The sequence below is a fragment of the Cygnus olor genome, assembly GCF_009769625.2.
Source record: "Cygnus olor isolate bCygOlo1 chromosome W unlocalized genomic scaffold, bCygOlo1.pri.v2 SUPER_W5, whole genome shotgun sequence".
NCBI classification, from domain to species: Eukaryota; Metazoa; Chordata; class Aves; order Anseriformes; family Anatidae; genus Cygnus; species Cygnus olor.
Window position 1 is genome coordinate 1061031 of NW_024429076.1, and position 254408 is coordinate 1315438.

Below are 254408 nucleotides of genomic sequence, written 5' to 3' on the forward strand. Positions count from 1 at the left end.
GTGTTATAAAGCTGGATGAATCAACCTCAGATTTCCATTACATCAAAATACACTTGTTACAGTATAAGAAAAACCTGAAATTGATAATGCATTTAAAGGGTACAGTATAATGACCAAGGAGTAGAGATTTTAAATGTTTAATGCTTGCACACTCAAGTTAATTTTTCTGTCATCTTTTTGAATGAGGCTCTTGAAAGACCAGATTGAGAAGATCTCTGTTTTGGACCAAAAGGATTAATAACATTATTTAACAGACTGTCTATATATATCTTTCTAGCCTACAGCTGTTTACTTTTATTTTTTAAATAAAGAAGCATGGTAATAATTAGTGGGGATAATAGAGGAGAGGGAGAAACCCCATTATTATGGCCCCATCAGGACCTTGTCATGATGGCAAGGTCAGCTGACTACATAGAGGACAGAGTCAGACTATAAGTGTCAGGGAGATCCTCACATTGAGTCATGAGGTTCAGCATGAAGTCCCTTTTTTCCATCCAGTATCCAGGGAGTCTAGATATGACCAGATCCTATCCCAATCCCATACTTAACGATTTATGCCTAAAGGATTATAAGCAAAATCAATCTTTATATAATTTAGCTAGGACTACAAAGTTTCAGCATGTTTAGCAAAATACTTTGAAAGTTTCAACAAGCTAGCTATTAGTCACTTACCAAGTAACTGTCACAGGTAAGGAATCTCTCTCTCAACCTCTAGAGCTAGGGGGAAGGGCAAGATCCTGACATGCAGCCTACTGCAGTATGGGAGAGCTAAACCGTCTCTAGGCTATCCCCTATTTCTGGGGTAAGATGATTGAATACTAGTCATATTTGCATAGCAGCCATATTTGGTTGGTGCATGTTCCATTAGCCCTTGGATCTCTCTCCTCCAAGTCCACCTTGAGTCCGGTTTGGCTATCGCAACCAGATGCATCCATCATGGTTTCCACTGATGGTTATCAGCCAAGCAGGATTAGAGGTGAAGGGTTAGGTTAGGGGGGGCCAGGGGAAGTACACCACCACATAGAGACATCATTTAACTCTGCTGCCCTTTCTTCAAAACAACTGAAGGGCTAGTAATTAATTTAAAATATATATATACATAGTTTTTTGTTACTGGATAAGTGACTTCACAGAAATGAATTCTGTGATCACAACAGTCTGGCGTGCATTAAAAGGAGCGTGGCCAGCAGGTCAAGGGAGGTGATCCTCCCCCTCTACTCTGCCCTGGGCAGGCCTCACCTGGAGTACTGTGTCCAGTTCTGGGCTCCCCGGTACAAAAAAAAACCACAGGGCTCTCCTGGAAGGAGTCCAGCGGAGGGCCACAAAGATGATGTGGGGCCTGGAGCATCTTCCCTATGAGGAAAGGCTGAGAGACCTGGGTCTGTTCAGCCTGGAGAAAAGAAGACTGAGAGGGGATCTTATTAATGCTTACAAATACCTTAAGTGTGGGAGTCAGTGGGATTTGGCCAACCTCTTTTCAGTGGTTTGTGGGGATAGGACAAGGGGTAATGGCCACAAGATGGAGCACAGGAAGTTCCTCACCAACATGTGAAAGAACTTCTTCACGGTGAGGGTGACGGAGCACTGGAACAGGCTGCCCAGGGAGGTTGTGGAGTCTCCTTCTCTGGAAATATTCAAGACCCATCTGGATGCCTACCTGGGCAACCTGCTCTAGGGAACCTGCTTTGGCAAGGGGGTTGGACTGATGATTTCTGGAGGTCCCTTCCAACCCCTAGAATTCTGTGATTCTGTAACAGTAGGCTTCTGACCAGTAAATAAAGTACCAAATAACATAATCAGAATAATTACTAAAAATAGGTACTTTTTTGCCTATAATGTCTCTGAATCTATGAATGTATTTCACAGATGAAGACATTTTTTTTTTAAGATAGCAGTTAAATCACAAAAACATGACAAAATCCTATGTCATTATGTTTTGAAATGATAATAATAGAAAGGTTGTTGGTTTTGTTTTGAAATAAAATTAAAATGATGTCTGATAATGGTACTAAAATTGGAAAAATGAAATATACATTCACTGAGATCGCAGGGCATGAAGTCTTTTTGAAGTAAGGTCTTATTTTTGCAATTCTAATGGATCATAAACACTTTTTACTCTTCTTGCTACCTAAGCAGGAGTGTGTCAGTATATGGAAATAAATATACTGATATCCAAGTTTTGGTAAATAAAAGTTAAATAGTATTTTATCCTGTTAGGGACGTGGTATTTTTTACATAGTAGCTTTTATCAAGAAAATATTATACACTTTAAATGTTTGTTTCTGTAGCAGAATATATTTGAAAAGAATCCAGACATCACAATCAGTTCTTAAGTCATCTTTGCACAAAATTTGACAGGTCAAAGCAGAAAATACAACACATTTTGAAAATGACCATTTAAAAACATTTATCTGCACAAAATACAGGGTATATTCTTTTGCATTGTCTTCTAGCAATAGTTTGCCTTCATGAAGCATGCATCTAAGGTTTTAACATTGCAATGTTGTTAGGGATCTTTCATATACAGATTTTACACATACTTTGCAGCTTGATGAACAGATCAGTCTGTTAATGTTCTCTTGTTTTCTTTAGAGTATTAACATTTAAAATATACTCTACCAGCATCCTATAGTTGGCAGATTGCTAAAAGTAGCATAAAAGAAGACAACCTTCACATTAGGTCTACATACAACTTACCTTTGTACAGATGAATGATTACTTACAGCAATGAAAATAATTGTAGCATTATGACCGTCAAACTTCCTGGTAAATATGTACATGTGTCTGTGCAAGAAAGACCTGAGAATTGTTTCTAATGTTTCACCTCTTTTCAAGTATACCTAGCTGTGAAAACAAATAATACACTGACATTTAAAGGCCATCTTACTTTAAATCCACAAGGGCAAAATAGAATTAGAGGACCAACTTTTGAGCTCCATGCTCGCACTGCATTTTACCCCACAAGTAGCACTGCTGAAATCAATGGAACTACTCATGAAGGAAAACATTATTACAGAATCACAAAATCACAGAATGGCCGAGGTTGGAAGGGACCTCTGAAGATCATCTAGTCCAACCCCCCTGCCGAGCAGGATCACGTAGAGCATGTTGTGCAGGATGGCATCCAGGCAGGTTTTGAATATCTCCAGAGAAGGAGACTCCACAGCCTCTCTGGGCAACCTGTTCCAGTGCTCTGTCACCCTCACAGTAAAGAAGTGCCCTCTCATATTCATCCGGAACCTCCTGTGCTTCAGTTTGTGCCCATTGCCTCTCGTCCTCTCACTGGGCACAACTGAAAAGAGACTGGCTCCATCCTCTCGACACTCTCCCCTCAGATATTTATATACATTAATGAGGTCTCCCCTCAGTCTTCTCTTTTCTAGGCTAAACAGGCCCAGCTCTCTCAGCCTGTCCTCGTACAACAGGTGTTCCAGTCCTCTAATCATCTTAGTAGCCCTCCTCTGGACTCATTCCAGTAGTTCTATGTCCCTCTTGTACTGGGAAGCCCAGAACTGGACACAATACTCCAGGTGAGGCCTCACCAGGGCTGACTAGAGGGGGAGGCTCACCTCCCTTGACCTGCTGGCAACACTCTTCTGAATGCACCCCAGGATACTGTTGGCCTTCTTGGCCACAAGGGCACATTGCTGACTCATGGTCAGCCTGCTGTCCACCAGGACTCCCAGGTCCCTCTCTGCAGACCTGCTCTCCAGCAGGTCAGCCCCCAGCCTGTACTGGTGCTTGGAGTTAGTCCTCCCTAGGTGCAGGACCCTGCACTTGACCTTGCTGAACTTCATGAAGTTCCTCTCAGACCAACCCTCCAGGCTCTCGAGGTCCCTCTGAATGGCAGCACAGCCCTCTGGGGTATCAGCCGCTCCTCTGAGCTTCATGTCGTTTGCAAACTTGCTGAGGGTGCACTCCATTCCATTGTCCAGATCACTGATGAATAAGTTGAACAAGACTAGACCCAGTACTGACCCCTGGGGGACACTGCTAGCTACCAGCCTTCAACGAGAATCCATGCCAGTAATCACAATCCTCTGAGCTCTGCCATGCAGCCAATTATCAATCCACCTCACCGTCCACTCACCTAGGCTGTACTTCCTGAGCTTGTCTATGAGGATGTTATGGGAGACAGTGTCAAAAGCCTTGCTGAAGTCAAGATAGACCACATCCACCTCTCTCCCATCATCTAGCTAGTCATGTCATCTTAGAAGGTTATCAGATTGGTTAAACATGATTTCCCCTTGGTGAATCCTTGCTGAGTATTCCTGATCACCTTCTTATCCTCCACATGCTTGGAGGTGACCTCCAGGATGAGCTGTTCCATCACCTTTCCAGGGATGGAGGTGAGGCTGACTGGCCTGTAATTTCCTGGGTCCTCCTTCTTACCCTTTTTGAAGACTGGCGTGACACTGGCTTTCTTCCAGTCCTCAAGCACCTCTCCTGTTCTCCACGACCTTTCAAAGGTGACAGAGAGCGGTCTAGCAATCAGCCGATTCCCTCAGCACCCATGGGTGCATTCCATCGGGCCCATGGATTTGTGGATGTCACGTTTGCTTATCTGATCTCTGACCCCATTCTCTTTGACCAAGGGAAAGTCCTCCTTTCTCCAGACTTCCTGTCTTGTCTCCAGGGTCTGAGATTCCTGAAGGCTGATCTTAGCAGTGAAGATTGAAGCAAAAAAGGCATTCAGCAAATCTGCATTCTCCATATCCTTTGTCACCAGGGCACCTGCCCCATTCAGCATTGTTTATTATTTACGTTGTTGATTATTCAGAAGCATTCTTCTGCATTGTTGTCCTCTAACAATAGGTTACCTTTGTCAAGCATACATCTATATGCATTTATTTTTGTTTTTAAAATAAAGAAGCATGGCAATAATTAGTGAAGAACATAGAGGAGAGGAAGAAACCCCATTACCTGTATTTCTAATTAGGATTTTTTTTTCCTGCTGCACTGTGTGGATGCCAGCTCTCCATATCTCAGCCATGATGTCAGCTTAGAGTAAAATAGAAGCAGAGCAACAATATGAATTACAAATACTACATGCACATTTTAATTCCCTTCCTTCCCCCCTTAAATGAATGCCGTCTAAAAATATCCTCCACTCTGAATTGCTTTATTACTGAGGCAGTGAAAACACTGTGCTGATTTACAGAAAAAAATCCAAATCCCAGACAAAATAATCTTGAAGTGATTTTTTTTTGCTTCTATCTGCAAATTAACTCTCTTTTGAAAGGTATTGTTCTCTTTTAATAATATAGAGTGCATGTTGATGTTAAGTACAATAGCATTTTACTTATAGTGAATTTATGAGGAATATCTTGCGACTTCAAAATAAAAAAGGAAAACAAGTAGATAGTATACACTATATATAGTGTATTTTTTATTGTTGTAGCCTGGTGCAACTAAGTAATATCAACTCTTGGAAAAGAATTAATTGTGAAATATTTGTTCACAAGTGAACCTCAAAAAAAAAAAAAGAAAAATACAGTGAAATAGTAAATGGAATGCATATTAAATTTATTTTTTAGTTTTGGAGCCAGATTAAGTAAATTCACTTATAAGAAACTACTCATATGAATAACCCATTGATATTAAGAGGTTTACTCAGGTAAAGATAGTTATTTGTGTGCCAGAACTTGCAGAATCAAGCCCTTGTCTGTAAATATTTAGAAAACAAATCATGGATGAAATATTCTATATCCTTCTGTTTACAAGACAGAAATGTCCATTTGGCAATTGTCAAATGTGCTATTGAAATGCTTTCTTAAAATCTGAAAATTATCTAAGAATGAATTACTTCCTTTGAACTAGTTAAATCCATTCTTTAGTTGCTACCAAAAGAAAAACTAAAATGAATAACTTTAGCATTTTAACACTTTTCTGCAATATCTTGATACTGCCAATGTCAGATTATGGGTGTTAATTAACACAACTGAGAAGGATTTATGAACTTTGTCATTCCAATGTGTACGGAATGTTGTATTCCTATGTGTATGTACATTTATTTTATTACAGCCATTTTACATAAACAGACCCAAGTAGTTGAAGTACTAAGAAAACAAAAGTCAAAATCCTCTTCATATATCCATAATTCCATAAACCCTTTAAATTGTCTCTTTAAAAAAAAATAGCTAAATTATGGAAATTCAGACTGTTTTATTTGGATATTTGCCAGTTATATCTTGATTCTTATTTGCCCACAACAATACAGGCATATCAGCAATATGGAAACAGGAAAAAAGCAGAACTCAGGGATTTGTAAATAAATCCACAGATATCAAGAAACAGAAATGCTAAAATTATTCATTTTACCAGTACACTTCTATTCTTCTAAACCATAATGTCAGATATTGGTGAGATGCAATACTGTCAGCTCTGCATAGAAAGGGGAGAGAGTGAGCGCGTGTGTGTGTATCCGTGTATGTGTGAAAGAGAGAGGAGGAAGGGAGAGGTGAGGAGGGATAGAAAGGGAGGTGGGGACAGGCAGACACAATAAAGCATAACAACATTTCTGCATGTCTAATAGCTTAAATATGCTATGTCTCTGTATCCTATTTCTGTCTATATTGAAAGTAGAGTCAAAGAATCAGTTAAAATTTCATCAGTAGTTCATGTTTGATTCAAGTACTTTTTATGAAAAAAGAGGAAAAAAAAAGATTTGTAGCTTCAAGTAAAGGGAAAAATGAAATGTTTACTTTAACAATGTTTTCAAGATACAACAGTGCTTAAGTCTCTCACACTGAACATGGTACATGCCAATCAAAAATGCTAACATTACATTATTTATATTTTAGTTATGTAACATATTATCAATGGTAAATTAACATTAATAGGTCCAAATTATCTTTTAATAATAGTATATTTAAAAAATATTGCAATTTCAAAGATGCAAAATAAAGCCAAGCCCAAACTACGTCCTTTTTTGGTATTATTTGTCTTTATGGTTGTTATTTTGTTGAAATACATTTTTAGTTTTTGACAAGTACTGTGGCTTTAACAAAGAATGACTGAATAATCTTAACAAAGAAGATGAAGGCTGTGTATTGCTTAGAATAGAATAATCACCTTCCAGATCTCTTAAATTCACAATAGATGTAGTGCAGGTCCTGAGTGGCTCTTGTTTTCAATGTGTTTTGTAAGCTTTTAGGTTTTTTTTTCTGCATCAAATACATCAACTTAATTTACAGGGCACTATTACTGATATGTTTCCTTAGTTTGTGGTTTTCTGTGAAAGGCAGCAGAGACCAAGTCTTTGAATATAGGGGGAAGGGCAGGAGGAGAACTCATAAAACATATAATGTGCCAGTGTCTGTAAATTGTCTGCTTATATGACAGCAGACCAGGGAAACCACCAGTATTCATTTGCATGCTGAAGAATATCCAGGATTAAACTGAAATGATTTTCATACAGGATTTAGACCTGACATTTATTATTCAGTTCACAGACTTCTTGAAGGAAAGTTTGTTTTCCATTAATAGATGAAAAATAAATAAAGTATGGTTTAGCATTAACAGTAAACAAATCTTTCTTGTATTTCTTATAAATTTAACTTATATGATTACTAGACAGATGTTTGAAACCAAATTATTATTTTGCTCTTTAACAATTCAGAAGAAAAATATATATAACACTTACTATGTGGCATTTGTAAAATGTCTCTTTAATTCCAGAAGTTTATTTCCATAAATAAAATTATTGATTTTTAAAATTATAGTAATAAAAATCTTTTGAAAAAAAAGATAAATACACAAGAAAGATTTCATACCTTTCTATTTTTATATAGATATGTATTTTTCTACCTACTGTATGTATCAATTAGTATTTTTCAAGCAGTATGAAAAATATGAGTAATGATTGTATGATTTTGCATGTATTGAATTTATAGCACTAGTTAATTTTCATCATCTAATAAGTTCATAAAATATTTTAGTGATGATTAACCTTACAGTCTTAATAACTGGTACTGATAAAAACTCATAACCCAATATTATAATAAAATTTTAAATAAACCAAACCTTCTCTAATGAGAGCTAGTACAATGCTCTGACTTGTCACTAATTTAAAGGGACATGTTACAATTTTTCAAGGGGCTCCTCTCCAGATAGCTCTTCCAGTAATTTTGACAGGATGTTGGTACCTTCTGTGAGCTGCTTAGTGTCTTGCAGCATCAGGGCCTTAGTAGGCATATCCACTTAAACATTATTTCCAAACCTCTAGTCTTTGCTGAACAGCTTTTAAAACTTATCTTAGTCTGAAAACTGAAAACAGAGAACAGATGAAGGCTCAGTTTAATGGCAGATTCTTCAAGAATCAGGGTACACTATCATTAAAAATGTACTGAAAATATATAGGGACAGATTCCTAGCTGATGCAAATTTTCCTAGTATATTTCATTCAGATAGGTTGTGACAATTTACATGTGCCAAACAACTGTGTCCTACTGTTTATTTTGGTTCCATGTCTGTAAGTCACTGAGCAGCTTCAAGGGGGCAGCTATCAGTTCACTAGTGCAAAAACACAATGAGAGTTTACATTTGGTAGTGTTCAGGTTTGGACCCTTTATGAACATAGAGCAGAACAGGATAAATGTTAGTCCCTTCTTCTATGACTGCTGAATACAAAATACATATTGAATGTAAACAGAAAAATCCTACATTTATGTACTTGGATATCCATGTTTTTTGAAAAAAAAAAAAAGCACAACCAAACATGTAAAGACATTCATTTGATCTTCATGGATGTTCTGATAGATTATAAATTTTATCATTTAAAATATAATACTTGGGAGCCATATTGTTTTGTTCAGATGTGATGCACATGCATCTACACACACATTCACATTCATGAACACTCATGCATTTGGGTATCTATAATATTTTTTACTCCTTCATATGCAGAAGCACAGCTATAAGTTCTTTTGTAGTGCAGCCAAGTCTATACCATATGTGTATACAGTCACTTGAAACAAATAAATGTTAAATGCTAAATTTAACACTCATATGAAGTGAGGATTTCCTACTTATTCCACTGTTTCTTGAAACAAATAAATGTTAAATGCTAAATTTAACACTCATATGAAGCGAGGATTTCCTACTTACTCCACTGTTTCACTTCCACTGTTGGGAAAATTAACCAGAATTTTCCCAATTAAATTTGAGATCTCATATAATAATGAAAGATTGGACTTTCAGTGAGCTTCTCTTCCACTACATTGTTATGCATGAAGGAAAAGATTGTGTTTATGTCGATTAAAAATATTCTATAGAATATATCTGTAATATATTGATGTAACCAAAACCATGGCTTGTTTCATAAGTGTAAATGCAGTGATGTATTTATGTATTTATGACACAATGAAGTGTTCTCTTAAATTTTATGAACAGCCAATAAGTTTTAACAAGAACATATACAATTTAAATTGTGTTTTCTCTTTAAATTGGCCTGCAATCTTTTTTAAGTTTAGGTATATAACCATAGAATAATTTCTGTTAAGACTGAAGGATTCATATAGATTCATATAGTACTGATATTGTATGCTTTGTTTTGTGAATATTTTGAGGCATGTGGCAGCCTAAATAACATGTATGTTTTTGCAAATTACTTAACTATAACAATATCCAATAATTCTGGCCGAATATGAGAGGGCATTTGTTTACTCTGAGGGTGAAAGAGCACTGGAACAGGTTGCCCAGAGAGGTTGTGGAGTCTCCTCCTCTGGAGATATTCAAAACCTGCCTGGATGCCGTCCTGTACAACGTGCTCTACGTGATCCTGCTCGGCAGGTGGGTTGGACTCAATGATTGTGGTGGTTTTACCGCGCTAGGCAGCTGAACACCACAACCGCTCTCTCACTCCCCCTCCTTAGATGAGGAGGGGAAGAAGTAAAGGAAAGAACAACTCACGGGTTGAGATAAGGATGATTTAATTAAAGGAAAAAAAAAGAATTATTAAGGAAAGATTATTATTAATTAAACAATTTAACTAAACAATTTAACTAAACAATTAACAATTTAACTAAAGGGGAAAAAAAAGGAAAGGGGAAAAGGGAGGGGGAAAGGGAAAACTAAACAAAACAAGTAAAGGCTATGTGGAAGTGCAGAGGAAAGAAATTACTCTCTACTTCCCACAAATGAGCGATGCTTGACCACGTCCTTGAAGCAGGGCCTCAATGCACGTAACCGGCGTTCGGGAGGAGGACAGACGTTTTCACCACGAGAGCCCCCCCCTCCCCTCTTCTTCCTTTTTCCACCTTTTATTGCTGAGTGTGACATCATATGGTATGGAATATCCCTTTGGTTGGTTTAGGTCAGCTGCCCTGGTGATGTTTCTTTTCTCACATCTTTGCCCACCCCTAGGGGGGTTAGAGAGAGAGTCCTGATGCTGTGCCAGCACTGCTCAGCAGCAGACACAACACTGGTGTGATACCACTGCTGTTTTAGCTACGAGTGCAGAGCACAGCACTGTATGGGCTGCTGCAGGGAAAGTTAACATCCCAGCCCGACCCAGTACAATGATCTTCAGAGGTCCCTTCCAACCTCGGCCATTCTGTGATTCTGTAATACTGTATTTTCAGTATAGCAGGCAATTTTATTAATTTCTTGTAAAATCTAGACTTCTCAATGTTACTGTTGCATACTAATATATGGAGAATATCTACTGATATTTTGAACTCTTACAATGCATTATACCTTCATCTGCAAGTAACTTTACTGATTTCAAACAAAATCATGTCATGCATTTGAAGGTCTAGCTGATGTGCTAGCCACTTAAAATATACAGAATAAAAACAATCATAGCAATCATTATTAGTAATAATTCCAAATAGGAAATTCTTAGGCTAGATCCCAATTAATTTCTTTACTAAAAATAATATCCAAGCCTCTAGGATGTGCAACAGATCTAGAACATAATCCCAGAATGTCACAGTTACCAATGGACAATTTAATATAATTGTTTCAGAAGTCTGCACTTAAAGTAAAAATGAGAAGAAAAGTTTGCTAAATGATCCTATCAGATGAGTGATCAGATTACTGAAGCAATTAGACAGACCAAACTCATTTTCAGAAACCAGTCCAATATAAGAGACGTTTTACCCTCCATTGTTATCTGTAGGTAACATAATAAGACTTTTATTAATTTCATGTAAATAATTCATCTTAAGGTAAGACAGACTATCTTAAATGCATGCACACATACCAGATGTGTACAAAAAAATGAAGCTTTAAAAAGTAGCATGCTAGTAAAGTAATTGATTTAAAAAATATTTTATTCACATTTCTACCAGTTTACACTGCTCCCAGGAGACACCAAGGAAATATTAAAAATTCAATAGAAATAAAAAAGATAAGAAATTTGCAACTCCCGTTTAAGTTGATGCATGCTGCTGTGCTACAAATGTCACATCAGAAAACCTGAAAAATTACCACGAATCTCCATAATTATGTATATTCGTTATGTTATTTTGCATAACACTAGCAGCAGAATGCATGTGGGGATATGAAGAAAGGAGGGTGAGGAAAGACCAAATGATTTGACAGACTAAAATTGTTACCAGCATCCTAGATATAGAATCAGCAACAATTTCATTTTGCCTGGTATACAAAAACAAAGCAAAGTATCTAGCACAATTCTTATGATGCTTATAAATCATTAATATTTTTTCTGCTATATATTTATTTACAAAAAATTAATAAGGATAAATCATTGAGAAATGCCAGTGCTAATTAGAAGGTTCTTTTTATTACCAAAGGTTGTAAAGAAAACCATGAATGAGAAATCAGAGGAGTACTTTTCAAAACTGCTGTTTTGGTTGCATTTCCAGCATCAGACCAAAGCACAAATTTCTCATTTGTTCACATGATATAAATAGTCTGAGTGTGAATTAAGGTGCAATGATGTTTCTCTGCGCCAAATACGATGCTTAAGAAATACGCAGTAAACTCCTAAAAGACTATGAAAGAGAAAGGTTTTCCTCTGTCTAGGTCAATAGCTTTTTGTGCTGAAGCAGAGAACAGAGTTTATCGAAGGCTCTAGAAGTAATTATTGACAGAATTTGGGTAGTACAAATGCTTGGGTAAATAGCAATTGTTCTTTCCATCAGATCACAAATAGAAACAGCAATACTGCTATTGTCTTCCACGTCTCATTAAGGAAATTCAGGGATGGAGCTGAGCACTCTGAGGCAGATGGAAAATTTACTGGCAAACCGTGCTCTGAACAAGTGTCTCATGATCCTACAACAACAAACTTGAGCTTTGAATTTCATCACCAGAAACACTGACACAAAGGAAAATATTTGATACTCTGTGTGGGCTGGGTCGGTGCGTGCCCAGGGCCCTGCTTGGTGCCACAGGGCTGGGGTGGGTGGTGGCTTACGTGCCCATGCGAGGGAGTGACAGGGGAAAAGATGAGGAGATTGAGTAAGCCTTTGTTAGTAACTATAGGAAATAAGAGCATTTGGGGAAGATTTGTTGTGGCAGAAGAATCTCCAGCTTGCCTTTTGGGGTGAGATGTGTTGCAGTCACTAGATGTAGAATTAAGATTATCACCAGAAGGAATGGACCTGATGATTATGGGGGTAAGTGTGATTACTAAGACCCCAAAAGGTGAGTTAAAAACCCCAGAAGACTTGAGCACAGTACCGACGAATCTGTGGAGTAGGACCAGTACAGATGTAGGGCTGCTGATCTCAGCCCAGTCAGTACTGATAAAAACAAAGGGAGGACCCTCACTGGCTTTGAAACAGTATCCAATTCCTAAGGAAGCTGAAAGGAGTGTTCAAAAGCAGATTGATTGGTATATGTCACAAGGGGTCCTCAAAGAATGCAATTCTCCATATACGCCTATACGTCCCATAAAAAAACAACAACAACAAAACAGAACAAAACCAGTTTGGATGAAGATGGAGATCCAGAATATAGATTTATACAATACTTATGAGTAATTAATCAACATGTTATTTATTTTATATATTTTATTTATGTTATATATACCAATTTTTTTAGAGTAACTGATTTGACTGCAGCTTTCTTTAGTATACTAGTGGACAAGAATTTATTGGCATCTATATCGTACCAACCAAGACACCCTGATTCCCATACATAAGCTGATTTGTCGACTGGAGTGCCAAGGAGTGATCAGCAAGACTCACCCTTTAGCAGCCCCATGTGGCCAGTGTGAGCATCTAATGGAGAGCAGACAATCATGGCTTGAATGAAGTCACACCACCGCTGAGTGCTGCCATACTGGACATGCTAGGCCATGCTGTACGTGTAGTGCAGTACAACACAGACCTGCACCTACTCAGGTTAACTGTTCCATGGATCACTAACTCCTCCATTTACAATGGTGTTCCAGTCAGGATCAGTACATTCCACCACTTGATCCACATACAGTTTACCTTTCTCAAAGATATTTTCAGTTACATATTGTATTAATAACATATGGACTTCTTAAGACCTAAGTACAAGGCCCAATAGAGCAGACACAGCCTGCTCAATATCTGTCTAAATCATCGTATACAATTTATTCCACAAGAATCACAGAATCACAGAATGGTTGAGGTTGGAAGGGACCTCCAGAGATCATCTAGTCCAACCCCCCTGCTCAAACAGGGTCACCTAGAGCATGTTACACAGAATGGCATCCAGATGGGTTTTGAATATCTCCAAAAAAGGAGACTCTACAGCCTCTCCGGGCAGCCTGTTCCAGTGCTCTGTCACCCGAACGGTAAAGTTCTTCCTCATATGGTGATGAAACCTCCTGTGGTTCAATTTATACCCATTGCCCCTTGTCCTATCACTGGCCACCACTGAGAAGAGTTTTGCCCCATCCACTTTACATTGTCCCCTCAGGTATTTATAGAGGTTGATAAGATCCCCTCTCAATCTCCTCTTCTCTAGGCTAAACAGGCTCAGCTTGCTTAGTCTTTCCTCATAGGACAGATGCTCCAATCCCTTAACCATCTTCGTGGCTCTACGCTGGACCCTCTCTAGAAGTTCTACATCCCTCTTATAATGGGGAGCCCAGAACTGCACACAACTGTGCTGGGTCTGGCTGTGATGGAGTTAACTTTCCCTGCAGCAGCCCATATAGTACTGTGCTCTGCACTTGTAGCTAGAACAGCACTGGTATCACACCAGTGTTTTCTCTATTGCTGCAGAATACTGCCACTGCATCAGGACTCCCTCCAACCCCCCCCCCCAAGAGCCAGCAGGCTGGGGGTGGGCAAGAGATAGAGAGGGGACATCACCAGGGCAGCTGACCTAAACCGACCAAAGGGATGTTCCATGCCATATGATGTCACACTCAGCAATAAAAGGTGGGAAAGGGGAAGGAGGGGGGGGATCTCATTGTGGAAGCGTCTGTCTTCCCGAACAGCCACTACATATATTGAGGCCCTGCTTCCCAGGATGTGGCCGAACATCACTCATTAATGGGAAAATGGGAACTAGAGAGTAACTGCTTTTCTCTGCTTTTCTCTGTCTGTGCTTCTGTGCGGCCTTTGCTTTTTCTTGCTTTTTATTTTTTTTTTATTTTTTTCCCTCTTCCTTCTCCTTTTAATTAAAGCATTCTTATCTCAAACCTTGAGCCCTTTGTGTTGCATTTTCTCCCCATTCCCCTTTGAGGAGGGGGAGTGAGAGAGTGGCCGTGGCGGAACTCAGTTGCCCACCTGAGTAAAACCAGAACAACAGTATTCCAGGTGTGGCCTCACCCGTGCTGAGTAGAGGGGGAGGATCACCTCTCTCAACCCGCTGTCCACACTCCTCATGATGCAGGTTAGGATCCCATTGGCCTTCTTGGCCACAAGGGCACACTGCTGGCTCATGGTTAACTTGTTGTCCACCACGACCCCCAGGTCCCTCTCCGCAGAGCTGCTTTCCAGCAGGTCAGCACCCAACCTGTACTGATGCCTGGGGTTGTTCCTCCCCAAGTGCATGAACCTCTTGAGGTTCCTCTCCGACCAAATCTCTAGCCTGTCCAGGTTCCTCTGAATGGTTGCACAGGCCTCTGGTGTGTCAGACACTCCGCCAAGCTTTGTATCATCTGCAAACTTGCTGAGGGTGCACTCTGTTCCTACATCTACGTCACTGATGAATAAGTTGAACAAGACTGGACCCAGTACTGACCCCTGGGGGACACCACTAGCCACAGGCCTCCAACTAGACATCACCATTGAGCACAGTCCTCTGAGCTCTGCCATCCAGCCAGTTCTCGATCCACCCCACAGTCCACTCATGGATCCCACACTTCCAGAGCTTGCCCAGGAGAATACTATGGGAGACAGTGTCAAAAGCCTTGCTGAAGTCAAGGTAGACAACATCCACTGCTCTCCCCTCATCCATCCAGCCAGTCATCTCATCGTAGAAGGCTATCAGGTTGGTTAAACACAACTTCTCTTTGATGAATCTGTGTTTACTGCTTCTGATCACTTTCTTTTCCCCCACGTGCTTAGAGATGGCCTCAAGGATGAGCTGCTTCATCACCTTTCCAGGGATGGAGGTGAGGCTGACTGGCCTGTAGCTTCCTGGGTCTGCCTTCTTGAAGACTGGATTAATGTTGGCTTTCTTCCAGTCCTCAGGCACCTCTCCTGTTCTCCAAGGCCTTTCGAAGATGATAGAGAGAAACTTAGCGATAACGCTCACCAGTTCCCTCAGCATCCTCATGTGCATCCCATCAGGGCCCATAGATTTGTGGGTGTCTGGCTTGCCTAAATAACCTCTAACCCAATCTTCTTCAGCCATGGAGAAGTCTCCCTCTATCCAGGTTTTCTCTCTTCTTTCCAGGCTTGGTAGTGTGTGGGGGCTAGCCTTAGCAGTGAAGACTGAAGCAAAGAAGGCATTCAGTAACTCTGCCTTCTCCGTATCCGTCACCAAGGCTCATTTAGCAGCGCACCCCCATTTTCCTTAGTCTTTCTTTTGATCCTGTTGTATTTGAAGAAGCCCTTCTTGTTATCCTTAATGTCTCTTCCAAAATTTAATTCTAACTGGGCCTTGGCCTTCCTCATTGCATCCATGCATTCTCTGACAATCTTCCCATAGTCCACCCAAGTGGTCTGTCCCTTCTTCCACATCATGTTGTGGTGGTTTTACTCGGGTGGGCAGATGAGTTCCACCATGGCCGCTCTCTCACTCCCCCTCCTCAAAAGGGAAGGGGGAGAAAATACGATGAAAACGGCTCAAGGGTTGAGACAAGGACAGGGAGATTGCTCAACAATTATTGTGATGGGCAAAACAGACTCAGAGTAGGGAGATAGTAAGATTTATTGCCTATTACTAACAAGCTAGAAAAGTGGGAAACAAAGGAAAAAAAACTATCCACCCCTATCCACCCTCTTCCACCTCCTCCCCCCCCCCCCCAAGTGGTGCAGGGGAACAGGGGAATGGGGGTTGTGGTCAGTCTATAGCACTTCGTCTCCACTGCTCCTTCTCGGTCACTCTCTTCCCCTGATCTAACATGGGGTCCCTCCCATGGGATGCAGTCCTTCCCAAATTGATCCTGCGCAGGCTTCCCACAGGCAGCAGCTCTTCAAGAACTGCTCCAAATATGGGTCCGTACCACGGGGTCCATCCATCAGGAGTACACTGCTCCAACCTGGGTCCCCCACGGGCAGCATCTCCTTCCAGGTCACCTGCTCCTGTGTAGGCTCCTCTCCATGGGCTACAGGTCCAGCCCAGAATCTGCTCCGGCAGGGGTCCTCCACAGGCCTGTGGTGTAATTGCCTAAAGTAACTAGGAAAAGAAAACTAACATTCACATTTTAAAGAAAATGTACAGCATTGAAGAGGCTTTCAGGGTAGGGCGTAGCTACATTACCAGAGCATTCCCTAGGCTTCCAACCTTAGATGCTATCGCACTGGGGGAACCTGGTGTGCTGACTCTTAAGGAACAGTACAGAGTGTAGAGTGGAGTGGAGACACCATGGCTAGGCTCTGTGACCAGGTGGGGACTTGACTGTTCTTGTGCACACCGAAACCGATAAGCTGCACTTTTGCTACCCTGAGCCAAAGACCTGCCATGTTTTTGACAAATGCTGTACTCTAGTGTACTTTTGCTCATTATCATATCATTATAATACCAAAACACACCTCCATCCTGAAAGCTACCCACCTCCAAGGTGCGACCACCCCTCACTGAGCATGCGCTCTGAATTTCTCGGAGCCTATTCCTTTAAACAGAGACGGGAAAACTTTTCACCAATCATAACTAAGATATGCTTACCTAGAGTCACTCAAGCTCCACCTAAAAGATAGAAAATAATATAAATTGGCCTAAGAGAGAGGGGATGTTAGGGAAGATACCACCGTCAGGGGAGATACCATCCCGAGGGAATACACCATCCCGAGGACCTCCTGACTCCTGGGATCAGTCCACGGGCTGAGCCTCTCTTCCCCCCCCTCTGGGACGCCTTTGAGTGAGATTTGAACACTTGGTTATACTGTGTATCTCCGAGGAAACTTAGAAATCTCTATAGAGTCTTTGTGCCTTTTAACACGTTAATTTCCAGGCTGCGCACCTGTGTATTTCATGCATGCTAGCTTGCTTTTGCAGACAGTAACTATTGCCAGCAATCCAAACAACCTGTGTACCTGTTGCTGTGATAAATTGCACTTAACTGCATTGTTCCTAGCCGTGATAGTTCTCATTGAACGCGACTAGAGTAAGGGCAGTTATACGTTATTGGTGAATCCGTGACCGTGGTAGTTCAGTGCTCTGAATCAAACCAGACCCATATTGGTTAACGCGTTATTGGTGAATCTGTGATTGTGATAGTTCAGTACCCTGAATCCGACAGGACCCGTAACGGTTAATCGGCTACACCCCTTAACGCGACAAGGCTGCAGCCTCCTTCAGTGCAGATCCACCTGCTCCACCGTGGTCTTCTCCACGGGCTACAGCGTGGAACCCTGCTTCACCGTGGTACTCCATGGGCTGCAGGGGGACAACCTGCGTCACCATTGTCCTCAGCACAGGCCGCAGGGGACTTCTGCTCCAGCGCCTGGAGCACCTCTCCCCCTCCTTCTTCACTGACCTTGGTGTCTGCAAGGCTGTTTCTCACTCCTCTCACTCTCCCAGCTGCTGTGTGGTGCAGCGTGTTTTTTTTTCCCTGTCTTAAATATGCTCTCACAGAGGCACAAACATCGCTTATTGGCTCGGCTCTGTCCAGCAGTGGGGCCCTTATCTAACATGGGGCAGCTTCTAGATTCTTCCCACAGAAGCCACCCCTATGGCCCCCTGCTACCAAAACCTTGCCATGGAAACCTACTACACACGTACGCTTTCTTCTTCTGTTTAAGTTTTCCCAAAAGCTCCTTGCCCATCCATACAGGTCCCCTGCCCCCCTTGCTCAACTTCTTTCTCGTAGGGATGCACTGATCCTGAGCTTGGAGGAAGTGGTGCTTGAGATCTTGAGGGCCATGGGGCCCGAGTGAAACTTTTTGCTTCATTATGTGTAAAATTAATATTCAAGTTCACACTCCTGAATATGATATTAAGCTTAAAGAAGGAAATGCTAAAAATATATGACTATAATACTCAACTCTTCACCCAAATCATGCTAAATATCACCCCAGGGATGGAACAGATAAGGTGAGGATATTAAAAAGTTAATCATAGAATCATAGAACATCCAAGTTGGAAGGAACCCACAAGGATCATCAAGTCCAACTCCTGGGTCCCCAGAGGCCTCCCCCCCAAAAAGAAATCATATAACGTGTCTGAGAGCATTGTCCAAACGCTTCTCGAACTCCGGCAGGCTCAGTGCCATGACCACTTCCCTGGGGAGCCTGTTCCAGTGCCCAACCACCCTCTCGGTGAAGAACCTCTTCCTGATATCCAGCCTGAACCTCCCCTGTCTCAGCTTCAAGACATTCCCTCGGATCCTATCACTGGTCACCAGAGAGAAAAGATCAGTGCCTGCCCCTCCACTCCCCCTCGTGAGGAAGCTGTAGAGAGCAATGAGGTCCTCTCCCTCAGTCTCCTCTTCTCCAGGCTGAAACAACCAAGTGACCTCAGTCCCTCCTTATACGTCTTCCCCTCTAGACCCTTCACCGTCTTTGGTGCCCTCCTTTGGACAGTCTCTAACAGATTTATATTTCTTATACTGTGGTGCCTGAAACTGCACACAGAACTCAAGGTGAGGCTGCACCAGCGCAGAGTAGAGGCAGAGTAGAGCAGGACAATCACTTCACTTGACCAGCTGGAAATGTCATGCTTGATGCATCCCAGGATACAGTTGGCCCTCCTGGCTGCCAAAGCACACTGCCAGCTCATGTTCAGCTTGCTATCAACCAAAACCCCCAGATCCCTTTTTGCAGGGCTGATCTCCAGCATCTCATCCCCCAGTCTGTACATATAACCAGGGTTGCCCCTTCCCAGGTGCAGAATCCGACACTTGCTCTTGTTAAACTTGCCAAGCACTCTAATTTGTCCATATCTCTCTGCAAGGCCTCACCACCCTCTATGGAGTCAAGTGCTCCACCCAATTTGGTATGATCCATGAACTTGCTCAAAAAACCTTCAAGTTCTTCATCCAAATCATTTATGAAACATTGAAGAGGACTGGTACTAAAATGGAGTGTAAATAGAGAAGATAAAAGAAAATAAAAATAAGAAGGAAGAAAAAATTAGAAGAAGATGAAGTTAGAGTGAGGAAAAAAGAAGAGCTGGGGTGAGGCGGGGGGGAGGGGGAAAAGAAATTTGAAACCTAGAAGAGGCTGTGCCCTTTCTCCTCCACCAAGACAATGACTCCTTGGTAATCTCTGCGCCTTCACCCTTTCTTGAGTAATATGCGGGATAGCATTTTGCTAGCACTATTATCATATATTAGCGCTATTGTAGTAAGTGTATTTATCAACGGCAATTACGAATCTGTTATATCTGTAACCTCATTAAATATGTTCAGCTTTGTGAAACTGCCTCAGTGAAAGTCCTTGGCAGGGCTCTGAAACAGGCAAATGCTGGACTCCTTTAATTTAACACATCCTTATACATGTTTATTTCTAGAAACACGGGAGGGATGTGACAGTTTGCACTACCTAAGGCCACTTTGCAAAAGCAAATATTATTTGCATCAGACTTTCAGCACCATGTCAGCAGTGCTGGGGTTGCAGCTTTGCCCCACCTATGAAGTTTTATGCTATCCTACTGCAAAGGCTAATATTTCCCTTATGTTACCCTGTTTTGTAGTTATATATGTTGATTTTTTTGAGCAGCACAGCTTTTAGGTTTTTACAACATGCCCTTAATCACTTTTAGGCAACATGTTCATGTTTGGGGTCTTTCTGGAAAGGCAGTTAGGGCAATACTCAAAATTTGGGGGCAGCTGGAGGAAAGATTTCCTAAGAGCATCATTTTGGGGTTTTCCTGAGATCTGGGAGGAAGAGATGATTGAGTGGGTGAAGGACACTATAAATCTGTCTCTTTTTTCAGATAGGTGTTATAAGGTAAATTAGAAACTTCTTCCAAGGCACAACCAGTGTGGGCATGCACAAACATGAGACAGGTGCACTGAAAGCCACAATGCTGGTGTGTATTAAACCTGTGCAGTTCCCCCAGGTAGGGCTTGCACACACACACCTGCCTGCACACACCTGCATGCACAGGTGCACATGCACAATGGTGTGGGGGAATAAGTGCCTGGGGCAGGGGGCAGAAGGGCATCCAACTTCAGAGCCAAACCAGCTACTTGAGTAAGAGAAGAGAGAACAATTGGCCTGAAGAGATAATAATCGGTTTGTCTCTTTTGCAGCCAAGCAGCCTCTCCCATGGGGGAAGATGATGAGATAGGGTGTGGGGTGCAGAGTCAAGCCCGGGTGACTGTCGAGCAGAGCCTGGGGGCTGGGGCAGTCCAAGGAGAGCAAGGTGTTTATCCCACATTTTCCTGATGTGGATATGCCCATGGAAAAGGATGGACACTTTGAAAGACTTTGAAAGACCTTGATAGGACAAGGGGCAATGGTTTTAAACTGAAAAAGGGGAGATTTATATTAGATATAAGGAGGAAATTCTTTACTATGAGGGTGTGTCCTGGTTTCAGCTAGGATAGAGTTAATTTTCCTCCTAGCAGCTGGTAGGGTGCTATGTTTTGGATTAGGATGAGAAGAGCGCTGATAACATGCTGATGTTTTAATTGTTGCAGAGCAGTGCTTACACCAAGCCAAGGACTTTTCAGCTTCTCGCTCTGTCCTGCTAGCGGGCAGGCTGGGGGGGGGGGCAGCAGGAGCTGGGAGGGGACAGACCCAGGACAGCTGACCCAAACTGGCCAAAGGGGTATTCCATACCATCTGACGTCATGCTAAACAATATATAGGGGTGGCTAGCCGGGGTGGGGGGGGGGCCGGCTGCTCGGGGATAGGCTGGGCATCGGTCAACGGGTGGTGAGCAATTGCATTGTGCATCACTTGTTTCGTACACATTATTAGTAGTAATACTATTATCATTATTATTATTATCATTATTGTTATTATTATTTTCGTGTCTTAATAAACTGTCTTTATCTCAACTCACAGGCTTCACTTTCCCGTTTCTCTCCCCCATCCCGGAGAGGGAGGGGGGAGGGTGAGCGAACGTCTGTGTGGTGCTTAGCTGCTGGCTGGGTTAAACCACAGCAGGGTGGTGAAGCACTGGAACAGGTCGCCCAGAGAACTTGTGGATGCCCCATCCCTGGAAGTGTTCAAGGCCAGGTTGGATGGGGCTTTGAGCAACTTGATCTAGTGGAAGGTATCCCTGCCCATGGCAGAGGGGGTTGGAACTAAATGATCTTTAAGGTCCCTTCCAACCCAAACTGTTCTATGATTCTATAATTTTAAATACTCCTTAGGAAATGTCCTTGAGAAAGGAAGCAGCCCATGCTTTACGTATAATCATTGGCTGCCTGTCTTCTTCATAAGTATTCAAATATTACCTTAATTATTGCTACTGTGCACTTATTCATGTTCAAGAGATTTCTTTTTTATTTTACCACTGACCACAAAGACCTAGCTACAATTTGTACACCCCCAGACTGATGGATCTCCCTGGTTTTTTTTTTTTGTTTGTTTGTTTTATTTGGCAAAAGACTAATTTTGAACCGGGGGACATTACAGCTGACTTAAAAGTTAGTGTAATTTTAAAGTAAGACCATGCAGAGCTTTAACCTGCCCTCAGCAATCAGGCTTTAGACTGAAAAAGCTTTGATTGTGGGAGTTGCCTTATTTGCACTGATGGGGATGAACCAGCTGCTGAAGTATACAGAACTGTGCCTGACACAATCACTGAGTTCAGGATTATCACAGGGAATCAAGGATATGCTGTGCTATATGGCAATTTCAGCTCTACATTAGAGTCACTCATGCAAAATGACCCAAATTTGCAATGAATGCAATTAGGAATCCAAAGATGCATGTTAATTTAGGGTCTGACATTTTCTTGTGTTTTAATTATTAAATATAACACTTATGTGCAGCTTAGTATGCGGGGTTGAGAAAAATATCTGAGGTTTTACCTCCTCCATGAGTACCCCCCCAACATCCTAACTGTAGTCCCTTATATTTAGGACAGGCAATAAGTTTTGTATTCTGTAATCCCCAAGGTTTGTTTATTTATTTATTCATGCATTGTTTACAATAATAAAATCTAAGGGGCTTATTTTCCATTTTTTTTCCTGATAAGTGATCACTTCCAATTTATAGAACAAAATACTGCTCTCTTATCCCTTCACCTTCAAAACAGATGCACACCTAAATCACTCACCATTCATCTCCATGGTAGGGGGATGTTTCAGCAAAGTTAAAGTGCTTAGATTAGAATCTGGCAAAGTAGTTTCCTTCTGCACCCTACAAGGGAATTTATAATAGAAATCATAACTGGAGATCTATTTTCCTATGCCTTTTGTGCATATAGGTACTGAAATTCTCATACATGCTTTGAAAAATGTTTTGCAAAAATGTAATAAATGATAATTTGGTGCAAAAGCATGCAGTTCAAAAACTAAAACTCCCATGGGAGAGCAGAAAATATAATGAGAAAATTTTAACAAAAGTGCTCAGAATAGTAAATTCTGTGTTAGCTGATGATGCGATCAGCATACCGATTAAGGCTGCCTTTCTTTTTTCTTTTTTTTTTTTAACTAAACATTAAATTAATGAAAAAGGGTAGTCATTCTGCTTGTGGGATTTTCATGAAGCGAATGGACATTCAGAACACAGATTGTCAATAAGGTGAGTGCACTTCAGGTGTCATTTGAACATGGCAATAAAACACTTCTGATAAATATTTAAAAGTATTTTAAATCTACAGTGTTTACCTAGTGTATAATTAACTATATTTAAAGAAACACTAGGCCTAGAAAGGCCTTCCATTAATCCCTGTTTCTCTCTAGGAAGATAGATATATTCTATTTGGCAATTTTTAAATATTGCCTTCAGAATGAATGTTTGGATGTACATGTAAGCAAATTACAGAATTAGGAAAGTAAATCTACAAGAGGAAATAAAAAGTATTTAAAGGAGAAATGACTATTCCCTGACTAGATTAGAATTATAATTTAAGATCTTCTAATTCTACTGGAAATATTTATACAATAAAAATAGGATTTTTTAATGCTAAAAACCGTATTTTTGTGAAGGGAAATCCTTCAGAAAATGGGGCATCAGCCACCTCTCTAGGAAACCTGTTCCAGTGTTTAACCACCCTCACAGTAAAGAAATTTTTCCTAATATCCAGTCTGAACCTCACCTGGCACAACTTTGTGCCATTCCCATGCATCTTACCATTGGTTACGAGGGAGAAGAGACTGGCACCTCCCCCTACATATCGCCTCCTCAGGAAGTTGTAGAGAGCAATGAACACAACTATCACTGTGTTTTAACTATACTTGTTTGTTCTGTTTTAACTCGGCTGGCAGCTAAGCACCACACAGCCGTTTGTTCTCCCCCCCCAGCCACCAAGTGGGATAGGGGAGACAATCAGAAAAAAAAGGAAAGCCACCAAGCACACCCAGGTCCCTGAAAAAAAGGAATCCCATGGATGGGTTTTCCTGAGGCAGGAATAGCCCAGACTATCTTCCCCAGCACGTTTTTTACATGCACTACAGGGTCTTTGTCCCCTTCTACAGTGCGTAACAGGTTTGATTGGGCAGGTCCAGCTCGGTTGGCAGATCCCCTTGTATTGACTAACCAGGTGGCCTTTGCCAAATGTGTATCCCAATTTTTGAATGTCCCAGCACCCATTGCTTTCAGTGTAGTCTTTAACAGTCCATTGTATCGTTCAACTTTCCCGGAGGCTGGTGCATGATAAGGGATGTGATACACCCACTCAATACCATGTTCTTTGGCCCAAGTGTCTATAAGGTTGTTTCGGAAATGAGTCCCATTGTCTGACTCAATTCTTTCTGGGGTGCCATGTCGCCATAGGACTTGCTTTTCAAGGCCCAGGATAGTGTTCCGGGCGGTGGCATGGGGCACAGGATATGTTTCCAGCCATCCGGTGGTTGCTTCCACCATTGTAAGTACGTGGCGCTTGCCGTTGCGGGTTTGGGGGAGTGTGATGTAATCAATCTGCCAGGCCTCTCCATATTTGTATTTCAGCCATCGTCCTCCATACCAGAGAGGCTTTGACCGTTTGGCTTGTTTAATTGCAGCACATGTTTCACAATCATGAATAACCTGTGCTATAGTGTCCATGGTCAGGTCCACCCCTCGGTCACGAGCTCATCTGTATGTTGCATCCCTGCCTTGATGGCCCGAGGCGTCATGGGCCCATCAGCCTATAAATAATTCACCTTTATGTTGCCAGTCCAGGTCCATCTGAGCCACTTCAATCTTAGCAGCCTGATCCACCTGCTGGTTGTTTTGATGTTCTTCAGTAGCCCGATTCTTGGGCACATGAGCATCTACATGGCATACCTTTACAACCAGGTTCTCTACCCGGGCAGCAATATCTTGCCACAATGCAGCAGCCCAGATGGGTTTGCCCCTGCGCTCCCAGTTGTTCTGCTTCCATTGCTGTAACCACCCCCACAGGGCATTTGCTACCATCCATGAATCGGTATAGAGAGAACTGGCCACTTTTCTCGTTCAGCAATATCTAAAGCCAGCTGAATGGCTTTCACTTCTGCAAACTGACTCGATTCACCTTCTCCCTCAGCAGCTTCTGCAACTCGTCGTGTAGGATTCCATACAGCTGCTTTCCACCTCCGCTGCTTTCCCACAATACGACAGGACCCATCAGTGAACAGGGCATATTTCTTCTCATTTTCTGGTAGCTTGTTGTACAGTGGGGCTTCTTCAGCACGTGCTACCTCCTCCTCTGGTGATATCCAAAAATCTTTGCCTTCTGGCCAGTTGTCCTGGTTTCAGTTAGGACAGAGTTAATTTTCCTCCTAGCAGCTGGTAGGGTGCTATGTTTTGGATTAGGATGAGAAGAGCGCTGATAACATGCTGATGTTTTAATTGTTGCAGAGCAGTGCTTACACCAAGCCAAGGACTTTTCAGCTTCTCACTCTGTCCTGCCAGTGGGCAGGCTGGGGGGGTGCAGCAGGAGCTGGGAGGGGACAGACCCAGGACAGCTGACCCAAACTGGCCAAAGGGGTATTCCATACCATCTGACGTCATGCTAAACAATATATAGGGGTGGCTAGCCGGGGTGGAGGGGGGGCCGGCTGCTCGGGGATAGGCTGGGCATCGGTCAACGGGTGGTGAGCAATTGCATTGTGCATCACTTGTTTCGTACACATTATTAGTAGTAATACTATTATCATTATTATTATTATCATTATTGTTATTATTATTTTCCTGTCTTAATAAACTGTCTTTATCTCAACTCACAGGCTTCACTTTCCCGTTTCTCTCCCCCATCCCAGAGAGGGAGGGGGGAGGGTGAGCGAACGGCTGTGTGGTGTTTAGCTGCCGGCCGGGTTAAACCACAACACCAGTCCACAATCACTTCAAGGATTCCTGGGCGACTGGGGTTTCCTATTCGAGCCCGCTGAGTAATCAGTGCAACCCACTTGGCCCATGTAGCATCAGTTGCATGATGTGTAAAGGGGACCCTTCCTTTGAACATCTAGCCCAGTACCACTATTCGGGGTGCCAGCAGGAGCTGTGCTTCAGTACCGACCACTTCCAAAGCAGATCGGAAGCAGCTCCTTCATATGCTGCCAATATCTCCTTTTCGGTAGGAGTGTAGCGAGCCTTGGATCCTCTGTATCCCCGACTCCAAAACCCCAGGGGTCGACCTCAGGTTTCCCCAGGCTCTTTCTGCCAGAGGCTCCAGGTGGGACCATTCTCCCCGGCTGCGGTGTAGAGTACATTCTTTACATCTGGTCCTGCTTGGACTGGCCCAAGGGCTACTGCATGAACTATTTCCTGTTTAATTTGTTCAAAGGCTTGTCGTTGCTCAGGGCCCCATTCAAAAGCATTCTTCTTACGAGTTACTTGGTAGAGCGGGTTTACAATCAGACTGTAGTTTAGAATGTGCATTCTCCAAAAAAACGTGACTCCAAGGAAAGTTTGTTTTTCTTTTTTGCTGTTTGTTGGAGACATAGGACACAGGCCGCAGGGGTCTTCTGCTCCGATGCCTGGAGCACCTCTCCCCCTCCTTCTTCACTGACCTTGGGGCCTGCAAGGCTGTTTCTCACTTTTCCCTCTCTCCCAGCTGCTGTGTGGCAGCAGTTTTTTTTTTTTTTTTCTCTTTCATAAGTATGCTCTCACAGAGGCAAAAACATCACTTACTGGCTCAGCTCTGTCCAGCAGCGGGGCCCTTACCAAACATGGGGCACTTTCTAGATTCTTCTCACAGAAGACACCCCTATGGCCCCCTGCTACCAAAACCTTGCCAGGTAAACCCACTACATTCCACCCCTCGCCTCTGTGAAAAGCATATTTAAGAGTAATCACAATATACTCTTACTTTACAATCATCACAGTCTTCACAAACTTCACTTACATCAAAAAGAAAACGAATTCCCCACACCAAAATAAGCATTACATCATCACAACACTGACGGAGTGGACAATTTACACACACACCACCCCTCGCCCCTTCACCACATTAATATGAGACATATTCCTCACAATTACAACTTTCTTGAAATCTTCACAACTATTACATTCATAAAAACATCCAGTCTATGTTTTGCCTGTTACTTCTCTCAACTATCATCCTTATCTCAAATTCCTTGAGCCCCACATTGGGCGCCAAAAAGAAGTGTGGTGGTTTTACTCGGGTGGGTGGCTGAGTTCCACCACAACCGCTCTCTCACTCCCCCTCCTCAAAGGGAAATGGGGAGAAAATATGATGCAAAGAGCTCAAGGGTTGAGATAAGGACAGGGAGATTGCTCAACAATTATTGTGACGGGCAAAACAGACTCAGAGTAGGGAGACAGTAAGATTTATTGCCTATTACTAACAAGCTAGAGAAGTGAGAAACAAAGGAAAGAAACCAAAAACGCCTTCCCCCCCATCCGCCCTCTTCCACCTCTTTCCCCCAAGTGGTGCAGGGGAACAGGGGAATGGGGGTTGTGGTCAGTCTATAGCACTTCGTCTCCGCCACTCCTTCTGGGTCAGTCTCTTCACCTGCTCCAACATCGGGTCCCTCCCACGGGATGCAGTCCGGGATGAGAGAGAGAATTGGAAAAAAAAAAAAAAAAGAAAGCTTGTGGGTTGAGATAAAGACAGTTTATTAGGACAGAAAATATAATAATAATAATAATAGTACTACTAATAATAATGTGTATGAAACAAGTGATGCACAATGCAATTGCTCACCACCCGTTGACCGATGCCCAGCCTATCCCCGAGCAGCCAGTCCCCCCACCCCAGCCAGCCACCCCTATATATTGTTTAGCATGACATCAGATGGTATGGAATACCCCTTTGGCCAGTTTGGGTCAGCGGTCCTGGGTCTGTCCCCTCCCAGCTCTTGCTGCACCCCCAGCCTGCTCGCTGGCAGGACAGAGCGAGAGGCTGAAAAGTCCTTGGCTTGGTGTAAGCACTGCTCTGCAACAATTAAAACATCAGTGTGTTATCAACATTATTCTCATCCTAAATCCCAAACACAGCACCATATTAGCTACTAGGAGGAAAATTAACTCTATCCTATCCGAAACCAGGACACTGTTTATGGCCCAAGAGGTTAAAAGCCTTTGACTCGCATTTGACTTCTGACCTCACGTAAATGTTATCTTATCAGTTTCTGCTTATTAACTTGTGTGCTTGTCCCTGATGGCTTTTAGATAAAGGTTTTTTATCATATTTCCTATTGAAACTTAACCATTTGCTTTGTTCTTCATCTGTAGTCTCAGTCCACATAGTAAACTTGTAACCTAACAATTTTGCTGAATTGATTGAAATCCTTACTATTTACGGTTTATATGAAACCTTATTTTTGTCTAAACTTGCTGGATCGAATCTAATGTTTTGGATTTCAGTTTGTTTTTATTTAAAGATGTTCTTCCATAATTTATTGCTTTTCTCATGCACCTGAACTTGTAGATATTAGCATGATGATTAACATACAGTAGTTATTGCTTCATTTATATGTATATATAAATGTGTGTGTTTGTGTATATATATAATGTTCTCTTGTATTTATATAACCTTAAATGTTCTTAATACATTTTATTAATTTGCAGATGTGTTAGGAGAAAGCAACTGTAGTTCTTCTGATTTGCTAAAAAAAATTTTACATTAGTTTTCTTATAGAAATTTGACTAATCCTATAGAAAGAATGAAAAGGCAACCATCTTATAGGTGTAATCTTTTTCTCCTTGTTTTTTTCTACAGTCTTTTTTTTTTCTTTGATATTGCCTTTTACCTTAATTAGTCTCAAAGGTAGTACTCGATATGTAAAAATATATTCTCATCATTCCATATACTAGAGAAAAGTTTAATTCCCCTTTAGCACTTGAGGCAGTCACTGTATACTGGTTACAAGCAAGCCATGTCTGCCTTCATATTTACTCAAATATATGAATGAAACTTTTTGTGTGTGTGTGTTGTATGGCAATTTGTTGATATGTATTTACAAAAACCAAATATGTAAGCAAAACATTGTTCTTGTGAATGAGATTAATTTGTCTGCAAACTAACATGCAGGTGTACCATTCACGAATGAAAAAGTAGGAAAACTGCTGGATGCTCCCTTTTCCAAATTACCAACATTGTTGGGGTGTAACCCGGTAGGCAGCTAGGCACCGCACAGCCCTTCACTCACTCACAGTGGGATGGGAGAGAGAATCACTTAAAAACAAAACAAAACAAAAACTCATGGGTTGAGATAAAGACAGTTTAATAGGACAGAAAATGAAGGGATAATACTACTACTAATAATAATGATAAAAGAATTTACAAAACTAGTGATGCACAATGCAGTTGCTCACCACCTGCTAAACAATGCCCAGCCCCACACCAAGCAGTGCCCCCCCGCCTCCAGTTTTATTGTTCAGCATGGTGTCATACGGTATAAAATATCCTTTTGGCCAGTTTGGGTCAGCTGTCTTGGTTCTGTCCCCTCCCAGCTTCTTGCGCACCCCAAAACTCCTTGCTGGCAGGGCAGTATGAGAAGCTGAAAAGTCATCGACTCTTTGTAAGCACTGCTCAGCAACAACTAAAATATAATTTTGTTATTGGCATTATTCTCATCCTAAATCCACAGCACCATACCAGCTACTAGGAAGAAAATGAATTCTATCCCAGCCAAAACCAGCACAATCATGCTGTCTAATATTGCTCATATGTACTGAAATATTTATTTACTGTTTTAATTGTTCATATTATCTCTGTAGAAAGCTTAAGAGCATTAGTTCCTGTTAGTGTTGATTCTATTTCAATGTTGACCATACTTCAAGAAAAGGAGTATTTCATGCCATTTCTAACTTAAACTTGTACTTAAACTATTGTATAGTTTAAAGATCATCTCAAAAAAAAAATCCCCACAAATTCTTTTTACTATATAACTTAATAATTGCACAACCTGCTATTATAAAATTTCTGCCGTGTTATAGATTTTTTTAAAGTAAAACGCAATTCTACAACTTAAATTCTAGCACAAAAACATGAGAATTATGGAATGAAGTTATTTATCAATGAAATAAATGCCATCAGCAACATTGTCATTATGAGAAACAATCTGCAGCCAATAACACAGGCTCAGGTGAGGATCTCAGTGAAGTAGCATTTTTATTCGAGGTTGCAATGGTGGGAGTCCTGCAAGCAGGAGCACACAGCAGAAGTGTATCGTAACCTTATATCCCCTGTTACCTGACGCTTAATTCCTCTCCTGTTTCCTCATTGGCTGAGTACTACAGCTTCACAACCTACTCAAGGTTTGTTACTATACCATATATGTACAATTTTATTTGACCAAACTTTAATTTCGCCTTTTCCCCCCTTTTTTTTTCCTTCTTCTCTTGTGATTAAAGGGCCTATGATTTTTTGTTTCTTACTGATTCTGCACTGCTTGTCTTGTTTTTCTTAGCCATCCTCCTTATTTTGGGACAGTGGGACCTTCCACTGTCCCCTTATCTGCTCCACATACCCCCCACTGTTATGCCGCTATTTTGCCTGAATAAATACTTTTGAATAAGCAAGGTTAGTGGAATTTTCCACTGAAAAAACACAGCTTTAATTCTCACAGTTCCCCCCTCTTCTTCTCATATTCTTATTGTTGTTTTTGTACCTCTTCACATCCCCCACTCTTGAGTTTTACCCACCTCAGGGCACAATATTTTTCTTTGGATATCATGGGGGATGACAGATACACAATGCCATTATTACTAGAATACTAAGAAATAGTTGCTTGAGCCAATCCCATCCAGGCAACCACGAGGTCAATTTTTCCCAAATGTCTCTAAATCCACAGAAAGTGTCATCTTGGGCCACCTCATGTAAGATCTTGGTTTTCTCCCAAATATTTTTGTTCAACATCTTCATTGACAACCTTGATGAGGGAATAGTGTCTGCCCTCAGCAAGTACGCCGATGACACAAAGCTGGGAGGAGTGGCTGACACGCCAGAAGGCTGTGCTGCCATTCAGCGAGACCTGGGCGGGCTGGAGAGCTGGGCAGGAAGAAACCAGATGAGGTTTAACAAGAGCAAGTGTAGAGTCCTGCACCTGGGAAAGAACAACTGGACATATCAGTACAGGCTGGGAGATGAGCTGCTGGAGAGGAGCTCTGCAGAGAAGGACCTGGGGGTCCTGGTAGACGACAGGTTGACCATGAGCCAGCAGTGTGCCCTCGTGGCCAAGAAGACCAATGGGATCCTGGAGTGCATTAAAAGGAGCGTGGCCAGCAGGTCAAGGGAGGTGATCCTTCCCCTCTACTCTGCCCTGGTCAGGCCTCACCTGGAGTACTGTGTCCAGTTCTGGGCTCCCCGGTACAAAAAAAAACCACAGGGCTCTCCTGGAAGGAGTCCAGCGGAGGGCCACAAAGATGATGTGGGGCCTGGAGCATCTTCCCTATGAGGAAAGGCTGAGAGACCTGGGTCTGTTCAACCTGGAGAAAAGAAGACTGAGAGGGGATCTCATCAATGTGTATAAATACCAGAGGTGTGGGAGACAGAGGGATTTGGCCAACCTGTTTTCAGTGGTTTGTGGGGATAGGACAAGGGTGTCCTGGTTTCAGTTAGGACAGAGTTAATTTTCCTCCTAGTAGCTGGCAGGGTGCTATGTTTTGGATTAGAATGAGAAGAGCGCTGATAACATGCTGATGTTTTAATTGTTGTAGAGCAGTGCACCAAGCCAAGGACTTTTCAGCTTCTCGCTCTGTCCTGCTAGCGAGCAGGCTAGGGATGCAGCAGGAGCTGGGAGGGGACAGACCCAGGACAGCTGACCCAAACTGGCCAAAGGAGTATTCCATACCATCTGACGTCATGCTGAACAATATATAGGGGTGGCTAGCCGGGGTGGGGGGGCCAGCTGCTCGGGGATAGGCTGGGCCATCGGTCAACGGGTGGTGAGCAATTGCATTGTGCATCACTTATTTCGTACACATTATTACTATTAATACTATTATAATAATAATTATTATTATTGTTATTATTTTTCCTGTCTTAATAAACTGTCTTTATCTCAACTCACAGACTTCACTTTCCCGTTTCTCTCCCCCATCCCGGAGAGGGAGGGGGGAGGGTGAGCGAACGGCTGTGTGGTGTTTGGCTGCCAGCCGGGCTAAACCACATCAAAGGGGTAATGGCCACAAGATGTAGCACAGGAAGTTCCGCACCAACATGCGAAAGAACTTCTTCACGGTGAGAGTGACGGAGCACTGGAAAGGCTGCCCAGGGAGGTTGTGGAGTCTCCTTCTCTGGAGATATTCAAGGCCCGTCTGGACACCTACCTGGGCAGCCTGCTCTAAGGAACCTGCTTTGGCAGGGGGGTTGGACCCGATGATCTTTCGAGGTCCCTTCCAACCCCTACAATTCTGTGATTCTGTGATTCTGTGATTGGGCCACCTCATGTAAGATCTTGGTTTTCTCCCAAATATTTTTGACATCAGTCTCAATTTGTCCTGTTTTGTCTATATATACATACAGAAACCGACATTAATTATAGTGCAAACCCCTCACTGGAAGCCCAGTAATAAATCCAGTAGCATTAGATTCTGGAACACCATCTTTGACAGATTAAATTGCTTCTTTACTGTCTGGTTAATCCACTCCACCCTTCCAGAAGAGGAAGGATGCCAAGCAGTATGAAATTCCCATTTAATTCCTAGAGTCTGCATTAGCCCTTGCAATATTTGTGACGTAAAGTGACTTCCTTGATCAGAGACAATATTTTCAATGATTCCATTCCTGGGAATTCTAGAGTTCTAGAATTACCTAAGCTACTGTGTTCGCAGTAGCAGATATTGAAGGGAAAGCTCCCCCCCACCCTGACAAGTGATCGACCAAGACTAATAAGTATTTAAATCTACCTACTAGTGATAGTGATAGGACTATAGGGAATGGCCTCAAGTTGCGCCACAGGAGGTTTAAGTTGGAAATTAGGAGTCATTTTTTCTCAGAAAGAGTAGTCAGGCATTGGAACGGGTTGCCCAGGGAAGTGGTGACCAGGGAGTCACAATCCCTGGTGTGTTTAAGGTGAGTTTAAACATGGTGCTTAAGGACACAGAATCATAGAATGGCTTGGGTTGGAAGGGACCTTAAAGATCATCTAGTTCCAACCCCCCTGCCATAGGCAGGGGTACCACCCACTAGATCAGGTTTGCCAGGGCCCCATCCAGCCTGGTCTTGAACACCTCCAGGGATGGGGCATCCACAACTTCTCTGGGCAACCTGTTCCAGCGCCTCACCACTCTCTGAGTAAAAAATTTCTTCCTAACATCCAAACTAAATCTCCCCTCTTTCAGTTTAAAACCATTCCCCCTTGTCCTATCATTATCTACACGAGTAGAGTCCCTTTCCATCTTTTTTATGAGAAGCCTTTAGGTACTGAAAGGCCGCAATGAGGTCTCCCTGGAGCCTTCTCTTCTCTAGGCTGAACATCCCCAGATCTTTCAGCCTTTCTTCATAGGAGAGGTGCTCCAGCCCTCTGATCATCTTTGTGGCCCTCCTCTGTAGTAGGGTGATGGTTGGACCAGATGATCTTGGAGGTCTTTTCCAACCTTAATGATTCTATGATTCTAAAGCAAGTCCTAGATAATTTATTATTACCTAGTGGAATTACAATAGTGTATGTAAAAGGGCACCAGAAAGGGAATTCGGTCACTGCCCAAGGGAATGATGTGGCAGATAAAAAAGCCCAGAAGGCGGCCTTGCAATCAGAAATCACTATAGATTATCTTATACCTGAAGTACCCTCCCCACCAGAATAACAGATATTTAGTGAAAAAGAGAAAGAGGTTTTTAAGGAATTAGGAGCCACAGAGTCCGAAGGAAAATGGATACTCCATGATGGGAGAGAAATGCTGAATAAAGCACTAAAGAGGCAAATATTAACTATTTTACATCAAGGGAGTCATTGGAGAGTTCAAGCAATGTGTGACATTCTGCTACAGAAATATGTATGTGTGGGAATATATAGTCTGGCTAAACAAGTATGCAGGAGTTGTGTACTATGTCAAAAGGTAAATAGGAGAATCACCCACAGTCAGCCCCAAGGGGGGTGAGAACCAGGAATTCGACCCTTCCAGTGTGTGCAGGTGGATTTTACAGAACTCTCTAGAGTAGAATCATAGAATCATAAAGGATGGAAAAGACTTCCAAGGTCATCTGGTGCAACCATCACCCTACTACCAGTGTAACCATGTCCCTAAGCACCACGTCTAACCTCACTTTAAACACCCCCAGGGATGGAGACTCCACCACATCCCTGGGCAACCCTTTCAATGCCTAACTACTCCTTCTGAGAAGAAATGTTTCCTAATTTCCAACATGAACCTTCCCTGGCGCAACTTGAGGCCATTCCCTCTAGTGCTATCACTAGCTATCTGTGAGAAGAGGCTAACGGTCAGCTCCCAACAACTTCCTTTCAGGTAGTTGTAGAGAGCAATAAGGTCTCCCCTGAGTCTCCTCCAGACGAAACAAATCCAGTTCCTTCAGTAGCTCCTCATAACACTTGTGTTCCAGACCCTACATCAGCTTCGTAGCCTTTCTCTGGACATGCTCCAGGGCCTCGATGTCCTTCTTGTACTGAGGGGCCCAAAAGTGAACACAGTCCTCAACATGCGGCCTCACCAGAGCAGAATACAGGGGGACGATGACCTCCCTGATCCTACTGGCTACACTATTCCTGATATGAGCCATGATGCTGTGGGCCATCTTGACCACCTGGGCACACTGCCGGCTCATGTTCAGGCGAGCATCAACCAACACCCCCAGGTCCTTTTTCCTCTGCACAGCTTTCCAGCCACTCTCCCCCAAGCCTGTAGCGTTGCATGGGGTTGTTGTTGCCAAAGTGCAGGAGGCAGCACTTAGCCATGTTGAACCTCAACCCACTGGCCTCTGCCCATAGATCCAACCTGTCCAGGTCTCTCTGCAGGGCCTTCCTACCCTCCCGCAGACTGACACTTCCCCCCAACTTGGTGTTATCTGCAAACTTACTGAGGGTGTACTCAATTCCCTCATCCAAATCATCAATAAAGATATTAAAGAGGATGGGCCCCAACACCAACCCCTGGGGAACACCACTCATGACTGGTCGCCAGCTGATTTTAACTCCATTCACCACTAATCTGTGGGCCCGGCCGTCCAGCCAGTTTTTAACCCAGCAGAGTGTACCTGTCCAAGCTATGGGCTGCCAGCTTCTCCAGGAGAATACTGTGGGAGACCGTGTCAAAGCCCTTGCTGAAGTCTAGATAGACCACATCAACAGCCTTTCCCTCATCCACCAGGCGGGTCACCCAGTCATAGAAGGAGATGAGGTTGGTGAGGCAGGACTTGCCTTTCATGAACCCATGCTGATTGGGCCTGATCCCCAGGTTGTCTTGCACATGCTGTGTGATCGCATTCAAGATGACCTGTTCCATCACCTTTCCGGGCACCGAGGTCATGATGACAGGCCTGTAGTTCCCCGGGTTCTCCTTACAACCCTTCTTATAGATGGGCTTAACATTAACAAGCCTCCAGTCATCCAGGACCTCTCCAGATGACCATGACTGCTGATAGATGATGGAAAGTAGCTTGGCAGTCACATCCACCAGCTCCCTCAGCACCCTCGGGTGGATCCCCTCTGGCCCCATGGACTTGAGACAGTCCAGGTGTTGCAGCAGGTCTCTAACTGTTTCCACCTGAACTGCGGGGGGTTTCTTCTGCTCCCCATCCATGACTTCCAGCTCAGGAGGCTGAGTACCCCAAGGATAAGTGGTCTGACTAGTAAAGACACATGTAAAGAAGGCATTCAGAACCTCAGCCTTTTCCTTATCCTCAGTAGTCATGTTCCCCCTGCGTCCAGTAAAGAATGGAGATTGTCCTTGGCCCTTCTCTTGTTGTTAATACATTTATAAAAACATTTTTTATTATCCTTTACCATAGTGGCCAGGTTGAGCTCGTGCTACGCTTTAGCCTTCCTGATTTTTTCTCTGCATATGCTGGCAACTTCCTTGTACTCTCCCCAAGTTGCCTGTCCCTTCTTCCTTTGGACATAAGCTCTCTTTTTCTCCTGGACACTCAGTAAAAGTTCCCTGTTCAGCCAGGCCGGTCTTCTTCCCTGCCAACTCATCTTACGGCACACGGGGACAGCCTGCTCCTGTGCCTTTAAGACTTCCTTCTTGAGGATCATCCAGCCTTCCTGGACCCCTCTGCCCTTCAAGACTGACTCCCAAGGATAGCTAAGTAAAACAGGATGAGCAGTGCGAAATCAGTAAAAATCACTGGCCCTCTAGTCACAAGAGAAGAAGGAAAAAAAAAAAAGGAGAAATGAATGGTTGGTCAAATAAAATTGTACATATATGGTATAGAAAGGCATCGAGGAGCTTGTGAACCTGTAGTACTCAGCCAAGAGGAAATGGGAGGAATCAAGCATCGGGTAATAGTGAATATAAGGTTATGATATACTTTTACTCTGCAATCCTGCTTGCAGGACACCCATTATTGCAATCGCGAATAAAATAACTTCACAGAAGATTCTGTCTAAGAAAATTATTGAGATTTTTCTCACACAACCCACGCTCCTCCCAGATTTTACTGAACGTATGAACCACCCCATATGCATATCTCGAATTGGTATGGATGGTTCCCTCTTTTCCTTCAAGAAGTTTGAGTGTCTGATTCAAGGCATATAATTCACATGTTTGGGCTGACCAGTTATTGAGGAATTGGCACCTCTCTTTTACTTCTTCACTAAATCCATCAACTATAGCATATGCATTACACCTCTTTCCCTGTACTACCCTTGAGGATCCACTGATAAACAGAATAGCTCCTTCCTCAAGTGGAACATCTTGTAAGTCAGGTCTCACTTCAGTCTGATATTTGATCCAGGCAGTTATGTTCTATATCCTCTCCAACCCTTTCTCCTCTCCATAGGAAGGCAGCTGGATTCAAGCATGATTTTGTAAATCATCCTTTTCAATCAGTATTGCCTCATATTTCAAAATCCTAGAATCAGTCAACCAGCGCCCAGCTCTCTGAGTCAAGATTGTCTTAACCTGGTGTGGAGTAGTAACTACCAGACGACCCCCAAAGGTTAATTTTCTGCTTTCTTCCACCAGATTAGCAGTTGCTGCTCTAGCTTGAACACATTCAGGTCATCCTCTGGAAACTGGGTCCAGCAGTTTAGACAAATAAGCCACTGGTTGCCGCTTATCCCCCTCACTCCTGGGTCAGTACTCCCAATGCTGCTCCCCGATCCGGAGCAGCAAAGAGATAAAATGGCTTATTTAATGCAGGAAGAGCTAAGACTGGTGCTGTGATTAAGCTCTGCTTCAATTTTTCTATTATCTCCTTTTCCTCTTCTGTCCATTCAAGTATATTAGGCTACTCCTCTAATAATTCAAGATACAACCCTTTTGTCTTCTCAGCATATGCTTATATCCATAATCAACAATATCCCATTAACCCCCAAAACTTTCTCAGTTCTTTCTTAGTTTTGGGTAGGGGTAGCTCACCAATTCCCTCAATCCTCTCTGGATTTATTCTTCACTTTCCCTCAGACACTAGATGCCCTAAATACTTGACTTATCTTTCCACATATTGTAATTTATTTTTCAATACTCTCAAGCCCTGATATCCCAGAAAGTTGAATAGCTTGCTAGTGGCTTCCTTCGCAATTGTTTTCTCCTGTCCTGACAATAAAAGATCATCTACATATTGTAACAGTAACACCCTCTCTGAAGGTTGGAATTGCTCCAAAATCTGCTCTAGAACTTGCCCAAATAAATTTGGTGGCCCTGTAAACCCCTGAGGTAATACTGTCCATCTGTATTGTTGCTTTCATCCCATTTCAGAGTCTTTCCACTCGAAAGCAAGCATATCTTTGCTCCCAGGGTCTGAGAGCTCCCCGTTAATAACACCATTATTCCAGTCTAACAACTTACTATTTGAATGCCCAATTTGATTATTAAATCCTTTCCCAACAAGTTAGTCCCTGCCTCGGGTACATACAATAATTGCCCAGTGATCATTCTATCCCTAGTCTCAGCTTGGTGTCCCCCCAGAGTGGCACTGTTATCCCAGACCCTTCTACCCCCATCACCTTTAGGGTTTCATTAGTTAATTTAAGCCCTGATACTTTATGGGCCAGCAATGACTTAGCTGACCCAGTGTATTGGGTTTTGTTGTGGTTTAACCCAGTCGGCGGCTAAGCATCACACAGCCGTTCACTCACCCTCCCCCCTCCCTCTCTGGGATAGGGGAAAGAATCAGGAGAATGAAGCCTGTGGGTTGAGATAGAGACAGTTTATTAGAACAGGAAATAAAAGAAAATAATAATAATAATGATAATAGTACTATTAATAATAATGTGTACGAAACAAGTGATGCACAATGCAATTGCTCACCACCCGCTGACCGATGCCCAGCCTATCCCCGAGCAGCCGGTCCCCCCACCCCGGCCAGCCACCCCTATATATTGTTTAGCATGACATCAGATGGTATGGAATACCCCTTTGGCCAGTTTGGGTCAGCTGTCCTGGGTCTGTCCCCTCCCAGCTCCTGCTGCACCCCCAGCCTGCCCGCTGGCAGGACAGAACGAGAAGCTGAAAAGTCCTTGGCTTAGTGTAAGCACTACTCTGCAACAATTAAAACATCAGTGTGTTATCAACATTATTCTCATCCTAAATCCCAAACACAGCACCATATTAGCTACTAGGAGGAAAATTAACTCTATCCCAGCTGAAACCAGGACAGGTTTACACGGTAAAGTTCTGGTAGCAGGGGGCTGCAGTGGTGGCCTCTGTGAGAAGAATACAGCAGCTGCCCCATGTTAGATAAGGGCCAGTTTCAGTCGGCTCCAAAGGGACCCACCGCTGGCCAGAGCCGAGCCATGACTGATGCTGTTTGTGCCTCTGTGAGAGCACACCCAAGAAAAGAAAAAAAAAAAAAAAAAAGCTGCACAGCAGCAGCTGGGCAAGTGAGAAAGTGAGAACCGGCCCTGCAGACACCAAGGTCAGTGAAGAAGCAGGGGAAGGAGGTGCTCCAGGTGTCGGAGCTGAAATTCCCCTGCAGCCTGTGGAGAGGCCCAAGGTGGAGCAGGCTGTTCCCCTGCAGTGCATGGGTCCCATGGTGGAGCAGATATCCACACTGCAGCCCATGGAGAGGAGCCCACGGAGAAGCAGGTGATCTAGGGGGAACTGCCACCCATGGGGGTCCCAAGCCAGAGCAGCCTGCTCCCAATGGATGGACCCCATGGCACAGACCCACACCTGGAACAGCTCCTGAAAAGCCGCTGCCTATGGAGAAGCCCGCACAGGACCAGCCGAGGAAGGTCGGCACCCCGCTGAAGGGACCTCATGCTGGAGCAGGGAAGAGAGCAACCGTGAAGGAGTGGCAGAAACGAAGCACCACAGATTGACCTCAGTCCCCACTCCCCATCTCTCACGCCACTCGGGGCAGGGAGGAGGTGGAAGAGAGTAGATGGGGGAAGATGCCCCCAGGTTGTTTCTTTGTTTTTCACTGTTCCAGCATGTCAGCAATAGGCAATAAATTTTATTAATCTCCCTATGCTAAATCTGTTTTGCCCGTGACGATAACTGTAGAGTGATCTCCCTGTACTTATCTCAACCCTTGAGCCCTTTTCATTTATCAAGGGCTCTCAGTTGGACTAGCTTTCTGAGAAGCCCTGATTCCCCTATTCTGAATTTATAACAGCAAACAATCTCTCCTCCTTCTTCCACTCTGGACACTCCTATTTGAAGTGGCTGGCCCGGCCATGCTTAAAACATCTTTTCAAAGCCTTTCCCTGCTAGGATTTAGGCAGTTTTCCCCACCTGTCATTCCTTCGTCTCTCTTCCTCTCCCTTCCATCCTGGGACCGACTTCCCCTGAAATTTGTCTTCCTCTGTCTCCAGCCCTCTGCCTCACTACCTGATTCACTGTGAAGACCATTAGTTTCGCTCTCTGCTTTTCCTATTTGTCTTCCCTCCTGACATACGCCTTCTGGGCCTCCCGCAGGAGGGTCTCCAGTGACTGTTCACTCCATCCTCCCACCTTCTGGAGCTTTTTCTGTATATCTGGCCAGGCTTTACTCAGAAAATGAACATTCAAGAGCCCTTGGGCTACTGGGTCCTCAGGATTCATCCCTGAGTATTTGCTCATTCTGACCCCAAGTCTCTCATATGATTTCTGTGTTGTGGGTTGTTATTATCCCAGTTGAGGTCAGCAAACGGATATTTCTGCTCTATCGGAATTCCTCACGGTCCTGGAGGGATTGGTTCTTTCCCATTCTTGTATAGCTGCCCACCTACTCATTCCCCCCTCTTCTCCAGTGAATAACATACTCAAGATTGCCATCATTCCCCCCCCCCCGAATACAAATTAGGCCCTAGAAACTGATCTAACTGTTCTTCTAGTCCTATAGGGTCCTCAATTAAAGACTTAATTTCCTTTTTAAAACTCCTAACCTCTCTGCTGGTAAAGGGGGGGAGTTCATATAACCTGTTTCTCCTTGTCCCACTGGGATCTCCCTAAGAGGATATACAGTTAGTGTTAGTTAGTCCTGTTAGTATCAGGGAAGGGGGAATTCTCAATATCTTTTCTACATTGTTCTAATTCTTGCCAGAGCCTACAGTGCATTCCTTCTCTAGGGAGAGAGTTAATTGCAGTCCCTGGCTCCCTTCCTGGAGCGGCTGCTGCTGCCACTGGTACAATATTAGGATTATAGGGAGGGGGTAAATTATCCAAGGGTTCCCAATGACCTGTCCTTCCCTCTGACTCCTCTTTCTCCTGGTCCTGACCCCTTTTCAATAAAAACTGACTTACCCCCTGCACCCAGCAAGCAGCATAAGTTGACTCCTCCTCTGAAAAAGGAGTCTTTTAGCGTGTACATATAAATTTAAAGCCTGAATTTTCATCAGACTAGTATTTTGGCCAAAATACTGCTGTTCCCTCAATTGGTTCCTTTGTCCAGATTAATACACAGTAATTAATCATTTTCTTTTTATCATTTCCTCTAATTTAGGGATTATTTTTCCAGCTTCTTATCATTCTTCCGGAAGGACTGTCAGTAGGCACTGCCCCAGAGATATCTCCCTGTCCCCTGGAACCTTTATTTCCCATTTTTCCAAGACCTTGTCAGTGTGCTGCTACAGAAACTTTTCCTCCTGCTAGGTAACACACACTAACGTTCCAGTTCTAGAAAATGGGGTGTACTGCCATGCACTTTACTGTGCACAGGATACTGCACACTTATGGGTTTACCTGATTCCCTGGCATACTGCCAAGCACTTTACCATGCAAGGGGGTACCATACACCAGATTTCCCCAAGACTCTTCCTTTCTCCCTTCTACCTCTCACTTTGTCCATCTCTGGCTGCGCCCCTCACAGAGTTACGGAACTGCGGATCGGGACTCCACACTTGCTTCATACAAAAGTACGTCTCAATCACACTTCACAAAAGAGTCTTACCCGACCCCCAAGGCAATATTTAATATTTCTTACCTTGGTCTGTGCACAGAGTTACCGGGTCAATTCTCAAAACCAGAGTGCCTGCCTTCCTTTCTTCCCTAATTCTTCACCGATCCTGCCTTCTTAACCAGTCTCGGTTCCTTTGTCAGCTCCCTGCAGAACCACCGTCACCAGTGCACAGAACCGCTGAAATCAGCGTGGCATGCCTTCCTTCTGTGGTGGTAACGGGGCTCCCAAAAGGTGACTGGATCCTAGACGAACCCCCAAGTTGTGAGAAACCATCTGCAACCAGTAACACAGGCTCAGGTGAGGATCTCAGTGAAGTAGTATTTTTATGTGTGATTGCAATGGCAGGCATCCTGCAAGCAGGAGCACTCAGCAGAAGTGTGTCATAATCTTACATCCCCTATTACTCGACGCTTAATTCCTCCCCTGTTTCCTCATTGGCTGAGTACTACAGCTTCATAACCTACTCAAGGTTTGTTACTATACCATATATGTACAATTTGATTTGACCAAACTTTAATATCTCATTTCCCCCCCCCCTTTTTTTCCTTCTTCTCTTGTGACTAGAGGGCCTATGTTTTTTTTTTTTTTTTTTTTTTTTTTACTAATTCTGCACTGTTTGCCTTGTGTTTCTTAGCTATCCTCCTTATTGTGGGACAGTGGGACCTTCCACTGTCCCCTTATCTGCTTCACATACCCCCCACTGTTATGCTGCTGTTTTGCCTGCACAGTCACTTTTGAATATGCAAGGTTAGTGGAATTTTCCACTGCAAAAATACAACTTTAATTCTCACATCATTAGTATACAGACTGGTTCAAGATTAGCAGTTTCAGCAGTTATTGATTATGCCACTGTTGACAATTAACCAACAAGCTTTCAGTTATAGGTTGAATGTAGTGGATATTTATATTTGTTTGAGGACTTGCAGGAAAACTGAAAACATTTTCCCTTTAAAATAGAAGTTTCAAAATGTAAAACAAAGTATCAACCCTAATTAGTGTGTACTCAGCTCTTTGTAAATGCAAAGCACATTGGAAGTATTAAGTGTTATTAATAACTCTGAGGACATGGATAATTTGACTGGTGTTTCAGAATAGTAACCCCCCTCACATGTACTGGCTCACATAGGAAGGAAGAAAGGCAAAGAAAGGAAGGAAGGAAGGAAGGAAGGAAGGAAGGAAGGAAGGAAGGAAGGAAGGAAAGGAAGGAAAGGAAGAAAAGGAAGAAGCCCCCCTCCTTTCTTCGCTTGCAAGGATCAGGAGGAAAACAGTTATCACCTGTCCCCCCCCCCAACTCTGCCAACTGACTGTAGTGGGTTTATGTGGCAAGGTTTGGGTAGCGGGGGGGCCATAGGGGTGGATTTTACAAGAAGAATCCAGAAGCTGCCCCATGTTAGATAAGGGCCCCACTGCTGGACAAAGCCGGGACAATAAGCGATGTTGTTTGCACCTCTGTGAGAGCATATTTAAGACAGGGAAAAAAAATGCTGGGGAACAGCAGCTGGGGGAGAGAGAGGAGAGAGAAACAGCCTTGCAGACACCAAGGTCAGTGAAGAAGGAGGGGGAGAGGTGATCCAGGCGCCAGAGCAGAAGTCCCCTGAGGCCTGTGGTGAGGACCCAGGTTGTGGGGGACCCAGGTTGGAGCAGTGTGCTCCTGATGGATGGACCCCATGGTACAGACCCATATCTGGATCAGTTCTTGAAGAGCTGCTGCCTGTTGGAAGCCCATGCAGGATCAGTTCAGGAAGGACTGCATCCCGTGGGAGGGACCCCATGTTGGAGCAGGTGAAGAGACTGACCCAGAAGGAGTGGCGGAGACGAAGTGCTGCAGATTGACCACAACCCCCATTCCCCCGTTCTCAGGCACCGCTCGGGGGGAGGAGGTGGAAGAGGGTGGATGGGGGGGAAAGCGTTTTTGGTTTCTTTCCTTTGTTTCTCACTTCTCTAGCTTGTTAGTAATAGGCAATAAATCTTACTATCTCCCTACTCTGAGTCTGTTTTGCCTGTCACGATAATTGTTGAGTGATCTCCCCGTCCTTATCTCAACCCTTGGGCTCTTTGCATATTTTCTCCCCCTTCCCCTTTGAGGAGGGGGAGTGAGAGAGCAGCCGTGGTAGAGTTTGGCTGCCCACCCAAGTAAAACCACCACACTGACCCCGAAATAAATCACTTTCCAGTGTGTATCAATACAAGAATTGACAAAAGTATTTTCTATGCTGTATTTATCAGATAATCCTGAACCTATGGCACACACAAATCTTTTAATACAACTTAAACCTTAAAAAAAAAAAGTATGTGCACGTGTACCTTTCATTTGTTGTTGGTGGGGGGAGTATATTTATTTCCAGTGTAAGCAAATTAATTACGTCTCACATCTTTTTTTTTTTTTTTTTTTTTCCTCGCGCTTTAATGCAATGAGAAAAAGTTACTTTATCCTAGGGATGCCCTGGCAGTAGTGGAGCTCTGCGGAGTTGGAAGCCGCCCCTCCCTGCTAGCACAGACAGGCAACACCGTGGCGGGGGCTGCAGCACTGAGCTCCTCCATCCTACAGTGTCTCCGCTGCTCCTTGCATGTCTGCCCTTTCTTTATCAGCTATTGTATGGATTCATAAGGGACAGTTTCTTCTCTTTCCCTAATAAAAGCAGATCGCATCCTCTGATAGATTGATTTCCTTGTGTAAAAATATAATTAACTCATTCTTCCCCTCTTAATGGTATTATCATTGATATTCTGCAGAATTATATGAATATATCTCTGTGTGCAGACTTCAAATCTGAGACCTTGTGAACGATTTAAGTTCGGCTCCCTCATCTCCTTGCCATCATTTATAGGAGGCAAAGATGGATTCCTCTCAGGTAAGTCACCCTCCTGCCCAAGAGATACATGTGGCTTCTGCATGAAGCTCACCAAAACCAGTGGGGATGTGGGACTGTAGTTTCACAGGTGGGGAGCTATGGCATACCTCGAAGTGTGCTAAATCAGACCTAAATGGGTTTTCCGGTGAAAATGGAGGCATGTAGTTTTAGAGTCTGCTGAGGGACTGAAACTCTAGCTCTCTAACTCCCAGACTATATCTTATATTAATGCCCTGGGCTCCCTGGGTGCTAACATGCTCCCACCCTTCCCAAACACCTCCAGCACAGGAAAAATCAAGTTTAGAGAACGCCTGATTTTCATTTCATAGTTAATAAATAAATAAATAAATAAACACACACATTTGGACTATTATGGTAGGATAGTTTCCTTAAAAAGATTATTTGAAGTATTCATTTAGGGCTTGTGATTGCATTCGTTTAAGGCTTGTGATGTTGCAGAAAGGGCCTGCTAGAAATTAGCAGTTTGACCTGGTGTTTGGAGAACAAGAGTGACAACTTCTTGGAAGTTCTCAAGAAATCATTTATATTTCACACTCGAGCAGGCAGCAGATTTGAAATTGTCTGTTAGCATAACAAAGACTCTGAGCCTGTGAACTTCAGAAACCTTTCGACCTCTTAGCTGCTGGCATGAATACCCCCCAGCCCTGACTATAGAGATCTTCCAAAGCTTCCCTGTTCGTGGCTTAATTGTTAATCAGGGTAATTTAATACGGTTTTCAATATGCCTCATCTTTTATTGAGCAAGGTATTCTAAGATTTCGCTCCCTCCCAAAAGAAAAGTTCTCCTTTATTCAAGTGCAATTGGAACGGCTGCAGAGCCCCTCTTCCCCTCCCTACCCCCCCTCCCCCAGCCCGGAGGGCGCTGCTCTGAGCTGCGCCGCGCCGCGCCGAGCGGGAGCGACGTTGCGCGGAGCGGGGCGGGAAATGACCCGTGCCCAGCACCCACCCTCCTGGCCCAGCCTCCAAGCTGCCACGACGCAGCACCCCCAACCCCGATCCTCCCGACACTCCTTTTAACCCTCTGACCCGACTCTTTAGGAGACATTATAGCGTAGGAGACGGAGCCTGCCCCTGCGCGCAGGGTGAAGCGGTGCATCCGCCACGCCCCGGCACCCCCCGACAACCCTGGAGTAGCTCAGGGAGAGATACCAACTGGGACAGTGATCCCAATATTAAACCTTCACTTGATTTTTGTCCATATTTATATGCCTTCATTTAGTCCTCGTGGTTCTCTGTAGGCAACATCTAAATTTTAATATTGTAGCGTGTGAGCTGTGTCTTAACCTGTTCCTTCTGACGCATTTCTGTACAGAGCTGGGAGGATGTCTTTCTACACCTCACCACTATCCTCCTGTTACTTGAGGTTTCCTCTCATGTCCTTTCCATCGCTCAAACTGCACAAGTTGCCAGAACCAAAGTTCCTGCAGTGAAAACTTAAGGAATGAGAAGCACTAGTGTGTCAGGGAGGATTTGGTTTTTGTTTTTAATATATGCCTCGTATTTGGGTTACTGACATACTTTAGACTTCTGGTTGCTATTTGTGAGAACTGCTAAACTTTGGGGAAGAATTCTACCTTATTTGCTTACAACATCAGTAAAATGGTCATACAAAGATACGCTGTGGATACTGCGACTGTGGCTTTTTCCATTGACTTGAATTGCAGTATATGTGGACTCTCAATATGTAATATAAATAGCTATCATTCTGCTTTGACAGTCACACTCTTTAGTTAGTCAGGATAATTTTTATTTAAAATGTCTAAAATCGTCTCACTCCTATTTATATTTAAAGGTCTTGCAATAAATTGATCTTGAAATTAAAAGACAAAAGAACAAAAAAGATAAAGCATAACTGTAAATATGGTCAAATTACAAACATAGTTTTGTATTTTGCTTTCCTAAAATACAGATTTTACAGTTAATTTGCACATTTTGACTTCTATGTTTGTTTCTGTGGACATCAGTGAAACAAACAATACTCTTAATTCATTTTCTCTTCTTCAAAGCTCCAAATTTGTGGTTGATTTCCTTGATAAAGTGTTCATAGAATATTACAGATTTTCCACAGATTTTTAGATTTTTTATAAGTTTTATTCGATATAGGTTTAGGCTTCTAGTAGTTATCAAATATATTTAGAACTATCAAAAAAAATCAAATAAATAAAATAGCCTTTTGACAGAAATTCAAGAAGTAGCCTCTGGTTCCTTTTAATTCTGAGAAGGTAAAATGGCAGCATTTTTCCCTTGTTTTTTTGCACATTATTACTTTTTTTTTTCCCTTTTTTCCATTAGATTTTTTTCCTTCACCAGAATTCATGATTCATAGTTATCATTACACTTCCACATCTTTGAGTTTATGTTAAATTTTTTAAGTGGTTAAAAAACATACAGGAAAAGATGCCTTTGCTCTGTGCCCATGCAGAAGCATATTTTCAGGATTTTTTTTTCCCAAATTAATTTTAGTTTCTTAATTAAAATACTTATATTTTGTTTGAAAATCAAATTAATTCCAGTTTGTTTGAAGAAAAATGTTTTTTTTTCCTCTTCCATCAATTGAAGAACAGGGTTTATGTGCAATAGGAGATATTAGATTTCTTTTTCAAAGATGCTTCCATCTAATGATACAATTTGGAGCTATTGAAGTGAAAAAAGGATCTATATTTGGGATGTTTTTTGACGGGGGAATGAATGTAGACACCAAAAAAATTATATTACAGTCCCATTGGGAACGTCAGCACCAAATTTATGATGGGTCACTTTTCAGATGGGGCACTCTCTAGACAAGTCCCTTTTGTCTTTTTTCCCTGGTTTATTGTCCAGCTTGAATATATGACTGAAACCTGCGTATGGAGCCTAAACATAACCATTCCTGCAGCCAGACTTTGCTGTAAAAAACAAACACCTCACAAACTAAATACATCCCATAAAAATCTTAGTATCAGAATAGTTCTAAAACATAAAAGTAAACAAACTATGCTTTTGCACAAAATATGTATGTGTGTGCATATGTATACAAACATGTTTACAGAAAACTGTAGTGGGATTAGGTGGCAAGGTTTTGGTAGCAGAGGGCTGCAGGGGTGGCTTCTGTAAGAAGAATACAGAAGCTGCCCCATGTTAGATAAGGGTAAGTTTCAGCCAGCTCCAAAAGGAACCCACTGCTGGCCAGAGCCAAGCCATGAGCGACACAGTTTGTGCCTCTGTGAGAGCATATTTAAGAAAGGGGGAAAAAAAAAAAAAAAATACATGCTGCACCACAGCAGCTAGGAGAGTGATGAGTGAGATACAGCCTTGAAAACACCAAGGTCAGTGAAGAAGGAAGGGGAGGAGGTGTTCCAGGCGCTGGAGCAGAAGTTCCCCTGCAGCCTGTGGAGAGGACCATGGTGGAGCAGGTTATCCCCCTGCAGCCCATGGGGTACCACGGCAGAACCGATTTCCACACTGTAGCCCATGGAGGAGCCCACAGTGGAGCAGGTGGATCTGACCTGAAGTAGGCTGCGGCCTGCGGAGAACCCCTGCTGGAGCAGACTCCCGGCAGAACCTGTATAGCTGGTGGAGAGGAGCACATGCAGGAGCAGGTGACCTGGCAGGAGCTGCTGCCCCTAGGGGACCCATTGACTCACGGAATAACTCTGCAATTCAAAAGCAAATGAGTTATAAAGTAGGTATGTGGTTTATTTCAGCGCCAGGCACATGCAGGATAGCTCCCAAAGGCATAGGCAACAATTTGCTCATTCACGTTCTCTTTTATCCCCTAAAATATTACATATGCATTGTTTCCTACATTTATGGCTGAAGAAATTTATACTATTACACAGTATAAACTATATAATTTATATAATATAAAATAAAAAAAAGAAAGAATGAGGTAAGAATTATTTTTCAGTCATAACTTTGAATGACCAAGTCCTGGTGTTTTATGCCAAATCTAATTTCACCTGAAGACATTTTTAATGAACTGTCCATTTTTTAATTGGCCAAGTGACTGATACACCTGGAATCGACTGTCCCATGGGTGGAAGCACAGCCCTACCATTTGCCACGGACTGTGTGGCCTTTGGGCCAGTCCAGACAGCATCAGATGTGAGAAATGTGCTTTACAACAGAGCCAGGGAGCATGGCCCCACCTGGAGCCTCTTGCAGAAAACACCTAGATAGACTCAAGGTTGACCGCTATGGTTTTGGAGCTGGGGATATAGACAACCTGATGCCAGCACTCTCTCTATATATACTGATTCATTGATGGTGGCAAATGCCCTGTGGGGGTGGCTTCAGCAGTGGAAACAGAGCAACTGGCAGTGCAGAGGTAAACACATGGCAACATGGCACACCAGAAAGAATTGAGTCTGACAATGGGACTCATTTCTATAAGAATGTCATAGACACCTGGGCCAAAGAGCATGGCATTGAATGGTTATATCACATCCCCTATCATGCACCAGCCTCTGGGAAAATTGAACAATACAATGGACAGTTAAAAACTACACTGAGAGCAATTGGTGCTGGGACATTCAAGCACTGCAATGCAAATTTAGCAGAAGCCACTGTCCTGGTTTCAGTTAGGACAGAGTTAATTTTCCTCCTAGTAGCTGGTAGGGGGCTATGTTTTGGATTAGGATGAGAAGAGCGCTGATAACATGCTGATGTTTTAATTGTTGTAGAGCAGTGCTTACACCAAGCCAAGGACTTTTCAGCTTCTCGCTCTGTCCTGCTAGCGAGCAGGCTAGGGATGCAGCAGGAGCTGGGAGGGGACAGACCCAGGACAGCTGACCCAAACTGGCCAAAGGGGTATTCCATACCATCTGACGTCATGCTGAACAATATATAGGGGTGGCTAGCCGGGGTGGGGGGGGGGTCGGCTGCTCGGGGATAGGCTGGGCATCGGTCAACGGGTGGTGAGCAATTGCATTGTGCATCACTTGTTTCGTACACATTAGTAGTACTATTATCATTATTATTATTATTTTCCTGTCTTAATAAACTGTCTTTATCTCAACTCACAGGCTTCACTTTCCCGTTTCTTTCCCCCATCCCGGAGAGGGAGGGGGGAGGGTGAGCGAACGGCTGTGTGGTGTTTGACTGCCAGCCGGGCTAAACCACAACAGTTCTTTTGGCGCCCAATGTGGGGCCCGAAGGGTTGAGATATCGACAGATTTGACCAGAGTGTGTTAAACTAAAATTGGTATAAGTATTCGACCTGCTTAATAGTTGCTAGTTACAATGTTAATTGCCTTAATCTCAAGTCTGCTGTGCCTGTTTCCCAAATTGAGTTTTATAGCACGTTACTTTCTGTATGTGCTCCCTGTCGTGCTGTTTATCCTTTCCGGGCCCTGGTTTAAGATTGTTATGGTACTGTGTGGTGTAACAATGGCTTATGAAATGATGAGATATCTGGTCATGACTCTAACCTGGTATTTGTACTCAGCACTGTCGTCGACTCTATACTTCGGAAACCATATCTCAGAAACTATTAGCAATTACACCTATTGCCTTTTTACATCAGGGAGTCAATCTGTGGAGGGGACAGGGGAAGATATTTTTTCCTACCTGTTCACTCTCCCTTCCTCCTTCACCACCCTCTTATCCCCCGAGCTAGTTACGGTAGCTCTCCAAGATGTTGAATATCCTTGGGATATTCAGACCAGCATGTTCCTGTTGTTATGTCTCCTGATTGCGCTTCAGGTTTTGTTTAAGGTTAAACAACTACTTAGGAATCTCATCTGGAGATCTGTCTTGAGGCGGGATATTTGCGAGTGGCAGGGAGTGTGGGAGGATATGGGCAGGTTTCTAGAGCAGTGGGCACCTCCAGTGTTTTGGACATTCACCCCTGAACAACTGCAAAATCCTAAAAAACTGGTAGAATGCTTGAAAAAAAGGTGTCATGACTCTGGCAGTTCCAAAGAGACACAAATCACTGTAGCGTGCTGGGGTCTGGCTTGTGCCTATCGAGCTGCAATTGATGCTACTATCAACCTAGTGACAGACCCTGCAGCCGTTCCAGTCCCGGCTCCCGCAGCCGTTCCAGTTCCGGCTCCCGCAGCCGTTCCAGTTCCAGCTCCCGCAGCCGTTCCAGTTCCAGCTCCCGCAGCTGTTCCAGGTCCAGCTCCTGCAGCCACTCCAGCCCCTGCAGCTGCTCCAGCTCCCGCAGCCGCTCCCACTCCTGTGGTTGGGTCAGAGAAACGAATTGTAGCAGTGCAAGTTGCCCCTGCAGAGGGTATTCCAACCCCTGTGGCAGATCCTGTGGCTGGGTCAGAGAAACGAGCCGTAGCAATGCAAGTTGCCCCTGCAGAGGGTATTCCAACCCCTGTGGCAGATCCTGTAGCTGGGTCAGAGAAGCGAGCTGTAGCAGTGCAAGTTGCCCCTGTAGAAAAGGTGAAAAAATGGTATAGAGACTCAGGTCGTTTAGAATGCAGAAAGTCTTCTGCTAAGTCTGGGTGTGGAGAAGACGAGGCTGGGCCATCAAATGTGCAGGAGGATGAAGATGAGGATGAGGATGTCAGAAAATCAACAGTAACTACCTGAACCCTATACCAGCATGAGCTACGAGATGTGCGAAAAGATTTTGGTCGCTGTATAGGTGAGCAGCTTGTCACCTGGCTGCTCCGGTGCTGGGACACCGGAGCCAATTGTGTGGAATTAGAGGGCAGGGAAGCCAGGCGGCTGGGATCCCTTGCTAGAGACGCAGGCGTTGACAAAGCAATTGGAGATGGAGCACGATCTCACAGCCTCTGGAGGCGTCTCCTGTCAGCTGTGAAGGAAAGGTATCCCTTCAAGGAAGAACTTGTATGTCTACCAGGCAAGTGGACCACCATGGAGAAGGGAATTCAGTACCTGAGGGAATTAGCCGTACGGGAAGTAATTTATAAGGACCTAGACGACGCACAAACATCCACAGATCCAGATGAAGTCCAGTGTACTCGACCCATGTGGCGGAAGTTTGTACGGAGTGCACCATCATCATGGGCCAACTCATTGGCAATAATGGCCTGGAAAGAGGGTGACGAACCCACAGTGGATGAAGCGGCTAAACAACTCCGGCAGTACGAAGAAAGTCTCTCCTCTTCCCTACAGGCCTGCGTCTCGGCTGTGGAGAAACTCTCTGAAGAGGTCCACCAACTTAAAGAGAATTTATCTTCCCCCCCACCTGAATGAACCGGTGGCCACCAACTAAAAGAGAATACTTTGGAGAAACTTTCTGAAGAGGTCCACCAACTTAAAGAGAGTTTATTTTCTTCCCCACCTGTACAAACCAGCATCTCGGCTATTAGGGGTAAAGGTGCATCCGTGCAAAGAAGACAATATGGTGGGTACACACCCCGCACCACCCTGTGGTTTTACCTACGTGACCATGGAGAGGACATGAGAAAATGGGATGGAAAATCTACTGAGACCCTAGAGGCACGGGTACGTGAGTTGCAAAAGAAAACAATTGGGAGAAAGGGGTTCTCTGAAAAGTTTGCTGCTCCAACTTCTAGCAGGCAGTCTTTTAAACACAGAAACGAAGATTCTGACCAGGACTAGAGGGGCCCTGCCTCCAGCCAGGGGGAGGAAAGGGACAACCGAGTTTATTGGACTGTGTGGATTCGATGGCCTGGCACGTCTGACACACAGAAGTATAAGGCTCTAGTAGACACCGGTGCACAATGTACTCTAATGCCATCAAGCTGTAAAGGGCCAGAGCCCATCTGTATTTATGGCGTGACAGGGGGATCCCAGCAGTTAACTGTATTGGAAGCTGAAGTGAGTCTAACCGGAAATGAGTGGCAAAAGCACCGTATTGTGACTGGCCCGGATGCTCCGTGCATCCTTGGCATAGACTACCTCAGGAGAGGATATTTCAAGGACCCAAAAGGGTTCCGGTGGGCTTTTGGCATAGCTTCCTTAGAGACAGAGGACATTAAACAGTTGTCTACTTTGCCCGGTCTCTCGGAGGACCCTTCTGTTGTGGGGTTGCTGAGGGTTGAAGAACAGCAAGTGCCAATCGCTACCACAACTGTGCACCAGCGGCAATATCGCACCAACCGAGACTCCCTGATTCCCATCCACGAGCTAATTCGTCAACTGGAGAGCCAAGGAGTGATCAGCAAGACCCATTCACCTTTTAATAGTCCCATATGGCCAGTGCGAAAGTCTAATGGTGAGTGGAGACTAACAGTGGACTATCGTGGCCTGAACGAAGTCACGCCACCACTGAGTGCTGCAGTGCCGGACATGCTAGAACTCCAGTACGAACTGGAATCAAAGGCAGCCAAGTGGTATGCCACAATTGATATTGTTAATGCATTTTTCTCCATCCCTCTAGCAGCAGAGTGCAGGCCACAGTTTGCTTTCACTTGGAGGGGAGTCCAATATACTTGGAATCGGCTGCCCCAGGGGTGGAAACATAGCCCTACCATTTGCCATGGACTGATTCAGTCTGCGCTGGAGCAGGGGGAGGCTCCTGAACACCTGCAGTACATCGATGACATCATTGTGTGGGGTGACACTGCAGAGGAAGTTTTCGAGAAAGGGAAGAAAATAGTCCAAATCCTTCTGAAGGCCGGTTTTGCCATAAAACAAAATAAAGTCAAAGGACCTGCACGAGAGATCCAGTTTTTAGGAATAAAATGGCAAGATGGACGTCGTCAAATCCCAATGGATGTGATCAACAAAATAACAGCTATGTCTCCACCAACTAGCAAGAAGGAAACACAAACTTTCCTAGGTGTCGTGGGGTTTTGGAGAATGCATATTCCAAATTACAGTCTGATTGTAAACCCGCTCTACCAAGTAACTCGTAAGAAGAATGCTTTTGAATGGGGCCCTGAGCAACGACAAGCCTTTGAACAAATTAAACAGGAAATAGTTCATGCAGTAGCCCTTGGGCCAGTCCGAACAGGACCAGATGTAAAGAATGTGCTCTACACCGCAGCCGGGGAGAATGGTCCCACCTGGAGCCTCTGGCAGAAAGAACCTGGGGAAACTCGAGGTCGACCCCTGGGGTTTTGGAGTCGGGGATACAGAGGATCTGAGGCCCGCTATACTCCAACCGAAAAGGAGATATTGGCAGCATATGAGGGAGTTCGATCTGCTTCGGAAGTGGTCGGTACTGAAGCGCAGCTCCTCCTGGCACCCCGACTGCCGGTACTGGGTTGGATGTTCAAAGGAAGGGTCCCCTCTACACATCATGCAACTGATGCTACATGGAGCAAGTGGGTTGCACTGATTACTCAGCGGGCTCGAATAGGAAACCCCAGTCGCCCAGGAATCCTGGAAGTGATTATGGACTGGCCAGAAGGCAAGTACTTTGGGATATCATCAGAGGAGGAGGTGGTCCGTGCTGAAGAAGCCCCACTGTACAACAAGCTACCAGAAAATGAGAAGAAATATGCCCTGTTCACTGATGGGTCCTGTCGTATTGTGGGAAAGCATCGGAGATGGAAAGCTGCTGTATGGAGTCCTACACGACGAGTTGCAGAAGCTGCTGAGGGAGAAGGTGAATCGAGTCAGTTTGCAGAAGTGAAAGCCGTTCAGCTGGCCTTAGATATTGCTGAACGAGAAAAGTGGCCAGTTCTCTATCTCTATACTGATTCATGGATGGTAGCAAATGCCCTGTGGGGGTGGCTACAGCAATGGAAGCAGAACAACTGGGAACGCCGGGGCAAACCCATCTGGGCTGCTGCATTGTGGCAAGATATTGCTGCCCGGGTAGAGAACCTGGTTGTAAAGGTACGCCATGTAGATGCTCATGTGCCCAAGAATCGGGCTACTGAAGAACATCAAAACAACCAGCAGGTGGATCAGGCTGCTAAGATTGAAGTGGCTCAGGTGGACCTGGACTGGCAACATAAAGGTGAATTATTTATAGCCCGATGGGCCCATGACACCTCAGGCCATCAAGGTAGAGATGCAACATACAGATGGGCTCGTGACCGAGGGGTGGACCTGACCATGGACACTATAGCACAGGTTATTCATGATTGTGAAACATGTGCTGCAATTAAACAAGCCAAACGGTCAAAGCCTCTCTGGTATGGAGGACGATGGCTGAAATACAAATATGGAGAGGCCTGGCAGATTGATTACATCACACTCCCCCAAACCCGCAACGGCAAGCGCCACGTACTTACAATGGTGGAAGCAACCACCGGATGGCTGGAAACATATCCTGTGCCCCATGCCACCGCCCGGAACACTATCCTGGGCCTTGAAAAGCAAGTCCTATGGCGACATGGCACCCCAGAAAGAATTGAGTCAGACAATGGGACTCATTTCCGAAACAACCTTATAGACACTTGGGCCAAAGAACATGGTATTGAGTGGGTGTATCACATCCCTTATCATGCACCAGCCTCCGGGAAAGTTGAGCGATACAATGGACTGTTAAAGACTACACTGAAAGCAATGGGTGCTGGGACATTCAAAAATTGGGAAACACATTTGGCAAAGGCCACCTGGTTAGTCAATACTAGAGGATCTGCCAACCGAGCTGGACCTGCCCAATCAAACCTGTTACGCACTGTAGAAGGGGATAAAGTTCCTGTAGTGCACGTAAGAAACATGCTGGGTAAGACAGTCTGGGCTACTCCTGCCTCAGGAAAAGGCAAGCCCATTCGTGGGATTGCTTTTGCTCAGGGACCTGGATGCACTTGGTGGGTAATGCAAGAGAATGGGGAGGTCCGGTGTGTACCTCAAGGGGACCTAATACAGGGTGAGAATAGCCCATGAGTTGAATTATAGTATGTTAATTATCATATAACACTGTATGTCATTGCTACCATGGTTGCTATATATCATAGATGAAAATGGTGATTAATTAGAAGGTATTGGAAAGAGTGTAACCTGAGCATGACATAAATGGTATGGAATAAGGGGTGGATATCTGTCCTGGTTTCAGGTAGGACAGAGTTAATTTTCCTCCTAGTAGCTGGCAGGGTGCTATGTTTTGGATTAGAATGAGAAGAGCGCTGATAACATGCTGATGTTTTAATTGTTGTAGAGCAGTGCTTACACCAAGCCAAGGACTTTTCAGCCTCTCTCTGTCCTGCTAGCGAGCAGGCTAGGGATGCAGCAGGAGCTGGGAGGGGACAGACCCAGGACAGCTGACCCAAACTGGCCAAAGGGGTATTCCATACCATCTGACGTCATGCTGAACAATATATAGGGGTGGCTAGCCGGGGTGGAGGGGGGGGCCGGCTGCTCGGGGATAGGCTGGGCATCGGTCAACGGGTGGTGAGCAATTGCATTGTGCATCACTTATTTCGTACACATTATTACTATTAATACTATTATTATTATTATTATTGTTGTTATTCTTTTCCCTGTCTTAATAAACTGTCTTTATCTCAACTCACAGACTTCACTTTCCCATTTCTCTCCCCCATCCCGGAGAGGGAGGGGGGAGGGTGAGCGAACGGCTGTGTGGTGTTTGGCTGCCAGCCGGGCTAAACCACAACAACATGTTAAAAAGAAAAAAAGAATATCACACCACCACCACACCAGCACTGAAGTACTTTTAAAAACAAAAAACCATGAGCAGTGAAGTAGACTTAAAAAAAATAAATAAATAAACACATTTTAAAAACACCTACACACAGTAGGGATACATTTTTGGTACTTTTTAAACAGGAGGGGAAAAACAACGCAACACTGCATCAGTTTTCACAAAATCCGCTGAAACTCGCTATATTGATCAAAAAAAGAAAAGGTATTGCCAGATCACAAGGTTAGCAACATATGTACTATCTGACAGCTCATAAATACAAGAGTTTCTCTGTTTAACATGTGTTAAAGCCACATGTTGGTGTGACATTTAACAAGACATTATACCTAAAATTTCATCACTGATTACAATTTTGCTTTTGTTGATGTCTTCAATTCTGACATGACAATTTCTAGTAGGTTTGTGTGGTATCAGTTGTTAACCATAAATTATAACATTTGTGACTTGAAATTTCAAGTTTCTGCTTTGTGGTGGTTTTACCCTGCTACGCAGCTGAACTCCACAACCGCTCTCTCACTCCCCCTCCTCAAAGGAAAATGGGGAGAAAATATGATGGAAAGGGCTCAAGGGGCTGAGGGGAGATCACTCAACAATTATTGTCACAGGCAAAACATATTAATCTCCCTATGCACAGTCTAATTTATTGCCTGTTACTACAGTGAGAAACTAAAACTAAAACCACTTTCCCCCTCATCCACCCTCTTCTACCTGTTCCCCCCGAATGGTGCAAGGGAATGGGAGTTGCAGTCAGTCTATAGCATTTTGTCTCTGTTGCTCCTTCACAGTCACTTTCCTCTCCTGCTCCAATGTGGGGTCCCTCCCACGGGATACAGTCCTTCCCAAACAGAGCCTACATGGGCTTCCCACAGACAGCAGCTCTTCAAGAACTGCTCCAACGTGAGTCCCCCAAGGACAGCAGCTCCCACCAGATCACCTGCTCCTGCATGGGCTCCTCTCCACAGGCTACAGGTCCAGACAGGAGTCTGCTCTGGCAGGGGCCCTCCATAGGCCACAGCCTCCTTCAGGTCAGATCCACCTGCTCCACCGTGGGCTCCAGTGTGGAAATCTGCTCCACCATGGTACATGATGGGCTGCAGGGGGACAACCTACTCCACCATGGTCCTTTCCACAGGCCGCAGGGGAACTTCTACTCAGACACCTGGAGCACCTCCTCTCCCTCCTTCTTCACTGACCTTGGTGTCTGTAAGGCTGTTTCTCACTCCTCACTCTCCCAGCTGCTGTTGCACAGCATTTTTTTCCCTTTCTTAAATATGGTCTCACAGAGGCCTAAACAACATCACTTATTGGTTTGGTTCTGACCGGTGGTCGGTCCCTTTGGAGCTCGCTGAAGCTTACCCTTATCTAACATGGGGCAGCTTCTGGACTCTTCTCACAGAGGCCACCCCTGCAGCCCCCCACTACCAAAACCCTGCCACACAAACTGAACACAGTTCCTCAATAACATAAAGGCCTCCTTCTGGCCTGTTCAGTTGTTTTCAAGGACTTTTGTCCACATCAGTGTGCATCCTTTGATTACCAACCCAGTCCAACACATTTTCCACAGCATATGCTCTGAAAATGAACTAGTAGTAATGCAAGTGTGTTTTTTTTTATTTTTTAAATGTTGAAGGTAACAGCTAATTCAAATCCTTAAATGTTCTGTTATTTCTTGGCTATAGATATACATATACACAGATATGCATGTTTCTATTTAGAAAAGCAAAAATCACCACTGTGACATAAAAACTATATCACTATAAAGTTGCTGTGAGATTAAAAGCCACACAATATTTCCCCAACAAATACTAATAAGAAAGACCAGCTGTAACACTTGGGTTGTTTGCTGTTGTTGTTTGCGGGTTTTTTTCCTCTTTTTTGCTTCCCCTCTGCTCCAGCCATCTCCAAAAGAAAGGCTTGTTACTACAACAAAGGCGTGTGTGTGTGTGCAGGACCTCAGCCCTAAATCACAAGAAAGCAGAGGAACGAAGAGGACCCCTGCCCCCGGTGCAGTATGGACAATCATTAACAGTACAACTTCAACAGTACAACAGTACTAATAGTACTAACAGCACTAACAGTACGACTCCACCCACCCGCCCCCCGCTTCATGCCTCATAAGCGCCTCTCATTCATTCACCTCCCAGTGGTGAAAGATCATATTCCCAGAGACTCTGTCCCACAAACCTCCTCCCAGCCTCTGCATGGCCTCACCGCGCCAACCACCCTCAAGCGAGGGCTGAGTCCCCAAACCAGTCCACACACAAGGCCTACCCACCCCCCCCCCACCCCCACCCCCGCATACCATGGTGTTTCAACTGCCTGGCCTTACTCCCCTCCAAGCACATAAATCCACTGCTCTGCACCACCTCCACAGTAGCAACCAAGCATCGACCAAGTGCACACCAACTCTCATCTAGCATACACTTCACCTCACCGAGGTCACACCAGGACCCCTGCCAGCCAGAGACTCAACTAAGCTGCCTTCCCAATTGCCTGGGCAGACAGGGCCGTAGAGCACCAAGGCTGCTCAATATTAGCCAACTCCGCCCCTTCCATATTGTCCCCACATGCGGAGGGAAAGCAGGCAAGAAAAAGTATCCATCGGGGAACAAGGTGAGTCGGTTTCCAATACTCTCTCTGTCAGGCGCATACGAGCAACTGGCCCCACGCCGGGCAATGGCATGACATGGAAGATCACCAGAGTGTCGACCTCGCAGGGGAGAGTGGAGTGCTTCTTAGCCCCGATAAAAAAGAGCTCTGAAGGCTGGCTCGGTTCAGTTACATGTCCGACTGTAATGGCAGCTTGAAAGGAATGGGCAACTGCCTGTGTAGAAAACAGGCAGCAAGAGGGTTCTTGGGATGAAAAGAGCAACAGAATCAACTCTGAGGAAGGAGGTGTCTGCCGAGAGATAAACGTTAGCCTGGCAGGGATTTAATTGAAACCTCAGATCAGCAACTCGCGCAGAAAAGTGATAAAGAGGAGGCTGCTATTGGCAGTGATTTCAGCTGTAGAGCACAATGGCACCTCCACGCATGCACCCTGGCGATTCCTCCGTGCAGCCCGGGTGGGATGGTAGAGCGGTATAGTTGAAGTGTTTGTGTAGAGATGCTGGGACTCCATTTTGCATCTCAGGTGCTAGTGCCGTGGGGTAGGGGTGGGATGTTTTGAGCACTTGTTTGTGCTGCTGAGGGTGGTGATAGTTTCTTCCTGGGGGGACAGTTGGCGGCAGTTGCGCATTCCTATCACAGGGACTCTTTCAGGAGATCCGCAGCGGTATGTGGATGGGCAGCAGGGCAGATGCGTCTGGCGTCACTGTTCCCTCACTGTAGTGGCTTTATGTGGCAAGGTTTTGGTAGCAGGGGGCCATAGGGGTGGCTTCTGTGAGAAGGATCTAGAAGCTGCCCCATGTTTGGTAAGGGCCCCACTGCTGACCAGAGCTGAGCCAATAAGTGATGTTGTTTTGCACCTCTGTGAGAGCATATTTAAGATGGGAAAACAAAAACAAAAACAAAAACAAAAACAAAAACACTGCGCCACACAGCAGCTGGGAGAGTGAGAGGAGTGAGGAACAGCCTTGCAGGCGCCAAGGTCAGTGAAGAAGGAGGGGGAGGAGGTGCTCCAGGCGCCGGAGCAGAAGTCCCCTGCGGCCTGTGGAAAGGACCATGGTGAAGCAGGTTGTCCCCCTGCAGCCCATGGAGTACCACGGTGGAGCAGGGTTCCATGCTGCAGCCAGTGAAGGAGACCATGGTGGAGCAGGTGGACCTGCACCGACGGAGGCTGTGGCCTGTGGAAGACCCCTGCTGGAGCAGATTCCGGGCCAAACCTGTAGCCCGTGGAGAGGAGACCACGTAGGAGCAGGTGACCTGGCAGGAGCTGCTGCCTGTGGGGGATCCAGGTTGGAGCAGTTTGCTCCTGATGGATGGACCCCGTGGTATGGACCCATATCTGGAGCAGTTCTTGAAGAGCTGCTGCCTGTGGGAAGCCCACGCCGGATCAGTTCAGCAAGGACTGCATCCCGTGGGAGGGACCTCATGGCACAGGGGACGAGAGTGACTGAGAAGGAGCGGCGGAGACGAAGTGCTACAGATTGACCACAACCCCCATTCCCCCGTTCTCAGGCACCGCTCGGGGGGAGGAGGTGGAAGAGGGTGGATGGGGGGAAAGGTGCTTTTGGTTTCTTTCCTTTGTTTCTCACTTCTCTAGCTTGTTAGTAATAGGCAATAAATCTTACTGTCTTCCTATGCTGAGTCTGTTTTGCCCGTCACGATAATTACTGTGCGACCTCCTCATCCTTATCTCAACCCTTGAGCCCTTTTCATCATATTTTCTCCCCCTTCCTCTTTGAGGAGGGGGAGTGAGAGAGCGGTTGTGGTGGAGCTCGGCCGCCCACCTGAGTAAAGCCACCACAATAGTAAATCCTGCTTGCAAAGTCCCAAAGCAGAAGTGAAAATTTACTGTATCAGCTGTACGTCCTGCCAACACATCAATGCCCAAATCATATACTTTCATTGGGGCAATTAACACTATTATGGTAAACGTGGTGATATTTCCTATCCTTTGAAGCAATCTTACCTCGGTGGGTGGGTGGGTGGGATTTCTCCCCAAACCACAGATCTGTCATGTGGCCTTTTTATCACTAATATCACTATGTAATACAGTAACTTGTGCACTTGCAGCCCAGAAAGACAACCATATCAACTCCTGCTTAGCAACTGGGGCACAAGTGTATTGGGGAGCAAGCTCTCTGGACTTTTTACCAGGGCTTTAAACTAGGTTTGACGGGGGAAGGGGGGGGAGTTAGAAGTGACAGAGAAGGGCTGGGGGATCTTGTCACTGCTGACACTGATGAAGATAGTAGGGAAAAACCTCCGAGTTGTTCCATAGGATTGTCCGAGGGCTCCCCAGAGAAAGTAATATTCCTGATATCCTGTCCGGAATCTTCTTCTTGCATCCCTCTAGGGGTAACTGAGCCTGCTGCTTCCCTAAAATGCCTGTATACCAATGCGCGAAGCATGGGAAATAAACAGGATGAGCTTGAGATCTGTGTACGGTCACGGGGCCACGATCTCATTGCAGTCACGGAAACATGGTAGGACAGCTCGCATGACTGGAACGCTGTCATGGAGGGCTATGTCCTTTTTAGGAAATACAGGCTGGGGAAGCGAGGGGGAGGAGTTGCCCTTTATGTGAGGGCTACCCTGGATTTTCGGAGAGTCAACTTCAGCCTCTTACGGGATCCTACTTGGGGGTATCTCATGGGCTAGATTGCTAGAAGGCAAGGGTGCTTGTGAGAGCTGGGCAACATTTAAACAGCACTTCTTCCAAGCTCAGGATCGGTGCATGCCGAAGAGTAGGAAATCGGGGAAGGAGGGCAGGAGACCTGTGTGGATGAGCAAGGAGCTCATCCACAAGATCAAAAGGAAGAGGAAGGCCTATGAAATGTGAAAAAAAGGCCTGTCCCCTTGGGAGGAGTATAGAAGTGTTGTCAGGGCCTGCAGGGAAGCGATGAGGAAGGCTAAAGCCCACCTGGAGGTGAAGCTTGCAAAAGAGATAAAGGATAATAAGCAAGTTTTTTTTTTTTTTTTTAAGTATATAAACAGTAAAAGAAAGACTAGAGATAATGTGGGTCCCCTGCTGAACGAGGAGGGTGTCCTGGTAACGGGGGATGCTGAGAAGGCGGAGATACTCAGTGCCTTCTTTGCTTCGGTCTTTGCTTCAAAGACTCCCCCCCCCAGGACTCCTGGACCCTGGAGGGAGGAAAAAGAGTCTGGGAAGTGGAGATCTCCCCCCTGGTTGATAAGGGAGTGGTTCGAGAGCGTCTCAGTGGTATCAACGCACACAGATCCATGGGTCCTGATGGGATGCATCCACGCGTGCTGAGGGAGTTAGCAGAGGTGATCGCCGAACCACTCTCTATCATCTTTGAAAGGTCCTGGAGAACAAGAGAGGTGCCTGAAGACTGGAGGATAGCCAATGTCACTCTGGTCTTCAAGAAGGGCAAGAAGGAAGATACGGGAAACTACAGGCCAGTCAGTCTCACCTCTGTCCCTGGAAAGGTGTTGGAACAGCTTGTTCTGGATGCCATCTCCAAGCCATTGGAAGAGAAGAAGGTTATGAGGAGTAGTCAGCATGGATTCACCAAGGGGAAGTCGTGCTCGACCAACCTCCTTGCCTTCTATGATGGCATCACCAGCTGGGTAGATGGGGGGAGAGCAGTGGATGTCATCTACCTTGACTTTAGCAAGGCTTTTGATACTGTCTCCCATGACATCCTGATAGCAAAGCTGAGAAAGTGTGGGATAGACGAGTGGAGAGTAAGGTGGGTTGAGAACTGGCTGACTGGCTGAGCTCAGAGGGTGGTGATCGGCGGTGCAGAGTCCGGATGGAGACCTGTGACTAGAGGTGTTCCCCGGGGGTCGGTGCTGGGTCCGGTCTTGTTCAACATCTTCCCTTGATGAGGGAATAGTGTCCACCCTCAGCAAGTACGCTGATGATACAAAGCTGGGAGGAGTGGCTGACATGCCAGAAGACTGTGCTGCCATTCAGCGAGACCTGGAGAAGTCTGAGAGGGGATCTTATCAATGTATATAAATAACTTAAGGGAGAGTGTCAAGACAGTGGGGCCAGGCTCTTTTGGTGGTGCCCAGTGATAGCACGAGAAGCAACAGGCACAAACTGAAACACAGGAAGTTCCTTCTGAATATGGGGAAAAACTTTTTTACTGTGAGGATGACAGAGCACTGGAACTGGTTGCCCAGAGAGGCTGAGGAGTCTCCTTCTTCCTTTGAATATCTCCTTCTTTGGAGATATTCAAAACCTGCCTGAACACGATCCTATGCGACATGCTCTAAGTGACCCTGCTTCAGCAGGGGGTTGGACTAGATGATCTCCAGAGGTTCCTTCCAACCTCAACCATTCTGTGATTCTGTGAAGAGAGAAGAGTAGAAGAATGACATTTATAGTCTGAAGTGCAAAGTCATGTGCTTAGCTATTAGTTAGAATTTTTGCTGGGAATTTTGAGCTCATGCTGAAAAAGACAAGAGTGAAAAACAAAATCCAAAAACTACACTTGAGGCCATTGTTGACCATAGGATGAATGTGATATAATGAAGGCATGACAAAAAAATATTAAAATTTAAATATGTATCAGAAACAGGAAAACCCCTTGTATGCCTCGATCCTCTGCAGAATGCACCCACCCGGAGCTGACCGCCTCTGCGAGTGACTGCTAATGGAGCTTAGACCGCATTTAAATCTGATGCTGTTACTGCTGGCCCTGCCCACACTACATCAGCTGCTCTCTCACAAGCTGCTGGCCCCTGGTGTTCCTCTGAGAGTGCTCCCTTGGGGCTTTCCCAGCTCAGGAAATCCCCCTGTATGCAGGGATCCACCACTCTGCTATGGAATGTGCCCGCCCAGAGCTGATCATCTCAGCAACTGACTGACTTCTACGACTGTGTCACCCCACATGATGATGTCATGAATATACTGCAGGTGTTCAGGAGCTTCCCCCTGTTCCAGTGCAGTCTGGATCAGTCCATGGCAAATGGTAGGGCTGTGTTTCCACCCCTGGGGCAGTCGATTCCAGGTGTACTGGACACCCGTCCAAGTAAAAAGACATATAGTGGTTGGAGTCTGCTACAGGCCACCTGATCAGGGGGAGTCTGTTGACGAGGCCTTTTTGCTTCAGCTGCAAGAACTGTCGTGCTCACAAGCTCTTGTCCTGATGGGGGATTTCAACCACACAGATATCTGCTGGGATAGCAGCATGGCAGGTTCCAGACAATCCAGGAGATTCCTGGAGTCTGTTGAGGATAACTTCCTGGTCCAGGTAATAGACGGACCGACCTGAGGTGAAGCCTTACTAGACCTGGTGCTCCCCAATGCGGAAGAGAGCATTAGAGAGGTTAAGACTGGAGGCTGCCTGGGCTGTAGCGACCATGCCCTGGTGGAGTTTGTGATCTTGAGGAATATGGGTCTGGCAAAAAGCAGAGTCAGGACCCTGAACTTCAGGAGAGCAAACTTCCGGCTGCTCAAGGAATTAGTGGCTAGGATCCTCTGAGAAACTGTCCTTGAGGGCATAGGAATGGAACAGAGCTGGCAGCTCTTTAAGGACACCCTTCTGAGAGTGCTCTCCATCCCCCAGCAGAAGAAATCAAGTAGAGGAGGCAGGCGACCGGCATGGCTGAGCAAGGACCTGCAGCTTAAACTGAGAGGAAAGAGAGAAATGTACAGGAAGTGGAAGCAGGGTTGTGTAGCCTGGGAGGAATACAGGGGTGTCGCCTGGATGTGTAGAGACGGGATCAGGAAAGCCAAGGCACAGATGGAGCTGAACTTGGCAAGGGATGTGAAAAATAACAAGAAGGGGTTCTACAGATACATAGGCAGGAGGAAACATGCCAAGGAAAGTTCCCCCTCTGATAAATGAGAAGGGAGAACTGGCTTCCTCACACATGGAAAAAGCTGAGGTACTCAATAAGTGCTTTGCCTCAGTCTACACTGGTGGTCGAGTTTCCTGTGTCTGTCAGGACCCTGAACCTCGAGGAGAGGGTGAGAGGAGCAGATTCCGTCCCACTGTGACAGTGGAACAAGTCCGGGACCGCCTAATGAAATTGGATGTGTACAAGTCCATGGGGCCAGATGGTATACAGGGTGCTGAGAGAGATGGCTGATGTGGTTGCCAAGCCGCTCCCCATCATATTTGAAAAATCATGGCTGTTGGGTGAAGTCCCTGGTGACTGGAAAAAGGGAAACATTGCTCCCATTTTTAAGAAAGGGAGAAAGGAAGACCCAGGGAACTACAGGCTGGTGAGCCTCACCTCTGTGCCTGGGAAGATCATGGAGCAGATCCTCCTGGAAGACATGTTAAGGCACGTATGAGATAAAGAGGTGATCCGAGACAGCCATCACAGCTTCACCAAAGGCAGATCTTGCCTAACCAATCTGGTGGCCTTCTATGATGGAGTGACGGCATCGGTGGACAAAGGAAGGGCGATGGATATCATCTACCTGGACTTGAGCAAAGCCTTTGATATGGTCCCTCACCACATTCTTCTCTCTAAATTGGAGAGGTATGGATTTGAAGGATGGACTGTTAGGTGGATAAGGAATTGGTTGGCTGGTCACAATGGTTCTATGTCTGGGTGGAGGCCAGTCACAAGTGGTGTCCCTCAGGGGTCGGTCTTGGGTCCGGTGCTCTTCAACATCTTTATCAATGACATACATGACGGAATTGAGTGCACCCTCAGCAAGTTTGCAGTTGACACCAAGCTGAGCGGTGCAGTCGATACAGTAGAGGGAAGGGATGACATGCATGGATGACATGCACGCAAGGGATGACCTGATGACATGCATCCCAGGGTCCTGAGGGAATTGGCTGATTTAGCTGAAAAGCCTCTCCATCATATCTGAAAAGTCCTGGCAGTCAGGCAAAGTCCCTCGTGACTGGAAAAAGGGAAACATCACTCCCATTTTGAAAAAGGGTAGAAAGGAGGACCCATGAAACAACAGACCAGTGAGCCTCACCTCCATGCCTGGGAGGATCATGGAACAGATCCTCCTGGAAGCAATGTCAAGGCACATGCAAGACCAAGAGGTGATCTGAGACAGCCAGCATGGCTTCACCAAGGGCAGATCATGCCTGACCAACCTGGTGGCCTTCTATGATGGAGCGACTGCATCAGTTGACAATGAAAGACCGATCGATATCGCTTACCTGGAATTCTGCAAGGCCTTTGACATGGTCCCACATGACATCCTGGTCGCCAAATTGGAAAGATATAGATTTGATGGGTGGACCGTTCAATGGATAAGGAGTTGGCTTGAAGACTGCACCCAGAGAGTAATGGTCAATGGCTCTATGTCCAGGTGGAGGCCGCTGACGAGTGGTGTACCTCAGGGGTCTCTCCTAGGACTGGTACTATTTAATATCTTTACCAGTGACATAGACAGTGGGATCGAGTGCATCCTCAGCAAGTTTGTAGATGACACCAAGCTGAGTGGTACAACTGATACAACAGAAGGAAGGGATGCCATCGAAAGGGACCTGGACAAGCTTGAGAAGTGGGCCCACGTGAACCTAATGAGGTTCAACAAGGCCAAGTGCAAGGTGCTGCACCTGGGCCGGGGCAATCCCGGATAGGATTACGGATTGGGAGAAGAACACATTGAGAGCAGCCCTGCAGAGAAGGACTTGGGGGTTGTGGTGGACAAAAAGCTTGACATGAGCCAGCAGTGCACGCTTTCAGCCCAGAAGGCCAACTACATCCTGGGCTGCATCAAAAGAGCAGTGGCCAGCAAGTCAAGGGAGGTAATTGTCCCCCTCTACTCTGCCCTTGTGAGGCTCCACTTGGATTACTGTGTCTAGGTCTATTGCCCCCAGCACAAGAAAGATGTGGACCTGTTACAGAGAGTCTAGAGGAGGGCCACAAAGATGATCAGAGGGCTGGAACACCTCTCCTATGAAGAAAGGCTGACAAAGCTGGGGATGTTCAGCCTACAGAAGAGAAGGCTCTGGGGTGACATCATTGCAAGATTTCAATACTTAAAGGGTTCTTATAAAAAAGATGGGGAGCAACTCTTTGCTCAGTCAGATAATGACAGGATGAGGGGGAATGTTTTTAAACTAAAAGAGAGGAGATTTAGACTAGATGTTAGGAGGAAATTCTTCACTCAGAGGGTGGTGAGGCACTAGAACTGGTTGCCCAGAGAGACTGTGGATTCCCCATCCCTGGAGGTGTTCAAGACCAGGTTAGATGAGGCCCTGGGCAACCTGATCTAGTTCTATTTCCTCACATCCTGTCGCTTGTCACCTGAGAAAAGAGACCGACACAATCCTCATGGCATCTTCCTTTCAGGTAGTTGTGGAGAGTGATGAGGTCCCCCCCTCAGCCTCCAGACTCAACAACCCCAGTTCCTTCAGCCACTCCTCATAACATTTGTTTTCTAGTCCCTTCGTCAGCTTTGTTGCTCTTCTCTGCTCAAGCTCCATAGAATCATAGAATCATAGAATCATAGAATCATAAAATCATAGAATGGCTTGAGTTGGAAGGGACCTCAAAGATCATCTAGTTCCACTCCCCTGCCATAGGTAGGGATGCTACCCACTAGATCAGGTTGCTCAGGGCCTCATCTAACCAGTGTGTTTATCACCGGCAATACAAAAGAACTTGTACTCCTGCTGTTTCAATAAGCTACACCAGTCAATTACTAGACTGAAAGTGTATTGCGCTATTTGTGAATCCATGATCATGATTAATGCAGCCGGACTTATAGTGCCAATTGCGCTATTTGTGCATCTGTGGTCGTGATAATTTAATATAATTTAATATACTTGTGAGAAAAATCTCAATAATTTTCTTCACACAGGATCTTCTGTGAAGCTATTTTATTCGCGATTGCAATGGCATGCGTCCTGCCAATTAGGAGTGCATTTTAGTAAGCATATCATAACCTTTTATTCCCTATTACCCGACACCTGATCACCTCCCCTGTTTCCTCATTGGCTGAGTACTACTGGTTCACAACCTACTCGACGTTCCTCTATACCATATATGTACAATTTTTTTTCTTCAACCCTTTAATTTCTCCTTTTTCCTTTTTTTTTTCTCCTTTCTTATGTTTTAAGAACTTGTGATCTTTGTTTTACTGTTCTCACACTGCTCATCCTGTTTTTCTCAAGCTTCTACCTTATTTTGGAACAGTGAGGCCTTCTACTGTCCACTTATCTACTTAGCATTTCTCCTTGTTATGACTACACAACTACCTTGGAATACAGAAAATTAGTTCTCTACTGCAAAAACACAACTTAGTTTCTCACAATTCCCCTCTCTTCTTTTCTTACTCCTATTGTTGTTTTTGCACCTCTTCACATACCCCACTCTTGAGTTTTTCCAACATTAAGGCCCAATATTCTTCTTCGGATGTCACAGGGGATGATAGATATACAATGTCATTATTATTACAATACCAACAAATAGTTGTTTGAGCCAATTCTATTCAGGTAACCATGAAGTTAGTTTCTCCCAAATGTTTCTAAATCCCCAGGAAGTGTCATCTCGAGCCACTCTATGTAGGATCTTGTTTGGTGTTTTTTTGTCCCCAAATATTTTTGAGATCAGTCAAATTCGTCCCATTTGATCTACATATATACAGCAACTAGTATTAATTACAGTGCACACTCCTCCTTATGAGGTTATTAATAAATCTAATACCATACGATTCTAGAGTACTATTTTTGCAAACTTATCCCCTTTTTCTTGCATCTAGACTGTTATTCTCTAGTTCTTCAATTATAACTGAGATATTTACAATAGCTTTTTCTAATTCACTCACCCCTAACCAAGGTAAAAAACACCTTGCAAAAAAAAATGCTAGAGAATTTTACTAGAGGATTATCTGGAGTCGTGCTTAATTCTGCATGTGGTCTCAAGGGGGCTTTGGCTTTGTGGGTCTTCAATAACAGTTACATTTGGAATTATTGCCCTCAGGGTGCAAGCTCCCTTCCATCCTAGGGGCAACACCTTCCTGGCTTTATGGCCACATAACCAGTACCACCCCTTGCCGTTGGGGACAGGCCATCCGGTTACAGGATTCTCATGTTGTATCTGGTGTGCATTATGTATATTAGCATTCCCGTGCCTACCATATTCGGTACACTATGGATTATTCCCTGTATGGATATTTCCACACCCAGGGTCAGTACTATTGCCCCCTGAGTTTCTATCATTATTGTTTAAAAGGCACCTTTGATAACACAGTATATTGTAGCCAGGATTATGTATAGGGAGCTCAACTTCAAAATCTATTCCTTCCCGGGACTGAGTATGATCCGTCATTTTGAGAAATCTAGAGAAACCAGACACAGTTGCTGCTGGAAATAGCAATCAGGGACAAGGCCTTTTCAGTCATTCTAGGCACCTGGGTGCAAATCCAACAATTATTTCGAGATAGAACTCGAGAGATGTTCTGGATTAATTGGTGCCCTGGTTTCAGTTAGGACAGAGTTAATTTTCCTCCTAGTAGCTGGTAGGGTGCTATGTTTTGGATTAAGATGAGAAGAGTATTGATAACATTCTGATGTTTTAATTGTTGCAGAGCAGTGCTTACACTAAGCCAAGGACTTTTCAGCTTCTCTCTCTGTCCTGCTAGCGAGCAGGCTAGGGGTGCAGCAGGAGCTGGGAGGGGACAGACCCAGGACAGCTGACCCAAACTGGCCAAAGGGGTATTCCATACCATCTGACGTCATGCTGAACAATATATAGGGGTGGCTAGCCGGGGTGGGGGGGCCGGCTGCTCAGGGATAGGCTGGGCATCGGTCAACGGGTGGTGAGCAATTGCATTGTGCATCACTTGTTTTGTCCACATTATTAGTAGTAGTACTATTATCATTATTATTATTATTTTCCTGTCTTAATAAACTGTCTTTATCTCAACTCACAGGCTTCACTTTCCCGTTTCTCTCCCCCATCCCGGAGAGGGAGGGGGGAGGGTGAGCAAATGGCTGTGTGGTGTTTAGCTGCCGGCCGGTTAGCTGCCGCCCAACGTGGAGCTCGAAGGATTGAGAAAAGGACAGATCTGACCAGATTGTGTTAAACTAAAATTGGTGTAAGTATTCGACCTGCTTAATAGTTTCTAGTCACAATGTTGATTGCCTTAATCTCAAGTCTGCTGTGCCTGTTTCCCAAATTGAGTTTTATAGCACGTTACTTTCTGTATGTGCTCCCTGTCGTGCTGTTTATCCTTTCCGGGCCCTGGTTTAAGATTGTTATGGTACTGTGTGGTGTAACGATGGCTTATGAAATGATGAGATTTCTGGTCATGACTCTAACCTGGTATTTGTACTCAGCACTGTCGTCGACTCTATACTTCGGAAACCATATCTCAGAAACTATTAGCAATTACACCTATTGCCTTTTTTCGTCAGGGAGCCAATCTGTGGAGGGGACAGGGGAAGATATTTTTTCCTACTTGTTCACTCTCCCTTTCTCCTTCACCACCCTCTTATCCTCCGAGCTAGCTACAATAGTTCTTCAAGATTTTGGATATCCTGGGGATACTCAGACCAGAATGTTCTTATTGTTATGTCTCCTGAAAGGTTAAACAGCTACTTATGAATGTCATACAGAGATCTGTCCTGAGGCGGGATAGTTGTGAGTGGCAGGGAGTGTGGGAGGATATGGGCAGGCTTCTAGAGCCATGGACACCTCCAGTGTTTTGGAAATTCACCCCTGAACAACTGCAAAATCCTAAAAAACTGGTAGAATGCTTGAAAAAAAGGTGTCATGACTCTGGCAGTTCCAAAGAGACACAAATCACTGTAGCGTGCTGGGGTCTGGCCTATGCCTATTGAGCTGCAATCGATGCTACTATAAACCTAGTGACAGACCCTGCATCCACTTCAATCCCTGTAGCCACTCCAACCCCTACGATGGCCCCTGCGGCCTCTCCAGCCCCTGCGGCCACTCTAGCTCCCACGGCCTCTCCAGCTCCCGCGGCCTCTCCAGCTCCCGCGGACTCTCCAGTTCCTGCAGTCTCTCCAGCTCCTGCGGCCATTCCAGCTCCAGCGGCCATTCCAGCTCCCTTGGCCATTCCAGCTCCCGTGGCCTCTCCAGCTCCCATGGCCACTCCAGCTCCCGCGGCCATTCCAGCTCCCGCAGCTGTTCCAGCTCCCACAGCTGTTCCAGCTCACGCGGCTGTTCCAGCTCCTGTGACAGGCCCTGCAGTCATCCCAGCTCCTGTAACGGGCCCAGCGGCTGTTTCAAACCCTGTGGCTGGCCCAGCGTGTATTCCAACCCCTGTGGCAGATCCTGTGGCTGGGTCAGAGAAACGAGCCGTAGCAATGCAAGTTGCCCCTGCAGAGGGTATTCCAACCCCTGTGGCAGACCCTGTGGCTGGGTCGGAGAGGCGAGCTGTAGCAGTGCAAGTTGCCCCTGTAGAAAAGGTGAAAAAATGGTATAGAGACTCAGGTCGTTTAGAACGCAGAAAGTCTTCTGCTAAGTCTGGGTGTGGAGAAGACGAGGCTGGGCCATCAAGTGTGCAGGAGGATGAAGATGAGGATGAGGATGTCAGTAAGTCAACAGTAACTACCTGAACCCTATACCAGCGTGAGCTACGAGATGTGCGAAAAGATTTTGGTCGCTGTATAGGTGAACAGCTTGTCACCTGGCTGCTCCGGTGCTGGGACACTGGAGCCAATGGTGTGGAATTAGAGGGCAGGGAAGCCAGGCGGTTGGGATCCCTTGCTAGAGATGCAAGCATTGACAAAGCAATTGGAGATGGAGCACGATCTCACAGCCTCTGGAGGCGTCTCCTGTCAGCTGTGAAGGGAAGGTATCCCTTCAAGGAAGAACTTGTATGTCTACCAGGCAAGTGGACCACCATGGAGAAGGGAATTCAGTACCTGAGGGAATTAGCCGTACGGGAAGTAATTTATAAGGACCTAGACGACGCACAAATATCCACAGATCCAGATGAAGTCCAGTGTACTCGACCCATGTGGCGGAAGTTTATACGGACTGCACCATCATCATGGGCCAGCTCATTGGCAACAATGGCCTGGAAAGAGGGTGACGAACCCACAGTGGATGAATTGGATAAACAACTCCGGCAGTACGAAGAAAGTCTCTCCTCTTCCCTACAGGCCTGCGTCTCGGCTGTGGAGAAGCTTTCTGAAGAGGTCCACCAACTTGAAGAGAATTTATCTTCCTACCCACCTGAACGAACCAGTGGCCACCAACTAAAAGAGAATACTTTGGAGAAACTTCCTGAGAAGTTCCACCAACCTGAAGAGAGATGATTTTCCTACACACCTGTACAAACCAGTGTCTCAGCTATCAGGGGTACGTGTTCAGCCGTGCAAGGAAGATGATAAAATGGGTACACACCCCGTGCCACCCTGTGGTTTTACCTACGTGACCATGGAGAGGACATGAGAAAATGGGATGGAAAATCTACCTCGACCTTAGAGGCATGGGTACGTGAGTTGCAAAAGAAAACAATTGGGAAAAAGGAGTTCTCTGAGAAGCTTGCTGCCCCAACTTCCAGCAGGCAGTCCTTCAGGCACAGAAACGAAGATTCTGACCAGGACTAGAGGGGCCCTGCCTCCAGCCAGGGGGAGGAAAGGGACAATCGAGTTTATTGGACTGTGTGGTTTCGATGGCCTGGCACGTCAGATGCACAGAAGTATAAGGCTTTAGTAGACACCGGTGCACAGTGTACCATCAAGCTGTAAAGGGCCAGAGCCCATCTGTATTTATGGGGTGACAGGGGGATCCCAGCAGTTAACTGTATTGGAGGCTGAAGTGAGTCTAACCGGGAATGAGTGGCAAAAGCACCCCATTGTGACTGGCCCGGATGCTCCGTGCATCGTTGGAATAGACTATTTTAGAAGGGTATATTTCAAGCATCCAAAAAGGTACTGGTGGGCTTTTGGCATAGCTGCCTTAGAGACAGAGGATTTGAAACAGTTGTCTACCTTGCCCGGTCTCTCAGAGGACCCTTCTGTTGTGGGGTTGCTGTGGGTTGAAGAACAGCATGTGTGAATTGCTACCACAACTGTGCAGCGGCAGCAATATCGCACCAACCGAGACTCCCTGATTCCCATCCATAAGCTAATTCTTCAGCTGGAGAGCCAAGGAGTGATCAGCAAGACTCATTCACCTTTTAATAGTCCCATATGGCCAGTGCGAAAGTCTAATGGTGAGTGGAGACTAACAGTGGACTATCGTGGCCTGAACGAAGTCACGCCACCACTGAGTGCTGCAGTGCCGGACATGCTAGAACTCCAGTACGAACTGGAATCAAAGGAAGCCAAGTGGTATGCCACAATTGATATTGCTAATGCATTTTTCTCCATCCCTCTAGCAGCAGAGTGCAGGCCACAGTTTGCTTTCACTTGGAGGGGAGTCCAATATACTTGGAATCGGCTGCCCCAGGGGTGGAAACATAGCCCTACCATTTGCCATGGACTGATCCAGTCTGCGCTGGAGCAGGGGGAGGCTCCTGACCATCTGCAGTACATCGATGACATCATTGTGTGGGGTGACACTGCAGAGGAAGTTTTCGAGAAAGGGAAGAAAATAGTCCAAATCCTTCTGAAGGCCGGTTTTGCCATAAAACAAAATAAAGTCAAAGGACCTTCACAAGAGATCCAGTTTTTAGGAATAAAATGGCAAGATGGACGTCGTCAAATCCCAATGGATGTGATCAACAAAATAACAGCTATGTCTCCACCAACTAGCAAAAAAGAAACACAAGCTTTCCTAGGCATCAAGGGTTTTTGGAGAATGCACATTCCAAATTACAGTCTGATTTTAAGCCCACTCCATCAAGTAACTCGTAAGAAGAATGCTTTTGAATGGGGCCCTGAGCAACGACAAGCCTTTGAACAAATTAAGCAGGAAACAGTTCATGCAGTAGCCCTTGGGCCAGTCCGAACAGGACCAGATGTAAAGAATGTGCTCTACACCGCAGCCGGGGAGAATGGTCCCACCTGGAGCCTCTGGCAGAAAGAACCTGGGGAAACTCGAGGTCGACTCCTGGGGTTTTGGAGTCGGGGATACAGAGGATCTGAGGCCTGCTATACTCCAACTGAAAAGGAGATATTGGCAGCATATGAAGGAGTTCGATCTGCTTCGGAAGTGGTCGGTACTGAAGCGCAGCTCCTCCTGGCACCCCGACTGCCGGTACTAGGTTGGATGTTCAAAGGAAAGACCCCCTTTACACATCATGCATGATGGGCTTCGGGACCCAGGGTGCCCTGAGCTGGAGGACCGTGACGGTGGGGATGACAAACTCCCAACCGACCCTGAACGTGTGCGGGATTTGCTGCTCCACCTGGATCCATACAAGTCCATGGGTCCGGATGGGATTCATCCCAGGATGCTTAAAGAGCTGGCAGACGTCATTGCGGGACCTCTCTCAATTATTTTTCAACGATCTTGGGAATCTGGAGAGGTCCCATTGGACTGGAAGCTAGCAAATGTTGTGCCAATTTTCAAGAAGGGCAAGAAAGAAGACCCTAGCAATTACAGGCCTGTCAGTCTCACGTCAGTGCCTGGTAAAATTATGGAGAGGATGATCCTTGAATTTATTGAAGCGCACCTGGGGGACAATGCAGTCATTGGTCCCAGCCAACATGGGTTCACGAGGGGTAGGTCCTGCCTAACAAATTTGATTTCCTTTTATGATAAGGTCACCCATCTAGTCGATCAAGGGAAACCAGCTGATGTGATCTTTTTGGACTTCAGCAAAGCTTTTGACACGGTTTCCCAGAGGATCCTACTGGACAAAATGTCCAGCATACAGCTAAACAAAAACATCATGCGATGGGTGAGCAATTGGCTGACGGGCAGGGCTCAAAGGGTTGTGGTAAATGGGGCCACATCTGGCTGGCGGATGGTCACTAGTGGGGTCCCTCAAGGCTCCATTTTAGGGCCAGTCCTCTTCAATGTTTTTATAAATGATTTGGATGTAGGACTAGAAGGTGTTTTGAGCAAATTTGCTGACGACACTAAACTTGGAGGAGTTGTAGACTCGGCTGAGGGTGGAAAGGCCTTGCAGAGAGATCTGGACAGATTGGAGAGCTGGGCGAACACGAACTACATGAAGTTTAACAAAAGCAAGTGCTGGGTCCTGCACCTGGGACAGGGCAACCCTGGCTATACGTACAGACTGGGCGACGAGATGCTGGAGAGCAGCCCCGCAGAGAGGGATCTGGGGGTTGTGGTTGACAGCAAGTTGAATATGAGCCAGCAGTGTGCCCTGGCATCCAGGAGGGTCAACCACATCCTGGGATGCATCAAGCACGGCATCGCTAGTCGGTCGAGGGAAGTGATTGTCCCGCTCTACTCTGCACTGGTGCGGCCTCACCTCGAGTACTGTGTGCAGTTCTGGGCACCAGAGTACAAGAAGGACATTAAACTGTTGGAGAGTGTCCAGAGGAGGGCAACGAAGATGGTGAAGGGCCTAGAGGGGAAGACATATGAGGAGCGGCTGAGGTCACTGGGCCTGTTCAGCTTGGAGAAGAGGAGGCTGAGGGGGGACCTCATCGCAGTCTACAACTTCCTCGCAAGGGGGAGTGGAGAGACAGCTGAGCTATTCTCTGTTATCACCAGAGATAGGACCCGCGGGAATGGTGTTAAGCTGAGGCAGGGGAGGTTCAGGCTGGATATCAGGAAGAGGTTCTTCACCGAGAGGGTGGTTGCACACTGGAACAGGCTCCCCAGGGAAGTAGTCACTGCACCAAGCCTGTCTGAATTTAAGAAGAGATTGGACTGTGTACTTAGTCACATGGTCTAAACTTTTGGGCAGACCTGTGCGGTGCCAGGAGTTGGACTTGATGATCCTTATGGGTCCCTTCCAACTTGGGATATTCTATGATTCTATGATTCTATGATTCTCTGATCAAAACATAATCTCCTGCTCGGAATGGATGGATCAGGACTTCCAAGGGTGGGATTTGAGCTAACAGTCCACGGGTCCTGAGAGATGACAAAGAGGACGACAGCCTGAGTATATAGTTCTTAAGAAAAGCATCTTTTGTCTCAATTTGAGGTAATTCATTCCCTTTGTCCATGTACAGCAATCCAAATAATATTTCATATGGTGAAACTCCCACATCTTTTCTTGGTGCAGTTTGAATTCGGAGAAGTGCCAAAGGTAAGCACTTTGTTTGGGGAAGCCAAGTTTCCAGAACTTAGTCAATTGCTTCTTTGCTGTCTGATCCGCTCCACCCTTCCAGAAGAAGAAGGATGCCAAGGAGTGTGAAATTTCCACTTAATTCCTAGAGTTCACATAAGCCCTTGCAATATTTCTCACATAAAGTGACTTCCTTGATCAGAGTCAATATTTTCAACAATTCCATACCTGGGAGTTATTTGTTCTAGAATTACTTTAGTTACTATGTTCGCAGTAGCAGATACTGAAGGGAAAGCTTCCACCCACCCTGACAAGTGATCGACCAAGACTAATAAGTATTTAAATCTACCTACTCTAAGGAGTTCTGTAAAATCTACCTGTACATTTTGGAAGCATTGAATTCCTGGTTCTCGCCCTCCTTTAGGCTGGATGTAGATAGTTTTCCTATTTACCTTTTGACATACTACACAACTCCTGCATGCTTGTTGAGCCAGAGAATATATATTCCTACACATACATATTTCCAGAGCACAGCGTCACACATTGCTTGAATTCCCCAATGACTCTCCTGACGCAAAAACAGTTAATATTTGTCTCATTAGCACTTGATTCAGCATTTCTCTCCCCTCAGGGAGTATCTGTTTTCCTTTGGACTTCGTGACTCCTAATTCCTTAAAAACCTCTTTCTCTTAAAACTTTTTACTTCTTTTTAGTTTTGGGTAGGGGCAGCTCAACAATTCCCTGAATCCTCTCTGGATTTTTTCTTTGTTCTTCCTCAGAAACTAGATGCCCTAAATACTTGACTTCTCTTTCTACGTATTGTAATTTTGTTTCCATTACTTTCAAGCCCTGTTTTCCCAGAAAGTTTAATAGCTTGTTAGTGGCTTCCTTCACAACTGTTTTTTCCTGTCCTGAGAATAAAAGATCATCCACATATTTGTAACAGTAACACCTCGGGAGGTTGGAATTGCTCCAAAATCTGCTCTAGAACTTGCCCAAATAAATCGGTGGCCCTGTAAACCCCTGAGGTAAAATCGTCCATCCGTATTGCTGCTTCTGCCCCATTTCAGGGTCTTTCCACTCAAAGGCAAATATATCTTTGCTCTCAGGGTCTGAGAGCACCCCATTAATAACACCGTTATTCCAGCCTAACAATTTACTATTTGAATGCCCAATTTCTTTATCAAAACCTTTCCCAGCAAGTTAGTCCCTTGCCTTGGGTACATACAATAATTGCCCAGTGATCATTCTATCCCTAGTCTCAGCTTGGTGTCCCTAAAAAGTAGCACTGTTATCCCAGTCCCTTCTACCCCCATCACATTTAGGGTTTCATTAGTTAATTTAAGCCTTGATACTTTACAGGCCAGTAATGACCTAGCTGCCTTAGAGTATTGGGTTCACATGGCAAGGTTCTGGTAGTGGAGGGGGCTGCAGTGGTAGCCACCCCTGTGAGAAGAATCCAGCAGCTGCCCCATGTTAGATAAGGGCCAGTTTCAGCCGGCTCCAAAGGGGCCCACTGCTGCCCAGAGTCAAGCCATGAGCAATGCAGTTTAAATCTCTATGAGAGCACATCCAAGAAAAGGAAAACTGCTGCACAACAGCAGCTGGGAGAGTGAGGAGTGAGAAACCTCCATGCAGACACCAAGTTCAGTGCAGAGTAGGGGGAGAGGGTGCTCCAGGTGCTGGAGCCGAAGCCCCCCCCCCCGCGGCCCACAGAGAGGCCCCGGTGGTGAAGTCAGACCCCCCCGTGTACCACAGCAGATCACATCTCCACGCTGCAGCCCGTGGAGAGGAGCCCATGCAGAAGCAGGTGATCGGGGGGGGGGGCGTTGGGGGGGGGTGGAGTGGCCCCCTGCTTCTTTCTCTGCTTCTCATCGCTGCAGCCTGTCAGCAATAGGTAACAGATTTTATTAATCTTCCTATGCTAAGTCTGTTTTGCCCGTGACGATAATTGTAGAGTGATCCCCATCGAGGTACACTTGAGGAGCCCTTGAGGTACACTTTTTCATTTATCAGGGAACTAGCTTTCTGAGAAGCCCCTACTCCCCTGTTCTGAATTTATAACAGCAATCTCTCCTCCTTCTTCCACTCCGGACACTCCTATTTGAGGTGGCCGGCCTGGCCACACTTAAAACATCTTCTCAAAGCCTGTCCCTGCTAGGATTTAGGCTGCAACACAGGTAGCTTTCGTTGTCTGCCATTCCTTAGTCTCTCTTCCTCTCCTTTCCATCCTGGGCCCGACTCCTCACGAAAGTCCCTCTGTCTCCAACCTCACTACCCAGTACACTGTGAATACCATTTGTTTCGCTCTCTGCTTTTCCTTCTCATCTCCCCTCCTGGCATACACCTTCATACTACCTACACTGTTCACACTTTCTGGAGCTTTTTCTGTGTATCTGGCCAGGCTTTAATCACAAAATGAACTTTCAAGAGCCCTTGGGCTACCAGGTCCTCAGGATTCATCCCTGAGTACTTTCTATTCTGGCCCTGAGTCTCTCATATGATTTCTGTGTTGTGGGCTGTTATTATCCCAGTTGGATAAGAGGATATTTCTGCTCTATCGGAATTACTCTCGGTCCGGGTGTGTGTGTGTGTGTGTGTTAGTTCTTTCCCATTCTTGCATAGCTGCCTGCCGAATCATTCCCCCCCTAAACATTCTTCTCCAGTGAATAACATACTCAAGACAAATAAGGCCTTAGAAATGGATTTGACTGTTCTGCTAGGCCCTCAATTAAAGACTTCATTTCCTTCTTAAAACTCCTAACCTCTCTGCTGGTAAGGGAGGAGTGGCACCGGCCCCGCGTCGGCCCTTCATGGCCCCGAGGCCCCACTGGGACCCCCCCCCGCCTCCACTCCTGCTGTTCCGTGCTCCCCGGCGTGACTTCTCCAGGGACAGCGTCAACTGCAGTCCCTGTCTCCCCTCCTGGAGCAGCTGCCGCTGCCTCTGGTGCAATATTAGGATTTTAGGGAGCATAACTTGATTCCTCCTCCGAAAACAGAACCTTACTGTTTACATATAAATTCAAAGCCTGAATTTTCATCAGACCCGTATTTTGGCCAAAATACTGAAGTTCCTTTTATTAGCTTTTTAGGCCAGACAACTACACAATATCTAACCATTTCATTTTCATTTTTTATTTTTTTTCATCTTTTTCCCTAGTTTTTGGGTTGTTTTTCCAAATCCTCTTCCTTCTCTCGAAAGGACTATCTTTAGGCACAATCCCGGGGTCTCCACCCCCACCCTGCTGACTCTTGGAACCCTTCGTCCCCATCTCTTCCTGACGTGCTGCTGTGGACTTTACCACCCACAGGGTACCACACGCCTTCACCTAGGATTAGGACAGAGGTGGGGTGTACTGCCGAGCACCTCACCTCACCGTGCTCGGGGTACCGTACACCTAAGGGCCCAAACCCCCAAGACTCTGTTTCGCCCATCTGCCCTTCGCTTCGTCCGTCTCCGGCCGAGGGGACTTCGTTCGTACCCTCGCGGTACTACAGAACTTCTCGGATTGGGACTCCACACTCGCTTCGCACTAAAAGTGCATCTCATTCACACTCCACACAAGTCTCCCCGAACCCAACCCGAGGCAAGATACGGTAAAGTTTCCCTTACCTCCGTCCGTGCACGGCTTCCCGGTCTGGGTTATCAGCAGTAATCCCTGTGCCTGTACCCGATCTGGGCTGGACTATGTCTGGGCTGTGTCTGTGTATGTCAGTGCTGGCCTCCCTTCTCCCCAGGGCTTCGCAGAGCCTGTCTTCAGATTAACAGTCTCGGTCCTTTGCCGGCCATACCGAGACGGCCCACCACCCCCGACGGGACTGCTGAAATCAGCGGGGTGCACCTTCCTGTCTGTGGTGGCAAGAACTCTTTGGTAGGCGACAAGATTCTGGATGAGCCCCCAAACTGTGGGAAAAAAAATAAAAAAAAAAATCTCAGTAATTTTCTTCACACAGGGTCTTCTGTGAAGCTATTTTATTCGCGACTGCAATGGCGGGCGTCCTGCCAATTAGGAGCGCATTTTAGTAAGCATATCATAACCTTTTATTCCCTATTACCCGACACCTGATCACCTCCCCTGTTTCCTCATTGGCTGAGTACTACAGGTTCACAAGCTACTCGACGCTCCTCTATACCATATATGTACAATTTTTCTTTTTTTCAATATATCTTTTTTTCAACATATCTTTGCTCTCAGGGTCTGAGAGCACCCCATTAATAATATCGTTATTCCAGCCTAACAATGTACTATTTGAATGCCCAATTTCATTACCAATTTCTTTCTCAAATCCTTTCCCAACAAGTTAGTCCCTGCCTTGGGTGCATACAATAATTGCCCAGTGATCATTCTATCTCTAGTCTCAGCTTGGTGTCCCCAAAAAGTAGCACTGTTATCCCAGTCCCTTCTACCCCCATCACATTTAGGGTTTCATTAGTTAATTTAAGCCTTGATACTTTACAGGCCAGTAATGACCTAGCTGCCTTAGAGTATTGGGTTCACATGGCAAGGTTCTGGTAGTGGAGGGGGCTGCAGTGGTCTTTAGGGGTCTTTGAGACCACCCTTCCGGTGGTCATTTTCTTGGTATCCTCTAGTTGAACTCTACCTTAATGCATGCGCAGTGTGGGTCATCCCAGATGGTTCGACTCTTTTTCCCAATTATCTGATCCTAAACTGGTCCTAGCGGGTTTTAATCACAATGCTCTGCAAGGCCTAAGGCTTCTTAGCTGTATGTGCGTACTATTAACAAAGCTCAAGGATTTCTTATCATAGAATGGCTTGGGTTGGAAGGGACCTTATAGATTATCTAGTTACAAACCCCTGGCCATGGGCAGGGATGCCACCCACTAGATCAGGTTGCTCAGGGCCTCATCTAACCTGGTCTTAAATACCTACAGGGATGGGGCATCCACTACTTCTCTGGGCAACCTGTTCCAGTGCCTCACTACCCTCCGAGTGAAAAACTTTGTTCTAACCTCTAATCTAAATCTCCCCTCTTTTAGTTTAAAGCCATTCCCCCTTCTCCTGGCATTGTCTGCCTGAGCAAAAAGTTGCTCTCCATCTGTTTTATGAGCCCCCTTTAAGTACTGAAAAGCTACAATAAGGTCACCCCGGAGCCTCCTCTTCTTCAGGATGAAGATCCCCAGTTCTCTCAGCTTTTCTTCATAGGACAGGTGCTCCAGCCCTCTGATCATCTTTGTGGCCCTCCCCTGGACCTGTTCTAACAGATCCACATCCTTCTTGTGCTGGGGGCCCTAGACCTGGACACAGTACTCCAAGTTGGGCCTCACAAGGGTGGAGTAGAGGGGGGCAATCACCTCCCTCGACCTGCTGGTCACTCCTCTTTTGATGCAGCCCAGGATGTAGTTGGTCTTCTGGGCTGCACATGCACACTGCTGGCTCCTGTCCAGCTTTTCATCCACCACAACCCTCAAGTCCTTCTCTGCAGGACTGCTCTCAGTGAGTTAGAATCATAGAAACACAAGGTTGGAAAGGACCTACAAGATCATCTAGTCCAACTGTCCTCCTATCACCAATACTACTCACTAAGCTACTAAATCATATCTCGTAGCACTTGTCCAGGCACTTCTTGAACACAGCGAGGGCTGGTGACCAACACCTCCCTGGGCAGTCCTTTCCAGCGCCTGAGAGGCTCTCTTTGAGAGAAAAAGTTTTTCCTGATATCTAATCTAAATCTCCCCAGGCACAACTTGTGGCCATTTCCTCGAGTCCTATCATGAGTTATCTGAGAGAAGAGGTCGACCCCCTCCTCATCACAACCTCCCTTCAGGAAGTTGTAGAGTGCAATGAGGTCTTCCCTGAGCCTCCTCTTCTCCAGACTAAACAATCCCAGCTCCCTCAGCCACTCCTCATAAGCCTTGTGTTCCAGACCCCTCACCAGTTTTGTTGCTCTTCTCTGGACATGCTCCAGGGCCTCGATGTCCCTCTTGTACTGAGGGGCCCAAAACTGGACACAGTACTCAAGGTGCAGCCTCACCAAAGCTGAGTACAGGGGTATGATCACCTCCCTGCTCCTGCTGGCTACACTATTTCTAATAAAGGCCAGGATGCCATTGGCCTTCTTGATCACCTGGGCACACTGCTGGCTCACGTTCAGCCAAGCATCGATCACCACTCCCAGGTCCCTTTCCTCTTCACAGTGTTCTAGCCACTCTGCTCCAAGCCTATAGCATTGCATGGGGTTATTGTGGCCAAAGTGCAGGACTCAGCACTTGGCCTTATTAAACCTCATCCCATTCACCTCAGCCCAGCAGTACAGCCTATCCAGATCCCTCTGAAGGGCCACCCTACCCTCAGGCAGATCAACACTACCTCCCAACTTAGTGTTGTCTGCAAACGTACTGAGGGTACACTCAATCCCCTCATCCAGGTCATCAATAAAGATATTAAACAAGATAGGCCCCAGTACCGACCCCTGGGGGACACCACTTGTAATGGGACACCAGCTGGACTTAACTCCATTAACCACAACCCTCTGGGCACAGCCCTCCAGCCAGTTCTTTACCCAGAGAAGAGTATACCTGTCCAGGCCACGGGCAGCCAGTTTCCCTAGGAGAATACTGTGGGAGACCATGCCAAAGGCTTTGCTGAAGTCTAAGTAGACTACATCAACAGCCTTTCCCTCATCTACCAATATGGTCACACAATCATTGAAGGAGATGAGGTTGGACAAGCACTACCTGCCTTTCATGAACCTGTGCTGGCTGGGCCTGATGCCCTGGATGCCACCCAAGTGCCATGTGATTTCACCCAAGATGATTTGCTCCATAACTTTCCCTGGAACCGAGGTCAGGCTGACAGGCCTGTAGTTCCCCGGGTCCTCCTTAAGACCTTTCTTGTAGATGGGAGTCACATCGGCAAGTCTCCAATCCTCTGGGACCTCTCCAGATAACCAGGAACACTGATAGATGGTGGAAAGTGGCTTGGCAATTACTTCCACCAGCTCCCTGAGCATCCTAGGGTGGAGCTCGTCTGGTCCCATGGACTTGTGACATTCCAGATGGAGAAGCAGGTCTCTAACTGTCTCTTCCTGGATCACAGAGGGGGATTCTCTACCTGAATCATAGAGGATGTCCAGGTCAGGGAGTAAAGTACCCTGAGGATAACTGATCCGACTACTAAAGATGCATGTAAAGCAGGCATTGAGAACCTCAGCCTTATTCTTATCCTCAGTGATCACATTTCCTGATGCATCAAGTAAAGGATGGAAATTTTCCTTGATTCTTCTATTGCTGTTAATATGTTTGTAAAAGGTTTTCTTGTTCTCTTTTACTGCAGTGGCCAATCTGAGTTCAAGATGGGCTTTTGCCTTTCTAACTTCCTCTCCACATATCTTGGCAACTTCTTTGTAGTCGCCCCAAGTAGCCTGTCCTTTCTTCCAGTGGACGTAGGCTCTTTTTCTTCTGGGGTCTCAATAAAAGTTCCCGGTTCATTCATGTCACTCTTCTTCCCCTCCGGCTCACCTTACAGGACACAGAAACAGCCTGATCCTGTTCCTTTAAAATTTCCTTCTTGAGGAGCGTCCAGGCTTCCTGGACCCCTTTGCCCTTCAGGAGTGACTCCCAAGGGACCCCTGCAACAAGTGACCTGAATAGGTCACAGTCCGCCCTCCGGAAGTTCAAGGCAGCAGTTTTGCTAGTTACCCTTCTGACATCACCAAGGATACAAAACTCTACAATTTCATGGTCACTCTGCCCAAGACAGTCCCCAACTTTCACATCTCCCACTAGTCCTTCTCTGTTAGTGAAGAGCAGGTCTAGCGGGGCACCTCCCCTGATAGGCTCTTGAACCAGCTGTGTCAGGAAGTAATGAAGAATCTTCCACACACTCTAAAAACCTCCTGGACTGCTTCCTCTGCATAGTATTATACTTCCAGCATATATGAGGGAAATTGAAGTCCCCCATGAGAATGAGTGCTGGTGATCGAGTAACTTTTGCAAGCTGCTCATAGAATGCCTCATCCGTCTCTTCATCCTGATTAGGCAGTCTATAACAGACCCCCACCAAGATGTCACCCCTACAGGCCTTCCCCCTCATCCTTACCATAGACACTCAACTTTATCATTCCCAACCGCAAGCTCTTCAACATCAAAACACTCTTTAATATAAAGAGCCACACCACCACCCTTCTGAAGACCTTGTAGCGGTCCATCACAGTACTCCAGTCACAGGAGTGATCCCACAATGTTTCACTTATTGCAACTAGGTCATAGTTAGCCTGTCTCACAATCGCTTCACAATCGCCTGTTGCCCATGCTGTGGGCACTGGTGTAGATGCACTTCAGATGAGACATCTGCCTCACCCCCAGCTTCAGCATTGTTCCCCTAGGCACTTCTCTGGTGAACCAAGTTTTAACCCCCTCCCCTCATCATAGCTAGTTTAAAACTCTCTCCACAAGTCCTGCTAGCTCATTGTGGTTTAACCCGGTTGGCAGCTAAACACCACACAGCCGTTCGCTCACCCTCCCCCCTCCCTCTCTGGGATGGGGGAGAGAAACGGGAAAGTGAAGCCTGTGAGTTGAGATAAAGACTGTTTATTAAGATAGGAAAATAATAATAATAATAATAATAGTTCTACTAATAATAATGTGTACGAAATAAGTGATGCACAATGCAATGGCTCACCACCCGCTGACCGATGCCCAGCCTATCCCCGAGCAGCCGGCCCCCCCACCCCGGCTAGCCACTCCTATATATTGTTCAGCATGACGTCAGATGGTATGGAATACTCCTTTGGCCAGTTTGGGTCAGCTGTCCTGGGTCTGTCCCCTCCCAGCTCCTGCTGCACCCCTAGCCTGCTTGCTGGCAGGACAGTGCAAGAAGCTGAAAAGTCCTTGGCTTAGTGTAAGCACTGCTCTGCAACAATTAAAACATCAGCATGTTATCAGCGCTCTTCTCATCCTAATCCAAAACATAGCCCCCTGCCAGCTACTAGGAGGAAAATTAACTCTGTCCTAGCTGAAACCAGGACATATCTCTACCCCTTATTCCATACCATTTATGTCATGGCAGGTTACACTCTTTCCAATACATTCTAATTAATCACCATTTTCATCTATGGTATATAGCAACCATGGTAGTGATGACATACAGTATTGTATAATAATTAACATACTACAATTCAACTCATGGGCTATTCTCACCCAGTATTAAATCCCCTTGAGTTACACACCGGACCTCCCCATTCTCTTGCATTGCCCACCAAGTGCATCCAGGTCCCTGAGCAAAAGCAATCCCACGAATGGGCTTGCCTTTTCCTGAGGCAGGAGTAGCCCAGACTGTCTTACCCAGCATGTTTCTTACGTGCACTACAGGAACTTTATCCCCTTCTACAGTGCGTAACAGGTTTGATTGGGCAGGTCCAGCTCGGTTGGCAGATCCCCTAAAATTGACTAACCAGGTGGCCTTTGCCAAATGTGTATCCCAATTTTTGAATGTCCCAGCACCCATTGCTTTCAGTGTAGTCTTTAACAGTCCATTGCATCGCTCAACTTTCCCGGAGGCTGGTGCATGATAGGGGATGTGATACACCCACTCAATACCATGTTCTTTGGCCCAAGTGTCTATAAGGTTGTTTCGGAAATGAGTCCCATTGTCTGACTCAATTCTTTCTGGGGTGCCATGTCGCCATAGGACTTGCTTTTCAAGGCCCAGGATAGTGTTCCGGGCGGTGGCATGGGGCACAGGATATGTTTCCAGCCATCCGGTGGTTGCTTCCACCATTGTAAGTACGTGGCGCTTGCCGTTGCGGGTTTGGGGGAGTGTGATGTAATCAATCTGCCAGGCCTCTCCATATTTGTATTTCAGCCATCGTCCTCCATACCAGAGAGGCTTTGACCGTTTGGCTTGTTTAATTGCAGCACATGTTTCACAATCATGAATAACCTGTGCTATAGTGTCCATGGTCAGGTCCACCCCTCGGTCACGAGCCCATCTGTATGTTGCATCTCTACCTTGATGGCCTGAGGTGTCATGGGCCCATCGGGCTATAAATAATTCACCTTTATGTTGCCAGTCCAGGTCCACCTGAGCCACTTCAATCTTAGCAGCCTGATCCACCTGCTGGTTGTTTTGATGTTCTTCAGTAGCCCGATTCTTGGGCACATGAGCATCTACATGGCGTACCTTTACAACCAGGTTCTCTACCTGGGCAGCAATATCTTGCCACAATGCAGCAGCCCAGATGGGTTTGCCCCTGCGCTCCCAGTTGTTCTGCTTCCATTGCTGTAACCACCCCCACAGGGCATTTGCTACCATCCATGAATCAGTATAGAGATAGAGAACTGGCCACTTTTCTCGTTCAGCAATATCTAAGGCCAGCTGAATGGCTTTCACTTCTGCAAACTGACTCGATTCACCTTCTCCCTCAGCAGCTTCTGCAACTCGTCGTGTAGGACTCCATATAGCAGCTTTCCATCTCCGATGCTTTCCCACAATACGACAGGACCCATCAGTGAACAGGGCATATTTCTTCTCATTTTCTGGTAGCTTGCTGTACAGTGGGGCTTCTTCAGCACGGGCCACCTCCTCCTCCGGTGATATCCCAAAGTATTTGCCTTCTGGCCAGTCCATAATCACTTCCAAGATTCCTGGGCGACTGGGGTTTCCTATTCGAGCCCGCTGAGTAATCAGTGCAACCCACTTACTCCATGTAGCATCAGTTGCATGATGTGTAGAGGGGACCCTTCCTTTGAACATCCAACCCAGTACCGGCAGTCGGGGTGCCAGGAGGAGCTGCGCTTCAGTACCGACCACTTCCGAAGCAGATCGAACTCCTTCGTATGCTGCCAATATCTCCTTTTCGGTTGGAGTATAGCGGGCCTCAGATCCTCTGTATCCCTGACTCCAAAGCCCCAGGGGTCGACCCCGAGTTTCCCCAGGTTCTTTCTGCCAGAGGCTCCAGGTGGGGCCATTCTCCCCTGCTGCAGTGTAGAGCACATTCTTTACATCTGGTCCTGTTCGGACTGGCCCAAGGGCTACTGCATGAACTATTTCCTGTTTAATTTGTTCAAAGGCTTGTCGTTGCTCAGGGCCCCATTCAAAAGCATTCTTCTTACGGGTTACTTGGTAGAGCGGGTTTACAATCAGACTCTAATTTGGAATATGCATCATCCAAAACCCCACGACACCTAGGAAAGTTTGTGTTTCCTTTTTGCTAGTTGGTGGAGACATAGCTGTTATTTTGTTGATCACATCCATTGGGATTTGACGACATCCATCTTGCCATTTTATTCCTGAAAACTGGATCTCTCGTGCAGGTCCTTTAACTTTATTTTGTTTTATGGCAAAACCGGCCTTCAGAAGGATTTGGACTATTTTCTTCCCTTTCTCGAAAACTTCCTCTGCAGTGTCACCCCACACAATGATGTCATCGATGTACTGCAGGTGTTCAGGAGCCTCCCCCTGCTCCAGCGCAGACTGGATCAGTCCATGGCAAATGGTAGGGCTATGTTTCCACCCCTGGGGCAGCCGATTCCAAGTATATTGGACTCCCCTCCAAGTGAAAGCAAACTGTGGCCTGCACTCTGCTGCTAGAGGGATGGAGAAAAATGCATTAGCAATATCAGTTGTGGCATACCACTTGGCTGTCTTTGATTCCAGTTCGTACTGGAGTTCTAGCATGTCCGGCACTGCAGCACTCAGTGGTGGTGTGACTTCGTTCAGGCCCCGATAGTCCACTCACCATTAGACTTTTGCACTGGCCATATGGGACTATTAAAAAATGAATGAGTGTTGCTAATTACTCCTTGGGTCTCCAGTTGACGAATTAGCTTATGGATGGGAATCAGGGAGTCTCGGTTGGTGCGATATTGCTGCCGCTGCACTGTTATGGTACCGATTGGCACCTGCTGTTCTTCAACCCTCAGCAACCCCACAACAGAAGGGTCCTCTGAGAGACCGGGCAAGGTAGACAACTGTTTAATGTCCTCTGTCTCTAAGGAAGCTATGCCAAAAGCCCACCGGAACCCTTTTGGGTCCTTGAAATATCCTCTTCTCAGATAGTCTATGCCAAGGATGCATGGAGCATCCGGGCCAGTCACAATACGGTGCTTTTGCCACTCATTTCCGGTTAGACTCACTTCAGCCTCCAATACAGTTAACTGCTGGGATCCCCCTGTCACGCCATAAATACAGATGGGCTCTGGCCCTTTACAGCTTGATGGCATTAGAGTACATTGTGCACCGGTGTCTACTAGAGCCTTATACTTCTGTGCGTCAGACGTGCCAGGCCATCGAATCCACACAGTCCAATAAACTCGGTTGTCCCTTTCCTCCCCCTGGCTGGAGGCAGGGCCCCTCTAGTCCTGGTCAGAATCTTCGTTTCTGTGTTTAAAAGACTGCCTGCTAGAAGTTGGAGCAGCAAACTTTTCGGAGAACCCCTTTCTCCCGATTGTTTTCTTTTGCAACTCACGTACCCATGCCTCTAGGGTTGCGGTAGATTTTCCATCCCATTTTCTCATGTCCTCTCCATGGTCACGTAGGTCACAGGGTGGCGCGGGGTGTGTACCCACCATATCATCTTCCTTGCACGGATGGACACTTACCCCTAATAGCTGAGACACTTGTTTGTACAGGTGTGTAGGAAAATAATCTCTCTTCAGGTTGGTGGAACTTTTCAGAAAGTTTCTCCAAAGTATTCTCTTTGACTTGGTGGACACTGGTTCGTTCAGGTGGGGGGGAAGATAAATTCTCTTCAAGTTGGTGGACCTCTTCAGAAAGCTTCTCCACAGCCGAGACGCAGGCCTGTAGGGAAGAGGAGAGACTTTCTTCGTACTGCCGGAGTTGTTTAGCCGCTTCATCCACTGTGGGTTCCTCATCCTCTTTCCAGGCCATTGTTGCCAATGAGCTGGCCCATGATGATGGTGCACTCCGTACAAACTTCCGCCACATGGGTCGAGTACACTGGACTTCATCTGGATCTGTGGATGTTTGTGCGTCGTCTAGGTCCTTATAAATCACCTCCCGTACGGCTAATTCCCTCAGGTACTGGATTCCCTTCTCCGTAGTGGTCCACTTGCCTGGTAGACATACAAGTTCTTCCTTGAAGGGATACCTTTCCTTCACAGCTGACAGGAGACGCCTCCAGAGGCTGTAAGGTCGTGCTCCATCTCCAATTGCTTTGTCAATGCCTGTGTTTCTAGCAAGGGATCCCAACCGCCTGGCTTCCCTGCCCTCTAATTCCACACAATTGGCTCCGGTGTCCCAGCACCGGAGCAGCCAGGTGACAAGCTGCTCACCTATACAGCGACCAAAATCTTTTCGCACATCTCGTAGCTCACGCTGGTATAGGTTTTGGGTAATTACTGTTGCTTTTTCAACATCTTCATCCTCCTGCACATTTGATGGCCCAGCCTCGTCTTCTCTATACCTAGACCTAGCAGAAGACTCTCTGCATTCTAAACAACCTGAATCTCTACACCATGTTTTAACCTTGTCTACATGGGCAACTTGCACTGCTACAGCTCGTTTCTCTGACCCAGCCACAGGGCCTGCCACAGGGGTTGGAATACACGCTGAGCCCATCACTGGGGTTGGAGCGGCTGCAGGAGCTGGAGCAGCTGCAGGAGCTGGAACGGTTGTGGGAGCCGGAGTGGCTGCAGGAGCTGGAGTGGCTGCGGGAGCTGGAGAGGCTGCATGGTCCATTGTAGCGGTTGGAGTGGCCGTTGGGCCTGTCACAGGACTTGGAGTGGCCGCAGGGTCTGTCACTAGGTTGACAGTAGCATCAGTTGCAGCTCTATAGGCGTAGGCCAGACCCCAGCGCACTACAGTGATTTGTGTCTCTTTGGAACTGCCAGAGTCATGACACCCTTTTTTCAAGCATTCTACCAGTTTTTTAGGATTTTGCAGTTGTTCAGGGGTGAATTTCCAAAACACTGGAGGTGCCCACTGCTCTAGAAACCTGCCCATATCCTCCCACACTCCCTGCCACTCTTAACTATCCTGCTTCAGGACAGATCTCTGGATGACACTCTTAAGTATTTGTTTAACCTGAGACAAAACCTGAAGTGCATTCAGGAGCTATAAGAAGGAGAACATGCTGGTCTGAACATTGCAAGGGTATTCAAAATCTTGGAGAACTATCGTAACTAGCTCGGAGGATAAGAGGGTGGTAAAGGAGAAAGGGAGAGTGACACTCCTGTGATAGAATTTGTTTTCCCCTTTGAGACAGGTGAGTTCCATCCATCAACAGTAGGCCAGAGGTCGAGTAAACTGCCCCGTGGTCAAAGAACCCAAAGTTCCTGTCTCAACAGCAGCCTCTCGGCCAATTATTCATTACCTGTGTTTTCCTAGCCCTCTCCGTGTCCTTCACCTCCCCAGAAGGAATAGAACAAAACATGATTTGTGCTCCCGCTCCTTGAACTATTCGCCCTAAACCCTTGAAATCTCCCTTCATAGTTCGCAGGCTTCTCTGAGTCATTTCATCACTTCCTGCTTGAACTCTAAGTAATGGGTAATAAGCAGTGCGGGAGTATAACCATAACCAGCTCCGGGAGTTTTCTAGTTCTATCCCTGACCCAGGCCCCAGGTAGGCAGCACACTTCCCTACAGCTCAGATCTGCTCTGCAAATGGGGCCTCTGTTCCTCTGAGAAGGGAGTCGCCTACCACAACTGTGGTGGTTTTACTCAGGTGGGCAGCCGAGTTCCACCACGGCCGCTCTCTCACTCCCCCCTCCTCAGAAAGGAAGGGGGAGAAAATACGATACAAAGACCTTGAGGTCTGAGATAAGAATGATTTAATTAAAGTGAAAGGGAATGGGGAAAAAAAAAAAAAAAGCCACGCGGAAGCACAGAGAGAAAATAGGGGAAAAATATTCTCTACTTCCCATCAACGAATGATGTTCGGCCATGTCCTGGGAAGCAGGGCCTCAAAACGCATAACGGTTGTTCGGGAGGACAGCCCCCTCCCCCACAAGAGCCCCCCTTTTATTGCTGAGTGTGACATCATGTGTTATGGAATATCCCTTTGGTTGGTTTAGGTCAGCTGCCCTGGCGCTATCACCTCCCTATCACTTGCCCACCCCCAGCCTGCTGGCTCTTGGGGGCTTGGAGGGAGTCCTGATGCTGTGCCAGTATTATGCAGCAATAGACACAACACTGGAGTGATACCAGTGCTGTTCCAGCTATGAGTGCAGAGCACAGCACTGTGTGAGTTGCTGCAGGGAAAGGTGACTCCATCCCAGACAGATCCAGAACAACTCTCTATAGGTACTTTAAAGGAGGCTGTAGCGAGGTAGGGGTTGGTCTATTCTCCCACGTGCCTGGTGACAGGACGAGGGGGAATGGTCTGAAGTTGTGCCAGGGGAGGTTTAGGTTGGCTATTGGGAAGAACTTCTTTACTGAAAGGGTTGTTAGGCATTGGAATGGGCTGCCCAGGGAAGTGGTTGAGTCACCGTCCCTGGAGGTCTTTAAGAGACATTTAGATGTAGAGCTTAGTGATATGGTTTAGTGGAGGACTTGTTAGTGTTAGGTCAGAGGTTGGACTAGGTGATCTTGGAGGTCTCTTCCAACCTAGACGATTCTGTGATTCTCTAACCTCCACCCCTTATTCCATAACATTTGTGCCACACTCAGGTCCCACATACTTTAGTATGTAGATATTCTCATCACCATTGTTCCCTGTCCATTAAAATATTTATAGGACTGTACTTCTTTTCATTCCATAGGCCTTTCCCCAAAATGTTCATAAGAACTGTTGATGGTTTCAGCTTCATCTGTCAAAGTGGTCACTCAGGGCAGGTGAAGTTGGTTTTCTTGACACCGGCACCAGCTTAACTCACGTCACTGCTGCACTTGCCTGGTTCCTTGCGAAGTCGACCTGTCATTGGTTCTGCAGTGTCTTCCTACAACACACAACTTAGATTACAGATTATTTTTCTCCCAAGGTTAAATCTCCTTGAGGCACACACCTGATATCCCCATCCTTTTGCATTACCCATCAGGTATACCCCAGTCCTTGGGCGAAGACAATCCCACGAGTGGGTTTGCCTTTTCCCATGGCAGGAGCAACTCACACTGCCTTCCCCATCCACTTCCCTACATGCACTACAGGGACTTTAGCTCCTCCCACAGTGTGTAGGGGTTTTGTTTCAGCAGGACCAGGATGGTTGTCAGACCCCCTGTTGTTAACTAGCCAATGTTTCCACGTCCCAGCACCCAATGCTCGTAGCATAGCACCCAGCACAACAACCACCCTTCTTTCTTTCCTGGCAGCGACAGCCTGAATGTGTGGAGTCTTCTTCCTCGGTAACCTCTTTGGGGAACCTTCCCACACCTCCCCACTTACCTCCCCTTCAATGTCCAGTGCTACAAACCTATTGCTTAGGGGGACCTGGGTATGCGAGGGAAGCGGGGGGGGCGGGGGGGAGTTCGCCCACGATGCCGAGCAGGGACCCTCTCCCAAACCTCCCCATCCCTCAGGTCCCCCTCCTTGGCCTGACAGGGGCAGGGCAGGGGGTCCACCACCAATTGTGGGCCATCTCCCTGGCGCCTTTCCCTCTGGCACACCAGGGAGCTACTCCACCAGTCAATCTCCTGCTCACAGTCCCTGATGGGCCTCAGTCTCTCAACCTGCTCTTTCAGCTCTGCTGAGACATGGGGTTAGAAATTAGAGGGCAATTGGTTAAGAATGAATATGTAGGCAACACTCATTGCTTAATATGTGCTACGTTTGTGATGTACTGTGCTTGTGCTGCGGTTATGCCTCCAGATAACAGTAGACCCTGGGACCCCAAGAACCAGATCAAACAAACCTTATGGTTTGGACTGTGACCAAGGGCTCAGAGAGCATGTGCAAGGAGACGAGGTGAAAAGTTCAACTCTGATGAAGACGTCTTACTTCATCCCAACGACCACCCGGACAACCACCAGAGAGTGCTACGCAAGCGCAGAAGGCCTGATAAGATAATTAGCATACAAAGCGGGGCTAGGTGGAGCTAGGAAATGAATATGCATAGATGTGTTGCGAAACTTAATGCATATGTAATATTTTAGGGGATAAAAGAGAACGCGAGTGAGCAAATTGTTGCGTATGCCTTTGGGAGCTATCCCGCATGCACCCAGCGCCCAAATAAACCACATACCTACTTTAGAACACCTACTTTGGAACTCATTTGCTTTTGAGTTGTAGAGTTCTTCTGCAAATCATTTTGGCGAGCCAGGCAGGAGACTCTCTGCCTGCCCACAGGAGTGGCCGCGGACATCCTAGCGCGCACCAGGCACAGTTCCTTGGAGGAACTCCGCTCCTTGGCCGCTTGCTGCAGGGGCAGACAACGACCTGCTGGACTGCGGAGAAATGGTATATGTTTCATTTAGAGAAGGGGCCCCATATTGGGCAGCTGGTAAATCGCGCAGAGACATCTGGCATACAGCATAGACCCAGAGGAGAGGAGGGTACCCTACAGGCTGACCGATAGAGTGGTTAAGGGGGATTTTCTGACCGATAGAGCGGCCGCTAGCGATCTTGGGAGCAGATCGAGCAAATCCGAGGTTATTGCTGCATCCCAGCTTTGGGAGCCAGGACGGACCTGCTAATGACTGTATAAGAAGCAGGAGAAGGGTAAGCGGGCCTCTCACAATTGCGACAAGGTTACCTGGATAATATTTGCAGCTGCTGGAGGGATACTAACTGGAGTAGTAATAACTGCATGTCTTATTTTTAAATGTCCAGGTATTTTGTGTTGAAAGCATTTGTGTGAGTTTATGTGTTTGAGACAAAGTATCGTTGTGGAGTGAGTCACTCCACAAAGAACATGGTCAGAAACAATACTTGTTTGGTTGGTTATTGTTATTTTTGTAGTATGAATGAGAAGTGCTAGGGGCCTCTCTGTGTGACTGCGTGCTTGTGCTGTGAGTGAGACGCAGCATTTCTGCGAAGCGAGTGCAGAGTTCTGATCCACGGTTCTGTATTCTCCACGAGGGGAACGGCCAGAGACAAACAAAGCGCATGACAGATCAAAAGGAAGTGCTGTTTAATCCAAGTGTTAATTGGTGGTGCCCAATATATGGGCCTGGCCCTCTGGGGCAGAGGGATCATGATGAGCTTGGGAGAGTTGTTATGGAAACAGCAAAGCAGCTAATTCTTAAAACAACCTGAGTTCATGTGTGAGCTCAGATTGCCAATGGGACCGCTCAGGGAACTGTAGATGATTGCATTCCCCTGACCGACTCCCACTGAGACCCTAATCACCCCGGAAATTATGGCAATTGGCTAGCCACTTTCTAGGGCAACCAGCCCCTGTTATCAGAAAGAAATTGTCTTAGGTTGCAGGATAAACTTGCAACAGTCAGAGCAGGAATGACGGGGACCTGAGGCATCTACCCTAGAAGGTCCACTGGTTGAAATAAAGCTAGGGAATGAAGAGAGAGGCTTGAATTTTTGTTGGTTATGGGAGCTTCTTTCTCTGTGTTAATTCAAAAATTGATTTTGGAAAAGCGCTGAGTCTGTAAATGTAATAGGAGCAACTGGCCAACAGGAAAAGGCTTTTTTTTTTTTTTTTTTTTGCAATGCTTGAAATTTATTGGGAATTGGGAAAAATGATTGGAATTCATTAATTCTTACACTTACCCAATTTGCCAAGGTCCTTCTTAGGAAGGGACTTGCTGGAAAAATTGGATGCAAAAATTTCTTTTGAAAAATGGAAATAATCTTTTGACAAAATTAGAAAACAGTTTGGTTCATGGTACTAGATAGATGCCTTTTTCTGCCTGCCCATGGCAACTGAAAGCCAGAAACTCTTTGCCTTTGAATGGGAAAATCCTAATAGAGGACAAAAAAACTCAGCTTACTTGGACTGTGTTACCACAGGGGTTCAAGAATAGCCCCACCATATTCAGGAAACAACTAGCCTGTGATCTTGAAGCTTGAAAGACCCCTTCGGGAAAAGGGGACACTGTTGCAATACGCAAATGATAGCTACTGAAGAAGAAAAGGAATGTGCATAATGGACTTACTAAAGTTTTTCGGCACTAATTCTGTGAACCCAACCTCTTTCCTTAGTCATGATTGCATCAAGACCATGGACACGGTATACTCTAGCTGACCAGACTTAAAGGATACACCCCTAGAAGATGCAGAGGATTGGTATATAGATGGCAGCAGCTTCGTCCGCCAGGGATTTCGCCTCACAGGATATGCAGTAACAAACATCAGCCCAAAAGGTGGAAATCATCGCCTTGATAAGAGCTTTTGAGCTGGCAAACATTTGGACAGATTTGAAATATGCCTTTGGTGTGGTGCATGCACACGGGGCAATTTGGAAGGAGAGAGGACTTTTATCTTCCTCAATTAAAGATGCAGAAGAGGCTGATAGCAGTTATTAGGGAAAAAGGAAAAAGGAGGCCCAGACAGGAATTAGCTCCGGCTAGGCAAGGATCAGTGTGCCCTATGTAAGAAATTTGGGCACTGGAAAAACGAATGCCTGGAACAGAAAAGAAATGGAAAAGGGAACCGGGGAAGGGAGGTGGTGGTTGCGCGTGCAAAAGACAACTGAAGAGGATCAGGGAATCTACCCCATCAGATCCGCTGGTTATAAAAATGAAGCTGGGGAAGGAGGGAAAAGAGGTGGAGCTTATGGTGGATACGGGGGCAACATATTCAGTTTTAAATAAAGCATTAGTACCAGTGGGGAATGATTATGTTGTAATGAAGGGGGCAACTGGCCAATCTGAAATAGCATATTTCTGCAAACCACTGAAATATAAATATGGGAAACAGTGGGGCATTCACAAATTCCTATACATGCCCAACTCCCCGGAGTCACTCCTGGGGAGAGATTCATTGGAAAAATTACAAGCAACCATTTCATTTAAAAATGGGGAGATTACTCTGGAGGTAAATGATCAAAGGTATGTGGAAGTGTTGAGTTTGATATTGACAGCTATTGAGACCAAAGAGGAAATTAGTGAGGAAATCCAAAGTCAAGTGTTTCCTGGAGTATGGGCTTCTAATATACCAGGGAAGGCGAAAAATGCACTTCCAATACAAATTAAACTTAAGGAAGGAAAACAGCCAGTCAGAATTAAACAATACCCCTTGAAAAAGGAAGATAGGGAAGAAATTAGCCCGATAATTGAAAATTTCTTACTATTAGGGTTGCTAAAAGAGTGCCAGTCTGACTTCAACACTCCCATTTTACCTGTTCGAAAACTTGATGGATCATATCGGGTTGTACAGGATCTACGAGCTGTTAACAAGATAACTGAGGATCTTTACCCTGTGGTGGCAAACCCGTATACTTTATTAACATGCTTAACACCAGAGCTAACTTGGTTTACCATTTTAGACCTGAAGGATGCCTTCTTTTGCCTCCATGAAGCAAGCCAGAAAATCTTTGCATTTGAGTGGGAAAGCCCTAAGAGTGGGTGCAAAACACAGCTCACATGGACAAGGTTGCCTCAGGGCTTTAAGAACTCGCCCACCTTATTCAGAGAACAACTTGCAAAGGACTTGGAGACCTGGGAAGCTCCACCAGGAGAAGGAAGGCTGTTGCAGTACATAGATGACCTCCTAATAGCCACCCAGACAGAAGAAGCATGTGTGGCCTGGACGGTAAGCCTCCTAAACTTTCTGGGACTCCAGGGGTACAGGGTATCAAAGAAAAAGGCTCAGGTGGTAAAGCAGAAGATGACCTACCTGGGTTATGAGGTTAGTGCCGGACAACGGACCTTGGGGCAAGATCGTAAAGAAGCGATATGTCAAACCCCGAAACCTGAGACAATAAAAGAACTGCGAACCTTTTTGGGAATGACGGGGTGGTGCAGATTGTGGATCTATAATTACGGATTGCTTGTAAAACCACTGTATGCGCTCACTGCAAATGGGAACAGGGACCTCCAATGGACAAAGGAGGCCACGCGAGCCTTGGACCAACTAAAGAAGTCTCTCATGTCAGCTCCAGCTCTGGGACTTCCAGATTTGAATAAACCATTCTTCCTCTTCTCCCATGAGAAACAGGGGATTACCCTGGGAATACTAGCACAGGACCTGGGCCCATATCAAAGGGCAGTTGCTTATTTTTCTAAGCAGCTGGATGCTGCCGCCAAGGGATGGCCGGGATGCCTCAGAGCCATTGCAGCAGTGGTGCTAAATATCTAGGAAGCACACAAGTTCACCTTGGGCCAGAAAATAACTGTGCTAGTGTCTCACACAGTGTCCGCAGTGCTGGAAGTGAAAGGCGGTCACTGGCTTTCCCCACAAAGGTTCCTGAAATACTAAGCTATCATGGTAGAGCAGGATGATGTAGAAATAGTGGTAACTAACATTGTTAGCCCAGCTTCTTTCCTCAGTGGAAACCAAGGGGAGCCAGTACACCATGACTGCCTGGAGACCATCGAAGCTACCTATTCCAGCCATCCAGATCTGAAGGACACTCCTTTTGATGATGTGGAAACATGGTTCACTGATGGGAGCAGCTACGTCATCAGCGGGAAATGACATGCTGGGTATGCAGTTACCACTTGCAAAAAGATAATAGAATCTAGACCTTTGCCAACAAATACCTCTGCACAAAAGGCCGAGATAATTGCTCTGACCCGTGCCTTAGAAATAGCAAAAGGAAAGAAAATAAACATCTATACAGACTCAAGGTATGCATTTGGAGTCGTACACGCACATGGAGCCATCTGGAAAGAAAGAGGACTGTTGAACTCGCAAGGGAAAAACATCAAACATGCAAAAGAAATAATGGGATTGTTGGAAGCAGTTCAGCTGCCTGAAAAGGTAGCAATCATGCACATTAAGGCACACCAGAAGGTGAGCTCAGAATTGGAGGAAGGAAATGATCTGACGGACAGAGAGGCAAAAGAAGCAGCAAAAGGTGAGGTAGCAACCGAGGGAGCCCTGATTCCAGACGGTCAGATTCCCCTTGAAGGTAAGCCTGTATATAACAAAAAGGATAGAAAATTAATCGAAAGTCAAAAGGGAAAATATAACCAAGAGGGATGGGCTATTACCGAAGAAGGGAAGGGGAAGCTAGTCCAATTTATTGTGGTCACTGGTAAGGGAAGAACACCGGAAAACACATTGGGGAATAGACGCCTTGTATAACTAGCTAATTGGAAAAATTACTGCCAGGAACTTATATGCTACCATCACTCAAATAACTTGACAATGTGATCTTTGTCTCCAGACTAACCCCAAAAATACCCCCAAACCAAAACTGGGTAAAACTGGAAAAGGCCATGGGCCGGGCAACAGTGGCAAATTGACTTTTCTGAACTTCCAAGAAAAGGGAGGTGTCGATATTTACTGGTGTTAACAGATACCTTTTCAGGATGGCCAGAGGCTTTCCCCACTAGGACTGCCAAAGCCCGAGAGGTAACTAAGGTATTGTTACAAGAAATAATGCCATGCTTCGGAGTTCCAGCCACCATGTCCTCAGACAGGGGGCCACACTTTACCTCAAAAATAGTACTCAAATTAGTCGGCATTTGGGCATAGATTGGGAACTCCACACTCCATACTACCCTCAATCGAGTGGTCAAGTGGAGAAAATGAACCATTTGATCAAACAACAAATTGTAAGGTTAGGGCAAGAAGCTAACTTGCCCTGGCCCCAAGCTCTCCCGCTGGCATTGCTGCGGATTCGGACTAAGCCCTGAACTAAAGAAAAATTAAGTCCTTTTGAAATGCTTTATGGGAGACCATACGGGGTCCAGAAGGGAATGTCTACCCAGGTTGGGGAAGAGATGTTGACTACCTATATGGTGGCTTTGAGTAAGCAATTTAGAGAAATAGAAAAACATATGGCTGGAACTCAGGGTAGAGAGCTGGATGGACCTGTGCATAACATACAACCTGAAGATTATGTATATGTTAAGTCTCCTGCAGAGAAAACTTTGGGAAGGACCATACCAGGTGCTCCTTACTACCTTCACCGCAATTAAAATCAAGGAACAGAGCGCCTGGATTCATCATTCTCGAGTGAAGAAAGCTCCAGAAACCCCCTGGAAAGTAACACCAGGTGACAGTGAATTGAAACTAAAGCCCACTCGAGCAAAATGAGGACTTTATGGTCGGGAGTATTTGGTAATATACTTTGCAGAAATTTAGTTAACAGAATTGTTTTGTTTTTGTGGCTTATAGACATAATTGTGATTCAAGAATTGGAAGGTGCCTCTGTGATAATAGAGAATGGTGAGTGGCCTTGGTCCGAAGCTGCAACAACGGAGGATAAGAGCATTAATGGAAAGCTAGCAGTCGTACTTACATGGTGAATAAATGGTGACCATTTACACACATTATCAGAATGGCAAAAATTAGGAGAAGAGTGGACACACCAAAGAACCGTAGGGGATGAAATTAAAATAGGGTGCCAAATGATTAACAGCCCCTACAATCATCCTTATTGGCATTGGGAACTAGCCAACGGCAAGTTTCAAAGATATTACCGAGATGGGAAAAGGTTGAAGACCAAGACCACAAACTAATAATAGATGCACTTAGTATGGTTCAAGATAATGTATCTTTAGCTTTTAGTTGTATACAAGCACAGTTATGGATGCAGGCAACAGCTGCCTTGATCATTAGGGAAGGAAGTGAAGGCGTTTTCCCGGTTGAAGTCCGAAAGGCTGTTTGGGACAATGCCAATGATTTTGAGAGGAAGTTCCAACCTTGGTGGACTCTGGTAAATTTTACCTATGATCCCACTGTTAACATGGCTACTGCCTGTGCTTACTGTTGTGGTTTTAACCCGGCCGGCAGCTAAACACCACACAGCTCACCCTCCCCCCTCCCTCTCTGGGATGGGGGAGAGAAATGAGAAAACGGAAGCCTGTGGGTTGAGATAAAGACAGTTTATTAGGACAGAAAATATAATAATAATAATAATATGTACAAAACAAGTGATGCACAATGCAATTGCTCACCACCCGCTGACTGATGCCCAGCCTATCCCCGAGCAGCCGGCTCCCCCACCCCGGCTAGCCACCCCTATATATTGTTCAGCATGACGTCAGATGGTATGGAATACCCCTTTGGCCAGTTTGGGTCAGCTGTCCTGGGTCTGTCCCCTCCCAGCTCCTGCTGCACCCCCCCCAGACTGCCCGCTAGCAGGACAGAGCGAGAAGCTGAAAAGTCCTTGGCTTGGTGTAAGCACTGCTCTGCAACAATTAAAACATCAGCATGTTATCAGCGCTCTTCTCATCCTAATCCAAAACATAGCACCCTACCAGCTACTAGGAGGAAAATTAACTCTGTCCTAGCTAAAACCAGGACAGATATCCACCCCTTATTCCATACCATTTATGTCTTTCAGGGCAGAAGAGATGGTGTGTGATGTTGGATTGTCACATGTTGAAGCCCGTTCTCGTTCCATCGCATCACTTTTCTTGTCCAATTCTATCAAAATTCATTCATCAGTATCTGCGTAGTTGTTACTGTGATACCATTAATAGGACATTGACATATAGGAATCATGGTAGTGATGACATACAGTATTATATAATAAGTAACATAATACAATTCAACTCATGGGCTATTCTCACCCAATATTAAATCCCCTTGAGGTACACATCGGACTTCCCCATTCTTTTTCATTACCCACCAAGTGCATCCAGGTCCCTGAGCAAAAGCAATCCCACGAATGGGTTTGCCTTTTCCTGAGGCAGGAGTAGTCCAGACTGTCTCAGAGGCTGAAGTGGCCGCCGGGTCTGTCACTGGGGTTATATTGGCATTGAGTGCAGCTCGATAAGCATAGGCCAAGCCCCAGCATGTTGCAGTGATTTCTGTATGTCTGGTACTGGCAGGGTGATGACACCTTTTTCAAGCACTCTACTAGTTTTTTAGGATTTTTCAGTTGTTCAGGGGTGACTTTCCAAAGCACTGGAGGTGCCCATGGCTCTAGATGCCTGCCCATATCCTCCCACACTCCCTGCCACTCATAACTATCCTGCCTCAGGACAGATCTCTGGATGACACTCTTAAGTATTTGTTTAACCTGAGACAAAACCTGAAGTGCATTCAGGAGATATAAGAATGAGAACATGCTGGTCTGAACATCGCAAGGATATTCAAAGTTTTAGAAAGCTACCATAACTCGCCTGGAGAAGAAGAAAGGGAGAGTGAACAAATGGGAAAAAACATCTTCCCCTGACCCCTCCATAGATTGGCTCCCTGAAGAAAAAGCATGAAAGGTGTAATTGTTAATAGTTTCTGAGGTAGGGTTCCCAAAGTATGGAGTTGATGACAGTGCTGAGTACAAATACCAGATTAGTCCCATGGCCAGTAATTTTATCATATCGTAAGCCAGTGTTACACAGTACAGCAAAATAATAACCTTGTACCAACCCCCAGAAGTGATAAGTAACACGACAGGGAACATATACAGTAAGTAATGTGCTATATAACTCAATTCGGAAAACAGGCACAGCAGACTTGAGATCACAAAAATCGGCATTGTGATTAGTAACTATTAAACTGATGTAATGCTTATCAGAATCTTGTTTTAACACACGCTTGTCAGATCTGTTGTTATCTCAACCCTTCGAGCCCCACGTTGGGCGCCAAAAGGACTGTTGTGGTTTTAACCCGGCCGGCAGCTAAGCACCACACAGCCGTTCGCTCACCCTCCCCCCTCTCTCTCTGGGGTGGGGGAGAGAAACGGGAAAGTGAAGCCTGTGGTTTGAGATAGAGACAGTTTATTAGGACAGAAAATATAATAATAATAATAATAATAATATGTACAAAACAAGTGATGCACAATGCAATTGCTCACCACCCGTTGACCTATGCCCAGCCTATCCCCGAGCAGCCGGCCCCCCCTCCACCCCGGCTAGCCACCCCTATATATTGTTTAGCATGACGTCAGATGGTATGGAATACCCCTTTGGCCAGTTTGGGTCAGCTGTCCTGGGTCTGTCCCCTCCCAGCTCCTGCTGCACCCCCCCCCCAGACTGCCCGCTAGCAGGACAGAGCGAGAAGCTGAAAAGTCCTGGGCTTAGTGTAAGCACTGCTCCGCAACAATTAAAACATCAGCATGTTATCAACATTATTCTCATCCTAAATCCCAAACACAGCACCATATTAGCTACTAGGAGGAAAATTAACTCTATCCTAGCTAAAACCAGGACACTTACTATACGTAATGCCACAGTTTATGTTATCCACCCCATCATTGCACTAGGATTAAACCATGAGGAGACAGTGCTCTATCCTTCGGAGCATAGAACATGGGCATGGTTGGGGAGTGGAAAATGGCAGACTGTAAATCTGGAATCATGTGTTACCTGGGAACAACAAGGATTTATCTGTGAAAGCAACACAATTGACGCTCAGGATGTATGTCTTGACACTGAGCAAGGTGTTTGCCACTTTGAAATTAACCCAAATACTAGTCAAAAGACTGTGCTTATATATTGGTCAAGGCTGTGTGTGTTTAAGAACTGCTTGTGCTTTTGTAGAAGTAGATAAGGAAAACATAACTCTCCCTAGCAAAAATCATTCTAACTTTTGTATTTGTAACTTCGTTAGAATTGTCGGTTGTGATTTTCTATATTTGGCACCAGTGGCATCCCACGAGTTGATCAAGTCTAACAACACCATGTATCACAAGTTATTACCTACACCTCTTGGGATGAACCTCACATTAGTGAGGCAATTAGTTAAACACCAAGACCTAATCAAAATGTTAAAAGGCATTCAGGAAAATGGAGAGAAGACTCTAATCACTGTCTATCATGATACGAAGGAAATAAGCAGAGTTTTGCAAAGAGTAAAACAAGACGCAAATCACAACTGGTGGGATGCACTCTTTGGATGGTCACCAACTGCAACTGCCTCCATCCTGCTTCATAAACAGAATCTCAGTTTAGAAAACTCCCCATCCATGTAACACAAACTTCAGAAAATCTGGGATTACATATGTAAGACAACTGTCATCTTACATCAGAGGATTAATTTTTAATAGCATCAAGATACAGCAGAAGCTCAGTGCAAAGAACTGTGTATTGAAAGAAGCTGTTGGCATCCAGATTCTGGATTTCCTCAAGGCAAATGCTAACAATGCAGAGTTCACATTACCATGCTAACAAACACCAGAATACATGGATATTTTTTGCATTCAGCATTGTATTCCCTATTGTCTTGGGGGAGGATGGGGGGAGGCAAAGATAGATTGGTTTCAATCTTGTTAAGAAGACTGCCTACAAAAAAAAAAAAAAGAGATTTTCACTACTATCAGCTCTCTGTAAAACTAATCTTTTACATATTTAATACCTTGAATGTTTCAAAATTTCCCTCCAGCCATCATATATTTACAGAAGAGCTGTCTTTAGGCTACATTCTAGAATATTGCAAGTAAAGAAAAAGTGAGCCCAGAGCCCCTTTTGGTTATCACTAATGGAAGACTGAAGAACAGATTGGTTAGTAGGATGAGAAAGGGAAGAACATCTTAGTTGTTTTTTTTACAAATTCAATTTAGATTTAAGTGTAGACCTGTGTGATATATTCACGACTAAAGTCAATTTAGTCAAAAGAATGGATTTTTTTAATACTTTCACTCTCCTAGTGTAAATGCATGCATTCACTTAGAATATTAGAAAAATGTTTACTTACTGAAAATTCCATTAAAAAATTAATAATCGGAATCTACTACATTCCACATTGTTTTGGAAAAACCGTGCTAGCATTCTTGACATTGCAAAATTTAAAACTCTTTTGAACCATCTGTATAGCTGCAAAATAGAAATGAGATATAAATCCTGGCAGGTCACTTAACATTAATCATTTCACTTATAAAAGGTACCCTCTGGTGGGAGAACTGGTTATGTGCATGCTTTTGCCAGAAGCTGCACTTGTAAGTCACAGTGACTGAAAGCATTTCATTTTAAGATTTACATAATAAAATTGTCTAGTGCCCAAAATAGACTTCTCACTTTTGAGTAGTCATGAGTAGTGAATGAATTCCTTGTTTTGCTTTGCTTGCACACATGGTTTTATCTTTACTTTATCTCAATCTGTGAGTTCTCCCACCTTTACCTTTCCAATTCTCTCACCCATTCTACTGTGGGGGAGTGAGCTAGCAGCTGTGTTGTGTTTAGCGCCCTACTGGGTTGAACCACAACAGTCCTTTTCATACCATTTACGTCATGCTCAGGTCCCACGCTATCCAATACATCCTTGTTAATCACCACTCTTTGATTAATACACAGCTATCATTCATTCCCTTCGTCTATGGACCACCCCTGTGAAATGTCTATAAAAATCTCTATAAAAAAGATCTTTTAGTCCATGACTTAGGTTCTATCTGTTATGGCAGTTCCTCAGGACAGGAGAGGCAGTGTGTTGTGTGGAGTTATTGGATGCCAAAGCCAGCTCAGGTTGGGTCACTGCTGTACTCGTGCTGCTTCTTGTGAGGCTCATCCTCCATTGGCGTGAGTGGATCCTGTTATAGGACTTCCTATAACAAACAACTCAGACTATGGGTTACAACAATTTAAAGGTATATCCATCACAATTTCCACCTATGTTCCCTTCAGATCAGGCTACAAGGTTTAACATTGCAATGAACTCCTCCCCTTGCCTCTGGCTTGGCTAGTGGCAAGGGGTTCCTGCTATGGTACTTCCTATAACATGCAACTCAAAACATGGGTTACAACAGTTTAAAGGCATATCCATTACAATCTCTACCCCTTGTCCTTTTGGATCAGGCCACAGAGTTTAACATTGCAATGAACTCCTTGCCCCTGCTCCAGCCTAGCCTTGTCCATTGGCCATAGTCCCTTAGAGGTGTACTTGCCTCGGCATGGCCTTATCCACGAGCCACAGTCCCTTCAGAGGTCTACCTATTGTGTTGTGGATTTATCCACAAACACAGACATTTTGAGCTGTACTTGTTCTAGTGTGGACTTATTCATAGGCCAAAGCCTCTTCAGAGACCTGCTGCGGTATGGACTTATCCATAGCCACAGACGTTTTGGGGTGTACGTGTTCCCATGTGGACTTATCCACAGGTCATAGTTCTTCTGACTTGAGTTCCCTCTGGAGTTCCAACCTGTCTAATACAGCAGCACAGGAACAACAGCGCTGTCCTGGCCCTCTGTCATCCCAGGCACATGGCCGTAGCTGTTATCAAAACATTCCCAGGCATCGTAAAGTAAGATGATAAGGAGTGCAGCAAAAAGCAGAAGCAAAAGCAGTCGCTAACAAGCACTGGATTCTAACATACAGTTAGGGAAGCAAGACCCTGTGGCAAGCACAAGAGCCTACCTATTAGCAACTAAACAACTATAACATCTATAAATTTGGTCTAGCATATGCCACACTGCAATCAAATCTGTCATCATCTTGAACCTTTTGAGCCCTATGTTGGGCACCATAAAGGACTGTTGTGGTTCACCTGGGTAGGGAACTAAGCACCACACAGCCCCCCCCCCCGCACCCCCATTCTCCCCAGGTGGGATGGGGGAGAGAATTGGAAAGGTAAAAGTGCAAGAACTCATGAGTTGAGATAAAGACAACTTACTAGGTAAAGCCAAAGCCACGCACACAAGCTAAGCAAACAAAAGAATTCATTCGCTACTTCCCATCATCAGGCAGGTGTTCAGCAACTTCCAGGAAAGCAGGGCTCATCACAGGTAACAGTTTCTTGGGAAGACAAACACCATCACTCTGAACATCCCCCCCCTTCCTTCTTCTCCCCCCCCCCAGCTTTTATTGCTGATCATATGGTATGGAGTATCCCTTTGGTCCATTTGGGTGATTTGATTTTATGTATTGGGTTCTGAACTTTGTGGAATGCTTAATGAAGAACCAAAATACATACTGAAACATAATTAAAATTTGGGTTATGTCAGATTGTAATTCAAAGTTCATGATTTACACCTGTGATGTCCCCAAAATTCTTAACTAGTCCTGAAATGATGAGTCTAGAAATATCATCAAAATATTCCTGTACTGGGTCTGACTGGGATGGAGTTAACTTTCCTGCAGCAGTGCATATAGTGTTGTGCTCTGCACTTGCAGCTAGAACAGCACTGGTATCACCACCACCCCCCTCCAAGAGCCAGCAGGCTGGGGGTGGGCAAGAGGTGGGGAGGGGACATCACCAGGGCAGCTGACCTAAACCAGCCAAAGAGATATTCCATACCATATGATGTCATACTCAGCAATAAAAGGTGGGAAAGGGGAAGGGGGTGTGTGTGCTCTCATTATGAAGATATCTGTGATGGAGTTCAGCTTCCCAGCAAAGTAAAACCACCACAGTGCCTTATTCAGGAATATAAAGTGAACATATAATAATGGCATCTAATTCTGGAGTACACAATAGACATACCATGTTTAAAATTACAAATCCTGTATGCTTATGCCAAAGAGGAAGGTTGGATCCAAGAAAACTTTTCCTATATTCTGCGCATGAGAGGATTTCCCATTTCAAAGTTTACCTGTTTGCTTCACTGTGGAAGATTTAAAAGACAGTATCTTTTCCCGTAGTCAAAAAAGTTGAACCTGACTACAATATTCCATTAAAATGTTTAGGAAAATAGTCATAAGAATTCACAAGTTGTGACTTGCACATCTGTGATCTTCTATTTCTTAACATTTTGTAGAAAATGGTATGACAGGTTTTTCCTGTAACAAGACATAATCACATAATAACTCTAAGCATGTAACACATAGCTACTTATTTATAGGAAGAAAAGTGTCATCCACATGAATTTTTTTTTTCCCAATAAAAGCCTGTCAGGCCAATAAATGTAGTTTTCTTCTGTTTCTTCAAAAATAACACAAAATTGTATCAGTAAGTTCTAGATATGAGTTACCACTTCTGGTAAGAGACTTTTATGAGTTTTGTGCCTATCGTTTATCAGAATACTATGGTATGTTTCAAACTCTGCAGGTAATGGAGTGCATTGATCCTGACCAAGATACTGTTGCGTGTTTAGGATTGTGATCTTCCTAACGGTTAACCTGAGTAGGCACAGGCCTGTGCTGTGCTGCATGTACAGCATGGCTTTCAGGCCTGTGTTGTGTTGCAAAAATTCCCTGGCTGCAGGATAAATGTAGCCAGCTCACTGTAACAGAGGAGCCTGCAGGCAGCTCCCACTTGGTACTGGTGATTACACCACCTGTGTGGCCTTGCCTTTATCAGTGCAACAAGAAGTACTCATGAGAACATCCTTTAGGAATAGAGTTGTTTTCTTGTAAAGAAAATATATTTTAGCTCAAAGGACCAAAAGGGATAGCTTCACTCCACGGACAGATTCTGCTCTGTGCAGCACAGTATGCTGTGGGAAAAGCCATCTGGGTTCTGTCTGATGCTGTACAAACGCAGGGTGCCCAACATCTGAAGGGATGTAAGATTTACCTGCTTTCTATACTCCTCTTGTTATTATATTAAGCCATTTGTTGTCGGGACTTTCTTACTGAGATCCAGAAAGAACCCTGCACTGTCTCCACCCCAGTCAAGAACATAGAGGCACAGGAAAGTAACTTGAAAGAGATTATAAAAGGGGTTCCGTGGGAAAAATATTACAGGTATCACACTGAATCCACCCTAAAAAACATAGGGAAGTTGGTCCATTCTTTGCATGAAATAACTAAATTGGTACTGAAAGTAGTACTCCACCTCAGTTATGCTTCAGAACCAGTCCTCGTTTTTGTTCATAACAACAACAAAAAATCTTGTTGCTGCATCAAAGGCTTGAAACAGCAGGAATCTTTTGTAGAGCTATTTACAATGTCACAGCAGTTTCAATATTGCTAGTGTAGAACAGTGTGGTACTAGTGCAAAGTAATAAAAGGAAAGCGATGATGACAGAGAACTCATGTTGTTGAAGATCTTTTTATTCTCATAATAACGCGCTTTTCTTTTCTCTGAAGAAAAATGAACCATCATTTTTCACTCTGCTACTGGGTATATTTCTTTCATTAAATTAGACAATAAAACCTATTGAGTTTATTCTTGCTCTATGTTACTTTTTAAATAATTAGTACTTCTGAGGGTGAACAGTGTCAAAAAATCCAACAAGAAATTATTTGGGGTTGAGTTTATGCTTGGAGGAGCTCCTCTGAACCCATTATTCCTTGAATGCGTTTGGCAGTTATTTTCATGATTCATCTTCTTGAAATACTTTCCAGCTTATTAGGTACTGCTTTTTAGTTAAACCAGTTGTGAGTTACATGGACAATATAGATAAAAATCCAATTACTCAGTGTAAGTATATTTTAAATTTATTCTAGCTAGAAATTCAAGGTGTATGCCAGGGAAGCCCACATCCCAACAAGTTCTGTTGACTCTTACTGGAATTATAAGGACAGAGCAAATATGCGTCTACAAATTATACGTCATGAAGTTACTGGTTTCTTAAGGAAAAAAAAAAGGCATTGCTATTTCGATGTGTGTTCAGGGATGTATTTCACAGTATATGTCCTCCCATCACATAATGAATTCAATTACTGAAGCAAGCTCATTAAAGTGGCATAGATTGGAGGCAGTCTGGGCTGCAGTGACCATGACCTGGTTGAGTTTGAGTTTGTTAGAACAGGTCCAGGGGAGGGCCACGAACACGAAGATGATCAGGGGGCTGGAGCACCTGTCCTATGAAGAAAAGCTGAGAGAACTGGGGATCTTCATCCTGAAGAAGAGGAGGCTCCGGGGTGACCTTATTGTAGCTTTTCAGTACTTAAAGGGGGCTCATAAAACAGATGGAGAGCAACTTTTTGCTCAGGCAGACAATGCCAGGAGAAGGGGGAATGGCTTTAAACTAAAAGAGGGGAGATTTAGATTAGAGGTTAGAACGAAGTTTTTCACTCGGAGGGTAGTGAGGCACTGGAACAGGTTGCCCAGAGAAGTAGTGGATGCCCCATCCCTGTAGGTATTCAAGACCAGGTTAGATGAGGCCCTGAGCAACCTGATCTAGTGGGTGGCATCCCTGCCCATGGCCAGGGGTTTGTAACTAGACAATCTATAAGGTCCCTTCCAACCCAAGCCATTCTATGATTCTATTTTTCTGTAATCAGAAAAAGGGCAACTAACTGATTTTCCTTCTTTCCTGACTTTCTCCCTTCCTAATTTAAATCTGTAAATTCAAAAGGGTGACAAAAATGTGGCAGAGTTGCAAAATGTAGACCGTTCTCTTACCAACATAAAGCAGTTAATCTGAAGTTCTTTATATTTTAGCCATCATTCAGGAGAACACTGTAACCTGGCTGCTCCAGTGCTGGGATAACGGGGCCAGAAGCATGGAATTAGAGGGCAGGGAAGCCAGGCATCTGGGATACCTCGCTATGGAAAGGCCCATTGACAAAGTGATTGGAAAAGAGGCACAAGCCCTCAGCCTCTGTAGGCAACTTTTGTCAGCCATGTAGGAAAGGTATCCGTTCAGGGAAGATTTTTTATGTCACCAAAGCAAGTGGAAAACCATGGAGGGGGGTATCCAGTTGTGGTGGTTTTACCTTGCTAGGCAGCTGAACTCCACCACAACCGCTCTCACTTTCCCTCCTTAGAAGAGGACGGGAAGAAGAAAAGGAAAGAAACAACTCATGGGTTGAGATAAGGATAATTTAATGAAAGGAAAAATACTTATTAAGGGAAAATTATTATTAATTAAATAACTAAAGGAAAAAGGGAAGGGGGAGAAGGAAAACAAACAAAAAACAAAAACAAAAACAATCAAAGGCCGTGTGGAAGTGCAGAGGAAAGAAATTACTCTCTACTTCCCACAAACGAGCAATGCTTGACCATGTCCTTGAAGCAGGGCCTCGTTGTTTGAGAGGACAGATGTTTTCACAACGAGAACCCACCCCTCCCCTCTCCTTCACTTTTCCACATTTTATTGCTGAGTATGACATCATATGGTATGGAATATCCCTTTGGTTGGTTTAGGTCAGCTGCCCTGGTGATGTTCCTTCCTCACCTCTTACCCACCCCCAGCCTGATGGATTGGGGGGGGGCGGGGTGTTAGAGGAAGTCCTGATGCTGTGCCAGTATTGCTCAGCAGTAGACACAACACTGGTGTGATACCAGTGCTGTTCTAGCTATGAGTGCAGAGCACAGCACTGTATGGGCTGCTGCAGGGAAAGTTAACTCCATCCCAGCCAGACCCAGTACAACCTTAACCCCTTATTCCATAACATATGTGTCACTCTCAGGTCCCACATACTTTAGTATATTGATATTCTCATTACCATTGTTCCTTGTTCTTTAACAGATTGATAGGTAGGTACTTGTTTTCATTCTACAGGCCTTTCTCAAAAAATTTTCATAAGAACTGGTGATGATTTAGGCTTCATCTGCCAAAGTGGTCATTCAGGACAGGTGGAGTTGTATTTCTGGACACCAGAACCAGCTTAGCTCGAGTCATTGCTGCACTTGCCCGGTTCCTTGCGAAGCTGACCTGTCATTGATCCTGCAGTGTCTTCCTACAACACATAACTTAGATTACAAATTACCTTTGTCCCAAGGATAAATCTCCTTGAGGCACACACCTGATATCCCCATCCTTTTGCATCACCCACCAGGTGTACTCTGGTCCTTGAGCAAAGACAGTCCCAGGAGAGGGTTTGCCTTTTCCCGAGGCAGGAACAACCCACACCGCCTTCCCCATCCACTTCCCTACATGCACTACAGGGACTTTAGCTCCTCCCACAGTGTGTAGGAGTTTGGTTTCGGCAGGACCAGGATGGTTGTCAGACCCTCAGGTGTTAGTTAGCCAAGTAGCTTCTGGTAAATTCACGTCCCAGTGTTTCCATGTCCTAGCACCCGATGCTCGTAACATAGTAATACAGTCCATTGTACCTCTCAACCTTTCCAGAGGCTTGTGGGTGATAAGGGATGTGATACACCCACTCAATGCCATGCCTCTTGGCCCAGAAGGTGACAAGATTGTTTCGGAAGTGACTCCTGTTGTCGGACTCAATTCTCTCTGGTGTACCATAATGTAACACTTCCTTTTCTAGGCCCAAGATAATATTTCAGGCGGTGGCATGGTTTACGGGGTATGTTTTCAGCCACACAGTAATTGCTTCTACCATGGTGAGTATGTACCATTTGCCTTGGCGAGTTTGTGGGAGTGGTCCGATATAGTCAATCTGCCAGGCCTCACCATACAGAAACCGTAGCCACCTCCCCCTATTCCAGGGAGATTTTACCCTCATGGCTAGCTTGATTGCAGCACAGTTTTCACACTCATGGATAACCTGTGTGATGGCCTCAATGGTCAGGTCCACCCCTCGATCACGAGCCCATCTGTATGTGGCATCCCTCCCCAGATGTCCTGATGTTTCACAGGCCCATCGAGCTACAGCTTACCCTTACGTCCCCACTCCAGGTCCACCTGAGCCACTTCAGTTTTTGAAGCTCTATCCACCTCTTTATTGTTCTGATGTTCTTCAGTAGCATGACTCTTGGGCATGTGGGCATCTACGTGACGTACCTTTACAGATGTCATGTTTTCGGCTAGGATAGAGTTAATTTTCCTCCTAGTAGCTGGTAGGGTGCTGTGTTTGGGATTTAGGATGAGAATAATGTTGATAACACACTGATGTTTTAATTGTTGCAGAGCAGTGCTTACACTAAGCCAAGGACTTTTCAGCTTCTTACACTGTCCTGCAAGCAGGCAGGCTGAGGGTGCAGCGGGAGCTGGGAGGGGACAGACCCAGGACAGCTGACCCAAACTGGCCACAGGGGTATTCCATACCATCTGACATCATCCTGAACAATTAATATAGGGGGGGCTGGCCAGGGTTGGGGGGGCCAGCTGCTTGGGGATAGGCTGGGCATCAGTCAGCGGGTGGTGAGCAATTGCATTGTGCATCACTTGTTTGTACATATTATTAGTAGTAGTACTATTATTATTATCATCATTATTATTATCATTATTATTTTCCTTTCTTTTCTGTCCTAATAAACTGTCTTTATCTCAACCCACAGGTCTTCATTTCTTTCTAATTCTCTCCCCCCATCCCAGAGGGGAGAGGGTGAGCGAATGGCTGTGTGGTGCTTAGCTGCCGGCCGGGTTAAACCATAACAACAGCCAGGTTTACTACCTGATCAGCAATATCTTGCCACAGGGTAGCAGCCCAGATAGGTTTTACTCTGTGCTGCCAGTTGCTCTCTTTCCATTGCTGTAACCACCCCCACAGGGTATTTGCCACCATCCATGAGTCAGTGTAGGGATACAGTACCGGCCATTTATCTCCTTCAGCAATTTCTAGGGCCAGTTGGATGGCTTTCACTTCTGCATACTGACTTGACTCGCCTTCCCCTTCCATGGCCTCCACAACTCATTGTGTGGGACTCCACACAGCAGCTTTCCGCTTCCAATGGCTCCCTACCACGCGACAGGATCCGTCAGTGAACACCACATACTGTTTTTTGTCTTCTGGCAACTCATTATATGGTGGTGTCTCTTCGGCACGAGTTCTCTCTTCTGTCGGTACTCTGAAATCTCTGCCTTCCAGCCAGTCCATGCTCTCTTCCAGGATTCCCTAGGCATTTAGGTTTTCCCATTCGAGCCTGCTGTGTAATTAACACTACCCACTTACTCCACGTAGTGTCAGTTGCATGGTGTGTAGTTGGAATTTTCTCTTTCTCAAAAAAAAATCTTCTGCTGTGTTGCCCCACTCAAGGATGTCATCAGTGTCCTGCAGGTGTTCAGAAGCTCCCCCCTGTTCCAGTGCAGACTGGATCAGTCCATGGCAAATGGTAGGGCTATGTTTCCACCCCTGGGGCAGCCGATTCCAAGTATATTGGACTCCCCTCCAAGTGAAAGCAAACTGTGGCCTGCATGCTGCTGCCAGAGGGATGGAGAAAAATGCATTAGCAATATCAATTGTGGCATACCATTTGGCTGCCTTTGACTCTAGTTCATACTGAAGTTCTAGCATGTCCGACACTACAGCACTCAGTGGTGGCGTGACTTCGTTCAGGCCCCGATAGTCCACTGTTAGCCTCCACTCACCATTAGACTTTCGCACTGGCCATATAGGACTATTAAAGGGTGAGCGAGTCTTGCTGATCACTCCTTGGCTCTCCAGCCAATGAACCAACTCATGGATGGGAATCAGGGAGTCTCGGTTGGTGCGATATTGCCGTCGGTGCACCGTTGTGGCAGTGATTGGCACCTGCTGTTCTTTGACCCTCAGCAATCCCACAACAGAAGGGTCTTCTGAGAGACCAGGCAGGGTAGACAGCTGCCTAATCTTCTCTGTGCTCAAAGCAGCTATGCCAAAAGCCCACCGGTACCCTTTTGGATCCTTGAAGTACCCTCTCTTGAGGTAGTCCATGCCGAGGATGCATGGAGCCTCTGGGCCAGTCATGATGGGGTGCTTTTGCCACTCATTCCCAGTTAGGCTCACTTCAGCCTCCAATACAGTTAGCTGTTGGGATCCCCCTGTCACTCCAGAGATACAGATGAGTTCTGTCCCTTGGTAGCCTGATGGCATTAAGGTACACTGTGCGCCGGTGTCCACTAGAGCTTTTTATTCCGGCGGTTCCAATGTGCCAGGCCATTGGATCCACACAGTCTAATAAATCAGGTTACCCTTCTCCTCTACCTGGCCAGAGGCAGGGCCCTTCTTGTCCTGGTTGGAGTATCTGCCACTTAATTCTTGAAAATGAGAAGCAGAGGTCCCTTCATCAGTGTCAAGAATAACATCAGCCCTTCTACCCCCTCTGGGGAGCTGCCCAACAGAAACCAGAGCAGCATTTTTCCTAGGAGACCCTCTTCTTGCTGCTGTATTTCCTTGCAGTTCACTTACTCGAGCTGATAGGGTCAAGGTAGGTTCACCATCCCACTGCCTCATATCTTCCCTGTGGTCATGGAGATAAAACCACAAGGTGTCATGTTCGGTGCATGCCAGGTACTCTCTCCCTCAGGTAGGGAAATGCTGATTCTTAATGGCTGAAATATTACTCTGTCTGGGTGAGGAGGGAGATGATTGTTCTATGAGGTGGTGGAGCCTTTGGGACAGTTTCTCCACAGCCGAGATGCAGGCCCGTAGTGGAACAGAGAGATTGTCTTCATATTTTTGAAGCTGGCAGGACAGAGTATCCACTGTAGGTCCCATCCCCTCATCCCAATTAATTGCTTCCAGCGTACTGGCATGTGATGATTGTGCACCCCGCACAAACTTATGCCACATAGATGGTGTGCACTGGACTTCATCGGGATCTTTAGGTGTCTGGGCATTGTCCAAATCACTATAAACCATCTCCAGCACAGCTAATTCCCTCAGGTGCTGGAGACCTTTCTCCATGGTGGTTCACTTGCCTAGCTGATATACAATATCTTCCTTGTGTGGATACCTTTCTTTCACACCTGCCAGGAGTCACCTCCGGAGGCTGAGAACCTGTGCCTCTTCTTCCTGCTGTTGTTGTGATGACCCTGCTTTAGAGGTGCCTGCCTTTTCCCCTTCTCCCTCCTTCTGAGGAGGGGCTTCTTCCCTTACTAAACAAGCTGACTTCCATTTCCATTGTTTTGTCTTGACTATGGGGGTGACAGATACCATGGACAGTTGGTCCTCTGGGTTAGCCACAGCGTGTTATCTGTTCATCAGATTCAGAGACCTCCTCCCTCCCTTGAGGGTGCTGGGTAGCATTAATTACTGTTTGATAGGCGTAAGCCAGGACCCAGCACAGCGCTGCAAGCTGTCGTTCTCTGGCATTGTCAGGGTCAGGGCATACGACTCTCAAACATTCTATCAGGTTTTTAGGATTTTGCACTTGTTCAGGGGTGAAGTTGAAAAGCATCGGAGGAGACACCCGTGACAGGTACCTGCCTATATCTTCCCACACACCTTGCCACCCACCACCAGACTGTCTTGGGGCAAATTCCTGGGTAAGATTTCTAAACAATTGATTAACCTTAAAGAGAATAGGAAACACATTATTCACATTTAGCAACAGGAGTACATTGGTTACACATGGATATTCAAAGTACTCAAAAACTGTTGTAATTAGCCCAGAGGGAAAGAAGGAGGAGGTACCATTCCTGATATTATTCATAAACTGACTTCCAGATGAGGAAAGGAAGGCAGTGTAATTCTGAATAGTCTCTAAAGTACAGTTTCCATGAGACCCAAATGATAACAATGCAGAACCTGAATGCCAGATTAAGCTCAAGGCCAGTGCTTGACTGTGGGAAAGGAATTCTCAGGTGGCTTCGCACTGTTTCACATGTCAATTAGAGATAATGAGGAAACAAGCTGTAGAAACAAAAACTTGAGCAAGGTTGAGATAAAGTAACTTGGCTGCAGTGTTAAAGATGAGCTTTGGGCAGTGGCCAATTGCTGGCTGGCTCGAGGCACGTGTCTGAGGGTCTCTAACCAATTGTATGACAGATTTGGGCACGTGGACAGCGCGTGGGGCTACGGGGAAAGTATATGTAGTAGTGAAAAATGGCAATAAAGGTCTCCTGTTCAAGAGCCATCAGGAGTCCGTGTCTTTTATCCCTTCAAATGGTGACCCCGACGTGACAGGGGGAGGAGCAGCGCTGCACGAGCGTCTGAAGGGAACCCAGCCAAACGAATCAAGCTCGCAGCTGGACTGCAGCTTCAACCTCGGGACATCACCTGAAGGACAGGTGAGCAGCTGGGCATTGATCATGGGAGCTAGCCTTTCGGCAGAGGAAGAGGCTATAGTGAAAGTACTAAAGCAACTCCTAATAGACAGGGGAGTAAAAAATGATCCGTTTAAGATAAAGCTATTATTGAAATTTTTGCAAAAACAAGGGTTCCCCTCAGTGGCTTCCACAGTATTTGATGTAAAAACCTGGGACCAAGCGGGGGAAAAAATATGGGAAGCAGCATCCAGTGGGGATACTAATGCTGCTGAGGTGATGACTACGTGGCGGCTGGTGACTGAGACTTTAAGATCGTGGCAAGCAGAAAAGGAAGTACAGAACACCGCTGCCCAGGCAATAACAGCAGCCGAACCGAGATCAGAGCCTGCAAGGTCACCAGAGCAGTGCAATTTGATAGACCTGGGGGATGACAAGGAAGAGGGCCGCGGACCGCCGCCGCAGAGCCCCTCCCCACTGCCGCCGCAGAGCCCCTCCCCGCTGACCCCCTCGGCTCCCGCCTTGCCTGCCCCCGATAATGCCTCCCTGGGGGCCCGAGCTTTCGACCCGCGGGAACGATGGGAGCTAGTGCGCCAGGAAGCGCTAAAGGACGGGGACCCGGTAGGAATGGCTTTCCTGGTGCAGGTGCGACCCAACGGTCCAAATGAATATAATGCCTTCCACTGGGACCTAATTAAAGAATTAAGAAAGACTGTGACTACATATGGATTACACGCACCATTTACTCAGTCATTGTTAGAAAATGTTATGACTGGTCAATTGTTGGTGCCGTACGATTGCCGTCAGATAGCCGCGCTGATTTTAACGCCAACACAAAAATTACTCTGGGAGCAAAAATGGAAAGAAGGGTGCGAATTAGCCGCCCTGGGTAACATAGAACGGCAGCCTGGTGACCTGGGAGCCGGGATCCCACAGTTGATGGGGACTGAGCCGTTACTGGATCCGAGATTGCAGGCTAGGCTTAACGATGCCATCCTGCGGCAGTCCGCGTCTCTGGCCCTCCAGGCTATGCTGAAGTTGCCTGAAGTTGGAAAAGTCCAGCCATCATTTACCAGCATTAGGCAACAAGTTACCGAGCCTTATATGCAATTCATTGATAGATTGTGAGACGCTTTGGACAAACAAATTGACAACCGCGAGGCCAAAGAGGCCCTTATACTAAAACTGGCAGTGGAAAATGCAAACACAGACTGTAAGAAAATACTCCAAGCCCTGCCTGCTAATACTACATTAGTACAAATGATAGAGGCATGCAATCGAGTTGGATCCATAGAACATCACACTGCCGCTTTGGCCGGAGCTTTTGCTGCTGCGCTTCAAATCGGAGGTAAACGGTGTTTCCGCTGCCAAGCCACGGGACATTTTGCTGCTGAATGCCCACAGCGAGGAGCGGGGGGGGGGGGGACGTGGTAACCCTGCTCCTCCCGCTGCTTGCCCACGGTGCGGCAAGGGATGGCACTGGGCTAGCCAGTGCCGTTCGAAGTATAATGCAGAGGGACAACCTTTACGACCGCGGCAGGGAAACGGGAAGCAGAGAGCGAAAAGGCAATAGGTGTAATTGTTAATAGTTTCCGAGATATGGTTTCCAAAGTATAGAGTCGAAATGCAATGCTAACGCAGGGTCCAGCGGCACCTGCACCCCCGCTGTCACCTCCGAGCACCCGCCCACCCGCCTCGCCGCCGGCTGCTGCGTTTCTCAGGTTTGAGCGCCCGCCCGCACGCACCGGGCGCTGCCATGTTCCGCCTGCTGCTGCGCCCGGGCCCGCCGCTCCGCGGGCCCCCGCTCGCCGCCGCCCGCCGCCGCCGCCGCTGCTGCCCCCCGCCATCCCCTCCAACCCCCCACCCCCGGGCCGGCCCCCTCTCAGCCCGCCGGCCCCTCTGCTGGCGCTGCGGGCCGCCGCCGGGAGCTCGGCCAAGGATGTGGGTGGATCCCCTGAAAAGGCAGCCACAGATCTCAGCAGTGAACACAAGAAACTCAATAAATCCCAGCAGCTGAAAAAATTTTCAAAGAATATGGTGCTGTAGGGGTTTCATTCCATGTTGGAATTTCATTAGTATCTCTAGGAATCTTCTACCTGGCTGTGTCAAGTGGTGTGGATATGACTGCAGTTCTCTTCAAACTTGGTTTCAGTGAATCATCGCTGCAATCTAAAAGGGCTGCTGGTACAGGCACATTTGTGTTGGCATATGCTATTCACAAATTGTTTGCTCCAGTACGAATAATTTGTGTGCCAGCGATACGGATGGCCAAGTTTAACAACAGGAAAACATTCCATTGTTCCTTATCCAGCTACATTAGACGGCTAAGTACCTAAACATGCTTTCTCACAAACCACCGTGTCCCCTGCTCACCACCTTTGGGTTTTTCCAACTAAAACAAGAGTTGCTGTTGTAACATCACAATTTGCGTGAATAACAATCTGTGTAGCTCAAAAGATTACACTGTTTTTCTCTCTTGGGGTAGAATATTTGCACTGTGCCAAATGCTAGTAGATATTTTCATATATTTTCTATGCTCTGTGACACCTTAATATATGCAGATTTTCAGACTTGTGTCCTCTTGTGTTAGAGATTAAAAACCATAAATGATGGAGAAATTACGTTGTGAATGCGTCTTAGGCTGTTAAATATTTTTCAGATTTTTTTTTTTAAATGTATGTATTTAAGTAAATTTGTTAGCATATTTTTGACAATTGATGTTCATAAATGTTTTGAAGTAATTGTGTCAGGGAAAATATCTGTGCTGCACTATCAATAAAAATGTGTTAAATAAAAAAGAACAAAAGAAAAAAAAAGGAAAAAAGAGAAGGGAAAAAAAAGAAGAAAACAGACAAAAAACAGACAAAAAAAGACAAAAAAGAAAAAAAAAGAAAAAAGAAAAGAAAAAAAGAAAAAAGAAAAAAAAGAAAAAAAAGAAAAACCTAGTACCTTTGAATATTGTATCGGACTCGCAATATTCTGTAAGTGTCGCTCAGTGCATTGAGAGGGCACATTTGAGACATATCCCAAAGGAAAACTTGTTTCTAAAATGTAAGGAGCTGTTATTTTCGGTAGAGCAGCGAGTGCACCCATATTGTATTATTCATATGTGGAGCCACACCACGTTACCTGGTATTTTTGCAGAGGGTAACACGCGCTGACCAGCTAACTAATATGACCCTGACTGCCCTGGTGCCTAAGGTGCTGGAGCAAGCACGGTTATCCCATGCCTTTTTCCATCAATCCGCCAAAGTCTTGGCGAAACAATTCGCTATATCGATCACTGACGCCAAATTGATTGTCCAAACATGTCCTGACTGTCAACAGCATGTTTCGACCCTGTCTTTAATGATAAACCGTAGAGGTCTACGGTCCTTACAGTTATGGCAGACCGACGTAACGCATATTCCAGAATTTGGTCGCTTGAAAAATGTTCACGTATTGGTAGATACTTCTCTCATGCTATTTGGGCGACAGTTGCAGCCAGGCTCACTTCCGTGTTGCTTTCGCAGCGCTAGGCATCTCAAAGGAAATAAAAACCAACAGTGGCCCCACCTATGGTAGTCACCCCCTTCAAACTTTTTTTCGAACTTGGGTTATCCGACACATCACAGGCATTCCTCATTCCCCCACGGGTTGAGCGCACATTATTATTCCCCCCATTGTTGAGCGCACACATCGCACCTTGAAAACACTGCTAAATGAACAAAAAGGGGGAGACACACAGGAAACACCACAGAACAGGTTGGGAAAGGCACTTTACGTAATGAATCACCTATCATTACCATTTCCTCATGAAGAGGTACCGCCCATGGTAAAACATTACAAAAATATGAATTCCGTGCTGTCACGGGTGCCACAGTCAGAGCAGGCCTTAGTAATGGTAAAAAATTTAAATACAGGTCTTTGGGAGGGACCTCAGCCTCTAATAACTTGGGGTCAAGGACATGCTTGTGTCTCCATGTTGTGATTTAACCTGGACGGCAGCTAAATACCACACAGCCGTTCGCTCACCCTCCCCCCTCTCTCTCTGGGATGGGGGAGAGAAACGGGAAAGTGAAGCCTGTGAGTTGAGATAAAGACAGTTTATTAAGACAGGAAAATAATAATAACAAAAATAATAATAATGATAATAGTATTACTACTAATAATGTGTACGAAACAAGTGATGCACAATGCAATTGCTCACCACCCGTTGACCGATGCCCAGCCTATCCCCGAGCAGCTGGCCCCCCCACCCCGGCTAGCCACCCCTATATATTGTTTAGCATGACGTCAGATGGTATGGAATACCCCTTTGGCCAGTTTGGGTCAGCTGTCCTGGGTCTGTCCCCTCCCAGCTCCTGCTGCACCCCCCCCCCAGCCTGCTCGCTGGCAGGACAGAGCGAGAAGCTGAAAAGTCCTTGGCTTGGTGTAAGCACTGCTCTGCAACAATTAAAACATCAGCATGTTATCAGCGCTCTTCTCATTCTAATCCAAAACATAGCACCCTACCAGCTACTAGGAGGAAAATTAACTCTGTCCTAACTGAAACCGGGACACTCCACAGGTCACGGACCAAGATGGGTACCAGCAAGGGGAGTAAGGCCATGGTTGGCCTCCTCTTCACAATCGCCGCTGTCATCGGTTATTGCCAGCCCTGGGTCTCCCTCCAACCATGCCGCAACATCTGGGTCACCCTCGCCAACATGACTGGACAAGAAGTGATGTGCCTGTCCCTGGCTAGTGCTAACGACCCGTTTACTACATGTCTGGTGGGGAACCCGGCAGATAACAAAGATTGGACTGTTTACTTACCACAAGTGCCCCTAGAGCCACAGGAATTAGATATCCTGGGAAGTGTAACAGCAACTGCATGTGTAAGGTTTAATTGCTCGGGCAAAAAAACAAATCATGAAACAAATGGTCAACGTCACACTTGCTCCTTATTGCAATGCATCTCTGCTGTAATTATACAAAAGTATAATAGCATCATTCCTTGCGCCTGGAGCCACTCTGCTCGGCTGTGGGATCGACTGTGGAACGGACGCCCCTAGGTGCACCCCGAGCATTTTCCTCGGAGGAGTCTCCACTCTCAGCTGCTCACCACGGGAGTAGACAAGGACCTCCTGAAGCCACGGACAAATTATTTTAAGTGATATTTTCTTGTAGTATGAATGAGAAGTGCAAGAGGCCTCTTTGCGTGATTGTGTGATTGTGCTGTGCGAGTGAGAAGCAGCATCACTGCGAAGCAACATCCCTAGCACTTAGTGGCTTGTTGACTGATGTAGATTCTAGTAGGCACGCTACTTTACAATCGTAATTCTGCATGTGATTTTCACCCTGTTGCTTATTGTACCTTGCTTATTGCAATGTCTGCAGTGATTGACAGAAAGATCTATAGAAAGTTTGGTTGGTTGAAAATAAAAAAGGGAGAATTGTGGGAAAGGAATTCTCAGGTGGCTTCACACTGTTTCACATGTCCCTGAATTAGAGATAATGAGGAAACAAGCTGTAGAAACAAAAACTTGAGCAAGGTTGAGATAAAGTAACTTGGCTGCAGTGTTAAAGATGAGCTTTGGGCAGTGGCCAATTGCTGGCTGGCTCGAGGCACGTGTCTGAGGGTCTCTAACCAATTGTATGACAGATTTGGGCACGTGGACAGCACGTGGGGCTACGGGGAAAGTATATGTAGTAGTGAAAAATGGCAATAAAGGTCTCCTGTTCAAGAGCCATCAGGAGCCCGTGTCTTTCATCCCTTCACTTGACAGTACAGCAAATTAAAAAAAACGAACACAGATTTTAGCACACTCTCTGATCGGATATAGAGGAGAAGGGAGAACATGGAACGGATTACGTGAGACATGATCAAACGGGAAAATATTAACAGGAAACTGGATATGGTGACTAGTAAGTAAGTGTGTTAGTCGTAAGCATTTTAATCAATTCTACTGTTATCTCAACCCTTCGAGCCCCACGTTGGGTGCCAAAAAGGACTGTGGTGGTTTTACCGTGCTAGGCAGTTGAATTCCACCACAACCGCTCTCACTCTCCCTCCTCAAAAGACAAGGGGAAGAAGAAAAGGAAAGAAACAACTCATGGGTTGAGGATAATTTAAGGATAATTTAATTAAAAGAAAAATAATTATTAAGGGAAAATTATTATTAATTAATTTAATTAAAGGAATAAGGGAAGGGGGAGAGGGAAAAAAACAAAACAAAACCAAGCAAAGGCCGTGTGGAAGTGCAGAGGAAAGAAATTACTCTCTACTTCCCACAAACGAGCAATGCCTGACCACGTCCTCGAAGCAGGGCCTCAACGCACGTAGCTGTTGTTCAGGAGGACAGATGTTTTCACGACGAGAACCCACCCCTCCCCTCTCCTTCACTTTTCCACATTTTATTGCTGAGTATGACATCATATGGTATGGAATATCCCTTTGGTTGGTTTAGGTCAGCTGCCCTGGTGATGTTCCTTCCTCACCTCTTACCCACCCCCAGCCTGATGGATTGGGGGGGGGGCGGGGTGTTAGAGGAAGTCCTGATGCTGTGCCAGTATTGCTCAGCAGTAGACACAACACTGGTGTGATACCAGTGCTGTTCTAGCTATGAGTGCAGAGCACAGCACTGTATGGGCTGCTGCAGGGAAAGTTAACTCCATCCCAGCCAGACCCAGTACAACAGTACCTGAGAGAATTATCCGTACTGTACGTTATTTACAGTAAACTAGGCAACAAACAGCTATCCAAAGATCCAGATGAAGTCCGGTGTACATGACCCATGTGGTAGAAGTTTGTACAGAGCGCACCATCATCATATTATGCCAGCTCATTGGCAGTAATGACCTGGAAAGACTGATCGCACAGATGATGAATTGGCTAGCCAACTCTGGCAGTACAAAGAAAGTCTCTCTTCTTCCCTACGGGCCTGCGTCTCAGCTGTGGAGATACTTTCCCAAAAGGTCGAGCAACTCAAAGAGAAAATATCTTCCTCCCACCGGTACAAACCAGTGTCTCAGCAATCAGGAGTAACTGTCCCTCTCTTCAAGAAAGGACATATAGTGGGTACACACCCCATGCCACCCTGTGGTTTTACCTGCTTGACTATGGAGAGGACATGAGAAAATGAGATGGAAAATCTACCTCAGCTCTAGAGGCAGGGGTACGTGAGTTGCAAGGAAAGACAATCACAAAAGGGGGGGTTCTCTGAGAAAATTGCTGCTCCAGTTTCCAGGGGGCAGTCCCCTAGACACAGTAATGAATAATATGACCAGGACTAGAGGGGCCCCACCTCCAGCCGGGGGAGGAAAGGGACTATCTGGTTTATTGGACTGTGTGGATTTGATGGCCTGGCACATGAGACCCACAGAAGTATAAGGCTTTAGTAGACAGAATCACAGAATCGTCTAGGTTGGAAGAGACCTCCAAGATCACCTAGTCCAGCCTCTGACCTAACACTAACAAGTCCTCTACTAAACCATATCACTAAGCTCTACATCTAAATGTCTCTTAAAGACCTCCAGGGATGGTGACTCAACCACTTCCCTGGGCAGCCTATTCCAATGCCTAACAACCCCTTCAGTAAAGAAGTTCTTCCTAATAGCCAACCTAAACCTCCCCTGGCACAACTTTAGCCCATTCTCCCTTGTCCTGTCACCAGGCACGTGGGAGAATAGACCAACCCTTACCTTGCTATAGCCTCCTTTAAGGTACCTCTAGAGAGCGATAAGGTCGCCCTTGAGCCTCCTCTTCTCCAGGATGAACAATCCCAGCTCCCTCAGCCGCTCCTTGTAAGACTTGTTCTCCAGACCCCTCACCAGCCTCGTCAGCCTTCTCTGGACTCTCTCGAGCACCTCGACATCCTTCTTGCAGGAAGGGGCCCAAAACTGAACACAGTACTCGAGGTGTGCCGAGTGCGGCGGTGCGCAGACACCGGTGCGCAGTGTACTGTAATGCCATCAAGCTATAAAGGAGTGTTGCGTTAAAGGGTAAGGAAGTTTGGCAGGACCTAAACCCCTCTGCATTCCAGCTTGTTCTCAGATATCAGAGGGGCTGGGGGCTGCTAGGCTTAGATTCTGAGTAATGCCCAATTTGGCACTATAAGTCCAGTCATAGAATCATAAAATGGCTTGAGTTGGAAGGGACTTCAAAGATCATCCAGTTCCAACCCCCCACCACAGGCAGGGATGCCACCCACTAGATCAGGTTGCTCAGGGCCTCATCTAACCTGGTCTTGAATACCTACAGGGATGGGGCATCCACTACTTCTCTGGGCAACCTGTTCCACTGCCTCACCACCCTCTGAGTGAAATTGCATTCAATATATGCATTCATTATGTGAGAAACTAAGCTGTGTTTTTGCAGTAGAGAACTAATTTTCTGTATTCCAAGGTAGTTGTGTAGTCATAACAAGGAGAAATGCTAAGTAGATAAGTGGACAGTAGAAGGCCTCACTGTTCCAAAATAAGGTAGAAGCTTGAGAAAAACAGGATGAGCAGTGTGAGAACAGTAAAACAAAGATCACAAGTTCTTAAAACATAACAAAGGAGAAAAAAAAAAAGGGAAAAAGGAGAAATTAAAGGGTTGAAGAAAGAAAAAAAAAGTACATATATGGTATAGAGGAACGTCGAGTAGCTTGTGAACCTGTAGTACTCAGCCAATGAGGAAACAGGGGAGGTGATCAAGTGGACAGGAGCCAGCAGTGTGCATGTGCAGCCCAGAAGACCAACTACATCCTGGGCTGCATCAAAAGAGGAGTGATCAGCAGGTCGAGGGAGGTGATTGCCCCCCTCTACTCCACCCTTGTGAGGCCCAACTTGGAGTACTGTGTCCAGGTCTAGGGCCCCCAGCACAAGAAGGATGTGGATCTGTTAGAACAGGTCCAGGGGAGGGCCACAAAGATGATCAGAGGGCTGGAGCACCTGTCCTATGAAGAAAAGCTGAGAGAACTGGGGATCTTCATCCTGAAGAAGAGGAGGCTCCGGGGTGACCTTATTGTAGCTTTTCAGTACTTAAAGGGGGCTCATAAAACAGATGGAGAGCAACTTTTTGCTCAGGCAGACAATGCCAGGAGAAGGGGGAATGGCTTTAAACTAAAAGAGGGGAGATTTAGATTAGAGGTTAGAACAAAGTTTTTCACTCGGAGGGTAGTGAGGCACTGGAACAGGTTGCCCAGAGAAGTAGTGGATGCCCCATCCCTGTAGGTATTTAAGACCAGGTTAGATGAGGCCCTGAGCAACCTGATCTAGTGGGTGGCATCCCTGCCCATGGCCAGGGGTTTGTAACTAGATAATCTATAAGGTCCCTTCCAACCCAAGCCATTCTATGATAAGAAATCCTTGAGCTTTGTTAATAGTACGCACATACAGCTAAGAAGCCTTAGGCCTTGCAGAGCATTGTGATTAAAACCCGCTAGGACCAGTTTAGGATCAGATAATTGGGAAAAAGAGTCGAACCATCTGGGATGACCCACACTGCGCATGCATTAAGGTAGAGTTCAACTAGAGGATACCAAGAAAATGACCACCGGAAGGGTGGTCTCAAAGACCCCTAAAGACCACTGCAGCCCCCTCCACTACCAGAACCTTGCCATGTGAACCCAATACTCTAAGGCAGCTAGGTCATTACTGGCCTGTAAAGTATCAAGGCTTAAATTAACTAATGAAACCCTAAATGTGATGGGGGTAGAAGGGACTGGGATAACAGTGCTACTTTTTGGGGACACCAAGCTGAGACTAGAGATAGAATGATCACTGGGCAATTATTGTATGCACCCAAGGCAGGGACTAACTTGTTGGGAAAGGATTTGAGAAAGAAATTGGTAATGAAATTGGGCATTCAAATAGTACATTGTTAGGCTGGAATAACGATATTATTAATGGGGTGCTCTCAGACCCTGAGAGCAAAGATATGTTGAAAAAAAGATATATTGAAAAAAAGAAAAATTGTACATATATGGTATAGAGGAGCGTCGAGTAGCTTGTGAACCTGTAGTACTCAGCCAATGAGGAAACAGGGGAGGTGATCAGGTGTTGGGTAATAGGGAATAAAAGGTTATGATATGCTTACTAAAATGCGCTCCTAATTGGCAGGACGCCCGCCATTGCAGTCGCGAATAAAATAGCTTCACAGAAGACCCTGTGTGAAGAAAATTACTGAGATTTTTTTTTTATTTTTTTTCCCACAGTTTGGGGGCTCATCCAGAATCTTGTCGCCTACCAAAGAGTTCTTGCCACCACAGACAGGAAGGTGCACCCCGCTGATTTCAGCAGTCCCGTCGGGGGTGGTGGGCCGTCTCGGTATGGCCGGCAAAGGACCGAGACTGTTAATCTGAAGACAGGCTCTGCGAAGCCCTGGGGAGAAGGGAGGCCAGCACTGACATACACAGACACAGCCCAGACATAGTCCAGCCCAGATCGGGTACAGGCACAGGGATTACTGCTGATAACCCAGACCGGGAAGCCGTGCACGGACGGAGGTAAGGGAAACTTTACCGTATCTTGCCTCGGGTTGGGTTCGGGGAGACTTGTGTGGAGTGTGAATGAGATGCACTTTTAGTGCGAAGCGAGTGTGGAGTCCCAATCCAAGAAGTTCTGTAGTACCGCGAGGGTACGAACGAAGTCCCCTTGGCCGGAGACGGACGAAGCGAAGGGCAGATGGGCAAAACAGAGTCTCGGGGGTTTGGGCCCTTAGGTGTACGGTACCCCGAGCACGGTGAGGTGAGGTGCTCGGCAGTACACCCCACCTCTGTCCTAATCCTAGGTGAAGGCGTGTGGTACCCTGTGGGTGGTAAAGTCCACAGCAGCACGTCAGGAAGAGATGGGGACGAAGGGTTCCAAGAGTCAGCAGGGTGGGGGTGGAGACCCCGGGATTGTGCCTAAAGATAGTCCTTTCGAGAGAATGAAGAGGATTTGGAAAAACAACCCAAAAACTAGGGAAAAAGATGAAAAAAAAATAAAAAATGAAAATGAAATGGTTAGATATTGTGTAGTTGTCTGGCCTAAAAAGCTAATAAAAGGAACTTCAGTATTTTGGCCAAAATACGGGTCTGATGAAAATTCAGGCTTGAAATTTATATGTAAACAGTAAGGTTCTGTTTTCGGAGGAGGAATCAAGTTATGCTCCCTAAAATCCTAATATTGCACCAGAGGCAGCGGCAGCTGCTCCAGGAGGGGAGACAGGGACTGCAGTTGACGCTGTCCCTGGAGAAGTCACGCCGGGGAGCACGGAACAGCAGGAGTGGAGGCGGGGGGGGGGTCCCAGTGGGGCCTCGGGGCCATGAAGGGCTGACGCGGGGCCGGTGCCACTCCTCCCTTACCAGCAGAGAGGTTAGGAGTTTTAAGAAGGAAATGAAGTCTTTAATTGAGGGCCTAGCAGAACAGTCAAATCCATTTCTAAGGCCTTATTTGTCTTGAGTATGTTATTCACTGGAGAAGAATGTTTAGGGGGGGAATGATTCGGCAGGCAGCTATGCAAGAATGGGAAAGAACTAACACACACACACACACACACACACCCGGACCGAGAGTAATTCCGATAGAGCAGAAATATCCTCTTATCCAACTGGGATAATAACAGCCCACAACACAGAAATCATATGAGAGACTCAGGGCCAGAATAGAAAGTACTCAGGGATGAATCCTGAGGACCTGGTAGCCCAAGGGCTCTTGAAAGTTCATTTTGTGATTAAAGCCTGGCCAGATACACAGAAAAAGCTCCAGAAAGTGTGAACAGTGTAGGTAGTATGAAGGTGTATGCCAGGAGGGGAGATGAGAAGGAAAAGCAGAGAGCGAAACAAATGGTATTCACAGTGTACTGGGTAGTGAGGTTGGAGACAGAGGGACTTTCGTGAGGAGTCGGGCCCAGGATGGAAAGGAGAGGAAGAGAGACTAAGGAATGGCAGACAACGAAAGCTACCTGTGTTGCAGCCTAAATCCTAGCAGGGACAGGCTTTGAGAAGATGTTTTAAGTGTGGCCAGGCCGGCCACCTCAAATAGGAGTGTCCGGAGTGGAAGAAGGAGGAGAGATTGCTGTTATAAATTCAGAACAGGGGAGTAGGGGCTTCTCAGAAAGCTAGTTCCCTGATAAATGAAAAAGTGTACCTCAAGGGCTCCTCAAGTGTACCTCGATGGGGATCACTCTACAATTATCGTCACGGGCAAAACAGACTTAGCATAGGAAGATTAATAAAATCTGTTACCTATTGCTGACAGGCTGCAGCGATGAGAAGCAGAGAAAGAAGCAGGGGGCCACTCCACCCCCCCCCAACGCCCCCCCCCCCGATCACCTGCTTCTGCATGGGCTCCTCTCCACGGGCTGCAGCGTGGAGATGTGATCTGCTGTGGTACACGGGGGGGTCTGACTTCACCACCGGGGCCTCTCTGTGGGCCGCGGGGGGGGGGGCTTCGGCTCCAGCACCTGGAGCACCCTCTCCCCCTACTCTGCACTGAACTTGGTGTCTGCATGGAGGTTTCTCACTCCTCACTCTCCCAGCTGCTGTTGTGCAGCAGTTTTCCTTTTCTTGGATGTGCTCTCATAGAGATTTAAACTGCATTGCTCATGGCTTGACTCTGGGCAGCAGTGGGCCCCTTTGGAGCCGGCTGAAACTGGCCCTTATCTAACATGGGGCAGCTGCTGGATTCTTCTCACAGGGGTGGCTACCACTGCAGCCCCCTCCACTACCAGAACCTTGCCATGTGAACCCAATACTCTAAGGCAGCTAGGTCATTACTGGCCTGTAAAGTATCAAGGCTTAAATTAACTAATGAAACCCTAAATGTGATGGGGGTAGAAGGGACTGGGATAACAGTGCTACTTTTTAGGGACACCAAGCTGAGACTAGGGATAGAATGATCACTGGGCAATTATTGTATGTACCCAAGGCAAGGGACTAACTTGCTGGGAAAGGTTTTGATAAAGAAATTGGGCATTCAAATAGTAAATTGTTAGGCTGGAATAACGGTGTTATTAATGGGGTGCTCTCAGACCCTGAGAGCAAAGATATATTTGCCTTTGAGTGGAAAGACCCTGAAATGGGGCAGAAGCAGCAATACGGATGGACGATTTTACCTCAGGGGTTTACAGGGCCACCGATTTATTTGGGCAAGTTCTAGAGCAGATTTTGGAGCAATTCCAACCTCCCGAGGTGTTACTGTTACAAATATGTGGATGATCTTTTATTCTCAGGACAGGAAAAAACAGTTGTGAAGGAAGCCACTAACAAGCTATTAAACTTTCTGGGAAAACAGGGCTTGAAAGTAATGGAAACAAAATTACAATACGTAGAAAGAGAAGTCAAGTATTTAGGGCATCTAGTTTCTGAGGAAGAACAAAGAAAAAATCCAGAGAGGATTCAGGGAATTGTTGAGCTGCCCCTACCCAAAACTAAAAAGAAGTAAAAAGTTTTAAGAGAAAGAGGTTTTTAAGGAATTAGGAGTCACGAAGTCCAAAGGAAAACAGATACTCCCTGAGGGGAGAGAAATGCTGAATCAAGTGCTAATGAGACAAATATTAACTGTTTTTGCGTCAGGAGAGTCATTGGGGAATTCAAGCAATGTGTGACGCTGTGCTCTGGAAATATGTATGTGTAGGAATATATATTCTCTGGCTCAACAAGCATGCAGGAGTTGTGTAGTATGTCAAAAGGTAAATAGGAAAACTATCTACATCCAGCCTAAAGGAGGGCGAGAACCAGGAATTCAATGCTTCCAAAATGTACAGGTAGATTTTACAGAACTCCTTAGAGTAGGTAGATTTAAATACTTATTAGTCTTGGTCGATCACTTGTCAGGGTGGGTGGAAGCTTTCCCTTCAGTATCTGCTACTGCGAACATAGTAACTAAAGTAATTCTAGAACAAATAACTCCCAGGTATGGAATTGTTGAAAATATTGACTCTGATCAAGGAAGTCACTTTATGTGAGAAATATTGCAAGGGCTTATGTGAACTCTAGGAATTAAGTGGAAATTTCACACTCCTTGGCATCCTTCTTCTTCTGGAAGGGTGGAGCGGATCAGACAGCAAAGAAGCAATTGACTAAGTTCTGGAAACTTGGCTTCCCCAAACAAAGTGCTTACCTTTGGCACTTCTCCGAATTCAAACTGCACCAAGAAAAGATGTGGGAGTTTCACCATATGAAATATTATTTGGATTGCTGTACATGGACAAAGGGAATGAATTACCTCAAATTGAGACAAAAGATGCTTTTCTTAAGAACTATATACTCAGGCTGTCGTCCTCTTTGTCATCTCTCAGGACCCGTGGACTGTTAGCTCAAATCCCACCCTTGGAAGTCCTGATCCATCCATTCCGAGCAGGAGATTATGTTTTGATCAGAGAATCATAGAATCATAGAATCATAGAATATCCCAAGTTGGAAGGGATCCATAAGGATCATCAAGTCCAACTCCTGGCACCGCACAGGTCTGCCCAAAAGTTTAGACCATGTGACTAAGTACACAGTCCAATCTCTTCTTAAATTCAGACAGGCTTGGTGCAGTGACTACTTCCCTGGGGAGCCTGTTCCAGTGTGCAACCACCCTCTCGGTGAAGAACCTCTTCCTGATATCCAGCCTGAACCTCCCCTGCCTCAGCTTAACACCATTCCCGCGGGTCCTATCTCTGGTGATAACAGAGAATAGCTCAGCTGTCTCTCCACTCCCCCTTGCGAGGAAGTTGTAGACTGCGATGAGGTCCCCCCTCAGCCTCCTCTTCTCCAAGCTGAACAGGCCCAGTGACCTCAGCCGCTCCTCATATGTCTTCCCCTCTAGGCCCTTCACCATCTTCGTTGCCCTCCTCTGGACACTCTCCAACAGTTTAATGTCCTTCTTGTACTCTGGTGCCCAGAACTGCACACAGTACTCGAGGTGAGGCTACACCAGTGCAGAGTAGAGCGGGACAATCACTTCCCTTGACCGACTAGCGATGCCGTGCTTGATGCATCCCAGGATGTGGTTGACCCTCCTGGATGCCAGGGCACACTGCTGGCTCATATTCAACTTGCTGTCAACCACAACCCCCAGATCCCTCTCTGCGGGGAGACATACACGTCATACACAGACACAGCCCAGACATATTCCAGCCCAGATCGGGTACAGGCACAGGGATTACTGCTGATAACCCAGACCGGGAAGCCGTGCACGGACGGAGGTAAGGGAAACTTTACCGTATCTTGCCTCGGGTTGGGTTCGGGGAGACTTGTGTGGAGTGTGAATGAGATGCACTTTTAGTGCGAAGCGAGTGTGGAGTCCCAATCCGAGAAGTTCTGTAGTACCGCGAGGGTACGAACGAAGTCCCCTCGGCCGGAGACGGACGAAGCGAAGGGCAGATGGGCGAAACAGAGTCTTGGGGGTTTGGGCCCTTAGGTGTACGGTACCCCGAGCACGGTGAGGTGAGGTGCTCAGCAGTACACCCCACCTCTGTCCTAATCCTAGGTGAAGGCGTGTGGTAACTGTGATAAATTAGCGGGTGTTTGTTCATTGTCTCTAAAAGGAATGCAGAGAATTTGCTGAGAAGATAAGGTTTCACAATTTATGGCCTTGTTAAGGGGGAGGATTAAGAAAGTAGATAGTGGGGAAGGGGGTGCTGGGCAAACATCCTTGATGAAATAAAGACTCTGTGGTCGCAAGGCATCCTGTTTGCCGCTTCACTAACCCCTTTCCTGAGCACGAGCACAATGCGTGAACACTGAGAGAGGAGCGACGACCCCCAACAACGGACTGCGCAGCCTCAAGAGATTCAACAGGTCTTGACAAGCCGGAACTTGGATGCTATAAAACAGCGACGCGAAAAAAGGGAAGTTGCGTGCCGTGGCGGAGCGGAGACTCCCTGGCCGCCCAGCGCTGTTTTGCTTGTGTCTGCTTACTTAATTACCTGATTAATAAAACATTTTTGATAGACCAGAAAAATTGTGTGGTCTCATAACAAATTTGGTGCCGTGACTCGGATGAAGACAAATTGACTGAGGATCCCTTCAGGGGGAGGCGCCCCGCCGATTTCGGCGGCCCCTGGAACGGAAAGCCTCACTCGAGCTCTTCACCGACGAACCCTAAATTAGATACAAGCAAATAAAACCGGTAAAGCCCCAAGCAATCTTTGTGCACGAAGACCGAATGAAGACTCAGAATTGAGTAAGTATAGGCCGGTGATCCATTCGGTTGGGGTTGGGAATCCCGGAACACAACAAACGAGACGTCCAAGTGCGGACGAAGCGAGTGTGGACCCCTCGGAAGTGCGGTTCCCATATCCCGCGAGGGACTGGGCCACGAAAAGGGGGAAGCGTTTTGTGTGTGTGTGAGTGAAGGTGTTCCAGAAGATGGGGCAGAAGAAAAGTAAGCCTTCTGGCCTCATGGGAAGGGAATCTAGTGGTATAGGGATACCCTCTATTCCCTCTGATAGTCCGTTAGGAGTAATGATTAAACATTGGAGTGATTCCCCTTCTAGGCGGGGAAAAAGCAAAGTTAAAATGATTTATTATTGTATTGAAGTATGGGGCAATAAGCCCATAAAAGGGGACAGCGTTTTCTGGCCCCCATTTGGCTCTTTCGAGGATTGGATATACCAAGCCTTAAATATTTACGTAAACTCCAAGGAGCCCTTTAGCCCGGAGGAAAGTGAGTATGCGCACCTCTGGATAAATTCAGATACAAGGACGCAATTATACCCTCTAAAAGAAAAAGGAGGGCGGGATAAAAAGAGGAAAGACTTAGAAGTTCCAGCACCACCCCCGCCCTATGTTCCACCGCCTGCACCGACGGTCCCCGTCCTTAATGGACCCCCTGAGTCAACAGTATCAGGAGAATCAGAATCAGATCATGAAGCACAAGGGCCAGTAACAAGAAGCAGGACAAGAAGTCAAAAATCTGACCTAAAGGAAGGATTATATCCCCTGCGGGAAATAGCAATGGGAGGACCCCAGCCAGGAATGGGGTACGTGGCTGTTCCCCTTAATTCAGGGGATGTCAGAGATTTTAAGAAGGAGATGGGAAATTTATTAGAGGACCCACTGGGAGTAGCCGAGAAAGTGGATCAATTCTTGGGTCCAAATATATATACCTGGGAAGAATTACAATCTATCCTGGGAATCCTCTTTACATCAGAGGAGAGAGGAATGGTTAGGCGTGCTGGTATGCGAATTTGGGATCAGCAGCACCAACAAGGCCCGGCTGCAGATATTAAATGGCCAGTGCAGCCGCCAAATTGGAATAATCAAGATCCCGTACATAGAGGTCATATGCAAGACCTGAGAACTATCATAATTCAAGGAATACGGGAATCGGTCCCTAGAGGACAAAATATAAATAAAGCCTTCAATGAGCAACAAAAGAAGGATGAAACCCCGACAGAATGGTTAGAAAGACTGCGAAAAAACTTGCAGTTATACAGTGGCTTAGATCCTGGAACCCCGGTTGGGGAGGCGTTGCTCAAGGCCCAGTTTGTAGCAAAATCATGGATAGACATTAGGAGAAAATTAGAAAAAATAGAAGGATTGGCAGGACAAAGGGTTGGATGAACTCCTGAGGGAAGCACAGAAGGCGTATGTTCGTAGGGAGGATGAGAAGGAGCGGAAACGAGTACATATGATGGTGGCAGCGGTACGAGAGGGACAGAGAGGAGTCGGGCCGAATCGAGGGTTCGGTCCCACGAATGGGAAATTCAGAAAGGAAGAGAAGAGTGGCCAGGAACAAAGAAATGTGATCTGCTTTTACTGTAATAAAAGGGGTCACATGAAAAGGGAGTGCAGACAAAGAAAGGAGGATGAGAAGATGTTTAAGAGTGAATAGGGGTGTCAGGGGCTCTATTTGCTGGGGACCCGAGATAAAAGCGAGCCCTTGATAAAACTGAAAGTAGGTCCCCAGCGTGAGGAAGTAGAATTCCTCATAGATACAGGGGCTGAAAGATCAACAGTCCAAACCTTACCCACTGGATGTAGGGCCTCTGCAGAAAAAGTACAAGTGATTGGAGCAAAGGGGGAGCCTTTTGGGGTCCCTGTTATAAAAGAAGTAACCATCGAATCTGATTCTAAGTGGGTAAGGGATCTCTGCTCCTAGTACCAGAGGCCGAATATAATTTGTTAGGTAGGGACTTAATAATAGAGTTAGGGATAGGGTTAGAAGTGATAAGTAGAAGGTTAGAAATTAAGCTGTGCCCGCTTTGAGTGGAAGACGAAGCAAATATTGATCCTGGGGTCTGGTATATCTCAGAGAGCGTGGGAAAATTAAATATTAGACCTTTCAAAGTGACCATAAACAGACCAGAAATACCAATTAGGGTGAAACAATACCTCCTTTCAGAAGAAGCTAGGAGAGGGTTAAAACCCGAAATCCAAAGGTTATTACAGCAAGGGCTATTGGAGCCCTGTATGTCCTCTTTCAACACTCCCATCTTACCAGTAAAGAAGAAGGATGGTAAATATAGATTAGTACATGACTTAAGGGAAATTAATAAAAGAACCTTTACCAGGTTCCCAGTGGTGGCAAACCCACACACCCTGTTAAGCCAACTGCATCCAGACGACCGATGGTATAGCGTAATCGATCTGAAAGATGCATTTTGGGCGTGCCCCCTGGACGAAAAATCTAGGGACTATTTTGCATTCGAATGGGAAGACCCAGATACACATAGAAAACAACAATTAAGGTGGACAGTTTTGCCTCAGGGTTTTACGGAATCTCCAAACCTGTTTGGGCAGGCCCTGGAGCAAATTTTACAAGAGTTTAACAGGACACCTGGCACAACAATGATTCAATATGTGGATGATCTGCTACTAGCAGGAAAAGATGAGGATGCTGTAAGACAAGCAAGTATCAGCTTGCTGAATTTTCTGGGGTCACAAGGATTAAAGGTTTCAAAGTCAAAGTTGCAGTTTGTAGAAGAGGAAGTAAAATGCTTAGGTCATTTATTAAATAAAGGGACGAAGAAATTAGATCCTGAAAGGGTTAAAGGAATTCTAGGAATAAAAGCCCCAACTACTAAAAGACAGGTACGACAATTGCTAGGGCTGACCGGATGCTGTAGACAATGGATAGAAGATTATAGTGGGAAGGTTACATTTTTGTACAATAAGCTGAATAAGGACGGATTACTCAAATGGACAAAAGATGATGAGGAGCAATTAGAGAAATTAAAGGAAGAACTTATGCATCCACCAGTTTTGAGTTTTCCAGAGTTAAAGAAACCATTTTTCCTGTTTGTGAATAGCACCGAAGGGACTGCCTACGGTGTGCTTGCCCAAGAGTGGGCAGACAGTAAAAAACCGGTGGCCTATTTATCCAAACTGCTAGACCCCGTTAGTAGAGGTTGGCCTAGCTGTTTGCAAGTTGTGGTGGCAGCTGCCCTATTAGTGGAGGAAGCTCAAAAGATTACGTTTGGGGGAGAAATCAGGGTTATATCCCCCCACAATATACGTGGAGTGCTGCAACAAAAAGCTGAAAAGTGGATCACAGATGCAAGGCTGCTGAAATATGAAGGAATTTTGATATCGTCACCCAAATTAACACTAGAAACAACCTCAGTACAGAACCCTGCTCAATTTCTTTATGGTGAATCGAGAGAGAAGCTCGAACATGATTGTCTTAGAAATATAGAAGAACAGGTAAAATTAAGACCTGACTTAGAAGATGTGGAATTACCCTCAGGGGAGCAGATATACGTGGATGGATCCTCAAGGGTAATTGAAGGTAAAATAAAATCGGGATACGCATTGGTTAATGGAAAAACATTCGAGGTAATAGAATCAGGCCCTTTGAGTCCGAGTTGGTCAGCACAGGCCTGCGAGTTGTATGCTATGTTAAGGGCTCTAAAGTTGTTAAAAAATAAAAGCGGAACAATATATACAGATTCAAAATATGCATATGGAATAATCCATACATTTGGAAAAATATGGGAAGAAAGGGGACTAATTAATTCTCAAGGAAAAGGACTGATTCACGAGGAACGAATTATCCAAGTTTTACAAGCTGTAAGGGAACCAAAAAACATTGCTGTGGTACATGTCAAGGGACATCAGAAGGGAACAAACCCTCAAATTAGGGGAAATAATTTGGCAGACCAGGAGGCAAAATGAGCAGCACTCGTGTGTATATGAAATAGCTAAGAGGGCGGACTGTCCGAGTTGCGGCAGGGGGAAGGATTTAAAGAAATTCCCCTGCTATGATTGCTGGAGCGAGTGGGGAGTCGAGGGAATAGAGTGCAACTGCTCTGAAAAAGAAACACCTCCTTATAAAAATTGTTACAAGTGTGGACCGGCTCAATCGCTGTGGTCGAATGGGCCTATTCCGCTCCCATTGCTCTGCTTTACTGCTGTAGAAAAGCAGAAAATGAAACAGATGGGAATAAGGGAAACTGAAAAAGGAGAATGGGTCCTTACCGATGGGCGTAAGGTAATACCGAAAGCAATGGCTCTGAGGGTGCTACGGAGACTACATGAGCGTACACACTGGGGTACTCAGGCGTTGGTAGATCAATTTGCTACAAATTACATGTGTATAGGGGTATATAACATAGCAAAAAGAATTGTGAATGACTGCATAACTTGCCGGAGGGTAAATGCTCAGCACATGCAGAGAAGAGTTCCCGGTGGACGGGAATTGGCTCACCGACCTTTTGCAAAAATTCAATTGGACTTCACTGAACTTCCAAAAACAGGAAGATATAAATATTTATTGGTCATTATAGACCACTTCACTAATTTTGTTGAAGCATTTCCTGCGGTAAGAGCTACTGCGCAAACCGTGGTGAGAATATTGTTAGAAAATATAATTCCCCGATATGGGATTGTGGAAACAATTGACTCTGACAGGGGACCACATTTTGTATCTAAGATATCCCGTGATACTATGAAAGCTTTGGGAATCAATTGGGAATATCATACTCCCTGGCATCCTCAAAGTTCAGGAAAAGTAGAACGAATGAATGGGGAAATTAAAAGGCAACTGACTAAGCTGATACTAGAAACAAAGACTTCCTGGATAAAATGCTTGCCACTAGCTTTGCTAAATATACGCACCCAACCCAGGACCGATCTGGGAATCTCGCCCTTTGAAATGCTGTATGGCATGCCTTATGATTTGGAAGTACCCCCTGATCACCCCCATCTGCAAGATGCCCAATTAAAACCCTATCTGATACAATTAATGAATAGGCGCAAGGAACTGCAGAAAAAGGGCTTAGTTGCACAGCGTCCCCCGCTGGACATGACAATACATAAAATACGACCGGGAGATAAAGTCCTGGTAAAGACATGGAAAGAAGTTTCACTGACACCACAATGGGAAGGTCCCTATGTTGTTCTGCTCACTACAGAAACTGCTGTTCGAACTGCGGAAAAGGGATGGACACACGCCAGCCGCATTAAGGGACCCATCCGCGATGAAAAGTGGGAGGTTACTCTGGGAACTGATGATCTGAAGCTCACCTTGCGACGGACCCGATAAGTATTGTGGGTTAAGGCAAAGGCCCTCCCCTGAAGAACACTACTGCTGCCGAGAAGAACTAAGACCTCGTAGTTGGTTGCAACCCAACTGACGAGCAAGGCAGAGGAGTGAATTAGTGGGGAAAAATGGGTCTCGGCCATTCCTATTGGTATTTAGGGGTCCTTGCAGTGATCACCTCCTGCATAGCGACTCAACACCACCCACACCAGCCTTTCCAGTGGAGTCTGATAAGAGGGGAAGACACCACTATGGTACAACAAATCATTACGGCTGGTGCCCCCAGTTTTAAGACAGACCTTTGCAAAATAACAACCGTAGAGCCGTGCAATAATCGATCAGATTTCTATCTTTGTCCAGCCTCCCATCCAGGAAAAGGTTACTGTAATGCCCCAGCTCAGTATTTTTGCGCTTCCTGGGGATGTGAGACTATTGCCTCAGCATGGAATCCAGGTGGGGAAAAAGACAAATATTTAGCTGTCCAATTTGGACCTAAGGGCTGTATAAACCGCAGAGTAGCAAGGGGGATTCGTGGGGCTCCCCTCGTTGGGGGAAATTGCACGTTTTTATGGATAAATGTAACTAACCCTATGGATCAGGGATGGATTTTTGGAAGAACTTGGGGAATACGATATTATGAGCATGGGGGCGACAGAGGAGGATTTATTCTAATTAAGAAAAATAGGCTACCAGAGGCACCGCGACCCGTGGGGTCCAACCGAAGTTTGGGACCACTTTATACGGTGCCCCACCCCACACAATCTAGCAAAGTGTGACCGAAACAGCATCCTCTCTGACCCAATTCCCTAGTGTTACCGAGGGAGATATGGTTGCCCCTATAAGTGGCATGTGGAAAGTCATAAATGCTAGTTTCCAAGTGCTTAATCAAACCAACCCGGACGTAACAAGAGGGTGTTGGCTGTGTGTTAGTATTAGGCCTCCGTACTACGAAGCAATAGGGGATATGGGGACCCCTGAGTATTCGAACGAAACTAGTCCTTACAAATGTAGCTGGGGACAGGAGGTTGGGATAACGCTAACTCAGGTTACGGGAAAAGGTAGATGTGTAGGGACAGTTCCAAAAGGGAAAAAGGATTTATGTAATATTACTGAAAATGGGTATCAGTCACATAACTGGTTAATTCCTGCAAAGAACACTAGATGGGTATGTTCGTCTTTAGGGGTAACACCATGTCTATCTTTAAAATTGTTTAACTCTTCACATGATTTTTGTGTACAGGTAGTAATTATACCTAGGATTCTTTACCATTCTGAGGAGTATATGTACATCCAACATGCTATGGCAAAAAATCACTTAAGGAGGAGAGAGCCTATTACGGCTGTTACTTTAGCCACTCTGATGATTCTGGGGGCTGCAGGAGCCGGAACTGGAATTACCTGTCTGGTAAAACAAAGCCAAGAATTTACTTCTCTACGCATTGCTGTAGATGAGGATTTGGCCCGTATCGAGCAATCTATATCAGCTTTAGAGAAATCTGTGCGATCCTTATCTGAAGTAGTACTACAAAATCGTAGGGGATTAGATCTGCTTTTCCTACAGCAAGGAGGATTGTGTGCAGCCCTACGAGAGGAGTGTTGTGTATATGCTGATCACACTGGAGTAGTGAGGGACACAATGACCAAATTGAGAGAAGGGTTGGAGAAACGAAAAAGGGAAAATGAAGCCCGCCAGAATTGGTACGAATCCTGGTTTAATTACTCACCTTGGCTTACCACACTGCTATCGACTTTAACAGGACCTTTGCTGCTGCTTATATTAGCATTAACTTTTGGACCATGCATATTTAATCGAGTAATCGCGATTGTAAAAAGCCGATTAGAGGCAGCTCACCTTACGCTTTTACGCACCAAATATGAACCTCTTGAACAAGAGGAAGATGACACAGAAACCTTAATGTTGAGCAAACTAGTGCTTCAGAAATTCAATGAACAAAATTTGTTAGAAAAACAAAAAGGAGGGATTGTGATAAATTAGCGGGTGTTTGTTCATTGTCTCTAAAAGGAATGCAGAGAATTTGCTGAGAAGATAAGGTTTCACAATTTATGGCCTTGTTAAGGGGAAGGATTAAGAAAGTAGATAGTGGGGAAGGGGGTGCTGGGCAAACATCCTTGATGAAATAAAGACTCTGTGGTCGCAAGGCATCCTGTTTGCCGCTTCACTAACCCCTTTCCTGAGCACGAGCACAATGCGTGAACACTGAGAGAGGAGCGACGACCCCCAACAACGGACTGCGCAGCCTCAAGAGATTCAACAGGTCTTGACAAGCCGGAACTTGGATGCTATAAAACAGCGACGCGAAAAAAGGGAAGTTGCGTGCCGTGGCGGAGCGGAGACTCCCTGGCTGCCCAGCGCTGTTTTGCTTGTGTCTGCTTACTTAATTACCTGATTAATAAAACATTTTTGATAGACCAGAAAAATTGTGTGGTCTCACATAAGAGTACCCTGTGGGTGGTAAAGTCCACAGCAGCACGTCAGGAAGAGATGGGGACGAAGGGTTCCAAGAGTCAGCAGGGTGGGGGGTGGAGACCCCGGGATTGTGCCTAAAGATAGTCTTTTCGAGAGAATGAAGAGGATTTGGAAAAACAACCCAAAAACTAGGGAAAAAGATGAAAAAAATAAAAAATGAAAATGAAATGGTTAGATATTGTGTAGTTGTCTGGCCTAAAAAGCTAATAAAAGGAACTTCAGTATTTTGGCCAAAATACGGGTCTGATGAAAATTCAGGCTTGAAATTTATATGTAAACAGTAAGGTTCTGTTTTTGGAGGAGAAATCAAGTTATGCTCCCTAAAATCCTAATATTGCACCGGAGGCAGCGGCAGCTGCTCCAGGAGGGGAGACAGGGACTGCAGTTGACGCTGTCCCTGGAGAAGTCACGCCGGGGAGCGCGGAACAGTGGGATTGGAGGCGGGGGAGGGGCGCGCAGGGCTGACACAAGGCCGATGCCACTCCCCCCTTGCTAGCAGAGAGGTTAGGAGCTTTAAGAAGGAAATGAAGTCTTTAATTGAGGGCCTAGCAGAACAGTCAAATCCATTTCTAAGGCCTTATTTGTCTTATGTTATTCACTGGAGAAGAATGTTTCGGAGGGGAATGATTCAGCAGGCAGCTATGCAAGAATGGGAAAGAACTAACACACACACACCCCACCCCCCCACCCCGGACCGAGAGTAATTCCGATAGAGCGGAAATATCCTCTTATCCAACTGGAATAATAGCAACCCACAACACAGAAATCATATGAGAGACTCAGGGCCAGAATAGAAAGTACTCGGGGATCCATCCTGAGGACCCAGTAGCCTAAGGGCTCTTTAAAGTTCATTTTGTGATTAAAGCCTGGCCAGATATGCAGAAAAAGCTCCAGAAGGTGGGAGGATGGAGGGAACAGTGTAGGTAGCATAAAGGTGTATGCCAGGAGGGGAGTTGAGAAGGAAAAGTAGAGAGCGAAACAAATGGTATTCACAGCGTACTGGGTAGTGAGGCAGAGGGTTGGAGACAGAGGGACTTTCGTGAGGAGTCGGGCCCAGGATGGAAAGGAGAGGAAGAGAGATGAAGGAATGGCAGGCAAGGAAAGCTACCTGTGTTGCAGCCTAAATCCTAGCAGGGACAGGCTTTGAGAAGATGTTTTAAATGTGGCCAGGCCAGCCACTTCAAATAGGAATATCCGGAGTGGAAGAAGGAGGAGAGATTGCTGTTGTAAATTCAGAACAGGGGAGTAGGGGCTTCTCAGAAAGCTAGTTCCCTGATAAATGAAAAAGTGTACCTCAAGGGCTCCTCAAGTGTACCTCAATGGGGATTACTCTACAACTATCGTTGCAGGCAAAACAGACTTAGCATAGGAAGATTAATAAAATTTATTACCTATTGCTGACAGGCAGTGCGAAACAGAGAAACAAGCTGGGGGCACCTTCCCCCATTCACTCTCTTCCACCTCTTCCCTGCCCTGAGTGACACGGGGGGGCTGGGAGTGGGGGCTGCTGTCAGTCCGTGGTGCTTCCTTTCCCCCACTCCTTCACGGTCGCTCTCCCCCCTGCTCTGGTGTGGGGTCCCTCTTGTGGTGTGCCGATGAGGTGATCAGGTGTCGGGTTATAGGGAATAAAAGGTTATGATTTGTTTACTAGAATGCGCTCCTAATTGACATGACGCCCGCCATTGCAATCGCAAATAAAATAGCTTCACAGAAGATCCTGCCTGAAGAAAATTATTAGAGATTTTTCTCACAGAGAGTTTCTTCAACTGGCTTTTATGGTAACACTAGCTCCCTGAGAAACTTAAAATTTGCTCTCTTAAAATCCAGGGTGGCAACTCTGACCTTTTTTTCATTACACGAAAATTTTTGAATATATAATAGAAGCTACTTTGACGCTGCAGCAGTACCACGCACCTTTAGTTATGTATTGTCTGGGCCACTTCACCGTAAAACACGTCAACTGCACACACAGTTCAAGGTATGGCTTTTTTCCTTCTATGTGGATTTTCCTTCTGTGTTGTGGATTCAGTATAACCTTGAAAGAAGATGGAATCTTACCCTGTAATTTAGAGTGCCAGAACCTACTCAGCCTATCTGCTTTTTCAGTAGGGCAAGTGTTAACCAAACTCTTAAAACCTACTACAGGTTCCTTACTCTGTAGTGTGAGGTATTCTGTCAGTTCTAAAATTTTACAGTAAAGCATTTGACTTTGCTGAAGTAAATAGTTTTAATTCCATTTAAAAACTCGTGCATTTTAAGTCAAACATTAATATGAAATGTTTGCTTTTACAAATCTGTCACTAAGTGAAGAGCTTTGGTTTAGAAACAGTTTAGGATTACATCACAGCAGTAGTTCATGTCAAACTTGCCATTTAGGAAACCGAATAAATATAAGGAGACAGATCCTTAAGTGCTTTAGAGCAGGATGTGCTACCTTCTTCCCAGGACTGTTATTTAACCAGTTAAAAGAAAACAGCCTTGCTCATAACATTTTCACCATTCCCAATATTTTTCTCAAATATGCTGTTAAAAAGAGGCTGCAGCAGCTACCTTATGAAAAATAATAATCATAGTTGTGTGTCTTAACCTGTTGCTGCATCTGTTGATCCTGCAGCTATAGGATTACAGCAACTAATATACATGAAGACACCTGAGGGGTTTTTGTTTGTTTGTGATTTTTTTTTTAACATCCAGTGGTTATATACTGTTCAAAGCTATGCCACAGCATTTCATTGTACTGGGTCCAGCTGGGACAGTTAATTTTCTTCATAGCAGCCTTTCATGGTGCTGGGTTTTGGATATGTGACTAAAACAGTGTTGATAACACATAGGTGTTTTGGCTATTGCTGAACAGTGCTTGCACAGCATCAAGGCTTTCTCTTTTTCCAACTCTCTGTCCCCCAGTGCAAGTAGATTGGGGGCAGGCAAGAAACTGGGAGGGGACAGAGCTGGGACAGCTGACCTGAACTGACCAAGATGATAGTGCATGCCCTATAATGTCACGCTCAGCAATAAAAGTGGAGGAAAGGGTTGTTGTTCAAAGACTAACTAGATACCAGTCTACTTGTGGGAGATTGTGAGTGACTGAGTGACTGCCTTTGCATCACTTGTTCTGTTTTTTTTTTTTTCCTTCCTCTTTTCTTCCTCTTTCCTCCACTTATTGAGCTATCTCTATTATACTGCTATCTTATTTTCCCCCCATTCTGCTTTTGGGGGAAGAGTGTACTGTGTGGTGCTTAAGCTGCTGTTGCAGTGTAAACTACAACATTAATTTTCACACTATTTTAGAAAATAAGTAGTGGTGCCAATTGTTTAATACACATACCTAAAATGCAACTTTGAGATTTATGTATTCCTTTTTATTAATACATTTTGTATGTTGCAGGTAAATAACCAGCCCTACCTGTTTTCCAAATTTCATTTTCATTTTTTTGTTTGTCATTTACTACTTGCACCATCATGTAAATTTACAAAATAATCTACTTTATACAATCTGTTTTTAATAAATCATTCTTCTACACCAGGGTCAGAGGTTGAGTAGTCAGGGAAGAAAGTAGGTATCACATTTTTAATTCAGATGGCCTGACACCATTTACATACCTTCAAAAGGAAGTAATGGAAATGAAATTTAATCAAAATCTGTGCTAAGGATAGTATATATTACCTTCTGATCCACTTGAAAGTTACAAGCAGGGTATTTGGCAACAGTTCCTCACACAAAAACATGATATGAACTGGGGCTGACTCATGCATTTGTACTAATGACCTAACTTTGTATTCCATAATTTAAAAAAAAAGAGGGGAGGGGGTGAATAAGTAGTGCTGAAACCAAGATTAACTACGCAGGTAATATTTAACATCTTTGTTGCCAACATGGGTAGTGGGATTGAGTGCACCCTCAGCAAGTTTGCTGATGACACTAAGCTGTGTGGTGCAGTCAACACTCTGGAGGGAATGGATGCTATCCAGAGGGTCCTGGACAGGCTTGAGAGGTGGGCCCATGAGAACCTAATTAAGATCAACAAAGCCAAGTGCAGAATCCTGAACTTGTGAAGGAATAACCCCAGGCACCAGTACACACCAGGGACCACCCAGCTAGAAAGCAGCTTTGCAGAAAAGGACCTGGGGGTCCTGCTGGACACCACATTGAACATGAAATATAGTTCCCCCATAACATCCTTGTCTCTGAAGTGGAATACATGGATTTGATGGGTGGACTCTCTGGTGGATAAGGAATTGGCTGGATGGTTGCATCCAGAGAGATGCGGTCAACAGCTCAAAGTCCAGGTGGAGACCAGTGACAAGTTGTCTCCTTCATGGGTCTGTATTGGGACCAGGACTAACATCTTTGCTGGTGACATGGACAGTGGGATTTGAGTGAACCCTCAGCAGGTTTGCTGATGACACCAAGTTAAGTGGTACAGTTGATATGCTAGAGGGAAGGGATGCTATCCAGAAGGACTTTGACAGGCTTGAAAGGTGGGCCCATGCAAATTTCATGAAGTTCAACAAGGCAAAGTGCAAGGTCCTGCATCTGGGTCAGGGCAATCCCAAACATCAGTACAGACTGGATGATGAATGGATTGAGAAAAGCCCTGCAGAGAAGGACTTGGGGGTACTGGTGGACAAAAAGCTGGACAGGAGCCAGCAATGTGCACTTGCAGCCCAGAAAGCCAACTGTATCCTGGACTGCATCAAAAGAAGCATGGCCAGCAGGTCGAGGGAGGTGATTCTCCCTCTCTACTCTGCTCTTGTGAGGCCCAACTTGGAGTACTGACTACAGCTCTGGGGCCCCCAGCACAAGAGACATGGACCTGTTGGAACGGATTCAGAGGAGGGCCACAAAGATGATCAGAGGGCTCTCCTATGAACAGAGGCTGAGAGAGTTGGGTTTGTTAAGCCTGGAGAAGAGAAGACTCTGGGGAGACCTTATAGTGGTCTTCCAGTACCTAAAGGGGGCCTACATGAAAGATGGGGAGGGTCTCTTTATCAGGGACTGTAGTGATAGGACAAGGGGGAACGGCTTTAAACTAAAAGAGGGGAGATTTAGATTAAACATTAGGAAGAAATTCTTCACTCAGAGGGTAGTAAGGCACTGGAACAGGTTTCCCAGAGATGTTGTGGATGCCCCATCCCTGAAGGTGTTCAAGGCCAGGTTGGTTGGGGCTTTGGGTGACCTGGTCTATTGGAAGGTATCCCTGCACACGACAGGAGGGTTGGAATTAGATGATCTTTAAGGTCCCTTCCAACCCAAACTATTCTAAGATTCTATGATTCTCAATTACTGACTTATAATGTGACACTGTATGAACATTTCAAAGTATTATTTAGGTAGACACTATAAAAATTTCCACAGCAGCCAAGGTTAGCTAATTTCCACAAAGAGTCTATCTGCAGCTTGATTATTTAAAAACTTATTTTTCATGTTTAAAAATAAGATTTGTGGTAAGCTTACATTCCACAGAAGACCGACCTACATTTATTTTATAAAATGTTTTAATGGATGCATGCACATCTGATACAATAGTAAATTTATTGAATTAAAATTATTTACTGTTGTAAACATTTTACAAAAGCATTGTGATTTATCTGGATGGATATAGTCCTTAATGTAAGAATTTAGACTGAATCAGTGGCACATTAAAGAATAAAGATGACAAGACCCATTCTGCATATTGTCTTTTAATAAGATTCCAGCAAGAGAAACAGCATGGTATAAAAAGTGTACAACAACAATTGTTCTTACTATAACCATCAAAGTCTACAAACTGTAAATACAAGTTCAAGTGGTTGAAACGGTCAAAGCCATAATAATTGTAACCAGTCAGAAATTACAGTAAGAAATGTTATCCCATTATATGTAGCTGTCAAAACAATGCATTTCTTTCCTTGTCAGTTGATAATTCTTTTCCAACAAGACAGAAAAGCTTTGGCAATTAGAGGTGCTGAAAGTAATTTTTCAAGTTCAAGACAGTCACATCATTTTCTTTGCAGAAGGTAAACTGTACACCAAGGCTCAGAGGTTATAAGAACTGGTTCCAAGAGGAAAAGTGCAACTGTTCCGCACAGATAGCTTAAAAAGCTGCTGGTACAATCATTCACTAACAGGATCTTTGTTTTCTCTTTGCATAGTTCACACATCACTGGTAATGTGACAGGGTGTGCTGTTTTTGGCAAGAGCAAAAAACCAAAAGTGATACTGGTGTGAGTTGCCATGTTAGACATGCTGGATCCATGCAGAATTCAGGTTGCTACCTGATGTTATTAGACACTGAATACTGATTTTGTTTTTGTTGAAGCAGTTCTGTAATAGCCAACAACTTCTTAAGAACATGCTGTAGAAAAAAAGAGTGCAACCCTACATTAGCAACTAGAGAAAAACAAACACCTTGCTTGAGAACCATCAACATTAGCCTACCAGACTTGTAATTAGATAGTTTAAAATATATATCAACACACACACACCAAAACTGCCACAGCTCCGGTTCCCTTGTTATTAAGACATTACTTCAAAAGGCAACTGTAAAACAGCAATATGAAATTTATCAGCACCCATGGAGACCCATTAAGTCTTGCCAACTTAACCTGAACGTTAACCAACTTAACCTCACTGACAGGAGGAAAAGGGAAGAAAAAAAATAAATCAAGAGTTTTCTTTATGGAAACCCACAAGAAGAAATTAGTCCTCTGAAGTAGAAATAAGTATTGAGGAAACAGTATCACATCTGTAATCATTAAGTACTTCAGATACAGGCCTTGTAAAAGAAATATCCCTTATCTGTAAGTGACACGTATGTAGTATTGAAAGCTTCTATTATCCTGCATGCCAGTCTAGCCATTGTTTTTGCCTTGCCAAGACTACTAGTAGCTGTGAATGAATTATGAACTTGAATATGATGATTTTTTTCCCATAATGCCACCAAAGAGGTAAATTGTAGTAGTTATTAAACAGGATTAGATTTGAACTGCTGTAATGAAACATTATTTCATTTTTAATTCCTTGAGCTTTCTTCTGCCAAAGTAAGATGATTAAATACAAATGTATTTTCACATTTTACAAAATCATATAAAGGTTTGAAGTAACCCCCTTGTTTAAAAACAAAACAAAACCCAAAAAACATTACTACTGAAATTTGAGTAATGACGTTCATCTGCTGCTTGGAGAAAGAAATATAGATTTATCATCTACCTGGGTTTAAATTAAGGCCTTCAAAGTGTCAGGGTATAGGAAGCCCAGTCTTTAAACCCCAAGAATAAGAAATCTGATTACAAGAAGGCATTTTGAAACAGTGAAATTACAAACTATTCCCAAAACTTTACCTCTTTGAGAGAGTCATTAAAGAAAAACTTTAAGCTGATACTAATTTAAGGAAGACCATCTCTAAACAAAAAGTGCAACTGCCCCTGCTCCCAAATCATTAGCATTAAAAAGGGTAGACTACTTATCTCTTTCACAACACAGTATAATAGCCAAGCATACCAAAAAATATTAGTGTAATAAGTAGAATTGCCTAATTGCCTATTGTATCTAGTAGACCATTGGCAAGTACATTTCATTGTCTCAAAATACTACAAAAGGTAGTCATTTGAACATTTTTCTTATTAAAAAATAAGTTTTCATAAAAGTTACATAGAAGTTTAATAGTTGGAAAAGAATAATAATTTATAGTTGTACTGGGTCTAGCTGGGGAGTTAACTTTCCCTGCAGCAGCCCATACAGTGCTGTGCTCTGCACTTGTAGCTAGAACAGCAGTGGTATCACACCAGTGTTGTGTCTGCTGCTGAGAAATACTGGCACAACATCAGGACTCTCTCTAACCCTCCTAGGGGGTGGGCAAAAAGTGAGAAAGCAACATCACCAGGGCAGCTGACCTAAACCAACCAAAGGGATATTCCATACCATATGATGTCACACTCAGCAATAAAAGGTGGAAAAAGGAAGAAGAGGGGAGGGGTGGGCTCTTGTTGTGAAAATGTCTGTCCTCCCGAACACCGGCTACGTGCGTTGAGGCCCTGCTTCAAGGACATGGTCAAGCATCGCTCATTTGTGGGAAGTAGAGAGTAATTTCTTTCCTCTGCACTTCCACACAGCCTTTACTTGTTTTTTTTTCTCCCTTTTCCCCTCCCTTTTCCCCTTTCCCTTATTTCCCTTTAGTTAAATTGTTTAATTAATAATAATCTTTCCTTAATAATTATTTTTCCCTTTAATTAAATTATCCTTATCTCGACCCATGAGTTGTTCTTTCCTTTACTTCTTCCCCTTGTCTTCTGAGGAGGGGGAGTGAAAGAGCGGTTGTGGTGGAGTTCAGCTGCCTAGCACGGTAAAACCACCACAATAGTACATTTGCTTAATAGTTGGAACAGAGGAGTCATTTATAGCGCTTGCTAGAGAAGTTGGCCATGTTTGTTTACAAATGTAATAAATCAGGAAGCAGAAGTGAATTAGTGATAGACACCTAAGGTGTCTAAAAGTAAATTTAGTTCTCGATTAAAAAAAAGATCCTAAAAAACTAGTGACCCAGAAAGCCTGTCAGGAGACAGTAATTTCTTGGGTTTAGGCTTCCTCTAAAAAGTAAAAGCTTCTTCTGGAAACTAAAAAGCACCCCTGTAAAATATTTTGGTTTTATTGCATAAATACTTAGTCCATAGTTTTGAGCTTCTTTACTGTTGTGGTTTAACCAGGCAGTCAGCTAAGCAACAAATATCTGTTTGCTCACTCCCCCACAGTGGGATGGGGGAGAGAATGGGAAAAAGGTAAAACTCATTGGGTGAGATAAAGACAGTTTAATAGGACAGAAAAGGAAGGGAAAACAATATTAATTATGATAAAAGAATATACAAAACAAGTGATGCACAATGCAGTTGCTCACCACCTGCCAACCAATGCCCAGCCAGTCCCTGAGCAGGGGCAGCCTTCATGGCCAACTCTCCCAGTTTTATTGTTCAGCATGACATGACATGGTATAGAATATCCCTTTGGCCAGTTTGGGTCAGCTGTCCTGGTTCTGTCCCCTCCCAGCTCCTGCTGCACCCCCAGCTTCCTTGCTGGCAGGATTGTATGGGAAGCTGAAAAGTCCTTGACTTAGTGTAAGCATTGCTCTGCAACAACTAAAACATGGTTGTGTTATCAACATTCTTATTCTAAATCCAAAACATAGCACCATAACAGCTATTAGGATGAAAATTATCCCAGCCAAAACCAGCCATTTACCTTTACAGCTACCTACTTCCTTGTGAAAAGTACATATTACAACTTTTATCACTCACACTACTGACCAGAAATATTACAAAAGAATCATGATATTAAGCAATAACTCAAGACTTATGATTTTTGTTAACCATTGTAGTTTACCTGCATTACACCTCGCTCATTACTGAGTGTCCGAAGTTCATCTGAATGTGCCACACACATCTCATGCAAGGCTGCCAGATAACGTGATAAATCAGTTCTAGAGTGTTCTGTAGTGTCTGGAAGCTCAGGAACATTCTTTAACAAAAATTATGAGAGCAGACTTAGAATGGTGAGTACCCAGGCATACTGGAAATTACTGTTCTACAGTTGTTTCAATACTGCAAACAAGTACTGTAATGTTTTTCTTCACAATTAAGTTTTCTTGCTCATTTTATATAATACAAATTATATATTTCCTTCTCTCCACAAACATATATTTAACAAAGACATTTTAATTATGGTTACACATTTCACGTGGAGTGATTAATAAATAAACAGCAATTCCTATTCCTAGTAGGAGGGTTCTACTAAAAGGTCTGATGTTGCTATGCTGCCTCTAAGCTGACCAGAAAGATACTGAGAACAGAGATTCATATTACAACAGTAGATTAATCAGTTATCTTAAAAATGAAGTTTTCAGAGTCCTTGTATTGAATCTGTCATTTAAAGAAAAAAACAGTATATCATAATGTATGTAAGAAGTTGCCATTTAACCAGAAAAAGGTGACATATGGCAATTGATCTAATTGACATGCTTCAAACACTCATTCTTATAGATTATCAAAATATTCTGCTGTGTCTTCTAGGCCACTTAATGGATCAATTCAGGAAGCCAGGCACATTTCTTTCATCTTAATTTTTAAAACAAATTCTCAATTTAAACGCATACATATATATACACACATACACACATATATAGACATATGCACAAACATGAGCTCTGTACTCTTATTATAGCTACCATATACAAAACAGTAACAGTTTTGAAGTGAACTGCAATTATTATTTTCTTTTAAAATACAAGATCTAGAATACATGCAGAGACACATTCGGTAATGTATAACTACAACTGAATATAATACTTTTTTTTAAAAAAAACCATCTTTTTTTAGATGTCTGGTCAAAACCATAAAACAAATTCTTACATGTAATTTGTTATAAAATATAAAAGAAGGGTAGTTAAAATATAAAAGAAGGGTAATTTTGGCCAAAAGCCCTAATCTTCAGGGAAAAGCTCAAATAGATCTCATGTATACAGCAATGCTAAATGATTCCATCCCCCCAAGACATTTGATGGTTTTAATTCTGTGCAACAGGCCAAGAGCAATCCGCAGTTCCTAAACATGGATAAGAAGTTTTTCAGTAGCAAGCATTCAAAATTGTGTGGAAGATGATGCATTTGAGCTAGTTAAGAACTGCAAAGAATTTTCATTTATGATGTTGCTATGCATATTCCAATAGCTTCCAATAGATTAAAAAGATTTTTTTTAAAAAAAAAGAACTTACCCCAAGTTCATCTAAGAACATGATCATACGGTGTTTGTTACTCTTGATGAATGGATTTACCCCCTCCATATATGGCTCCTAGTAATTTTTAAAAGTATTTATTAGAACAAATCAATATCAATTTAGTCATATCTAAAGTGAATGCATTGTCATCAGAGATGTGACACTACAAAACACAAATGTGTCATCTGGAGTAATTTTATTTTTTCAAGTGAATTTATAATGACTGGTGTACCAGCAGTCAAAATACTACACTTTTTTTTTTTGTATTCCAGATGTATTCTGAAATTGTTTATATAGGCACAGTGACACAAATATTTCAGAAATTTAAAATTTCAAGATGGACATTTCTCCAATACATAGCTTCAAAAAAAAACAAAAACAAACAACAACTTTCAGAGGTGACATCTGGAAATAAGTGCCCTCCTTCTTGTTCTTCCATTAATGCTTACATTCCAACTTGCGAGTGTCAAACAAGCAGCTTTATAATGGCAGCCTGAACTCACTATCTTTCATTATGCTTACGTCAACAAATGTATTGTTCAACCAAGCTGAGGCTTGGGAACCAGAACAGACCAGTTACTGCTGGCATTCTTTTAGTGATGCAATAGAGACTTTATTAAAAGCTGAGGCTTTTTGGTGTAACTTGTAAAACTGATTTACAAAATTATGTCATGCAATATGAAGATGAGTACAAATAAAAGTGGTGTTTCAAAATGCTGTACCAATAGAAAAATGCCACTCTAAGGAATAAGTAGAGCAAAAGTGTGCGTGTGTGTGGGGGGTGTGTGTGGTGCAGATGGACAGGTTGACAGTTATTCATTTGTTTCAGAATTAAATACTCTATATCCATCTGGATGTTTCTTCCTGATTGGTCTTAGTTTGAAAGAGAATTATTACATGATCTCAATTTGAAAGTGAATTATTACATATATTCTATAAAATACATTCTATATCCATTTTCTTTTAAGGTTCTGTACAGAGGCATACCAATATTACTGAAAGATGTCTCCCCTTTTTGACATCAAATAATCAGTGGAAATGCAAAAAAGTCTGCTATCATCTACTTAAGGCAGATGATACACCTTTCTTGAACAGATTCTTTCTAATCACAGATTTCTGCTTCAGCATTTCTCAGTTGTCTTTTTGATATGGATATTCCTAAAGAAAATTTACCCATTTTACCATTACATAGCTGTTTTCTTTGCAGAGGGATGGCTGCCTGCCTCTCCTCTCCTACTTTTCCAACTCCAACACCAAAAATACTAGGATATGACTGCTACCATTTTGGTCACTGACAGACAAAACAGTCCACTACTTCCATTGTTGTCTTTGGAACAAATGTCTGAGTTTATCCATTCTCATAGAATGAAAATATGGTTGCATTACACTCTATAACACCTACTAGTATGGTCATTGGTTCATCAATTATTTTAACAGACTATTTCTGTTGTTCATACTACCAGATTCAAAATCCTCATGGTATGCACCAAACCATTCACACAAATTTCTAGATGATTCATTCTCAAAATGATTGATTCCTCTTCCCAATGCAGACAGACTTTATGCTACTGCTCTAGTTTAAATTAGCTCCCTGTTGAGCTCAAACTGAAGAGGATTGGATGAACTGCAGGAACAAGGTCTCCTTGCTGATGAAGACACCCAGGTCACACGTTAGGCTTTGTACAACCAAACAGCAATAGATTTTTGCCTGTATTAAACAGGAACATTGAAATGTATTGACAGTGCAGTTCTAGGCTGTTCTGTATAGAATTATATTCACCTTAGCTCCAAACTCAACCAGATTTGCTAAATTTTGCACAGACTTGGCGACCAGTGTCAACGTTCTTGCAGCAGTAGGGGAAGGAGAATCTGACAGAAATAGAAAGCAGAGAGTTACTGGCCATTTAATTTAAAACTACCAGCAGTCACATGAAAGTTAATCTCTTCTCCAATTTGTTTTTATCATGGAATTAAATAATTTGAATGTTGTCATGGTCAAGTAAAACTTGTTTTTTTAGTAATTATGTCCACAAAAATTAATATGCATATCTGACTTTCTGTACTAGTTGCTTACAGAACAAAGTAAGAAAGTGTTCCTCAGAAGCCTTAGGTTAACAGAAGTTCTATGAATTAAGTGGAAAGTCTTTTCACAAAAAAAAAAAATAAAGCAACTCTGTTAAAAGGAGGATTATTTGTTCTTAGGATATAATAATTGATTTTACCCTTTTCTTTATTTATCCATACACACATAAGTGGGTCCTGCATTGTTATGCAAATTATATGGGAAATTACTAGTACAGGGAAAATAGACTAAAGATTGCATGCAGTCCTGGTTTGTATTTGCATGAAAGCATAGTAATTTACTGTACAAATCAAATGCAAGAATATCCTGCTACTATTGCTTCTGGTTTTAAACTAAGATTAGTGTTAAGTGTAGGTTCGGTTTTTTGTTGTTGTTTTTATAAACAGTTATAGTCAAATTTGGCTTTCTGCTTACTGCCCATTTAAGTGTTCCAAAACTAACACAATTATTACATAAACTCTAAATTTTGCAGTACTTCATAAGAATACTATATACTGTTCATTGTCTGTCCGCATCTTTTGATGCTCTGTCTTCCTGCTCCCTACCCTACTCAGCACTGCAATTAAGTTCAAACTTTTTAGGCCTAGCTGGAGCTTAGACTGAGGCACTAATGCAACTAATCTCAGCTGTTCATAGCATCTAGTGCTAGACATCCTTTCGAAGAAGCAATTCTGGAAAACATTACTAGCCTTAGAATTGGGAACTTCAAGATGAAGATAATTGATCTAAAGAAGAGTATTCTTTTTAAAAAATCAAGTTTGAAACAAAGGAATTAACTTTTTCAATATTTTTCAGAACAGTAGTTCAGATGATAGAACAGGCACATTGCTACTGAAACTGAACTCTATCTATACATGCAGATTTCAGAATATATTTTTTTTCCTTATTACAGGAAAAAGTATGTTAGAAGCTTTGCCCCAAAAAGAAAGAGCCCCCTTTTTTTTGAACAGCTCTAACAACCCTATATAGAGTCTGTAAGTTTACCTTAGCGATAGTTGAGAATATTAGCTGGACTTCTGAACAGGACTAATAATTTACAGACAAGCTTTAAAGGGATAACACAAATTACTGGATAACAACTCCATTTACAGCTTAAGACATAGTGGTTTCAATGTAGTCCCCAAGTTCGAAAATACATAACTCACAAATCTGAAGATGATAAAAAATACTAAAGAAAGGATCACCATGTACCAGGCAATGGTTCTTAAATGCTTTTGTCAAAGCCTGTATGAAAATCATTACAAGGTGAAAGGAACTTTTGGACTGACTCAGGCCTCATTCAGTATAGAGAGAGGACAGAAAATGTTACGTGGTCTAAAAAACTACCTATAAAGGGGGAAAAGGAAAAGTATTCTCCCAAAAAGTGTTTCTGACACAAGTGATTTCTGATTTCTTCCTATTTCCAAATCAGCATTTTACTGGTAAAATTTAGGAAGTGTTATGGAGAGAAGGAGAAAAAACAATGGCTACTGCAAACCAAATGCTCTCTAGGTTAGTATGATCTTCGCCAAATAAAGGGAAAAATCATAGAATAGAGTCAAAGAATGTCCTGAGTTGGAAGGGACCCACAAGGATCATTAAGTCCAACTCCTGGCTCCACACAGGAACAACCCCAAAATCAAACTATATGTTTGAGAACACTATATAAATGATTCTTGAACTCTGACAGGCTCGATGCCATGGTCATTTCCCTGGGGAACCTATTCCAGTGCCCAACCACCCTCCCAGTGAAGAACCTTTTCCCAGTATCCAACCTGAACCTCCCCTGTCACAGCTTCATGCCATTCCCTCGGGTCCTATCACTGGTCACCAGAGAGAAGAGATCAGTGCCTCCCCCTCAGCTTCCCCTCGTGAGGAAGTTGTAGACCGTGATGAGGTCACCCCTCAGTCTCTTCTCTAAGCTTAACAAACCAAAGGACTTCAGCTACTCCTTATACGTCTTACCCTCTAGACCCTTCACCATCTTTGTTACCCTCCTTTGGACACACTCTAATAGGTTTATACACTTATTACACTGTGGCGCCCAAAACTGTACGTAGTACTCAAGGTGAGGCTGCACCAGCACAGAGTAGAGTGGGACAATCACTTCCCTTGACTGGTTAGCTATACTGTGCTTAATGCACCCCAGGATACGGTTGGCCCTTTTGGCTGCCAGGGCACACTCTTCAACTTATATTCATATTCTCATATTCAACTTGCTGTCAACTAGAACCCTCAGATCGCCCTCTGGAGATGAAAGGTTCTCCAGCCTCTTGTCCCCCAGTCTTTATATATATCCAGGGTTGCCCCATCCCAGGTCCAGAATCCAGCATTTTCTCTTGTTAAATTCCATGTGGTTGGTGATTGCCCAACCATCTAATTTGTCAAGATCTCTCTGCAAGTCCTCTCTACCCTCAAGGGAGTCAACAGCTCCTCCTAATTTAGTGCCATCTGCATACTTACTTAGTATGCAAAATAAAAAATCATAGAATCATAGACTCATAGAATATCCCGAGTTGGAAAGGACCCATAAGGATCATCGAGTCCAACTCCTGGCACCACACAGGTCTACCCAAAAATTCAGACCATGTGACTAAGTGCACAGTCCAATCGCTTCTTAAACTCCAACAGGCTTGGTGCAGTGACTACTTCCCTGGGGAGCCTGTTCCAGTGTGCGACAACCCGCTCAGTGAAGAACCTCTTCCTGATGTCTAGCCTAAACCTCCCCTGCCTCAGCTTGACTCCATTCCCTCGGGTCCTATCACTGGTGACTAAAGAGAATAGATCGACGCCTTCTCCTCCACTCCCCCTCGCGAGGAAGATGTAGACCGTGATGAGGTCCCCCCTCAGCCTCCTCTTTTCCAGGCTGAACAGGCCAAGTGACCTCAGCTGCTCCTCATATGTCTTCCCCTCTAGGCCCTTCACCATCTTTGTAGCCCTTCTCTGGACACTCTCCAACAGTTTTACGTCCTTTTTGTACTGTGGTGCCCAGAACTGCACACAGTACTCGAGGTGAGGCCGCACCAGTGCAGAGTAGAGCGGGACAATCACTTCCCTCAACCGACTAGCAAAAAAAAGGGTATGGATGAAGTATAACATATGCAAACTTTTTAAAACTACAGAACTCAGATATCCCAATATTTTAGTACTATGGTTTTCCCACCAGTAGTTTTAATGCCTTTCCTTTCTTCCTCTCACACAAGGAATACAGCAAAACTTAAAAACCTGAAATCCCTTCAACACAGCATTATGTCTAGAATAACAATAACACACACAGTAGTTGTTGCATCTGTAAGACTTCAACTACATTTAAGTTAAAAAGCCCAGAGATATTTCTAGGTGCTTAAGCCAACCGCCATGGAAGAATCTGTGTCCTGACCCTTAAAGCTTCACAGCAGCCCCATGCCAACCATGTCAGACATGGTTCTCTGATGCATGTGAACACCCAAATCACACCTAAGAACTGTTTAGGAGAATGCTATCCAATATCGGCCAGAATCCTGCCACAGACCAGTATAGCAATTTCACAATGCTGTTCTAGCAAAGGAATAGTCCCTGTCACTGTTTTATTTACTGATATAGACACTACAAAGAAAGCATCAAAAAAACAGGTAACGCTTTCTTTATGCAACACTTTAACATTTGGTTTAATGGTTCTTATTGGCTTGCCTAAGTATGGCCTTTGACAAACAAGATTACTATCGTAAGTCCGCACAACACACTCTTCTTACATACTACTATACCTCTCATATTTAAGATTCCTTACTTGAGACTGACTGTACTTAATGACTCAAAGTAGAGACTTCTCCAACTTCTAGAAGTTATTTAAGCAAAAATGTCAGACAAATTACTCAAGCATATTTTTTTAGGTTCATAAATGTATTCCAGGCTCTGCAGACTTTTTCAACTTTATAGATCTTGTTGATTTAAGAGATGTGTTTGTGGCTTTTTGCTGTTGTTTTGGTCGTGTCGTATTGTGTGTCATCCCCCCCTCGTCCCCCCCCAAATATATTACACACTGCTAAAGTAAGAGTTCAATATTATATCTTTTAAATATCAACAGTTTTTTTGCGGAGACGGGGGGACTGGACATGACTTTAAAACAAGACCTTGGGAATAAACACTGTCTAACCTTTGAGAGTAAAAACCATGTGCTGGGTCCCTTAGTGAGAAAGTCAGTCAATTAATATGGATAACATAGCTTTGGACACAGTGTTCAAAAGAATTCATATTTTGTTAAATTAGGCACTAAAGTAAGTTCATGCCTATTACTACATAAAGCATGGATTTAATCTGAAGCATAGTCACCTGAGATGATATTAAACATCCTTGGGTTCAGTATAGCAGGACAAATCAGTCGAAGAAAAACAAAGCCACTGAAATGGGAAGAAAATTGTATTTTGTTCAATAATGAAGTTAAAAAATTAATGTAAAAGTATGTAGTCTTTAAGCATTTAAGTCAATGTGGAAACCTTTTTGAGACAGGTGACAAACAACCAGCCTGCACCCTCATGAAAATGTTTGTTAATTATGAATGTCTTGTTATGATTTCAACTTTTATAAAAAAAATGAAATAAAACCAGGCATATTGATTTCCCAATTAAGGTGAACCTCTGAAATCACTTGGGAAAAGCTTAACTGTAAAGCCATACTGATGTCTGTGGTGTAAGACTGCACTGGCTTTAAGAAGGAGGAAAACTTGGTCTCCTACCTCCCAAAAGTGTTCCACTGTCTACAAGTAATTGAACCTGTAGCCACTTGCTCCCCCAAGCCAATGTAAGGAAAGCAAGAGTGCAGTCAGAACAGAACCTCTTTTTTGGCAGCAACATAGCCTTATTTCAGGTTAAACTGAGCCATATACTGATAACAGTACATTATTATCCTAGATCAGCTACTTTCTGGAAAAGCTGGAGAAAAGCGCTCAGTTTGCAGAACTAGAAACTTAACAGAAACCCAAAAAAGCCTTTAGTTTAGCATGAGAAAAATCTAACTTTCTGTTGACAGCTGTTAAAGTAAAAAATATCCATCTGAGGTTAACTGTGATTCTAGAAGATTGCTATAAAATGAAGTGACATATAGACCAACTAAAGCTATTTAACTCATCTCTTGTTTTGTTCAGGGTACACTACCAACAGACTGCTTTTTCACTACAGCAATACTAAAGCCTGACCACTTAAAAAAAAAAAAAAGGGAAGAGGACCTTGCAATATCTTGCTTATTGATAAGTACACAGTGATGGCATTGTCCCCAATTACTCAGAAGTGATACGTACCGGTAGGGTTAACACACCTTCTGTCTGTCCAAGACATAGTGTTATAGAAGTTTCCTATTTCTCCAAGAACCATGGATTACAGGATGACAAAAAAGTCCTGGCTCAGTGTGAAACAAAAATATTTTCTATGGAATGTACTTGAAGCTATGAGGAAGTAAATAATTTTGAAGTCGTAGAACATGCACCAATTTCTTTTTTAGATGGCCTGAAGTTGAAGACAACCCAGTACAAGAGGGACACAGAACTACTGGAGTGAGTCCAGAGGAGGGCTACTAAGATGATTAGAGGACTGGAGCACCTGTCATACGAGGACAGGCTGAAAGAACCGGGCCTGTTTAGCCTGGAAAAGAGAAGACTGAGGGGAGACCTCATTAATGTGTATCAGTATCTGAGGGGAGGGTGTTGAGAGGATGGAGCCAGTCTCTTTTCAGTTGTGCCCAGCGAGAGGACAAGAGGGAACGGGCACAAACTGAAGCACAGCACGATATTCCGGATGAATATGAGAGGGCACTTCTTTACTGTGAGGGCGACAGAGCACTGGAACAGGTTGCCCAGAGAGGTTGTGGAGTCTCCTTCTCTGGAGAAATTCAAAACCCGCCTGGATGCCATCCTGTGCAATGTGCTCTAGGTGATCCTGATTGGCGGGGGGGTTGGACTAGATGATCTTCAGAGGTCCCTTCCAACCTTGGCCATTCTGTGATTCTGTAAACTGGGGTATGAACCTAAGATAGACCTTGCAGATACAGAAGATTTGGTGCTTCTTATACCTGTCAAACTAAATTAAGAATGAGTTGATACCTACACATGGGCTTTTACAATCAGACAGAAATGGCAGCACTTTTTGAATGATATAGAAGGGAAGCTACCCAGACACTTTAAAAATGCCCACCTGTCTCTGAATACATAATCTTTATTGGACCAAAACCAGTACAATAAAAGATAATATTCTTCACCGGAAGCTGCAAGAAACTGTACTCTAGAGACAAGTCACAAGTATCCACTTATGAAGGCTAAGGTGATGTGAAAGGGAGCCAGTATTTATAGCATCCAGCAGAGACCCCAGGAAAATTCTTAATGACAGATGTATCCCCTTAAGACACATGGCAGTCTCTGGAGTTAGGGAGGAACAGAGAGACATGGTATTTGCTTTTAAGTTCTACACCCTTGGAATAGGCTAGTCCCAACACCTCTGATAAGAGCAGCCTCAATTTGAAGGCAATCCCCCTCCCCCCTCCATGGGATGGCGAATGACATAAGTCAGTGATAAAAAAGAGCCAATGACAAATCATCTGAAAGACTGTTCAATAAGAGATTAATCTCAGCAAATCATTATCAGTGACAGATGCTAGTCTACTATCAAGCTAGGCTTGAAAAAAAAAAAGCTAAAGCAAACATAGAAGAGATGCATCTCTGATACCCTTACACCTCTAGTATCATTTAGAAAGACAGTGCCAAGACCTCATCTTTGTCAAAGATTTTTGACCTGCACTGGCTGGCAACCGACCAGTGTTAAAGGAAGAACTAATTATTCAATTGGTTTATGAACACAGACTGGAGTTTTTGTACTCATTGCCAGTTCAGAGAAGGCAGGTTGAGTAGCCTGCAACATGTTTACACAAGTTCTAGAATATTTCAACATGACTGGGCTGGAGCAGAGAAATGGAACAAAACTTAGGCACCATAGAATTACATATTTGCAGAAATGAACACTGTTGATTCTGAGTGATCAGCACTGGGAACCTTCACTGATTCAGAGAGCTATATATATTACAATGCAGATAATACCTCAGTGAAATCTAATGACAGTCCAATAATCTTTCTGAGAAGATATTAGTTTCTTTATGTTGGGTCTGCATTTTAAAGGATATTCATCTTAATGTGTAAGATGCACTAAACAGGAGTTCCTGGAAAAGGCATGATTCTCCCAGATGGCATATAACAGGAACATCATCTTCAGAGGCCACTGCTCTCTAGAGGTACCACGAAGGTTAACTATCACTTTGAGATAAGTTTTTCTCTTTCCCAACATGAAAAAGGAAATCAATATTTTAGATTAGTTTGTAAAATCATAAAATGCAAAAGTAAGTTCTAAGTTAAAGCTATTAAGTAAAGCTATACTGAACTCTATACTATACTTCTAGCAAAGGTTCTAACAGCATGACTAAATCTAGCAAGCTCTCAAACCTTAATTGGGATATCATGCCCCAGCACCATCATCTTAAATAATGTTGTAACCCATGTAAGTGCTATAAAGAATTGGCACTGAAAGAAAAATATATAAATACACTGAAGTGTGAAAATAATGAGACGTTAAAAGATTATTTTCAACTTAGAACAAAATGACAAGTAACGTACCTAACAACTCTTGTTCTCATTGTGGTATTAGTTGGCCATTTGTTTTGAACAGACTTCTGCAAACATCCATAAATATACCTCAATGTCCTGTAAAAATAATAGCCAGTTACTCACTCCATTAAAAAACTTCGCAATTAAAAAAGCTGTTCAGAAGCTGTATCTATGTCCAACCTCCTGCTTAATGCAGAATTATTATCAATGATAGATTTATTATTCAGACTGTTGTGGTTTAACCCGGCAAGCAGCTAAGCACCACACAGCCGTTCACATCCCCACACACCTCCCACTGGGATGGGGGAGAGAATCGGGAGAGAAAAAAAAGTAAACACTTGTGGATTGAGATAAAGACAGTTTAATAGGACAGAAAAGGAAGAGAAATAATAATAAAGATTATGATAATAATTACAATAATAATGTAGAAAGCAAGTGATGCACAATGCAATTGCTTACCACTTGCTGACCGATACCCATTCCATCCCTGAGCAGTGGTGTCCCCCCCGGCCAGCCACCCCATATTAATTGTTCAGCATGACGTCAGATGGTATGGAATACCCCTTTGGCCAGTTTGGGTCAGCTGTCCTGGTTCTCTCCCCTCCCAAAGTCTTGTGCACTCCCAGCCTCCTTGCTGGCAGGGCAGTATGAGGAGCTGAAAAGTCCGTGACTCTGTGTAAGCACTGCTTTGCAACAACTAAAACATCAGTGTGTTATCAGCATTATCATCATCCTAAATCCAAATCACAGCACTATACCAACTATTAGGACTAAAATTAACTCCATCCTAGCCAAAACCAGGACACAGACATAAGCTTTACATTAATTTAACATCTGCTATGACAGTCCATATACAAATGGCAGAGTCCTTGACTAATACACAATTCTATTTGTGCAAGTCAGATTCTGATTATTCATATGTGGCTTAAAATGTTTTATAATAATTTTGTTGCTTTTTTTTTGCTTTGTTTTTGTTTTCCCACTTTTTAACTGAAAGAATAACAATTTGTTTCCATAAATACATTTTAAGTGTTTAAAGGTAGTTAAGCAATAGTTTTCCCCTTTAAAAAAATACAACTTTTAATGCTTAATCTTTTCTTCACCAACACAAAAGAAACTTCTGTGCTGCTCTAAAATTCTGTGGTGGGTTGATCCTAGCCAGCAGCTAATCACTTGCTCACTCCCTCTGTGCAGGATGGGGGAGAGAATAAGAAGGGCAAACGGGAGAAAAATTCATAGGTCAAGATAAAACCAGTTTAAAAGGTGAAGCAAAAGCTGTGCATGCAAGCAAAGAAAAATAAGGAATTCATTCACTAGTTCCACTCCGCAGGCAGATGTCCACCTACATCCTAGAAAGCAGAGTCTCAGCAAACAAAAAGTTACTTGGGAAGACAAATGGGAAACTTCGTCCCCCTCCTCTGGTACCGTGCTAACAGATCCACGTCCTTCTTGATCAGCTGACTTAGTAAGGTCAAACTTGGCTTGGCTTTTGGCTGTTCTAACTTGATATTTACATTTCCAGATTTTAGCTTTCTATATGAATTTATCCTGTGTTTCTGCTTTCTCCTATTGTTTTCTGTTAGAATGTTACTCATTTAGGACATGAGTGCAAATAAGGTTAGTGAGAGACTGCACAACTTCTTGTATAAATCACTGTTTTAATTTAGATCTGCACCATTCTTGTTGCTTCGGAGTTTATCCTTAATTACTCATTCCCAAAAGTTTTGATAGAAGACAGCCAGAAGCTTGATAACCTTTAAAGACTTATGTAAATTTTATATAAATCACTGTGAAAGGTGATGCTTTCTATTTAATGTTAAATAAATACAGATCTTACTTTGTAAACATTGGTCTGTATTTTATAAGAAAAATAAGGTTTATTCTGGTCTAATCATTCCACAAGAAATAGTCATATTACATTTCTGGCAAAGGTATTGTATTAAATTATATTGGTTTGTTAAAACGCGAGAGAACAATAATAAAAGATTGGTAGTGTTCAATAATATTTTTGGTTGCAGCTTCATAGTGTTTAATTGTTTCACAGTTGATTCCTGAGCTTTAAACAAACAAACAGACAAAAAAAAACCAACTGCTGATTTCTCCCTTATTTACCAGCATCAAGAACAAGTGTTTAATAATACGGTGGATGGAAAAGAAATCTACAATACAATTCGTCGCAAAACAAAGGATGCTTTTTATAAAAATATTGTCAAAAAAGGTTATCTTCTAAAAAAAAGTGAGTTCTGTTGCTTCTATAAAATGTTTCTCTTAAAAAAAAAAAAAGCAGATTTGGATGCATGTTTTGTGTAGCACTGGTACCTAGTGGAGGCAAAATCGAAGTGAGCAAAAGGTTATAGAAAGCCTTTAAAAGGTATGAAAGGTTCTTTTTCCTTAAATTCATCAATAGAAATACATAATACATAAAATGACACGTAATATAAAGTTGATTGGCAGTTCTTGCTGAAAAAAAAACAAAGAGCAGCACAAAAACTAAGTGCCTTTCATCAAAGGTAATATTCAAACTCATTAAATGAAGTACACTTTTATAAAATGTATTCATACTTAGTATGCAATTCATTTAAATTTAAGCTGATGGCATGAGTTAGAGAGCTAGATTAATGTAAATCAGTGCGTTCATTGGAGACCAGAGCTGGTTTAATATTGTTATTCCAAGCTAGGTAATGTGTGTAATTTAAAATGTGTATCCTGGGTAGTTCTGTATAGACAGAACTTAGTAGTAGTAGTTCTGTATAGACAGAACTATTAAAGTTCTGTCTAACACTGACACAGTCAACGTAATGTACAGTAATTGGATTAAAAGCTGCCTGACTCATCCCAATATATCCTTGAAGAATTGCCATTGAATAAGGTTTTGGAGTTCCAAGGAAGCTAGTCCCTTACCAAGTATCATGGTTTTAGTTTTTTTTTGTTTCCGCTAAAGCTGATTTTAATGATCAGCAATAAAACAAACATTTAAAAAATAAACATAAATAAAAATAATAATAATGTTTCTAGAAATGACGAAGACCTTAACTAAAACAATAAGTTCCAGATAATGGCCTGGATAGCGAGCAAAAGTGAGAAAGAAGGCAAGCGCTTAGATATAGTCAAATATAAAAGATGCATTCAAAGGAAATAAAAACTAGATCCTCTGAATAAAGCAAGGAAAGCACCTCTTCTCTTGAGAGTGTTAATTCTGAGATAAGATGTAGAGGGCTGTGGTAGAGTTGAGGAATTAGCTGAGAATAAACTTTTAAAAATAAATAAATAAAATTTTAGCTAAAGGGGATACTGAGATACTTTAAATGTGCAAGCAGGAATACTGAATAGGTATGGAGAGAGACACGTACCTGCATATAGAACAAAAAGTTAATAAAATCACTCTTCCATCTAGTAGAGTATGACTAGATGTTAAAGTAGGTTTTCCAAAACTGTGAGTACTACTGCTTGTTTATGAAGGTATGTGGTAGATCTATGATGATCAAGTTGAAAATTAATGCTGAATGCTTTTCTAAAAAGTACTGTGTCTTATGTTTTTACGTTTTTCTCTGAAATGTGGAACTGGCCAAATTCTTGGATATAGGTGTGTTTGGGTTCAGGTTTGGTTCTGATTCAAGTATGTGTATATTATGTTCCTATTTCTGTTCTGTAGTGGTACGGTTTTAAGATATCGTGATGCAATTTGTTATGCTGATGAGCTGGTAAGAGTTTAGGAATAATTTTCTCATGTCAGGAGAAATCTGTTTCTTAATTTAAAACACCTTTATTAATTTGGATTGTTTACAGCATCACACATTATTTGCGAACTGCATAGACAGTCTTCTCATTGGTATGAATGGAGTTGTGTGGGCAGCTCGTGCACTTGCTTAATCCTGTTGAGATTAATGAAAATGTTTAGAGAACCATCTACAATTGTACCTGAACATGTGAAGAGGGTCTGTTTTTAGCTAGATGTTGCAAAAAATTGAATATGCATACTGATATTATTGCTTAAGCATGGTTAACTGTATGTCGTTTTTCTGTTTGTATTTTGACAAAAACCTTACTGCCCTCTTTTCTCTTCATTTACAAAATTTATATTTTCTTTAAAACAATATTGTAACTTCCTACTTGCTTTTCTACAGGTAAGGGGAAGAGATGGAAAAACTTGTACTTTATATTGGAGGGAAATGATGCCCATCTTATTTATTTTGAAAGTGAAAAACGAGCCACAAAACCTAAAGGTTTAATAGACCTTAGTGTGTGTTCCATCTATGGAGTACATGACAGTTTATTTGGCAGGTACGACACTGATTTTTTAATGCTTGTACATGCAGCAGGGCAGTTAACTGCTAGTTTGAGGCATGTACAGTACATGGACAATGTGTCAGTAATGAACAAGGTGTTTTTTGTGTGTGTTTTTTTTTTCTGATTGTGAAATGTAAGCATTGTGACTGTTGGTTTATATTGTGTTTTATTCCGTAGTTGGTATAGATTGCAAGAGTGTATGTAGACAGATTTAACTGATTAATGGTAACTTGTTAAGCCATGGCAACTTGACTGCTAGCAACTGTTCATAAACAAATTCTAGTAAGAAATTTTAGAACTTAGTCTTAAGATTGTCTTGTGTGTAATAATGATTTGGGCTCTTGCATTGTCATTTTTCAATATTGCGTATTAATTGTTCCCCATTTTGTATTACAGGCATTAAAAAGATTATGAAGCAACTCTATTGAGGGTTTTAATCCTATTGAACCAAAAATTGACAAGATCAAGGATTTTGTCAATTCCAAAAGATCTGCATTCTTTTGTTGATAGGTATTAGAAAGCTAAATTGGGGGGTTGAAACTACTCTATGTTCAATGCTCCTTACAGTCAAACAGCAGAAATGTATTAGTTCAATGTGAACTTTGATTTGGCAGATATCAAGAAATGGAGGCATTTGTCAATACTACAAAGATTAATAAACCTTATGGGTTTTGTTCCTTTATTAAGGCCAAACTGTTTTCAGATAGTAGTTCAGCACTTCAGTGAAGAGCATTACATCTTTTACTTTGCAGGAGAAACTCCAGAACAAACACAGGTGAGAGTTTTTGTTGATAAATATAATTTTAAAAGCAAATTTTTTTTTTGTCTTGTAATGTTTAATATTACCCTTCTGTAATAGAAAGCATGCGTACCACAGATGGTGGCTATGTCTACATTAACAAATATTACCATGCAATAGTAGCAAATCTGTAAGGGAAATTGTTGGTGCTGAGAATGTAGCTTTAGGGATTTTACTTTGGACAAGTTTTAGTCTGGTCTCATGTACTGAACTCTCATTAGTTTCCCTAAAATATTTCTGGAGAATATCTTTTGGAGTAGTTCAGTCCAAAAAAAATTGTTTGCTCTCCAAGAATCTTCTATGTTATGAACCAAAGCATGGTAAGTGGGGAGTTTTCCTTCAAGAGTGCTTCTTGATGTGAACAAAAATGCAAGTATGTCCAGCGATCAAAATTTGTTGAGCATTTTACAGTTATTTGTCCTGACCATAAATTGGTGGTTGTTTATATTCTTGGGCACTGATTCTGCATGAAAAGTAAGATTTATTTATTTTTAAATTAGTATCATTTAGTTATTAGCTCTCTAGCAATTAATGTTTGCAGATTAAAAATTGTAGGAGTGGAGCCTAATTCTCTAAAAGTCACCCACCAGCAGAAGAATGTATGTAAGATGTGATAATGTTCTTAATCATTAAGTTGTTTTGGTATTCCATGGCTCTGAAATATACCTGTGTTAGAAGTTAACCTTTGCATTTGATTTTATTTAAGAACGTACAGTAGGCAGAATACTCTGTCCTGTTTTCTGAACGTTCAGTATAATCTGCTTTTGGGTTAGACTTGCTTAACATTTAAGCTGTTCACTGCATTTATACAGAATACTGGGATTTCATTTATAAAATTATTCTTGTTAAGGCAAGTCAAATGTCTTACAGATGCTTCTGATTTCAGAAGTTTCAGTTGTCTGTACCTTGTAAAATTTCATGGAAGAATAGCTTTGTTGGTATATTAAGGAAAACTTGCTAGTTTTCATATAATGTAGTAAATATCAAAGCAGCTGTCCAATGGATTGCATGATGTCTTTGATGTTTGTACAAAACATTAGTGAATGTAATGTGAAGTGTAGCCTCATATACTAGTGTCACTGTACATGCCATGGTGCATTACTCATACTAGTGTAAACTTTGGAATTTAAGGGGATAAGTTTTCTTGTTAGGAGGGGGAATAAAGAGGAGCATATATATAGGAAATATTTATATTAATTTAGAGTATTTAGGAGGTTCTGTGGGTCTTCAATTGCTTTTCCTTATTTGGATAAGGAAACAAGCTACAAAAAAATGCGTAGTTGAGAGTTCTTCCTTTTGTGGAAGGTTTTGAAAGCTAAAACTTCACTCACAAAGTGATTTACCTGAGAATAGCTCCAATACAGAATGTACCTGTATTTTTAAAATGTGGAAGGTAATGTAAAGGATAAGACTGAAAATGTCTTTTTTTTTTCTTTAATGACATTATTAAATTGTACTTTGAGTAGGCAGCAGATCTTTGAACTACTGCACCTTTATGAATGTTACTCAAAGCCTAAATTTTGTGCTTTAGAAAAACTTACAAAATTTGGGGGTGGGGGATGAAAACATGAGAATGAGGCTATACCATATCTTCTACCTTACAAAATATCCACTCTGCTCTCTGCATTTGTGAGCAGAGAGAATGGGGGTGTAGGTTATAATTTTCACTGTTTCTCTGTTAATGCTGCTTTGTTTTTTGTTTGAAGCATATGCAGTAAAATATGACTGTGATACAGAAATGGACGAGAGAATGATCAGAACAGTTTGACTTGTCAACTGTTATTTTCTCAGAAGCACCCAAGTCTTGCTTCATTTTATACACTGTTTTTAATTTAATGTAATATCACTAATTTTGAAAATTGGTAAAGGTCACGCTGTATATCCATTAGTAATGCTTGATATTCCTAAAAGAGAATCAGTTTTGTAAATACTTTCTTTAGTTTTGCTGAGTAAAGACGAATTTTGCTTTAATATTCAAATTTTCATAATTTGAACTGCATACAAGTTGTTTTTTTTCAATCTAAAGAAAACTTCAGATACTTCAATGTATTTTTATTTTTTAGACGTCTGTTTTAGTGCAAGAAGGTGAGTCTGACTTCTTGTTACACTGTTCTGTGCCTTTCTCTCTTAGGACTGGATGAAGGCTCTGCAGATGTTTTGCAGTTTAAGAAAAAACAGTCCAGGGAAATCCAATAAACGTCTACGTCAGGTGAAGCTATGTAAATAATGGGGGGGGGGGGGGGGATTGTCTCCTTGTTGTAAAATGATGCTGATCTCAGAACTTTACTTTCAACAGTAGCAAATCCTGCATGTACTTTCTTTCTTGGAGTTATGCAGTACCTTTGTTAAACCCACCGGAGTGAATTCCTCTTTGTTAACGTAGAATGGCTTGGGTTGGAAGGGACCTTAAAGATCATCTAGTTCCAACCCCCCTGCCACGGGCAGGGATGCCACCCACTAGATCAGATTGCCCAGGGACTCATCCAACCTGGTCTTGAACACCTCCAAGGATGGGGCATCCACTACTTCTCTGGGCAACGTGAAGTGAAGGATTTCCTCCTAACCTCTAATCTAAATCTCCCCTCTTTTAGTTTAAAGCCATTCCCCCTTGTCCTGTCATTGTCTGCACGAGCAAAAAGTTGTTTTCCATCTTTTTTATGAGCCCCTTTAGGTATTGAAAAGCTGCAATAAGGTCACCCCAGAGCCTTCTCTTCTTCAGGCTGAACAGCCCCAGCTCTCTCAGCCTTTCTTCATAGGAGAGGCTCACCAGCCCAGTGGCGTGCTATCAGCACAAATCTAAAACACAGCACCATATCAGCTGCTTTGAAGATAATTAACTCCATCCCAGCCAGAGCCAGCACAATCTCCACCACTTATTCCATACATTTGCATCATGCTCAGGTCCCACACTATCCACAATACATCCTCATTAATTACCACCCCCTTCCTGTCCTTTGACATATACACAGATATCATTCCCTTTGTCTGTGGGCGGCCTCATTGAAGTGTTTATAAAAAGGACATTGAGTTCATTTAGTCTGTGACCTTGACTCCATCTGTTATGGTGGTCACTCAGGACAGGAGAGGCAACGTGTTGTGTCGAGTTATTGGGCACCAAAGCCAGCTCAGGTTGGGTTGCTGCTGCACTTGCCTGGCTTCTTCCAAGGCTCATCCTTCATTAGTTTGGGTGGTTCCTGTTACAGTACTTCCTATAACATACAACTCAAATCATGGATTACAGCAGTTTAAACGTATATCCATTACAATCTCCACCCCTTGTCCCTTTGGACTATGCTACAGAGTTTAACACTGCAATGAACTCCGTCCCTTGCCCCTGCTCCAGCATGGGTCCTCTGTGGGCTACGGTCCCTTTTGGGGGTCTACCTGCTCTGGCATGGGCTTATGCACAGGCCACAGTCCCTTCACAGGTGTACCCGCTCTAGCGTGGATTTATCCAGTTACTTTGACTCCAGTTCATACCGGAGTTCTAACATGTATGGTACAGGTGCACTCGACTTTGTTCAGGTCTTGATAGTCCACTGTTAGCCTCCACTCTCCATCCAACCTTCACGCTGGACATATGGGACTACTAAAGGGTGAGCGAGTCTTGCTGAGCACTCCTGGGCTCCCCAGTCAATGAATCAGCTCATGGATGGGAACCAGGCAATCTCGGTGCATTATTGCCACTGATTCACTGTCATAGTAACAATTGGCACCTGCTGCTCTTTGACATGCAGCAACCTCACAACAGAAGAGTTTGGAAAAGGTAGACAGCTGTACAGCTGGGTAGAGCTCTTCTCTGTACCCAGGGCAACCACACCAAAAGCCTGCCAGTACCCTTCTGGGTCCCTGAATTACCCTCAGTAACCTCTCTCCCGAGTTATCCTATCCTATAGGAAGGATGCACAGGGCCTCCAGGCCAGTCACAGAGGAGTGCTTTTGCCACTCATTTCCAGTTAGGCTCACTTTGGCCTCCAATACAGTTAGCTGCTGGGATTCCCCTGTCACTCCAGAAATACAGATGGGTTCTGCCCCTTTATAGGTTGATGGCATTACAGTACACTGTGCACCAGTGTCCACTAGAGCCTTATACTCCTGTGGGTCTGATGTGTGAGTCCATTGAATCCGCACAGACTAATAAACCTGGTTGTCCCTTTCCTCCAGCTGGCTGGAGGCAGGGCGCCTCTAATCCTGGTCATTGCATTTGAATTCATTACTTGCTTCCTGTAAATGTGAATCGAATGTCCCTCCACTATAACCAGGAGTAAACTCAACCCATCTACTCTGTCTGGAGAACTGCCCAGTAGAAACTGGAACAGTAATTATCCTGGAAGAACACCCTTTTGTGATTGTTTTTCCTTGCAACTCACATACCCGTGCTTCTAGTGTCAAGGTAGATTTATCATCCCACTTCCTCTCCTCATTTCCTCCCCGTGGTCACACATAAAACCACAGGGTGGCATGTGGTGTGCACACACGATACCCTTTCCCTTGAGCAAAAAAGGCTGATTCCTAATAGCTGAGATACTGGCCGGTATGAATAGGGAGGAAGGCATTCTCTTTGAGTTGCTGGACTTCTTTGGACAGTTTCTCTACAGCTGAGATACAGGCCCATAGGGAGGAAGAAAGATTCTCTTCTAATTGCCAGAGTTGGCTGGCCACTACATCCACTGTTGGTGCCTCTGTGTCTCCAGAGTACTTGCGTATGATGATGGTGCACTCTGTACAATCTTCTGCTACATGGACCGTGTGCTCTGGACTTCATCTGGGTCTTTGGATACCTGATCATTGTCCAGGTTGCTATAGATCGCCTCCACCATAGCTAATTCACTCAGGTACTGGATACTTCTCTCCACAGTTGTCCACTTGCCTGGGTGACATACAACATCTTCCTTGAAGGGATACCTTTCCTTCACGCCTGACAGGAGTCGCCTACAGAGGCTGAGGGCTTGTGCCTCTTTTCCAATCACTTTGTCAATGACCCTTTCCCTAGAGAGGGATCCCAGCTGCTTGGCTTCCCTGTGTTCTAATTCCTGGCTACTGGCCCCGTTATCCCAGCACTGGAGCAGCCAGGTGACTCACCTGGACAACAGCTGAAATCTTTTCGCATATCTCGCAGCAGTTTCTGACTCATAGAATCATAGAATGGCTTGGGTTGGAAGGGACCTTAAAGATCATCTAGTTCCAACCCCCCTGCTCTGGGCAGGGTTGCCAACCACTAGAGCAGGCTGCCCAGAGCCGCATCCAGCCTGGCCTTGAATGCCTCCAGGGATGGGGCATCCACAACCTCTCTGGGCAACCTGTTCCAGTGCCTCACCACCCTCTGAGTGAAGAATTTCCTCCTAACCTCTAATCTAAATCTCCCCTCTTTTAGTTTAAAGCCCTTCCCCCTTGTCCTATCATTATCTGCCCAGGTAAAAAGTTACTCTCCATCTTTTATATGAGCCCCCTTTAAGTACTGAAAGGCTGCAATGAGGTCTCCCCGGAGCCTTCTCTTCTTCAGGCTGAACAGCCCCAGTTCTCTCAGCCTTTCTTCATAGCAGAGGTGCTCCAGCCCTCTGATCATCTTTGTGGCCCTCCTCTGGACCATCTCTAACAGGTCCACATCCTAGTGCTGGGGGCCCCAGACCTGGACACAGTATTCCAAGTGGGACCTCACAAGGGCAGAGTAGAGGGGGACAATCACCTCCCTTGACCTGCTGGCCATGCCTCTGTTGATGCAGCCCAGGATGTAGTTGGCCTTCTGGGCTGAAAGCGTGCACTGCTGGCTCATGTCAAGCTTTTTGTCCACCACAACCCCCAAGTCCTTCTCTGAAGGGCTGCTCTCAATGTGTTCTTCTCCCAGTCTGTACTCATGTCCGGGTTTCCCCCGACCCAGGTACAGCACCTTGCACTTGGCCTTGTTGAACCTCATTAGGTTCACGTGGGCCCACTTCTCAAGCTTGTCCAGGTCCCTTTGGACGGCATCCCTTCCTTCTGTTGTATCTCACTCCATCATAGAGGACCACCAGATTGGTCAGGCACGATTTGCCCTTGGTGAAGCCATGCTGGCTGTCTCGGATCACCTCCTTGTCCTGCACGTGCCTTGACATTGCTTCCAGGAGGATCTGTTCCATGATCTTCCCAGGCACGGAGGTGAGGCTCACCAGTCTGTAGTTCCCTGGGTCTTCCTTTCTACCCTTTTTCAAAATGGGAGTGATGTTTCCCTTTTTCCAGTCACCAGGGACTTTGCCTGACTGCCAGGACTTTTCAAAGATGATGGAGAGAGGCTTGTCAACTATATCAGCCAGTTCCCTCAGGACCCTGGGATGCATGTCATTGGGCCCCACAGATTTGTACCTGTTCAGATTCATCAGGTGGTCTTGAACCTGCTCTTTGCTTTCATTGGGAGGGACTTTGCTCCCCCAACCCTCACCTAGAGGTTCAGGGATTCAAGAGATGTGGGAAGCCTGACTGGCAGTGAAGACTGAAGCAAAGGACTCGTTTATGATTTCTGTCTCATCCCCTTCCTGTTCTTGCAATTGCTCTGCTGCAGTGCAGGCTGCCTCTTCTGATTCTTCATCCTGCTCCCTCTCAGAAGGAGCTTTTTCCTCCCCTGCTAACTGAGTCAACCTCCATTGTTTCTTCCATTGTTTCTTCTAGACTATAGGAGCAACTGTTATAGTTGAGGGTTAAATCACTGGCTTAGCCAGTATGCATTTATAAGTCTTCAGATCCGGAGACCCTCTTGAGCCCTTCAAGCAAGTGCCAGAGGATCAGTAGGAGTAGGCCAGGTCCCAGCACAGTGCTAAAAAATTGTGTCTCTGATATATAGGCATCCTTTCTTCAAGCATTCTGTCACTTCAACAAGATTCCATGCCTCTTGAGGTTTCAAGGTTTCAAGCCCTACGCCTTTGGGGGGGGGGGGGGGGGGCGTATTCCTCAGAAAGGGAAGCAAATACTACGTGAATTAATTTGCACGTTCTCCAAAGTATAAAGGAAAATAAGTCTCCAGTGTTTCACAGAGTGGTTTAAGTTGGAAGGGACCTATGGACGTCATTTGGTCCATGTCTGCTAAACAGTGCTAAGTTTGCTGTTTGCTAAGTAAAAATTTTTATGTCGTAATCTGTTTTCTAAGGGACTTTAAGGAAACTTTATTCTGAATTGTTATATAAAGATCTTTTCAATGTTTCTTGAACTGTTCTTTGAAACTTCTGTTACTAAATATTTGAATTTAAATGGAATGTTGACCCTTTCAAGTGTGATATTTCCTGTATTTGTCTAATTTGACTTGAGCTGATATTAGTAGATGTCGGATTAATCTATGAACTGTATGCAATTCATAAGTTTGTAAAATAAAAGACTGCTTAAAACATTTAATGTAAATGATTTCAGAGTTTGCTTTTCATTTTCTGGAAATTGGGTTGCAAAGTGCTATTATTTTGAGAATCTATAATACGGATTAGTATCCCCCTTTTAACAGGGAGAAAACAGTGTAGTGTGTTGAATAAGGGAATTCTGTGTAATCTGTTAGGAAAGCACCAAATATGGCACTGTGTTTGGAATTGTCCATGGCTCTTATTTGAGATACAGGTCTCTGACTTCAGTAGAATTTTCTATGCATAGAAAAGTTAGTACTTGCAAATCTGGATGTCTCATATTGTGGCTTTTAAAAGGAAAAAATGAGTTTAAACTACGGTGCTGGAGATTTATTTTCAACTGTTATTTGAGTTGCTCTTAAAATCTTGTTCCATTACTCCTGTTTCTTGCTCTTTCAATTAGGAAATTGTAGTTTGCATTTTATATTTGTATCTTGACATTAAGCCTTCACGTGGGGGGGGGGATTTTATTTATTTATTTGTTTGTTTATTTATTTATTTTATTTATTTAGAAATAAATTTTGTGTATTTTCTTTAGGTCAGCAGTCTTATTTTGCATGTAGAAGAAGCTCATACACTCCCAGTAAAACATTTTACTAATCCGTATTGTAACATCTACCAGAATACGCCATTGGGGGGTGGGATTGCTAATCACTCCAGGTACCTGTCCAAATTCTCCCACACTTCTTGCAACCCATGACTCAAGTGCTTATGTGGCATTCCCAAATCACAGTTAAATCATAGAATCTCAAAATCATAGAATGTCTGAGTTGGAATAGACCCATGAGGATCTTCAAATCCAACTCCTGTGTCCCCAAAGGACCACACAAAAATAAACCAAACCCCTTTAAATTAAAAAAACATTTAGTTTTTAGTTTAACTTCTAATTAAAAAAAACTTTAACCTCTAGTTAACCTTTTGAGTAGCTGGAATTAGATTGACAGTACACACCATTATAAACAATACGGTTAGCCAAGGATGGTCCAGAAACTCAAGAGCCATTGCAGCATGGCAGGACACATCTACCTTAAAGGAGAAAGGGAGTTGCCATTCTTCATTTTCCCCAAGTGGCTCCCAGAGGAGAAGAGGAGGAAGGTGCAATTGTTAATTGTCTCCACAACATTGTTGAGTACTGGGATATCAGCACTGCAGTGCCTGAATACCAGGCTCAAGGCCAGTGTTTTTATCATAGCTCTCCCAGGGAAAAAAAAAAAAAAAAAAGTAGTGATAAACAGCACAGCAAACTGCAAGAGCCGAAATCAGCCATTAAGAGCTCCTGGAATTTGATGTACAGCAAGAGAGGGAGGAAGCCACAGAGCACATGATGGAACAAATAAACTAGTGTCCAGAACAGACAAAGCAACACTGTGACCAGCAACAAGTAACAACTTTCCAAGTAATAGCTAAACAGCTATAACAACTATAAATTCAGTCTAGCATGCACTGATCAAATCTATCATCTCCTCTAACCTCTTGAGCCTCATGTTGGGTGCCAAAAAGGACTGCAGTGAGTTGACCCCAGTCAACAGCCAACTGGGAAGACAAGTGCTATAACTGCAAACACCAACTTCTTCCTCTTCCTTTTCCTCCAAGCTTTTATTGCTGAGCATGACATCATATGTGCATCATATGTGACTCTTGTGCACCCCCAGCCTACTCATTTCTGACTCACAGCAGAGTGGTAAAGAGGAGGAAAAAGAAGGAAACGCGGACAATGTGCAAACATTGCTCAGCAGTAGCCAAAGTACTGGTGTGTTGTCAACACTCTTTTAGTCAAAAATCCAAACCACAGCACCATAAGGCTACTATGAAGAAAATTAACTCCATCCCAGCCAGACCCAGTACACATTGCAAAATTCAGCATTTTGATTAAAAGCTAATGATAGGGAAAGAAAACTGATAGGGAAAGAAAACTGATGCACTTTTTATTTGGCAGTTGGAGTCTAAACTACGAAGACAAGTTATTTTAGCTTTCTTTTTTTTTTTTTTTTTTTTAAAAAGGAACATAACCCGTGCATTTCCCTGATAGACATAAGTAAGCACAGCAGGGTGTCATTCTACCACCACCCATTTGTATTTTTAATGCTATTAATAATTCCATCTTTTTCACAGAGTAGGAGGACTAGAAAGAACTGGTAACCAGCTTAAATACGTACAACTGTCTGCTAACTAGTGCTATCTTCTACCTCTTCGTGGAAATAATATATTGAATTTTTTGTTTATTCTTTTACTGACCCCTTAGATCTAGTAGCTTCTACCTCAAAGAAAAGCACATGTACTAGCCAAAAGCTTTTGTGCAAAAAGCACAATTCATTCAAGTGTTTGGTTAGATTTTTTTCCTGTCTATATTCCTCTGCTCATGTAACAGTTCTAAAGTATCATAGAATGGCCTGGGTTGGAAAGGACCTTAAAGATCATCTAGTTCCAACCCCCCTGCTCTGGGCAGGGTTGCCAACCACTAGAGCAGGCTGCCCAGAGCCGCATCCAGCCTGGCCTTGAATGCCTCCAGGGATGGGGCATCTACAACCTCTCTGGGCAACCTGTTCCAGTGCCTCACCACCCTCTGAGTGAAAAACTTCCTCCTAATATCTAACCTAAATCTCCCCTGCCTTAGTTTAAGGTGTCAGGAGTGGGATACAAACCCATGCCTCCATTGGAGACCGCGTAGTTAGTCTTAGGACTGATTAGAATAAGATGAACCAATAAGAACACCACTTTATGGTGCAATTTAACTCTCACAAACAAGAATTTTCAAGTACAAATTTCAACACAAGATCACAAACTTACGGAGGTAGTATCTCTGCAGCCATGAATATTTTCTCCACCAATTCTGAAAGTATACTGAGTAGATGTGCCAAATTAGTGTTTATATCTTCATTTTTTTCTAATTTTGAGGGATTTAACTAAAACGAAAAGAGAAAAAGACTAAGTTTCTTCTCTTGAATAGAGCTTCATATGTAACTTGACAACATTACACAATGAATACTTTTTCAAACTAAATTAAATATTATACTGCTGTACGAATTTCAGACTTCTACAGGGCTTACAAATCTGCTTCAAGGGCTAGCAAGGAAACTAATATGAAAAAGCAATGCTTTTAAGTTCTAGCGCACTATGCTAAAAGCACAGACATTTAACACTATCCATAACTATAACCTTTTTTTTTTTTAATAAACTACATATATTTTCATATCTTTTAATCCAATCTTCTGAGGACTCCTCATCCTTTCCATAATTAAGTTGAATTGAAACAGAAGTTAGGAGTATAGTTTAAAAAAAAAAAGACAGGATCTACAACAAGGTGTTAATATAAGGGAGTTTTAAAATAAAACTACGATCAGACATTGACTTCTAGACTATCTGGAGCTTACCACAAGTTATTTACATTAGGCCATTCGGTAACTGTTAGAAAATAACCTACAATTGCTAAAGAATAAATACATAATTTAAATACATTTGAGTTAAACTTATTTAAAAGTGATATTACGAACATTGTTCAAGCCAATATTTTAAAAAATCTCATAACTATTTCAGTTCCTGTATTACTCATATAAATGAAATTATTTCTGAAGGATTAATAAATGCTTCCAAAACAAACAAACAAAACATAACTAGTAGATTATTTTAACAAATCAAAATGTAAAACCAAAACAAAACAAAAAAATCAACACATAGTTAAAGATATCACCTCACAGGACTGCTTGCTCTCCATTATCTTTAATATACAGTCTTTCAGTGCATGGTGAACAAAACGTGTTGCTGTGGCTTTCATATACTGCTCCATAAGTGTACTTGCTAAAGTGGTGGCACGAAACAAAGTAGTAGCTTCATCTGGAAAAATAAAGAAAAGAGAAAAAAAAAAGATGAAACTGAATAGTTGAGAAAAGGAGACAAAAAAAGCAGAGGAAAAATATGTTGTGTTCAGTTCGATATGCCCCTTAGTTAAGGGAGGAAACAGAAACGAAGACATGGGAGCCCTTCCCTCCCCAGAGTTCCAGTAAATGTTAGTGTAATTAGTACAGTACCTTCCATGCTTATTTCCTTGTCATTTAGTGTTCGTAACAATAGTGACTCAAGCTTTTCATGAAGAAAAATCTTCAATAAAATGCCAGCCAAGAGTGTTCTATCCTGTCCACAAACATGTGATAAGGCATAGACTACATGCAACTCTTTCTGAAGTATGAGCTGAAAGAAAAACAAAATAATGTTCAGAAACTTCTCCTAACATAACAGCTTTGGAAAAATGAATATTATACATCTGTAGTGACATACAGATATCACTACAAATACTACTTAATGTATATTAGTGTTACTGAAATCTCTCTCAGAGAAAAATAATTTTGACAGAAATTGGGGAAACAAACTTAATACCTCTTTAAACTCACTATACTCCTCTTCTGGCATGATCTTCTCCATAGAATATCGTGCTCGAACACGCAAAGATCCTGGCTCAATACCCTTTAGTGGTATATGGGAACTGAGTTGAAACCACTCATCTGTTGCATGTCCTTTCTGTAATCGGCTTAATTGGCAACGCATAAACACTTCAGGAAAAAAGCATTAAGTAGGTTATTTTCAGCAAACAGTGACAGAATTGAATTTAAAAAAGTTTATTTTCAGCACGTCATCTTGTTTCATCAAAAGAGTATTAATAAAAGTAATCAAAATTTGTGCCATCAAATATATTAACAGATTATCCCTTAGATGATTTAGCACTCTTGTAAACTGAAGATGAAATATAAAACATGTTGTAAATAATGTATACATATACATCCCTAAATGCAACAGATATTAATATAGTTTTCTTTGTAACACCCAAATAGTGGAAAAAGTAAACACAAAACACCCCCACAAAAAGCCAAACAACACAAAACTACCTAAAAAACCTAGGCAGCAATCAGAAAATTAAAACAGGTGGTGTGATTAGAATTCACTGCATTCTTTAAAGCCTTGGGCTCATACTTCCATCAGTTCTGATCTTGAACCACTTTGTTACTATTTTAACTTATTTATTATTAGCATTACTACATTTTTCTCAAATGTTGCCATATGTATTTCTTTAATACTTCGGAAATCCCAGGTTAAGGCTGTAACAGTGTAGGCAAGACATATAAAAAAGCATTCCCAGACAGCTTACTGCCCAAATAATGACAAAAATCAACCCAAGAATGACAAAATCATTAATTCACTTTTTTTTTGTGATGTTGGTACCTAAAGTTACCAAGCAATAACCTGCACAAGCCTATTCAAACATAATGTAAAGTCTGGTCTGACAGCTAAGTAGTAAGCTGTAGCAGTCAGACCACTGACCATTCTAAAATAAGCACGTGCTCTCCTGAACTGAGTTATTTCACATGGAAAGGGTCCAGATGCTTGCAGAGACAACATTCTACCTATGAAATACCCACAGTGTTTCAAGAGGGGATACACAGTTTGTGTTCCACATTTAGCCTGTCATTTAGCCATGTTAGACTGTCTGGAAGTTCCAAGCAAGCACCCTTTTTCTGCACCTCTTAATGTGATCTACTTTTATTGAAGTCCCTCACATAAAAATAAATACAAAATTAAATAATAATGGAAAAACACATACCATACAACGCCCCCCCCAAAGAACAACCAAAAAACCCATACCACCTCACACCAACCACACCACACTTATTTTTCACTTTTCTACAAAGCCTTGCAGAAATGAACAATTCTAGTAGACTTTCCACGGTCACGATTCTACGATATATATTGAGACATCGTTTGCATAATCAGATAATGGAACAGAATAACATCACATTTATAATAGACTCTTCATATTTCATATTCTTTGGAGTTGATGTACTGATAAGGTAACACATTCAAGTCAGTCGAGTAGCGGGTAAACAAATTCATTATCTGCTACTTATCACAAGTGTGGATAGGACTGTCTTTAGACCAGATTAAAAAAAAAAACAAACACTTTCCCAGAATATTTCTTCAGAGCAAAGCTCGTGTCCACAACTGAGCAATGCGCTTCCTTCCTGTTTTGCTTGCACATGTAAGTCATGTATCTCATTGACAGGAACAGTGAAATGATACACAATTTAGAATAATCTGATGATTTAATTTTTCCCATGGTTATATAGTATACTTACTAGTGATAATACAAATCCTATGATCTTGCTTTGATCTTAAAAGATCAAAACAGAAATATTGATATATGGATTGCAGAATAGTAGTTATAATTTATATTCAAAGACTTTAAAGGAACACTTTCTCCTACTTAGCAAATTATATTGAATCATTAGGTTACATTCATTAAGAGACTGCCATTAGTTGAAAATTTAAGGACATTTACACTTTGCACATTACAAATAGAAAAAACATCAGTAGTTGATCCCTTCTCTCCAAGCACAGTTAAGAATTATATATAACAATCTTGATCCAAGAATCAGAATATTTTAAATGATTAACATTAGCACAAAAAAAAAGAAAACAGAAAAGAAAAGCACTTGGAACAAATCTTGGAAGGGAGAGGTGTCTGCACTGCAGGCAACGAGAAAGAAAGTAAAGGGTTACACAATACCTTGAATAAAAGAAATCCTAAAAAAACACATTGTGTGGTTGAGAAAGCTTTTTTTTTTTCTTTTTGAAAGCTGGTAAGTCTTAACATCTTATTAAGAGTTTGTTGGAATAGAAGAATAGAAACAAAACAACTGAAGAAGCTGTACAGACAACAGGAGGAAAGTAAATTCTTGGGAACATCTGTAAGAGGCAGAAGGAAACACCATCCTTTTTGATTCAAAGTGATGACACTGAGGTAACTTTAGTTATAAGCCCAAGAGTGGTACATGGAAGGTACACAAGATGACGTAGAACCAAGGTGGGGATACGACATGGGACTGAAACAACTTTTGTTCTATAGACTGCTGAGTTGGATTTTTTGTTTGTTTTTAAGTAAGGAAAGTACTACCTTTCCTCCCTCTTTCTCACTGGAAGCAACAGCCTGAAAAGGACAACAAATTCTACACAGTAAGGTTTGAAACAGATTAAAGAAATTAACTTAGTGAAAATTCACATCTTATAGGGCAGATTAATTCTGACAGCTTCTCTTTCCTCTTGTTTTTTCATATTTTTGTAAACATTGTCACAATATAACAGAATAGGTATTCTGGAACAGAGCTACAAAAGCCATCAAATATATAGAATTGGATTATTGTGCATTTTACTACTAAAAATATGCATGTTATTGTGCAAAAATAAATGCAGTCAGTAACATATTCAAAACAAAATATACAGCTGTATGGTAACCACAGAACATACTTAATTGCTTTGTAAACATATTTGAAAAGAGGAATGAAAATTGCACAAAGTATCCATTTTTGCAATATATATTCTTCTTTTACAGAAAAATACTTACATATATCTGGATCTTTACTTTTCTTCGTTTTGTTACTAAGACTAATCTCAAATCTATTAATATCAGATGAAAGATCACTAGGAGAAAAGACAAAGTCTTAATTAATACTATATTCATCCAACTTTTAACCTTATTCTAAAAGTTATTTAAACCTGAGTTCTCATGATCAGCTAGACATTTATATTAACAAAGATATTTAGGTGCATACATAAAATTCTACCCATGCATTTGTGACTGAAAGATACCTGCTATATAGCCATGCATGCTGTATTTTTAAAAAAGCTTACGAAAAACAGTACAGTGTAAAGAATCTAGAAAGTTGCATTGCATTTGAGTGAAATTCAGTAATTCAATAGGAAAGACTTACTCAAAGACAAATTCTTCTGACCATACAGGGTTCTGCCCTTCCCTGATATGGGTTTTTGCTACCTGGACACTGTTCAGGTAGATGTTACAATACGGATTAGTAAAATGTTTTACTGGGAGTGTATGAGCTTCTTCTACATGCAAAATAAGACTGCTGACCTAAAGAAAATACACAAAATTTATTTCTAAATAAATAAAATAAATAAATAAACAAACAAATAAATAAATAAAATCCCCCCCCCACGTGAAGGCTTAATGTCAAGATACAAATATAAAATGCAAACTACAATTTCCTAATTGAAAGAGCAAGAAACAGGAGTAATGGAACAAGATTTTAAGAGCAACTCAAATAACAGTTGAAAATAAATCTCCAGCACCGTAGTTTAAACTCATTTTTTCCTTTTAAAAGCCACAATATGAGACATCCAGATTTGCAAGTACTAACTTTTCTATACATAGAAAATTCTACTGAAGTCAGAGACCTGTATCTCAAATAAGAGCCATGGACAATTCCAAACACAGTGCCATATTTGGTGCTTTCCTAACAGATTACACAGAATTCCCTTATTCAACACACTACACTGTTTTCTCCCTGTTAAAAGGGGGATACTAATCCGTATTATAGATTCTCAAAATAATAGCACTTTGCAACCCAATTTCCAGAAAATGAAAAGCAAACTCTGAAATCATTTACATTAAATGTTTTAAGCAGTCTTTTATTTTACAAACTTATGAATTGCATACAGTTCATAGATTAATCCGACATCTACTAATATCAGCTCAAGTCAAATTAGACAAATACAGGAAATATCACACTTGAAAGGGTCAACATTCCATTTAAATTCAAATATTTAGTAACAGAAGTTTCAAAGAACAGTTCAAGAAACATTGAAAAGATCTTTATATAACAATTCAGAATAAAGTTTCCTTAAAGTCCCTTAGAAAACAGATTACGACATAAAAATTTTTACTTAGCAAACAGCAAACTTAGCACTGTTTAGCAGACATGGACCAAATGACGTCCATAGGTCCCTTCCAACTTAAACCACTCTGTGAAACGCTGGAGACTTATTTTCCTTTATACTTTGGAGAACGTGCAAATTAATTCACGTAGTATTTGCTTCCCTTTCTGAGGAATACGCCCCCCCCCCCCCCCCCAAAGGCGTAGGGCTTGAAACCTTGAAACCTCAAGAGGCATGGAATCTTGTTGAAGTGACAGAATGCTTGAAGAAAGGATGCCTATATATCAGAGACACAATTTTTTAGCACTGTGCTGGGACCTGGCCTACTCCTACTGATCCTCTGGCACTTGCTTGAAGGGCTCAAGAGGGTCTCCGGATCTGAAGACTTATAAATGCATACTGGCTAAGCCAGTGATTTAACCCTCAACTATAACAGTTGCTCCTATAGTCTAGAAGAAACAATGGAAGAAACAATGGAGGTTGACTCAGTTAGCAGGGGAGGAAAAAGCTCCTTCTGAGAGGGAGCAGGATGAAGAATCAGAAGAGGCAGCCTGCACTGCAGCAGAGCAATTGCAAGAACAGGAAGGGGATGAGACAGAAATCATAAACGAGTCCTTTGCTTCAGTCTTCACTGCCAGTCAGGCTTCCCACATCTCTTGAATCCCTGAACCTCTAGGTGAGGGTTGGGGGAGCAAAGTCCCTCCCAATGAAAGCAAAGAGCAGGTTCAAGACCACCTGATGAATCTGAACAGGTACAAATCTGTGGGGCCCAATGACATGCATCCCAGGGTCCTGAGGGAACTGGCTGATATAGTTGACAAGCCTCTCTCCATCATCTTTGAAAAGTCCTGGCAGTCAGGCAAAGTCCCTGGTGACTGGAAAAAGGGAAACATCACTCCCATTTTGAAAAAGGGTAGAAAGGAAGACCCAGGGAACTACAGACTGGTGAGCCTCACCTCCGTGCCTGGGAAGATCATGGAACAGATCCTCCTGGAAGCAATGTCAAGGCACGTGCAGGACAAGGAGGTGATCCGAGACAGCCAGCATGGCTTCACCAAGGGCAAATCGTGCCTGACCAATCTGGTGGTCCTCTATGATGGAGTGAGATACAACAGAAGGAAGGGATGCCGTCCAAAGGGACCTGGACAAGCTTGAGAAGTGGGCCCACGTGAACCTAATGAGGTTCAACAAGGCCAAGTGCAAGGTGCTGTACCTGGGTCGGGGGAAACCCGGACATGAGTACAGACTGGGAGAAGAACACATTGAGAGCAGCCCTTCAGAGAAGGACTTGGGGGTTGTGGTGGACAAAAAGCTTGACATGAGCCAGCAGTGCACGCTTTCAGCCCAGAAGGCCAACTACATCCTGGGCTGCATCAACAGAGGCATGGCCAGCAGGTCAAGGGAGGTGATTGTCCCCCTCTACTCTGCCCTTGTGAGGTCCCACTTGGAATACTGTGTCCAGGTCTGGGGCCCCCAGCACTAGGATGTGGACCTGTTAGAGATGGTCCAGAGGAGGGCCACAAAGATGATCAGAGGGCTGGAGCACCTCTGCTATGAAGAAAGGCTGAGAGAACTGGGGCTGTTCAGCCTGAAGAAGAGAAGGCTCCGGGGAGACCTCATTGCAGCCTTTCAGTACTTAAAGGGGGCTCATATAAAAGATGGAGAGTAACTTTTTACCTGGGCAGATAATGATAGGACAAGGGGGAAGGGCTTTAAACTAAAAGAGGGGAGATTTAGATTAGAGGTTAGGAGGAAATTCTTCACTCAGAGGGTGGTGAGGCACTGGAACAGGTTGCCCAGAGAGGTTGTGGATGCCCCATCCCTGGAGGCATTCAAGGCCAGGCTGGATGCGGCTCTGGGCAGCCTGCTCTAGTGGTTGGCAACCCTGCCCAGAGCAGGGGGGTTGGAACTAGATGATCTTTAAGGTCCCTTCCAACCCAAGCCATTCTATGATTCTATGAGTCAGAAACTGCTGCGAGATATGCGAAAAGATTTCAGCTGTTGTCCAGGTGAGTCACCTGGCTGCTCCAGTGCTGGGATAACGGGGCCAGTAGCCAGGAATTAGAACACAGGGAAGCCAAGCAGCTGGGATCCCTCTCTAGGGAAAGGGTCATTGACAAAGTGATTGGAAAAGAGGCACAAGCCCTCAGCCTCTGTAGGCGACTCCTGTCAGGCGTGAAGGAAAGGTATCCCTTCAAGGAAGATGTTGTATGTCACCCAGGCAAGTGGACAACTGTGGAGAGAAGTATCCAGTACCTGAGTGAATTAGCTATGGTGGAGGCGATCTATAGCAACCTGGACAATGATCAGGTATCCAAAGACCCAGATGAAGTCCAGAGCACACGGTCCATGTAGCAGAAGATTGTACAGAGTGCACCATCATCATACGCAAGTACTCTGGAGACACAGAGGCACCAACAGTGGATGTAGTGGCCAGCCAACTCTGGCAATTAGAAGAGAATCTTTCTTCCTCCCTATGGGCCTGTATCTCAGCTGTAGAGAAACTGTCCAAAGAAGTCCAGCAACTCAAAGAGAATGCCTTCCTCCCTATTCATACCGGCCAGTATCTCAGCTATTAGGAATCAGCCTTTTTTGCTCAAGGGAAAGGGTATCGTGTGTGCACACCACATGCCACCCTGTGGTTTTATGTGTGACCACGGGGAGGAAATGAGGAGAGGAAGTGGGATGATAAATCTACCTTGACACTAGAAGCACGGGTATGTGAGTTGCAAGGAAAAACAATCACAAAAGGGTGTTCTTCCAGGATAATTACTGTTCCAGTTTCTACTGGGCAGTTCTCCAGACAGAGTAGATGGGTTGAGTTTACTCCTGGTTATAGTGGAGGGACATTCGATTCACATTTACAGGAAGCAAGTAATGAATTCAAATGCAATGACCAGGATTAGAGGCGCCCTGCCTCCAGCCAGCTGGAGGAAAGGGACAACCAGGTTTATTAGTCTGTGCGGATTCAATGGACTCACACATCAGACCCACAGGAGTATAAGGCTCTAGTGGACACTGGTGCACAGTGTACTGTAATGCCATCAACCTATAAAGGGGCAGAACCCATCTGTATTTCTGGAGTGACAGGGGAATCCCAGCAGCTAACTGTATTGGAGGCCAAAGTGAGCCTAACTGGAAATGAGTGGCAAAAGCACTCCTCTGTGACTGGCCTGGAGGCCCTGTGCATCCTTCCTATAGGATAGGATAACTCGGGAGAGAGGTTACTGAGGGTAATTCAGGGACCCAGAAGGGTACTGGCAGGCTTTTGGTGTGGTTGCCCTGGGTACAGAGAAGAGCTCTACCCAGCTGTACAGCTGTCTACCTTTTCCAAACTCTTCTGTTGTGAGGTTGCTGCATGTCAAAGAGCAGCAGGTGCCAATTGTTACTATGACAGTGAATCAGTGGCAATAATGCACCGAGATTGCCTGGTTCCCATCCATGAGCTGATTCATTGACTGGGGAGCCCAGGAGTGCTCAGCAAGACTCGCTCACCCTTTAGTAGTCCCATATGTCCAGCGTGAAGGTCGGATGGAGAGTGGAGGCTAACAGTGGACTATCAAGACCTGAACAAAGTCGAGTGCACCTGTACCATACATGTTAGAACTCCGGTATGAACTGGAGTCAAAGTAACTGGATAAATCCACGCTAGAGCGGGTACACCTGTGAAGGGACTGTGGCCTGTGCATAAGCCCATGCCAGAGCAGGTAGACCCCCAAAAGGGACCGTAGCCCACAGAGGACCCATGCTGGAGCAGGGGCAAGGGACGGAGTTCATTGCAGTGTTAAACTCTGTAGCATAGTCCAAAGGGACAAGGGGTGGAGATTGTAATGGATATACGTTTAAACTGCTGTAATCCATGATTTGAGTTGTATGTTATAGGAAGTACTGTAACAGGAACCACCCAAACTAATGAAGGATGAGCCTTGGAAGAAGCCAGGCAAGTGCAGCAGCAACCCAACCTGAGCTGGCTTTGGTGCCCAATAACTCGACACAACACGTTGCCTCTCCTGTCCTGAGTGACCACCATAACAGATGGAGTCAAGGTCACAGACTAAATGAACTCAATGTCCTTTTTATAAACACTTCAATGAGGCCGCCCACAGACAAAGGGAATGATATCTGTGTATATGTCAAAGGACAGGAAGGGGGTGGTAATTAATGAGGATGTATTGTGGATAGTGTGGGACCTGAGCATGATGCAAATGTATGGAATAAGTGGTGGAGATTGTGCTGGCTCTGGCTGGGATGGAGTTAATTATCTTCAAAGCAGCTGATATGGTGCTGTGTTTTAGATTTGTGCTGATAGCACGCCACTGGGCTGGTGAGCCTCTCCTATGAAGAAAGGCTGAGAGAGCTGGGGCTGTTCAGCCTGAAGAAGAGAAGGCTCTGGGGTGACCTTATTGCAGCTTTTCAATACCTAAAGGGGCTCATAAAAAAGATGGAAAACAACTTTTTGCTCGTGCAGACAATGACAGGACAAGGGGGAATGGCTTTAAACTAAAAGAGGGGAGATTTAGATTAGAGGTTAGGAGGAAATCCTTCACTTCACGTTGCCCAGAGAAGTAGTGGATGCCCCATCCTTGGAGGTGTTCAAGACCAGGTTGGATGAGTCCCTGGGCAATCTGATCTAGTGGGTGGCATCCCTGCCCGTGGCAGGGGGGTTGGAACTAGATGATCTTTAAGGTCCCTTCCAACCCAAGCCATTCTACGTTAACAAAGAGGAATTCACTCCGGTGGGTTTAACAAAGGTACTGCATAACTCCAAGAAAGAAAGTACATGCAGGATTTGCTACTGTTGAAAGTAAAGTTCTGAGATCAGCATCATTTTACAACAAGGAGACAATCCCCCCCCCCCCCCCCCATTATTTACATAGCTTCACCTGACGTAGACGTTTATTGGATTTCCCTGGACTGTTTTTTCTTAAACTGCAAAACATCTGCAGAGCCTTCATCCAGTCCTAAGAGAGAAAGACACAGAACAGTGTAACAAGAAGTCAGACTCACCTTCTTGCACTAAAACAGACGTCTAAAAAATAAAAATACATTGAAGTATCTGAAGTTTTCTTTAGATTGAAAAAAAACAACTTGTATGCAGTTCAAATTATGAAAATTTGAATATTAAAGCAAAATTCGTCTTTACTCAGCAAAACTAAAGAAAGTATTTACAAAACTGATTCTCTTTTAGGAATATCAAGCATTACTAATGGATATACAGCGTGACCTTTACCAATTTTCAAAATTAGTGATATTACATTAAATTAAAAACAGTGTATAAAATGAAGCAAGACTTGGGTGCTTCTGAGAAAATAACAGTTGACAAGTCAAACTGTTCTGATCATTCTCTCGTCCATTTCTGTATCACAGTCATATTTTACTGCATATGCTTCAAACAAAAAACAAAGCAGCATTAACAGAGAAACAGTGAAAATTATAACCTACACCCCCATTCTCTCTGCTCACAAATGCAGAGAGCAGAGTGGATATTTTGTAAGGTAGAAGATATGGTATAGCCTCATTCTCATGTTTTCATCCCCCACCCCCAAATTTTGTAAGTTTTTCTAAAGCACAAAATTTAGGCTTTGAGTAACATTCATAAAGGTGCAGTAGTTCAAAGATCTGCTGCCTACTCAAAGTACAATTTAATAATGTCATTAAAGAAAAAAAAAAAGACATTTTCAGTCTTATCCTTTACATTACCTTCCACATTTAAAAATACAGGTACATTCTGTATTGGAGCTATTCTCAGGTAAATCACTTTGTGAGTGAAGTTTTAGCTTTCAAAACCTTCCACAAAAGGAAGAACTCTCAACTACGCATTTTTTTGTAGCTTGTTTCCTTATCCAAATAAGGAAAAGCAATTGAAGACCCACAGAACCTCCTAAATACTCTAAATTAATATAAATATTTCCTATATATATGCTCCTCTTTATTCCCCCTCCTAACAAGAAAACTTATCCCCTTAAATTCCAAAGTTTACACTAGTATGAGTAATGCACCATGGCATGTACAGTGACACTAGTATATGAGGCTACACTTCACATTACATTCACTAATGTTTTGTACAAACATCAAAGACATCATGCAATCCATTGGACAGCTGCTTTGATATTTACTACATTATATGAAAACTAGCAAGTTTTCCTTAATATACCAACAAAGCTATTCTTCCATGAAATTTTACAAGGTACAGACAACTGAAACTTCTGAAATCAGAAGCATCTGTAAGACATTTGACTTGCCTTAACAAGAATAATTTTATAAATGAAATCCCAGTATTCTGTATAAATGCAGTGAACAGCTTAAATGTTAAGCAAGTCTAACCCAAAAGCAGATTATACTGAACGTTCAGAAAACAGGACAGAGTATTCTGCCTACTGTACGTTCTTAAATAAAATCAAATGCAAAGGTTAACTTCTAACACAGGTATATTTCAGAGCCATGGAATACCAAAACAACTTAATGATTAAGAACATTATCACATCTTACATACATTCTTCTGCTGGTGGGTGACTTTTAGAGAATTAGGCTCCACTCCTACAATTTTTAATCTGCAAACATTAATTGCTAGAGAGCTAATAACTAAATGATACTAATTTAAAAATAAATAAATCTTACTTTTCATGCAGAATCAGTGCCCAAGAATATAAACAACCACCAATTTATGGTCAGGACAAATAACTGTAAAATGCTCAACAAATTTTGATCGCTGGACATACTTGCATTTTTGTTCACATCAAGAAGCACTCTTGAAGGAAAACTCCCCACTTACCATGCTTTGGTTCATAACATAGAAGATTCTTGGAGAGCAAACAATTTTTTTTGGACTGAACTACTCCAAAAGATATTCTCCAGAAATATTTTAGGGAAACTAATGAGAGTTCAGTACATGAGACCAGACTAAAACTTGTCCAAAGTAAAATCCCTAAAGCTACATTCTCAGCACCAACAATTTCCCTTACAGATTTGCTACTATTGCATGGTAATATTTGTTAATGTAGACATAGCCACCATCTGTGGTACGCATGCTTTCTATTACAGAAGGGTAATATTAAACATTACAAGACAAAAAAAAAAATTTGCTTTTAAAATTATATTTATCAACAAAAACTCTCACCTGTGTTTGTTCTGGAGTTTCTCCTGCAAAGTAAAAGATGTAATGCTCTTCACTGAAGTGCTGAACTACTATCTGAAAACAGTTTGGCCTTAATAAAGGAACAAAACCCATAAGGTTTATTAATCTTTGTAGTATTGACAAATGCCTCCATTTCTTGATATCTGCCAAATCAAAGTTCACATTGAACTAATACATTTCTGCTGTTTGACTGTAAGGAGCATTGAACATAGAGTAGTTTCAACCCCCCAATTTAGCTTTCTAATACCTATCAACAAAAGAATGCAGATCTTTTGGAATTGACAAAATCCTTGATCTTGTCAATTTTTGGTTCAATAGGATTAAAACCCTCAATAGAGTTGCTTCATAATCTTTTTAATGCCTGTAATACAAAATGGGGAACAATTAATACGCAATATTGAAAAATGACAATGCAAGAGCCCAAATCATTATTACACACAAGACAATCTTAAGACTAAGTTCTAAAATTTCTTACTAGAATTTGTTTATGAACAGTTGCTAGCAGTCAAGTTGCCATGGCTTAACAAGTTACCATTAATCAGTTAAATCTGTCTACATACACTCTTGCAATCTATACCAACTACGGAATAAAACACAATATAAACCAACAGTCACAATGCTTACATTTCACAATCAGAAAAAAAAACCACACACAAAAAACACCTTGTTCATTACTGACACATTGTCCATGTACTGTACATGCCTCAAACTAGCAGTTAACTGCCCTGCTGCATGTACAAGCATTAAAAAATCAGTGTCGTACCTGCCAAATAAACTGTCATGTACTCCATAGATGGAACACACACTAAGGTCTATTAAACCTTTAGGTTTTGTGGCTCGTTTTTCACTTTCAAAATAAATAAGATGGGCATCATTTCCCTCCAATATAAAGTACAAGTTTTTCCATCTCTTCCCCTTACCTGTAGAAAAGCAAGTAGGAAGTTACAATATTGTTTTAAAGAAAATATAAATTTTGTAAATGAAGAGAAAAGAGGGCAGTAAGGTTTTTGTCAAAATACAAACAGAAAAACGACATACAGTTAACCATGCTTAAGCAATAATATCAGTATGCATATTCAATTTTTTGCAACATCTAGCTAAAAACAGACCCTCTTCACATGTTCAGGTACAATTGTAGATGGTTCTCTAAACATTTTCATTAATCTCAACAGGATTAAGCAAGTGCACGAGCTGCCCACACAACTCCATTCATACCAATGAGAAGACTGTCTATGCAGTTCGCAAATAATGTGTGATGCTGTAAACAATCCAAATTAATAAAGGTGTTTTAAATTAAGAAACAGATTTCTCCTGACATGAGAAAATTATTCCTAAACTCTTACCAGCTCATCAGCATAACAAATTGCATCACGATATCTTAAAACCGTACCACTACAGAACAGAAATAGGAACATAATATACACATACTTGAATCAGAACCAAACCTGAACCCAAACACACCTATATCCAAGAATTTGGCCAGTTCCACATTTCAGAGAAAAACGTAAAAACATAAGACACAGTACTTTTTAGAAAAGCATTCAGCATTAATTTTCAACTTGATCATCATAGATCTACCACATACCTTCATAAACAAGCAGTAGTACTCACAGTTTTGGAAAACCTACTTTAACATCTAGTCATACTCTACTAGATGGAAGAGTGATTTTATTAACTTTTGTTCTATATGCAGGTACGTGTCTCTCTCCATACCTATTCAGTATTCCTGCTTGCACATTTAAAGTATCTCAGTATCCCCTTTAGCTAAAATTTTATTTATTTATTTTTAAAAGTTTATTCTCAGCTAATTCCTCAACTCTACCACAGCCCTCTACATCTTATCTCAGAATTAACACTCTCAAGAGAAGAGGTGCTTTCCTTGCTTTATTCAGAGGATCTAGTTTTTATTTCCTTTGAATGCATCTTTTATATTTGACTATATCTAAGCGCTTGCCTTCTTTCTCACTTTTGCTCGCTATCCAGGCCATTATCTGGAACTTATTGTTTTAGTTAAGGTCTTCGTCATTTCTAGAAACATTATTATTATTTTTTATTTATGTTTATTTTTTAAATGTTTGTTTTATTGCTGATCATTAAAATCAGCTTTAGCGGAAACAAAAAAAAACTAAAACCATGATACTTGGTAAGGGACTAGCTTCCTTGGAACTCCAAAACCTTATTCAATGGCAATTCTTCAAGGATATATTGGGATGAGTCAGGCAGCTTTTAATCCAATTACTGTACATTACGTTGACTGTGTCAGTGTTAGACAGAACTTTAATAGTTCTGTCTATACAGAACTACTACTACTAAGTTCTGTCTATACAGAACTACCCAGGATACACATTTTAAATTACACACATTACCTAGCTTGGAATAACAATATTAAACCAGCTCTGGTCTCCAATGAACGCACTGATTTACATTAATCTAGCTCTCTAACTCATGCCATCAGCTTAAATTTAAATGAATTGCATACTAAGTATGAATACATTTTATAAAAGTGTACTTCATTTAATGAGTTTGAATATTACCTTTGATGAAAGGCACTTAGTTTTTGTGCTGCTCTTTGTTTTTTTTTCAGCAAGAACTGCCAATCAACTTTATATTACGTGTCATTTTATGTATTATGTATTTCTATTGATGAATTTAAGGAAAAAGAACCTTTCATACCTTTTAAAGGCTTTCTATAACCTTTTGCTCACTTCGATTTTGCCTCCACTAGGTACCAGTGCTACACAAAACATGCATCCAAATCTGCTTTTTTTTTTTTAAGAGAAACATTTTATAGAAGCAACAGAACTCACTTTTTTTTAGAAGATAACCTTTTTTGACAATATTTTTATAAAAAGCATCCTTTGTTTTGCGACGAATTGTATTGTAGATTTCTTTTCCATCCACCGTATTATTAAACACTTGTTCTTGATGCTGGTAAATAAGGGAGAAATCAGCAGTTGGTTTTTTTTTGTCTGTTTGTTTGTTTAAAGCTCAGGAATCAACTGTGAAACAATTAAACACTATGAAGCTGCAACCAAAAATATTATTGAACACTACCAATCTTTTATTATTGTTCTCTCGCGTTTTAACAAACCAATATAATTTAATACAATACCTTTGCCAGAAATGTAATATGACTATTTCTTGTGGAATGATTAGACCAGAATAAACCTTATTTTTCTTATAAAATACAGACCAATGTTTACAAAGTAAGATCTGTATTTATTTAACATTAAATAGAAAGCATCACCTTTCACAGTGATTTATATAAAATTTACATAAGTCTTTAAAGGTTATCAAGCTTCTGGCTGTCTTCTATCAAAACTTTTGGGAATGAGTAATTAAGGATAAACTCCGAAGCAACAAGAATGGTGCAGATCTAAATTAAAACAGTGATTTATACAAGAAGTTGTGCAGTCTCTCACTAACCTTATTTGCACTCATGTCCTAAATGAGTAACATTCTAACAGAAAACAATAGGAGAAAGCAGAAACACAGGATAAATTCATATAGAAAGCTAAAATCTGGAAATGTAAATATCAAGTTAGAACAGCCAAAAGCCAAGCCAAGTTTGACCTTACTAAGTCAGCTGATCAACAAAAGATCTTTAGCTGTAAGAAAACATGAGAAGTAAGACTGTTAAGCAGTGAGATCTTTATTGAGATGAAGTGATATATGCACTGGCCCCATACTACTCTTTTCTCTCTGCTCCCCCCATATGCCTATAAGAATTATGGTTTTGAATAACAAAGACAAGATGAAAAACACTTCAGTAACAGGAAGAACAGGACTAAAAATTGAAGCAATATCCAAATTTTCATGAACTCAAGATAACCTCTACAACTATGAAGGAAATAATGCTCAAAACAACATATGTAGTTACTAATGTTTTAAAGTAAATTGCTAGCTGATAGTCTAAAACAATATAATGTAATGTGGCTATAATAATGACACCTAATATTCTAGGATATATCTGTTAAGTATTCCCACAGAAAAAGGCATCACTGATGACATGGCTTTCTGAGCTGTTCTGGTCCATCACATTCAGGAAACATGAACTTGCACTAGATTTTGTGTTAGCAGGGCAACTACAAGAATGGTATGAAGAAATGAAAAGCATATTTGGTATGCTCAGATTAGTGAGCAAAGGGATAATACAAGAAATGCCCTTGTATTAATGTAATGGATACAACACAAGTGTTCCAGAACATGCCCTGCAATCCCAGCTTTCTGTGCATATAGGTTTCTCTGGAGGAAGAAAGATGCCAGACACAGCCCAACATGGGATTAAGGCACAGAATGGTTTAATCAGGAACCAGAGCTGGGGACACAAGGCAGAGCATTTACACCTCAGAGCACAGACAAAGCTTACCATTATGTTCTGTTGACTATAAGCCAACCTTAGATGAGTGAATACACAGAAGGTTAAAATGAAATAAGCACACAAGCTCAAAACAAAAAATCAGGCGAAGATGATGCTGTTTATCATCAATACCTCTCCTGTAATTCAGTTATTATAAATATTTGGTGATGATTAAGTCCATGTCTTCAACAACAAATGCTCAGAGATGAAATTTTACCTGCACTGGAACAGGATCTTTAAGGTAATATCCTTCAACAATTTGTTCTTTCCTGTAATGTTCAATGATCTCATCAATACTGTTCAAATAAGAAAAATAAGATTTAAATGTTAAATTGGTTAGTTTTTCCTCTGCATGACAATTTGCTTTTCTGTGTAATCACACTAAGCTTCACAATTTTTAAATAAAAATCAAGTGTTAAACTTCATAATCTTGTTTGCAGCAATGACAATTTAGTAATACATTGAAGTCATGAAAATTAACAGACTGTATTCATAATCTATTAATCCTAAACTCTGCAGAACATTTTCAATCAGATGTTGAAAATGCCAAATGAGTAGACTACCTTTTCAACATTCAGTTAATGCATAGACATTTCCAGCTTTCCAACCAGGCTGACAAGTTGTGTGGTGTTTAGCTGTGTATAGCTATATATTGTTCAGCATGACGTCAGATGGTATGGAATACCCCTTTGGCCAGTTTGGGTCAGGTGTCCTGGGTCTGTCCCCTCCCAGCTCCTGCTGCATCCCTAGCCTGCTCGCTGGCAGGACAGAGCGAGAAGCTGAAAAGTCCTTGGCTTGGTGTAAGCACTGCTCTACAACAATTAAAACATCAGCATGTTATCAGCGCTCTTCTCATCCTAATCCAAAACATAGCACCCTACCAGCTACTAGGAGGAAAATTAACTCTGTCCTAACTGAAACCAGGACACAAGTGCTATTTTATTGGCAATAATTTCCAAAGTCCTTGAGTAAACTAGGGAAAGGGAATGGGAGATGCTTCAAATTATGCAAAGCAATTTCTTTTTTTGGACAGGAGTGGGGAAATATAAAAGTATTGTAACATGGATTATGCAATTTACACTTCAAAATCACTGAGCTTTCATGTTAAATCATGTTACTCAGTCAGTAGCACTCCTCTGCAGAAGGAGCTTGCATTTTAATTGCCAGAATCGGAGTGAAATTGAATTTTGAAAGATCAGGAGAGAAACAGTGACAGATGCAAGCTAATTCAATTTATTTTTCTGTTGCTCAAACTTATTTTTGCAGTTATTGAAAGTTACACTGTAATAAAGAAGGGCAACGTTAACATCAACACAGATGAATCATTCATATATAAAATATGAACCTGAAAATAAAGAACTAAGTAATTAAGCAAGGAACAAAACTATACTGAAAGCATTTTCTCACTTTATATGTATATATATACTGTTAGCTATGTGTGCAAATGTAATCAATAAGACGTGATGAGATCTTTGCCCTATTACAAGTGGATAAAGTTGTGTTCAAACATATGTGAAACTATAAAAGGATCGTGAAAACATTGAAACAAAACAATAGAAAGACATTTTTGTTTGCTTTTCTTTATCCAACTAGTGCATGCTTGATCAATCTTTGAATCTTCCCATGAATATTTTTATTTTTCAGGTTTGTAAAGTGACTTGAATTTCTCTTTCAGTATTACTAAAATCAAATTTCAAATTTTATTTATATGCAATGTGCACGTGCTGTTTTCTGCATAAAAAATTAGACTTTACCACATCGCATAAAATAATGACTAATTGAATTTTGCATGTTGAACAGCTATTGCCAGCATCTTGTTATGAGGGCAATCATCAATAAAGTGACTTTATATATTTTTTCCCTGTTCATCAAATCAAGATACCTTGACTGTCACTGTCTACTTCCATGGTTAAAAATACCTCAACATAAGAAATAATTGCCTAATTTCTGTGAATTTTGTAAAATGAGCTGAAGAATAAACTGGATTGTATTTGAAAACTCCTTTTGGAGTTACAGTACCATATAGACTAGGACATTATGTCTTGATGGAGTGATCAAGTGTTTGGTTCTTTAGCTCTCTCCTCCCGCCAACAAACTCAACTCAGATGGTCATTGTATATTGCCTTACCACTTGAACAGCCCAAATGGCTGAACAAGCCAAACAACAACAAAACAGATATCTTCAGACATATAGAATAGTTCAGCTGGAAGGGACCTACAAAGATCATCGAGTTCAACTGCCTGACCACTCCAGAGCTAAACAAAAGTTAAAGTATATAATTGAGGGCATTATCCAAATGCCTCTTGAACACTGACAGGCATGGGGTTATCAACCACCTCACTAGGAAGCCTGTTCCAGTGTTTGACCACCCTCACAGTAAAGAAATTTTCCTAATGTCCAGCCTGAACCTACCCTGGTGCAGCTTTGTGCCATTCCCTCGCGTCCTATCAGTGGTTATCAGGGATAAGAGGCCAGCACCTCCCTCTCCATTTCCCCTCCTCAGGAAGTTGTAGAGAGCAATGAGGTCACCTCTTAGCCTCCTTTACTCCAGATTAGACAACCCAAGTGTCATCAGCCTCTTGTCATAGGACATGCCTTCCAGTCCTTTTACCAGCTTTGTTGCCCTCCTCCGGATGCTTTCAATCATCTTAACATCCTTTTTATATTGTGGAGACCAGAACTGCACACAAGGTGGGGCTGCACCAACTCTAAATATAGCGGAAGAATTGCTTCTCTTGACTGGCTGGCTATGCTGTGTTTAATGCATCCCAAAATATGGTTTTCCTCTGGGCTGCCAGGGAACACTGCTGACTCATGTTCAGTGAATTGAACCCTGGGAACACTGCTAGTGACTGGTTGCCAGCCAGATGTAGTCCCATTCACTACAGTCCTCTGAGGTCTACCACTGAACCAGTTCTTCATCCTGCATAGGGTGAACCTGTTTATCTCACAATTGGGACAATTTGTCCAGAAGGATGCTGAGGGATGGTACAAAATGCCTTACTAAAGTCTAGAAAGATTACATCCACCACCTTCCCTTCATCCACCAAGCGGGTGACCTTATCATAGAAAGAGATCAAATTACTAAGGCAGAACTTTCCCTTGATGAACTCATGTTGACTATGCCTGCTAATAGCTTATTAGGCTGCCCAGGTCCTAGCTACTTGGATAGTTTAAAAGTATCTCATCACCACAAAATAACAATATAAATATAAACAAATAACATTTGTTTAATACTTAATGGGTGAATTAAGAGTTATTTTAAGTGCTGACATTTCAAATAGTGAAGAATCCAGAAAGCAGAACACTATGTACTTTGTTAAATTATTAAAAATAAATTAACGTGTTAGGCCCATATTGTTCAGCCTATCAAAATATGGATTAAACCATCAGTTAAAATGAAAATGGCTTCCATCAACTCCAGTCTCCTAGTCTCAAATTGTCATGCCTCTCAAATTAAAGGTAACTTGAAAGATTGTTTGATGTCTAACTGTTGGGTCAATGTTCTCCTCAATTCTCCTTTGACATGGAATCACCAGATATACCACCCTTCCCCCCCCCCCCCCCCCCCATTTTACAGGTTTTTGGAAAACTATCTGTTATAAAGGTTAGATTTCAGAAAGAAAGCAGATAGGAGAAAAGGGCAGGAGATATGGCGTAGTATCCCTATCCTACCATCCTTTCTAAAATCAGAATTGAAACACTGAAAAAAAAAAAAAACAACAACAAAAAACCACTGTAAAATACATCAAAGTTATTCACAGAATGGTGAGTCAGAAAGTCAGAAAGGACCTCCGAGATCACCTAGTGAAATTCATCAGCTCAAAGAGGGGTCAACTACAGCAGATTACTTAGGACCTTGTTCAGTCATGTTTTGAGCATCTCTAAGGGATGGAGATTCCACAAGCTCTTAGGTCAACCTTTTCTAGTGTTCAGTCATCCTTACAGTAGAAAAAGCCTTTTCTTACATTCACATGGAATTTCTTGCATTTCAGTTTGTGCCTACTGCCTCTTGTCCTGCCCCTGAACACCACTAAAAAGCATTTGGTTCTCTTCTTTGCTCCTATCAGGTATTTATACACTGTGATAAGATTACCCCCCAACCTTCTCTTCTCTTGGCTAAACAGTCCCAGCTCTCTCCTCATACTAGAGAGGCTCCAATCACCCCCTTCATTGTCTTTGTGGCCCTTCTCTGGAAGCCTATAACACTCAGACCCAGTATTCCCAAGCAGTTACCCGTCCAAGTACTGGGCCCAACCCTGCTTAGATCAGAAACAGTATGTTCAGGATGGTGTGTCCAACAGGTCAGTAAGCATAAATTTTGTGTTTTAGATTTCATGATATACAGTTAGCAAAATCACCCTCTAGAACTGACTTTGCCATTTTTTCCATGAAAATAGAAGAAAGTGACTACTGAAGTAATTTCTATGTTATTCATGGAACAAACAGAAAGATCACAAAAGTTACATGCTTTACTAAAGTCCGTGGGAAAATAGTATTTCATTATATAGTCAAAAGCACACTCAGTATGTATTTATCTTTTCCTATATATTAGAACTTTCAATTAGACAACTAAAAGAATACAGACTGGCTATTTTGTAAAGCTGCTGTTAAAAATAATGAAACCAGACTTCTGTATGAGAGCATAAATATAGTCTGTCAGTTATACTCATCAATAGGAATTTTGAGCAATTTATATATACAGAATGGTGGGAGGACATGCAAAGGGAAAATGTTAGTGGAAAAAGTAGTCCTTCCTATGCATCATAGAACATCAGATTTCTGAGATATACCCAGAACTATTTCCCCCCCATGATCACCCAAGAAAATTTTGGCTTGCTTTTGGAATATAGTCAGACACATAATATTGCTTATATAGGCTATCAAACTTCCAGTCCTGTGTCTGGATATTCAAACTACCTGTGAAATAGAACAATCTTTTTTTTTTTTTTTTAAACTACTCTGAAGTAGATCTTGTGGTAAACAATTTGGGGCAGTTACCACCTTCATTTTGCATCCTTATTATCTTCCATTACATAATGTTTGAACTTCAAGAAGTTCAGCAACTTTCAGTAAATACTAACTTGGACAGAATTTGAGCCTAGAAGTATATTAGTATTTCCCCAAAACATACAACTAAAACTAAAAGTCTTTCAAAGTCAAGCAGGTCTCTTTCACTGAGAAAGATCTTTACAACCTAGGTACCAAAATATTCTAAAAAATCCCTCTTAAAGCATGTTATCATAACTTAGTGCTGCTTAACTTTATCTTGTTTTCTGTTTAAAATCAAGGAAAGAATCTTCTTTAGATAAATGTATTTTATATACACACTTCATGTGAATCAAGCAGTGGAAAATTGGTTTCCTAAAGCATCAACTTATTCCAGTAAGTTTCTGAAGCTATACTATCAAATGCTGCAAAACCATTTGAAACTAATATGCTCTTTTGCCCATTCTCTAGTTACATGGCTTATGGGAAGGATGATTAAGGTCATATTAGTTTCAAATGGTTTTGCAGCATTATCATATGATTCTATGATAATGACTTCCACTAATTTGTTAATTAGCTAGACATCACCCAGGGTGGGGGTTTTTAGCCCATCATCCTTCCCATAAGCCATGTAACTAGAGAACAGGCAAAAGAGCATTTACCTTCATCAAAGGCTAACACTGCAGCTAGTTTGATTTTTCAATGAGGATGTCTAGAGGCCAGACTTATTAATGTAGAAGGTACTCAAGCAGCCTGTGTGTGGGATATGCATAGGTTAATAAAGGTTCTAATTGTGTAGCCTCACACCGCTGTCCATTTGAAGTCATTTGAAGAAGTTCACTAAGCTTAGTTAAGAGACCTTGACATTTTCTCAGACACACCAGCTGCTGGGCCTCCACCCACTCAGAAGCCAAGCTGGAAGTGAGAAAAATTCCCTGTTGGGATGAAGAATGCCCTGCTTCTAGGTGAACAAGTCTGGAAAATTTGATTGTGTGACAGGCAATAGCCTCCATTAAAAGAAGGAGGTGAGTTTTCGCTACTGAGAAGTCTTGAATTTATGACAACTCTAAGAATAAAGATTACTAAGGATAGAGCTGCACTGATAGCTCCTTCTGTGAAAAAGGAAATTTATCTCTTTTCATTTCTTCCTGTACATATCACCATATTTTTACACCCATGGCAAAAGAAACCCATTCCAAGTTTCATCACTCTAAATGAAGTGACCTACACTGCTGACCAAAATATTATTCATGTTTTAATGCAATTTAATGACTTTTTCCAAAAATGAAGATAACTTTTCCCTTTCTTGTAAATACCTATTTTTATTAATAGTTTAAAATCCTTCCTGAATGTCTCAGATAAAACCAATGTTTCTATTTTCCCCTTTTATATACATAAAACTCCCTATTATAAATAGTAGCTTCCAAGACAACACTGCATTCTCTTAATTACATGTCATAATCCAATTTATAGGGTGAAGAAGTTCTTTCAGAGAAGACAAAATATTTCAAAAGAGACAAGTTACACTTAGGCTTTTTAGGGCTTTTAGAAGATGCTTAGTTACAAGTAACTACTAAGCAAGTCAGGTAAAACTCTTAGTACATTAAGAAATACTGAAGTTTTATGATCACATCAGTAAATTATCAACAACACAAATTCTTTACAAAAGTTAAAAAATACACATAACTTAAAACGTACCTATTATAATACCTGCCTCCCATCATAAATTGATTGTTTGATGTTGGACATATTTTAAAACGCTGAATATTCTCACTGGTCCGAAAATAAAGTGAATAATCACCAGGTGTATTATCTGAAGGCCTCACAAGAAAACCGCACACCTGACCAACTGAAAAGATAGCATAATAAAGTGTTATTCAACTGTTATTTATCTTAGTGTCATTTATGAGTGCTTATCAAAACTCCTTCTGTACAAATTATCAAGAACTGCACACAAAATCTGAGGTAAGTTCCCACAGTGATCCCTGTTCTTCACCCAAATGGGATGTAATACTAAACTACCAAAGTTGATGCAAATTTGTTTGGCTGTAACTGACAACCTGTCCACAGTTTTGCCACCTCTTTACAAGCGCACTGGGGGGGGGGAATCAACAATGTTTTAAAAAACTAATGATTTTTTAATTCTAATATTTTACTTGACAGTATGAGTCAAATCTTGACATTTCCATTTAAATAATTATTTCCTCTGTGAGGGGACTAAAAAGTTGATAATACTTTCTCCTGTAAGTATAGAACAGTATTTTCTCCTCAGCATTTTGATGAAGCCCAAAATATTTAAATATGTATATATTAAAAAAAATAATTAACAATTTTACCTGAAATTACAAAACTAACTCTACTTGAGAACATAAAAATACTCAATATTATAGCCATCAGCTTTGGATTTTTGTGCCCACCTGCTCCACCCCCCCCCCCCCCCCCCCAACATTCTGTAGCAGCAACCATTCCATTTGGAATTAGATACTCAAACATTCATACAGAAAAACAGGTTTTGCTACAGCTCAATATAAATAGGATCACTTTGTTCCATTCTACTACCACTGTCTTTCTATCTGAAATACAAGTACCTGTCATCAGCAAATTGTAAGCCTCTTGTTTGGAGATCTTCCCATGGAACCATCTTAAAGATGAAGAAAAAAATAGAAAGCAAGACTATCAGCACTCTTTTTTGGTTGTGATATCTAAGGCTCTGGCACCTATGAATTAATCTTTTATTTAAAAAAAACACACAATAAACAAACAAAAACCAAAAAACTAGTACATATAGATTATATAATCAACCATTATCTTATTCAATGATTCTGTTGTTCTAGCAATAGAATGAAAGATATATATCAACAGCTATATAAATAAATTCATTCAATATAAATGTCCAACATGAAGTAGATGTTCAAATCCAAGTGTGCTTAGAGATGAAAAGGCATTGTTTAAATGCTAGATAATTTCACAGGCATATTTGAATTCAATTTCAGATGGCAATTTGAAGCATGAAATGCAAAGCCCAAACAAGGCGATTAATGAAGGTTAAATACTGCACAGAACAACTAAAACTGGAACAGCAGTTTTAGGGAACAGCAGAAAGAAAATCACTGGTGTGTGGTTTCATTTTGCTATTAAGTAACAAGAGATGCCTTCTTCAGTCATCAGTCCTTTGGAGACTACAAACTTTACAATTAATACAGAAAGCAGCAGATGCAATTACAGTAAGCAAATGGAGTACAGATGAAGTTATCTAGCTACTAGAATTTTTCTGTAACTTGCATTTGCCACTCATCTTTACTACTGCAAATAATATAACAGTCAACAGTTTGGCACGATATCAAACATGTTCACCATAAATAAAAATAAATTGCAAAGAGCTAATATGATTTAAGTATTGAACAATTTTGAATTCACTGCAAACAGGTTATTAAAGAGAAAACCAGAAGGACTATAAGTGTTAGCACGAGGCTAATACAGAAAAAGTGTTACTATTACACTATCATTCCTCTAATGAGGCTTTGTTCCCTCTGCTGCATTTAGAGTTAAGCAGATCTGAAAAAGGTTACTTCCAAGGTAAGATGCATACGTATAAATGTATTGGGTTTACATGACAAGGTTTTGGTAGCAGGGGGCTGCAGGGGTGGCCTCTGTGAGAAGAATCCAGAAGCTGCCCCATGTTAGATAACGGTCAGTTTCAGCTGGCTCCAAAGGGACCCGCTGCAGCCCAGAGCCAAGCCAATAAGCGATGTTGTTTGCACCTCTATGACAGCAGATTTAAGAAAAGGAATAAAAAAACTGCTAAAAAAAACAGATGTAAACTGACCACAACCCCCATTCCGTGTTCCCCTGCACCACTCAGGGGAAGAGGACATAGAAGAGGGTGGATGGGGGGAAGGTGTTTTTAGTATGTTTTATTTTTAGTTTCTCACTGCTCTAGCTTGTTAGTAATAGGTAATAAATTCTATTAATCTCCCTCTGCTGAGTCTGTTTTGCCCGTGATGATAACTGTTGAGTGATCTCCCTGTCCTTATCTCAACCCTTGAGCCCTTTTCACTGTATTTTCTCCCCCTTTCCTTTGAGAAGCAGGAATGAGAGAGCAGTTGTGGTGGAGCTCAGCTGCCCAGCTGAGTAAAACCATCACAATAAAAAACACAAACCAGAAAACACCACACCCTAAACTGTGCATATTCTGGGTAAAAGTGATCGCACAGACTCATTTAAGATTTTATCATTGCAAAAACCATTGCAATTTGGCATAACTAATACACAGATAATTGACATGAACTCTTGTATCTTCAGTAGCTAGTACAGAAGAAAAGTCTTCCAAAAAACCGCAAAAAACAACCAACGACACACCTTTGATTCGCCTCCCCAACATCAACCTCATAGCTAAAGTTTACAGTTATTTTATGATTCGCCTTTAATAACAAAATAAAATCCTTACATTTTGCCTTCATGTGGATCTTCTTCTCTTCCCTAACGAGAAAAATTAACATATTAAGTGCATGACAACAGTATACCTGATTTTAGAAAAGTGAACTTAATTTGTTAAGACCTTCTGTAGAAATAGGCAGCACAAAGAAGTCCAAGACATTTTTGAACTTAATGGCTTATTTCACATATCTGCATAAAGAGTTTTTCCACTTCATTCACCAAGTGGAAATTCAACCAAAACCCATTATTTCAGAAGATTGTTCTAGGCATAGTTAACTCAACAATATACTTTTTAACCCACACTTGACCCTTTAAAAAAATGCATATCACAATACAAAATTTCAGTCTATATATTTATGAATATTTCATGGCAAACAAACAAAAAGAATGCAATTGAATGACTAGCATGTTCTTTATCAGGACTGGTGAGTTTAGGGAACTGCCTAGTAAATTCACAGTATCGTTCATTTTCACATTAACTTGTTTGGACAACATGTCAATAAGCTCTATTTGGCTACCGAACTAGACTTAAGAGTTTGTTACACTATTTTAAAAGTGGTAGATTCAGTTACTAAAGGAAGGTTGAGAAAAGTATGTAACTGAAAATTGGGAAGTTAAATGCCACTGGTTTGGGTTTATCTCAGTGTTAAAGTCGCACACACACAAAATAATAAATAAATAAATAAATAAATAAATAAAATCTCAGTTCTCTAACAGATTTGAATATAAAATTACTTACAACTTCTTCTACCAGGTCATCTACAATAAGACCTTGTTCATCTGTCCGTAGGTTCGTAACCCACATCCAGCCATCTTCCAATTCATTATGGACAATAAACATATCTCCTTTAAGGAAACTGGAGAGAGTTACAGTAAGATTTATATTATGATTGTGCTTTAACTTAAAGTTTAATTAACACAATGAGTTCTTGAGCATAATTTCAGCAAAAATTTGAGGAAATCTGATCATGAAAGATTAATTTATTGGTATCCCAAACACGGCATCTCACACTTTTAGTAGCTATAACAGATTAATAATTATCCTTTGATTTATGTTTAGAATTTAATGGATGCTTTAATTCAGTCAAATTTAACGTGGGCTAAGGACACATAAAACAAACACCACCACAATAATATTAAAAGATAGTAGCATTATTTTATCAAGAAGGATCAAATACTAAATACCAGTAAAAACAAAGATTCCCTTAATAACTTAAGAAAATAATACTTTTTATCAAAACCTATTTTTTTATAATAAAAGCCTATGAAATATGTCTTCACATGCAAAGATCTAAACAGTACAAGTGCTAAAAAGAGGATACAGAATAGTTACTAAAAAAGCCATGCTATAATGGCTTTTATAATATATAATATATATAAAATATATATATAATGGCTTTTATAATATATATAATGGCATACTAAAAAAGCAAAGCTATAATAAGGACATAAATACAAAGCATTAAAATATCCAAGGGAGTTTCATTTTTGGAAGGTGATTATAAGTTATTCCCTTAAGTGTAACCCCAAACTTGGGTCATATGAAAACCTTTCATTGGAGTACAGCAGGACTCTTCAATCAACATGGATGGTACATTAGTGGTACAGGCAATAGCTACAAGGTACTTCTGTGGTCAACCCAGCAGGCAGCTAAGCACCACACATCTGTTTGTTCACTCCTCCCCATCCCCAGTGGGATGGGGGAAAGAACTAGGTGGGGGGGGGGAAGGGTAAAAAAAACTCATGCGCTGAGATAAAGACAGTTTAATAGGACAGAGAAGGAAAATAATAATAATAATAACAGCAACAACAACAATAATAGTAAAAGAATATACATAGCAAGTGATGCACAACGCGATTGCTCACCACCCACCAAACAATGCCCAGCCAAACCCTAAGCAGCAGCACACACCCCCCTCGGGCCAACTCCCCGCAGTTTTCTTGTTCAGCATGACGTCATATGGTATGGAATATACATTTGGCCAGTTTAGGACAGCTGGCCTGGTTCTGTCCCCTCCCAGCTCCTTGTGCATCCCCAGCCTGCCCGCTTGCAGGAAAGTGTGAGAAGCTGACAAGTCCTTGGCTTAGTGTAAGCACTGCTCTGCAACAACTAAAGCATCAGTGTGTTATCAACATTATTCTCATCCTAAATCCAAAACAGAGCACCATACCAGCTACTAGGAGGAAAATTAATTCTATCCTAGCCAAAACCAGGACAGGTACTGAAGCTTATCAACTACTAGAGTACAATCCAAAATTAGAAGAATTAAAATTATGGAGAAGACGATTCTTGAAGTTATTGAGGTGCACCTGAGGGACAATGCAGTCATTGGTCCCAGCCAACATGGGTTCATGAGGGGTAGGTCCTGCCTAACAAATTTGATTTCCTTTTATGATAAGATCACCCATCTAGTCGATCAAGGGAAACCAGCTGATGTGATCTTTTTGGACTTCAGCAAAGCTTTTGACACGGTTTCCCAGAGGATCCTACTGGACAAAATGTCCAGCATACAACTTAACAAAACCATCATGCGATGGGTGAGCAATTGGCTGACGGGCAGGGCTCAAAGGGCTGTGGTTAATGGGGCCACATCTGGCTGGCGGATGGTCACTAGTGGGGTCCCCCAGGGCTCCATTTTAGGGCCGGTCCTCTTCAATGTTTTTATAAATGATTTGGATGTAGGACTAGAAGGTGTTTTGAGCAAATTTGCCGACGACACCAAACTTGGAGGAGTTGTGGACTCGGCTGAGGGTGGAAAGGCCTTGCAGAGAGATCTGGACAGATTGGAGAGATGGGCGAACACCAACTACATGAAGTTTAACAAAAGCAAGTGCCGGGTCCTGCACCTGGGACGGGGCAACCCTGGCTATACGTACAGACTGGGCGATGAGACGCTGGAGAGCAGCCCCGCAGAGAGGGATCTGGGGGTTGTGGTTGACAGCAAGTTGAATATGAGCCAGCAGTGTGCCCTGGCAGCCAGGAGGGCCAACCGTATCCTGGGGTGCATCAAGCACGGCATCACTAGTCGGTCGAGGGAGGTGATTTTCCCGCTCTACTCTGCGCTGGTGCGGCCTCACCTCGAGTACTGTGTGCAGTTCTGGGCACCAGAGTACAAGAAGGACATTAAACTGTTGGAGAGTGTCCAGAGGAGGGCAACGAAGATGGTGAAGGGCCTAGAGGGGAAGACGTATGAGGAGCGGCTGAGGGCACTGGGTCTGTTCAGCCTGGAGAAGAGGAGGCTGAGGGGGGACCTCATCGCAGTCTACAACTTCCTCGCGAAGGGGACTGGAGAGGCAGGTGACCTATTCACTGTAAACACCAGTGATAGGACCCGCGGGAATGGTGTTAAGCTGAGGCGGGGGAAGTTTAGGCTGGACATCAGGAAGAGGTTCTTCACCGAGAGGGTGGTCGCACACTGGAACAGGCTCCCCAGGGAAGTAGTCACTGCACCAAGCCTGTCTGAATCTAAAAAGCGATTGGACTGTGCACTTAGTCACATGGTCTAAACTTTTGGGCAGACCTGTGCGGTGCCAGGAGTTGGACTTGATGATCCTTATGGGTCCCTTCCAACTCGGGATATTCTATGATTCTATGATTCTATGAACTACTAGAGTACAATCCAAAATTAGAAGCAATTTTCTATTGCATGTCTTCCATTTGTGGGGGTAACAGAAAAGGCATTAATTTGAACGCAAAGTGAACAGCAAGAATAAAAAAAAAGCCTAATGAAAGTATTTAGAATGAATTCAGCTACTAATGTATCTAAATCCCAATAATGAACAATAAACAGCAAGGCCAGACTACATCAGTTCTATAACAAAGTACACTAATTTGTTGCTTGGAAGACAGGTTGAAATTAACCCTAAAATAATTCAAGCTTTTCAAAAATCAATTATAACATTAAAATTTTAAGTCAAGATGCACTGAAAAACATAGAATCTTCAAAAGTATATTACAGTACAATACATTACAGAATCACAGAATCAGTAATTGTAAAATCATAGTTTGACAGGTATAAGAAGCACCAAATCTTCTGTATCTGCAAGGTCTATCTTAGGTTCATACCCCAGTTTACAGAATCACAGAATGGCCAAGGTTGGAAGGGACCTCTGAAGATCATCTAGTCCACCTCCCCTGCCGAGCAGGATTACCTTGAGCACATTGCACAGGATGGCATCCAAGCAGGTTTTGAATATCTCCAGAGAAGGAGACTCCACAGCCTCTCTGGGCAACCTGTTCCAGTGCTCTGTCACCCTCACAGTAAAGAAGTGCCCTCTCATATTCATCCGGAACCTCCTGTGCCTGTTGCCTCATCCTCTCGCTAGGCATTGCCTCTCATCCTGTCGCCGAGCACAACTGAAAAGAGACTGGCTCCATCCTCTCAACACCCTCCCCTCAGATATTTATATACATTAATGAGGTCTCCCCTCAGTCTTCCCTTTTCCAGGCTAAACAGGCCCAGCTCTCTCAGCCTGTCCTCGTACGACAGGTGCTCCAGTCCTCTAATCATCTTAGTAGCCCTCCTCTGGACTCACTCCAGTAGTTCTATGTCCCTCTTGTACTGGGGAGCCCAGAACTGGACACAGTACCCCAGGTGTGGCCTCACCAGGGCTGAGCAGAGGGAGAGGATCACCTCCCTTGTCCTGCTGGCAACACTCTTAGGAATGCACCCCAGGATACTGTTGGCCTTCTTGGCCACAAGGACACATTGCTGACTCATGGTCAGCCTGCTGTCCACCAGGACTCCCAGGTCCCTCTCTGCAGAGCAGTACTCCAGCAGGTTAGCCCCCAGCCTGTATATCTTAGCCTATATCTTAGGCCAGCATTCCTAACAAGAACCCAATTCATCCAACATGTTATATCATCTTGTGAAACCAAGATGGTCTCATTAGAGTACTAGAACACCGAAGGGAAATGGTTGTGTTTTTTGTTGTTGTTGTTGTTTTTTGACATCTCTCTTTTTTTCTTATTTAGCAGATGCTAAATATACTATTCTTAATTTTATTAGATAGTCAGTGCTCACATTGTCTTTCTGGTGGTCAAGATTGGTTTGGCTTGAATTATTTATCTTCTACTAGTTACTTCTGCAGGCAAATTTTAGGGAAAAGCCTAGATAATTTATTTTAAACCCTCACTAGACATTTTTACACAGCATTCCCTAATACACAAACTTATCCACTTTGAGAAAAATGTAAGCCTTTGAAATTGGTAATGTTCTACTTCTAAACTAAGCTTCATAGTTCTAGCGATTTAATGCAATACAAACAGTATATCAAGAATAAAACTTATTACTATATCCAGCAAGAAAAAAAAAGTTATCATACTTTTAACATCCCATTGTTAAGTCTAAGATGCAATTGGAAAGTATTTGCATAGTAAACATACTAAAATCATTAATATTCATAAACACAACAAAAATTTCACAACTGCTTCTACCTATTATTAAAACATACCTTATTTCATCAGTTTCTGGCACTTTGGTGTATGGTAGAATTGCTCGAACTCTCCTTCTATCCTCCACAGGCTACAATTTAAGAGAAGAGAACGAAGATATTACATTTTGCTTTCACTGTAGTGTAGAATTCCTCTCCCCAACATTACGCTATTCAGAGGGAAAGGTCTGGTAACAGAGATTTGTATCCAGTTGTGAGTTTTAAGTTTTGAAATGGTCAAAAAAGTAAGAGCTAGGAATATTTAATTCCTAAAGTTATCTACAACAGCTCTCATTACATTCCTAGCCTTGTAGCATGACAGATAGCATATGCTATCTTCAAAATTAATTACCAATAATGTAACTCCCATGAAAGAGTACTTTAGAATTCCCTTCCACTTAGTAAAAATTTATGAAAATTTAACATTCGGAAACATCTTTATTTGGGTTTTGCTTGGAGGGATGAACATGAAGATACAGTTTGTAGGTGATTTTTTTTTAAATTTACTGATATTGTCTTAAGCATGGAGAAATGAAAGACGACCAACTTTTAAAAACTTCAGTTATTTCAAGGACCCATATTTTGAAATGTATGCTTGATACATAAAATCATAGAATATCCTGAGTTGAAAGGGACCCACAAGGATCATCAACTCCAACTCAGGGCTCCACTCAGGAACACCCAAAAATCAAACCATATGCTTGAGCGCACTATATAAATGCTTCTTGAACTCTGACAGGATTAGTGCTGTGACCACTTCCCTGGGGAACGTGTTCCAGTGCCTGACCACCCTCCCAGTGAAGAACCTTTTCCCAGTATCCAACCTGAACCTCCCCTGTTGCAGCTTCATGCCATTCCCTCGAGTCCTTTCGCTATTCACCAGAAGAGATCAGAGCCTGCCCCTCCACTTCCCCTCGTGAGAAAGCTGTAGGCCTCAATTAGGTATAACCTCAGTCTCTTCTACCCTAGGCTGAACAAACCAAGTGACCTCAGACACTCCTCAAATATCTTCCCCTCTACACCCCTCACCATCTTCGAATTCCTCCTTTGTTTTTATATCCTTATACCGTGTCACCCAAAAGTGCACACAATACTTGAGGCAAGGATGCAACAGTGCAGAGTACAGTGGGACAATCACTTCCCTCGACCAGCTAGCAATACTATGCCCGATGCACTCTAGGACACAGTTGGCCCTTTTGGCTGCCAGGGATCACTCTTGACTCATATTCAACTTGCCATTGACCAGAACCCCCAGATCCCTTTCCACGGGGCTGCCTTCCAGCCTCTCAAATATGGATGTATATCGAGGGTTCCGCTGTCCAAAGTGCACACTCTGGCACTTGCTATTGTTAAATTTCATATTCTTGATGATTGCCCAGCTCTCTAGTTATCACGATCTCACCAAAAGACCTCTCTATACTCAAGGGAGTCAACACCTAATACTAATTCAGTATCACCTGCAAACTTACTTAGTATGTGTGGAATAATTGCTGGAGGTGACTTATTAAGACTAAAGGTATGTCCATATATTAAGAGAAGTATGGTGTTTTTTTACCTTGCTAGGCAGCTGAACTCTACCATAACCACTCTCTCACTCCCCCTCCTCAGAAGAGTAGGGGAAGAAAAAAAGAAAAAAACAATTCACGGGTTGAGATAAGTACTCTTGAGGTAGTCTATGCCAAGGATGTACGGAGCCTCCGGGACTGTCACAGTGGGGTGCTTTTGCCACTCATTCCCAGTTAGGCTCACTTCAGCCTCCAATAATGGCTGTAGGGATCCCCCTGTCACAGATAGAGTACTGCTTGACTTCCTTGCCTTCTTGTTCCTGGCTATTGTCCCCAATGTACCAGCATTTGGCCAACCTCTTCTCAGTGGTTCGTGGGGATAGGACAAGGGGCAATGGCCACAAGATGGAGCACAGGAAGTTCCGTACCAGCATGCGAAAGAACTTCTTCATGGTGAGGGTGATGGAGCACTGGAACAGGCTGCCCAGGGAGGTTGTGGAGTCTCCCTCTCTGGAGATATTCAAGGCCCGTCTGGACGCCTACCTGGGCAGCCTGCTCTAAGGAGCCTGCTTTGGCAGGGGGGTTGGACTCGATCTTTCGAGGTCCCTTCCAACCCCTTCGATTCTCTGATTCTGTGATTCTGTGATCTAAGCAGCCAGGTGAGAATGTGCTCACCTGGGTTACTACTTAAATCATAATCATCATAAAATGGCCTGGGTTGGAAGGGACCTCAAAGATCATCTAGTTCCAACTCCCCTGCCATAGGCAGGGATGCTACCCACTAGATCAGGTTGCTCAGGGCCTCATCTATCCTTGTCTTGAACACCTCCAGGGATGGAGGATCCAGAACCTCTCTGGGCAACCTGTTCTAGTGCCTCACCACCCTCTGAGTGAAAAATTTCCTTCTAACCTCTAATCTAAATCTTCTCCTCTTTTAGTTTAAAACCATTCCCCCTTATCCTGTCAGTATCTGACTGAGCAAAGAGTTTTTCTCCATCTTTTTATAAGCCCCCTTCAAGTACTGAAAAGTTGCCTTGAGGTTACCCCAGAGCCTTCTTTTCTGTAGGCTGAACAGCCCCAGCTCTCTCAGCCTGTCTTCGTAGGAGAGGTGCTCCAGCCCTCTGATCATCATTGTGGCCCTCCTCTGGACCCCCTCTAAGAGCTCTACATCCTTCTTGTGCTGAGGGCTTCAGACCTGGACGCAGTACTCCAAGTGGAGCCTCACAAGGGCTGAGTAAAGGGGGGATAATCACCTCCCTCGACCTGCTGACCACTCCTATTTTAATGCAGCCCAGGATGTAGTTGGTCTTCTGGGCTGCAAGCGCGTACTGCCGGTTCACGTCGAGCTTTTCATCCACCAGAACCCTCAAGTCCTTCTCTGAAGGGCTGGTCTCAATGAGTCCTTCTCCTAGTCTGTACTCATGTCCAGGATTGCCCCGGCCCAGGTGTAGCACCCTGCATTTAGACTTTTTGAACCTCATTAGGTTCATGTGGGCCCATTTCTCAAGCTTATCCAGGTCCCTTTGGATGGCATCCCTTCCTTCTGTTGTATCAACCATACCACTCAGCTTGGTGTCATCTGCAAATTTCCTGAGGGTGCACTGGATCCTACTGTCTGTGTCGTTGATGAAGACATTAAATAGCACTGGTCCCAGGACAGACCCCTGAGGTACACCATTCGTCACTGGCCTCCACCTGGACATAGAACCATTGATCACCACTCTCTGGGTGTGACCTTCAAGCCAACTCCTTATCCACTGAATGGTCCACCCATCAAATCTCTCTCTCTCCAATTTGGAGACCAGGATGTCACGTGGGACCATGTCAAAGGCCTTACAGCAGTCCAGGTAGATGGCATCACTCGGTCATCCCTTGCCACCTGATGCAGTCACTCCATCATAGAAGGCCACCAGATTGGTCAGGCACAATTTGCCCTTGGTGAAGCCATGCTGGCTGTCTCGGATCACCTCTTGGTCTTGCATGTGCCTTGACATGGCTTCCAGGAGGATCTTTTCCATAATCTTTCGAGGCAAGGAGGTGAGGCTCTACCGGTCTGTATTTCCCTGGGTCCTCTTCTCTACCCTTTTTCAAAATGGGAGTGATGTTTCCCTTTTTCCAGTCACCAGGGACTTTGCCTGACTGCCAGGACTTTTCAAATATGATGGAGAGAGTGTGTTAACACTGTGTGATAACACTGTGTGTTATCTGGTCATTAGTTTCAGAGACCTCCTCCTCCCCTTGAGGGTGCTGGGTAGCTAATTACCATTTGATAAGCCCAGGCCAGGCCCCAGCACAGTGCAAAAGAACCCAGTACAAACTCTGCAAGCTGGAGTTCTCTGGCATTGCCAGGGTCAGGGCATACATCTTTCAAACATTCTATCAGTTTTTTAGGATTTTTAGGAAGTTCAAAACCATCGGAGGAGACAGCCGTGACAGGTACCTGCCCCTATCCTCCCACACACCTTGCCACCCACCACCACACTATCTCATTGCAGATTCTTGTGTGGTTTTCTGAACTAATTGCTTAACCTTAGGGAGAAGAGGAAACACATTCTGCAGACCTAGCAATAGGAATATGTTGGTTACCCCTGGGCATTCAAAGTACTCAAAAACTGTTGTAATTAGCCCACTGTGAAAGGAGGAGGGGGTACCATTCCTGATATCATTCATAAACTGACTACCAGAGGAGGAAAAGAAGACAGCGTAATTTTGAATATTCTCTAAAATATAATTTCCAAGAGACAAAAATGATAACAATGCAGGGCCTGAATACCAGATTAAACTCAAGGGCAGTGCTTTACATCACAGCGAACTGAAAAAAGCAAACAGATTTCAGCACATTCTCCGATCGCATATAGATTATGGCACAGATTGAATAAGGCAGTATCACACAGAAAAATATTAACAGCAACCCAAACTTGGTGACTAGCAAGTGTGTTATTCGTAAGTGTTTTAATCACATCTGCTGTTATCTCAACCCTTTGTGCCCCACGTTGGGCACCAAAAAGAAATGTGGTGCTTTTACCTTGCTAGGCAGCCGAGCTCCACCACAACCACTCTCTCACTCCCCCTCCTCAGAAGAAGAGGGGGAGAAGAAAGTATGCTGGAAAGAAAAACAAAACAAAACAAAACAAACTCATGGGTTGAGATAAGGATAATTTAATTAAAGGGAAAAGGAAGAGGAAAAAAGAACAAACAAGCAAAGGCCACGTGGAAACACAAAGAGAAAGAAAAATTTCTCTCAAAAAATTACCCAAAACACTGGTGTGATACCAATGCTTTTCTAGGTACAAGTGCAGAGCACAGCACTGTATGGGCTGCTGCACGGAAATTTATCTCCATTCCAGCCAGACCCAGTACACAAGGTTACCCAACTAGTTGACCAAGGGAAGCTAGTTGATATGATCTTTTTGGATTTCAGCAAAGCATTCAATACATTTTCTCATAGTATCCTTCTGGACAAAACGTCCAGCAGTCCAGCATACAGCTACAAAAATAATATTGTGATGGGTAAACAATTGGCTAATGGGTCAGGATCAAAGGGTTATAGTAAACGGGGTTACATCTAGGTGGTGGCCAGTCACTAGTGGGGTTTTGCAGGGCTCCATTTTGGGGCCATTTCTCCTCAGTGTTTTTAAAAATCCTGGATTAGAATACATACTGTTGCGTTAAAGGGTAAAGTGTGCCAGGACCTAAACCTCCTTGCATTCCAGCTTGTTCTCAGATATCAGAGGGGATGGGGGTGGCTGGGCTTAGATTCTCAGTGATGCCCAATTCAGCACTATAAGTCTTCTTTCAATATATTGAAGTACCACAATCACAGATGCGCAAATAGGTCGATACACCTTCAGTCTAGTAGATTAATGAGTTTATTAAAGTTTATTGAAGCAACAGGAGTCCAGGTTCTTTTGGATTGCTGCTGATGAATACACTGTCTGCAAAGCACGTGCAAATACCAAGAATATAACAAACACAACCAACTACACATGTGCTAACTTATGAAACAACTCTATAGAGAATGTTAGGTTTCCTGGGGAAGCACTCAGTATAACAGAGGGTTTGAATCTCACCCAGTAGGCATCCCTGTGGGGGGGAAGAGACGCTTAGCCCGTTGACTGATTCCAGAAGTCAGTGATGTCCTTCCAACTTGTCTGCAGTGGTATCTCCCCTAACATTCTTCCTCTCTTGAGCCATTTTTTTACTATTTTCTTACTTTTAGGTGGAGCTTGAGTGACTCTAGTCCTACGTATCTTTGTTATGATTAGTATAAAATTTTCTCACTTTTGCTTTAAAGTGAGTTAAATTTTTTGCTCAGAGAAATTCATAGCGCATGCTCAGTGAGGGGTGGTCATACCCTGGAAGCAGGTGGTGTTTTGGATGGAAGTGTGTTTTGGCATTATAATGAGATTAAAATGAGCAAAGTTCACCCAGAGGACATGATTTTGTTATCAGTTCCACTCAGGGCTGGCCATGCAGTCTATCAGTTCCATAGAATCATAGAATCATTAAGGTTGGAAAAGACCTCCAAGATCATCTGGTCCAACCATCACCCTACTACCGATGTCACCCACTAAACCATGTCCCTAAGTACGAAGTCCAACCTTTCCTTAAACACCCCCAGGGACAGTGACTCCACGACTTCCCTGGGCAACCCGTTCCAATGCCTGACTACTCTTTCTGAGAAGAAATTTCTCCAAATTTCCAACTTGAACCTCCCCTGGATCAACTTGAGGCCATTCCCTCTTGTCCTATCACTAGTTACCTGGGAGAAGAGGCTGACCTCCAGCTCCCCACAGCTTCCTTTCAGGTAGTTGTAGAGAGCAATAAGGTCTCCCTCGAGCCTCCTCTTCTGCAGACTAAAGAACCCCAGTTCCCTCAGCCACTCCTCATAAGATTTGTGTTCCAGACCCTTCACCAGCTTCGTAGCCCTTCTCTGGACATGTTCCAGGGCCTCAATATCCTTCTTGTACTGAGGGGCCCAAAACTGAACACAGTACTCGAGGTGCAGCCTCACCAGAGCAGAGTACAGGGGGACGATCACCTCCCTGGTCCTGCTGGGTTACACTATTCCTGATACAAGCCAGGATGCCATGGGCCTTCTTGGCCACCTGGGCACAGTGCTGGCTCATGTTCAGGCAAGCATCGACCAACACCCCCAGATCCTTTTCCTCTGCACAGCTTTTGAACCACTCTGCCCCAAGCCTGTTGCGCTGCATGGGGTTGTTTTGGCCAAAGTGAAGGACCTGGCACTTAGCCATGTTGAACCTCATCCCATTGGCCTCTGCCCATCGATCCAACCTGTCCAGGTCCCTCTGCAGGGCCTTCCTACCCTCCGGCAGATTGACATTTCCCCCCAACTTGGTATCGTCTGCAATATGTTTGCGTCAGCAACCTAAAGCTCCCAAAACTTTTTGTAACTTCTTTGTGTTAGAGGGACTCTGCCCCTGTTCTGTTTTTTCTACAGTGTCTGGAGGAAGAGAAGATGCTCCTTTAATCCAGCAGACTCCCAAGAATTTCACTTCCTTGTCCCTGACACTTTGAGTCTGGAATTTCCAATCCCAGTTCGATTATTGTTTCCTGAATGTTTTCCATTGTGTCTCTTGCACTTTCTCGTCTCTTTCCCTCAATCAATATATTGACATATAATAATGTCAGGTGAAACAGGAATTTCTGCTAAGACTTTAGCCAAAACATTGTGAGCAATCATGGGGAAATTTGTGAGCAATCATGGGGATTTGTGAGCAATCTGTGAGCAATTTGTGAGCAATCATGGGGATTTGTGAGCAATTTGTGAGCAATCATGGGGAAATGTTTATATCCTTGTGGAAGCTTGTTAAAAGTCTCCTGGATCCCCCTCCACGTAAAAGCAAACTTCACCTTATCCTGCTCAAGGAGAGGAATCATGAAAAACACATCTTTAACATCTAAAGCAGCCATCCAGGGATAAGCAGCTCCCTGTATCAGTGTCACTATTTCTGCAGTGTTTGGGACTGCAGTAGTCCCAAAGGCGCATTATTAGCATTTAACTGTCGATAATCAACTGTGAAATGCCATCATCAGGTTTTTTTGTTTGTTTGTTTGTTTTTTGAGTAGGAGTTCCTTTCCTTTCTAAACAACCTGACTTTCTCATCCATTGTTTCATCTTGCATATAGGGGCTATTGATCTTGGAAGAGGTTGGTTCTCTGGCCCAGCCATGGGGCTTGTCGTTGGGGTTAGAATGGCCGCTGGGCCTGTCGCATGGGTGACAGTGGCCGCAGAGCCTTTCACGGGGGTTGTTTTGGCATTGACTGCAGCTCGCAAAGCATAGGCCACACCCCAGCACGTTACAATGATTTGTGTCTCTTTGGAATTGCCAGGGTGATGACACACCTTTTTCAAACATTCTGCCAGTTTTGTTAGGATTCTCCACTTGTTCAGGGGTGAAGTTCCAAAGAATTGGAGGTACCCACTGCTCTAGGTGCCTGCCCATATCCTCCCACACTCCCTGCCACTCATAACTATCCTGCCTCAGGACAGATCTCTAGTTAGCATTCTTAAGTAGTTGTTGAACCTTTAAAAAAATGCAAGGCATTCAGGAGACATAAAAATAGGAACATGCTGTTTTGACCATCCCAAGGATATTCAAAGTTTTGAAGAGCTATCAGAACTAGCCTGGAGGAGAAGAAGGGGGTAAAGGAGAAAGGGAGAGTGAACAAGTGGGAAAAAACACCTCCCCCCAAGGTAAATGGTGTATTTATTAATAGTTTCTGAGATATGGTTTCCAAAGTATAGAGGTGGCGGCAATGCTGATTACAAATACCAAATTAGTCTCATGACCAGTAATTTTATCATATCATATGCCAGTGTTACACAGTACAGCAAAATAATAACCTTGAACCAGCCCCTGGAAATGATAAACAGCACGAGAGGGAACACATACAGTAAGTAATATGCTATATAATTCAATTTGGAAAACAAGCACAACAGACCTGAGATCAAAAAAATCACTGTTGTGATTAGCAACTATTAAACTGATCTAATGCTTATAACAATTTTGTTTTAACATGCTCTGGTCAGATCTGTTGTTATCTCAACCCTATGGGCCCATGTTGGGCACCAAAATGCCTGTTGTGGTTTAACCCGGCAGGCAGCCAAGCACCACACAGTGGTTTGCTCACCCTCCCCCCCACTCCCGCAGTGGAATGGGGGAGAGAACTGGGTGGGGGAAGGTAAAAGCTTGTGGGTTGAGATAAAGACAGTTTAATAGGACAGAAAATAAAGAGAAATAATAATAATAATACGTATAATGTAAGTGATGCACAATGCAATTGCTCACCACCCACTGACCGATGCCCAGCCTGTCCCCAAGCAGCAGTCACTACTCCACTCCAGCCACCCACCGCATGTTAATTGTTCGGCATGATGTCACATGGTATGGAATATCCCTTTGGCCACTTTGGGTCAGCTGTCCTGGTTCTGTCCCTTTTCAGCTCCTTTTACATGCCCAGCGTGCTCAGTAGCAGGGCGGTATGAGAAGCTGAAAAGTCCTTGACTTGCGGAAGCACTGCTCTGCAACAACTAAAATGTCAGTGTGTTATCAACATTATCCTCATCCTAAGTCTAAAACACAGCACCATACCAGCTACTAGGAGGAAAATTAACTCTATCCCAGCCAAAACCAGAAAAGTAGGTTATGTTGCCAAGGGGACTATCATGGAACAGATTCCTTCCGTCCATATCTGTTGCATCTCACTCTTGAAGTTTCCTCAGCACTTGCACTGGGTCTGGCTGGGATGGAGTTAACTTTTCCTGCAGCAGCCCATACAGTGCTGTGTTCTGCACTTGTCCTGTTTTGTTTTGTTTTCCCCTTTCCTTTTCCCTTTAGTTAAATTATTTAATTTTCCCTTAATAATTTTATCTTAATAATTATTTTTCCTTTAATTAAATTATCCTTATCTCAACCCGTGAATTGTTTTTTTATTTTCTTCTTCCCCTCCTCTTCTGAGGAGGGGGCGTGAGAAAGTGGTTGTGGTTGAATTCAGCTGCCTAGCAAGGTAAAACCACCACAGTCCTTTTTGGCACCCAACGTGTGGCTCGAAGGGTTGAGAATCACAGAATCACAGAATCATCTAGGTTGGAAGAGACCTCCAAGATCACCTAGTCCAACCTCTGACCTAACACTAACAAGTCCTCCACTAAACCATATCACTAAGCTCTACATCTAAATGTCTCTTAAAGACCTCCAGGGACGGTGACTCAACCACTTCCCTGGGCAGCCCATTCCAATGCCTAACAACCCCTTCAGTAAAGAAGTTGTTCCTAATATCCAACCGAAACCTCCCCTGGCGCAACTTTAGCCCATTCTCCCTTGTCCTGTCACCTGGCACGTGGGAGAATAGACCAACCCCTACCTCGCTACAGCCTCCTTTAAGGTACCTCTAGAGAGCGATAAGGTCGCCCTTGAGCCTCCTCTTCTCCAGGCTGAACAATCCCAGCTCCCTCAGCCGCTCCTCGTAACACCTGTTCTCCAGACCCCTCACCAGCCTCGTCGCCCTTCTCTGGACTCTCTCGAGCACCTCGACGTCCTTCTTGTAGCAAGGGGCCCAAAACTGAACACAGTACTCGAGGTGCGGCCTCACCAGAGCTGAGTACAGGGGGACAATCACCTCCCTAGACCTCCTGGCCATGCTGCTTCTTATACAAGCCAGGATGCTGTTGGCCTTCTTGGCCACCTGAGCACACTGCTGGCTCATATTCAGCTGACTATCAACCAGTACTCCCAGGTCCTTCTCTGCCAGGCAGCTTTCCAACCACTCATCTCCCAGCCTGTAGCGCTGCTTGGGGTTGTTACGCCCCAGGTGCAGGACCCGGCACTTGGCCTTGTTGAACTTCATACAGTTGGCCTCAGCCCATTGGTCCAGCCTATCCAGATCCTCCTGCAGAGCCTTCCTACCCTCGAGCAGATTGACACATGCACCTAACTTGGTGTCATCTACAAACTTACTGAGGGTGCACTCGATGCCCTCGTCCAGGTCATCGATAAAGATATTGAAGAGGACTGGCCCCAGTACTGAGCCCTGGGGGACTCCACTAGTGACAGGCCTCCAACTGGATTTGACTCCATTCACCACAACTCTTTGGGCCAGGCTATCCAGCCAGTTTTTAACCCAACGAAGCGTACGCCAGTCCAAGCCACGAGCAGCCAGTTTCTTGAGGAGAATGCTGTGGGAAATGGTGTCAAAAGCCTTACTGAAATCAAGGTAGACCACATCCACAGCCTTTCCCTCATCCACTAAGCGCATCACTTGGTCATAGAAGGAGATCAGGTTGGTCAAGCAGGACCTGCCCTTCATAAACCCATGCTGACTGGGCCTGATCGCCTGGTTGCCCTGCAAGTGCCGCGTGATGACACTCAAGATAATCTGCTCCATGAGCTTCCCTGGCACTGAAGTCAAACTAACAGGCCTATAGTTCCCCGGGTCTACCCTCGGGCCCTTCTTGTAGATGGGCGTCACGTTTGCTAGCCGCCAGTCGACTGGGACCTCCCCTGATAGCCAGGACTGCTGATAAATGATGGAAAGCGGCTTGGCCAGCTCCTCCGCCAGTTCTCTCAGTACCCTTGGGTGGATCCCACCCAGCCCCATCGACTTGCGTACATCCAAGTGCTGTAGCAGGTCGTCAACCATTTCCTTGTGGATTATGAGGGCCACATCCTGCTCCCCATCCCCTTCCACCAGCTCAGGGTAATGGGTATCCAGCGAACAACTGGTTTTGCCGCTAAAGACTGAGGCAAAGAAGGCATTAAGCACTTCAGCTTTTTCCTCATCCCTTGTAACTAAGTTTCCCCCCGCATCCAGTAAAGGATGGAGATTCTCCTTAGTCCTCCTTTTGGTGTTGATGTATTTGTAAAAACATTTTTTGTTATCTTTAACAGCAGCAGCCAGATTGAGCTCCAGATGAGCTTTGGCCCTTCTAATTTTGTCCCTGCACAGCCTCGCAACAGCCTTATAGTCCTCGTGAGTGGCCCGCCCTCTTTTCCAAAGATTATAAACCCTCTTTTTTCTCCTAAGCTCGAACCACAACTCTCTGTTCAGCCAGGCCGGTCTTCTTCCACGCCAGCTCGTCTTTGGGCACGTGGGAACAGACTGCTCCTGAGCCTTTAAGATTTCCTTCTTGAAGAGTGCCCAGCCTTCCTGGACTCCTCTGCCCTTCAGAATAGGGCATAACATATTGAGATAACAGTAGAATTGATTAAAACGCTTACGACTAACACACTTACTTGCTAGTCACCATATTCAGTTTCCTGTTAATATTTTCCTGTTTGATCATGTCTCATGTAATCCGTGCCATGTTCTCCCTTCTCCTCTATATCCGATCAGAGAGTGTGCTAAAAATCTGTGTTTTTTTTTTTTTTAATTTGCTGTGCTGTAAAGCAGTGGCCTCGAGTTTAATCTGGTATTCAGGTTCTGCATTGTTATCATTTGGGTCTCATGGAAACTGTACTTTAGAGACTATTCAGAATTACACTGCCTTCCTTTCCTCATCTGGAAGTCAGTTTATGAATAATATCAGGAATGGTACCTCCTCCTTCTTTCCCCTCTGGGCTAATTACAACAGTTTTTGAGTACTTTGAATATCTATGTGTAAGCAATGTACTCCTATTGCTAAGTCTGCACAATTTTTTTCCTCTTCTCTATAAGATTAAACAATTAATTAAGAATACCACTCAGGAATCTGCACCCAGAAAGTGTAGTGGTGGGTGGCAAGGTGTGTGGGAGGATATGGGCAGGTACTTGTCACAGTTGTCTCCTCCAATGCTTTTCAACTTCACCCCTGAACAAGTGCGAAATCCTAAAAAACTGACAGAATATTTGAAAGATGCCCTGATCCTGGCAAAGCTGGAGAACTCTAGCTTGCAGCACTGTGCTGGGTCCTGGCCTACGCTTATCAAACAGTAATTAACACTGCCTATCAAACAGCAATTAATGCTACCCAGCACCCTCAAGGGAGGGAGGAGGTCTCTGAATCTGATGACCAGATAACACACACTGTGGATAACCCAGAGGACCAACTGTCCATGGTATCAGTTGCCCCCATAGCCAAGAGAAAACAGTGGAAACGGAAGTCAGCTCATTTAGTAAGTGAAGAAGCTCCTCCTAAGAAGGAGGGAGAATGGGAAAAGGCAGGCAGCTCTAAAGCAGAGTCATCACAAAAACAGCAGGAAGAAGAGACAGAAATCATAAATGAGTCAGAAACCACCCAATCCCTATCCCTGAGTGAACTGCGAGATATACGAAAGGATTTCAGTCGACACCCAGGTGAGCACATCCTCACTTTGCTGCTTAGATGCTGGGACACTGGAGCCAATAGCCAGGAACAAGAAGGCAAGGAAGCCAAGCAGCTGGGATCCCTCTCTAGAAAAAAGGTCATAGAGAAACTGGGAGAGAGACACATGTTCTCAGCCTCTGGAGGTAACTCCTGGCAGGTGTGAAAGAAAGGTATCCACACAAGGAAGATATTGTATATCAAGTAGGCAAGTGGACCACCATGGAGAAAGGACTCCAGCATCTGAGGGAATTAGCTGTGCTGGAGATGGTTTATAGTGATTTTGACAACGCCCAGATACCTAAAGACATTGATGAAGTCAAGTGCACAACATCCATGTGGCGTAAGTTTGTTCGGGGTGCACCATCACCACATGCCAGCACGCTGGCAGCAATGAATTAGAAAGATGGGATGGGACCAACAGTGGATGTTGTGTCCAGCCAGCTACAAAAATATGTAGAAAATCTCTCTGCCCCACTACGGGCCTGCATCTCGGCTGTGGAGAAACTGTCCCAAAGGCTCCACCACCCTGAAGAACATATATCTCCCTCCTCACCCAGGTAGAGAAATATTTCAGCTGTTAAGAATCAGCATTTTCCTGCTTGAGGGAGAGAGTACCCGGGACACACAGAACGTGGTGCCCTGTGGTTTTATCTGCGTGACCACGGGGAAGATATGAGGCAGTGGGATGATGAACCTACCTTGACCCTATCAGCTCGAGTAAGTGAACTGCAAGGAAATAAAACAGCAAAAAGGGGGTCTCCTAGGAAAATTACTGCTCTGGTTTCTGTTGGGCAGTTCCCCAGAGGCAGTAGAAGGGCTGATGTTACTCTTGACCCTGACAAAGGGACCTCTGCTTCTCATTTGCAAGAATTAAGTGACAGATACCCCAACCAGGACAAGAAGGGCCCTGCCTCTGGCCAGGTAGAGGAGAGGAACATCCAGATTTATTTGACTGCGTGGATCCAGTGTCCTAGCATATCAGAACCACAGAAATACAAAGCTCTAGTGGACACCGGCGCAAAGGGTACCCTAATGCCATCAGGCTACCAAGGAGCAGTACTCATCTGTATCTCTGGAGTGACAGGGGGATCCCAACAGCTAACTGTATTGGAGGCCAAAGTGACTCTAACTGGAGAAAAGTGAGTGGCAAAAGTTAGTGGCAAAAGAATCCCCCTGTGACTAGCCCAGAGGCTCCTTGCATCCTTGGCACAGACTACCTCAAGAGAGGGTACTTCAGAGAGGGTACTACAGCACCAGAGGGCTTTTGGCATAGTTGCCTTAAGTACAGAGAAGATGAAGCAGCTGTCTACCCTGCCTGGTCTCTCAGAAGACCCTTCTGTTGTGGGGTTGCTGAGGGTCAAAGAACAGCAGGTGCCAATCACTACCACAACGGTGCACCAGCAGCAATATCGCACCAAGCGAGACTCCCTGATTCCCATCCATAAGCTGGTTCATCGACTGGAGAGTCAAGAAGTGATCAGCAAGACTCATTCACCCTTTGACAGTCCTATATGGCCAGTGCGAAAGTCTAATGGTGAGTGGAGACTAACAGTGGACTATCGTGGCCTGAACGAAGTCACGCCAACACTGAGTGCTGCAGTGCTGGACATGCTAGAACTTCAATACAAACTCAAATCAAAGGCAGCCAAGTGGTATGCCACAATTGATATCTCTAATGCATTTTTCTCCATCCCTTTGGAAGAAGACTGCAGGCCACAGTTTGCTTTCACTTGGAGGGGAGTCCAGTCCTGGAATTGTCTGCCCCAGGGGTGGAAACACAACCCTACCATTTGCCATGGACTGATCCAGACCGCACTGGAACAAGGGGGAAGCTCCTGAACACCTGCAGTACATCATTGACATCATTGTGTGGGGTGACACTGCAGAGGAAGTTTTCGAGAAAGGGAAGAAAATAGTCCAAATCCTTCTGAAAGCTGGTATTGCCATTAAACAGAGTAAGGTCAAGGGACCTGCACAGGAAATCCCGTTCTTGGGGGTAAAATGACAGGATGGACGTTGTCACGTTCAAATGGATTTGATCAACAAAATAACTGCTATGTTTCTGCCAACTAGCAAAAAAGAAACACAAGCTTTCCTAGGCCTGGTGGGATTCTGGAGAATGTATGTTCCAGGCTACAGTCAGCTTGTGAGTGCTCTATATCGAGTGACTTGAAAGAGGAACTCTTTCGAGTGGGGTCCAGAGCAAAACCAGGCCTTTGAACAAATCAAACAAGAAATAGCTCATGCAGTAGCCTGTCCATACAGGACCAGCTGTGCAAAATGTACTTTACACTGCAGCTGGGGAGCATGGCCTCACCCGGAGCCTCTGGCAGAAAACCCCAGGAGAAACTCAAGGTCGACCTCTGGGGTTCTGGAGCCGGGGCTATCGAGGATCAGAAGCCCATCACACCCCAACTGAAAAGGAAATACTAACAGCGTAGGAGGGTGCTTGAGATGCTTCAGAAGTTGTTGGTACAGAAGCACAGCTCCTCTTGGCACCACGGCTACCTGTGTTACATTGCACGTTCAAAGGGAAAATCCCCACTACACACCATGCAACTGATGCTACGTGGAGTAAGTGGGTAGTGTTAATTACGCAGCAGGCTTGAATGGGAAAACCCAACCGCCCAGGAATTCTGGAAGAGATCATGGACTGGCCAGAAGACAGAGATTTTGGAGTACCAATCGAAGAGGTAACTCGTGCCCAAGAGGCACCACCATACAATGAGTTGCCAGAAGACAGAAAGCAGTATGTGTTGTTCACTGACGGATCCTGCCATGTGGTAGGGAGCCATCGGAAATGGAAAGCTGCTGTGTGGAGTCCCACACAATGAGTTGTGGAGGCCATGGAAGGGGAAGATGAGTCGAGTCAGTATGCAGAAGTAAAAGCCATCCAACTGGCCCTAGAAATTGCCGAAAGAGAAAAATGGCCAGTACTGTCTCTCTGCACTGATTCATGGATGGTGGCAAATGCTCTGTGGGGGTGGCTGCAGCAATGGAAACAGAGCAACTGGCAGCGCAGAGGTAAACCTATCTGGGCTGCTACCCTGTGGCAAGATATTGCTGCTCAGGTAGAAAACCTGGATGTAAAAGTACGTCATGTAGATGCCCACATGCCCAAGAGCCACGCAACTGAAGAACATCAGAACAACGAAGAAGTGGATCGAGCTTCAAAAATTGAAGTGGCTCAGGTGGACCTGGACTGGGGACGTAAGGTTGAGCTGTTTGTAGCTCGATGGGCCCATGAAACATCAGGACATCTGGGGAGGTATGCCACATACAGATGGGCTCGGATCGAGGGGTGGACCTGACCGGAGGCCATCACACAGGTTACCCGTGAGTGTGAGACCTGTGCTGCAATGAAGCGAGCCACGTGGGTAAAATCCCCCTGGAATAGGGGGAGGTGGCTAGGATGTTTATATGGTGAGGCCTGGCAAATTGACTATATCGGACCACTTTCCAAGGCAAACGGTACATACTCGCCATGGTAGAAACAACTACTGGGTGGCTGGAAACATACCCCATAAACCACCCAAAACACTATCTTGGGCCCAAAAAGGCAAGTGTTGTAGCACCATAGTACATCAGAGAGAATTGATCTGACAATGGGAGTCACTTCCAAAACAATCTTGTCACCTTCTGGGCCAAGAGGCATGGCATTGAGTGGGTGTATCACATCCCCTATCACCCACAAGCCTCTGGAAAAGTTGAGAGAGACAGTGGACTATTAAAGACTATGTTACGAGCATTGGATGCTGGGACATGGAAACACTGGGACATGAATTTACCCTAAGCTACTTGACTAATTAACACCTGAGAATCTGACAACCATCCTGGTCCTGCTGAAACAAAACCCTTACACACTGTGGGAGGAGCTAAAGTCCCTGTAGTGCATGTAGGGAAGTGGATGGGGAAGGTGGTGTGGGTTGCTCCTGCCTCGGGAAAAGGCAAACCCACTCGTGGCATTGTGTTTGCCCAAGGAACAGGGTACACCTGATGGGTAATGCAAAAGGATGGGGAGATCAGGTGTGTGCCTCAAGGAGATTTAACCTAGGGACAAAAGTAATCTGTAATCTAAGCTATGTGTTGTAGGAGGACACTGCATGACCAATGACAGGTCAGCTTCGTAAGGAACAGGGCAAGCGCAGCAACAACTCGAGCTAAGCTGGTGCTGGCATCCAGAAATCCTACTCAGCCTGTCCCGAGTGACCGCTTTGGCAGATAAAGCCTAAATCATCACAAGTTCTTATGGACTTTTTGTGGAGAGGCTTACAGAATGAAAAAAAAAAGTACCTATCTATAAACCTATTAAAGGACAAGGAACAGTGGTGATGAGAATACCAATATACTAAAGTATATGGAACCTGAGAGTGACACAAACGCTATGGAATAAGGGGTGGAAGTTGTGCTGGGTCTGGCTGGGATGGAGTTAACTTTCCCTGCAGCAGCCCATACAGTGCTGTACTCTGCACTTGTAGCTGGAACAGCATTGGTATCACACCAGTGTTGTGTTTATTGCTGAGCAATACTGGCACAGGATCAAGACTCCCTCCAACCCCCCCCAAGAGCCAGCAGGCTGAGGGTGGGGAAGAGGTGGGGAGGGGACATCACTAGGGCAGCTGACCTAAACCGACCAAAGGGATATTCCATACCATTATGATGTCAAACTCAGCAATAAAAGGTGGGGAAGGGGAAGGAGGCGGGGCTCTCATTATTAAGACATCTGTCCTCCCAAACAACTGCTACACATATTGAGGCCCTGCTTCCTGGGCCATGGCCAAACTTCCCGTGAAGGAGCAATGTAGAGAGTAATTTTTTCCTCTCTCTCTTTGTGCTTCTACGCAGCCTTTAGCCTTTGCTTGTTTTTCCCTTTTTATTTTCCTTTTAATTAAATTATCCTCATCTCAACCCGTGTTTTTTTTTTTTTTTTTTTTTTCTTTCCAGCATACTTTGAAGGCATCAGCGTCCATCAGTGCTGGTCAATCTTTAAGCACTGCTTCCTAAAAGCACAAGATCAGGCGATTCCAAAATATCGGAAGTCAGGCAGGCGGGGCAGAAGGCCAGCCTGGCTGACCAGGGAACTTCTACTGGAGCTTAGGCGAAAAAAGAAAGTGTACGGCCGCTGGAAGGAGGGTCAGGCGACGAGGAAGGAATACAGGGATGCTGTTCGTGTTTGTAGGGAGAAAATTCCTGTGGCCAAAGCCCAACTAGAGTTGAAGCTGGCCATGTCTGTGGGAGACAATAAAAAAGGTTTTTTTTGGATATGTGAACAGAAAAAGGAGAACCAAAGAAAACATAGGTCCGCTACTAGATGGGGAGGGTCTCCTCACAGACAATGACATGGGCAAAGCAGAGATGTTTAATGCTTTTTTTGCCCCTCTCTTCAACACTGATGATGGGCTTCGGGACTCAGGGTGCCCTGAGCTGGAGGACCATGACGGTGGGGATGACAAACTCCCAACCGACCCCAAACGTGGGCGGGATTTGCTGCTCCACCTGGATCCATACAAGTCCATGGGTCTGGATGGGATTCATCCCAGGGTGCTTAAAGAGCTGGCTGACGTCATCGCGGGACCTCTCTCAATTATTTTTCAACGGTCTTGGGAATCTGGAGAGGTCCCAGTAGACTGGAAGCTGGCAAATGTTGTGCCAATTTTCAAGAAGGGTAAGAAAGAAGACCCTAGCAATTACAGGCCCGTCAGTCTCACGTCAGTGCCTGGTAAAATTATGGAGATGATGATCCTTGAAGTTATTGAAGCGCACCTGGGAGACAATGCAGTCATTGGTCCCAGCCAACATGGGTTCACGAGGGGTAGGTCCTGCCTAACAAATTTGATTTCCTTTTATGATAAGGTCACCCATCTAGTCGATCAAGGGAAACCAGCTGATGTGATCTTTTTGGACTTCAGCAAAGCTTTTGACACGGTTTCCCAGAGGATCCTACTGGACAAAATGTCCAGCATACAGCTAAACAAAAACATCATGCGATGGGTGAGCAAGTGGCTGACAGGCAGGGCTCAAAGGGTTGTGGTTAATGGGGCCACATCTGGCTGGCGGATGGTCACTAGTGGGGTCCCTCAAGGCTCCATTTTAGGGCCAGTCCTCTTCAATGTTTTTATAAATGATTTGGATGTAGGACTAGAAGGTGTTTTGAGCAAATTTGCTGACGACACCAAACTTGGAGGAGTTGTAGACTCAGATGAGGGTGGAAAGGCCTTGCAGAGAGATCTGGACAGATTGGAGAGATGGGTGAACACCAACTACATGAAGTTTAACAAAAGCAAGTGCCGGGTCCTGCACCTGGGACGGGGCAACCCTGGCTATACGTACAGACTGGGCGATGAGACGCTGGAGAGCAGCCCCGCAGAGAGGGATCTGGGGGTTGTGGTTGACAGCAAGTTGAATATGAGCCAGCAGTGTGCCCTGGCAGCCAGGAGGGCCAACCGTATCCTGGGGTGCATCAAGCACGGCATCGCTAGTCGGTCGAGGGAGGTGATTGTCCCGCTCTACTCTGCAGTGGTGCGGCCTCACCTCGAGTACTGTGTGCAGTTCTGGGCACCACAGCACAAGAAGGACATTAAACTGTTGGAGAGTGTCCAGAGGAGGGCAACGAAGATGGTGAAGGGCCTAGAGGGGAAGACGTATGAGGAGCGGCTGAGGGCACTGGGTCTGTTCAGCCTGGAGAAGAGGAGGCTGAGGGGGGAACCTCATCGCAGTCTACAACTTCCTCGCGAAGGGGACTGGAGAGGCAGGTGACCTATTCACTGTAAACACCAGTGATAGGACCCGCGGGAATGGTGTTAAGCTGAGGCGGGGGAAGTTTAGGCTAGACATCAGGAAGAGGTTCTTCACCGAGAGGGTGGTCGCAGACTGGAACAGGCTCCCCAGGGAAGTAGTCACTGCACCAAGCCTGTCTGAATTTAAGAAGCGATTGGACTGTGCACTTAGTCACATGGTCTAAACTTTTGGGTAGACCTGTGCGGTGCCAGGAGTTGGACTTGATGATCCTTATGGGTCCCTTCCTACTCGGGATACTCTGTGATTCTATGATACTTTCTTCTTCCCCTCTTTTGAGAAGGGGGAGTGAGAGAGCAGCTGTGGTGTAGTTCAGCTGCCCAGCAAGTTAAAACCACCACACCTTTTCCTAAAAGGAAATTAAGTTAATTAAACAGGACATTCCCCTCATTAACCTGTGCTGGCTCTGACCAATGACTGCACTGTCTTTCCATCATCTCCCAGGGTCATCTCCATAATATTTACCAGGCACTGAAATGAGACTGATAGGCCTGTAATTACTAGGGTCGTTCTTGCCCTTCTTGGAACTGGAACAACATTTGCCAGCTTCCAGTCAACTGGGACCTCTCCAGGTTTTCAGGACTGTTGAAAAATATTTGAGAGAGGTCTTGCCATGACATTACCCAGCTCTTTCAGTACCCTGGGATGAATCGCATCAGGCCCCATATACATATGTGCATCCATCTGGAGCAGCAGTCCTGAACACGCTCGGACTTGGTTAGGAGTTTATCATCCCCCCAGTCGCAGTCCTCCAGCTCTGGGCTCCAGGGGTCCCATGGGCCATCATCAGTGTTCAAGACAGAGGCAAAGGAGGCATTAAACATCTCTGCCTTGTCTACATCCCTATTTGTGGGGCGACCAGCCTCATCAAGTAACAGACAGAAGTTCTCTCTGGTCCTCCTTTTGCTGTTAGCATACTTTAAGAAGTCCTTTTTGCAGTTCTCCACAGTACTGGCCAGCTTCAACTCTAATTGAGCTTTGGTCACATGCATCTTCTCCCTACAATGGCAAACAGCATCTCCGTAGTCCTCCCATGTTGCCTAACCTCACTTCCAGTGGCCATGCACTTTCTAAGCTCTAGATCTTTTTCTGCTCAGCCAAGCCAACCTTCCGCCCCACCTGCTTGACTTCCGACACTTGGGAGTCTCCTATTCCTGTGCTCTTAAGAGGTGGTACTTAAAAAGCAACTAGCACTGATTGACCCCAACACCTTCAAAAGCAGTTTCCCAGGGGACCTCACCAACTAGTTCCCTAAGCAGCCTGAAGTCTGCTCTCCCCATATCCATGGTTCAAGTTTTGCTGGCAGCTTTCCTCCTATCACCAAAGATTTGCAACTTGACTACTTCATGGTCATGATGGCCAAGAGGGCTGCCCATTGCCACTTCATCCACAAGACCCTCTCTATTTACAAACCCATCTAGGAGGGCACCTTTCTTAGTTGGCTCCCTTAGTACCTGTACCAAGAACTTATCACCATGTTTTAGGAATTTCCTGGACCTGTTTATATCAGCTTTCTGGTATTCCCAGTTAATGTCTGGGAAGTTGAAGTCACCCATAAGGACAAGGACAGCTGATCTAGAGATATCCCTTAGATCCTTAAAAGGATAATTCATTGTTGTTGTGGGAGTCCACTACAGGCCACCCAGCCAGGATGACAACATCTGCTTTATTTGCTTTTCCCTTAATCCTTACCCAGAGATAATGCTGGCTAATCCCAGAAAGCCTCCTGGATTGAGTTTAAGATTTTTCTTCCGCAAACATATCATGAAGAAATAAAAAATGAAAACAAAACCCACAAACTTGAGGTCTTTATTCCCAGGAGCTAGTATTTAGAAGAAGTATTCCATGAACAGACAAGAGCCTAAAAAAATATTTTAAGTAACACTGATTAAGCACTTCAACCTTAAAGCTAGTAACCCATGCCTACTCCTAAAGCCACAAAGTCCCCATCATATAGCAGCCCTTTTCAATACTTGCTCGAGGTTTAGCAAAGCTGTCTTTGTTATTGAGGACCATGAACAGAATTCCAGAAGAGCTCATATTTGGACCTTTAACTAATAGCTTGCTCTTTGTATGGCTTCATTACTTTGACTTCTTCATCATCTACAGTCAGCCTTATGGATTCCTTCCATTATTTCCCATTTGATCTCTCCACACCACTTATGTTCTTTGTATTGTTATTAACTATTGACTTGAGCTATAAAACGGTCAATCCCCCCTCGAATTGTTAGAACTAGATTAGAACCAATTGTGCACTCGTATACAATTATACCCTAAGATACCTCTTAGTTCCTTAAAGAATAATTCATTGGTGTCACCATTGCTGGCTGGGTGATCTACAGTGGACTCCCACAACAAAATCCACTTTATTTGCTTGTCCCTTAATCCTTACCCAGAGGCTCTCAACTGCATTGTCACCAACTGCAAGCTCCATACAGTCCAGCCTGCCCCATTACATACAGCACCACCACCCCACCTCACCTGCCCTACCTATCTATAACATTTCACTGTAACACACCAGTCACAGGACTCTTCCCACCAAGTCTCACTTATGCCAATGATGCCATAGCTCTGGGACTGAGTCAAGGCTTCTAGCCCCTCTTGCTTGTTCCTCATGCATTGGCATAGAGGCATTTCCAGTGTGCTTCACTGTACCCGCCACCTCGTGGAGAAGACCTAAGGACCTCGCTAGCACATGGTCCCTTAAACACTGGCATGCCATCCCATAGCTTACCACTGGCAAGCCCGATTTTATCCCTTTCCCCCTTTAAATCTAGTTTAAAGCTCTAGCAATCAGCTCTGCTAACTCCTGACCAAAAATCCTTTTCCCCCCTTGAGAGAGGTGTGTCCCATCAGGCACCAGCAGGCCTCATATTGTATAGACCATCCCATGATCAAGAAACACAAAATTCTGCTGGTAACACCAACCTTAGAGCCACATATTAATCAGCTGGCTCTGCCTATTCCTTTCAATATCATTCCCCACTACTGGAAAGCGAGTAAAACACTACCTATGCCCCTGATCCTTTAACCATTTGTCCCAAGGCCCTGAAGTCTGTTTTGATTGCCCTTGGACTTCTCTTCACTACTTCATTACTGCCAACACAAAATACCAACAATGGATAATGTGGTGGTTTTACTCAGGTGGGTAGCTGAGCTCCACCACAACTGCTCTCTCACTCCCCCTCCTCAAAGGGAAAGGGGGAGAAAATACAATGAAAAGGGCTCAAGGATTGAGATAAGGATGAGGAGATCACTCAACAGTTATTGTCACGGGCAAAACAGACTCAGCAGAGGGAGATTAATAGAATTTATTACCTATTACTAACAAGCTAGAGAAGCGGGAAACAACAACAAAAATAAGAACATCTTTCCCCCATCCACCCCTTTGTACGTCTTCCCCCTGAGCGACACAGGGGAATAGGGAACGGGGTCAGTCCATAACACTTCGTTACTGCCGCTCCTTCACAGTCACTCTCTTCCCCTGCTCCAATGTGGGGTCCTTCCCATGGGATACAGTCCTTCCCAAACTGATCCTGCATGGGTTTCCCACAGGCAGCAGCTCTTCAAGAACTGCTCCAGATATGGGTCCGTACCACAGGGTCCATCCATCAGGAGCAAACTGCTCCAACACTGGTCCCCCACGGACAGCAGCTCCTGCCAGGTCACCTGCTCCTGCGTGGTCTCCTCTCCACGGGCTACAGGTCTGACCTGGAATCCGTTCCAGCAGGGGTCTTCCACAGGCTGCAGCCTCCTTCATGGCAGGTCCACCTGCTCTACCATGGGCTCCTCCACGGGCTACAGTGTGGAAGTCTCCTCCACTGTGATACACCATGGGCTGCAGGGGGACAACCTGCTCCACCATGGTCCTCTCCACAGGCCACAGGGGAACTACTGCTCCAGCACCTGGAGCACCTCCTCCCCTCTCCTTCTTCACTGACCTTCTTGTCTGCAAGGCTGGTTCTCACTCCTCACTTACCCAGCTGCTGTTATGCAGCAGTTTTTTCCCCCTTTCTTAAATATGCTCTCAGAGGCACAAACAACCTTGCTTATTGGCTCAGCTCTGGCCAGTGACAGGTCCCTTGTGGAGCCGGCTGAAACTGGTCCTTATCTAACATGGGGCAGCTTCTGGACTCTTATTACAGAGACCACCCTGGCAGCCCCCCTGCTACCAAAACCTTGCCATGTAAACCCAATACAGATAATAATCAAAGGGCTATACCAGGCTAGTGAGTTTTCTAGTAACATCTTTTACCCAGGCCCTAGGGAGACAGCAGACTTCCCAACAGGTTGGGTCTGATCAGCATATCAGGCCCTCTGTTCCCCTCAGAATGGAGTCACCAATGACAATTGCCTTTCTTTTTTTTCCCTTGACAGAGGTGGTCTTGACCCATGGGGTAGGCTGACTTGCCCTAGGTGACCCCCTCTAACCTAGATGGACCTTTGTTCACATCATCATTTGCCTGTCCATCAAGTTCCAGAGCCTCATACCTGTTGTACAAGGGCACCTGGGAAGGTGAGGTAGGCAGGGAGGGGATTCACCTGCTGTCCTGAGCAGAAGCCTCCTTCCATTCCCCCATCTCTTAGTTCCCCTCCTTCTGCCTGGTGGGAGAGGGTAGGGGATACTTCATTTCTTGTGCTGTGGCTGGCTGAAGCATCTGTCCCAGGAATGACAGAGTATGATTGTACTGGGTCTGGCTGGGATGGAGTTAACTTTCCCTGCAGCAGCCTATACAGTGCTGTGCTCTGCACTTGTAGCTGGAACAGCATTGGTATCACACCAGTGTTGTGTTTATTGCTGAGCAATACTGGCACAGGATCAAGACTCCCTCCAAGCCCCCCCAAGAGCCAGTATGCTGGGGGTGGGCAAAAGGTAGGGAGGGGACATCACCAGGGCAGCTGACCTAAACCGACCAAAGGGATATTCCATACCATATGATGTCACACTCAGCAATAAAAGGTGGGAAAGGGGAATAAGAAGGGGGGGGTCCTCTTTTTATGAAGACATCTGTCCTCCCAAACAACTGCTACATATACTGAGATCCTGTTTCCCCAGATGTGGCCGAACATCACTTGTTGATATGAAGTATATTCCCCCCCCCCCCCTTTGCTTCCACACAGCCTTTGTTTTTTTTCCCTCCCCTCTTTCTTTTCCCTTTAATTAAATTATCCTTATCTCAACCTGTGAGCCTTTTTCTTTCCGTAGTACTTTCTTCTCCCCCTCTTCTTTTGAGGAAGGGGAGTGAGAGAGTGATTGTGGTGGAGTTCAGCTGCCCAGCAGGGTAAAACCACCACAATGATTCCACCAATCTCCTTCTCAGACTCACTAGTGCTCCTCAGCCTGCCCACCTCTTCCTGAAGCTCTGTCACCAGGCTGAGCACTTCTTCTACCTGGGTGCACCTCCTACAGGTACACTCACTGCTGCCATCAGATACTAACAGAAAATTTGGGCACACCCTTCAGCCTGAGATCTAGATAGCTGCATGTTCCCTTGGGAGCTCTGTCTGGGTAGCTGTGTCAGTTGTTCCTGTGGCTGGAGATGCCACAGGGAACACAAAGAACATGGCTTTCTGCTAGGTGGATACCATGACTGGATCTCCTTGTGAGCTGGTTAGAACTGTTGTTTGAACTGGCAGTGACTGTACCCTCCCTGCACACACTCCTGTGCCCTGCCTTGAGTGCTACACTCTGACCTGGTCACTAGGGCTGCCTTTTATGCAAGTAGCATTTGGCTTCCTTTGCTCTTGGCCTCACCCAAGCCTCATCAGCCACTCTCACAAGAGCTGCTGGCTCCTGGCAGGTTTCTACACTCACCTGGGATTTCCCCAACTCAGGAACCTCCCCCCCCCGCCCATACACCACAATCCCCTGCTCTACTGCAGATCTTGCTGGCACTGGAGCCGATCACCTCAGCAAATGACTGCTAGTTACAGTTACACCACATTTAAATCTCTCACCATTGCTCCTGGCCCTGCCCATGCCTCATCAGCCAGCCTCACAGGAGTTGCTGTCGCTCCCCTGGGATTTCCCCAGTTCAGGAACACACACACACCCTGTACACCATGATCCCCCTGCTCCACACTAAGGATTATGCTGGCACCAGAGCTGATCGCCTCATCACAAAATGGAAATTATTTTGAAATACTCTATTAAGTCGGTGTAAAACCCCGTGTAGGGGTTAGCTACATTACAACAGTGCTCTTTACTAGCCAAAAATTGCACATTTTCTTGTTTATCTGAGTTTACACACAACGCTATAATTACATTTGGAGATAACTAAAGTACCAGATATCTAGCTTTGTCATTAGACTTTCATTACAAAATAATTATGAAAGAATTGCTTTATATCAGTAAGAATGCATTTACATATTTGTTATACTTCACCATACACTGAGACAACTCTAGAATTTGGACAAGCTTTCTACAATGCTTTTTTCCCCGCATAAAATTATGAATATCAAATGCAAGATAAATGATATTAACATTCAAGTAAACGTTTAAAATTTTTACTACTTGCCTCTGGAGGTGCTACTGGAAAGAATAGTTTTTCCCCCTTCAGCAAACAAGACACATGACTGTAATAACCGATTAGGTCCGAGAGTGAAGCAAAGCGACGTCCACCAATGTAATAGTCTCCACACATGGCAATAATTCTGTTAATATGGAAAAAGGAAACTTGACAGAAGAAAATCTTTTGCTACAAATTGTTGGGCGTTTGTGGTTTTTTTTTTTTGTTCTTTTTTTGTTTGTTTTTTGTTGGGTTTTTTTGTGTGTGGATTTTTAAAATTAGGATAATGGTGAGTTTTTAAAGCAGTCTACACTCAATAAAATGCAATATTATGCACACCCTTTAACTAATCATTAGATAATCAGAAATTGCTGATAAACATCACATGATAGAAGTCTTTGAAGACTGTAAAGGAGGCACAGGTTCACAAAAAAAGCAAACAAATTTGCCAGAACTAAGTTAAATTAAACAGAGAAGCAATTACCAGCATCCTGGACAAATGACATACATTAGTAGAGGTAACAGCGTTAGTACTTCCACCATGCACAACATACAGCTTATATGACAGGCCTGTATAAATTTGGCAAAAGTATCAATATAGTAACAAATAACTGCACATAGTATATACAACTGTGTAACAACAAATAACTGCACTTAATTATACTGAAATACCTTCAAGAATTAGTCACTTTTCTACAGTTAGTCTAGTAGACATGCTAAAAATAACAACTTGATCATAATTACTGTTTAAAAGCTCATTAATAGGAAAAAAGCTTACAAAAAATTGTTTAACACAGAATTCTCACAGAACTGCTCACCTCAATACTTTTTGCTTTTAAGTACACAGATTCATGAATGCACTTGTACCAAAAATGCAAATTATTATGTCTGTTCATATTGCTATGCAATAAAAGTTCTAAAAACAGTCAGAAATAATTGATTTAGGTAAAAAATGGTTTTTAAAAATATTCATATTACACAATAATCATTTCTACAAGGGGGAGGAGTACTTAAGTTGAAACAGCTAGTATTTTTGACCAAACAAACCAAAGAAACAACCAGTTATGTAAATTGACAGCAACAACAGGAAGTGGACTTTTCCAGCCATTCAGAATCTGGAAAACAATACTGAGTTTTAGCACTTTTTAAAGAATGTTAAGAGCTATCTGGAAAAGTAACTTAGAGCATGGATAAAACACTTGGCATATTTTCTGCCAGATTCCTTATAAAAGACAAGGTAAATTATTCAGAGATTAGGCTTCTAAATGAAATTTAGTATTTCAGATTTTATTATTAAACAAGCTTAAATTAAACTTTTCTTCAGAACACATGGGACTAGTAAATATGATTTCTGTAAACACAGAAGACTCTGAAGGACAAGATGAAAAGTTTTCCTTCCCAATATTTTACATCACTCTGCAACTCACTAAAAGCATACTACTACATCCAAAGAGAATTTTAGTTTTCATGCTTGTCAAAGAACAAGCTTTGGTGAAAATGACACTTTTAGTCTGTGAGGCCCAGTGGATGCATCCCTACATTTGCTTGAAACAATTTCAAGACTGCCATTCTTGAGGCTGACAATGTTTGAGTGTAGCACCTGCCTTCTAATAAGAAAAATATACACTCTGCAGTCAAATGAAACCAAAAAGCACGTCTATTCCGTAAAGAACAGTATCAAAGAAATGAATTTCATTTGAATAGCTACCTCTTCACATATGTAATGGATCTAAGAAGGAAATTTTCTTCAATATTTGAAAATATTAGGATCATTTTCCTAGAAACTGGGAAACCATTAAAGAGTACGTTCTATCTGAGATGTCAGAAACAACTGTATGGTGGACACGAACCAATATTCAATGCCTGGTGTTAGCTACAATGAGCAGAAGTTATTAAAATAATCAGACACTCTTAGAAAAAATTGAAACTGTGTTAATGCTTGCTTTTTATTTTCTACTACTGCTACATAATAACTGGTTCCCAAATAAGAATCAGTAAATCAGTATAGCTGAAAAGTATGAATTGTTAGCGCAGACAGTATGAAGCAAACATGAGTATGCCATTTCTATTTGGTCTGCAAGTAAATTTGCTTTCCTTTTATTTCCTGTTATCTAGATAGCTGACAGTTACCGGTTTTGTTTGTTTCCTTGCTTGTTTTTTGTGCTTTTTTTTAACTGCTAAAAATGCATCTGATTTCCTATTTTGTGAAGATAAACATTACACTGCAGCACACTACATGCTAGCTAACATTCAAGAGCTTCCCAGAACACATCTTATTGATGATAAATGAGAATAAATTAAAGCATACAACTTGCCAATGGAAAAATAATTCTAGTTACAATTTTGTATAAAGGACTACTTATATTTAGAACAACTCAATTAACACGTACTGGAAAGCTGATTCCACCAAAACCTCAGATTGTTAAATACATAACCTCTTTGTTTCTCCTTGTTATTTTTCTTAAAAAGGAAGCACACAGATTTACTACAACTTTGACATTCAAGTATGCCCTGTAAACTGCAGCGACTGAGGAACAGACTCAAAACAATCTCCACGGATGACTAATAAGAAGTCTCCAGATTACTTAAGTTTAGTCATAACAGCTTGAGACAAGCTTCTCTATTCCGATGACATTTTCATTCTTTAGCCTATGAAGTAGATTTTAAGTATCACAATTTAAAAACAAACCCAAGTGAAGACCTATATGGTACATGAATAAAGAGTCAAAATATTCAATTTATAATACAGTACAGAAAACAATTCTATTAAGTTCTAAAATCACAAACAGGTTACAGTGTTTAAAAAAAATAATAATTCTCACCTGAAATGATTTACATTTGTTTTACTTAGGAATGAAAGCACAAATGAACCTGGTCTCCGATCACTCTCTCGAATAAGGTAAGTTCCAGGTTTTCCTGCTTGCCAAAGACGTTCTTCAGCAATTGCTCTGTCAAGTTTTCCATGATACCACCTAAAAAATAAATGTAACAATGGGTGTCCTTAGAACTTAAAGCTTCTGTTCATTCTCACAGAACAGACCTCTGAAAATAATTAAAGTTATCATTTGAAATTGATGCAATTCCAAGACTGTTTCAAATAAAGTTATCAGGTGTAATCTCTCTGGAATTAATCATTTCCAATACACAGAATCTTAATTATTTTAAATAGTCCACAGGTTTTCAGATAACCTACTTTCCCAAATAACTCACACTTGAGGAAAGCACTCTGGACCATCCAAAGGCTCTATATGACCAGCTTTTTCTTTCCTCCTCAATTTGCTCATTTTCAGTAAGTGAACAGAAACAGAAGTAACTGATCTGACTCAGACTGTTGTATTTTAAGCCTATTCAAGCTTCAATTCAGGCTGGATAAACGTAAACTGTGAAGCGAGTTGTAATAACCTGTTTCTCAAACAACAGACACAGAGATCTCAGCAGCAAGGCCTGCACCTAAACTTAATAAGATCAGTTACTACTACTACACCGTAGTCAAAAGAGTCTTACCCAAACCCAACACAGCCTATTAAAAGGACCTAAAATCCTATTTAGGACCTGAGAGAATGGCTTGAAGCTGCGACAGGGGAGGTCCAGGCTGGATATCAGGAAAAGGTTTTTCACTCCTGGCAGAGTTCAAGAAGCACTTGGACAACGCTCTCAAGACACATGATCTGATATTTGTTTTTGGGTGGTCCTTTGGGGACCCAGGAGTTGGACTCCATGATCTTTGTGGGTCCCTTCCAACTCAGATATTCTATGATGAAAAGCAAACACAAACACAAATCTGTACTGTGCTTATGTGGCAAGGCTTTGGTAGCTGGGGTGAAGACTGCAGGGGTAGCCTCTGCGAGAAGAGTCCAGAAGCTGCCCCATATTAGGTAAGAGCCAGTTCTAGACAGCTCCGAAAGGGACCCACCACTGGCCAAAGCTTAACCAACGAGCAACACTGATTGCACCTCTGTGAAAATGTATTTAAGGAATGGAAAAACAAACAAACAAAAACAACAACAACAACAACAAAAAAACTACTGCACAAAAGCAGCTGAGATAGAGGAGTGAGAAAACATAGACAAATGTAGAAACAACCCTGCAGACACCAAGGTCAGTGAAGAAGGAGGGGGAGGAGGTGCTCCAGGCACCAGAGCAGAAATTCCCCTGCAGCCCATAGAGAGGACCATGGTGGAACAGGCTATCTCCCCTGCAGCCCAATGGGTACCATGGAGGAGCAGATATCCATACTGCAGCCTGTGGAGAGCCCATGCAAAAACAGACTGCAGGCCAGAACTGCAACCTGCGGAGAAGAGCACACGCAGGTGATCTGTCAGGAGGTACCACCCATAGGGGACCCATGTTGGAACAGTTCTTGAAGAACTGCAGCCTGTGGGAAGCCCATGTAGGATCATTCTGGTAAGGACTGCATCCCATGGGAGGGATCCCATGCTGGAGCAGGGGAAGAAAACAAGGAAGGAACAGCAGATGACAGAGCGTTATGGACTGACCACAACCCCCATTCCCTGTTTAGCTAGCCATCACTGTGAAACCACCAAAACTTGGAAAAGAGAAGAGGAAATTAAAGTGTATTAGGTGCTTGCTTATAATGTTAAGGTGACAGATGTTTGTTTTGGTAATGAAGAGTTCAATTTAATAAAAGCAGATGGTATGACTACAAAGAAAGGACACTTACAAAAGAAAATGGCAGGATGGAAAGTATACAATTTACTATCAACACACAGCCAACTTAAAAAAATGAATGGTAAAAGCTGACTGTATAAAATAAAAAGCTTTTTGATGTTTCATGCCTACATTTTTAATTACCCAATTTAAGTAATAAAACAAGGATAAACGATGATGAAAAATAGGCAGATGGAGGTATAAGTTTCTGAATAAATTTTTTAAATATATTTACTGTTCAGGTATTTTTAATGTTAAAGTATCCAGAAGAGAAAACAATTATGCTGGACTTGCAAAGACTTCAATACCCCTTTTAATCTTAATAAATATCATAGAATAACTTGGATTGGAAATGACCTTAAAGATCATCTAGTTCCAATCCCCCTGCCATGGGCAAGGAAACCTCCCACTAGACCAGGTTGCTCAAAGCCCCATCCAACCTGGCCTTAAACACTTAAAGGGATGGGGCATCCACAGCTTCTCTGGGAGAAGTTGTTCCAGTGCCTCACCACCCACGTAGTAAAGAACTTCTTCCTAACATCTAATTTAAACCTACCCTCTTTTAGTTTAAAGCCATTACTCCTTGTCCTATCACTATGCTCCCTGATAAAGGGTCCTTCCCCAACTTTCCTGTAGACCCACTTTAGGTACTCGAAGGCTGCAATAAGGTCTCCCCAGAGCCTTCTCTTCTCCAGGCTGAATAACCCCAATTCCCTCAGCCTATCTTCATAGGAGAGGTGCCCCAGCCCCCTGGTCATCTTTGTAGCCCTCCCCTGAACTTGTTCTAATATATCCATGTCCTTCTTGTGCTGGGAGCCCCAGAGCTGAACACAGCACTCCAGGTAGAGTCTCACAAGAACAGAGTAGATGGGCACAATCACCTCCCTTGACCTGCTGGCCACGCTTCTTTTGATGCAGCCCAGGATACAGTTGGCTTTCTGGCCTGCAAGCACATCTTGCTGGCTCATGCTGAGCTTCTCATCAACCAACACCCCCAGGTTCTTCTCATCAGGGCTGCTTTCAATCCATTCTCTGCCCAGTCTGTATTTGGGCTTGGAAGTGCCCCGACCCAGATGCAGGGCCTTGCACTTGTTGAACTCTTGAAGAACATCAACCTACAGGAAGCCCACACAGGATTATAAGTAGCCTCATCGACTACTACAAGAAATCAGGGCCTTGACTTGAACAAATGCAGTCTTCCCCCCCTACTTGTCAAAAATTCTGTATCCTTTCATAAACATTAGCTTTCATGCTATCAGCTGAGTTATAAGACAACATTCTGACAGCAAAGTCTACTCACATTTGTGAAAGTAGTACAATTATTGTGTTGAAGACGTGATCATAATTACCCCAATTTCTAAAAATATTTCCAAAAAAACCTACTTTGTCTGAGAAGCATAACCACTTCTAACAGTAAAATGTCAGATTTTTTTCAGAATACCAGAATTCTGTATCTCACTGACTTGATACACAACAAAGAAGTAACTTCACCTTTATGTGCTTCTATTACCCTCATCCTTTGTCTAAACTGCCTGATTATATTTCTAGCTCTTTATGGAAGGATACAAGTTAAAGACTATTCAAACACTATCTTCACAAAACAATGTCTTATTCTTTAGAAACGTCTAGCAAAAGTCAAGAAACAAAAAGTCAAGAAAACAAAAAAAAACAAAAGTCAAGAAACAAAAAGAGGAAAGGTTTAGTAAGAAGTCTTTGAAGGTTAGAGGGGGCATGTATGTTTAAAACAATTATTTAATATTACAGTTTATGTCCTCCTTAAAACTGCAATGGCTTCTGAAATCTTGGAAATACCTGAAAGAATACAGAAATTAACTCTAACACTGGAGTTAGAAGAGAATGTAAAAATAAAACCTGAAATCTTGAAACCCTAAATTATCCACTATACTTACTATAACTTCAAAAATAATATATTTATAGATACCAATGTTTTACTTTGGAGATGGTAAGGTACTTGCTTGAGGGCTATTTTCTTGCTCTAATACAAGTCTTGCAACATTTTTATGTAAATGTGCAAGCTTCCTAAATTTAAATTCGTTGTTAAATCCAGAAGTTATGTTTCGAGTACTCACTAGTTATATCAACTCTAAACAACAATTTCTGATTTTTTATTTCACAAAATATAAACACAGAACTGCTCTGCCCCTAGTGCAAGGTTCTTTATAATACCAGCACGTTTATTACTCTTCTGAGAAAGATTACTGTGCTTCTAGATATTGGATAAGTCTCCCCAGTAGTTCAACAGATAATCGAATCATATTCAGAACAGCTCATTCCTTTTTGGCATTTTGTTTATTAGTATTAAAAGCTGAAAAAGTTAACTCGTGCAGATCAATCTTCACAAGAGCTGACCCCAGTTAGTTGTAGAGCACCATCTTTAAATCTCAGACATTTCATGTCACTACTGCTCTAGCTTACAGTTAAGAGGGCAGGCAATAGTTCTTAGAGATATACAGACACACCTATTAAACTCACATTCACCCACTGCCAGTCATAAAACAGCACAAAAAGTCAAAAGATGGATGAGACGCTTCAAAGCGGCAAGTACAAGTAAACAGGACTAACTTTCCATGGAGTCTTCCGCATACGTGAGTCAAACTGAACTCTGAAATGAAGCCAGGCCAAGCCACGGATTCACCCGAAACAAGGAACTAAGTCTTAAAGCCATCCCGAGGTTTAGCATTTCCTACGCACGGAACTTTCCCGTCTAAATTCCTACTTCAGCGGAATCAGAGGGGGGAGGGGGCAAAACTTCTGCGGGACTTGCACGGGAGTTTGACACGCATTTTCCAGCGGAAAAAGATGGGGCCCGACGCCGCGCTTCCTGCTGCTTCCCCTCCCCCCCGCGGGGAAGAGCCCAGGCGTGGCGGGCGCCCGGCGGGGCACCGGAACGTTACTACTCACTGGTTCGTGGGGGGAGCGTTGAGCGGGATGGCCACCTCCTCCTCTTCGTATTCCGGTCCATCCAGCGAGTCGCCTTCGTCCACAGTTCCCAACCCCCCCACCAAGGAAGACGGCTGTAACGGCAGTAGAGAAAAGACGACGGTGCCGGACTCGGGCAGCGCCCCTCCGGACACCTCCGGTCCCTGGCCAGTCGGTGTCACGGCACCGCCACCTCCGGACGCCAGAGGGACAGACCCTGAGCCCAGCGCCAAGAGCCCTAGCGCCGAGCACAAAGCCGGACCGCCGGCGCCCGAGCTGTCTTCACCAGAGCCCACCAGGAAGTGGCCCTGAGACCCCAGTTCCTTGCTCCTCCATAGGGCAGGGTAGTGCCCCGGCTCAGCTCTGCCAACGGCTCCTATCATCCTGACGGGGGTAACCGAGACGTCCTCCTCGCCCTCGGCCGCCATCATGTTGAGCCTCGCCCCCTCCTAACACACCCCCCACCCCACCCCCACCCGCCGCCGCCGCCAACACTCGCTAGGGAGGTGGCGACAAAGGAGCTCAGACTCCCCCCACGTCTGCGGGGAGCGGAGCCGGGGACGAGGGGAACATTTCCCCGACAGAGACGGCCTCCAAACAATATCTGTCTAAGCGTTCAGGGCAGCTCCACGAGGCATCAGCCCTGCTGCCTCTTCCCCCTGTGGCCGCGAGGGGAACAGCTCCTGCAAGAACGTAGCTTCATAATCACCCCACCCCCTTCGAGAGCCAGCGAGCTCACACAGGTGCGGAAAGGAAGAAAATAGAGAGGGAGCTAGCTAACGACAAAAAAGAGCAGATGGGCGGGCTGCACCTGCGTGTTCACTAAGGCGCACGGCACGTGCGGGCAGCTTGTGGGATGCGCCGTAAGAGGGGATGGGGACAAGTTTTCTGTTCTTTCCTGGAGGTTGTGAGGGACGCAGGGAAGAGAGATATGTATAAGGAATTTTCCTCACCACCATCAGGAGAAAAAAATGAAACAAACAAAAAACATAGCTCCACGACAAGCAAATGGAAAAAGGTGGATTTCCCAGGATCGTGCCAAACTTTTCTCTTCCCCCAAAGTTATTGATTCATGGAAGAAATCTACAACTCAAAGCAAATGAGTTATAAAGTAGGTATGTGGTTTATTTCGGCGCCGGGCGCATGCGGGATAGCTCCCAAAGGCATGCGCACCCTAACGTGGCAACTTGCTTTGGTTATATGCAGTAAAGAGTTACATATGCATGAAGTTTCCCAATATGCCTATACATATTCATAACCTATCTCCACTTTGTATTAAAATTAGCTCCAAGAAGTCATTTCCATAAACTCCTCCCATCTGCACCTGCGCAGTGCCTTCTGGTGGTGGTCGTCAGAGGGTCGTGGGGATGAAGGCTGATAACTCTTCTTCATCACCACTAGTTGACCCCCTGCCTTTGTACAGACTCAGCTGCTCCTTGGCTCTTGTCCAAACCACAAGGTTGGTCTCAGCTGGTTTTTGAGACAGGTTCCCCATTTTTGTCAGGAAACATCCTCTATGAGGGGCCCGGAGACTCCTTGTTTCGGTTAATTTGCACAGTAGTAAGCAAAGACACTCAGCAACATCTATTTTAATGCGATTAAGCAAGCCCCCATTCTTCCATTCCTGGCTTTAATAATAACAATTGTTTTATTTAGAAATCATTAATGCGATTAAACAAGCCCCCATTCTTCTATCCCTGGCTTCATTATGATTTCGAAGTTGAGAACAACTGTGTGAGCCTTTTGGACTACCAAAGCGTGAAGCAGTAAATACGTGCATAGTTCTGTAGGGAGAGCAGGGTGGCTCTCAGGTCATCCCAACTTGAGGAAAAAAGCAGGAATTTGCTCAGTACTATGCTGCTGCCTAAAGGGAAAGTAGATCTAGTGAGGCACCACAGTGCAGATGCTGCAAGTGAGAGGTGCAGGTGGACAGCGATGGGGGCTGAGCGTGGGGAGGGTGGGCATGCTCGATGGGGGCCTGGGGAGGTAGGGGAGCAGGTGTCACAGGCATCTTATTTACAAGATAAATAATATATCTTAATATTATAAGTCACAGAATGGTTGAGGTTGGAAGGGACCTATGAAGATCGTCTAGTCCAACCCCTGGCCTAGCAGGATCACCTAGAGCACAATGCGCAGGAAGGCATCCAGGTGGGTTTTGAATACCTCCAGAGAAGGAGACTCCACAACCTCTCTGGGCAACCTGTTCCAGTGCTCTGTCACCCTCACAGTAAAGAAGTGCCCTCTCATATTCAGCCGAAACCTCTTGTGCTTCATTTTGTGCCTGTTGCCTCTTGTCCTGTCGCTGGACACAACTGAAAAGAGACCGGCTCCATCCTCGCAACATCCTCCCCTCAGATATTTATATACATTGATGAGATATTGTCCTGGTTTCAGGTAGGACAGAGTTAATTTTCCTCCTAGTAGCTGGCAGGGTGCTATGTTTTGGATTAGAATGAGAAGAGCGCTGATAACATGCTGATGTTTTAATTGTTGTAGAGCAGTGCTTACACCAAGCCAAGGACTTTTCAGCTTCTCGCTCTGTCCTGCTAGCGAGCAGGCTAGGGGTGCAGCAGGAGCTGGGAGGGGACAGACCCAGGACAGCTGACCCAAACTGGCCAAAGGGGTATTCCATACCATCTGACGTCATGCTGAACAATATATAGGGGTGGCTAGCCGGGGTGGAGGGGGGGCCGGCTGCTCGGGGATAGGCTGGGCATCGGTCAACGGGTGGTGAGCAATTGCATTGTGCATCACTTATTTTGTACACATTATTACTATTAATACTATTATTATTATTATTGTTGTTGTTATTCTTTTCCCTGTCTTAATAAACTGTCTTTATCTCAACTCACAGGCTTCACTTTCCCGTTTCTCTCCCCCATCCCGGAGAGGGAGGGGGGAGGGTGAGCGAACGGCTGTGTGGTGTTTGACTGCCAGCCGGGCTAAACCACAACAGCCCATTTGGCGCCCAACGTGGGGCTCGAAGGGTTGAGATATCGACAGATTTGACCAGAGTGTGTTAAACTAAAATTGGTATAAGTATTCGACCTGCTTAATAGTTGCTAGTCACAATGTTGATTGCCTTAATCTCAAGTCTGCTGTGCCTGTTTCCCAAATTGAGTTTTATAGCAAGTTACTTTCTGTATGTGCTCCCTGTCGTGCTGTTTATCCTTTCCGGGCCCTGGTTTAAGATTGTTATGGTACTGTGTGGTGTAACGATGGCTTATGAAATGATGAGATTTCTGGTCATGACTCTAACCTGGTATTTGTACTCAGCACTGTCGTCGACTCTATACTTCGGAAACCATATCTCAGAAACTATTAGCAATTACACCTATTGCCTTTTTTCATCAGGGAGTCAGTCTCTGGAGGGGACAGGGGAAGATATTTTTTCCTACCTGTTCACTCTCCCTTCCTCCTTCACCACCCTCTTATCCCCCGAGCTAGTTACGGTAGCTCTCCAAGATGTTGAATATCCTTGGGATACTCAGACCAGCATGTTCTTGTTGTTATGTCTCCTGAATGCGCTTCAGGTTTTGTTTAAGGTTAAACAACTACTTAGGAATCTCATCCGGAGATCTGTCTTGAGGCGGGATAGTTGCGAGTGGCAGGGAGTGTGGGAGGATATGGGCAGGTTTCTAGGGCAGTGGGCACCTCCAGTGTTTTGGACATTCACCCCTGAACAACTGCAAAATCCTAAAAAACTGGTAGAATGCTTGAAAAAAAGGTGTCATGACTCTGGCAGTTCCAAAGTGACACAAATCACTGTGGCGTGCTGGGGTCTGGCTTGTGCCTATCGAGCTGCAATTGATGCTACTATCAACCTAGTGACAGACCCTGCGGCCGTTCCAGTCCCGGCTCCCGCAGCCGTCCCGGCTCCAGCTCCCGCAGTCGTTCCAGCTCCAGCTCCCGCAGCCGTCCCGGCTCCAGCTCCCGCAGCCGTTCCAGCTCCAGCTCCCGCAGCCGTTCCAGCTCCAGCTCCCGCAGCCGTCCCGGCTCCAGCTCCCGCAGCCGTCCCGGCTCCAGCTCCCGCAGCCGTTCCAGCTCCCGCAGCCGTTCCAGCTCCAGCTCCCGCAGCCGTTCCAGCTCCCGCAGCTGTTCCAGCTCCCGCAGCTGTTCCAGCTCCAGCTCCTGCAGCCGTTCCAGCCCCTGCAGCTGCTCCAGCTCCTGCAGCCGCTCCCACTCCTGTGGCTGGGTCAGAGAAACGAACTGTAGCAGTGCAAGTTGCCCCTGCAGAGGGTACTCCAACCCCTGTGGCAGACCCTGTGGCTGGGTCGGAGAAACGAACTGTAGCAGTGCAAGTTGCCCCTGCAGAGGGTATTCCAACCCCTGTGGCAGACCCTGTGGCTGGGTCGGAGAGGCGAGCTGTAGCAGTGCAAGTTGCCCCTGTAGAAAAGGTGAAAAAATGGTATAGAAACTCAGGTCGTTTAGAACGCAGAAAGTCTTCTGCTAAGTCTGGGTGTGGAGAAGACGAGGCTGGGCCATCAAGTGTGCAGGAGGATGAAGATGAGGATGAGGATGTCAGTAAGTCAACAGTAACTACCCGAACCCTATACCAGCGTGAGCTACGAGATGTGCGAAAAGATTTTGGTCGCTGTATAGGTGAACAGCTTGTCACCTGGCTGCTCCGGTGCTGGGACACTGGAGCCAATGGTGTGAAATTAGAGGGCAGGGAAGCCAGGCGGTTGGGATCCCTTGCTAGAGATGCAAGCATTGACAAAGCAATTGGAGATGGAGCACGATCTCACAGCCTCTGGAGGCGTCTCCTGTTAGCTGTGAAGGGAAGGTATCCCTTCAAGGAAGAACTTGTATGTCTACCAGTCAAGTGGACCACCATGGAGAAGGGAATTCAGTACCTGAGGGAATTAGCCGTACGGGAAGTAATTTATAAGGACCTAGACGACGCACAAACATCCACAGATCCAGATGAAGTCCAGTGTACTCGACCCATATGGCGGAAGTTTGTACGGAATGCACCATCATCATGGGCCAGCACATTGACAATAATAACCTGGAAAGACGGTGAAGATCCCACAGTGGGTGACATGGCTAAACAACTCCGGCAGTACGAAGGAAATCTCTCCTCTTCCCTACAGGCCTGCGTCTCAGCTGTGGAGAAACTCTCTGAAGAGTTCCACCAACTTAAAGAGGATTTATCTTCCCCCCCACCTGAACAAACCAGTGGCCACCAACTAAAAGAGAATACTTTGGAGAAACTTTTTGAAGAGGTCCACCAACTTAAAGAGAATTTATTTCCCCCCCACCTGAACGATCCAGTGGCCACCAACTAAAAGAGAATACTTTGGAGAAACTTTTTGAAGAGGTCCACCAACTTAAAGAGAGTGTATTTTCTTCCCCACCTGTACAAACCAGCGTCTCGGCTATTAGGGGTAAACGTGCATCCGTGCAAAGAAGACAATATGGTGGGTACACACCCCGCGCCACCCTGTGGTTTTACCTACCTGACCATGGAGAGGACATGAGAAAATGGGATGGAAAATCTACCGCGACCCTAGAGGCACGGGTACGTGAGTTGCAAAAGAAAACAATCGGGAGAAAGGGGTTCTCCGAAAAGTTTGCTGCTCCAACTTCTAGCAGGCAGTCTTTTAAACACAGAAACGAAGATTCTGACCAGGACTAGAGGGGCCCTGCCTCCAGCCAGGGGGAGGAAAGGGACAATCGAGTTTATTGGACTGTGTGGATTCGATGGCCTGGCACGTCTGACGCACAGAAGTATAAGGCTCTAGTAGACACCGGTGCACAATGTACTCTAATGCCATCAAGCTGTAAAGGGCCAGAGCCCATCTGTATTTATGGCGTGACAGGGGGATCCCAGCAGTTAACTGTATTGGAAGCTGAAGTGAGTCTAACCGGAAATGAGTGGCAAAAGCACCGTATTGTGACTGGCCCGGATGCTCCGTGCATCCTTGGCATAGACTATCTTAGAAGAGGATATTTCAAGGACCCAAAAGGGTTCCGCTGGGCTTTTGGCATAGCTTCCTTAGAGACAGAGGACATTAAACAGTTGTCTACCTTGCCCGGTCTCTCAGAGGACCCTTCTGTTGTGGGCTTGCTGAGGGTTGAAGAACAGCAAGTGCCAATCGCTACCACAACTGTGCACCGGCGGCAATATCGCACCAACCGAGACTCCCTGATTCCCATCCACGAGCTAATTCGTCAACTGGAGAGCCAAGGAGTGATCAGCAAGACCCATTCACCTTTTAATAGTCCCATATGGCCAGTGCGAAAGTCTAATGGTGAGTGGAGACTAACAGTGGACTATCGTGGCCTGAACGAAGTCACGCCACCACTGAGTGCTGCAGTGCCGGACATGCTAGAACTCCAGTACGAACTGGAATCAAAGGCAGCCAAGTGGTATGCCACAATTGATATTGCTAATGCATTTTTCTCCATCCCTCTAGCAGCAGAGTGCAGGCCACAGTTTGCTTTCACTTGGAGGGGAGTCCAATATACTTGGAATCGGCTGCCCCAGGGGTGGAAACATAGCCCTACCGTTTGCCATGGACTGATCCAGTCTGCGCTGGAGCAGGGGGAGGCTCCTGAACACCTGCAGTACATCGATGACATAATTGTGTGGGGTGACACTGCAGAGGAAGTTTTCGAGAAAGGGAAGAAAATAGTCCAAATCCTTCTGAAGGCTGGTTTTGCCATAAAACAAAATAAAGTTAAAGGACCTGCACGAGAGATCCAGTTTTTAGGAATAAAATGGCAAGATGGACGTCGTCAAATCCCAATGGATGTGATCAACAAAATAACAGCTATGTCTCCACCAACTAGCAAGAAGGAAACACAAACTTTCCTTGGTGTCGTGGGGTTTTGGAGAATGCATATTCCAAATTAGAGTCTGATTGTAAACCCGCTCTACCAAGTAACTCGTAAGAAGAATGCTTTTGAATGGGGCCCTGAGCAACGACAAGCCTTTGAACAAATTAAGCAGGAAATAGTTCATGCAGTAGCCCTTGGGCCAGTCCGAACAGGACCAGATGTAAAGAATGTGCTCTACACCGCAGCCGGGGAGAATGGCCCCACCTGGAGCCTCTGGCAGAAAGAACCTGGGGAAACTCGAGGTCGACCCCTGGGGTTTTGGAGTCGGGGATACAGAGGATCTGAGGCCCGCTATACTCCAACCGAAAAGGAGATATTGGCAGCATATGAGGGAGTTCGATCTGCTTCGGAAGTGGTCGGTACTGAAGCGCAGCTCCTCCTGGCACCCCGACTGCCGGTACTGGGTTGGATGTTCAAAGGAAGGGTCCCCTCTACACATCATGCAACTGATGCTACATGGAGCAAGTGGGTTGCACTGATTACTCAGCGGGCTCGAATAGGAAACCCCAGTCGCCCAGGAATCCTGGAAGTGATTATGGACTGGCCAGAAGGCAAGTACTTTGGGATATCGTCAGAGGAGGAGGTGGTCTGTGCTGAAGAAGCCCCACTGTACAACAAGCTACCAGAAAATGAGAAGAAATATGCCCTGTTCACTGATGGGTCCTGTCGTATTGTGGGAAAGCATCGGAGATGAAAAGCTGCTGTATGGAGTCCTACACGACGAGTTGCAGAAGCTGCTGAGGGAGAAGGTGAATCGAGTCAGTTTGCAGAAGTGAAAGCCGTTCAGCTGGCCTTAGATATTGCTGAACGAGAAAAGTGGCCAGTTCTCTATCTCTATACTGATTCATGGATGGTAGCAAATGCCCTGTGGGGGTGGCTACAGCAATGGAAGCAGAACAACTGGGAACGCCGGGGCAAACCCATCTGGGCTGCTGCATTGTGGCAAGATATTGCTGCCCGGGTAGAGAACCTGGTTGTAAAGGTACGCCATGTAGATGCTCATGTGCCCAAGAATCGGGCTACTGAAGAACATCAAAACAACGAGCAGGTGGATCAGGCTGCTAAGATTGAAGTGGCTCAGGTGGACCTGGACTGGCAACATAAAGGTGAATTATTTATAGCCCGATGGGCCCATGACACCTCAGGCCATCAAGGTAGAGATGCAACATACAGATGGGCTCGTGACCGAGGGGTGGACCTGACCATGGACACTATAGCACAGGTTATTCATGATTGTGAAACATGTGCTGCAATTAAACAAGCCAAACGGTCAAAGCCTCTTTGGTATGGAGGACGATGGCTGAAATACAAATATGGAGAGGCCTGGCAGATTGATTACATCACACTCCCCCAAACCCGCAACGGCAAGCGCCACGTACTTACAATGGTGGAAGCAACCACCGGATGGCTGGAAACATATCCTGTGCCCCATGCCACCGCCCGGAACACTATCCTGGGCCTTGAAAAGCAAGTCCTATGGCGACATGGCACCCCAGAAAGAATTGAGTCAGACAATGGGACTCATTTCCGAAACAACCTTATAGACACTTGGGCCAAAGAACATGGTATTGAGTGGGTGTATCACATCCCTTATCATGCACCAGCCTCCGGGAAAGTTGAACGATACAATGGACTGTTAAAGACTACACTGAAAGCAATGGGTGCTGGGACATTCAAAAATTGGGAAACACATTTGGCAAAGGCCACCTGGTTAGTCAATACTAGAGGATCTGCCAACCGAGCTGGACCTGCCCAATCAAACCTGTTACGCACTGTAGAAGGGGATAAAGTTCCTGTAGTGCACGTAAGAAACATGCTGGGTAAAACAGTCTGGGCTACTCCTGCCTCAGGAAAAGGCAAGCCCATTCGTGGGATTGCTTTTGCTCGGGGACCTGGATGCACTTGGTGGGTAATGCAAAAGAATGGGGAGGTCCGGTGTGTACCTCAAGGGGACCTAATACTGGGTGAGAATAGCCCATGAGTTGAATTGTAGTATGTTAATTATCATATAATACTGTATGTCATCACTACCATGGTTGCTATATATCATAGATGAAAATGGTGATTAATTAGAAGGTATTGGAAAGAGTGTAACCTGAGCATGACATAAATGGTATGGAATAAGGGGTGGATATCTGTCCTGGTTTCAGGTAGGACAGAGTTAATTTTCCTCCTAGTAGCTGGCAGGGTGCTATGTTTTGGATTAGAATGAGAAGAGCGCTGATAACATGCTGATGTTTTAATTGTTGTAGAGCAGTGCTTACACCAAGCCAAGGACTTTTCAGCCTCTCTCTGTCCTGCTAGCGAGCAGGCTAGGGATGCAGCAGAAGCTGGGAGGGGACAGACCCAGGACAGCTGACCCAAACTGGCCAAAGGGGTATTCCATACCATCTGACGTCATGCTGAACAATATATAGGGGTGGCTAGCCGGGGTGGAGGGGTGGCCGGCTGCTCGGGGATAGGCTGGGCATCGGTCAACGGGTGGTGAGCAATTGCATTGTGCATCACTTATTTCGTACACATTATTACTATTAATACTATTATTATTATTATTGTTGTTGTTATTCTTTTCCCTGTCTTAATAAACTGTCTTTATCTCAACTCACAGGCTTCACTTTCCCGTTTCTCTCCCCCATCCCGGAGAGGGAGGGGGGAGGGTGAGCGAACGGCTGTGTGGTGTTTGACTGCCAGCCGGGCTAAACCACAACAGCCCATTTGGCGCCCAACGTGGGGCTCGAAGGGTTGAGATATCGACAGATTTGACCAGAGTGTGTTAAACTAAAATTGGTATAAGTATTCGACCTGCTTAATAGTTGCTAGTCACAATGTTGATTGCCTTAATCTCAAGTCTGCTGTGCCTGTTTCCCAAATTGAGTTTTATAGCAAGTTACTTTCTGTATGTGCTCCCTGTCGTGCTGTTTATCCTTTCCGGGCCCTGGTTTAAGATTGTTATGGTACTGTGTGGTGTAACGATGGCTTATGAAATGATGAGATTTCTGGTCATGACTCTAACCTGGTATTTGTACTCAGCACTGTCGTCGACTCTATACTTCGGAAACCATATCTCAGAAACTATTAGCAATTACACCTATTGCCTTTTTTCATCAGGGAGTCAGTCTCTGGAGGGGACAGGGGAAGATATTTTTTCCTACCTGTTCACTCTCCCTTCCTCCTTCACCACCCTCTTATCCCCCGAGCTAGTTACGGTAGCTCTCCAAGATGTTGAATATCCTTGGGATACTCAGACCAGCATGTTCTTGTTGTTATGTCTCCTGAATGCGCTTCAGGTTTTGTTTAAGGTTAAACAACTACTTAGGAATCTCATCCGGAGATCTGTCTTGAGGCGGGATAGTTGCGAGTGGCAGGGAGTGTGGGAGGATATGGGCAGGTTTCTAGGGCAGTGGGCACCTCCAGTGTTTTGGACATTCACCCCTGAACAACTGCAAAATCCTAAAAAACTGGTAGAATGCTTGAAAAAAAGGTGTCATGACTCTGGCAGTTCCAAAGTGACACAAATCACTGTGGCGTGCTGGGGTCTGGCTTGTGCCTATCGAGCTGCAATTGATGCTACTATCAACCTAGTGACAGACCCTGCGGCCGTTCCAGTCCCGGCTCCCGCAGCCACTCCAGCTCCAGCTCCCGCAGCCGTCCCGGCTCCAGCTCCCGCAGCCGTTCCAGCTCCAGCTCCCACAGCTGTCCCGGCTCCAGCTCCCGCAGCCGTACCAGCTCCCGCAGCCGTTCCGGCTCCAGCTCCCGCAGCCGTTCCAGCTCCAGCTCCCGCAGCTGTCCCGGCTCCAGCTCCCGCAGCCGTACCAGCTCCCGCAGCCGTTCCGGCTCCAGCTCCCGCAGCTGTCCCGGCTCCAGCTCCCGCAGCCGTTCCAGCTCCCGCAGCCGTCCCGGCTCCAGCTCCCGCAGCCGTCCCGGCTCCAGCTCCCGCAGCCGTACCAGCTCCCGCAGCCGTTCCGGCTCCAGCTCCCGCAGCCGTTCCGGCTCCAGCTCCCGCAGCTGTCCCGGCTCCAGCTCCCGCAGCCGTTCCAGCTCCCGCAGCCGTTCCAGCTCCCGCAGCCGTCCCGGCTCCAGCTCCCGCAGCCGTCCCGGCTCCAGCTCCCGCAGCCGTTCCGGCTCCAGCTCCCGCAGCCGTACCAGCTCCCGCAGCCGTTCCGGCTCCAGCTCCCGCAGCTGTCCCGGCTCTAGCTCCCGCAGCCGTACCAGCTCCCGCAGCCGTTCCGGCTCCAGCTCCCGCAGCTGTCCCGGCTCCAGCTCCCGCAGCCGTTCCAGCTCCCGCAGCCGTCCCGGCTCCAGCTCCCGCAGCCATTCCGGCTCCAGCTCCCGCAGCCGTCCCGGCTCCAGCTCCCGCAGCCATTCCCACTCCTGTGGCTGGGTCAGAGAAACGAACTGTAGCAGTGCAAGTTGCTCCTGCAGAGGGTACTCCAACCCCTGTGGCAGACCCTGTGGCTGGGTCAGAGAAACGAACTGTAGCAGTGCAAGTTGCCCCTGCAGAGGGTACTCCAACCCCTGTGGCAGACCCTGTGGCTGGGTCGGAGAAACGAACTGTAGCAGTGCAAGTTGACCCTGCAGAGGGTATTCCAATCCCTGTGGCAGACCCTGTGGCTGGGTCGGAGAGGCGAGCTGTAGCAGTGCAAGTTGCCCCTGTAGAAAAGGTGAAAAAATGGTATAGAGACGCAGGTCGTTTAGAACGCAGAAAGTCTTCTGCTAAGTCTGGGTGTGGAGAAGACGAGGCTGGGCCATCAAGTGTGCAGGAGGATGAAGATGAGGATGAGGATGTCAGTAAGTCAACAGTAACTACCCGAACCCTATACCAGCGTGAGCTACGAGATGTGCGAAAAGATTTTGGTCGCTGTATAGGTGAACAGCTTGTCACCTGGCTGCTCCGGTGCTGGGACACTGGAGCCAATGGTGTGAAATTAGAGGGCAGGGAAGCCAAGCGGTTGGGATCCCTTGCTAGAGATGCAAGCATTGACAAAGCAATTGGAGATGGAGCACGATCTCACAGCCTCTGGAGGCGTCTCCTGTTAGCTGTGAAGGGAAGGTATCCCTACAAGGAAGAACTTGTATGTCTACCAGTCAAGTGGACCACCATGGAGAAGGGAATTCAGTACCTGAGGGAATTAGCCGTACGGGAAGTAATTTATAAGGACTTAGATGATGCACAAACATCCACGGATCCAGATGAAGTCCAGTGTACTCGACCCATATGGCGGAAGTTTGTACGGAATGCACCATCAACATGGGCCAGCACATTGGCAATAATAACCTGGAAAAACGGTGAAGATCCCACAGTGGGTGACATGGCTAAACAACTCCGGGAGTACGAAGGAAATCTCTCCTCTTCCCTACAGGCCTGCGTCTCAGCTGTGGAGAAACTCTCTGAAGAGTTCCACCAACTTAAAGAGGATTTATCTTCCCCCCCACCTGAATGAACCAGTGGCCACCAACTAAAAGAGAATACTTTGGAGAAACTTTTTGAAGAGGTCCAGCAACTTAAAGAGAGTGTATTTTCTTCCCCACCTGTACAAACCAGCGTCTCGGCTATTAGGGGTAAACGTGCATCCATGCAAAGAAGACAATATGGTGGGTACACACCCCGCACCACCCTGTGGTTTTACCTACGTGACCATGGAGAGGACATGAGAAAATGGGATGGAAAATCTACTGAGACCCTAGAGGCACGGGTGCGTGAGTTGCAAAAGAAAACAATCGGGAGAAAGGGGTTCTCTGAAAAGTTTGCTGCTCCAACTTCTAGCAGGCAGTCTTTTAAACACAGAAACGAAGATTCTGACCAGGACTAGAGGGGCCCTGCCTCCAGCCAGGGGGAGGAAAGGGACAACCGAGTTTATTGGACTGTGTGGATTCGATGGCCTGGCACGTCTGACGCACAGAAGTATAAGGCTCTAGTAGACACCGGTGCACAATGTACTCTAATGCCATCAAGCTGTAAAGGGCCAGAGCCCATCTGTATTTATGGCGTGACAGGGGGATCCCAGCAGTTAACTGTATTGGAAGCTGAAGTGAGTCTAACCGGAAATGAGTGGCAAAAGCACCGTATTGTGACTGGCCCGGATGCTCCGTGCATCCTTGGCATAGACTATCTTAGAAGAGGATATTTCAAGGACCCAAAAGGGTTCCGCTGGGCTTTTGGCATAGCTTCCTTAGAGACAGAGGACATTAAACAGTTGTCTACCTTGCCCGGTCTCTCAGAGGACCCTTCTGTTGTGGGCTTGCTGAGGGTTGAAGAACAGCAAGTGCCAATCGCTACCACAACTGTGCACCGGCGGCAATATCGCACCAACCGAGACTCCCTGATTCCCATCCACGAGCTAATTCGTCAACTGGAGAGCCAAGGAGTGATCAGCAAGACCCATTCACCTTTTAATAGTCCCATATGGCCAGTGCGAAAGTCTAATGGTGAGTGGAGACTAACAGTGGACTATCGTGGCCTGAACGAAGTCACGCCACCACTGAGTGCTGCAGTGCCGGACATGCTAGAACTCCAGTATGAACTGGAATCAAAGGCAGCCAAGTGGTATGCCACAATTGATATTGCTAATGCATTTTTCTCCATCCCTCTAGCAGCAGAGTGCAGGCCACAGTTTGCTTTCACTTGGAGGGGAGTCCAATATACTTGGAATCGGCTGCCCCAGGGGTGGAAACATAGCCCTACCATTTGCCATGGACTGATCCAGTCTGCGCTGGAGCAGGGGGAGGCTCCTGAACACCTGCAGTACATCGATGACATCATTGTGTGGGGTGACACTGCAGAGGAAGTTTTCGAGAAAGGGAAGAAAATAGTCCAAATCCTTCTGAAGGCTGGTTTTGCCATAAAACAAAATAAAGTTAAAGGACCTGCACGAGAGATCCAGTTTTTAGGAATAAAATGGCAAGATGGACATCGTCAAATCCCAATGGATGTGATCAACAAAATAACAGCTATGTCTCCACCAACTAGCAAAAAGGAAACACAAACTTTCCTTGGTGTC

At 44.1% G+C, this 254408-nt stretch overlaps 1 protein-coding gene and 2 long non-coding RNA genes across 8 annotated transcripts; 2 read left to right on the forward strand and 1 right to left on the reverse strand.

Annotated features, from left to right (window-relative positions):
* Positions 1-124954: 124954 nt before the first annotated feature.
* On the forward strand, positions 124955-140614 carry LOC121062978. Its single transcript, XR_005815774.1, has 2 exons — positions 124955-125013; positions 140510-140614. It is a non-coding gene; the product is annotated as an uncharacterized LOC121062978 (long non-coding RNA).
* Positions 140615-144355: 3741 nt separating this feature from the next.
* On the reverse strand, positions 144356-241226 carry LOC121062976 (ras GTPase-activating protein 1). Of its 5 annotated transcripts, none has more exons than XM_040543281.1 (25): positions 240544-241225; positions 235776-235925; positions 232963-233098; positions 206858-206928; positions 202143-202260; positions 201414-201445; positions 199555-199607; positions 198665-198815; positions 192194-192272; positions 190424-190544; positions 188380-188536; positions 187599-187686; positions 185365-185442; positions 179521-179678; positions 179154-179230; positions 176138-176310; positions 175792-175951; positions 175455-175597; positions 174554-174669; positions 159332-159418; positions 156013-156080; positions 151423-151511; positions 149640-149717; positions 148254-148388; positions 144356-145236 (listed from the first exon to the last, which is right to left on the reverse strand). In XM_040543281.1, exons 1-25 carry the CDS (start codon positions 240990-240992, stop codon positions 145153-145155), a joined length of 3051 nt encoding a protein of 1016 aa, XP_040399215.1. In that variant the 5' UTR covers positions 240993-241225; the 3' UTR covers positions 144356-145152. The 5 variants fall into 5 exon arrangements, 2 of the variants coding, with proteins under 2 accessions (XP_040399215.1, XP_040399216.1); XM_040543282.1 differs by lacking the exon at positions 240544-241225 and adding an exon at positions 240205-240492; XR_005815769.1 differs by lacking the exons at positions 144356-145236; positions 156013-156080 and having other exon boundaries at positions 240544-241226.
* Positions 161321-172382, forward strand: LOC121062977. 2 transcript variants are annotated; one of them, XR_005815773.1, is made up of 5 exons: positions 161330-161558; positions 163447-163603; positions 164297-164384; positions 166540-166617; positions 172305-172382. It is a non-coding gene; the product is annotated as an uncharacterized LOC121062977 (long non-coding RNA). The 2 variants fall into 2 exon arrangements; XR_005815772.1 differs by having other exon boundaries at positions 161321-161558; positions 163447-164384.
* Positions 241227-254408: the final 13182 nt, after the last annotated feature.

Coding starts and splice junctions, on each gene's coding strand:
- LOC121062976 (XM_040543281.1), bottom strand. CDS start 240,992: ATGATGGCGGCCGAGGGCGAGGAGGACGTCTCGGTTACCCCCGTCAGG. Junction 176,311..179,153: donor AAGTAAAGATCCAGATATAT/GTAAGTATTTTT, acceptor TTTTTCCTGAAG/TGTTTATGCGTTGCCAATTA. Junction 156,081..159,331: donor ATGAGAACAAGAGTTGTTAG/GTACGTTACTTG, acceptor TTCCCATTTCAG/TGGCTTTGTTTTTCTTCGAC.